Source organism: Perognathus longimembris, chromosome 15 (assembly GCF_023159225.1).
Source record: "Perognathus longimembris pacificus isolate PPM17 chromosome 15, ASM2315922v1, whole genome shotgun sequence".
Taxonomy (NCBI): domain Eukaryota; kingdom Metazoa; phylum Chordata; class Mammalia; order Rodentia; family Heteromyidae; genus Perognathus; species Perognathus longimembris.
In genome coordinates this window covers 20,279,269-20,567,626 of record NC_063175.1, presented here as the reverse complement: position 1 = coordinate 20,567,626, position 288,358 = coordinate 20,279,269, and the positions used below count along the sequence as shown (strand labels likewise).

At 41.5% G+C, this 288,358-nt stretch overlaps 5 protein-coding genes and 2 long non-coding RNA genes across 10 annotated transcripts in view; 3 read left to right on the top strand and 4 right to left on the bottom strand.

The window, feature by feature from the left end:
- Lama3 (laminin subunit alpha 3) overlaps positions 1 to 88,852 on the bottom strand; it is a 214,209-nt gene extending 125,357 nt beyond the window's left edge. For all 3 annotated transcript variants that reach the window (XM_048363240.1, XM_048363241.1, XM_048363244.1), the window contains exons 1-18: positions 88,547 to 88,852; positions 74,601 to 74,753; positions 42,362 to 42,479; positions 41,619 to 41,737; positions 40,917 to 41,087; positions 38,289 to 38,380; positions 34,504 to 34,619; positions 31,191 to 31,309; positions 21,952 to 22,042; positions 19,768 to 19,899; positions 18,374 to 18,436; positions 16,057 to 16,191; positions 7,863 to 8,000; positions 4,374 to 4,420; positions 3,118 to 3,217; positions 2,346 to 2,398; positions 2,057 to 2,162; positions 1 to 57 (exon numbers count right to left, since the gene is read on the bottom strand). The exon at positions 1 to 57 is cut by the window's left edge and continues 43 nt beyond it. In XM_048363240.1, the coding sequence (XP_048219197.1) occupies positions 1 to 57; positions 2,057 to 2,162; positions 2,346 to 2,398; positions 3,118 to 3,217; positions 4,374 to 4,420; positions 7,863 to 8,000; positions 16,057 to 16,191; positions 18,374 to 18,436; positions 19,768 to 19,899; positions 21,952 to 22,042; positions 31,191 to 31,309; positions 34,504 to 34,619; positions 38,289 to 38,380; positions 40,917 to 41,087; positions 41,619 to 41,737; positions 42,362 to 42,479; positions 74,601 to 74,753; positions 88,547 to 88,852 (2,116 nt within the window). The remainder of the gene's footprint in view (positions 58 to 2,056; positions 2,163 to 2,345; positions 2,399 to 3,117; positions 3,218 to 4,373; positions 4,421 to 7,862; positions 8,001 to 16,056; positions 16,192 to 18,373; positions 18,437 to 19,767; positions 19,900 to 21,951; positions 22,043 to 31,190; positions 31,310 to 34,503; positions 34,620 to 38,288; positions 38,381 to 40,916; positions 41,088 to 41,618; positions 41,738 to 42,361; positions 42,480 to 74,600; positions 74,754 to 88,546) is intronic.
- Positions 61,558 to 78,244, top strand: LOC125363904. The gene is made up of 3 exons (XR_007213380.1): positions 61,558 to 61,714; positions 70,058 to 70,060; positions 78,234 to 78,244. It is a non-coding gene; the product is annotated as an uncharacterized LOC125363904 (long non-coding RNA).
- Positions 88,853 to 115,017: 26,165 nt separating the features above from the next.
- Positions 115,018 to 164,979, top strand: Ankrd29 (ankyrin repeat domain 29). Of its 2 annotated transcripts, XM_048363610.1 has the most exons (10): positions 115,018 to 115,146; positions 126,953 to 127,063; positions 133,881 to 133,979; positions 137,967 to 138,065; positions 141,447 to 141,545; positions 145,611 to 145,709; positions 154,656 to 154,754; positions 155,757 to 155,852; positions 159,727 to 159,825; positions 163,154 to 164,979. In XM_048363610.1, exons 1-10 carry the CDS (start codon positions 115,126 to 115,128, stop codon positions 163,235 to 163,237), a joined length of 906 nt encoding a protein of 301 aa, XP_048219567.1. In that variant the 5' UTR covers positions 115,018 to 115,125; the 3' UTR covers positions 163,238 to 164,979. The 2 variants fall into 2 exon arrangements, with proteins under 2 accessions (XP_048219567.1, XP_048219568.1); XM_048363611.1 differs by lacking the exon at positions 137,967 to 138,065.
- A 6,519-nt stretch (positions 164,980 to 171,498) lies between these two features.
- LOC125364184 lies at positions 171,499 to 184,528 on the bottom strand. Its single transcript, XR_007213436.1, has 3 exons — positions 183,876 to 184,528; positions 181,985 to 181,987; positions 171,499 to 171,510 (listed from the first exon to the last, which is right to left on the bottom strand). It is a non-coding gene; the product is annotated as an uncharacterized LOC125364184 (long non-coding RNA).
- Npc1 (NPC intracellular cholesterol transporter 1) lies at positions 174,231 to 228,076 on the top strand. The gene is made up of 25 exons (XM_048363640.1): positions 174,231 to 174,414; positions 187,540 to 187,662; positions 188,738 to 188,844; positions 191,938 to 192,113; positions 197,652 to 197,819; positions 198,613 to 198,862; positions 200,661 to 200,734; positions 201,461 to 201,831; positions 204,853 to 205,079; positions 206,855 to 206,955; positions 210,431 to 210,533; positions 214,150 to 214,339; positions 215,400 to 215,582; positions 216,345 to 216,459; positions 218,173 to 218,300; positions 218,401 to 218,541; positions 219,586 to 219,675; positions 220,049 to 220,239; positions 220,787 to 220,902; positions 221,287 to 221,416; positions 222,189 to 222,389; positions 223,240 to 223,471; positions 224,925 to 225,038; positions 225,991 to 226,153; positions 227,381 to 228,076. Exons 1-25 carry the CDS (start codon positions 174,358 to 174,360, stop codon positions 227,461 to 227,463), a joined length of 3,834 nt encoding a protein of 1,277 aa, XP_048219597.1. The 5' UTR covers positions 174,231 to 174,357; the 3' UTR covers positions 227,464 to 228,076.
- On the bottom strand, positions 227,829 to 253,044 carry Rmc1 (regulator of MON1-CCZ1). Its single transcript, XM_048363642.1, has 20 exons — positions 252,811 to 253,044; positions 252,168 to 252,244; positions 246,923 to 247,007; positions 245,377 to 245,433; positions 244,216 to 244,302; positions 240,104 to 240,244; positions 239,430 to 239,533; positions 237,966 to 238,055; positions 237,753 to 237,858; positions 236,798 to 236,909; positions 233,565 to 233,609; positions 233,290 to 233,343; positions 231,971 to 232,099; positions 231,355 to 231,461; positions 229,673 to 229,792; positions 229,311 to 229,388; positions 228,990 to 229,094; positions 228,834 to 228,902; positions 228,523 to 228,748; positions 227,829 to 227,986 (listed from the first exon to the last, which is right to left on the bottom strand). Exons 1-20 carry the CDS (start codon positions 252,910 to 252,912, stop codon positions 227,907 to 227,909), a joined length of 1,974 nt encoding a protein of 657 aa, XP_048219599.1. The 5' UTR covers positions 252,913 to 253,044; the 3' UTR covers positions 227,829 to 227,906.
- Positions 253,045 to 257,288: 4,244 nt separating this feature from the next.
- Positions 257,289 to 286,139, bottom strand: Riok3 (RIO kinase 3). The gene is made up of 13 exons (XM_048363643.1): positions 285,931 to 286,139; positions 278,265 to 278,380; positions 276,917 to 277,062; positions 276,712 to 276,819; positions 276,397 to 276,506; positions 272,565 to 272,708; positions 270,176 to 270,303; positions 265,401 to 265,598; positions 263,884 to 264,043; positions 262,096 to 262,176; positions 261,917 to 262,006; positions 260,882 to 260,989; positions 257,289 to 258,893 (listed from the first exon to the last, which is right to left on the bottom strand). The coding sequence occupies exons 1-13, from the start codon at positions 285,991 to 285,993 to the stop codon at positions 258,786 to 258,788; spliced, it is 1,560 nt and encodes a 519-aa protein (XP_048219600.1). The 5' UTR covers positions 285,994 to 286,139; the 3' UTR covers positions 257,289 to 258,785.
- Between the last annotated feature and the right edge of the window lie 2,219 nt (positions 286,140 to 288,358).

Sequence of the window (288,358 nt, the reverse complement as noted above, 5' to 3'; positions counted from 1 at the left end):
CTCCAGAGGGCCCACTGCACATGGTGTTGAATGCTCCCCCAATGTCACACTGACACCCTGAAAGTCAGGAAATGCTGCGGTTACCATTAAATCAGCTCCCAGCCAGACTGTTCCCCCACTCCCATGAGAAAGAAATACCAGTAAGCTCAGTGTCCCAGAGCTTGCTTTCCTCTCTCTGGCATATCCTACAAGTGGCAGAGGTCCAAAATAGTAGGAACCTTCCAACAAAAATGGCCTGTTTCAAGGCTGGGAGTGTGGTTCAGTGGGAGATTGCTTGTCTAGCATGCATGCATAAAGCCCTGGGTTCGATTCCTCAGCACCACATAAACAGAAAAAGCCAGAAGTGGTGCAGTGGCTCAAGTGGTAGAGTGCTAGCCTTGAGCAAAAAGAAGCCAGGGACAGTGCCCAGGCCCTGAGTTCAAGCCCCAGGACTGGCAAAAACAACAACAACAACCAAAAAAACAAAAAACAATGGCCTGTTGACACCTCTAAAAGTCTGCCTCAAAGTTCTTGGTACATGGCCAAGCTAGAACGCTGGGATCCAATGTGAGTAGTGACTATAGCATGGAGCTGAACAAGGATTAAGAAACCAAACTCTAAGTGAAAGGGAATATCAAAATCGAGAGACAAAAAATAAAAAGCCAAACGAATCCAAAAGCAATACTTACAAAACCATTTGGTGTAAACCAACTGAACAACTCATGATGGGGAGAGGGGAAGGGGGAGGGGGGAAGGTAACAAACAGTACAAGAAATGTACCCAATGCATAACATATGAAACTGTAACCCCTCTGTACATCAATTTGACAAAAAAAAAAATATATATATATATATATATATATATATATATATATATATATATATATATATATATGAAACCAAACCAAACTCTGACTTGGAATATGGACTCTCTGGATTTCGGTCTTTTGAATAGCTAGGATTACAGGCATGAGGCACAGGCACCCAGATAAAAATCCTATTCTATGTGTGTTCACAGAAAGGTAGGAAAACTTTGTTACTTATGGTTTTCTAGGCTACAAGTTTTCCAGAAAGACTTTTTTATGCCAGTCCTGGGACTTGAACTCAGGGCCTGGGTGCTGTCCCTGAGCTTCTTTTGCTCAAGGCTAGCACTCTACCACTTGAGTCACAATACTACTTCTTGTTTTCTGGTGGTTAATTGGAAATAAGAGTCTCACAGACTTTCCCACACAGGCTGTCTTTGAACCACAATCCTCAGATTTCAGCTTCCTGAGTAGCTAGGATTACAGGTGTGAGCCACAGGCACTCGACTTCAGAAAGACTTTTTTTTTTTAATCTCAGGGTTATGAATACATGGTATTTGATTCCTATAATCACAAATGAATTTAGAATTCATATGAATCCTCCATGGCCATTGTGATTTGTTGTAATGATTAGTTAAGAAGAGTTTAAGACAATATTCTTTTAAAGAAAAGAAACAGTACTCTTGTAAATAATGTTTACTGAAGAATATCAGAAAGTCAAGAATAGCTTAATATAATCCTATTTTCAAAAATCAGGTTGTTCTAAAAATACAAAATATAGCTTTAAAATCACTAGATTTCTTTTAGTTACAGGGAATACAAGGGCCTCTGGTATGCGAGGCAAACACTAAACCACTTGACCATGGCCCCAGCCTTTTGTTTGTGGTATTTTGTTTTTTGAGAAAAAGTCTCACTAACTTTGCCCAGGCTAGCCTTAAAACTTGCCATACCCCTGTTGCTGCCTCCCAAGTGCTGGGATTCCAAAACTCACCCAACTTAAAATGACTAAATCTGGATGTTATTTATAACATTAAGAGGTGCCCTTCCATCTGAATTGTGAAGTTTTTTAATAACTGAACCAACATTATGCTAGTAAAAAAAAAAAAAAGTAGAAACAGCCTCATTTGTAAATAATGACTGATGTCAACTGAGTATTTGGCCATGCCCCCAGAAGAATGTTCCAGTGACATCTCTGAATGTTAGCCAAAACACAGTAAACAGAAGAAAGTGACCTGACAGGCTTTGCTTTGTTCAGGACTCACTGAATATATTTACCTTGACACCCAAAGTAATTGCTCTTCTCCAAAGCAAAGTATCCATCTTCGCAGGTGTCACAGGCATCTCCCGTTACATGGGCCTTGCAGTGACAGTCACCATCTCTCTGCAAAATAATGAGTGGACCAGAAAACAAAATTTGGTAAGTTAAAGAATTCATTAGCCTTCAGAACTGAAAACTGATCCAGTGTATGAGAGGAAGCAGTGTCACTGGGTTCTGAAGCAGTTGACCATGGTACTTCACAAGACCATTGCTATGGCACCCTATAGTGTAACCCTATCCCATTACCTGCCCACACTCTCCAATTCCGCTCAGGGTTCCTGCCCCATGGCACTGGCATTCTGTGGAGAGAAGAGAGCAGCCTTGAGCCAAGGCTGCCACAAACAATGGCTCCCATGCCCGCAACACAACAGCTGGGCTTCCCTGTAGACCTCATCAGCATTACAGCTCACACAGCTGAGGCTGAAAATTAGCTTTCTGTCTCAGCTTAGCAGACTAGACTAATCAATACAATTCACCCAGAGTAATGATGAGCTTATGTCTATTCCAACAAAAGCAGTAACATCATAGGCTTTGTGTGTGTGTGTGTGTGTGTGTGTGTGTGTGTGTGTGTGTGTCTACGTCTGCATCTGTGTCTGTGTTTAAATGGTCAAGGTCATTACTGAGGAGCTTGCAGGAAAACACAACCTATTTGATGGTACTCATTTTATTTAACATCTCTAACTCAGTGTTTCTGATTATTCCTGCTTCAAAATATGTATAAAATTCAAATAAAATTAAGCCAGAAAGAGATTACAAAAATAAGGAACTAAAAAAGCATTTACCAAGTAGCTGTCTTCATACACAACAAATACATATGTAACCTAGACAAGAGATTTTGAAAATGACAGAAAGTTCTGCCAAAAGTTGGGAGAAACCTTACACAAGTGTCAGAAAAAAGAAACTGATTGAACAGATCTTTGAAGTTTAATAAATCATTGCTCATGGGCTTGGTCATTGGGAGAGAGAAAATTAATCGGCAGTTGCCATACAGGAAGGGATTATGTAGAGGCAATGTTACCTGAACATCCACTGGGGTTCTCTTCGGCCAGATTCCAATATAAAGGTTTGCAGATACTGCAAGTAGGACTTTCAACATGAAGCTTGCATTGGCAATAACCCTTTAAAAGAAAATCAAATTAACATTCAACACTTTTGAATCAACATCAATTTCAAACAAGTGTTCTGAGCAAAGGCTTTTCACAGAAAGAAATGTTGGCCAGGAAAAGTAAATTCCATGTACCCAGGAAGAATAAAAGCACTGGGTTGCTTGCAAGGTCTTCTGAAGTCATTAATTTTATTTATTTATTTATTTATTTATTTATTTATTTATTTATTTGTGATACACCTAACCCACAATTGTGGTTAACAAGCAATTAGAAAGATCTCAAGACTGTTCCTTTTTTTCTTTTTTCTTTTTCTTTTGTTGTTGTTGGTAGTGGTGGTTGTTGGGCTTGAACTCAGGGCCTGGGCACTCTCCCTGAGCTCTTTTGCTCCAGGCTACTGCTCTACCACTTTGAGCCACAGCTCCACTTCCAGTTTTTGAGTGGCTAATTGGAGATAAGAATCTCACCAGGGTTTTTCTGCCCCAACTAGCTTAAAACTGTGATCCTCAGATCTCAGCCTTCTGAGTAGCTAGGATTATAAGCATGAGCCACTGGTACCTAGCCTCAAGACCTTTCTCATTTATAATGCTGCCACTGTATATGGATATTACAGCATAGACTATAAATTTGAAAGGAATTGTATCTGAATATTTAACATGTTGGGTACCAGTGAAGAAGGATGTGTATCTGAAAGTGCTTTTATGAGATGCAAGATTCATTGCCATTTAGCCTCACAAAGAGAATGACAAGACCTCTCTCCCATAGCTCATCCAGGGCACAGACCTGTATCTCTGGGCTGTGAGGCCAAGGGAAAGATCATTTCTAAAGGTCTCAGAGTGTAGTTCCAACTAACATACCATATGCTTGGATTGATGTAATGGGAACTGCAAATATTTCCAGCACAGCTAGCTTATTTAATGTGTCCTCAGCCACTGAAGGAGTCTTAGCAGGGTTCAACAGTTGCAATACCCCTCAGAGTAAACTACAAGGTGAATTAAACTAAAAAATATTTAAATAAACTCCAGAAACTCATATCTACACTTTGAAAAACAACACTGGATCCTTTGAGCAATTTGTCTTTGTATCTTATTTTCATTTACACTACATTTCTTATTTGACTAGGTATCAGAGTAACAGAATTGCTACCCTCTTACATAAATCTTGCACTTACCAAGCTGGAGTCCATGGTCCCTGCTAGGTCACAAACACTGCTAGAACCTGGGTTGATTTAAAAACATTTCAAAGATGTTATTTGATACTTCAGTTTTTAAAACCTTTTTATTGTTATTATAAAGGTGATATACAGAGGCGTTACAGTTACATAAGCCAGGCAAAGAGTACATTTATTTTGGGACACTATCAACCCTTCCCTTGCTCTCTCCCAGTTTTTCCCTCTGTTTCAAGTTTTTAAAGTTTGGCTTAAAAAAAAATAGTGCACCTATATTTTTTGTTTTTGATAGATGGATGGCAAAACCTGGGTGCAAGCAAGGAATCCTGAATGATGTTTATCAACTCATTTATCATTGAACAACTGACGCTGCCCACCAATAGAACCTCACTCCTCACTGGTGATTGAGGAGATGAAGGAGACTGTAAAATGTTGAATATCTTCAGAATTGTCCAAAAGAGGGCAATATTGCACCAGGAAATTTTTGTTTATTCAAAATAAGTTAGAATTTGTAAGTTCGTTTTGTAGTTAACAAAGAAGTGATTATCACAACCTCTTATTCCCCCCCCCCACCTGTGCTGGAGTTATTTATTTTTTGTTAAGTTTCATTAGCATCAATGTACAAGGAGGTTACATTTTGACATGTCCATATATGCCTACAATGTTCCTTGATCAGACTCACTTTCTCCATCACTCTCTTTCTCCCTTCCTCTTCTCTTTTCCAGTTTCACATAGGTACATAAAATATTTTCTTTTCATTCTTCCCCTCCCCACATTGGTATCCACACCCTGGACAGGACCAATTTTACATTCTTGTCCTATTTTTAGAGTACACATATTTTTCAAAGGTTTTTCACCATGACATGCATATAGACTACTTTAATCAGGTTGACCTCTTAATTTATGCTCACTTTCCTTATCTCTCCTACCCTCTATTATTCAAGAGCTTCTAATGAGTGTGAACACTCTTTCATTTACAGATGCACTGTATTTCAATATTATTTACCCTCTAACATTCTATTTTTCTTCCCCCTTATAATTCCCTCAAGCAGTCTCACAATTATTAACATTATATATTTACAACCTTTGTCGTTCTGAACCTGGCTTACTTCACTTAACATTGTGTTCTATAGTTCCACCCATTTTCCTTCAAAACACAAAATTTCATTCTTCTTATGCCTCAATAATACTATATGACAACTATATACCACATTTTCTTGATTCATTTATCAGTTATATAGTATCTGGGCTATTTCTATAGGCTGGCTATTGTGAACAGTGTTGCAGTAAACACTGATATGCAAGTGGCTTTACTGTATTCTGTAATCTGCATTTGTAAACTTTTAGATAGAGTCCCAAGTGTGGTATGGCTGGATCACAGGTAGTATTTGTATTTCACTAACAATTTACAGGGTTCCTTCTCCCTCACATCTGTACCAGCATCTGTTGTTTGTGTTTCTGAGACTTTTTGGCTTTTTGGTGCCAGTCCTGGGGCTTGAACTCAAACTCTGGACACTGTCCGTGAGATTTTATGCTCAAGACTACCACTCTACCACTTGAGCTACAGCTCCACTTCTAGTTTGGGGTGTTTAATTGATGATCAAAGGGTCTCTTGGGGGGGAAAAAAGAGTCTCTTGGACTTTTCCTTTCCCAGGCTGGCTTTGATCTCAAATCTCAGCCTTCTGAGTATCTAGGATTACAGGCATGAGCCACTGTTTGTATCCTTAATGCTGCTCATTTTTATTGGGATGAGATGGAATCTCAGTGTCATTTTGACTTGTATTTCCTTGTGTGCATAGATGTTAAACATTTCCTCATGTATTTATTGATCAAATGTGTTTCCTCTTTTGAGAACTGTCTGTTTAGTTTATTTGCCTATATGTTAATTGAGTTGTAGATTCTTAAGAGTTTTCTTTTCTTTTCTTTTTTTTGCCAGTCCTGGGCCTTGGACTCGGGGCCTGAGCACTGTCCCCGGCTTCTTTTTGCTCAAGGCTAGCACTGCCACCTGAGCCACGGCACATCTTCTGGCTGTTTTCTATATATGTGGTGCTGGGGAATTGAACCCAGGGCTTCATGTATACAAGGCAAGCACTCTTGCCACTAGGCCATATTCCCAGCCCTCTTAAGAGGTTTGTTTTTTTAACTCCTTATATTTTCTGGTTGTTAATCTCTTGTCTTGGCAAAGATTTTCTTCAATCTTGATGTTAATTATAAAATCGGTTCACTTTCTTCCCTTCATCTATGTGGTGCTACAAGTCTAATCTCTTTGTTGGCTCAGTGGCTTGCAGTGGCCCAGTATACTCTTGTATAGCATTAGAACTGAAAGCAGGTTAGGCAAGCCTGCTCTGAGCCTGGTGTTCACATCACTGAATCAAATTCATAATAGGACCTTGTTTTCTTACAAATGGTCCATCAGCTTTTTGCCTTTATCTCTATTGGCTCCAGCTTTTCCACAATGTCCTTGACTCTTTCCTTCTGCTCCCATGATTTTCTCTAAAGACTCAAACAACCTTGTCATCCTTGTTTTCCAATTTAGGTTCCTCCCAGGATGGCCTGTGTGACTGCAGCTCTGGGACAGTCACAGTGGCTCTGCCTCTTTCCACTTCTGATATGGGCACAGACACAGACCCGTGCTGAGAGCTCTTGCCTCCCAGGGACCTCCAGATCTTCTCAGGGGCAAGTTCCCCCTCTGACTGCTGTTTCCAACCTCAAGAAAACCTGGTCTCAAATATTCTGCTTTGGAAGGTTCTGTAAAATGCAGTGTATGCTGTGGGTGTATCCTAAATGGTTCTGTCACTGATTCCCAGGGTGATCAGGAATAGGGAAGAGTCTGAGGAAACCAGATACTTTGGTTGGAAAATAGGTGTGTGATTTCCACAAGCACCTCTTCTCAAGCAAAGCAAGATGCCTCTGAAGTGAGCAATGCAGTCTTCTGCCTGCCCTGGAGGCTGCTCACACCAGGGGCACAGGGAAAATGGTGGGACTCTCACTTCTGTTGCCTCTGTTATTTTCAATCTGTTCCCATTTCCTCCCTGCTCACTCTTTTCAGACTGCATACATTCATATGCACCCCAGACCCCTTCCTTCACACCTGAGCTGAGGTTTGATGACAAAGGCAGAGGCAGGTGAAGGAGGGGGGAAAACATAGACCCCACTCACTCTGTGACATGGGAACCTATTAGAAAGACCCCAGCATGGCCAACATTCGCACTGAACACCAGCAAGGAACAGGGGTCAATGAATGCTAGCAGAACTGAGATATAAACCAAGAAATCCAAATTTGAAGGGCATGCACATTTACATTTTTCTAAAGCTACAACTAAATAGTTTCTGGGTTCTCTTGAGGATGCATATGCTACCTGTGTATTCTCAGTGGACTTGAACTAGCGTAGATGGGGTCAAGCACATAGGGTTAAGCAGGGTATCTCTGGGAGGCTGTCTGTATGAACTTGGTGAGGAGCCAGCCCTCCAGCATCCTGCAGGCTTCCCTACCTTGGCAGTGGGGGAAGTCATGGGCTCCTGAAAGACACCTGTCACAGCGCTGTCCTGTCATCCCTGGCAGGCATTCACACTGTCCAGTCACTGGGTTGCATGGCACCGGGTAGGATCCATGGGATGAGCACTGGCAGGCTGGGGGAAAAGAACTCAGTGAGACTCCGACATGGGACACAACAGGGCCAGTCTAGCACCCTGGATCAGACCCTTGGTGATAGGGCCAGAAAGATCCAAATGTCTATTCAAGTTCTGCCTCTTACTACACCTGGAACCTGAAATGAGTTGTTCAACTGATTTAAGTTTCCATTTCCTCTCCTTTAAATGGGACTGATACTAGCACTGGCTTGATAATATGGTTGGAGGATGAAATAATACTTGAGATAAAAGATGGAGCAATTCAATAAATGCTAGATTTTGTATTGCTGTTGTTAATTTTGCCCACAATATTGGTTGATGATGGATGAGGGCTTTGGGAATGCTTTTCACATACAGTTATGGTGCTTGTAAGAGAGTGAAGGGAAGAGCTGATAGGGACATGGCTCTGGGTGAACTCTAACTCTGCCTAAACTAAGGACCCGGTAAAACCATTCCAGTACAAATCAGCCTCCAACTGTCTTCCTGGCTTTCTCTGTCCTCTTAATTTTTTTTGCCAGTCCTGGGACTTGAACTCAGGGCCCGAGCACTGTCTCTGGCTTCTTTTTGCCCAAGGCTAGCATTCTGCCAACTTGAGCCACAGTGCCACTTCTGGCCTTTTCTATATATGTGGTGCTGAGGAATCGAACCTAGGGCTTCATGTGTAGGAGACAAGTACTCTTGCCACTAGGCCATATTCCCAGCCCCCTCTCTGTCCTCTTATGTATATTCTGTAAAGGTCTAGCATGGTTGAGTAATGATGAACAAAGTTATATATGCAATGTTGGGAATGGTTAGGAAAGGGTATCCAATATCCTTTGCCTCAATACAAGTCTTTACCATGATCTTTGCCTAAACTGATGAATAAATAGGAGAGATGAAAAGCAGACTCCAGCTACTCCCTGCTTGGCTCCCTTCCTATGTCTCTTTGCAGCTAAAATTCAGAGGCAAAGTTGTTCAGTGTCACTCCATTTTCACTGTGTGGACCCTCATCCTGAGGAGTGGAAATAACCTAACTTCTCACATCTTCGTCGGAACTGGAAGGTACAAGAGAGATTGATTCACTGAATTCCACTATGACATGGTAAGGTTCAGAAACCAAGTGGTATTTCCAAAGCCACCAAACTAGACAACAGAAAAAGCTTTCAACCTCTGTGGTCAAACATATCCAGATCCAAACTCACCAGATGTGTCACTTAGCAGTCATGCAATTGTGAGCAAGTGACTTAGTTTCTAAGCTTCTGTTTGTTCTCCTATGAACTGGAGCTGACACAGTGCCTGTCTTGTGAAGTCATTAGAGAATCATGAGCAATGAGGGATGGAAAATATTAAGTGGGCCAGGCATGGTGGTGATGTACATCTATAATCCTAGAGCAGAGGTAGGAGGATCATACTCTGAGGCTCACTGAGGCAAGAGTGTGAGACTAACTGAAAAATAAAGCAAAGCAAAAAGAGCCAGGGGCATGGCTCAAGTAGTAAAATACCTGCCTAGCAAGTACAAAGCCCTGAGTTCAAACTCTAGTACTGGAAAATAAAAAGGAAAGTGCTGAGTACAATGCTGGGCATGGAGGAAGGACTCATTGTTTGCTTTTTTTTTTTTTTTTTTTTTGGCCAGTCGTGGGCCTTGGACTCAGGGCCTGAGCACTGTCCCTGGCTTCTTCCTGCTCAAGGCTAGCACTCTGCCACTTGAGCCACAGCGCCGCTTCTGGCCGTTTTCTGTATATGTGGTGCTGGGGGATCGAACCTAGGGCCTCGTGTATTCGAGGCAGGCACTCTTGCCACTAGGCTATATCCCCAGCCCCATTGTTTGCTTTTATTAGCAATATTTTCCTAGTCCAGCACTCTGTGCTTGGGGAGATGTTCCTCTCACTATTCCTCACTGAATTAACAGGAATCAATAAAGTGGCATGTCTCATTTCCAATTTTATATTCAGTATACAGTACTCAGCAAAAATATAGAATCACCAGGCTCTCACTCAGGAAAGGCTATTGACAATCTAGGCCTTTAGGAATGAAGATTGGGGTCACTCCACCAGATAAAGGACCACAATCAGTTGAGGTATTTACTGAGAGCAAAGAGAAGACTCTATTCGGAACCTAGTAGCTCACACCTGTAATTCTACTCAGGAGGTTGAGATATGAGGATCATGGTTCAAAGCCAACCAAGGCAGGAAAGTCCATGAGAACTCTTATCTCCAGTCATAACTGGAGCTGTGGCTCAAAGTGAGCAAAAGAGGTCAGGGACAGTTGCAAGCTCCACGACCAACAACAACAAAAGTTCCAGCTATGACTCCGTGGTATAACAATAATGCTGACTTCTTATCTTGTTATGAGTGTGATTTGTGTGTATGGGAGCATTTGTGTGTATTTATATGCATGTGAAACAAAGACCTTCATTTTCTTCCCTCTCTCATCATCTTATACAACATAAGACATTATGCCATAGTATTTATGTTGCAGAATAGCAAAGAATAAACATCACCTAGGGATGCTTGCATCATTTTCTGGAGAAAAGGCTATGTGCTTTCCGTTGTATTCAGGATAGGTACACGAAGTTAGGAAGAATTATAGTCGTGTTACAGTTTTTATTCTGAGATTACAAATGGTTGGGGAGGTATATTTAGATGTCAGGTTCACAGGGGGTGACTTGTGTTGGCTGATTTTCTGTGTTATGTTGGCTAGGCTACAGCATTAGAATGTGGTTGTAGAGCTAATTTAGATAAGATTAACATTTAAATCAGCAATCTTTTACCCTGGGGTTGCCATCCAATTTACTGAAATACTGAAAAGAGAAGGAGTGAAAAGGAGACGTTCTGCTATCAGCTTGTCTTCTGACCCTAGCTGAAGAGTGGCTCTTCTCCAGCCTTCCAGACCATGCTCTGCAGCTTTAGATCTTCCTAAGCCCACAACTGCCTGAACCAGGGCCTTAAAATGAAGCACTACATACAGGTACATGCTCTGTTGGATCTACTCCAGAGATGCCTGGCTAATCCAGGCTCTTCCTGCTATTTCTTCCCTAAAGAAAAGGGAATGCAGACAGATAAACATTCAGTGGGCAGTTGCCTGCAGCACAGCACTGCAGGTAGGCAGCATAGTGTGGGTGGCGCAGACACTGGCCCTTAGGGTTGTAGGAGTTGTAGGGAGCCCCAGGAGATGTGGTGACACTCTAGAGATGAAAATGAAGGTTGAATCCTAAAATCATGTACATTGTTTTACTCAGTCTGGCATTGTGTGTGTCTCTCATTTCAATGCTACATCCATAAAAGCTGCCAAATACCAAACCCACACCCCAACTTGGCAATCTTTTTCTCACTCCTGCAAATACTAGAAGCCTTTAAAAGTAGTTTCATTCTGTTTTTGCTTGGTCCAGCTCCTTTGCTGTTTCTGAAGTTCTTTATCTTTTCCTATCTACTCTTCATTGTGCCCCAAGACACTTTAACACACAAGGAGCTAAAAAAATAATATAGGTATTCCTTATCTGAAATAACTGGGACAAAAAGTGTTTCAGATTTGGGGTTTTTATTTCAGATTTTAGAACATCTGCATACATATAATGAGATACCTTAGGGAGGGGACCCAAGTCTAAATATGAAATTCATTTATGTCTCATAAACATGTCCTATACCTCACCTGAAGGTAAATTATACAATACATTTAGCACACATGTGCTTCGACTATAACCTGTCACATGTGGTTAAATGTGTCATTTTCTACTTTTAGCATCAATATGTCACATTCAAAGACTGTCAGATCTTGGTGTATTTGGACTTTGGGTTTTCAGATTAGGGATGTTCAACCTATAATGACAAAGGTCCAAGGGACAGGGAACTTGTCTTCCATACTCCTCAAGGTCTCCCGGCATCAAGCACAGTCCTGGTCCATAGAACATGCCAGTCAGCTCATTGTTCAGGAGAGCATAAGCCACTGCTAAAATCCTCCTTGAAGTCCTCATCTGGACACAGTCTTGCATTAGCTTATTGAATCTTGCAATGTTGTCATGAGACAGGTATTAAGCATGAGTAATTCCATCCTCTTCACCTTCAGTGATAAACTGAAGGAGTGACACAATACTACACACACAGCATGTGAGTTAAGAGTTTCACAGAACTCCTTATTGTGTAAGGGGTGTTTTGATTGCCTATGATTTTGGAGCTTTTCCTTCTGGCAAGAAAACAAGCTGGCAGCTCATAGTCAAAGTCATAAAACCAACAGTCAAGCCCACCATACATACTACAGTTCACTTCTCTGGACTTGGAAACTGGATAAATTACATCTATAGAAATCCTATGCCTTTCTATCCAGCCACTTTAGTGTTCCCTTAGGTAAAAGTTGAATCACAAAGTGAAGGAACAGCTCAAGACAAAATTTGGCTCTAGACTGTTCCTCTGCTCCTACCTATCCTGTAAATCTTATTTTCCCCCTGCAGAGGCTGGCAGCCTTCCCCAGCAATATTCACCACAAGTAGGGTTCCCTTGTCTGCATCCCTCAGCTAGTCTGCCTGACTCTGAGCATAAGCTAATAGACAGGAGGAGGCTAGCCCACTGACAAGTATTTTGGGAGTTATCTAAGGAAAGACTATATAGTACCACTGCGGGCACTGTGGCTGTGGCTTAGGAGCACCTGTGCTTCTGTGTCTCCCATTCACAGTAGTGGCAAATGTGGAATCCACACTCCCACATCACATTCTTTCTATTCTAAGGGCTATGTAGTTGCTGCCTGAAAAGCTGAGCCAGAAAAAGAAGAGAACATAGAGATGAGGGAAAGAGAAAAAGTGAAAAAGAGAGAGTCCACTGCCAGAGGCTCATGCCTAAAATCTAACTACTCAGGAGGCTGAGATCTAAGAATTGTGGTTCAAAGCCAACCCAGGAAGACAATACTCTTATCTCCAATTAACCAGCAAAAAGCAACAAGTAAAGGTGTGGCTCAAGTGGTAGAGTACTAACTGTGAGTAAAAAAGCCAAGTGAGAACATGACACCCTGAGTTAAAGACTTGGTAGTAGCACACACATATGAAAAAGGAGGAGGAACAGAGAAAAATAGAGTACCAGACTAAGAAAGAGAGAGGAAAAAAAGGGAAGAGTAAACCTTCTCCCACCCACCAAAGTTAGCCAAGGGAACTTCAACCAAGGGTTGAATCAACACAAATGGAAGTTTTATAGGTGTATAGTTTCCCAGTCTGGAAAATTATAGAGTGTGTGAATAATACAAGAATAACAAGAAGAATACAGCATTCTACTTACAAAAGTCTGGTGACAATTAATTTAATGTAAACCATAAATCCAGGTCTGTGGTTCATAAGAACGGATTAAAAGTGCTCTAAAGTCCCTTTAAATAAGACTTTGAGGGGCTGGGGATATGGCCTAGTGGCAAGAGTGCTTGCCTCATATACATGAGCTCCTGGGTTCGATTCCCCAGCACCACATATACAGAAAATGGCCAGAAGTGGCGCTGTGGCTCAAGTGGCAGAGTGCTAGCCTTGAGCAAAAAGAAGCCAGGGACAGTGCTCAGGCCCTGAGTCCAAGCCCCAGGACTGGCCAAAAATAATAATAATAATAATAAGACTTTGAAGGTCTTTAAGCAATAAAGAATAAAGGTTTAAACACAGTATTTGGCCAGGATATGCTGGGACCTCATATATAGCATTTAAGGCCATTGATCAGATTCTAAAATTGAATGGATTAATAATCTGCTCTCTCTAAAACACACACATACACACATGTGTGTGTGCAAAAGCTGTCAAAAACATAAGGTGAGCACACAAAAGAATAAATAAAAATAAAAGGAATAATAAAATAAAATAAATAAATAAGAATAAAAGAGAATATTTTGTTATTTCAAATTCTTCCCAGAATGGGTTCAAACATAAATTAACAAACTATAAGATTGAATTTGTCACCATCTCACTAATAAGGTGACAGTTTATTTCCTCTGCAACTCATAAAACAGCACCTGGGCATTGGCAGGCTTCTCCAAGGCTGGGCCTCTCTAAGGGTGAGCATGTATTAGGAGGCAATAGTCCTCCACTAACAGAGATGACTGCTCTTCTGCTCCAGTTTGAATCCCAGAGCCAAACCAATGTCACTTCTCTGTATATCCATACTGAATGGAGCTGAGAAATAAGTAGGAAACAACAGGGGTGGTGTTATTAGAGCACTACACTTACCTGTCCCTTTTTGCTTCAGGGGGAGAGCCTCTTCCCTCTGCTGGAGCCATGACTCTGAACTACAGATGGCATCCAGCAGAAGCTGACCACAAGCATTCACTTCTAGTGTACATCTAGCCTCTCTCTCTCTCTCTCTCTCTCTCTCTCTCTCCCTCTCTCTCTTTCTCTCTCTCTTTCTAATATGAACAAGAATTCCCATTGCCATGCTGCTTGTGAAGTCCAAAGGAGTTAGGAGAGCTTAGTGTCCAAACCAACACTACCAATAATATCTTGAATCCATTCATTGATAGCAGGGGATAAGGCATTATCTTCCCATCCTATTGATGACTGAAGAGCTTTGCACATTAGGTGTTGGCAACTTAAGGAAAATGCTTCAGTTAAATCTCAGAGAGATTCTCATAGGATCTGGGGGACTAAGTGTTCTCAGCTAAGACTTGAACCATGGATGTGTATACAGTTGCTAGATGGCCAGGTATGACTATATTATTTTTAGGCTTGACTTCAGAGGACTTGCCATGGAGTCTAAGCAGCAAATTAACTCAGTGTTTGATGGGGGATGGTGCTTAGGCCCCTGATGCCTCTACCTGTGTTAATAGGTTTGTAGTTTGAGTGCCCCATAGGACACACGTACAGCCTTCCCAGGCCTGCAGAACTATCTATAAAGTCTTTCTGCTGTCTCTAATTCTCTTTATTATACCCCTGGCTACTCTACTATTTACTTATGTCAGAGCTACCAGCTCCTCCTCATGGCTGTGTACAAAGATCTTCATTGTTTCCTTCAGCACTTGGATATGGAGTTCTCTACTATGTGCAAAAATAAAAAAAGTCAGTTCCAGCCAGGGGTGGTGGTTCATGCCTTTAATCCCAGCTATGTGAAAAACAAAGCAGAAAGGAGTGGCAATGTGTGGCTCAAGTGATAACTATTCTTGCCTAGGAAGTACGAGACCCTGAGTTTATAACCCCAGTGCCACCAAAACAAAAACACAATAAGAGGTAGTCAATTGTCAGGCAAAGCTGCAAAACACTTTATTCTCAGGACCTATTCTTCTCCCTGCAAGAAAGTGCACCCCCAGAGCTGGAGGTGGGAGAGGCAACAGTCTTACTCTAGACATGGGCACAGGGAGCAGAAAGGAGAACAGAGATGATGGCTCTGTTTCCAGTTTACCCTCCCCAGTGTGGAGCAGAAGGAGAAAGGGACCATAAATCAGCTGGGATGGTGGTATTGAGACCTCAACATTCCCATCCTACCATGCCTAGATTAGAACTTCTGCCCATTTATATGGGAAGAAGATTTGGTTCTCTCTGCTGGGCCTATCTCAATAGAGCTTCCATGCAGAACTCTAGAGCAACAAACACAGCAGCAGCCTGTTGCTCCAAGACTAGAACTATAGCCTCAAACTGGGATGGTGGCAAAAAGAGGGCAACACATGTGCTGGGCAGAGCAACAATGAAAGTGGGGAGTAGGTGGGAAATGCTGGGTGGGTGGACCATGGCTCTGTGTCAAAGAGTCTTATGTGTCTTGACATTTAGCTTTGCTTTAGTACGTTTCTCATTTGTTGTACTGTCTTGAGATAATGTACAGAAACAAAATGATTTTGAAAAACATTTTCACTGGTTAACTTTTTGTTTTGCTGGAAAAAAATTACCTAACTGAGCTCTGAACTCTTACCATTTTGGAAGTCCCATCTCCCTTCTGCTTCATTTTGAATACAATCCTGATCTTTTTATTTTTTTAACTTGTCCTATAATGAATTTGTTCCAGTAGCAATGTGGGAAAGAAACCCTTACAATATGCCACTTCCTTCATATACACAGACACACCCTGACCATCTTTTCCCTTTATCTCCTTAGGAGGAAGTCTATCTTGGAGACTGCTTGTGTGTTTTGCCCACTTACCTTGGCAAATAGGGAATGAGTATAAACCAGAGCGGCAGTGATCACAGCGGGGGCCCTCAACCCCAGGGCGACACAGGCACCTTCCCTGGTCATCACATATTTCAGGAAGAACGCCTTCCAAGTTACAGTCACAGCCTGGGAAGGAGAAGGAAGAGGGGCTCCGTTCCTCTGTTATTGTTGTCCTTCACCCCCACCCTCACCCCTCTCCAAGGCTTCCAATATGGGGAACCCCAAAGGCTACCTCTTAGAGGGAAATAGTAAATATTTTGGAAGACCAGAGACACTATAAGCATCTAGGGATGGGCAACAGTTTGGCCAAGTAATTACTTACTTTCTTTCAACATTGATACTTAATGAAAATGGCTTTATTTTCCCCTTCCAAATTATAGATGGGTACAGCAGAATTTAGATCTGATTAGCAGAACTTATGAGATTCTCATCTAACAGCAATCTTGAGTTAAACATCCACCTTGCACTTTTTAGACAAAAAGAAGTTAATGTGAATTTAGTCCTATTAGTTGTCAGAGGTGGCTTTAAGGGCTTCCCCTAGAAGCCATGAATCTCACTTACTCCTGGTCTCAATTCTCCAAGACCAACGTCTTTCGGGCCTTTGCTCAAGCTGTTTGCTCAGCCTGCTTCTCCACACAGTGGGTCTTTCCCATCTCTCAGTCAGTTCACACATCCACTTCTCAGAAGGCCTTCCTAACCCAGCCTTACACATAAGCTCCTTCCCCTCGCCTCATTCTCTGACTGTATTTGTCTCTCAGGACACATTTTTAAAAAATCATTAATTGGCCTGTGACTTGCTGTGACCAATGGAGTCAAGTAGAACCTCTGACTTTGGAGCACCAGCCTTGCTGGTTAGGCCTCACTGTTTGCTATTTCCACTCTCATCCTTCAGACCACCATTGGGGGAGAGGGGCAGCCTCCAGGACAAGGGACCTTGTGGAAAGAGATCAAAAGCTCCAGCAATTTCCCTCTTTCCCCATCAAGGTCAGAAGCAGAATTGCCCAGATGCTTTCAAGAATTGTAGGGAATAAACCTTTTCAGGTTTAAGTCACTACATGTGGGGTGATTCATTACACAGAAAAAGAGGTGTAAAATCCCAGCAGCCAGAACCCTTAGTGAGCACAAACTAAAGTATTCTAGTACCATCACACAGTGTTAAAATAAGGAAATAATAAGAAAACACTTCCCTCAAAGAGAGGGTCTTGCTTGACTTTATTATAAACATATGATTAATAAAGTCAAGTAAGAGCCTTCCCTAGAGGGATACATGTTTTTAAGAAAATGGATATTCAGAAAGACTGATTAGTTCCCAAGGTCACAAAACCCAGAAGGCAGAATCAGGATATGGACCGGTCCACCTGATTTAAAAACTATGTTCTTTCTGTTCTACCAGGAAGGCAAACTCATAACTGTTTTTAAAGCAACTTTCAAGCTATGTCCTAAATGAAGAGATTGTACATATCAGTCTTACAGAGAAAACATCTGCATTTCCATCAATTACATTATCATATCTAAATCACTCCCTGGGGAAGGTCCAGATAGGCTCCAAGTTTCAGCTGGGCTTAACCTCGTTTATTAAGAATAGGTAGCCTCAAGCGTTTGGAAAAGGTTTTCTACAAGGGTCAAAAAATAGATTAACTTGAGGGACTGGTTAGGGTTGAGAGAGATGGAGAAATGATGGAAGGGGATATTGATCTAGATGCATTGCACTCATAAATTGACATGTTGAATCGAAACTACTTTGTACAACTACTTGAAGATAATAAACATAGGATTACAAAAATAAAGTTAAAAAATAGGCATCCTTACATGGGACACAACTCTGCATAGAACAAGCTCTGTGACTGGGATCTTGAATGTCCACTTTACAAAGGCCTGTGTATTAAAGGCTTGATTCCCAGCCTGAGACACTGTTAGGAGGTGAAATCTTTAGGACCAGGAGCATAGTGGGAAGGGATGGAGATACTGGGAGCCCAGCCCCTTCTCTCTTTTGTTTCCTTATCTCCTGTGTTCTGCAGTGCACCACCACAGACCCAAAGGGAGGGAGCCAAGCCACCCTGGACTGAACCTCTGATCCAGTAGAAAATTGGCAGCCATGGAACAATTCTGAGTGAGCTAGTGATGTATAATCCAAGCCCCATTCAGTTTCCTTAATCATACAGTGCTATTGCGACAAACAAAGTAGAGAAGGAAATGATGGAAAGCCCCGGCCATGCTCCAGGAAGCAGGACTTGAACTTGGACTTAGTGCTGTGTGCAGGAAGTGGGAAAGGAAACTGGAACATTAGATCAAAAGGGAGGTGACTTACCTTGTATGTCACCAGCTACTGGACCTTCTAGGCTTGGGTTGTAAGTAGGAAATATAGGAATTCCTATTTAAACACACACATAGACTCAGTCAAAAAATAAATAAGTAAAATATTAAGTTGCACTAAGTAGGGAAGCTTTCTCTCACTCTGTAAAAGATAATATGTAGAGACTAAGGAAAGGCAATGTTGATCCATTCCAAATGCGTTTGGTAATTGAGAGCAGGCTGATTGGACAGGCTGATTTGTAGGTTAATGAACAAAATTTTTTTTTAAAAGCTCACAGTAACTTAGCTTCTCACCAAGGCTAGGCCTAATGAGGAATATGGTTGCCACTTTAAAAAAGCAGCTTTATTGTTAATTTGGTTTTTTTTCATGGGTAATTGGGATTAGTTTTTAAACATATTTCATTCAGGTTTTTTTCTCCTGAGTTTCAATGGGCAACTGATAATGTAGTAACAGGGAAGGATTCTTCTTCAGTATATCTTTTCCCTGATGCCAAAGTACAGTTTTTATACCACTGCAAAACAAACAGAACCAATACTTCTGTCACATTTTACAAAATTGATTTCAGATTCTTGCTTTGTGATCTATCAATTTGCTAGAAGACATTTATTTTTGCTCATGAAGAGGCTGAAATCTTCACTTAGATTATTGGAGGGGATAGAGGTAGAGACAGTGACAGTTGGCCTATTCTGTAGCAAGAAAAACAAAATGTGTCTCCATATATGGAAACATATTACATGTATATATACATATACATTATTTTTATACATATACATTATATATACATATTAACATGATATATATTGCATTATATATTACATATACATATATATGAAATGCATGGTATTTCTTCTATGTTTCTTAAGGAAAGCCACATATATGGATTACTGTTAAGTTAAAATACCCAATATTTGACCCTTCTGACCTACTGAGATGGTAAATACACATATATACAATATATATTTTTTCATATGTGTATGAGCTTGAACTGGGGCTTGGGCATTGTCCCTTAGCTTTTCTGATCAAGAGTGGTCCTCTAAGACTTGAGCCACACCTCTACTTCCAGTGTTTTGGTAGTTAATTGGAGATAAGAGTTTCAAGGACTTTCCTGTTCTGACTAGCTTCGAATTATAATCCTCACATCTCAGCATCCTGAGTTGCTAGGATTACAGGCATGAGCCACTGGCACCCAGCATACTACAAAATACATTTTAATAAAACTTTTATTCCAGACTTTTGGAGACACTTCCATGTAAATACAACCTCCTTTGCTCCATTACTGCTGCCACCCCACCCCACCCACCCACACACCCCCCCACACTCACACGTTAACTCCATGTCCACAGATGCGCATGCACAAAGGCCAGCTGTCGACCAGAAACCAGACTTACTCAAACAAAATGGGAAGTTATAGTATCCATCTGCACACGTCTCACAGTTGTCTCCATGGTAATTGGGCTTACAGTGGCAATGGCCGGAGCCCTGTTCACAGCCATCCGCATGCTCAGGGTCACAGCTGCAAGCTGAGAGAAATAATGGTATCCAAAGGATCAGCCCTTCCCTTCAAGACACTTCCTAAAGCAAACATGTTCTCTCCTTCTCAGCAACATTTCATTCTTGATTAGCACTCTGCAGTTAGCCCTGCGGGCCATTGCATGTTTCCCACTCCATACCTGAACGTCAGTTCTCACTGAACCTCACGGGCTGGCCAGCCATCAGAAGGCAGCCTAAATGAGCCTCTCAGAGGCACTCTCAAAAATATCACTAAGTACATGAACCACTGCATGTCGCATTGAGCAGAAGGCAAGGCCTGCACTGACTGTAGTCAGAGAAGCTGGGGGTGGGAAGGATGGTTTGTGATTCTGACAGTCTGCTGGGTATGTCCTGGTCACAACCCAACCATGAATGTCCACAAAGTGCCTATCATTGCAGCTGATGAGCACATGAGAGTAAGATACTGAGCCACAGCTCTGTAGTTTGTGGAAAGCATACGTAGCAAGACTGAACCATTGCCCATTGCTCAAATGTTAGCTGCCAGTGATATGGCAGTCCAACAAGATTATGCCCTAGAGCCAGGTGCCAGGAACTCAAAGCCTATAATCCTAGCTATTCAGGAGGCTGAGATCTGAGGATCCAGGTTTGAAGCCAGGGCAGTTAAGTTTATGAGACTCTAATCTCCAATTAATCACTTAAAAACCAGACATGGAGTTCTGACTCAAAGTAGTAGAGCACTAACATTTAGCAAAAGAGCTCAGGGACAGGGCCCAGGCCCTAAATTCAAGCTCAACAACAACAAAAAAAACCCTTCAAAGTGGTTGTGGTATACTAGCTTTGATACACTTCCCCCAATTTTGGGACTTTCCTTAATGTGACAGACTGTGACTCTAGACAGGAAAAAAAAAATCTAACATAGCTCCTTTAAGTACATGTCCTGTGGAGGAACTGAGAGACATCTGATGTTTTTCATAATGGTTTATGATTTCTTTGTGCTATGGGTACTAATAGCTCTGAGGACCACATCAATTAGGAAAGACAAACCAGGAAAATGATTTTTTAAAATCAAGTGTAGTTCCTAACAGGTACAGTCACCTTTATGATGTCCTCTTTTCCTTTGCCAATGCCTATTCTTCATGGGCACAAAACAGGTAACACACATGCTTTGCAAGATGAGGAGGAAGAAGGAAGGAACTCTCTAGAGAGAAGGATATTGCCTTATATATTCTTTTGGACTTCAATGCCCTCAGACATTAATGAATTCCTTGAAGGAGCAGGCACAGAAGTCAACTTCGATACTAGAATTATTTTCCAACTGTGACAAACAGAAACATGAACATCGTATTGGCTAGATACAGGCTACACGTGTAGAGAAAAGCCCATTATTGAATCAAAGACTAAAATTCCATAGGGAAACCTCTGTTCATTTTACCAGATTATACTAGTTTTGCATATAATAAATGAGTTCCAACTCAGTCATGCAAGAACAGAAATGAACCACATTCTAAATCTACCAGTTGGTGATTTTGTTATTCAGTACAAATATTTAACTATTCAGACTCTGGTTTCTTCCTATCTAAAAATGAGAATAATAAAGTGTGCTAAGTTTACTGTGATATTAAATAGGACTTCCATGTAAATACTTAGGCAGTGTCTTGCATATGGCAAGTACTCAACGAATTGTAGCAACTTTCAGCACTATGATTATTCTAAAATCTTTGTGTGTTGTTTTAGTACAAATTTTGACAAAAGGTAAAATTATCAGAGATCATGTCAACACAATAGAAAGTAGAAGAACATTTACTGCAGGCCTAATAAGTGACAAGCCCAATGTTAACTATTTTCCTAGGTATTTTTTATAATATTTAATTTGATCTTATGAAATATGTTATCATTTCATTTACATGTAAGAAATATGGGACTTGGAGTGATTATGTAACTTCCTGAGGTCATCCAGCTTAGAAGACTGGAATAAATAATAGGGAAAAGGAAAGAAGATTGACAGCTGGTCAGAACTGATTCTGGTACATCCTTGGAGCATTCTACACAGTATAGAGACACCAAGTTGTCAAGAAACTCACGGATGCAGCCATCGGGGGCATCAACCGAAGCTCCATAAGGGCGGTAATAACCCTTGGCACACTTTTCACAGTTCACACCAGCTGTGTTGTGCTAGAAAGAAACAAAAGACATTTAGAAAAAAGAACACTGGAGAAGAAGCCCAGTCCTCTTTATTTTATGCTATTTTTCCAGTGAAATAATTCCATCATTTATAATCCTAATTTCAAAGTCACTGAAAACATAAGCAGTGATCTTGACCTTGGCTCTCCAGGACTTTTCAGGGATACTAGCTTAAACTATGGCTCTGAAATTTTTTTCCCATTGGAAATCCCAAGATTTCTCCTTTGTAAAAGGATTTGCTTTAATGATGTGTTTGACATTTATGGGAGGAAAAAAAAAAAAAAAACCCTAAAGACTAGGTCCCATCACTTCATTCAGAAAAACTGATAGATAATTGTTACCTACAGTTTTAACCCAAGGCATAAAAGGCCATGTACATATTTATGTCCTTTCCAATTTTGGAACAAACAGCATATACAGAACTTAATCTCTATTCATTCTAATTTTATCTGTGCTTTAGCCAGAAAACCATTTTCCAGATTATGTGAATGGAAAACATACGCATGAGTCTCATACACAGAGCACATTTCAAAGTACAATACTGGGAGCTTTTTTCTACTTCATGGTTAATCCTGCTGATTGCCTCAAAATCAAATTACCCATCATGCATCATCAATTTCCAAGAACTATATACCACAGGCTTAGCTCAATTCTGCCTCTCTCTAATTTGGAATGAATTCAGAGGACAGTGTTCTTTCATGAATGAAAAGAAAACCATAGGAAATTAACAAATATACTCTGACACAAACAAACGTCTGAATAGAAGTGCAGAGGATAGAACAAAGCCCTATTTTGTATCCTCTTCCTTGTTTTAGAAGATTTTATTAATTACAGACTTCTATTACGACTCTGTCCTGTGGGCTAAAATCTGAGTCCACTTTAACAATGAGGTAAAAAGTCATGCTGGCAGTGGGGCTGGGGATATAGCCTAGTGGCAAGAGTGCCTGCCTCGGATACACGAGGCCCTAGGTTCGATTCCCCAGCACCACATATACAGAAAACGGCCAGAAGCGGCGCTGTGGCTCAAGTGGCAGAGTGCTAGCCTTGAGCGGGAAGAAGCCAGGGACAGTGCTCAGGCCCTGAGTCCAAGGCCCAGGACTGGCCAAAAAAAAAAAAAAAAAAAAAAAAAAAAAAGTCATGCTGGCCACTTCTCTAACTTAACATTTAGGTCACAAACATCTTAAGCAAATAACAAACAGCTGCAGCCCACCCTGTCTTCCCATCAAATGCCAATTAACCCTCTACTTGCCACTGTGATCTATCACAGATTGAGGACATCAAGCTATCCTTGGCTTCCAGTTATCTTCTAACAAGAGTAGAAAATGACAAGTGTTCTTGAAGGTGGGTAACCTTTCCTCTCTACCACACAAAAAAAATCTGCCATGGAAAAGTTGTACATTTAAGACACAAAGGGAACCAATAAAAGGCATAGACAAAGTGATGAAATGCTCTGAAGATGGAACTACCTCATGTTTGGTTAATTTGAGGTAGTTTTCTAGAAAACAGGACACACCACTGTACTCATGTCCACCGTGGTTCTGGTTTGACTTAGACCAAGTCAAGACCAAAGGACATAGTAGTGGCTCCATTATTTCTTTTTTTTTTATTATTATTAATTGAACATAAAATTTTTTTTACAAGGTGTTGTGCAAAGAGGGTGCAGTTACATAGTAGGGCAGTGTGTACATTTCTTGTGATATCTTACTACCTGTTTTTCCATCTCTTGTCTAGGTCAGGTAGACCCATATGCAATATACAATGTATCAAGCACATATACAGTGTTCACAGACTTGGTCTCTACTGTCTCTCCATCTCCTTTGTTAACAGTCATATATCAGGGAGATCATGCCCCTTTGTTTTCTGTGTTCTAGGCTTGTCTCACTCAACATTATTTGTTCGAGTTCTGACCATTTCCCTGCGAATAACAATATTTCACCATTCCTAATCGCTATGTAGTATTCCATTGTGTATAAGTACCATATTTTTTGGATCCATTCGTCTGTGGAGGGGCATCTGGGTTGTTTCCCTATTTTGGCTATTGTGAATTGTGCCGCGATAAACATGGAAGTACAAATGTCCTTTTGATATCTTGGGTTTTGCTGTTTAGGATAGATGCCTAGGAGTGGTATGGCTGGGTCATAGGGTAGGACTATATTGAGCTTTTTGAGAAACCTCCATACTGTTCTCCAAAGTGGTTGTACTAGTTTGCACTCCCACCAACAATGGAGAAGGGTTCCTCTTTCCCCACAGCCCCTCCAGCATTTGTTGTTGCCTGAGTTCAGAGTATAGGCCATTCTAACTGGGGTGAGGTGGTATCTCAGGGTTGTTTTTATTTGCATTTCCTTTACTAGCAGGGATGTTGAGCATTTCCTCATATGTTTCTTTGCCATTTTTATATCTTCTCTTGTGAAGTCTCTCTTTAGCTCTTTTGCCCATTTCCTAATAGGTTTATTGGGCTTGGAGGGGCTTAGTTTTTTGAGTTCTCTGTAGATGACAGATATCAGGCCTTTGTCTGTTGCTGTGCTGGTAAATATCCTTTCCCATATCGTTGGCTGTCTTTCTATTTTGGTGGCTATGACCTTAGCTGTGCAGAAACTTTTTAATTTGTAGTAGTCCCATTTGTCGAGTCTCTCCCCTATTTGTTGTGCCCCTGGGACTCTATTCAGGAAGTTCCTTCCTGTGCCTATAAGTTCTAGCGTCTTTCCTACTCTGTCCTTCAGTAGTTTCAAGGATTCAGGTCTGATATTGAGGTCCTTGATCCATTTTGAGTTGATCTTGGTGCATGGTGATAGGCTTGGGTCTACTTTGAGTTTTCTGCATATGGCTGCCCAGTTCTCCCAGCACCAGTAGTTGAAGAGGCTATGTTTATTCCATTGTATGTCTTTAGCTCCTTTGTCGAATATCAGTTGGCTGTAAGAGTGCGGTTTTATTTCTGGGTCTTCAATTCTAATCCACTGGTCTTCCGATCTGTTTTTATACCAATACCATGCTGTTTTTGTTATGATGGCCTTGTAGTAGAGCTTGAAGTCTGGTATGGTGATACCTCCTGCACTATGTTTTTTGCCTAGAATTGCTTTGGCTATTCTAGGTTTTTTGCTGTTCCATATGAATTTATGGATTGGTTTCTCTATTTCAGTGAAGAATGTGGCTGGGATTTTGATAGGTATTGCATTGAATTTGTATAACAATTTGGGCAATATGGCCATTTTCACTATATTGATTCTGCCTACCCATGAGCATGGGAGGTCTTTCCATCTCCTTGTGTCTTCTTTGATTTCCCTTATTAGATTTTTGTAGTTTTCATTGAATAGGTCCGTCACGTCCTTGGTTAAGTTGATCCCTAGGTACTTTATTCTTTTTTTGGCTACTGTAAATGGAATTGTTTCCATAATTTCCTTTTCTGTTTGTCTATTGCTGGTGTACAGAAAAGCTGCTGACTTTTGTGGATTGATTTTGTATCCTGCTACTTTGCCAAATTGGTTTATTAGATGTAGGAGTTTGGGTACTGAGTTTTTTGGGTCCTTGAGATATAAGATCATGTCGTCTGCGAATAGGGATAACTTGATTTCTTCCTTGCCGACATGGATCCCTTTGATGTCCTCCTCTTGCCTTATTGCTATGGCTAGGGATTCCAGCACTATGTTGAACAGAAGTGGGGAGAGTGGGCATCCTTGTCTTGTTCCTGTGTTTAGGGGGAATGATTTAAGTTTCTCTCCATTTAATATGATATTAGCAGTTGGTCTGTTGTATATGGCTTTTATTGTTTTGAGGAATGTTCCATCTATTCCTGTTCTCTCCAAAGCTTTTAATAGGTATGGATGTTGTATTTTGTCAAAGGCTTTTTGGGCATCGACTGAGATAACAATGTGATTCTTGATTTTAGTTCTGTTTATGTGGTGAATTACATTGATTGATTTACGGATGTTGAACCATCCTTGTGACTGAGGGATGAAGCCTACTTGGTCATGACGTATGATATTCTTGATCAGTTTCTGTATCCTGTTAGCTAATATTTTATTGAGGAGCTTTGCATCTGTGTTCATTAGTGATATTGGTCTGTAGTTCTCTTTTTTTGTTGGATCTTTGCCTGGTTTGGGGATGAGTATGATATTAGCTTCGTAGAATGAGTTTGGGATTTCTCCCTCCGTTTCTATTTCGCGGAAGAGTTTGAGGAGTATTGGAATTAGCTCCTCACTAAAGGTTTTGTAGAATTCGTTGGTGAATCCATCTGGGCCTGGGCTTTTCTTAGTAGGGAGGTTCTTGATTACCTCTTGTATCTCACCGTAAGTTATTGGTTTATTTAGTTGATTTATTTCTTCTTGGTTCAGTTTGGGCAGTTTGTACTTCTCTAAGAATTGATCCATTTCTGTAAAATTATTGTTTTTTGCTGAGTAGAGGTTTTGGAAATAGCTCCTTATGATTGTTTGAATATCGTGTGTACTTGTTGTAATTTTTCCTGTGGAGTCCCTGATTTTACGAATATGAGTCTCTTCTCTTCTTTTTTTTGTGAGTCTTGCAAGGGGTCTGTCAATTTTGTTTATTTTCTCAAAGAACCAGCTTTTAGTCTTATTTATTTGTTGAATGGTCTTTCTATTTTCAATCAGATTTATCTCTTCTTTAATCTTTGTGATCTCTCCCCTCCTAGTCGTTTTAGATTCTGTCATTTCTTGTTTCTCCAGTTGTTTTAGTTTCATCGTGAGGGTATTCACCTGCTCTGCTTCCATTCTTTTAATGTGGGTGCTGAGTGCAATGATCTTGCCCCTCAGTACTGCCTTAGCTGTGTCCCATAGGTTTCTTTGTGATGTGTTTTCTTTGTCATTGTGGCTTATGAATTCGTTGATTTCCTCTTTAATTTGATCTGTGGCCCAAGTGTTGGATAGCAGCGTGGGGTTTAGCTTCCAAGAGTGTGTATAGGCTCTGTGGTATCCTTTGTTGTTGAGGGTTACCTTTAATCCACTGTGATCAGATATAATACATGGGATGATGTCAATACTTTTGTATTTGCTGACCATTATTTCTATTTGGGAGATCAGGAGGAGAGAATAGTTGAAATTGCATTTGCATGATGCCAAAGAAGAAAACCTCAAATATGCCAGGTGAAGATTTGGGTAAGTATAGATGGTGTCTCTGCAAGCAGGAAACCTCCCTTCCTCTTACCCCTCCTTGAACTCCACCCAAGGAGGATTTTAATGGAATTCTCCTCTAGAAAGTTGGCCCTGTTTTGCTTAGTCACATCCTTGAATTCTTCTAAGCAGAAGCTTTCCAAGGTATTTTCCAATATTTAGGCAAACCCCATCTCTATACCCTTTTCTCTCAGTTCCTTGACCAACTTTTCCTGGCTCACCATTTCTGTGAACCTCAAGCATACAGCCACTATTGGCAACCCTGTTTCCTTAATAGATTTTCCCTACCAAGGCACAAAGGCCCCACATGATCTGAACTTTCTCACCTCTCTGGATTACTTCCAACTACACTGGGCTTCAAGCTCCTTCCTAAGCATTTTGCCCTACCAGCCACTCAGCCTCTAATGTTAGAATGGACCCCTACCCTGCCCCCAGCAGATGCTTGGCTAATTCCTTTACTCTTTCAGGACTCTTCTCAAATGCCACATGTCAGGAAAAAGCTATCCTATTTAAAATATTATATATATATATATATGTATATATATAGTATAATATATATTCTAAGTAAGAAAGCTCAGAATTAGTCTGTCAACCTTCATACAAGTCCTACTAAAATTCTGATTGTCAATGCACTGAATTTACAGATTTGTTTCAGAGAAATGGCATATGTATTGTATTAAGTCTAGAAAAACATAATGATTCTCCATATAGTTGTTCTTTTATATATTTTAATACAGTTTTACAAGTTTTCCTACAGTGCCACAATCAACTTCTTCTTTGCCTCTTGAAGCACCTCTGAATCATTCCTGCAGCCACAGCCACAGCCACATGCTCCTTTCTGGAGTCTCTTGACATTCCTGGTCTGTTGATGGCGCTCTTCCCTAATTTTAATTTTATTATGGATCCTGGAAGTAAAAAAGTCAAATTTGGCTTTTGAAATATCTTTTCTGTCCTGATTTACTGCAGGAACAAAGTTATATATGCTCCATCTTCATCTGGATCCTTCTCTTAGTTTTATGTGGTGTATGTGTGCATCAGGGACAGTTTGTAAATAGACAAATACACCGAAGACACAGGTAAGCAGGGAACAAGCTTAAACGTGTCTGTAAAATATGATAAACTCTGGGGGTTATATGTCTTTTAATAAGTAAGGTATGTGAGTTCTTTATATATCCTAGATACCAATCATTCATCAGATTTATGGTTTATGAATATTTTCTCCTTGTCTTCAACTTGCCTATTTACTTCCTTTAGTTGTTTTACCTTTTTCAGGATGAGGACGGTTGTAGGAGGGTGAGAGTGGTTTGAATTTAGGGCTTTGTGCTTGTATTCATTTTCTTAATAGTGTCTTAATGTGCATAAGTTTTAAATTTTAATGACCTCTAATTTGGATATTTTCATGGTTATTGCTTTCTGTAACCTAAGAAAACTTTGTGCATCTTCTGAATTTTCTATCTTTTTCCCTAAAATTTATAGTTTGAGCTTTACTTTAGGTCCCTAATTTGAGGAATCAAGGGTCATTTTTTCCTATATAAAGTTCACTTATTCAAGAACCACTTATTTTGAAAGGCCTTTCTTTCCTCCCAAATAGACTGTTTTTGTACTTTTTTTAAAGGATAGTTATTTTTTTTTCTTATTTATTGTCAAAGTGATGTACAGAGAGGTTACAGTTTCATACATTAGGCATTGGATACATTTCTTTATATATATATTTTTTTATTATCAAACTGAATTACAGAGAGGTTACAGTTTCATACATTAGGCATTAGATACATTTCTTGTACTGTTTATTACCTCCTCCCACATTCCCCCCTCCCCCCTCCCCCTTTCCCTCTCCCCCCATGAGTTGTTCAGTTGGTTTACACCAAACAGTTTTGCAAGTATTGCTTTTGTAGTCATTTGTCTTTTTATCCTGTGTCCCTCGATTTGGGTATGTTTTTGTACTTTTCTAAAAAACCAAATGTGCACACAAGTGGAGCTCTGTTTCTGTGCCCCATGGGTTTTCACATTGATGACTTTGTCCATCCTTACACCAGCTTTACACTGTTCTGATTTAGGTAGCTTTGTAGCTAGCTTGAAATAAGATATATTCTTCAGCTATTTTTACTTGCTTGTTTTATTTGCATTTATTTTTACGAGATGAGCACTTTTACCACTGGGCCATATTCCCAGCCCTGCATTTACTTTTAGATTGCTACAGAAAAACAAAAAATCGTACATACTTGGGTAACACGTGTTTAAGTCAGAGAAAATATAGCTATCACTTCAAATATTTATTATTTCTCTATAGTAATAAACCCTGAGCTTTATGGAAATGACTTTTGATAGTCCAGACCATCTATATCCATATAAACTTTAGGATCTGCTTACTAATTTCCATTCTAAATCTACATGTTTTTGGATCCATTTTGGGATAATTGACTGTTGGGGTCAGCTGTGCCTTTAAGGGGCCACAGCTGACCTTGGCCTGCCCCTCTCCTTCCTGCCATTGGCAGGAAGAGAAAGCTCTGCTCCTGGGGCAGCACGTGTGTAATGGAAGACACCCCAGAAACCCATTCTTAGGGGGCTGGACCTCTGCCCCCGAGGGAGGTCCCCTGACATCACTTGATGGACAGCCCTCTGTGACCAATCTGCAATCCCTCTCTTGTGCCCGCCCTCGGGGGTATATCTGGGGGGCTCCTCATTTGAATAAACAGAACGTCCCAGAGACGTCTCCGAGTTCTCACGCACTCATCTCTTCCTTGGGCTGGCGGGCATGGAAGTCTCGCACCCACACGCGACCCCACTCCCACGTCCGATACCGGCCAGAGGGGGTGTGTGAGAGTAGGTATGGATCCCCCACTGAATATATAGGTAAGCCCAGGACCCTTCCCCACGTGTTGGGGAGGGATAGAGCTAAGCCCGGCAAATTTACAACCCCGACAAATTTACAACCCCGACAATTGACAATAATACTGAAGTTAAAATCTATAACCATGTTGCATCTTTCCAATTATTTAGTTTTTTCAAAATTTCTCTGAGCAATAATATAAATGCCTTGCTCACCTTTGGTTACATTTATACACAGGTATGTTATATATTTGACACTTAAATTGAATTTTCATTTCATTTTTCCTATTGTTTGCAGCAAGTATATAAAAATACAATATTTAGTTACATGTTTGCTGGTTTAGTGCTTGAGATAAAAACCAGGGCCTTGTACACACTAGGCAAGTGTTTTACCACGGAGCTGCATTCCCAGCCCTTGTTTTTTTTTTGAGAGAAGATATCCTTATGCTTCTCACACTGGTCCCAAATTCACTATATAGCTCAAGCTGACCTTGAACTTGTGATCCTCCTGCCTCTGCCTCCTGAATACTAGGATTACAGGTGTAAACCACCATGTCTGGCTTATTCATTTTTATATATGACACTTGAATCTTGAACATACTAAATTTACTACTTATATCTTTTGACTGTTTTGGATATACCTTAGGATTCTCTGTATAAATAATCATATGAAAATAGTTTTGATTCCTTCCTTTTATATTTTTCATGTTTTATCCCATGGATTAAAAATTCCAAGATATTAACAGAGTAAGTAGGTGAAGAATAAACATCCTGGCCTTGTTCCTATTATTTAAAAGGAAAACATTAGACCACAGATAAGTTTAAAATTCCAATGCACATGCCATTTATATGAGATTGCATAAATACACCTGGAATCTTAAGTGTGCTAGGAATCTTGGTGAGCTCTGCTGCCTTACATATGAGGTACAACATTAGTGCTTTATTACTTGGAGTTCAGGGCAGACATGGATAACTGACTGTGATACATTTCCTCCTTGTATCAGGATTAAAGAAAAACTGTCTGAAAACAGGATTTAATGAGGACTTTTGTACCAGAGGTGGAGAAATGTTCTCAGAAAACACTTTCAATTGCATGCTGCCTTCTAGACATCTTTTGGAGAGCAGGGTTTACAGCATGCTCAGCCCCAGTGATCACACACAGACTCTGATTTTAAGTAGTACCTCACCTGACAGTCGATGCAGACCCCTCCACCTGCATAGACACCCTGGCTGTTCAAGCTCGAGTGCTGCTGCTCAACATTTGGATCGTAGTAACAGTCGACGGCATGGCCATGACAGTTACAGGCTGAAAAGGAGGGGGGGAAAGCACATTAGGTAAATATTCCATCATTACCTGGAGACATTTATTAAATTCCCCAGATAAAATCACTGCTAAATCATCTAAAATAAGTCTGTTCTGGAATGCCAGGGAAATTTTTTGTAGGGAATTTAGGGATCTTTTTTACACAAAGGCCAGTGTATAATATGATGTACTAGTTCCTTCCATTTGATATTAAATGAGGAAAGTTTCACTTTTATAAAAAAAATAGGATGTGTAATTGTAACAAACTAAGCTGCACCAAAATCCCACTACAATTAGTACATAGTGTTATTACTGGCAATAACTGAATTTTCTGTTTACTGTGAAAAATAGTTTACACATTTAATCTGTTCAATAACTCTGTAGAATAAGTGGGGAAACAGACAAAGAGAAACTGAGAGATATGTCCACAATTACCCAGCTCATAAGTAAGAGGGGTCGAATTTCAACCTGTCTCTGGCTCCAAAATCCTCAGCTAGTACTCTGAACATCTATTCTTAGCACTACTTACAATATTGATGAATTGGGGATGATATTAATGCCAAATTTACAGAGGAAGAACTAAGGAAATAATATACTCACTTGACTGTGAGTTCTATTTACTGCATCATCTGTTTATAAAGAATCGCTGTGTGTATGTTTATTTGAAGGGTAGGTCTTGCTATGAAGTCCAAACTGGTCTTAAACTTGTCCCAAGCACTGAGGTTACAAGCAAGTGCCACCATGCCAGGCTTAGGAAATCTGCCTATTTTTTTTTTTTTTTTTTTTTTTGGCCAGTCCTGGGCCTTGGACTCAGGGCCTGAGCACTGTCCCTGGCTTCTTCCCGCTCAAGGCTAGCACTCTGCCACTTGAGCCACAGCGCCGCTTCTGGCCGTTTTCTATATATGTGGTGCTGGGGAATCGAACCTAGGGCCTCGTGTATCCGAGGCAGGCACTCTTGCCACTAGGCTATATCCCCAGCCCTGCCTATTTTTAATTAGGTAATTCAAATTGCATTTGAAAGCATGTAACAAGTTAGATTCTAACAAGTCTCACTATTCTACTTGGCATAACATTCGTACTTTTAATTGTTAGCTAACTATTTTATACTTTTTAGTTACTTTGACAACTTTTTAAACTTTAGGAAAGGAAATGTTAAAATATTGTCATATGTATTGGCGTGAAGAATGTCATGCCTTGAAGAGTTTCACTAGTTGTTGCAATTGTTGGAGTGCATGTAATAAAATTGGTTTGAAGCACCTGACCACAGTTAAACAAAGGACGTGTGTCTAATCATTTCTTTTCCCTCTTTCTGACTGCATCACCTGGGTGTAAGAAGTGGGAAGGCCCTGAGAAGGAACCTGCTGGCTTGACTATGAGGTAAGAATGACCTGCACTCAGATATTCACTAGTCTCTCACCTGAAGCAACACCAATAATACCAGTATCTCTCAAAACAGTCTTTGAACCCCTAACTAGAAATGCCTTTCAAGGGGTGACATTGAACAAGATATACTCATAAACTCCCTTGTTAAATGGCAACCCCTTTGTATATCTACTTAAATAAAAATTCTTTTTGAAAGATGCATTGTACTCATAAATTGATATGTTGATTGAAACCCTTTTGTACAACTACTCAATGATAATATTTTTAAATGAATTTCAAGTAAGTTTACTGATTCTAAGAGATAATCAGTCTTATCTTTTAATAGTTACAAAAATATCTGACCAAAATGTTTGAAGTACAGATCATTATCCACCTAGTTCAATAAGCCTACATCCAATTGTCTTTTGGTAATTAAAAAGTCCATCTTCGAATGTCATGAATATTTACCAAAGGAAAAATAATAATAATTGTCCATAGACTGTAAAGTCATTAAGTAAAGGTCACAAAAATGTCTTCACTAATTGGGATAATATGTGCCTTCCCAAGAAAATCAGTTTAAAAGGAATTTTACAATTGGATGCCTTGGGTCTTATTTGCATAAAAACTACTTCCCTTATTCTGTAGTACACCCATGAGTTAGAAACTGCACATCCTATAATTTCTCCTTCTTCCTCTGGTCTCCTCCATCCTCCACATGCCTCAGACCCACTTACTACATCACACTGCCCATCCCCACATACTCCTTCAGCACTTCCAATTCTGGGTAGGCATCAATCTCATCTGAAAATAAATATTATGTGGAATTTTTCAGGAATAAGTAAGTGAAAAGTTTTAAGCCAAACACCAGTGGCTCATATCTGTAATCCTAGCTACTCATGATGCTGAGATCTGATGACTGCAGTTCAAAGCCAGCCTGGGCAGAAAAGTCCATGAGACTCTTATCTCCAATTAACCACCAGAAAACTGGAAGTGGCACTGTGGCTCAAGTGGTAGAACTAACCTTGAGTTGAAGAGCTAAGGGACAGCCCCCAAGCCCAGAGTTCAAGCTCCATGACCAACAAAAAAGTTTTAAATGCTGGTCATCTGAATGGTATGAATAAATCTCATGTTATCTGCCACCATCCTTCCTGAGATCTGAATTGTTCATCTGTGCAGAGTGTATCTACACTGTATATGCTACCAGCCCTTAGTCCAATCAATCACAACATTGAGATTATCATCATATTACCACAGTGCTATGGCCATTAGCCTTCATTTTACCTAATGATGGTCCCAAAGCACAAAAATAGTGATGTTATAACTCTTCTGTTTGGGTGTTAGTAATGGTTAACTTCTTAAGGTACCTAACTTATAAAAAAATTTTTGTTCAACATGGGGCTTAAACTCAGGACCTGGGCCCTTTCCCTATGCCTGTGAGCTCAAGGCTTGCATTCTATCACTCTGAGCCACAGCACCACTACCAGTCTTTTAGTGCTTAATTGTAGAGAAGAGTCTCACAGACTTTCCTGCCCAGGCTGGCTTCAAACCTCCTGAGTAGCTATGATTACAGGCACTAGCCACCAGCGCCCACCCTTGAAAATTCAATTTTATCAGAGAGATATTTGTAAAGAAAAAAAAACACATGACACCTATAGGTTTCACTAACTATCCCTGCTTAGGGGGTCTTGGACCTTAGCCCCCCGAAATAAAAGAGGACTGCTATATAGTACCAGAACTTAAAACTGACATGATTCCAGCCCCTTCCGTGCTCAGGTGGAGAGGAAAGAAGCCCACAGCAAGGAAGAGCTCAGTCTTTAGCCCCACCCCAAGCCCACCTTCACACTCATTGCTCTGCTCCCACGCTGCAGGCTGCCAGCGCCTCTGATTGTACCCCACACAGCAGCGATTGCACGTCTCCCCACAGGTGTGGTGCTGGCATTCACATCGGAACCTGGGCATGGGAGGCAAAGTGTGTCTCAGTGATTAAGAAGTTTTGCTTAATATCAGCTGTTCCTGTGAGCAAAACTGACAGACGCATGCAGTCCTGGTGTTACCCATGGAGTGTGCATTGAGTAATTTAAAGAATAAAGCACTTAAAGTACATTATGCCAAGTCCTCTACAAGCTGCTTATGATACCCAGTCCTAGATGGTGAAGATGTTGAAAGTAAGAGGTATTAAGACTCTTGCCAAAGGTCAAACAGTAATAATAAATGGGAGAGCCAGATTTTACACGTAAGTTTGGCTTTGAAGCCCCAGCTCTTCCTTCTCTACAACATTGAATTCTAATAAATGAGCAGATGAGGAAGAATTCACTAAGTTTCCTTGAATATGTTATCATATCTCTACTGAAATCCAGGGTCATCTTATAGGAAAGAGCTCCTCCAGTTTCTTGCTCTCAGCCTCTGTTAACCCAACTCTACAGCAGGGCCAAAAGCCAAGATCACTCAGAATGACCAGTGTCCAAACCTAAAATTTTTGCATTTCTCTCAAAAATTTTCCAAGTTAAAATGAAATATTTGTGGCCTTGACATTGGATTGGAACTCCAAGCTCGAAGTTGTCATTTTATCCTTTGTCAAAAGAGGATTCAAAGCAGTTGTCTAGGAAGGCTCTTGGCTGGACCTGAGGAGAATCCTTCAACTCCTCTGTGAGGAGAGGTGGGTGGCATGTGTTCAGTCACAGTTCTCAGAGAAGGTGTCATCCTCTGCCTGCCCAGCTTCCTGAAAAAGCACCTGGTGTAGTTCGACTGGCAGCACACAACAGCTGGGGTCCAAATGGTCAGAGAGAGGCAATTAAAGCTCATTATCAATGAAATACTTAGCATATGCTGGACTGGAAAAGTAATTAGGGAGGACTGCTTGAAGAACATATGGTCTAACACTGATCATAGGAGGATTAAAATTGAGCACAGCAAATAAAGGAAAAGCAGCTGAGTACTGATATGAGTCATATTGATACCCCCAAGTCATTGATTTCCTGATTATTTTGCACCCTGAGGTAAAGGTTATGGGTCTCTCAAGCAACTATTTTTTAGACTATGATTATAGTGAAATATAAAACTAAGCAGGTTACCCCTTGGTTTGTTGGCTTCTGGCCATCTAGAATTGAGCAAGTGAACCTCCCATCCACCCGTGCATTATGTCAATGTACAACACATGCCTGGTTGAAGCCTTCCTTTGCTGGTTAGCAACTAACTTTGTCTATCCTTGCTTCCTACAATTAAGTCACTGAATCATTTTATTTCTGTTCATGTTTTTAGATTTCAGGAGCACTTGTTCAAGGTTAGACTGTTGGGTAGAACCAGTAGGCAGGGAAGGCAAAATAGTTGTGCTGAAGTGGATCAACAGCAAGGTGAGCTATCCACCAAGGCATAGGAATGGCCTCCCTGCATGTGCACTGTGAGCCATTGGCCTCCCAGGACAGAACTCCTCTAGGTCTGACAGGATCAACAGGGATGAGAAGTCCTTCTAAGTGTGAATCCTAGCTCTACTCTAACCACCTTTACTCCATTCCCACATGGCACCATTGCCCAAGGCTCAGGGCCTCTCCTGACCAGACTGCTAGAAAGCCAATGTCTAAATGTGGTACGTGGTGGAGACATATTCATCATTAATGAATAAGCCCTGGATGATTAGATATTGGTCAAGAAGTATTCTCAGGAGCACCACCTCATTCCTGAAGGATGGGTGAAAACATTTGGTGAATATTACTGGTCAGGAACAAGAGCTCCACCAAGCATACCAGACAAGCTAATGGCAGGCAACTCTGTCTGAATATGAAGTCTAAATCCGTATAAACTTGAACTTGACTGAAAGTAAGATACATCCCTGCTAAATGCTGCTTGTGGGGAATTGTGGACATTAATCAAGACAGGAAAAGAAAATTACAACTCTATCTAGCATCCAGTAATTCCCTACCCTTCTTAGTAGCCCTCTTGAGTTGGTGTTTTAGTATATGAAAACTATATCTCTGTACAAAACAAAGCAAGCACACAAAAGGGGGCACATTCATGTTCACTGCATTAGCGACAATAGCCAGTAGCTGGAAGCAACCTACGTGCCCATCTGTAGGTGCAGTCTAAGCAAGCAGTGCAATATTATTCAGCCTCAAAATGGAAATTCTGACACATGTTCAACATAGATAAACCCTAAAGACGTGAACTATACCAGTTACAAAAAGACAAAGACTATTTATGATCCTACTTCTTTGGACCAGTCAAATTCAGAAAGCTTAAGTAGAATAGTGGTTGCCAGGGCCTAGCAGTAGGGATAGATGGGCAATTGTTTAAATAGTATAGAATTTTCTGTTTTTGTAAGATTAAAAGAATTTTAAAGACCAGCTATAGAATATATTTAACCTGAAAGTAATGAACTTATATGTTTTAAAGGACTTGGAAATCTATACCCCTGATTCCATTAAACCAAGGATAATAACACATTCTACTTCTATTCCCTACATCAATCAAGTCTTAGTGGTTTATCTGGCAGCACAGCTTAAGTTATGAGAGGAGGCTTAGATCCTGTTGTTGGTATTTAGAACAACCTCTGTTCAGACAGGTCCACAGTAGAAAAGCTGTGGTTTATCTTCATCTTAAATGGATTTTATACTGGACATGAACTGGGAGCATCATGGAACTACACTATAAAATGCAAACATGGCATAGAAAAGAAGAGAAAAGGTTTTCAAAAAACAAAGCAGTTTGGCAATGAGAAAGATGGGAAACAAAGTAGTTCAAGAACTGTTTAAGAAAAGGAAAAAGAAAGTCCTGAGAGAATGTCATGAAATGACACAGAAGCGCCTCCATATCCTTCCCTCTATGGAACCAGTGACTAAAGGGGCTTCTGTGACCAGTGATGTGACCAATAATGTGTAGACTTTACTACTCAGAAAATTTTGAATAATGCTTTTCTAACACTATTCAATATTCATTATTATTCTAGATTTACTCTGAGTATAACCCTCATTAAGTATTTTTGCAACTCTTCCTCCCCAAAAATCTAAATGAGTTTTGTTTTCCCTTATAATTCTTTTTAAATCACTAAAACATAATCTGAAATAGAAATATGAAATATGGTTTAAATATCTGAAAGCATAGTAGATTTAGAACCAGGTTTCACCACTGAACTCCTTTATGTAGGTAGAATTTAAACGGGGCCGAAATCCATTTGACTGCATCATTGTCCCTTTAATGGCAGCCACACAAGACTTTCGGTATGGAGGAGAGAATGCTTCTACTGAGTCAAGACCAGCATGTGTTGTCACCTTCTCTGCCTTCTATTCCATCTTGAGGTAGAAAATGTCAAACATGGAAGAGATCAAGTAAGTGCAAACTCAAACTGTGGGTAAAAAGTTATTATTGTTTACCTAGAGCATTTTCTTGGGTTTGGAGTGCTGTGATTAATAAAGTCTGCAATTTATTCACAAAGGATCTGTAGAAGTAAGCAGAGGGCTGGAGAAGAGGAAGGACATACGTGCCACTTTTTTTGACCCTGAAACATTCTTATTGAAGGCAGAAACCTAGAGATATTTAATGGAAGCAAGTATCCTTATTAGGTATATGGGACCAGACAAATAGACTTATTCATAGCAAGGCTTTAAAACGATCTGCACAGTGTACTTACAGTTTTTCAGGATTGTTTTCAGTGCACAGTTCAGCATGGCCATTACAAACACACCGCCCACCAATGCTGATATCCTTTATGCTGTAATAATACTGCACAACAGAAAACAAGACATGTCAGTTTCACTAAACAACAATGCCAACTGTCTATGCTGACTCAGCTTCTCTTTTATTTTATAATCTTGAGCTATTTCTCCTGTCAACCTCAACACAAATGGGAGTCTGATCTGCTTGCAACTTGTCTTATAAAATACATGCATTTCTTAATCAAGAAAAATTCTGAATTTGTACATTAAAACAAAAAAGTAAATGCAAGCTCAGTTCCAGTGGCTTCAGGCTTGTAGTCCTAGCTACTCAGGAGGCTGAGATCAGAACTAGGTTCAAATCCAGCCCAACCAGACAAATTTTGAGAGATTTTTATCTTCAGTTAACTAGAAAAAAATCTGGAACTTCAGGTGTGGCTCAAGTAGTAGAACACCAACCTTGAGTGAAAAAGCCAAGTAGAGCACTATTGTGAACTTTAAATGTGTTGAGGAAAAGAATTATACTCTTTAACATAATGGGAAGAAAATAAGTGCAGGGTTTCACATTTGTTTTTTGGTGGTTTTTTTCATCTTCTTGAATTATTTTCTTTTTTTTCCCTTATTTATTGTCAAAGTGATGTACAGAGAGGTTACAGTTTCATATGTTAGGCCTTGGGTACATTTCTTGCACACATTTGTTTATTTGTAAATCTGAGTTTTGTACATTGTACACAGTTATTTACCAAAAATAAACTTTGCACTGGATATTTTATACCTACTATATGTGAGTATTTACAAAGACGGACCTGATACATCACCCCAAGCCTAACAAAAACTCCTAGTTGTTGGCAAGTGTTGAAGCCTTGCTAGTTCAGAGTCAAACAGATCAAAGTTAACTCCAAAACAGCCAGAGAGAGCCAACTTCAGATCAGATGAGGATCAGCTCCTAAACAAGGCTACACATACATAGGTACAGGCCACTTTACTGCCTCCCAAGTATGCACTCGACCAGTGAGGAGATTTCACGAGATTGTGGGAATTGTGGAACAATCTTTCTCATTAAGCCATAATACCAGGAATAGAATAGCTGTCTGTGAAGAAGTCTGAACTCACAAACACAAAAGGCTTTCTGTGTCCTTCTTGTTGAGTATAGTCATCTTAAAGAAGTTTAATTCACTGGATGCTGAGGTTCTATTCTGGTCCTCTCATTAAATATTGTTAAGAGTATCAAAGCTTCCTGAGAACACTTATCTTCACCTGAGGACACTGACAACCTTTCCATGCAAAAGTCAGTGTTACAGGGTTCTGTGACGACTAAACACCTGAGGCTATGCTGACTGTCACAGAAATTTCTCTTCCCCGAGTATAAGGAGAGAAACACACTGGCTTAGCCACACACTGGACTCGTGTGATAGGATAGCTGGTGCTATATCCTCCATTATAGAAGCAATTTATATTGGGAGATGGGTATGGAAATTGTATGTAGCATGCTCACCAAAATTACTTAATGGAAAAGTCTAAGTTCACCTAAGGGACAGAGATAATAGTGAAAATCTTGCAACTCTCAGAAGAGACAGTTTACAGGAGGAAAATGACAGCTGTAGTCCATCAGGAATCCCATCTCTCCCTTATAAATAGTGATTGTTGGAACCAACTTGGGCCACACCTACATAATGGTTCAGAGTATGGTAAGTGGGGAGGAAATGCAGGAGGTGGATCACTTATACTCAAGGTGCTTGGCCTTTCTGGAAAATACTGGAAACCTATTTTTTTCTATCCCAGCTCTCTGCTACTTCCTACATAAGAAGCCAGATTCTAGAAGGTATAGTAGGCATCTTCCATTTGCCCTTGAGCTGAACTATATACTACAATCATGGGTTTTCTTGCTTTCTGGCTTCCTGTTTGGTTTGGCCAATAGTAGGCATCTGTAAAGATCAGAGGGTAGGATAAAAGTGAACTCAAGGTCATTTATACTGTGCCCATGAGACAAGTTATGACATCTAAGGTGAGAGATGTTTAAGATGGATATCCAACATAGTGGACAGAGTACCAGTGCTTATGAGCATCTATATTCTCTACTGTAGTTAGATTCTATTACTCAACCTCCTAGATGGGGCTGTAATAGAGCAAGATCTTCCCAGCAGAAGTGACTTCTATGACTAGGAGCAGGTGGATCTTCTCTATACACTTCTTCCTTTATCTGCTGACTTGACTGGGAATCCAGAGGCAAACTCGGAGGTTCTACAGGGCAGAAAGCACCTGGTTCCCCAGATGACTGTGGGGCTGATTTCACCTGATCCACATTAGACTGTGAGAAGACACAGCCTCTATTTGTCATACCTCTTAGCTTCAGAAATTGTTGATTATAGTAGTAGTTAATTCATCTCAGATGACTATAATCTTTTGCCTTTCATCTTCTTTGAGTATAATGACTTTTTTCAAATAAACAAAACTCCTAATAAAGTAGTTTAGATGAGAACAGCTAGTAGGCATATATCATTCCTGGCTGTAAAGGCTACGTGAAAGAGCTGAAGGCGTTTATTTGATGAGCAGTAAGAGTAACAAAAATGACATTGCTAACTAGGCACTTACCAAACCTTACTCACCCGACGTGTGACTGTTGGATCTCGCTGTGCTTTGGAGATAAGATGCCCAAGGAGGGTGTTGGTTCGGAGAAAGCGTAAGCGGATGTTTGTGGCCTTGGTAAACTCCCTCAGGGTGTCAGAAAAAGTAAAATTTCTGGCACCTGGACGCCCATTAATCAAGGATACCACAACCTAAAGTAAGAAAACATGAAAAGAAAATAAATCCTTCCATCAAATTATAGCAGCAAGGAACTAAATATAATTTCCCAAAGCACTTGGCTCCCTTGAACCAGTGCAGATAGTCAGGTGGTCTTGGATCTTGTTTAGTCTAAAGACAACATTGATAATTGCATCTTGCCTCCCTAATTGCTTCTGAATTTAGGCACTATGTGTTTGAAACCTAGGCCCTCTGCAAAGGTATTTCATTTTCAAATTTATGTTCTATCTATATCACTGTGGTGCTATAACATTATGAAATACTAAAGCTATAATCTATGTATATCTATCTGTCTACTTATTAAATAAATAAATTCGAGATCTCAAATGGAATTTTCAGCCCAACTCACTCTGGTAGTCCTTGATGCAGTGGCTCACTTTACAATTTACTTCAAAATACTAGTTTTCCTCTTGATCTAAATTGGATCACCTCAGAAACTTAATGTTCATGATTATGAAAGCTTTAATATCCTCGTGTTTGCTTCTGAGTCTCCCAAGTGTACTTACCTCACCATTTTCCAAGGGAACAATGCGGGAATATTCAGTCACACAGAGAACATCGTCGTCCCTGGTGACCACCACATTTGCCTCTTGCCCAAATTGTTCTAGACAGTCTCCTTTAGAATCTAGGAAGACATATTTTAATATCATAAAGTAATACATGAAAATGGAAAAATCAGAGGTCTTTTAGACTGTTTGATGAAAGTTTAGAATGACGTTTATAATTCATAAAAAAAAAAAAAAAACACCAAGCCATTTTCAGGCTATTTGGCTTCTGGCAGCAAAGTGTGGGAATGCCACAATAATTTTCATGCCTCATTAGGCAAGTTTACCCTGTAAGAAGCCTTCACAAAGAAAATGAACAAAAAAATAATAATCTCCTAAGCAAAATTTCTGCCTGACACAATTTGTCCTAGGGTCCAAAGACATCGATATTCTTCATTAGTAAAAATAAAAAGTTTAAAGTAAGTGATATACAATGGAGGATCCACAAATATTTCTAGTCCCTAATTCTTCATTAAAAGGAAAAGACTGTATTTATTACTATAAAATAAGCTGCAATGCTAGTTCTGAGTGTTTTTTCCTTGAAATCAATGCACATGTGCTTGGGTAAATGCAAATGTTTTGACAATAACCTGGACTGTTAGAAGTGACTGGGTCCTGCCTAGAAATTTGATAACTGACACCAAAGTCTTGATCTGTTGCCAGTAATTAATGCCCCTCATCACATTATAGGTGAGATTACTTACGAGCAAAATACTGCCATGGTGAATAGGTGGCTCCAAAGTCGACAGATCTTTCCAGGACCCAAAGATCAGGACGAGGAGAATTAGCAAATTTGATTAAAATATAGGCCACATGGAAGAGCTGACAAAAGAGATACAGTTATTAAAGTTACCTCATTGTCCACAGATCTATTTCTACAGAACACTGATTCCCAAGGCAATGCACCAGCCACAACCTCAGTCCCAAGGTATACATCGTTATTTCTAACTCTCTCTCAGGCATCTCTCTGGGTGCAGCTTCTCAAGCTTATCATGCTCAGAGCCAAATGCATCACCTTTCTTTTGCCACCAAATGCACAAAATCTTTGTCATAACTTAACCCACATGCATCTGAATTTCAACTGGCCTACACAGCATCTTAGCCCTCACATCATGTCTATTTATCAGAGAAGTCTAATGGCAAGCAATGACAATTTATGCTTAATCATTCTAGGACTACAAGCCAATAGGTCATCCCAGAATCAATTCCCCATGGAAGGGGCTGGGAATATGGCCTAGTAGCAAGAGTGCTCGCCTCGTATACATGAAGCCCTGGGTTCGATTCCCCAGCACCACATATATAGAAAATGGCCAGAAGTGGCGCTGTGGCTCAAGTGGCAGAGTGCTAGCCTTGAGCAAAAAAAAGAAGCCAGGGACAGTGCTCAGGCCCTGAGTCCAAGGCCCAGGACTGGCAAAAAAAAAATTCCCCATGGATACCAATGGATTATATTGTCTCTCCTGAAGGGCCTGATAAGACAATGAACACAGGTGTTAAATCTATAGTAGCCTGAAGAATAAGCAAGAATATTTTATACCCCTCGCCAAACTCTCTGACCCTCCCCATCGCATAAAAGATGTTTGTGGTTACTTTCCAAGTATGATATCCATCTTCATGAACCTGCTAGAGCTATCTCAACAGTCATGTATATATAAGCTACAAAGTATATAGGAAGTGGGGCTGTGGCTCAAATGATAGAGTGCTAGCCTTGAGCTGAAGAGCTCAGGGACAGCACTCAGGCCCAGAGTTCAAGCTCCATGATTGACAAAGAATAAAGAAGTATATAATATAATAATATATAGCAATATATTATTATATAATACATAATATATAAAACATATTTTATATATGTTATATACTATATAACATATATAGTGATATATAGTTATACAGTTATATAATATACAACTACATATAAATACTCTATGTAAATATAATATATAGCATATAGTATATGTAATATGTAATATGCATTATATAATACACATTATATAATATACATCATGTAAAGCATATATAATATATACCATATATTTTATATACATTGTATGTTCATATTATATACATATACTTATATATGTTTTTAATCTCATTTGGTAAATGTAAATGTTCTAGACTTCCAATCTGCAAACCAAAATCCTTAGGATAATAGTTGTCGAATTCCCCAGTCTGAGGAATCTTTATACTTAAAAAAGTATGGAAAACTGCGGGAACTATCTTAGGATATTGAGGTAACACTTAGGAATAAGGACACCAACTTGAAAGGCACTTGGCAAGGTAAGATTTTATTTCTGCAGAAGAATATAAGACTGACAGGAAGCCAAGTAAGCAAGAACAGGCTGTCTATCTAGTTATTATCTATAATGAGTTACTGCCTTTAATTCTGATTCGTTGGAACTTAGTTTCATACTCTTGTATAACTGGCTAATCCAAAAAGTTCATACAAGGTGGGCATTGGTGGCTCACACCTTCAATCCTAGCGACTCAGGAGTCTGATATCTGAAGATTTTGGTTTGAAGCCAGCCTGGGCAGGAGAGTCTGTGAGACACCTGTCTCCAATTAACCACCCAAAATCCAGAAATGGGGTTGTGGCTCAAGTGATAGAGCACTATCTTTGAGCAAAAAAACTCAGGGATAATGCCTAGGCCTTAAGTTTAAGTCCTAAAACTGGTGTGTGCACACACGCATGCACACACACACACACACACACACACACTAAAAAAAAAAAAAAAAAAGTTTATCCTAGCAATCAACCAAAACCAGAACACCTGGCCAAAGCATGAACTTGTCAGAAAAACCATCTTACTCTGCTGAGTCATGCCTCTGGCCCCTAGAAAAACAATTATTTTAACAGGAAGTTGCTTAACTAAAATAACTTCTTGTAAGGTGGCAGATGCTCTTAAAATGCTGATGCTTGTGCCAAGCAACCACTTTGACAAAAAAAATTCTAAGCCTTATGAGAACTCCTAGAATCTTTTATGTGGATTCTGTCTATTGAAACATACTGTATTAAAATTACAATTGAAAAATTTTAAATATACTTTTAATTCACATCAAATAAGAAACCCGTTATATGTTTAACATAGCGTATTTTTATGAAAATTGCCAACTTTTCTGAAACAAAAACATCGTAGTGAGAGTAACAGCATTGCTTTAGTTTTTTACAGGTCTCTTTAAATGTCTAGCTTCATGGGAGCCAGCTACATTCTGATACCTGCTTCTGCATTCAACCTCCTATTAGATATTGTTTTGGTTAAAGTATTTGGAGAAAACTTGGCCCTAGTTACATCTGTAATGGTGGAAAGGAGAGCCCTGGGGTCTGAGGGACTTCTTTTTTTTTTTTTTTTTTTTTTTTTTGCCAGTCCTGGGCCTTGGACTCAGGGCCTGAGCACTGTCCCTGGCTTCTTCCCGCTCAAGGCTAGCACTCTGCCACTTGAGCCACAGCGCCGCTTCTGGCCGTTTTCTGTATATGTGGTGCTGGGGAATCGAACCTAGGGCCTCGTGTATCCGAGGCAGGCACTCTTGCCACTAGGCTATATCCCCAGCCCCTCTGAGGGACTTCTGAAAGGCCTTGGAATTCCCACAAGCTCTCACTCACACAAAGAACCACTGCTGTCAGTCACAGGATTAACCCTGCTTCTAAGAAGCCCCTTAATTTTTTTAAGAAAGTGATCATTGTCACCCTTATTATTGGAAACCTTGTGTTTCCGCCAGTTCTGTCCTAGTCTTGGGCTTACATGAACACTCTCTGATGGTCTATCAACTCTTATGAAACAAAACCAATTAGGAATTAAAGAGCACTCTGAAAACTTTAGAGTAGTACTTAAGGATAGGAATGGCAATTCACAAAGGTCATATACCATGATTCCATAGTGAAGGGACTTACAGGAATTTCAAGAACTCCTATTTGGAAAACTAGAATAAGGATACATCTCACAAAATTGTACCCCCCCAATCCCATCAAAATAATAATAGCACTTTTAGATATGAGAATAAGGGATACTCTAAATGAAACATTATTTTCTTATTTTTATCAGTAGACATTAACAGTATATTGTGACAATTCAAAAGAAAATTTTTATTCATGCCAGTACTGGGGCTTGAACTCAGGGCTTGGGAGCTGTCCCTTGGCTTTTTCATTCAAGGATAGGCTGTACTACTTGAGACACAGCTCCACTTCTGGCTTTTGAGTGGCTAACTGGAGATAAGAGTCCAGGCTGGCTTTGAACCTTGATCCTCAGGTCTCAGCCTCCTGAGTAGCTAGAATTACAGGTGTGAGTTGCCCCTGCAAAACTCAAATATTTTTGAATACAAGAATCATTATAAGCATTGTTTACCTTTTCTACCAAACTCCTGCTCACAATCAAAGTACCACTCAAATCCATATAATAGATTTTATTCAATGATTGCTGCATTTCTAAGTGTCACATTGAAACTTAGCAAACTTTCTGTCATTTAGAATACACAATATTGGCTGGGGATATGGCCTAGTGGCAAGAGTGCTTGCCTCGTATACATGAGGCCCTGGGTTCAATTCCCCAGCACCACATATACAGAAACCGGCCAGAAGTGGCGCTGTGGCTCAAGTGGCAGAGTGCTAGCCTTGAGCAAAAAGAAACCAGGGACAATGCTCAGGCCCTAAGTCCAAGCCCCAGAACTGGCCAAAAAAAATAAAAATAAAAATAAAAAATCCTGAGGCTCTGTGTGTCTAACCACTGGTAGTCATGCCACAGGACCCAATATGGACTTCCTGTTGAGCCTGCCTCAACCTGGGGAAAATAAGTTCTCAGAGAAGTTACAAATATTGCTATTTCTAAATATATTACAATTGTTACTATAGGAGGCCTGGCATAAGGAGTCACGTTATGATACATCTGGAGAGTCTTACTAAGTGCCTTGATTTTCCAATGCTGCACTTTCTGCTTCTGAAAAGCCAAATGCATGAAGTAGCTTCTATGGGTAAGAGGGCCTCTGATTCGCTTCATCCTACTCTTAGGTAATTTAAAACATCAGAGAAGTTAAAAATTCCAAGTCCTGCAGAAGATGGGGTATATTGCCTTGTTAAAGAAACCACAACTTGATAAAGGCACTGAGCTCACCCCACCCCACTCCTCATCTTCGAGCCACCGGTCAGACAGGATGTTCCTCTTTAAAATGTTTCCCTCCTACTTTTGCCTTGGGAACCTGTTTCTAGGCTCCCCCATGTATGTATGCTCTGACTATTGGTATTTGGCATTCAGTTTTCAGTGGTGTGGTTTTGTTTGGGTGTTAGGATAGTAGATACAATTGCTTGCTTGTTTTGAAATGAGGTCTGGCTATGGAGTCCAGGCTAACCTAGAACTCTTGCCTCTGCCTCCAAGTGCTGAGATTATAGGCATGTACTACCATGCTCAGCTTACATTCATATTTTATGATGCCACTGGTACAGATGCCTGAGTCTTACATATCACCATTGCTGTTATATAACTTGCAGTCCGTTCTTCATCATCATCATCATCATCATTATTAAATAATTGTATGAAGGGATTACAATCCATAAATCAGTTTATGAGTAGTATAACACTTCTTGGTTATTGTCAACCTTTCCTTCATTCTATCCCATTTCCCCTCTCCCATCCTTGCCCTCAAGTTACATAGTTTATTTTCTATATAACATACATTGAATATAATGGCTACATTCGCTCACCCCTCCTGCCTCCATTTCTGTTCTCCCCCCTAAACTCACCAACCCACCCCCCAAGACAAGCATACAATCGATTCATGCCCAGTGCTACAGTGAGGAGACAACACTCTGAAAATGTCACTGTGAGAAAGAGCCAGTGCTCTCCAAAGAGAGCTTACTCACAGACTGGCTCACACAAGTTAAATCAGCAGGCAATGATCTGCTCCTTCTCACTTGATCATTTAAAGTAGGTTCTGTTCATTGCTCCAATTAAAGAATGGTTCTTCATTTTCACAAGTGGTCATCACAAAGTTTCTCTAACTTTTAGTGAACATCTGATTTGATCTTGAAAAGGCAATTTTTTTTTACAGCAAGTTTTAAGGAACCACCAAGTGTCCAGAGCTTGACTCTGCATTTATTCTATGCCAAATGTGACCTTCTTATAAAATTTAAAAGATCATTCAAAAGCCTAGACTTTTAATTGTGTATTCTGTTCAAATCATGACCTTTTCTATTAAAAAAATCAAATATGGGATTTGGGAGGCCTACAGGAAGGGGATAACTTTGTTTTTATATTTAAAAGGTTGTGATAAATGATAAATAAATGGAAGGAATAGATTACATGACTATTTTCTTCTTTAGAAAGTTGATATTCCTCATAATATGATAAAATAATGAAAATTATCATAATTAACTTAAGACAAGCATTTGTTCATTTCTTTGAATATGGGCCCATATCAATGCATTATAATAGTTCATTTTCTTTAATAAGATTTTGAAGTTACTTAGATAATCAAGTAGAAGGGTGTTTTTCATATTCTGGGTCACAATCCATCAATGGGTAGGAAGCTCAATAAAATGAGTTATAATCATGACCAATATTTCATAAAAAGAAGCAATAAATAGATTAAAAATTTTCAAAAAAGATAAAAAATAAAGTAGGTTCTGTTAAGCTCTTTTTTTACCCACAGGCACTGATGTTTTACTCTTCAGCCACTGAAAATACTTCAAAGCATATACAAGTGATACTTGAGATCCAATGATAAAAATGGGGGATCTTTATGAAACTGGAATGTGCTACTCCCTGGAAGTTGCAAAGTAAAGACAAAGTTATACATTTTCAAAGAAATAATATTTGGAGGTCACAGGTAAGGTGACAGGAAATGCCTCCAAGACTAAGTTTTTGTGACAAGCCAAAGATGACTTGCATCTTGATGATTATCTAAGTAGAAATGCAAAGTAGTCTTTTAAGTCATGTTTTATTAAGGCAGATAATAAACATGAAAGGTAAAGGTGAGCACTTTGACTTCAAAAGACTTCAAAGTGAGTAGTAGGACAAAACAGGCCTGTCTGATCCTTCTTCTCCCCAGCCCAGGCTGTGAAGCTTCAGCAATCACAGCTTGCTGCAGCCCAGCACTTTCTCATTTTGGAGCATTCTTGTATTGCATGTAATAAGTGTTCAATAAATGACATAAGGTAGGCGCTGGTGGCTTATGCCAAGAATCATAATACTCAGCAGGCTGAGATCTGAGGTTCATCATTCAAAGCCAGCCAGGGAAGAAATGTCTGTGAGATTCTTATCTCCAATTAACCAGGAAAAAGCCAAAAGGAGAACTATGTGGTTCAAGTTGTAAATCACCAGTTTTAAGCAAAAAAGCAAAGGGAGAGCACATAGGCCCGAGTTTAAGTCCCATAAGTGGTACCAAAGGGAAAACAACTGTCATGAATCAACCATATATATAGGAAAATAAAAGCTGTATCAGTGCTACTGGACTCAACAAGTGAGTACAAGCTGGCAAACTCAAAGACAGGTATACCCCTGCCCTGGAGCAGGGCTTAGTTGGTAACATCCATTCCCCAAGGAGGAAATGCCTGTCCTGCTACCCCCTGACTGTGACACTCCAAGTACACTCTCGGAGTTCATTTATCTGTCTGCAAAAATAATTTTTAAAAGCACACAAAAGGGGTTTGTTAAAGAACTGGAGAACAGTCACCTCTATTTCATGCAAACTGTCTACTCCCCTTCTAAAAGAACTCATCGCATGGTGGAATATTTGCTTTCATCTGTCATTCACACCAGAACTGGCAAAGTCCTATACTCACACAGCAAGTATTAAGCAAAATAGGGCTTAATACATGCTGTTGATATTGAAATCAAATTGACAACTGAGATAAGTCAAAGCAAAAAAAGTAAATGCAAATGAAGTTAAAGTCACTTTCAGAACAGGCTTCTCACTCAGCTACAGAGTGCATATGTATTGCTCCCTCCAAAGTTCCCATTTACGACAGTGAAACAGTAGCTTCCTAATTTAATGATCATAATTTTCTATAAAGCAGCATTTTAAAATCTATCTTTCCCAACTTTTAATTTTGAGCAGTTTGCAAACCTAAAAAACAAATCTCAAAAAAACAGTATGATGAAAGTCCACTACTATGCTTTTTACCTCATTTCCTCAACTATTACCAACATTTTACTACATTTGTTTATACACACACACACACACACACACACACACACACACATTTTGGATTCTCTGAAAGTTAAAGACATTATATTTCAACTTTACATACTTCAGCCTATAGCTAGATTGTGGATATTTCTCCTACATAAACTCATATATAATTTGAAACATGCCCATGAAAATTTAATGTGTTGTCTCTATTGAAATGTCCCCGATTTTCCTAACAATATCCCAGTGGGTATTATACTTTCTCCATTCATGGATCCCATCAGGGATCATTTGTGCTGTTTAGAGGTAAAGTCTTTCTTGATCCAGAGCAGTCCCAGACAGCTTTTATCTTTTCTGACAAGGAAACACTGGAGATTTCAGAAGGTTCTATATCAAGCTGTCCTATTGCAGAACCACAGAACAACCCATACTCAGCATTTGGTTTTCTCATAATTTTACTCAGATGAAGCCTTTATTTTTTATTTTTGGTGGTGGTGGTAGTGGTGATACTGGAGATTTAACTCAAGGCCTCACTCTTGAAGCTAAGTACTCTAGCACTTGAGGGAGGCACCCAGCCTTTTTTCTACCTTGGTTGTTTGTGAGGTAAGGTCTCATTCTAGGCCCAGGCTAGTCTGGACTTTAATTCCCCCACTGGTGCTTCCACTGTTTCTGGGGATGACAGGCACATGCTACAAAACACAGCTATTATGCTTCCTCTGGAGCTTCATCATTCCCAGGAGCCTTCTGGAACTTTCATGCCCCAGCTGGCCTCAAGCCATGATTGTCAGATTTCTACCACTCAAGGTCCCAGGATTACAGGCCTGAGCCCCGACGCCAAGCTCAGTGAAGGATTCTTAATCACATCACTACCTAGGCAGTGTTTTCTTTTCATTATATCACAGAATGAGATGACAAATGTCACTATTATTATTATTATTATTGCTCTTGTTACTTAGAGGAACAGTTTGGGGTGACATATTCTGGTTTCCTGAAGGGTTATTCATAATAATCAAATAATGGAAATAGCCCAGAAGATGAACTGATAAGAGAATAAAGGTTGCTCTTATACTGATGTTTATAACTTTTCCTCAAGGACCTACATGCTGTCCCTGAGCTTCTTTTGCTATAAGACACTAGTGCTCTGCCACTTGATTCACATCTCCATTTCTGGCTTTTGGGGGGTGGGGAGGGTAATTTATTGGAGATAAGAGTTTCACAGACTTTAACTGTCCAGATTGGCTCTGAACTACAAACCTCAGATCTCAGCCTCTTGAGTAGCATAGGGGTAGAGGCCTGAGCCACCAGTACCTAGCTATTTAAAATGACTTTTTATATGGCTTCTTTTTCTAAAACAGCTTCTTAATCCTTCCTTTGCTTTCTCGTCCTAAATGGAAACATTATCTTGCTCTTCCATGCAAACATTTCCTCAAATGTTTTCATTTTTCAAGCCCAAGTACCATATTCAATAGTTTGTAAGTAGCCAACATCTTTTTTAAACTAAATTAAAATTATACCCATTATCCATCCCCATAACACAAGTGACAAGTTATTTTTTTAAGTCACAAAAATATGGGATCAAACAAACTTTCCTTGTGGTTGGTACCCATTTGAAAAGTTTGTAGAGATTTCTTTCTTCTTTTCAGAAACAAAAGATGCAGGTTGAGTGAAACTAAACTCCATTTTAGTAATCTGCTTTGAAAGAATTTCTCAAACTGAAGTACAATCTTCATAAGAAAAAGCCAGTGATGAAAATTCAAACCAGCTGGGCTGAAACAGGACTCTTTAATCCCAGTCCAAAGAGCACACCTGCCAATGGCTTCCCAGGGCACCTCTTCCTGCTGTGTTTGTCATCACTCTGTGCAGGAAGCTGGGTCACTGGCACCATCAGAAAGATGAGCTTCATTTTGACCCAAGGAGGACTCCCAGCTCCTCCTCCTGGCACCTAGTAGCACCTGCTCAGGATGAAAGGTGGATAGTTCCAGACTTCAGAAAGGGGCTCCCAGTTCCAGAGGTCACCCCTCCACCTTGCCTATCTTTCTGAGAGGAGCCCACTACATGGTTGACATATCCTGGCCGCATCACTTTCCTGGGTGTTTTGTCAGCAAGCTTTCTCTTCTGAGTTCTCCTCCCACCGTGGGAGATTTCTACCCTATATCTTCCATGACAGCAGCCCCAAACTGAAGGGCCAGGATTCCCTAGGCCCTTTTCAAGAAGTCAAGATGCAAGTCAATAGGAGACCAAGATTAGGGTAGGAATTGGAAAGAAGTCTTAAACAGTTTCCATCTTCCTGATTCAAATTAAGTAACTCAAGCCTGGAGCTAGTGTCTTTCTGCCTGTGACCCTAACTATGAAGGAGACTGAGATCTGAGATTGAGGTTCAAAGCCAGCCAGGACAGGGAAATGCATGGGACACCAATTAAAAATGAAAAAGCCAGAATTAGAAGTGTGGCTCAACTAGTAGAGTGCCAGTCTTGGGAGAAAAAAGCTAAATGACAGAATCCAGGCCCTGAGTTCAAGTCCCAGGACTGACACAATAAACAAACAGGAACTAGGTTATAGTTAGGGGAAATAAGTTCTGGGCTATCACACATAGGGTAACTCTAGGTAGTGTACTATACATTTCAGAAAAGCTAGATGACAGCAGTCTGAATGTTTCATTCATTACAAATAAATGATGCATGTTTGAGAAAATATGTTTACCTTGGCCTGAAGATTTCTCTCTCTATATATGTATATATGTATGTATATATATATGTAAATACATATATACATATAGAGAGAGACATATATATGTATGCCTGTGTGTATATCAAAACATTACTGGTAGCACATAAATATGTTCATACAACATTCGGTATAAATTTGAAAATTTTATTTTTAACAATTTCTTAAAATAAAATAAAATAAAAAATAAAATTTCTAAGCCAAAACTTAAAAGGTTTGAGCCAACAACAACTAGGAAAATAACAATCTTAATGAAAGACTTCAAGAAAAAAATTAGGAAGTAGAATACCCAAGCCTGGTGGGAAGGAGAGTTAGAAGGGAAAAAAATTGGGAGAAAATGAGGGAGGGAGTGACACTGTTCAAAAAGAAATGCACTCACTATCTGACCTATGTAACGGTATCCCCCTCTGTACATCACCTTGACAATAAAAAAAGAATACCCAGGCCTAGAGTTGATGCTGATAAAATGGTGACTCCAGAGGGGAAAGAACTTGATGTCATTCAAAGGATATGCAGTCCTTGTGTATGTGAAGAATTACTCCTGAGTTGACTCAGATTTACAAGGGTCACCTACTTACTGTTGGCTTACATAGATTATATTGGTTTATACCATGGTAGGTGTCAACAAAATATTTTCAATGATGTCCTAAATGATGTGTTCTAAATCAGATTCCAAATAGTGTTCTGTTATTCTTAAAAATGTTATTGTTATTCTTAAAAACTCCACACTGTCATTATGTTGAAAATGAACTATACAACTTGTGGGTAGGATGGGAGGGAAAAAGTTGGAGACAGCGAGAGAAGGAGTGACGTTATCCAAAAAGAAGGGTACTCTTTACCTGACATATATAACTGTAAGCCCTCTGTACATCACTTTCATATAAACAAAAAAATTAATTCTACACTCTACATAATATTCCAATCTTCTCTTGGCCAGTCTACTTCTATATAGAATGTGCATTTTTGGACAGGAAGTAGCTCATGCCTATAATCTCAGTAACTAGGAGTAGAGATAAAAAAAGATTACACTTCAAGTCCAGCCTAGTCTCCCCTCAAAAGTTCACAAGATCCTGTCGTGATGCAGACTGTGCATCCTGGCATGATGTTGCCTGTGGGAAGCAGAGACAGGGGATTGCAGTCCAAATGTTGCCCAGGTAAGAGCAGGGGATCCTATCTGGAAGATAAAGCAACAAGGCCTAGTGGCATGACTCAAGTAGTAGAGAAACTGCCTAGAAAGTATCTTGAATTCAAAACCCAAAAACATGCCAAGGGGGAAAAATACATTTTTGCTACATTTATAATGATGCATTCCTACATGTACTTGTAGGAATGCAGGAATACACATGTAGGAATGTACTTGTAGGAATGTACATGTGCTTGTAAGAATGTCCTTTCTCCATCTGTTACATCTTTTTAATAGTTCAGCATTTCTGGATAACAGCATTTTACATAAGGTTTTCAGTTGTGTTTCCAACATCCTTACTGATTTACTGTTTAATGAATATTGATAAAGTATGATTGTATATATTTATACAATATAAAGTGATGCCAAGATATGTACATACACACATATATACATATATGTATATATAATGTGAAAATGGTTTTGTTTTGTTTTTCAGTGTTGGGAATTAAACTCAGGACCTCTGAAGATAGCTAAGCATGCTACCAACTGAGTTACATCCCTAACCCTAAAATATGGAATTGAGTTAGGCTAATTAATATTACCTCCAATACTTATCCTTTATTCCTTCTATGTGACCGAAATGTTATGTTCTAAACAATACTGCATTCTATAATTCCTCAGCATCTGGTAACCACTATTCTGTTCTCATTACATAATGACTAAGAGGTCAGTTAGCCAAGAAAGAAATAACCAAAATACATATGTACCAACATCAGAGTTCCTAAATATATAAACATCAAGGATCTGGGAAGAGACCAATTGCTTCAGCCTTTCTGACGAGAGCTGTGCATAGTCAAAGGACACTCTGAGGGCTATTGAAATTGGCTCATCATACCATACATATGGTGTTGTCACCATATTCATTTTGAGGATGAACTGTTGCATCTTAAAGCATTTCAAATCAGTTGAGCTTCAGGTTTAATGTTCTTCTTAAAATGTACTCTTTGACCACAGCTCATTTTCTAAATACAAGGCTCCATTTGGTATTCTCAGGGGGAAAATGGGAAAATTGAAGGAGACATTTTATGGATTGTCACAATGACCAAACCAGATCAGAGCCTACAGTGTCAGGCTTCAGTGGCATCCAACATGGAGAAAAAGTACTTTGTCCAGGACGAGGAGGATCCACCCTAGGTGTGGGTCCAACATAAGGGACTATCAGCTGCTGCCCAGAGTCTGGCTCCAAGAGGCAATTATATTACAGGTGTTGGCTTGGCTTTCAAGGACCTGAATGCCCTTCTACCACCTGATGCTTGCTGAGAACAGAATGTGGCCCATGTCTTAGAAGCTACTACCTAGCTCCCCAGCAAGGAAGGCAGCTGGGCACATGCCCTGGACACAGTAAATTGGGACTCCATCTAAAACACTGCACCTAGAATAAGTGATACAAAAAGGCACTGAAGGCTTTCTTCCAGAAGCAGCTCAGAAGACAGAACCATCTGGCTCCTGCTGCCAGCAGCTGGTCCTGGCAGGGGCATGCTGAACGCAGGTGTCTAGGACCAGGGCTTAATTTTTCATCAGGATGATCTATAACAAGTAGATGTGCCCCTGCCCCACACCTCAGCGACAGGCTCCAGGACTGCTATGGTTTGGACTGAGCAGCCTCCTTTGCTTCTGCCTCATTCCAGAACCTGATTCTCTGAGATCCGTAAACCCTACCCACTACTTCCTTCTCTGCTCCTATCATTCTTGGAGGTTATTTCTTTTTTTTTTTTTTTTTGAGGGTTTTTTGTTTTGTTTTGTTTTGTTTTTGGCCAGTCCTGAGGGCTTGAACTCAGGGCCTGAGCACTGTCCCTGGCTTCTTTTTGCTCAAGGCTAGCGCTCTACCTCTTGAGTCACAGTGCTTCTTCTGGCCTTTTCTGTTTATGTGGTGCTGAGGAATCGAACCCAGGGCTTCATGAATGCTAGGCAAGCACTCTACCGCTAAGCCACATTCTCGGCCCCACTTTTTGATTTTACTGATACCAATTACCAAAAAAAAAAAAAGAGAGAGAGAGAGAGAATAGTTTTCCTTACATTTCCAATTCCAAATCCTTCACTTCATTAGCATTTCAATATCCTTCCACCCCCATCTACACATTCATCAATCCATCCATCTATCCTTCCTTCCTTCCTTCTGGACCAGCCAAGGAAAAATGACCTGGCAAAAATGAGCCCTCCCTCTGTGCTCTGAATCCCACCCCTCTTCCCTCTCTTGGTTCCATCCCATAAGCTTTTAAATATCGCTGTCCTTTAAAAAAAATAAGTCATCTTCCATTCTTACCTTCTAATCCACACCCTTTTCTCTCCCATCCCAGCCACACTCCTTCAAATGGCCGCATGCTGGTTCAATCCCCTTCACTCCTGCAACTCAATCCCAGTCTCCACAAACTTTTCTCAGAGCTCAGCTCTCACCTCTGCATTGTGTCCTTCATACACCACTACCTACCCATGTCTCTCTCCAGTCCATAAACCTCAGAGCCCTATTCCCAGCTGATAACTCACTTGAGGTAACTTCTTTCTCTGTCCACTCAAAATGACCTGCCAAACTCTAATTTAACCTGCAGGCCTCAGCTTTACCATTGCTCTGGTTAGTTGTCTACATTTCATGCTTGGAGGAGCATGTTGCTTTTCCCTTCTGCTACCCCTCACAACAGTAGTTCAGTCAGTATTCATGGCATTTGACATTGTGAAATCAGGACAAGTGCCGGGTTGTCCTGCCCCTCATTTCAGGAGTACTTTTGATATAAATTAGTAAAGAAAAGCAGCCAATCTGGGAATTGTGATCTATAGAACTTGCATATTGAAGGATAAACTGATAAACCAATACCTTGCTGACAAGTGGGGCCCCAAAGCTACAAAAGAATGAGGATGTAAGGACAATAGAATGAGTAAGTAAGAACAGGATGGTTAATCTTTGGTCTCACAAAACCTTGTAGGAAGCAGAAGGGAAAACCTACCAATAAGAAAATCTCCAGGGGGGAGGGGGATATGAGGGACAAGGTAACAAACAGTACAAGAAATGTATCCAATGCCTAATGTATGGAACTGTAACCTCTCTGTACATCAGTTTTATAATAAAAACTTTAAAAAAATAAATAAAAAAAAGAAAAAAAATCTCCAATTCTCTCTGTTTAACACAAGTCCAAGCTCTAGAATAGGAAGATGGCCAACATGGTAGAGGTAGGAAGAGAGTTTCTGTCTTCTCCATGGCACATCTATGGCATGTGTTTCCTTTCTCTGCCATTTTTAAAATACATTTGTCTATCATCTTTACTTAGGTTCACATCTTGCCTCATTTCTTTTGCCAGACACAAGGTTGTTTAGCTGCCCTAAACTTTTCAGTAACATATTCATATTTGGTGTACTGGCTGGGAAGTTAAGGATTAAGTATGTTTTTGGTTTTTTTTCTGATTTGAACTCACAGAATGCTTGCATTTTGGCTACATGGGACAGAACCTTCTTTGCCTGGATGAAGTCTGAGGATGGCATTTAACTTAGCATAAAACAAGACTGCTCAAAATCAATTTCATTGGGCTGGGAATATGGCCTAGTGGCAAGAGTGCTTGCCTCATATACATGAGGCCCTGGGTTCGATTTCCTCAGCACCACATATACAGAAAACGGCCAGAAGTGGCACTGTGGCTGAAGTGGCAGAGTGCTAGCCTTGAGCAAAAAAGAAGCCAGGGACAGTGCTCAGGCCCTGAGTTCACCACTTAGGACTGGCCAAAAAAAAAAAAAAATCAATTTCATTAAGGAGATTTGCACCAGATTAACTGGGTTCTGTCATCTCCCATCTGTTCTGGGTCCTGTGAATATTCCCACCCACCAGGCATCTTTGATGGCAGGAGAGTCAGAGGAGTAAAGTTCACATGTGACTCTTTATCGAATAAATACCAGAACTGAGCCCAGCTCAGCACTGGTCGGGGAGGCTGGTGACCTTGACCATACTGAGTTGAACTTCCCTGAGCTTCAGTTGCCTGAAATCCAGCTCTGGGATTTCATTGTCAGGCACTAGGGTAGGGATGAACTCAGAACAGAAGTCAGGGAGTGGACAGGGTGGGCAGACAGACCCACCACAGAAGGGCTGTGTTAAGCAAGGAACTAGGAGCCATGGGCCTGGGACAATCAGCTCCAGGCACACAGGTGGGTGTGGGGACAGCATATTCCCACAATGCCTGCTAACTGATGGAGGAAAAATACTTTCCATGCCAGCAAGAAGCCTGCCACAAAAAGCAGCCCAGCACCTACCTCTCAGGAAATGAAGTATGGGATTTAAGAAAGTAGGGGGTTGTGAGCCACTAAGAATATTGAAAAGGAAGACCTGGGGCTAATGTGGGTGGAACCCCAAAGTTCCATCACCTCCAGGATACACAAGAGACCCTGTCCTTGCTCACTTTCCTTAAATCCATCCCCAGCCCCTACTAGTTCTCTCATTCCTGGGTCTTCCTCTCCTCCATCCTTCTTTGCTTCATTCACCAGAATGCCACATAAGAGGGGTTCTTCCCATAAAGCTCAACATTGCCTTTTACCATCCTATCTTCAAATATGGAATACTAAAGCTACATAGGGACTACAGGATGTTTTTTTTTGCCAGTCCTGGGGCTTAAACTCAGGGCCTGAGCACTGTCACTGGCTTCTTTTTGCTCAAGGCTAGCACTCCACCCCTTGAGCCACAGCACCACTTTTGGCTTTTTCTGGTTTTGTGGTGCTGAGGAATTGAACCCAGGGCTTCATGCATGCTAGGCAAGCCCTCTACCACTAAGCCATATTACCAGCCCCACACAGGAGCTTTTAAGGTGTTGCTTAGGAAATCATTCTTATTTATACCATGTTTTTTAGGAAAAAAATGTGAGTTTTAAATATCTGATAAAAATTTTGGTACATACCATTTGTACTTGAATATGATTTCCCCCAAGGCAAAACTAAATACAGGGTAATATAATATTGAAATGTGAAAACATCCACATTTTAAAGGGGTAGCTCATTAGTGACCATGTAGATAGCTCTAGAGAAAGCAAGGAGACAGATGCATATACAGCAATCTGGATGGCGTTTCCATAACATAAAGTACAGGAACACAGAACACACAACACTTGATGTGATGGTTCTATGTAAAGAAACAAACAAAACAAACATATAGTAAGCAACACTTTCAACTGTATTTTCATTTTTAAGTTAGAACCTTGTACCTGCCAAGTAAGCAGTCTACTACATAAGTCATAACCCCAACCTTTTGTGCCTTAGCTGTTTTTCAGATAGTCTCCTGCTTTTGTCCAAGCTGGTCTGAAACCATGATCCTCTTACTTCTGCCTCCCACAGAGCTGAGATTACAAACATGCCTGTCTTTTTCTTTGCCATGGCCTTAATAACATTTTTTTAGCTAGGGGAGCCTTGAATTATATCCTCTATCCCCACCTTTCGAGTAGATGGGATTATAGGCATGTGCCACTGCATCCAGCCCCAAAATGACACTTTGTATTTTATAGACAATGTATCATAATGTCAGAGTGTATAATCAGGAGCCAAATGTACAATCTCTTGGGAATAATAAAAGTACTTAATGTTGGAATTTTTGAAAAGCCCAGTTAAATGTATCCCTCTTTCTGATCTAGTTACAAACCAATTAAGAAATAAGAAATAAACCAAAGGAACAAGGCAGATAGGAGCAATGTGTCCCCTTTACTTCAGGGAAGGCCAAAACCAGAGGATGCAAATTATGGCTGCTGGATGGTGGACCTGCTTTAGATGCCCTGTGGTGCAGGGGTTCTGTGTGACATTAAGCACAGAACACCTCTTGACTCTGCCAAGGTGTGTTCTCAAGGAACAAGGCAAAGCTGTGATGCCCAGTTCTGGATTCACACTCACCATCCAGAAGAAAAGCAGCAGGCAAGGGCCAGGCCGCTCTCCACTGGGAGCTTCTCTACATGGGAAGAGCTAATCAGTGAACTCCCACCACAAAGGGTTGGCATGGGGAGTGAGAGTGGACTCCTACAGCACATCTGACACTGAGCAAGGCACACTGTGGAGGTGAGTGCTCTTCCAGGGACAAAGAAATCTAAGGAGAAATAAGCCAAGAGGTTAAAACAGGGGTGACGGATGGAAACAAAAATGGGTTTTTGAGAGCAGGGGGAATGTAAAAACAAAGCATGGGAGGTGCTCTGTGGGGAGTGGGGGTATAATGTACTATGTACTATTCCTAGCAGGAATCCCTGAAATTCTCTCCCTTGGAAGAAAGAGATATACTCATCCAAATGCAACATCTCTCTTCAGTCATTGCAAAGTACACATTGCCATATGTTCTGGGCGGGATTTGGGGGAGGGGAGGAGGAGCACGGTCCCCCAAAACTTAAGATCATTACTGGAAAACTTAAGATTAAGATATGGATCAGGCCGAGTATTATCCCAACAAAATCCTGTTAACTTATAAATACCTCTTATGAATTTTTCCAGAACAATACAAACAGAGGCAATGCCTCTTGCCATGGTGAATACATTAAACAAGGCATGCCCTAATCTTCATTCATGCATTTGATTCCCCAGGAAAAAGGAAAGCCCAGAAGCCAAAGGCTGCTTCTCAAGCTGGAAACCCAGGGCTACTTCACCTGGCTCCCTGGGCTACGGAACCTGAGCTCTACCTGCTGGGCTTTCCAGAGCTTGAGAAACACAAGTTCAAGGTACAGAATTCAGGCAGATCATTGAAATGACAGCTGAGAGGAGGAAGGTGACGCCTGCAGGAAGGGTTAGTCAGCAGAGTTATTAAAACATGCCAAGAATGAGTGAAAGCAGAAGGAGGAAGAAGAGGAAAAAAACATCATTTGGTGAGGATTTATATGTTCTAGGACTAATGCTTACATACTTTGTAGCCTTCCCAACAACCCTAGCAAATCGGCACTAATATCTTCAGATGCAGTAACTAAAGTCTGGAGAGGATGCAGAACATGTCTGTAGTCACACAGTGAGTAGGTAATAAAACAAATACTCAACCCCAATCAATCTAATTGCAAAACCTGTACTTGTGTGTGACTACTAGCTATCCTGTTATCTCAGACAATTTACAGGCAGACAGAGCCAATGCGGGGGTTGGGAAGGGGGCACTTAATGCTGTAAACCTCTGCTCACCCTGCAGGTCAGAGACTGCCGAGATCTAGCACATCCTGCATATTAGAGCTCTCAAGGCCACTGGAGAGCCTCTGCTACTCCTCCTCCTGGACTTCTTCCTGTACTGAGATTCTTGCTTCTTTTCTAAAGTTCAGCCTTCTGCTGGCCTCAACCTTGGCCTTGGCTCATCACTTTTTAGTTATTTTTTAAATATTTACTTACTTATTGTCAGAGTGATATACAGAGGGATTACAGTTTCATACATAAGGCAGTGAGTATATTTCTTGTTCAAACTTGTTAGCTCCTCCCTCATTTTCCCCTGTTCCCCTCTCCCCCTCCCCCCATGAGTTGTACAGTTGACTTACACCAAATGGTTTTGTAAGTATTGCTTTTGGAATCGTTTGTCTTCTTATCCTTTGTCTCTTGATTTTGATATTCCCTTTTCTTTCCCTAGTTCTAATACACATATATGCAGTATACAGGGTGCTCAGATGAGATACAGTGATAGCAGGGGTACAACCACAGGAAGGGAATACAAGAGAAAAAAAACAAAAAAAGTTATGGTTTCACATAGCATGTTGAAAATAATTACAACAATGATATAACACTTGTTTCCATAACATGGAGTTCATTTCACTTAGCATCATCTTATATGTTCATACAGGGTATAGCTATTGGGCTCTTGTGATCCTCTGCTGTGACTAGCCTAAACCTGTACTAATTATCCCCTATGAGGGAGACCACAGAGTCCATGTTTCTTTCGGTCTGGCTCACTTCACTTCGTATAATTTTTTCCAAGTCCTTCCATTTCCTTACGAATGGGGCAATGTCATTCTTTCTAATAGAGGCATAAAATTCCATTGTGTATATGTACTGCATTTTCCTAATCCACACGTTTACTGAGGGGCATCTGGGTTGGTTCCCTATCTTAGCAATGACAAATGGTGCTGCAATGATCGTCACTTCATAAAGACCTTCGAGTCTCAGCCTCTGGAGAGTGTGGACCATGGAACCTGGCATCGCTGGGACGCATCTTTATCATGCAGCATCTACAAGCACACTGCAACCTTCTGAGCCAAAAGATGATGGGGTGCTCATCAAATCTGAGAACTGTTGGTACCAGCCTTTGCTATGTATCTCCTCCTGCCCACCAGGAGCACATGGCAGGCGCTGGCCTTTCTCCTGTGAACGCCTGGTCTCCAGTGCATTTGAAGTCGATGTGTTCTCTCTCCTGGGGACATCAGCCCTTTAGTTTCTTTCATCTCAATTACAGGGATTGCTAAAGAGCCTACTCTGTGGGACACCAGTGACTCACACCTATAATTCTAGCTACTCAGGAGGTTGAGATATGAGGATCACAATTGGAAGCCAGCCCAGGCAGGAAAGTCCATGAAACACTTATCTCCAATTAATCAACTCAAGTGGTAGCATGCTAGTCTTAAGAAGAAAAAAAAACTCAGACAGAGCACCCAGGCCCTGAGTTCAAGCCCCAGTACTGACATCAAGAAAAAAAGAGAGCCTCTTCTGTATCTTGAAATGATGTCATGCTATACCAACTAACTGCTGCCAGGCCAGTCCTTTAAAAAGCACTAGTTTGGGCTGGACACGTGATTTGGCTGGTAGAATGCCACACTATGAACAAAAGCATCAGACTCTGAGTTCAAGTCTCAGTCCCAGAAGGCAAAAAGTGCCCTATCTTTCCAACCAAGGGAGTGCCTGTCTTACCATACCATGACTATGGGCCAGTTTGGGCAGCAAATAAGTAAGTCAGGTAGCTAACATGCTATCTATTTGCATAAGTCCATTAAGCAACCAATTTCAGTGTGTCTATGTATACATATTGAATAATCTTACTCTGCCCCATAAAGTTGTACTATGCATAATAAATAAATAAATATATATATATATATTTTTTTTTTTTTTTCCCCAGAGCTGAGGACCAAACTTGGGGCCTTACGCTCACCAGGCAGGTGCTCTTTTGCTGAGCTAAAATCCCCAGCCCCAGTTAGAATATATTTTTAAAAAAGGAAGTCCAGTGTTTAATTTGCTTTATGAAGGCCCATTTGTCTCCAGAATAAGCAGTAACTCTTAGCAAAAGGAAAACTAATAATAGCCAAGAAGAAATGCAACGTGGGTGTGAAGGGGTCTTTTAAAAGCATGCCTGGGGATATTATTCATAGTTGAATGCTTAGCATGAATCCCTACATATTCAGACACAAACCTACTCCCAGCTATCAACACATATAATTATCTAGCTGCCACTGGAAACCTTTCCAGGAGCAGAAGAAAATATCTGGGAATGACATAGTACAATAGGTAATGAGGTTTTATAATTAAGGGATATATTTGCTCTAGGGAAAAAGAAACAAATCAGTTTAAAGGGCAAACAGCTGCATAAAATCAGACTCTGTTACAAATCATAAAAGGCAGTCTTTGACACGTGGACAATCTGCTCTCAAGTTGGGCTTTTTCTTTGTGAAAGCTGGTGTCTCATGCCTGTAATCCTAGCTACTCAGGAGGCTGAGATCTGAGGATCACAGATCGAAGTCCACCCAGGAAGAAAAGTCCCCATGAGACTCTTATCTCCAATAAACGACTCAAAAAAAAGCTTGAAGTAGCACTGTGGCTCAAGTGGTAGAGCACTAGCCTTGAGCATGGAGAGGCTCAGGGAGAGTGCCCAGGTCCTGAGGTAAGCCCTGGGACTATTAAAAAAAAAAAAAAAGGAAACAGAGATTTCTAGGCACTGGTAGCTCATGCCTCGCTAATTCCTAGTCACTCGGGAGACTAAGTTCTGAGGATCAGGGTTCACAGCCAGCCCAGGCAGGAATGTCCATGAGACTCTTGTCTTGGATAAACTATCAAAAAAAGCTGAAAGTGGAGCTATGGCTCAAGTAGTAGAGAGGTAGCCTTAAACAAAAGAAACTCAAGAATAGCACACAGACCCTGAATTCAAGCCCCAGGACCGGCAATATAGGCAGCACATACAGCTTGAGTGTTTCCCCAGGCTTGCACTATATTCCTGACCTGACTCAGAAATCCGTTGCACTATAAAACAAGCACTTCTATCTGAAGACACAAATGTTTCAGAGAATCATAAAGCAAGCTCAAATATGGCTTCACAGTTCAACTCAAAACAAAATATAGAAAATGAAAAGTCATTGTATTTTCACAGTTTCACCAATAGCTTGCATTTTTCTATGTCACATTTTGTTTAAGAACAAAAGGATGGGAGGATAGCACAATGTTTGAGGATAGAAAAAGAAAAAAATGGTGATGCAACATAAAATCACCAAAACACAAAACAAGGGTAAAATGAAAAGTAGGGATGAAACACACACACACACACACACACACACACACACACACACACACACACACACACACACACACACAGGATGAACTTTCAAAACTTCTATTTTTCCATCGCCTCATTCATTTCCTTTTTTTTTTTCCAGAGGTGATTGATGGATAATTCAGTGAATTTCAATCAGTTCTGCAGCCTTTTCAAGGCAGTGTGCTGGGTACCATGCAGCATCCCAGCAGGAGACAGAGAACATGCTAGAAGGAAGTGATTGAGGAGTGTTTTTAAAACAGCAGTCTGGAGTTAGGAAGCTTCTCATGCTGCCAATACACCTCAGAGCCCGGAAACTAAAGATCTCTTCTACCCTGAGACAGAAGAGTAAGAAGTGGAGCCCAGGCCTTCCGTAGATGTACCAAGTTGCTATGACACACAGCCAGCAGAAGGAGCGATGGGAACAGATACCCCCCACCTCATTCTTTGTCCTCAGCATCTGCCAGCACACATCTGGTGCCAGATCCTGCCAGAGGTAGAGGTAGAGGAGTTGTGGATGCTGCTGTGAAAGTCAGCAGCCTCAGCACTAAGCAGAGAAGGGTGAAGCGAGGAGGAAAAGGAGACCATGGAGTTTGAGGCTGTTTTAACATTTTTAAGTAATTGACAAACATATCTAGTACTATGCAATCAAATCTGATCCCTTAGAGGGACTTGTGACAGACAGGGCAGGCTGACTTGTCAGGTTGCAATACTGGACACGATAACTGAAGTGAGAGTATATGGTCTAGAGCAGCTATTCAAAGAGTGGTCCATGTACAAGCACTAGTCTAGGGGCTGTTACTCAAGCACACACACAAAAAAAAACAGACAGAAACTGAGAGTAAACATTTAGAAACATTTACAACAATTTGAAAATATGAGCTAATATCAGTGAAATCTATTTTTATGAAGTTTGCAATCTATATGTTTTTAGGCTTTCCCTCACCTTTCTCTCTTTCTTTCTCTTTCTTTCTTTCTTTCTTTCTTTCTTTCTTTCTTTCTTCCTTTCTTTCTAACCATAGCAAGCCAGGCAGCCCAGCCACCTGTACTAAATATAGGTGTGACTCTGTATTCAAGGCTCCCCATCTGCAGATTCAACCAGCTACACATCAAAAATACTTGGGGAAACGTTGCATCTGTACTGAACCTATATAGACTTTTTTGGCCTAAATAGACTGTATAGACTTTTTTTCCCTAAATGACACAGAAATATTTAAATAGCATTTTAAGCCAGGCACCGGTGGCTAGCACCTGTAATCCTAACTACACAGGAGGCTGAGATCTGAGGATCCTGGTTCAAAGCCAGCCTGGGCAGGAAAGCCCAGGAGACTCTTATCTCCGATTAGCCACCAGAAAATCAGAAGTGATGCTGTGGCTCAAAATGGGAGAGCATTAGACTTGAGCAAAATAGCCCAGGGACAGTGCCCAGGTCCTGAGTTCAAGCCCCACGACCAAAACAAAATGAATAAATGAATAAGCAATTCAAAAACAGCATTTTACATTGTATTTAGGGGTCATAAGTAATTGAGAGATGACTTCATGTGTGGAAAGATATGCATAGATTATTAGTGAGTATCATGCCATTTTCTATAATGGACTTAAGCCTCAGTGGATTTAGGTTTCAGTGAGGATGCTAGAATCTGTACCCGCTGATGCGGGGGATGACAGTACCAGGTACTTTAGGGACTGAGCTGAGAGAAAGGCAGGCCTGCCTGTGTGAGCTTATTATGCCTTTCCCTAAAACACAATAACTCACAAAACAGCTGCCCTCTGCCTCTCCCTGCCTGCTCCTCCCTCCACAGCAAAGAAACTGGACTCTGCTCTCCATGCGCCTTACTTCACCTCTGCTCAGCTCCTGAGTTCTGCCTTTCCATTCTTATACTAACAGTCCCAGCTGCTCTGCTCACTTCAGACCTTTTTCTAAAGATACCAGCCTAGATTCCAGCCTTGCACGTCTGCCTGGGACTGTGGATTTTTAAAATGATCCTGAAGGAGACAGAGCTCCCCACTTCTGAGAAGCCCCAGCCATCTCCACCATCTCTCCAGAGCACCCGGAAGACATGTGGTTGAAGCAGGCAGTGAGAGGCAGGGAAAGAACTGAATGTTCTATGCAGGCTGTTCTGAGATATTGAAGAACAGCAAAGGCTCATGGCTCCCAGTGCTCAAAGCTTAAAGAACAGAGTATGCCATGCCTGGCACGCTCCATCTGGAACATTTGCATTAGTAGGGTAAGAGCTGGAGGGAAGTGCAAACAGCTCAGGAGCTTGCTCTCCAGTTTGGGGGATGGGGTAGGGGGACAACCCTTGTTTGCAGGTTGCACTGTTCAAGGAGGGGGAGAGGTTCATGAAAGAGAATTACTAGAGATACCAGATGTGAGAAGAAAACCTGGCCTCACTGAGGAAGTCGGTCCCAAGTGGCCTGTGTGTATGCCCCCAATGAAGGCAGTTGTACAGTTCAGGTAGGGAGGCGGGGCCTGCTGGAGCTGACACACCCTTAGGGACTCCTGCTCCTGCCCAACCCCCCACCGCAAGGCTTAGCAGCCTCTCTGTCAGGGACCCAGCACAAAGCCCCTTCCCAATAGGCAATGACCACAGGAAAAGTGGTGAGCTGTACTTAGAAAAGGTGGTTTGATTTTGGTTTTTTGTTTTTCTATAAAGGAAGTAAATGCAGTGGGAGAATGAGAAATGAACAGTAGCCTTTTTTTGGTGGTGGTGGTGGTACTGGAGTTTGAACCCAGGGCTTTGTACTTGTTAGGCAAGTATTCTACTGAAGAGCCATTCCTCCTGTGCTGACAATGGGAAATGAAAACACAAAGAAAGACTCACAGAGGCAGAAATAGGAAAAGAAGAGACAGTGAAAAGAGAAAGGGCAGATAGATAACCAGGTACTTAAGAAGGACCACTGGGTGGGCAGATATAGAAGCAAGGGCAATGCCGGGAACCAGGCGATGCATTGGAAAACAGCTGGCAGAGATACCTGGGCCCAGATGTTCCCCTGAGACAGCCTTCTTAGCTCCAGCTCTCCTCAGAGCCGCGGTGAAGAATTCACAAAACTCAGCTTTTCCTTGTAGATGCCTGTCATTAATAGTAACGGGAAAATTGCTGTGGTTTATAGCCAAAATATGCTTAAGATCTCCAAGGTTTCACAAGGGAAGAAAATAGTTTTCAAGATTTGCTAAGGAATAAGCTATGCACTTTCCAAAAATTAAAAAAAAAAACACCAAACCTCCATTTACTAGTAAATGTTCCACATTCTTAGGCATAAAAGAAATACAAATCAAAACTATATTGAGATTCAACCTCACTCCAGTCAGAAGAGGCAATCTTTAAAGAACAAACACCAAAAGATGGTGAAAATGGGGGAGCCAAAACAAGTAGTGAGTCCATGTCAAAGACAGATAGCAATCTTCTAAAATGCAACTATTTGGGAAGATGTCACACCAATGTCGAGTTCCAAGAACTAGAGAATGAATATATTTATAGCGCACTGTTCTGATTTAGGAGAATTAAGGCAGCTTACATTCAGTGGAAGTCTGGATAGGGGCAGAAGAACTGTGGGAGATAAAGTGTCAGTGACAATTACTCTAAGAAATAATAATAATTTTTGCTTGTCTAATGTTCACAGTGCTGGATGAACATTTGAATGTGCCCAGAGTCCTCTCCATTGCCAATCCTAGCACTAACTCCCCTACCCCCAGCCTGCTCTGGTTCCCTGCCTCAGTCTCTGTCCTTGATGACCACCCCATACAACCAAAGCTTAGCAGAGCAGCCTGGATCCTTCTTGACAAGGTAGTAATTTCCCTTCCTGGTCAAGTCCTCATCTATGTCCTGGCAGGTCACTTCCTTCTACTCGATCAAGTAAATGGAGATAGGATCAACCTTTCCTAAATGGTGCCAGGGACTTTGATCTTGTTAATTTTTCTCTCATCAGAATGAGCCAAGGACTTGGGAGTTCTCAAAAAATATACTCTGTTTGCATGTCTGCTGACAAGCCGTGTGACAAACCTTTAAGATGCAGGCTGAAGTTGCCTCTGAGGCATGCCTATCATCTCAGCCCTAAAGAAGATGAAACAGAAAGACCATGAGTTCAAGGCTAGCCTGGGCCTTGAACTTGTAAGACCCTATCTCAAAAATAAAGTAAAGAAAAAATTTAAAGAAAATATATATATCACAACAAAAAAAGAATAGTCTACAAGCTGGAAAAAAAATAATAATGATGACAAAAGATGTGGGCTGATTCAGCACCCAATGGGCTCCTCTCCCTGGACAGAGGGTTTCACTTTGCCATGGGTTGCCATGCCCTGTTTGTCTGTAACCTTCAGGCTAGAAAAATGAACCCTGATAATTTCACTATGGCCTCATCTGGGGAATCAGTGATATGCCGAAGTCCTCGCTGTGTGTGAATCAAGGCTTCCTGGTAAGTCCCCAAGAAAGTCACAACACTTTATCATATTAACTTCTAGCTACAGAACATAGAAGAAAATGCTAGGAGGAAAGTATTTTGTCCCCTAGAATTGCTACCTCCTGGGCCAGATTTTATCTCTGCTCAGGACATCTGCTGTCTGTCCACAGCCTACTGTGAGTTTTGGAAGGAAACATATGTGGTTGCTTTCTGTTATATTTGCTATATTTGTGGTGCTAGTTATATGAAAACTAACAAATGTAAATGTGAAGGGGGTCTTTAAAACAGACCAAGGTTCTCTATGACTGTAGCAAAACATATCATCAGATGGATGGCATGAGAAAACAGTGCTTAATTCAAATTTTGTTAAGAAGAATAATGTGTTCCAGGACTCCCCAGCCCTGTAGATTTAAAAAGAATGTTACACACACAGCCTCTGACCTTCAAGGAGTTCATAATTTAGGCAGATGCTACCACATGACATAGCAGGGCCTCAGAATATACAAACAGGGTTGAAGGAAGATATGATTAGGACTCACTAGAATGCTGAAGGAAATCTATCACTCTATGCTCCCTGCTCACAGAGACACCCTCCCAGGAGGAAGGAATGCCCCAAATACTCTGCTTAAGACATTCCATATCCTAGGGCTTGAACTCAGGACCTAGGCACTATACTTGAGCCCTTTTTAGCTGAAGGTTGGTGCTCTACCACTTGAGCCACATCTCCATGTCCAGCTTTCTACTGGCTAACTGGAGATAAGAGTCTCACAAACTTTCCTGCCTGGGCTGCCTTTGAACCTCTATCCTCAGTTGTCAGCCTAAGTAGCTAGAATTATAGGTGTAAACCACTGGTGCCTGGCTCACATTTTGCTTTTTATGTGAAAATGTGCTGATTACATTTGGTCAGATAATAGGAAAGCTTCCTGTATTCCTTAAATGCCTATGCAATAATGAATTTATAACAACTCAATAATGCATATCTAAATGAATGTGAACAATCCCAGAAGGAGTGAGTCACAAAAGTACCCTAATGTGCCACCTTGTGAGGGAGAAATTACCGCACATTCCCTGAAGGGAATGATTTAGAAAAATAATAATGAAAACCTCCAGCAATTCAAAAAGAGATAGAGAAAAACAAGCCCCTTCTTGACAAAATAATGTTAAACTAACCACAGCAAACTCAAAGCCCAATTTCAGAGTTTCTAGCAGTTGGCAAACACAATATTGGTTTTGCATGTTGATGACATATGTTTTATTTCCCACCATGCATCAATATTCACACTTAGCTAACTCGAAAGTGTGTCAGTCTTTCTCTCTCAATCCTCCTTCCCCTCACCCCCTGCCCTCCCCATCCCTCTCTCTCTCTCTCCCTCTCCCTTACCCCCACCCTCCACTTGAACTCGGGGTCTGAGTGCTGTCCCTGAGCTTCTTTGCTCAAATCTAGTGCTCTACCACTAGAGCCACAGCTCTAATTCCACTTTCTGTCATTAATTGGTGATCAGAGTCTCACAGAAAGTGGAAGCAGGGGAAGGCTAGTAGCTCACACCTGTAATCCCAGCAACTCAGGAGATTGTGATCTGAGGATCATGGTTTGAAGCCAGCCCAGCCAAAAATGTCCTTGAGACTCTTATCTCCAATTAACCACCAGAAACCTAGAAGTGGCACTCTGGCTTAACATAGGAGAGTGCTAGCCTTGAGTGAAAGAGCTCAGGGACAGTGCCCAGGCCCCAGGTTCAAGTCCTATGACCAACAAAAAACAAGCTATTACTCTTATATTGTGAAATCCACCCTCTCAATGGCATTTTCATGGTTAACACAGCAAATGAAACAGATCTTACCAATGGGGCATGAAATATGAACCACACAAGATAAAGCATGCTTGTAGACATGCACATTGCTCCAACATAAAGCAAAAAAGAAATCTGCTCTGGATAACCTAATTTATATTCCTGCTCCTACTCCTAAACTTTTCCAGAGAACTTTCAACAGTATTATAGTTGTTCTTTCTAGAGGCACAAAAGTTAGGAGTGTTTGTTGAAATTCATTTTGTTTAATAAAAATTATGAACACTGTCCTATGCCAGTTTAAAACTGAGACAGTTAAGTTTAGAAAACAATCCTATGAGGTTTACACAATCATCTCATTGTCATAAATAAGGAAAGTGAGGCAGCGGGGGTTAAGTGTGCTGTGAAGGGCCCTACAGTGAGTACTTGGTGCATCAAGCATAAAAGGAGGCAGGTTGACAATAGGGCATGCTGCCGTCCTGGTAGAGGGCAGAATCAAGGCAGTGAAGACAGGAGGCCATGACTGGTATCCGTCTGCATCAAGCAAATGATTAAATTCCTCCTATGTTGATGTTTTCTAAATGTAACCCTTTTTAAAAGAGAGACCAAGATATCAAATGGGTCTTTCCTTTCCTTTTCCTTTTTTTTTAAAGACATGGTCTCACTATGTAAGCCAGGCTTATTTCAATTTCTCTATACTGTCTCAGCCTTCTGAGTTCTGGGATTACAGGCATGCACCACCACATTCACCTTAAAGAGATACTTTTGAAATGGGCCTTTCAAAAATAGCATTAATTATGTCAGGTGCCGGTGGTTCACACCTGTATTCCTAGCTACTCAGGAGGCTGAGACCTGAGAACTGCAGTTTGAAGCCACACCAGACAGGAAAGTCCATGAGACTCTTGTCTCCAATTAATCAATGAGCCAGAAATGGAGCTGTGGCTCAATTGGTACATCACTAGCCTTGAGCAAAAAAGCTCAAGGACAGTATCTAATCCCTGAGTTCAAGCCTCAGTACTGATCCCCCCCCCCCAAAAAAAAAGCATTAAGAAAAAAATGGCATAAGTATCTTTGGTATGGGCCATTTTATTTATTTATCGTTTTCATAAAATTTTGATATGGATTGTTTTGGTGGGTTAAAATCTCCCATTAAATACAGAAATCCTCAATATAAATGTTGTAATAACCAGGCATAGTAGCACATACCTGTAATCCTAGCACTCAAGAGATTGAAGCAAGTCAGGCACTGGTGGCTCATGCCTGTAATTCTAGCTACTCAGGAGGCTGAGATGTGAGGATCGCAGTTCAAAGCCAGCCCAGGCAGGAAAGCCTGTGAGACTCTTATCTCCAATAAACAACCAGAAAGCCAGAAATGGTGCTGTGGCTCAAGTGGTAGAGCCCTAGCCTTGAGCTGAAGAGCTCAGGGACACCACCCAGGCCCAGAGTTCAAGACCCACGAGTGAGAGAGAGAGAGAGAGAGAGAGAGAGAGAGAGAGAGAGAGAGAGAGAGAGAGAGAGAGAGAGAGAGAAATTGAAGCAAGAGAATGAAGACTTCTAGGCCAGCCAGGTCTACATAGCAAATTAGATATTCCTGGGGGTGGGAGAGGGGGAAGGAAGGACACTGACATAATGAGTGCATCCTGGTCCTAGTCATTACAAGCTAAGCCTACTGAGTTAATGCTGCTGCTATTATTACTGAATTAATGTTTAGCTATCAGAGGGATAAAACTAACTCACAGCTGAAACTGGGTTATAGAGCCTTTGGCCCAGACAGCATCTCTGTGAATTACGTTAGCTGCTAACTGATGCAGAAAATATTCTCACAAGAGAACTAATTTAGCACAAGCTATGGGCTAAAGAGGTTGAGTGCCTTTCTTTATCACCACACCATGCTCAATCAGAATTATAAGAAATTATAAGAAATCTCAATCTTGTTCAACTCCCAAATAGTACTATCTTTTTCTCTTTCTTTCCAGGAGAACTTTTTTTATATCAACTGTATGCTATGCACAATGGTATCCAACAAAAAGAATAGTATAATCATTGGTACCGTGGTCTGAAAGGGGAACTAAGGGTGAATTCGTTTGCTGCTGCTGCTGCAAAACAAATTATTATAAACTTAATGGCTTAAAACAATACATATTATCTTGAAGTTCTGCAGGTCAAGAGTCAGGTATAGTACAACCAAGTTCTATGTTCTGGTCAAAGCCACACTGAAGAGGTCTGCTAGATTCCATCCCTCATGGTTGTAGGAACAATGGCTGGGAGGTGAAGGATGGCATCCTTAGCTTTTAGAACTCACTCTGAGATCCTTGCCTCATGACAGGAAGTTCACAGCATGGTAGCTTTCCCTTTAAGGCCAGCAAGAAAACTTCCCATGGATCAATTTCTTTCTTAGGTCCCTTTTAAGAACTCTACAAATCAGAACTGATCTACCCAGGCTAATCTTCCTTTCAAGACCTTTGATGCATTCACAAAATCTTTTGCTCTGTCATATAAGCTCAACTGATCACAGTGCTGCCAGACCCAGGGAGAGAGCAGTTATGTACCAAAAGCAGCCATCCTGGATAGGGCAGGTCAACTCCAGGCTCCATTGTAAACCAGTTACCCCAATGAGGCCCCAAACTACAGTTGTAGTCAGTGTTTGTAGAGTTAGGATTTCCAGGAAAGAGAATGTTATATATATTTAAAAATACCATAACCACTCCCATGTGCTTAGCAGCATGACTTACAATAGCCCAAAGTTGGGAGCAATCCAAGTGTCCATCAATGGATGAATGGGTAAATATAATGTGATCTATGCACACACTGGAATGTTATTTGCCCTTAAAAAGGAAGGAAATTCTGCCACATGCTACAACACAGGTGAACCGTGAAAGTTTAGTCTGAGGAAATAAGCTAGTCATAGAGATAAGCAATGCATGATTCCACTTACATGAGGTTTTGAGAGGCACTAATTCACAGGAAATAGATGCCAGTTGCCAGGACTTGGGTAGAGAGGTTTAAAGAATTGCCAAATACCAAGCTTCAGTTGTGCAAGGTAGAAAGAATTCTGGAGATGAATGATGCTGATATTTGCACATCAGTGTCAATATATGTAAGGCCACTGAAAAGTGTGCTCACCAACATGAACTTTATCATTTTATTTTACCATAATAGTTTTAAGATAATTTAATGGTCATTTTTCCTTTTATTTTTTATTAATTTTATTTAATTTTTGTTGCTGTGGTACCAAGGAATTGAACCCAGGGCTTCATGCATGGTAGGCAAACACTCTACTAGTAAGGCAATTTCCCTGCCATTTACCACAATTTTTAAAGAATAAAATCAATAATAATTATACAAAGTATCTTTTGCAACAAAACAATTTACAACTATTTTTTCACTCTTTCAATAGTCAAGAATGGGTATTTGCATTCAGACTAGGTTTTAAGGGAGGAAAATAATAATGTCTATAGATTTCACAATTGAAAGGGAATACCAAATTTGAGAGACACAGGGTAAAAAAAGAGAAATAACGACAAAAGCAATACTTGCAAAACTGTCTGGTGTAAGTGAACTGAACACTGGGGGGGGGGAAGGGGGGAGGGAGGGGGGCATGAGGGACAAGGTAACAAACAGTACAAGAAATGTATCCAATGCCCAACGTATGATACTGTAACCTCTCTGTACATCAGTTTGACAATAAAAATTTGAGAAAAAAAAATAATAATGTCTATAGATTTCACAATGGTTAGTGAATTAAAAACTGAAGTTCACTTTTTTTATTTTAATTAATTAATTAATTTTTTTCTTATTTATTGTCAAAGTGATGTACAGAGAGGTTACAGTTTCATACATTAGGCACTGGGTACATTTCTTGCACTGTTTGTTACCTCCTCCCTCATTCCCCCCTCCCCTCTCACCCTTTTCCTCTCCTCCCATGAGTTGTTCAGTTGGTTTACACCAAATGGTTTTGCAAGTATTGCTTTTGTAGTCGTTTGTCTTTTTACCCTTTGTCTCTCAATTTTGTTATTCTCTTTCACTTTCCTAGTTCTAATACCAGTATATACAGTTTCCAATGTACTCTGATAAGATACAGTGATAGTGCGGGTTGAGGTTCATTTTTATAGTAATTTCTGTTCTGTCAGAAATCACAGATGGAAGTAGAGGTGTGGCTCAAATGCTAGGATGCCAACCTAAGTGGAAACAAACAAAACAAAAACATAGAAAACAACCAAGAGCAAGAAGACCAGAGTTCAAGCTTCAGTATCTGAACACACACACACATCACCACAGAAACAGTGATGCAAAACAATGGTCCCACTGCAGTCAAAAGCAAAACTCACTTGACCCAGATCCAAGGTGAGGCTGACTCTATTGTACTGTGTGCCAGAGGAGAGAGGAGGGCTTTGCCACCACCGTTCTGATCCATCAATCGCATATGTGGCTGGATGTGCACGCTTAGAATCCTCAGAATTACAATAGTCACAGAACTGGCCCTGGGGGAAAAAAAAAGAAAAGTTTTTTTTTAATACTTAAGTCATTTTCTTTCTTATCCACTTAGCAAAAGCAGCAGCCAATCCAACCGTGCTGAAGTTCATTCTAATGCATTCTGAAGTCAGGACAGCTTTCTACTTTTCATTTAATCTTAAACCGTATCTCCTGCTTATATCTCTGACTTTGATATAGCTTATTTGCATCTTCCATCCAATACAGATACATTTTCCTTGTCCCATGTAACACTTTAAGAAGTGCCAGTTAGCCAGGCAGCAGTGGCTTACATCTATCTGTAATCCTAGCTACTCAGGAGGCTGAGACCTGAGGATCTAAGAATAGTTCAAAATCAACCAGGAAGGAAAGACTGTGAGACTCTTATCTCCAATTAGCCAGCAGAAAGCAGGAATGAAGCTGTTGCTCAAGCCAAAGTGAGAGAATAAAGCCCCGAGTTCAAGCTCCAGTACACACATACATATTAACATAATCAAGAAGAGGCTTGGTGTGGTAGCTCAAGACTGTAATCTGAACAATTTGGAGATGTAGGCAGTATCACAAGTTCAAGGCCAGCCTGAGAAGCATAGGGAGCCTCTTTCTCAAAACACCAAACGAATAGCCAGTCCCTGGTGGCACATGCCTATAATCCTACCTACTCAGAAAGCTGAGATCTGAGGATCACAGTTCAAAGCCAGCCCCAACAGGAAAGTCTGTGAGATTCTTATCTCCAATTAACCACCACAAAACTAGAAGTGGTGCTGTGGCTCAAAGTGGTAAAGCATCAGCCTTAAGCAAAATTGCTCAGGGACAGTGCCCAGGCCCTGAGTTCAAGCCCTACAACCAACAAACAAACAAACAAAAAAAGGAGCAATGACCTGGGTTACACAGAGTGCAGAGTGTGAAGCAGTACTTCAGCAATTGTGTGACTTTCCAAAAACATTCCTACTACCAGATGTGTGGAAAGAGACCCAGCTCAGGAAAAAGCCCTGCCTGGCAGCACAAAAATACCCTTGCACGGAGGCTGGGAATATGGCCTAGTGGCAAGAGTGCTTGCCTCGTATACATGACACCATTGGTTCGATTCCCCAGCACCACATATATGGAAAACGGCCAGAAGGGGCGCTGTGGCTCAGGTGGCAGAGTGCTAGCCTTGAGCGAGAAGAAGCCAGGGATGGTGCTCAGGCCCTGAGTCCAAGGCCCAGGACTGCCCCCCCCCCCAAAAAAAAAAAATACCCTTGCAGCAGGCACCAAAATCCTGGCAAGAGGAGCCTTGAACTACACTCATCCTTCAAAAGCCACACTCTGTACCAGCCACATTTACACTGTCGTAGACTCAGCCATGCCTCAATAACTTTCTAGAGGCTACAGTGTCTCAAGTGTCTAAACACAGGCCAGTTGAAGCCCTGAGGTAAAGAACTGTCTAAGTGTTCCAGTGCCAGACCCCAAAACTTTGCAATTAAGATGAGAATTGCATTGATTTCCTAAATGTTTGTAGATGGGCACAGGTGAGCTATGATTAAACAGGACAGAGCTCTATGGCTCCCACATACAATGTTTCAGGGCATAAGGGGTTGGCTTTGCACCTCCATAATGCCCCATACCCGAAGGGAGGGATGTGAGTGAGAGAAAACAAGGAAGTCAAAGATAGTCCAAAGAATTTTTTTAAGGGAAGTTAGAAATAAAGGGTCATAAAAATAGGAAGATGACTAGGAGCAGGTGGAAGAGACAGGAATAAGGGGAGGTGAGGGGACAGAAGGAGTGATGGAGGGGTGAACATAATCAAAGTACATTGTATGCATTATAGAAATGTCATAATATACCTTGTAGTATGTAAAACCACTATATACCAATTAACAAGGGCAGATAGGTAAAGTCAAACCGTTTCTCTCAGAAAAATTATTCTATGGCTATATCTTTATTCAGTGGAAAAGTTTGTTAAGCTTATGTACTGGATCACAAATAAAACAAAAGAAAGAAAACAAATTTCCAACCATCTTAAGTGATTTTCCTAATAAAGTTTCCCAGTTTATTCTGCTTTCTTTTCTAATTCATTAAAAACATTTAGAGCCAATCACCATTGGTTTAAGCCTATTCAAAGGGCTAAGATCTGAGAATTATGGTTCAGAGCCAGCCCAAGCATCTTCAAGACTCCTTAAAAGCCACAACTGGAGGCATTGCTCATGTGGTAGAGTGCTAGCTGTGTGTAAAAAAGCTATGTGACAGGATAAGGCCCTGAGTTCAAGTACCAGCAAAAACAAACAAAAGCATTCTTAGAGTTTAGTAGTATGTTAAGGACATATTAACTGACAAATTAACTGATGATCTCTTAATGTGAAACAGCTTGAAAACAAGAGAGACAAAGGAAAATGTAAGTCCAAAATATCTCTCTTCTCACCAAATCACTATGCAAACTACCTTCGATAGATCTACTACCAATGTCTTCCACACACATAAATGCTCATCAACATTTAGTGTCAGTGCAGCCAATCCCAGAATAGGGATTAGAGAACAGGGAATAGGCCCTTCCACTCCCAGCTCCACCCCTTTCTTCCCTGATGCAAGCCCCTGAGTGCTCAATGGCAGTTAGGACTCATCCAACCAGTATGCTTTATGCAAATGTGGATCACAGGTAACCAGTGCTCATCCAACCAATAGGCTCCATGCAAGCTACCACAGTGATCCTGTCCCCAAACTCCAGCCACCCACATGAATTAAGGAAGGCTTAGAGGTAGGACAGCCTTTCTTCTTCCACATCCAACACTAAGGTGGCACTTGATGATTCCCTTCTTTACACACACACACACACACTCACACACACACACACACACAGAGACATTGTTACATAAGATATAACTTGCTTATATATATGTATATATATTCATATATATGCAACATAGTAAGATGATTACAGCAATCAAGGAAATTAACATCCATTTTGTCAACACCTGAACTCTCTCTTTTCAGTTTTCCAGTATACAATGCATCATTATTAGCTGATATCCTCATGTTGCCCTGGGATCCCTGAGCTAATCATTCTATCAATTGAAACTTCACATCAGTTAGCCAAACATCTCTCCATGTCTCCAACTGTGCAGCCCAGATAAGCACATCTAGTCTGTGTTCTAATCATGTTATGATATACTAATTCTATGTATAAGTGAATTCATATAGCATTTTTTCTTTCTCAGTCTACTTTACCTTTTTTATGTATCATAATGTCCTCCAGATTCATCCATATTATGACAAATGGTAAGATTTCTTTTCTAAGTTGAATAATATGGCTCTGTGTATGTCCAAGCCTTCCTTCACAATTTTATTACCATTTATTTGCCACTGGACATTTAGGCCATTCCCATGTTGTGGCTATTGTGACTAGTGCTGCAATGAACAGAACATGTTATACTAATTTTGCTCACATTAAAGATGCTGGATAACGACAGAGGAAATACCAAACATCCATGCTATTGGTGTCTAGGCCCTGTTGAAAGGTTGTGATGGTCGAACATCCCCCAAAGCAATAATGTACAACATCACATACCCAATGGAACCAGAAATTTCTTTGATTACACTCTAAGGGTCATGCACAAAAGCAATCTTTATTTTATACCACAATGATGTTCTCTTCACATGTAAAGGTGACTCCTAATGTAGATAGTCCCTAAGGATTTATTTAGCAAAGAATTCTCCTATGTCTGTTTAGGGACTATATGAAGAGTTACCAGATTATAAAATCTCAAACAACAAAGTGCCATCCAGGCAGTGACATCCCACCCCCATCCTCCACTATAGACTACATACTCCACATAGACTACATGTATGGGAAATATGGACAATAATAATTCCTCAAATTCATAAATTGCTGTGCTGCTTAAGAAACTATTTATGTAAAGTGCTTTAAGACAGCCACACTTGTATCAGCAAGGGTTATATAAGTATATGTAAAATAACATCTTGCCATGAGCAGAGAATCAGGGTACTGGTGACTAGGCTCTTTCCCTCCTTCTCACCATTCTTCCCCCACCAATAGCGTGGGTGACTGATTTGAAGCTAACAATACTGTGTTCTTTTCTGGGGGCTGCCATAGAAAGTAACACGAACTGGGTGGCACAGAACAATAGTAATCCAGTAGTGCCTCACAGCTCCGAAGGCTTTTATTACAAAGCCAAGGTGCCGGTCGGGTTGTTCTCCCTATGAAAGCTGTCAGAGAAGGCCCAGTTTCTGGCAGTGGACTTTCAACCACTATCAGGCACCTCTGCTTTGAAATGCAATTTACCAGGACCACATCTGTCTTCAAAAACACAGCTGAGGGCTGGGAATATAGCCTCGCGGTAGAGTGATTGCCTCCCATACGTGAAGCCCTGGGTTCGATTCCCCAGGGCTTCGATTCCACATATATAGAAGAAGCCAAAAGTGGTACTGTGGCTCAAGTGGCTAGCCTTGAGCAAAAAGAAGCCAGGGACAGTGCTAAGGCCCTGAGTCCAAGCCCCAGGACTGGCAACAAACAAACAAAAACCAGCTGGATGGAATTCAGGTATATCTATCAAACACTTCCATCAGGGAGCTGCACTGGCTGGGAACTTCTATGTCAGTGTCCATTCATGTCCATTTATTCTGCTTCAATGTCATGGGCATTGTGAATAGTGCTGCAACTAACAGAAGAACTATTCACTGCACATGTCTTCCTAAAGCATGTATGGGCTGCCTAAGGCAAGCTGCCACAAGAGTTGCAGACATGAGCAGGAAGAAGCAACCCCACCCTCAGGGAGCTCATGATCTAATAAGGAGGCAGGAATGAAATAAATGGCTCCAAGCTGACAAGGGGAATTAGCAAGGTGTGCAGTGGAGCTCTGTGGAGACACTAGTTAGCTCAGCCTTGCACAGTGGGAAGAAAGAGCAAGAACTTTGTAGCCAGAGCTCCTGGGATTGAATCCTGCCTTTGCCACACAGTAGCTGGTGTGATATTAGACATATTGCTTAAGTTCTCTGGGCTGCAGACTCCTAATTTATCTGTTAAAATGAGCAAGCCAATGGTAGTTCTATTCCTAAACTACTATGATGGCTGAAAATAGAGGCATGGCTCAAGTGGTAAGGCATCAATCAGCCTTGTGAAAAAAAAGGAGAGTATCCAGGCCCTGAGTTTAAGCCCCAGCACTTACACACACACACACACACACACACACACACACACACACACCCTAGAAATGGAACTCCATCAACCAGTGAGTGTACTTCTTTTTTCTGGTCAGTTGTGGGGCTTGATCCCAGGGCCTGGGCACTGTCCCTGAGCCTCTTTGTGCTCAAGGCTAGCACTCTACCACTTGAGCCACAGTGCCACTTCCAGTTTTTGAGTGGTTAATTGGAGATAAGAATCTCACAGGGACTTTTCTGCCTGGGCTGGCTTCAAACTGTGATCCTCAGATCTCAACCTCCTGAGTAGCTAGGATTACAGGCATGAGCCTCCAGCACCGGACAGCAAGTATATTTTTAAAATGACATATCTCTATATTACTCAGCAATGAAAGGAAACAAACTATTGAATTATACAATAATATGATTAGCCCTCGAAAACCTTACGCTAAGCAACAGACACCAGATGCAAAGGACTGCATATTATGTGATGGCATTCACATGACATTTCAGAGAAAAGTAAATTTATCAAGACAAAAGCAGAAGATACAGAGAGGAAATGCAACAGCTGTGGGAGAACTCTGGGGCCTAGTGAAAATGTTCTAAAACTTGTGACAGTTTCCCCAAATCTATATATTTAACAAAGCATATTGAATTACAATGGATGTATTTCAATTTTATGTAATCTAAATCATGTTTCAATAATTCTGAGGGAAAAAATAATGCACATGCTTCAAAATAGTTCTTGTCAGAGATATGAAAAAGCATATAGTTTTTATATGTACACTGAAGATTCACAACAGAGAAATTTCTTTCTGGAATGGGTTAGGTACCACCATCTCACAAGTAAAAGGCTAGAGTGAATAATGGCCTTTGTTTTCTTCTTTTGTGTGTGTGCGCGTGTGTCTTTCTTTTTTGGTACTGGGGATTGAACACAGGACATTGCACTTACTAGGCAAGCACTCTGCCACTGAGCTATATCTCAGCCCTGTTTTCTCCTTCTGCTATGACTATTTCTTTCTCTTGCATTAAATGATCCAGACTCTACAGAACAATAGTAATTCAGAGACTAAAGTAAGATTGGTTGTATTCACAGACTGAACATTGAAGTTTTAACTTTTCATCAGCAACCCTGTAAGGCCACAAGCTCCTAAGAATCTGCTGAGAAATGTGTTGAAATTTCTACTGACAATCCTGTTTCTTTAGCTTTTTCTTCTCAAGAATAATACACTACCAAGCTGCAGGTCCACTTCTAGGTTCTTAGTGTTTAACTGAAGATAAGAGTCTCATGGACTTTCCTGCCCAGACTAGCCAAATATCAATTTTCAAATCTCAGCCTTCTGAGTAGCTAGGATTACAGCATGAGCTACTGGAACCTGGCTGCTGAACTTTTCTGGCTCATGCCATGGAAAAAATATTAGGAATATCTTTTTTAAAAAAAATATTCATGTCCCAGTGGCTCACACCTGTTCAAAGCCAGCCTGGGCAAGAAAGTTGGTCAGACTCTTATCTCCAGTTAGCCACCAAAAAGAGCTGGAAGTAGAGTGGCTCAAGTGTTAGAGCTGCTATCCTTGAGTGAATAAAGCTCAGGGACAGTACCTAACCCCGGAGTTCAAGCCTCAACACTGGCACTGGCACACACACACTCACACGCACATACACATGAATTAGTCACACTTAAGTTTCTGGTTGTAGTCATTTGTCTAAAGTCTACAAAAAATACTCTTATAATTAATGATTGTTATAAAACTATCAATGGATTTAGAGTTCCCAACCCTCACTCAAGATTTTCACATCAGTGAGAGGAAAAAGCCTGTGTTGAAGTTAACAAATGATTTTCGTTCACAGTAGAGCTTTCGTGAAACTGAGTTTCCTGTTTATGGTCATGAATCCAAGTTACACAAACATACAAGAAACTACTTTGTGACTTGCAGTTAGCAAGAATGTGTGGACATTTCCTTATCAGTGCCATCAAGGTAAACCCACAGCCCTCTATGCAAACCACTGTGTAACAGAGGAAGGTAAAAGTATGTGTTGAATTATCAGTGTACAAGATCAAGGTTATGTGTTTGATAAAGTGTACATTCCATCCTTTATAATTACAGTAGGTATGCCAACCTAAACTGAACTCTAGATTACATTTCAACATGCTTTTCATTTCCATTTTTATCATTGCCGGTGTCAGATGTCATATATAATATTTTCAGATTCCATAGGTGAGCAAACATTCAAACCTGAAGCATTAAGTATGACTTATCTTATTCATAATTGCTTTCCAACAGAATTAATCCATATGTTTTTAAGCATTTGACCTTTATGTTAACTTCTTCACAGCCTTTAAATTATCTCCTTTCTGCTATCACCTCATTCAACATTTTCTGAGCACTTGTACAGAGTCAGATTTTATTCTAAACTGTGATTATACAGCTGAGCAATACAGATAAAATCCATGAATACCAGAACCAAAAACTTACATCTCAGCAGCAGTGCATATATAAAAGCTTTTTCAAAGAATCTTAAGTCCAATGAAAGTACAGTGAATATTTCTTACACAATAACCCAAATTCAAATTTTTAAAATATCCTTCCTGTGGACACATGTGATCAATCATTAAAGCATTGCTGTTATAAATGTACTACCATGAGTGAGGAAGAGAGAGAGAGAGAGAGACAATTGTTATCATAACAAGATTTTATTCTAAATCATGAACTTTATTTGTTTTGGTTTTTTTCCTACACTTTTTACAATATCCTTTTCACTTGAAATTCTAAATCCTGGCCCCAAAGATTTCTTTTTGGAAAGTCAAAGAAATAAAATATTTAATTAATTCTTCTGTATTATCAATCTTGAGCTATATAAGAGCTAATTAAACTTAAGAATCATGCAAATATCATCTCAATTCATTCATCACAATCTCTTTGTTCTTCTCTGCCTGTCTCCTACCACCAATCACTTTTTTTTGGGGGGGTGGGTGGGTACTGGGGATTGAACTCAGGACCTGGTGCTATTCCTTAGATTTTTCACTCAGGGCTGGCACTCCACCAGTGAAGCCACAGCTCTACATCTAGCTTGTTTATGGCTAGTTGAAGAATGTCTCAGAATTTCCTGGCTGGGCTGGCTTAGAACCATGTTGCTCAGATCTCAGCCTCCAGAATAGCTAGGATTACAATGTGAGGCACCAGTGCCCAGCTCTACCTTTTGGGTACAGTACCTTGGGCCAATGACCTTCTTCTTGGTAGGCAGGTGCTCTACCACTTAAGCCATATCTCCACGCGTCATCCCTCACATTTCTGAAAGACCAGTCTGTACAAACTGTTGTCAATACAGCATTAGAATGAGTGTCCAGTCACTCAGCTTCCTCTTCTGTTCCCCACTGTTTCTCTCATGCCATCAATTAGCGTTCCTTCTCTAGCCCTCCACTCTGAAACCAGGAAGTTCAACTAACCAAGGCTTTGGTTCACCCCTTATTTGCAGAGGTGAATAGGAGGAAACAGCATAGTCTTTCTGTGGCTAAACTCTTCAGTGAACTCAGAAAGTCACTGCCTGTCTGTTCTAGAAACCCCGTTGGAACAGGAAAAGTGGTTTTCCTGGGGCTCTAGAACAGTAGTATTAACCTATGAAAAGATCCCTAAAAATACTTGCTAGGGAGAGAAAGCGTAGCCCTTCCTGGGAAAACCTGGGGAAGAAGAGAACAATGAGGACTTCCTTATTTCTACTCTACCCATAATTAGGACATTTCCCTCCAAGGCTGAATGTGTATGCCAGGAAATCCAGTAATAAGCGAGAAGGAAATATTAAAGTTGCTGTTTATCTTTAATTTACTCAAAAATGAAAACTCAGTTGCACTGATATATAATAAGAAGATGGACATTAGAAACTTTACCTAGTCCCCAAGTCTGATGATTCCATATTACCCAAAATCCTCAGTGCCCAAGGGAGAAGGCAAGCCACCAGGCTATCATCTGAGGAGAACATCTGGTAGCTTGTGGGTGACTGGCCAAGTGGACATGGAGTCTGTTCTCCTAAACAGCTGAGGAGAGTTACAGCCTGTACTGAAATGGAGAGTGATAACCATGAAGTTCCCTTGACTATAAGGGTTCACCAATTTTCTCTTGGTAAAATACTTAAAAGGACTTTTAAACTTAAAAGAGTTATATGGGAAGAGGAACCAAGATGGCAGATCAGGATAAGAAGCAAAGCAGCACTTCCCAGCTTCTCAGAGCCTCTGAATTCAAACAGCCAGAAAACAGTGTCTCAGTAAGGTAGGTAACTGAGGGGGCACAATAATATTTAATATCAGACAGGTGGAGACTTGGAGAGACCAATGACCATGATTATTTGAACACAGGGTGAGAAAGCATATCAGTGTCAGGTCTAAAGTGGCCCTACTGAGTAACAGAGGAGAGGAGTAGCAGAGAGGGAAAGGAGGAGAAGCACAGTGGTTAAAGGCTGCCATAGCCATGGAACAGAAAGGCTGTCCAAATTTAGCTGGTCTGGAGCAGCTGCACATGCTGCTGCTTGAGAAGTGCTTACACACACACACACACACGTACATACCACATATCTATATGTACAAATACAAACATATATCTCTTAAAAACAACAAAAATGTTGAAAATGAACTATACAACTTGTGAGTAGGGATGGGAGGGAGAAACTGAAAGAAAGCAAGGGAAGGAGTGATAGCGTCCAAAAAGAATTATGTAACTTATGTAACTATAAACCCTCTATACATCACCTTTATAATAACACTAAAAAAATCACAAAAGGAATATAAACACATATACATACATTATATACATATATATACATACATATGTGTGTGTGTTTTTTTCCCAATACTGGAGCTTGAACTTAGACCCTTGAGCTCTCATTTGGCTTTTTCTGCTGATGCTCTACCACTTAAGCCACAGCTCCACCTCCATTATCCCTTTTCTATTATTTCAGCACTATTCACAATAGCAAAGTTATAGAATCATCCTAGGCATTCATCAACAGATGAGTGGATTTAAAAAATGTGGCACATACACAGAGTGGAGTATTATGCAACCAAAAAGAAGAATTAAATCATATTGTTTGAAGGGAAATAGATGGAACTGGAAATTATCATGCTATACGAAACAAGCCAGACTCAGGAAAATAAATATCACACATTTTCACTCCTACATCGAGTCAAGAGAAAAGATATGAAAATAAAACAAGAACTAATGGAATAGAGGAAGAAGAGGGGGAAAAGAGAGTAATGAAGGAATGAATATGATCAAAGTACAATATTTTCATGTATGAAAATGTTAAAGGAAACACATTATTTTATATAATTAATATACACTAATAAAAATGTTTTTAGTTAGGCACTATTGGCTCACACTTGTAATTCTAGCTACTCAAGAGGCTGAGACCTGGAGTATCACATTTAAAAACAGCCTGGTCTGACAAGTCTTCAAGACTCCATCTCAAATTAGCCAGCAAAAATGCTAGACTGGAGACATAACTCAAATGGTAGAGCAACAGTACCAGCACACACAAAATGTTTTTAAAAGGAAGTTATGTAGGTTATACAATGTAACTTTTGCCTTTGTTAGGATAACAAGCAGCTGCCAGAAATATGCTACCTGATATTGATTACATAGTAATAAACTCACTGTTTCATCAAAGTAGAAGTGCTATATCAGCATGTAGAAAATAAATGCTATTCTAGAGAAATATATGTCTTGGCAAAAAAAATTTTGAAAAACAGACGTTTGAAAATGTTTTTATCTTCTCTTACTAACAAGCTAGACATGTATAACTCTAAAATTACCCATTTGTACTTTTTAAAAATATGAAAACAAAATTTTCTAAAACATTTTAGTTTTCTGAAAGAATATTTACAGTGCCTTTTTAAAACGTATTGTTGAAGCATTAAACTACAGCACTTTTCCTAGCAAAAAGTGATGGATAACAATCTGAAAAGTGAGCAATCACTAGCCAAGTTTCTGCTTTTACAAAACTTTAGAGGGGGCTGGGAATGTGGCTTAGTGGTAGACTGCTTGCCTAGCATGCATGAAGTCCTAGGTTCGATTCCTCAGTACCATATAAACTGAAAAGGCCAGAAGTGGTGCTGTGGCTCAAGTGTAGAGTGCTATCCTTGAACAAAAAAGAAGCTCAGGGATGGTGCCCAGGCCCTGAATTCAAGCTCCAGGACAGGAAAAAAAAAAGCTTTAGAAAGCCAGGCAATGGTGGCTCATACCTATAATCATAGCTACTTAGGAGAGGAGGCTGAAATCTGAGGATCACAGTTCAAAGCCAGCCCAGGAAAGTCCATGAGACACTTATCTCCAATTAACAGAAAGGAAGGAAAAAAACAACCTTTAGAGTAACAAGCAGAATGAGTAGCATGATATACATTGCGATGGTAACCTAAGACCTGTGTAGTCACACTATGTACACTTGTGGTGCTCCTCACTGAGCTTAATGCTCTGCTCTCACCACCTTGAAAGTTTTGGACAAGTTTTGGGTTTTGGACAAGAGCTCATTTCTACTCTGCACCTACTGCTGTAATTAGGTCTGAAATTCAGTAGTCAATAAAACCTTCCATTTGAACTATTTAAATATTTTATACTAATAAGCACTGACACAAAAAAGAAAATACAAAAACTAGTGAGCCAGGCTCACTAGTGTACCTGTGTAATACCAGCACTCAAGAAGTAGAATCTAGAGAACTTGGCTGCATTTCAAGTTCCACACCAGCTTGAGCTATGAGACACTGCCTCAATTTTTTTTTCTTAAATTAATTCAGTTAACTTTGAATTGTTGAATTAAGCTAAACTTGTTTAAAGGAATTATATACGTAATTACACTTGCATATTTACATAGTAGTTATAGTCACACACAATAACAAAATAATTTGACAAAGCAAAATTATTTACTTTCTTCTGTTTGAGAAAATTCAATTTTCTAACCAAAAATGTTTTGGCTTGTGTATCTCACCTAGTCTGCAATCCTAGCCACTTGGAAAGTAGAGTTTGGGTGATCAAGGTTCTAGGACAGTCCAGATATAAAAGTTTGAGAGACTGTTATCTCAATCAAGGACTGAGCAAGTCCATTAACCCAGCTATAGGGAAGGAAAATGGCTGGGCAAAGCGGTTCATGCCTGCCATCCCTGTGGGGAAGAACAGCCAAGGCCAACACACCCGACCTCAAAAATAATAAAGGCAGCTGGAGTTGTGACTCAAATGGCGGATCACTGGAGCAAGACTCTGAGTTCCAACCCCACTACTGCCAAAAGTTAATAACAACCAAGGGAAAGGGCAGGAGGCTGAAGGGCTGGGCTGGTAGTAAAATCTACAAGTCCAAGGCCATGAGTTCAATCCCCAGTACTGCCAAAAATACTTTTTTTTCCTAAAACAAATTTTTGTTAGAGAAATTTGAAGTATTCTTATTATTGTTAGTTTATCTTTTTAATTTCTTTGTACATGTTTTATAAGGTACACAGTATATTAATGTCGTCACAAATGCATCTAATTTATGTATACATAAGCATTTGTGGCATTGCAGGTTCAACTACACATCATTTATAAGAATAAGTGGTGAAAAGAGTAACACAGTAGCCTAGACACCAGTGATAATCTTTTTATTTTGCTTTGCTGTTTGTTTTTGTGTGCAGATAAGTGGAAGTCTTCCGCTCAGGGCCTCTTGCTCTCCCTAGGCTTTTCCACTCAAGCCTGGTACTCTACCATGTGATCCACACCTCCACTTTCAGTTTGTTACTGGCTAACTGGCTGGAAGAATCTCTCAAAGACTTTTCTGCCCAGGCTAACTTTGAACCCGGATCCTCAGATCTCAGCCTAAGTAGCTAGGATTTCAAGTGTGAGGCACCAGCGCCTGACATGGTGACAGTCTTAGGCTTTTGGCACACATGCCCCTCACTCCCTAGCCTGGCCACTTTCCCTGACAGTGGAGAGATGATGGTGTATGGCAGAGAATTTCTGTCAGGACTGGATTCCAGCGGAGCTGCCCCACCTTAGGCACGCCCGCAGGTGTGCATCTTACAGCCGGTGGCGAGGCTTGTGTGCCCAGGCCTGGCTCACAGCAAGCCGAAAAAGCGCTAATCATGAGCAGCACAGTCATCTCCCCCAGGTGTGTGTGGCATGGGACACGATACTCTGTGTCTATCAGAAAGCCCCTCGTCCCAGTGACCATGGGCCATTTAGGCCCACGGGGTGTCAAGAGTCTTTTCTGCGACATCGAGCATGACACTACTGATAGAAAATAAAAGTCCTCTCCTAAAGTACACCCCAGAAGGTAACCACTGCCAACTTCCCCGCCTGGCAGGAGGTGGGCCACTAGGCCTGGGGCACCCAAGGGCTGGTCCCCTGCCACCTGGCTGATTGACAGCTGTCGCATCACCTCAACTCAGCACTGGACTTTTCTCCCGGATGTGCTGAAACTTGACCCACAGCCTTCGCTCATCCCCGCCTCAGGTGGCGTGCTGCCAGGGCTGTGCTTCCTTAGACCCGCTCCAGGGACTCCGCGCCCACTTAACTGGGTCCCCGGCTCGCCCAGGGCTGGGGCAGCCCTTCCTCAGTCGCCTGGAGTCACCAGCTTGTGTGTGGAAAAAGACCCGATCCCTTGAGCCCGCTTGCGGGAGTCTGCGTCCCGCCCCACCCCTGCTCTCCGCGGGGACCGTACGTACCTGGATGGTGTGGCCGCTGCCCTGGGCCGTGGGGCCCCCCACTAACTTGCAGTACAGCTCCGGACGAGGCTGCCCGCCGCCGGGTCCCCGCTCCCCGCAGGTGGCTGTGGCCCAAATCTTAGCTGCCTGGGCCAAGTTAAAGTAGGGCGGGTGCAGGCTGAGTGGGGCTGCGTGCCGGGGGTTCGGAGTCTCCGCGCTCCCCAAAAGGGGCACCATGACCGCCAGCAGCAGCAGCAAGGGCAGCGGCCGTAACGATGGCAGAACTGGCCGCGATGCCCAGTCCTGAACCCGCGCTGCCGCTTCCATCCCGCAACACCGAGCCTCGCGATTGCCCAGCGGCCGGGCGCCACCACTGCCTCCCGGACGGCCTCGCTCCCCGCGCGCGCGCGCGCACGCCTCCTGTTGCCCGCAGCTGGGCGAGCGCAGCCCGGGGGAGTGGGCGGTGCCGGGCCACGCCCCTCGCCCCACGCGGAGCCTGGCGCGTGGGGGCGGATTCTCGGCTGGAGAGCCTGCTGCTGCGGCGGGCACCGCGGGACGAGGAGCTGGATCCAGCTGGCGAAAGACGCGCGCTGCAAACTTCATGTAGGCTGGGAAGGCAGAAGGGGTTTCCGGGAGCCCCCACCCAAATGGCCCAAACCGGAGGACCCTTCCCAGGATTAATTAAGCATGCTTCCAACCTCCAGGGAAGAAATCAAACCATCTTCCTTTCGAAATACTCACGATCTCAGACCCAAAGCCAGAAAAGGCAGCTCCTGACCTAAGAGGCTTGCAGGAAATCATCACTGCCTGCAGAACACTCATCAAATACATTGTTCCCAGAGAAGTGTTGATCAGTCCATTCTCCAACTTTGGGCACCTAGGATCCTGGCACTACAGCCACAGGCTAAACTGGGGATTAAAGGTGCTTCCTGAATTACAAGTGGGAGAATGTATGTCCAGCATTCAAACCTCAGGCAGTAGTGCGAGTTGTTATTAGGCAAGCGGAAAGGTAGCTCTGTGGAAATCTTGTAAATGCTCTCTCCCCTCAGTTATTCCTGGAGCTGTCATGCTGGCCTTAGGACAGAGGGTGTGCCCCAGCGCTAAGGCTAGGTCACCTCAACAAAAGGAGAATGGAGGCCTTGAAGCAATTAAAGGAGGAATCAACCCTGCAGGCCATAACAGTAAGGGTCTTGAAATATCCCAACAGAAACAGGACTGACATATGCAAAACTAAGGATCAGCCTCGAAAGTATTATGCTAAGTGAATAAAACCAGACACAAAAGACCATGAGTACAGGAGTGACTGCTAACAGGTTTGGAGTTTCTTTTTTTTTTGGGGGGGGGGGAGGGAGGGTGATGAAAATGTTTCCCAATTAGATCTTGGTGATAGTTATGCAACTCTGTGAATGTGCAGGAAAAAACAACAACACATTAAATCATGTGGTTTATACTTATGGTATGTAAATTATATCTGAATAAAGTTGTTAGTAAAACTTTCACAGAACTGAACATGATTCAATGCAAAAAGTGTACCTGAATGTGTTTGCAAGTCAAGATGTTTTTTTCAGTTGTGGGCTTGAACTCAGGGCCTGGACACTGTTTCTGAGTATTTTTGCTCAACCACGCTACCATTTTGAATTATAGCACCACTTCCACACAAGCCAAGATGTGATGGGGTGGAGTATGTTTTGGGTCATTTTTTTCATTTTCCTCTATACTTTAAATGATTTCCAATAATAAAATATTTATTTTGTCTCAGTAATAGTTTTTAAAAACTGGGTGCTAGTGGCTCACGTCTGTAATCCTAGCTACACAGGAGGCTTAGATCTGAGGATTGTAGTTCAAAACCAGCCCAGGCAGGAAAGTCTGTGAGACTCTTACTTCCAACTAACCACCAAAAACAACAGAAGTGGAGTTGTGGTTCAAAGTAGTACAGGGCTACCCTTGAGCAAAAGAGCTCAGGGACAGTGCCCAGGTCTTGAGTTCAAACCCCATGGCCAACAACAACAACAAATTTAAATAGAATGCCTATAATAGTCCTACCCTGGGTGTTTTTTTTTAACCTTCCCTAAATTTATAAAGATAAATTAAGTGACAAATGAGTGATAATGTTGAAAGGGATCACATTAATCTAGATACATTGTATTCATAAACTGCTTTATTGAATTACAATCTCTTTGTAAAACTACTTAAAGTTTTTTAAAAATTTAAATAAAAGAAAAAGTAAGTGGCTCAAGCCTGTAATCCCAGCTACTTAGGAAGGCAGAGATCAGGTACATTGTGGTTTGAGGCTAGCCAGAGCAAAGTTATCAAGACCCTTTCTTAATAACAACAAAAAGGATGGCCTACACATGTCACCCTAGCAATACAAGAGGCATAAGTAGGAAGATCATGACCCAGACCAATACCAGCAAGTAGTTCAAGACTCTATCTGAAAAACTAGTGCAAAAGGGGCTGGAAGTATGACTGAAGTGATGAAAATGTGATGTAGGTGAAGGAGTGTGAAGTTTTCCTCTAAAAGTAAGGACTCTTAAAGTCCTTGACTTTCTTCACAGCATAGGAATTTCTGGACAAGTCACAATGATAAGAAAACTTGGCAGATCTTTATTGAGTTAAAAAAAGGCAAGCAGAAAAGCAGACACACTCTTAACAGCATGTGGGTATTCTTAAAGGGGAGAGGACAGACAGCTCTTTGGCTGCCAGGAGTATTTATATGGTTAAGGCAGGGAAACTGACTTAAAGCTTTAAAAAGATAGGAGTCTATCTTTGCTCTAATCACTCCTGGTGTTGTACTTTCTGAGTTGCTGGATGTTAGGGGACATTTCTTCCAGGTAAGAATATATCCTGCCATAAAACAGGTGCTTATCCTTGAGATAAGAAGGTGTCCTGACCTCTCTGTACATCAGTTTGATAATAAAAATTTGAGAAAAGAAAAATTGGAAAAAGAAAGAAAGAGAGAAAAAAAAAAGGCGTCCTGATGTTATTTTGGGTAGGAGTTTGCTTGCGTTTGAGGGGAGCATTTCTCTCAGGAAGGGATACATCCTGCAGAACAAATGTTAATTCTTGGGGTGAGAAATGCATGTCTCAGGAAGGAATTCATCCTGTTGCTTTTCTTTGGCGCATAGATGGCGCTTCTGTTTTTAACTACCTACTTTATGAACTGCCTTCACAAGGCCTCATTTTCCCTAATTTATCCTGCCTCAAGAGTACCTGCCTAGCTGGGAATATGACCTAGTGGCAAGAGTGCTTGTCTCGTATACATGAAGCCCTGGGTTCGATTCCCAAGCACTGCATATACCAAAAATGGCCAGAAGTGGTGCTGTGGCTCAAGAGGTAAAGTGCTAGACTTGAGCAAAAAGGAAGCCAGGGACAGTGCTCAGGCCCTGAGTCCAAGGCCCAGGACTGGCAAAAAAAAAAAAAAAAAAAAAAAAAGAGTATCTGCCTAGCAAGAGTGAGGCCCCAAGTTCAAACCCCAGTGCCACAAAGAAAAAAAAAAGTGACAAAGATTGTACATATTTTAAAAATCTTTCCACACAAGAAATGGTTTGAAAAAAGTTGTACCATAAAGGGCTAAGATTCCAAAGTTATTTTATTAATACATGAATGCAAACTTTGTTCTCTGCCCATGCCAGTAACTATACTGCCAGGTCATTTTGCTGAGATATTCTGATAATGTCAGAAACTTTGAGGCAGAGCTAACAATCTGCAAATGCAATCAAGGCTTTGTCCTCACAGAACTTTGTATTTTATTATACAAGGCAACACTTAATAGCATAACATGCAATTTATCCCATTGTATAATGACACTATGTCATCATGGTGTCCTAAATGTTTTTATTGGCTTCCCTAGTCAGAAGATAGGTAATATTCATAATCCAACCTTATCAACATTGAATTTAAAAATAATTTAAAGATTTAAAAATAGCTTAAAACTTTAAAGATAATAAGATAAAGCTACATATCTAAAGTTAGTATTTGTTAGTATAGTTCTCTCTCTCTCAAGATGTTGAATACCAAATGAACACCCGTACCACCTATCTTCCACAGGCTTAACTACTGGAGATATAGATAGGGATAATGAGAACTAGATTTGGGATGGAGAGTGAAAGACAAAAGGCTATTTTGAAGTTTAAATTAAGTAATCATGAGCAGTTTGCAGACACTAGTGTGGCAAATGCAGGGAATACTTGTGTTTTTAAAGCAAGATGTTGTTAGGTTTTAATAAAGAAATAGAATGCTTAAAGGAATTAAGTAATGTGCCCTTGTTAAAAAAAATAAGAATAGGAATTCAGGGGGAGGGGATAGTGGGAGAAAAACAAAGGAGTGGGTAACAATGGTCAATAAGAGGGCTGGGGATATGGCCTAGTGGCAAGAGAGCTTGCCTCGTGTACATGAGGCCCTGGGTTCGATTCCCCAGCACCACATATACAGAAAATGGCCAGAAGTGGCGCTGTGGCTCAAGTGACAGAGTGCTAGCCTTGAGCAAAAAGAAGCCAGGGACAGTGCTCAGGCCCTGAGTCCAAGCCCCAGGACCGGCCAAAAAAAAAAAAACAAAAAAACAATGGTCAATAAGAAATGTACTTCCGGGGCTGAGAATATGGCCTAGGGGTAAAATGCTTGCCTCTATACATGAAGCCCTGGGTTCAATTCCTCAGCACCACATATATAGAAAAAAGCTGGAAGTGGTGCTGTGAGTCAAGAGGTAGAGTGCTAGCCTTGAGCAAAAAGAGGCCAGGGACAGTGCTCAGGCCCTGAGTCCACACCCCAGGATTGGCAACAAAAACAAAGCAAAAAAAAAAAAAAAAAAAAGAAATGTACTCATTACCTTACTTATATAACTGTAACCCCTCTGCACATCACTTTTACAACAAAATAAAATTAAACTGAAAAAATTTAAAAATAAGGATGATAGGGCTGGGGATATGGCTTAGTGGCAAGAGTGCTTGCCTCGTATACATGAGGCCCTGGGTTCAATTCCCCAGCACCACATATACAGAAAATGGCCAGAAGTGGCGCTGTGGCCCAAGTGGCAGAGTGCTAGCCTTGAGCAAAAAGAAGCCAGGGACAGTGCTCAGGCCCTGAGTCCAAGCCCCAGGACTGGCCAAAAAAAAAAATAATAATAATAAGGATGATAAAATGGATCCTAGACTTCCTTTCCTTTTGTGTTTTTCTTTGTTATTTTTCCTTGAGATCATGATCTTCCCTCCTCAAGCTCCCCAGTAGCTGGGAATATGAGAATACAGATGGACACCAATGCAGCCAGCTGGATGCAGGACTTCTGACTTCTAATTTGTGTTCCTAGGAGAACTGTGAGGAGAGTGAAGGAAAATGATCATTTAAATGAGGGCCATCTGGTTTATGCCCACTACAGATATGTCCTGAGAACAAGAGTTGCAGTTGGCTTGCTTGGTCCTGAAAGGATGGTGAGACAAACATGCTTAGTTGGGTGCAAACAAAACCACATTCACTTGTAGTGAGTTGGGAATTTGGCTGGCATCCTAATTCTTCAGAAGTGACTATGTCCTTCACAACTTGAGATTGAAATGCAAGGTGCTATACCATTGTTGCACATTGAAAAGAATGTCCCTAGGTTGGGAACCTGGTGGGTTAAGGTTTTTTTTTAAACTGGTGGTTGCTTGGTTGATTGGGTGATTGGTACTGAGGTTTGAACTCAGGGCCTTGTGCTCGCTAGGCTGGCTCTCTACCACTTGCACCATGCTCCAGCCCTTTCTTGGCATTATAGTTTTTAATTATTTTTGATATATGGTCTTGAGTGTGTTCTCCAGGATAACCTGGTCCTGGATCCTTCTCTTCATATTTCCTATGTAGCTCCAATGATAGGTATGCCACCATACCCAGCGTCTTATTAGTTGAGATGATGTCTTTTAAACTTCATGGTCCAGCTGGCCTCAAACCACAGTCCTCCCTATCTTTACCTCCAGGTAGAGTTATGTTCCTTGAATTTAGTGATTGGCCTAACAGTATGTTCACAACTGATATCTCTTTAAGTCAAGCATAGGTTTTCTCCTCATTTTTTCTGCTCTCTCCTCATGTCAACTTTTCCCACATCCTCCTAGAACTATGAGCTATGATAAAAAATCCTGCATCTTGTTCATCACTAGTCTTTCAAATGTTAAACTACAACCACTTTCTATTGGTTGGGTTTCACCTAATGATCAGGTTACAAAACTTTTCCCCTTTCATGGTCACTTCACAGAGAAAACAATGGCATCATTCTAAACCAATAGCGGTGGGTGGATCACAAATAGCAATAAAAAGAACACATACCAAACAGGAAAACCGGAAGAACTTCTACTATCCTATTGGTTAGCTTCACTGAAAACTCAAAGATGAAAAGCATTCTATCATTTAAAAAAGTATCGTTCTTTCATGCCCTCCTGCTTTGAAAGAATTTCATCAACTGCATTTCTTAGCAAATACTTTTCCATGTCATTAAAGAGCTACATAACTGCAAATGTAAGCATGAAATTACCCTGGGCATGACCATGCTTAGCTGAAATTATCCCATCTCAAAGTGAAGAAAGCAGAAGTGGTTTATGTGGTCACACTCTTATATAAAGACAGCATTGCTATTGGTGACTTTCCTTTAGATCTGTAAGCATCAGGAAACACAAATACATCATTTGCTTTTGTTTGTCGATACGGAAGTCAAGAGTAAGGGATTGACCCAAGTCCTCATTAGCATGAAGTAATATCTACAATCCAGCTATATGCCTGCCTGGTATTCTGTCATGCTGCCTTCCACTCCCTTTCAGGTGTGGCCCTCCCTGCTCCAGAACCCTCAATCTCCTTATGAAACAGTGATATTCACTAGGCACATGGCCAGTGTGATGGTTGATCTGAATTCAGATCCTCCATGTTGATCAAAGCAGAGAGGAAAACTCCAAGGGTTGCATCAGTGTTTTGCTCACTGGGGGCAGATTCCAGCTTTGGTTGGAACCTTGACAATGGCACCTCCCATTAGGGCACTCCCTGGCAGTTAGTTCTGTCAAAGACCCTAGGAAGAATTCACATTCCAATTACATGAATTTGTTTTACACTCTCCAGTTTGGCCTACAGGAGAAATGCATGGTTATGCAGAGATGGTTATTTCATACATTTGTTATTAAGAGGAATTCCTTTCTTTCTAGCCTGGATGTTAGCTATTACAAATGTAGTTCTGGGATGAAAGAAGCTCAGACCCGAGTAATAGGGCCTTTTAAAAAATTAAGTAGTTTAACAAGAAAAAAAATAAAAAATTAAGTAGTTGTACAGAGAGGTTACAATTCATTCCAGAAGTCAGGTTAGCTTGATAAATGTCATCCCTTCCAGTATTCCATGCCCATTTCCTCCCTATTCTCAAGAAAAGAGCACCTTTTCTTAACAATGACATTTTTTCTATCAGTTTAGAGGTACCCTGCTGTGTACATGAGTGAAAGCCATTATTCTCATTTTGTGGATGAGGAAAAATAAGGAGGTGACTAATAAAACCAACTTGAGCTCATTGGGAATTTTTAAGGGATGGAGATTTTATTCTCTTGGCACAAAATTAGTAATTAATCTGGCAGAGATTTGAAGTGAAAAAGAGAAAACAGCTTCTAAATATATACTATTGCATGATTTTTACTTTGGGTCACCCTAAGTTTAAGGAATTGGCTCTCACCAAATAGTCTCTATATCCAAAGAGGCAGCACCACCAGCAAAAGAAAAATATACTACTATCTAGTGTCCATGTACCCTATTCTTTCCTTCCAGGCCCAGATTACATCACTTCAGAGGCATGCGTTTTCATAGGAATCTGCCAAGCAGATTCAATAAAGAGTTATGCTAGAGATTGGATCATTCCAAAAGGGCTTCTCTATCTGTTAAACGATTAGTCTCCAGCCTGTATTGGAGAGTGGTAAAAATTGGAAAACATAGGGCCTTATCAAAGTTAGGTCAGACATTGGGTATATCCTTGAAGAAGACCTTGGGAACTCTGGCCCTTTCATGTCTCTCTCATTGCTTCCAGGCTACCATGAAGTGAACAGGCCTCCTCTTGCCCTGTGCTCCCACCATGATGGACTCTGCAGTGACTGTGGATGGAAACCTGAAACTATGAGTCAAGGTGAACCTTCTCCTCAAGTATTTGACCAGCCATTTAATATTGCTGTGGACTCTACGGTGCCAACCCAAGGGTATTTACCTTATATCCTTTTCAATCACCATGGAAATAACCTACACAGAGTAGTGGGTTGGTAAATATTTGTCAATATTCAGATTGTATTAGCTTCACTTGGGCCAGAGACTATAGGGCTAACAGATAACTTTGTAGACCATGCAATCACTGAAGTTCCCGCCATGTAAAGCTCTTTAACAATACTCTTAATGCTAATCAGTTCACAGGCCAATGAGAGCGGTTATGTCAACATTTCTTAAGAGGACAATGTAAATAAAACTTGGCTATTTCTATTCAAATTTGCTCTATGTATAGAGTTTAATTCTTTCTCGCCTCCCTGTGTTTTTCTACAGAAGTCAATTCCAAAGAGGATTTTGAGGGAGGATGGTTAAGTAGCCGGAGTATGCTCTGGTCATATAAAACAACTGGAATATATGAGTATACCACATATGTGCCCTTAAAGAGATAACAAGAGATGTGAATGGAACAGGGACTGGTGCTATGTAGAGTTCCATAGAGTTATTCCTGAGAAAGACCTGCCTGCCCTAAGACTACATTTCCCAACTCTACGCCACCTCAGCAGGGCCAAATGACTGATTTTTGAGCCAATGAATGGTGATCAGAAGCAGCTCATTAAAAGCTTCTTGTGTGATCCTTCATGCTTCGTCACTTCTCTTACCTAGAGGCAAAGACTTCCAAGTTCTTAGAAAACAACAGATTCATAAAATAGAAGAAGCTTGGGTTCCTGAATCACTATGTGAAGGCTTATCCTATGCATATCTGCACTACATTGTTAGGTAAACAAGAAATAGATTTACACTGAGTTAAACAACCAAAACTTGGAAGTTACCTGTTAAGATAGTAGAGTAACTTATGTATTATTTTTTGGTCGGTCATGGGGCTTAAACTGTGGGCTTGGGTGCTGTCCCTGAGCTCTTCAACTCAAGGCTAGTGCCCTACCATTTGAGCCACAGCACCACTTCCTCTAATTTATTTTTGTTGTGATATTTTTGCACATATTGAAACAGAAGGAAGACTCATAATAAAGTATTTAGTGGTAAATAAGAAAGCTAATCAAAACCCTAAAACTTAAGTATTACCCACCTCCAGTCTTTCTCCTTTACACATTAATACACATTCATGGAAGAACAGCGTTAGATATTCCAGATCAAGATATTACCACATCAGCCGGGCACCATTGGCTCATACCTGTAATGCTAGCTACTCAAGGGGCTGAGATCTGAGGATTGTGGTTTAAAGCCAGCCTGGGCAGGAAGGTCTGTGAGACTCTTATCTCCAATTAATCACCAGAAAGCCAGAAGTGGCACTGTGGCTCAAAGTAGTAGAACACTACTAGCCTTGAACTGAAGAGGTCAGGGACAGTGCCCAGGCACAGAGTTCAAGCCCTACAACTGACAAAAAAAAAAAAAATGTTACCACAACTTCCTACTGTCCTTCCATGTCAACCCATGCCATAATGTATAGCTTTTACCATTTCCTCCAGATTTGGTCTCTGCTTCCCAATACTTAGCAGTATTCCTAAGTATTCATCTTTTTTTTCATGAGCTTGACTTATTGTATCAAATAAGAAACCAAACTCATTTAGTATTATTTAATTTTAGTTCTGATCTCATTCCCAAGTCAGTTTTCACTCTTTTCTCTTGGTCTTTAATTTGAATCCATATTTTCTCACCTAAATTGTTACCAAGACTCCAAACTTCCTTCATTTTTGTCTTCATTCAATTCATCCATCCCACTGGGGCCAGGTTATCCAATATGGCAGCTGAGAGTCACCTCCAGGAATCAGGATGTAAGTATAAAGTTGAGGTCCTTACTCATACTGACCACTTTTTAAGTGCTCAATAGCCTCATGTGGCTATGAGTCATCACATACAATAGAAAAGATAACAGAGGCTGGGAATGTGGCCTTGTGGTAGAGTGCTTACCCAGCATGCATGAAGCCCTGGGTTCTATTCCTCAGCACCACATAAACAGAAAAAGCCAGAAGTGGCACAGTGGCTCAATTGGTAGAGTGCTAGCCTTGAGCAAAAAAGAAGCCAGAGGCAGTGCTCAGGCCCTGAGTTCAAGCCCCAGGACTGGCACAAAAAAAAGAAAAAAGAGACTAGAACATTTTCATCTATTGCTGAGTGTTTTGCTGGGCAGTGCTCTTTTGGAATATAAACTTGACTGTGTCTCTACTTAACACCATTTAATATTTCCCACCACTTAAGATAAAGTCTCAACTCCTTAGTAGGACAATTCATAAGTTGGTTGTAGCCATCTTTTCTACCCTATCTTCTTTATTCACCTGCACTGCACTCTGTGCTTATCAAACCATTTCCCATTTTATTTTCCATGACTGTACAAGGCTTGCCATACCTTCTTCCTGGAGTACCCATTTGCATTTAGCCATCTGTAACACTCCAATGTATTTATTCCTGCCTTATTTAGTGCTGATTAATTTTATTTATCAACTCAACTAGATTAAAGGACTCTAGTTACTCAGTAAACATTATTTTAGGGTGTATCTATGAGGATGTTTCCAACAGAGATCAGTGTTTGAATCAGAAGCCTGATAATAAAGATCTGCCACAAAAGGATAAAAAAGAGTGACTTTGAATCCAGGCATAGTACATACAAGCAGTCCCAGACCTTAGCAGGAAAAAGCAGGACTGTGAATCCAAAGCCAATCTGGGCTATGGAGTGGTAAAAAGGAAGGGAGGAGCAAGGAGGGAGAGAAGGAAGGAAAGAGGGAGAGAGAAGAAAAGAAAGGAAAAATATTTGCTTTCTATTCTTAAGTTGGCATCCGTCTTCACTTGCCCTCAGACATCAGAGCTCTTAGTCTCCTATCCTTCAGATTCTGGGATTTTCAGCAGATTCTGGAATTTACACCAGCATCTATCCCCACGCCACTTCCATTCCATTCACAGACCTTCACCTTTACCTAACAGTTATATAATGTTCTCCTCTGCTTCTTAGACCTTTAGACTTGAACCAAATTGCATAGCAATTTCCCTTTCTCTCCAGATTGTGGGATGTATATTGAAGGACTTTTTGGAGTTAATAATTGCATGAGTCAATTCCCATAATAAACACCCTCCTATCTATCTATCTATCTATCTATCTATCTATCTATCTACCTACTATCAATCAATCTGTCTGTCTATCTTTCTATCCATCCTATGTGTTCCATTGGATCTATTTCTCTGGGGAACCCTGACAATGCAGCAGGCTTTCCCTGAATCATCCTAGACATGACACTTGCCTTCAGTTGGCCATTCCTGAAACTGTGCTTGCACAGAATATATTCACACTTCTAATGCAGCACTTGTATCTGCCCCCTTATTAGACTATAAGCTTTCTTTTGGGAAGGTGCCAAGTTTAGTTCATTTTGCATCCCAGTAGAGCATCTGGCACACAAATAAATCTATAATAAATATTAGTAGAACAAAAGCAGCAGCACAGCCTAGGCAGAAATGGTGTTCTTCCTTCATATCTGTCTCATATCTGGGAGGATTTGCTACTCCAAATGCTATTACATTCTGTACCATTCAGCATGAATGTTCAGCTACCAACCCTTCCTGATACATTTGGATATCACCTTAAGGCCAAATGCCTGATTACAAAACACAAGGAATACTACCAGTTGACTTATAAGACCCTGCCATTACAAAGGACAAGACCCCAGGTTTGAGAAAGTCTAATCATCTTGTTTAAGCACCTAATCTCCATTAATCTCTGCATTTATGAGGCCAGTATCTTCCATCTCTGAGAACACAGCTAGTAGAGCTATGTTTGCTGTGACCAACTCCACATGCTCAGACTTGAATTATTAATGCATCATTACAATTCTTAGAAGATGTGTTGAAGATCTTATTAGAATAGGTTTTGCTTCAAAGTCTGAAATTCTTTGCTACATTATATTCTATATGATACAGCTCAGTGCTTTGTTATATTCTGTCATACATACATTATTTTAAGCATCACTTTTTGCATTCATGTTCTCCAAATCCATTGAAAGCTCTTTGAATGCTAGTAGAACATAGCTTCATAGTACATATACATAATGATATTAACTTACTAGGTGCTCAGTACATACTTGAGGGTTGATCATTTGGCTGGTCTAATCTTATGAGTTTCTATGGCTTCACTAACCACTAAAAACATCCCCCAGTGCTGGAGTTCTTCTATGAAACTCTAGAACTTCATCTAATCTTTCGATTTAGCCTAATTAATTCTGCCTTATACAGAAAAAATTGCATTTATATATCTCTAAATTTTTAATTACATTGTTGGGTCCTAGTGAACAGTCTCTCTCCAATTCATGTGTTTGTGTTATTACTTTTTACATTGAGCCTGGGATGGATCATGTGAGTTGTTTGGCAAATAAGACATTAGCAAGGGTAATGCAAGCAGAAGTTTAATAAGCTTTCATCCCCTGAGGCCTCTTCCTTTTGGAACTTAGATTCTAAGCTGTCAGGAAATCCAATTGCCACTAAAGAAAGAAGGTAGGTAGAAAAAAAGTGCTGAGTATGTGAGATCGCACAACACAGTGGTATCCTCTGCAAGAGGAGGAAGCATCTAGCCTTTGGGCCTTATTAGGCCTGACAAATCACTTGGTGCCTGATGGGGCAGACATTCAGGCTTCTTATATGTTTCTCAGAGGCTACCTGTAGCCATTTGCTTGTACTAATCATTTTTATGACCCTTCAATGAATTATAAATATCCAAGGATGGCCCTGTCACAGTCACAAAAGAGACCTCAGACACAGCCTTCAGAAGAATTTGTCTAGCCTGTCTCAGCCAGATTGCTGAAGTATAGATCTTTTTTTTCTGTAAACCACTGAGTTTGATGGTTATCTGTTATGCACAATAGATAACCAAAATGCCCCAAATCTATCTCTTCTTTGTAATGACCAGCATGTGGTAATAAATGTTGCCTACTCTTGTAGCTTCCTTGTTTAAATGCCTTGAATTATAAGGAAGTGGAATGAATATAGACTTTTTTCTGATTTGAGTGAGGAAGATTTTACTTCTATTTCTGGGAAACTGAGATTTTAGAATTTGACTTTTGCATTTAGAATGCTTTTCTGTGCTCTGAGTTTTTAAGAAGATAAAATTAATTCTGTCTTTTTTTTCTGGCTTTTGCTCCTGGTAAGTATCTAGGGAAAAGTAAAATTTGATCTCTTGGGTCTCATGCCCTATGTCATACCCTGTGCCAAAATGTTCCATTAAGTTCATCCAAGTTTACAAAAATGTTCTTGTGACAATATTTTCTGCCAAGCCATCCTCATTAACAGTGCAATCCTGGAGAAATAGGACTGTTCTGCAAAAACAGATTTCTTTAGTCTGTAACTGTGTGAATTCTACAAGACAAGCATTACATTTATGTAGCTATCTTTTGAGTCACAGGTTTGGATTTTTATTGTTGTTGTTTTGACTATTTGTGATACTTTTTTGAGTGTAGCTTGACTACAATTTTTCCTTCAGTTAAGACTATATTTAATGGTTGTTAATCTTTTCATTTTTAAATGTTCTTTTATAAGTTGATCTGTGAGGGGAATATTTTTCCTTACATCTAAATCAAAGAATTCCTTCAAAGCATTTATCAGAGATTACAAAGTCTGTGAATATAAAGTCTATGAATACAATAAGCAAAAAAATAAAATAAAAAACAGTAAATGTTAGTTTTTCATTTTGTTAAGATGAGTTTGGAGTGGTCCTGCCTTGTTTAAATAAATGCTACTCAAATTGTCATCTGCCAGAATGTGCCAACATCTAAACCATGGCTACAGTGAGAAAAGGAGGAAAACTAAAAGTGTATAAGCATTTTCAGCAATTTGTTGTTATACCATGCCATTCAACTATGTAATCATCTTTCCTCACAACCTAGTTATATCATATACTATAAAGTATTGACCAATCAAACACTAGGGGAAAAAATTGTCTTTCTTCCTAGGTAGGTAAAATAATCACTTGTCTATGTGAACTTCTAGCCTTGGGAATAAAGCAGTGTGACTCAAAAAACAATTGTGTTGAATAATACTTGAATAGCATCTAGGTTAAGTCTTCATCACTCACTGAACTGTACATACAACAAATTTTAAAAAGTAGAGTTTTACAATTCTTTTTAAAAGGGCATGAAGTAACTTGTCTTATTCTCTTGGCTCAAGATGAGTAATTGTATCTAAATTTAGACAACTCAGAAGAAATGACATGTATTTTAAAGTTAAACTTGGCTTCCATAGTAGTATCTACTAATCTAGCTATCTCTGCAGAGACATGGGTGTAAGGCAATTGTTTTAATAATGTGGACTCTAGCTAGGCACTGGTGGCCCACGCCTGTAATCCTAGCTACTCAGAAAACTGAGATCTGAGAATCACAATTTGAAGCCAGCCCGGACAGGAAACTCCATGAGACTCTTTCCTCCCACAAACTATTCAGAAAAAGCCAGAAGTGGCAATGTGGCTCAAAGAGCTCCAAGAGCACAAAGAGGCTCAGGGACAGTACCCGGGCACTGAGTACAAGCCCCAGGACCAGGAAAAAGTAATAAAAAGAAAAAATAATAATAATGTGAACTTGATGTAAGGATTAAATACATGACTCATTCATTATGAAAACTAAATGCATCATTGGGTTATTTCAGGTAAAAGCCACAACCCACACTTGGCACAGTCAGCCAAACTGCTCCAAATTGTTTCCAAAATTGTCCTCTATCTTGAAGGACCTTTGTTAGCTCAGGTTTTACCTTGAAATGGCCCAATTTATAGCAAACATTACATCTTTAATTCTTAAGTATCTTCCTCCTCTTCAATATCCCAGCCTCAAAGCAATCTTGCTGTTGATTTTGCTTAGCTGTGTGTCCCCAGCCCTAATATTTGGGTTATTGCCTCATTCCTATGGGATTTTAGGCAAGCCACTAGTCCTTATTTGTTTCTGATCTCTCAGCTAAGAATTAAAAACTGAGGACAAAGATGTTGTGAAGGTTAAATGTGTGTGAAAGCATCTGCTACAAGTGGGGACCTACCATCAGCTGTTACCATTTTCCCTTCACCTTACTCTTGTTTCCTTGGCCAAGCTTCTACCACACAGCATAGTAGTTAAGCCCATGGGCTACAGAGGTATAAGGGTGAGCTAAAGTCCCAGTCTATCCACCTATTACCTATGAACTTGTGAATGTTATTGAGAAATTGAAAAAGCAATCCTGGAGCCAGAAGTGGCACTGTGGCTCAAGTGGTAGAGTGCTAGCCTTGAGAAAAAAAGAAGCCAGGGACAGGCCCTGAGTTCAAGCCCCAGGACTGGCAAAAAAAAAAAAAAAAAGCAATTTGGTGGGGTGCTGGTGGCTCACACCTGTAATCTTAGCTAATCAGGAGGCTGAGATCTGAGGGTTGAAGTTCTAAGCCAGCCCATGCAAGGAAAGTCTATAATACTGTTATCACCAATTAACCACCAAAAAGCCATAAGTGGAGTTGTGGCTCAAGTGGTAGAGTGCTAGCCTTTGGCGAAAAAAGTTAAAGGAGAGCACCCAGGCCTTGAGTTCAAGCCCTAGGACTGGCACAAAAAGAAAGAAAAGAAAAGAAAGAAAGAAAGAAAGAAAGAAAAGAAAGAAAGAAAGAAAGAGAGAGAGAGAGAGAAAGAAAGAGAGAAAGAAAGAAAGAGAGAGAAAGAAAGAAAGAGAGAGAGAGAAAGAAAAAAAGAAAGGAAGAAAGAAAGGAAGGAAGGAAGGAAGGAAGGAAGGAATGAAGGAAGGAAAGAAGGAGAAGGAAAAAGGAAAGCAAGAAATCATGCTAAGAGGAATAAGCCAGACATAAAAAGACAAGTATGTGACCTCACATTTATATGAGGAACCTTTAAAAAGTTAAATACTAGCTGTGTACTAGTGGATCATGTCTGTAATCTTAGATAGGAGCATCAGGGTTCAAACCCAGCCTGGCAGAAATGTCTGTGAGACTCCTATTTCTCATTAAGCACCAAAAAGCCAGAAGTAGAGCTGTGGCTCAAGCGGTAGAGTACTAGCCTTGAAAAAATAGCTCAGGGACAGTGTTCAGGCCCTGAGTTCAAGCTCTAGGACCTGCATGCACGCACGCGCGCGCGCATGCACACACACACACACACAAAATCAAATACTAGAAGCATCAAGTAGAGGAATTATTGCTAGAATCTGAGACTAGGGAGTATAAAAAGGTACTGATCAAAGGATACAAACATTTAGCTATAAAGTAAACATGTCCTATCGATCTAATGTCCAACATGGTTAGTGATAGATGCATTGATTTGACTATAGTAAGTCTTACAACTATTGCATAGTTAAATCATCACATTAAGCACTTTGAGTATACTTAATCTGTGACATCTAATTTTTCTGAAGTGTTACTTTCTTCATCAGAAAAATAGTGCTGTTGGCATAGGGTTTATGAATATTGAATGAGGTAACAACTAGAAAGAGCTTAATACAATTTGGTACTTAGTACTCCTCCACCTAAAGTTAGCTATTGTTCTACTTAAATGGAGTGCTAGACAGATATTGACCAACTAAATTTCCATGCAGAAGCCTACCTAAGATCCCGAATTCCCAGAACCTGGATGTTTCTTTGTTCAGCACAGTTCTTATTGATTCTGCTTTTACTTGCTGACTCCTTTACAAGAAATGTCTCCTTGCTTCGTCTTGGTTTTTGCCTCGCCAGCATCTGTAGGTGGACCTTTGGGAGCCCTCATTGACTGAGCTCTTCTGGTCAGCTGATTTGCCTGGACTACTGCTAATTGTCTTCCCTTAGAGCCCCAGAGACACTCCAGAAGCTCCAGGATTCTTCACTTTCTGCTCAGAGATCCCAGGATCCTGGCCTATCAGAAAGCCTAATTAGTCCCAGGACTGAGCCAGAGTGCCACCTTGCTGAGCCCTAGCCCAGACCGGACTTGCCAATGGAACGCTCAGTTCCATCTTGAACTGGCTCACTGCCATGTGTGATAATACTGGCAATAGGCCAAGATGATATGAGAATTGCTTTGTCTGGAGCTATGTTCAACCACAGCTCTCCTTTGAGTGTCTATTGCCATTGCTCTTTCCAATTAAGTCACTTCGATTTCCCTCCTTCACACTCCCACTGTGTTTATGGTTCCTTCCTCTGCCCCATTCCGTTTTCAGGGATAGCTAATTCTGCACCCCCCACAAAAGTCACTAAGTCATTTTTACTGTATGAAACACTGAGACCTGAGCTAAGTTTGGCCTGCACACTAGGTCTATGGTTCAACTTGAGAATTCCAGTGTCTACCACCACCCCCTACATACACATACACACACACACACGCGCACACACACACACACACACACACACACACACACACACACACACACACACACACTGAGAACACCATGGTTTAACTTTCAGGACCTTACCAAATCAACTGTCAATGCAAATATTACAGTTTAAATTTTACTCTTGCTCCCATGGAAAGCTGTGAGAGAATTTTCATAGCATGAGCAATCTCCTAGGCCCTTTTCCCTAAGGACTGAATCCTATCTGCTCTTTTGGTCTCTCTTAAATGATTTTTATTGTTGTTGTTCGATGTAATATTAAATGAGATACATACCTGTGTTGCCAATAATTTCGAACTAAGTCTGTCTGTAGGTGTCTGCTACTTTTTTCCCCTAGTGAGTTTAGCAAGTAAAATCTAAGGCCTGAGATTTCAAGTGCACAGCATTCATGGTTGCAGACATTAAAAAATAATGCTGTCTGAGATATCCTGGGTCCTCAGCAGGATGCTGAAGGAAGCTTCATTTGAGAGGCATCTCTTCTAGGCCCATCCATAATAGATGCTGCCATTCCCAAGGGCCTGATTAGTGGCAGGGTACTTTCCAACTATTAACCCAGACTCTCTTTAAATAATGCTAGGAGCTGACAATGCTGAGAGCATTGCACAAAACAATGCAAAGCATCCAAATGAAGATCAAACACTTCAGAAAAAGTCTAGATATCTGACCGGGGACTGGGGGTTGTTAGGGCTGGAATCTCAGTGTCAGGACTCATTCCAACCATTCACAGATAAGGATCCCAGCCACTCTGCCATGTGTAGTTCCTGGCACTAACTCACACCACTGCCTGCTTTAAGCTGCAATGCATCTGGCAAAGCAGTGCCAAAGCAGCTCATCCCCAAGGGAAGATCATCCATACCATCACTTAAGTAGGGAGACCTAAGCTTTTCTTAAATCAAAATTAATAAAAGAATAATAAAGCAAAGTCATTCTACTAAACTAAACTGTAAGAGTAAAATAACAATCTGGATGGGTCTGGGTGCTGGTGGCTTATGTTTGTAATCCTAGCTGCTCAGGAGGTTGAGATTTGAGGATATGGTCAAAGCCAGCCTAGGCAGAAAAGTTCAGGAGACTCATATCCAATTAACACATGTGCATGTGTACACACATGCACACACACCTGGAAAAGGTAGAGCTCTAGCAGTGAGCAAAAATGCTCAGGATAGTATCTAGGCCCTGAGTTCAAGCCCCAGGACTGGTGCACACGTGTATACACACACACACACACACACACACACACACAGAGGCCTGGATGACTACTAGCTTATTTGGGAAATGTCTGGGCCATTTTGTGATGCCCTTATATATCAGTGTGGGTTTCTGCAGGGCATAGTAGCTCAAACTTCTAGTTCTGGGTACTTGGGAAACTGAGATTGGGGAATTATGGTTAGAAGCCAGCCCAGGCCAGGAGCCGGTGGCTCACATCTGTAGTCCTAGCTACTCAGAAAGTTTGAGATCTGAGGATGGTGGATCAGAGCCAGCCAGGGCAGGAAAATCTGTGAGATTCTTTTCTCCAATTAATCACAAAAAAAGCCAGAATTGGCACTGTGGCTCCAGTGGTAGAGTGCTAGCCTTGAGCAAAAAGGAGCTAAGGGACAGTGCCCAGGCCCAGAGTCCAGGGGTGGGGAAAGAAGCCAACCCAGGCAAAAAGAACTTTGGGAGACCCAATTTTAATCAATGACTGACATGTCCATACCTGTTATTCCCAGTGATGCAGGACTCAACATCACTCACTATCAGGAGGGGGAGGAGGAAGACAGACAAGGAAAGGGGGAGACAGGGTGGGTAGGATGGAGGGAAGGGGCATTTTCTCCTCCTGGAAAAAAGGACAAGTGTGCTGGAACTTTCATGTAAATTTGAGCCGGAACCATCATTCCATGGGCCTGGGACCCCTCTACCTGGCCACATTCTGATGCTTCACCAAGAAACAAGCCATGAGTTTACATATGTCACCAATTAATCCGAAAGAATAGAAGTTTTTTAAACAAAAGAACATTCTTTTCCAAAGAAAGATATGGCCAGAAAAGAACAGAAAATTGAAGGGAAAGTGTATTAAGAAGTAGAATTAGTTATTAGAGAATGAATAGCTGAATCAACAAAAAATTTATTCACAATGCACAAAATTACAAGGGTCCTGCAAAGTAGATATAGGCTATCATATCTTTGTGGCATTCTTTAGCATCAGATTTCAAATGTTAATTATTATTTTCATCAGAGTAAGAATGACATTAGTATTAAATTGTTGTACATTTCTACAAGCATTGATTCACTCCATTAACATTCTGACATAGAAACAGTATTATTACTACCAGCCAAGGTGCTATGTACTTAATGTTCTTTAAATTAATAATCATAGCAATCAAATATAGAATATCATATCATCTTCATTTCCCAGAGAAGGAAATCAAAATTAGAAGAGACTAAATATTACCTTAAATAACAAAATTGCTGTTTGCCCAAGTTAGAACTGCAGAAATGTTAGGCCTATGTGATTTGACCTGGAAACTTGGCAATTTCCTAGCCCAATCTTCAAGCTTTTCCAAGATTAGGACATTGGGAAGTAATAAAATCTAAACTTTTTAACAACTCAGCAATTTCATGTATTTTTTTCAGAAACCAGGGTGAGTTCTCAGAATATAAGAATCAATAGATTAATTTTGTTAGATGCTAAAAGCCTGTGCTTTATGCTATAAAGACATGGTAGTAATATATCATGATTTATTCTGCTTATTCCTCTTTCCTCTTCTCTTTGTTAAGGAATCAAGTGGACTCCACTGTAGCTGCTGTTCAGTTAAAAAATAATAGTACAGGGCTGGGGATATGGCCTAGTGGCGAGAGAGCTTGCCTCGTATACATGAGGCTCTGGGTTCAATTCCCCAGCACCACATATACAGAAAACGGCCAGAAGTGGCGCTGTGGCTCAAGTGGCAGAGTGCTAGCCTTGAGCAAAAAGAAGCTAGGGACAGGGCTCAGGCCCTGAGTCCAAGGCCCAGGACTGGCCAAAAAAATAATAAAAATAAAAAATAATAGTACAAAGCCAGGCACCAGTGCTACCAGGCACCTGTAATTCTAGCTACTCAGGAGGCGGAGACATGAGGATCACAGTTCAAAGCTAACCTGGGCAGGAAAGTCCATGAGACTCTTATCTCCACTTAACCAGCAAATAGAAGCCAGAAGTGGTGCTGTGGCTCAAGTGATAGAGCGCCAGTCTTGAGCAAAAAAGCTAAGAAACAGTGCCTAGACCCTGAGTTCAAGTCCCAGGACTGGCCCCCCAAAAATTAATAATAATGGTACAGTATCAGGTTGGATGGTACTCAGCCTCATGGTCTGAGATAGGAAAGATAGTAGTTCAAGGTCAGCCTTACAAAACTGTTCATGGAACCATACCTTACTTAATAAAAAGCTACAGTGTGAATCATAAATAGGACCACGGTCCAGACCTGCCTGACCATAAACCTGATACTATATTCAAAAACTAGCAAAAGAAGGGAGGGCTGTGGGTGTTGTTCATGTTAAAGTACCTGTTTAACAAGTGCAAAGCCCTGAATTCAACCCCAATGTCAATAATAACAATATAATAACAATTATGTAGTGCACCAAAATGTTCAACCAATATCTGTGATTCTCCCTGTTTGCTTCTTGCTGTTGGTTGACAGAGTTTGTTTTTATTGTTGTCATTGCTATGGTGGTTAACTTTATGAAAGAGAGAATTTTCTCTTCTTCTGAAGAGGTCATTTTTTTTTTCAATCAATTGATTGGATGAGGCTCACCCATATTATAGAGGTTAATCAGCATGACTGAAAGCCCATTATTGAACTATTAGTCTTATAGACCCCATACAGACATGTCTAGCATGATGTTCAACCAAATAGCTGATACCATGACCTACCCATGTTGTCTGGGGTCATGACGGGTTGGGGGGTGGCAGGGAGAGACACAGAGGGAGGAGAAAAGGGGGAGAGAGAGAGAGAGAGAGAGAGAGAGAGAGAGAGAGAGAGAGAGAGAATCATGTTTCTCCATCTCTGTTCTTGTTTCAAAGCTTAGTGCCATAGCTGGGTCTGTTCACCAGAATTTGTGTTTCTCCTCACTCTGGGTTTTATATTATCTTTCCTATCAATATCTCTTTGTTCCATTTTCTTTACTTCTAGACCTATTGTTTAAACCATGTTTTATTCTGTGTAGTTTTATGCAAGATGCTTTGGATATAGTCTAGCAGAGGTAGAAATAAGCAAAGCTAACAATGAACGCATACAATGTTTACCTATAACCTATCACTAGAGGCATTCAGAAAAACTTTAATGAGTTAATCAGCCAGGATAAAAGTATACAATTACAATTCTGAAAAGTAAGTTGTGCATGTGAATTAATAGTGTTCACAATGTCTACATGTCTAATTTCTGGAAATGTCTAAGTTTATCCTAGGGAAATAATCAGAAATGTGGATTACATTTAAATAGTCTTATTTTTAATTGCAAAAGTGAAAAAACAACTTAAATGTCTTGTAAAAGAAGAAAGCTAGATATGGTGTACACAACTTTAAAAGCAGCCATTCAAAGAATGTTAAATGTCAAGGGAAAACTGCTCACATTATTATGTTCACTAAAACAGCAGAATACACATGATTCTAATTATGTTGTTATATGCTTAGAAAAAGATCAGAGTTCTATGTTAGCAAAGGACAACTCTGGGAGATTATATTATGAGTCAGTCATTCTTATCTAATGATTTATTCTCTCTCTCTCTCTCTCCTCTCTCTCTCTCCAGTCCTGGGACTTGGGACTCAGGGCCTGAGCACTGTCCCTGGCTTCTTTATGCTCAAGGCTAGCACTCTACCTCTTGAGCTACAGTGCCATTTGAGCTTTTTCTGTTTATGTGGTGCTGAGGAATCGAACCCAGGGCTTCATGCATGCTAGGCAAGCACTCTACGACTAAGCCACATTCCCAGACCTATCTCTCTCTCTCTCTCTCTCTCTCTCTCTCTCTCTCTCTCTCTCTCTCTCTCTCTCTCTCTCTCTCTCTCTCTCTCTCTCTCTCTCTCTCATGATTCTGGGAGTATAATACATTTCCAGTCTGATAGAAAAAGGGAAGAAGACAGTAGATATAGGGATAGATTATTGAATAATATTATTATTCAACACTAACAATTTGTGCCTAGGGACATTAGCCCACTGTGAAAAACTTTGTGTATAACAGATTCCAGTAGGTACAGAAAGATTGAACCAACCAGATGAGAGATGAGGAGTGGGAAGGAAGACAGGACTCCAGGATTCTCTTGCTTGAGATAAAACAATATTTTCATGACAAAATATTTTTAAAGGAACTTGAGTGCTCAGTATACAAGCACAATCTACTCCACAATTCTGTCCAGGGAAAGTCCAGCTGGAGCACTAAGTAGGCCAGTACAACGTTGAAAACAAACATTACAGTCTGTGCTGGGATGAACAGAAGGTGGCCATGACCATGACCTCATTTGAGACAAGCAGATGCCTATGCATTTGAATAATGTATGTGCAGGGATAGAGATGAAGGTCTTCTGTCTGTAGCTATGGAGAGGGTGACCCCTTGAGATTTTTACTCAATCAGTGATCCCTCAGTTTTGACCTCTAGAATGTCACCAATGGAAAAACTTGTCCCTGGAAGAAATAAAAGTTATTTATGACACAAAGCCAAACCTTGAAGAATCTAAACTCTGGAATCAAAAGCCAGGCACTGGTGTCTTATACCTGTAATCCCAGCTACTCAAGAGGCTGAGATCTTAGGATCATAGTTCAAAGCCAATCCAGGCAGAAAAGTCCATAAGGCTTGTATCTCCAATTAACCAGCAAAAAGCCAGAAGCGGGGCTGTTGCTCAAGTGGCAGAGCACCAACCTTGATCGAAAAAGCTAAGCAAGAGCACAGGGCTCTGGGTTTATGCCCTTGTACCAGCACAAAAAGATAAAATAAAAATCAGAGGAAAGATGTGAACAAGAGAAGACCTGTGGGATAAGAGACAGGGGAGTGTGTGTGGCTGGAATCCAGCAAAGTCAACAAGAGAAAGACAGAGAGGAGAAGGAGAACCTTGAGCTTAGAGCACCAGCCTGGGTGGTTGAGAATTTGCCTTATGGGAAGCAGAAAAAAGCCATGGAGGGATAGTGTGGGAAGGATGGCAATGGAGAGGCTCTGTACAGGCAGTAAAAATTGTTTAGATAAGAAAGGAGGTAGGCTGAACCCAAGCCCTGAATAAAAGTCCCACGACTGGGGAGTGGGAGGAAGGTAGGCTGTGTGGTTTTATTTTTTTTTTTCATGTTAGACCCCTGTGGATTATTAAATTTTAGAATAGGCTGTTTTAGGAAAAGTCGTCTGGCTTGACTGGGACCACCAAGGTTTTGTCCTATTTGAGGATGTTATTATAAAGATAAACTTAGCCAGGTATGGTTTGTGGGATGGTATATTAAGCACATACAGAAAGTAATGAGAGTCATATTAGCTGTATGTGTGTGGCATGACGTTTTAGACACATTCTTTCCAGAAACTGACAAGAATCCCATCAGCACCCTGGCCAGAGACTCTGCCCAAACAACTTCCAGCCACAAGTGGTGGAAAGGGCTTTGAAACCAAACAAAATTAATTAAAACTCTGGCCTTATCAATCATTAGCAAATTACTTTACCGGTCTTCATCTGTGAAACTGGAATTAGTTCTTGCCCTTCCCTATTTTGTTTATCAAACTACTAAAATACACACTTGCAATCCTAGTGCTGAGGTAGGAGAGTCACAGTTCAAGGCCAGTTTGGACTATGCAGTGAGACCTCACCTCAAAACCACAAAACAAAACAAAGCAAAAACTGCTAAAGCAAAACCTCTGATGCCTGATCTTGTATAATGTCGTTGTGTGACTTGGAAAATGTCTTTATTATAGATATCTGAACAGAAGATTTGGAGTCTTTTTGATTTAAAAATTGGAATTTTCGGGGCTGGGACTATGGCCTAGTGGTAAAGTGCTTGCCTCATATACATGAAGCCCTAGATTCGATTCCCCAGCACCACATGTATAGAAAAAGCCAGAAGTGGCACTGTGGATCAAGTGATAGAGTGCTAGCCTTGAGCAAAAAGAAGCCAGTAACAGTACTCAGGCCCTGAGTTCAAGCCCCAGGACTGGCAAAAAAACAAAACAAAATAAAACAAAAATTGGAATTTTCAGCCAGGCATTTGTGGCTCATACTGGTAATCCTAGCTACTTAGAGGCTGAGATCTGAGAATCATGGTTCTAAGCCAGCGTAGGCAGGAAAGTCTGTGAGACTCTTATCTCCAAATAACCAGGGGGGAAAAAGTAAAGTTGTGGCTCAAGTAATTGAGTACCAGCCTTGAGAAAATAAGCCAAGTGAATGTGATGCCCTGAGTTCAAGCTCCAGTACTGGCACTAATAATAATAATAATAGTAAAATTGGAATTTTCTACAAAACAGCATTGTTCTTAAGATTTTTATAAATGCAAAGTGATACAATTATCCATACAGGATGAACATTTTCATTATAAACTTTTATTTGTAGTTGTAATTTTTAACTTTTAAATTAAATATTCTTGAAAACAGAGGGAGACAATCAAGTGAGTAAGAGAATGAGTGAGTAGACTTATGTCAGATAACACAAGTCACTTTTTAACCTTGCATTTGGATTTAGTAAAAAGGCTATTATGGTCTTTCTGTGTGTGTGTGTGTGTGTGTGTGTGTGTGTGTGTTTTATTTGGAAAGAAGATTGAGACAAAGTCTCACTATGTAGTCCAGGGTGGCCTTAAACTAGAAATCCTCCTGCCCTAGTCTCCCAAGTGTTGGGATAACAGGCATGAACAACCATGCTAAACTTAGTAAGAATATATTTTTAATAAAAAAATATATATCTTGCCAGGCATTGATGAATTTCACCTATAACCCTACCTACTCAGAACACTGAGATATGAGGGTCACAGTTCAAAGCCAGCACAAGCAAGAAAGTTCTTGAAACTTGTATCTCCAATTATCCACCAAAAATCCAGAAGTGGAGGTATGGCTCAAGTGGTAGAGTACTAGCCTTAAGCAAAATAGCTCAGGAACAGTGTGCTGGCCCTTTTGTTATTCCTTTCAAACCAACCTGAGATGCAGCAGTGTGTGTGAGTGCAAAGGTGTGTAACATGCAAACAAAGGGTATGGACCTATTCAAGATTATGCCTTTCTCCTTCAAAAACGACTGGCTTCCCAGGTCTTTTCCCCAAAAGGAAGAGGAAACAAACCCCAGATTCTCTGAAAGGCAAAGGAGGGAAAAAGAGACACCATACTGGAAAGTGTTGGACGGTTTTATTTGTGCTGTCATGAAGGTTGTGCATCACCTGGTTCAAACTGGGTCTTTTCCAGAGGGGTGTGTGTGTGTGTGTGTGTGTTTGTGTGTGTACAGTGTATGTGGAAAGAGTAAAGTACATGTGTCTGAGTGTAGACGCGTGTGAGGCGTGTGGATATGTAAACCAGTGTTTAGAGCTTGGTGTGTGAACCCTGTGTGGTAGGCAGTGTAGTTGTGTAAGGAGTATGAGTGTGAACAGCGCTGGAGTGCACCTTGAGTGCATGGTAGAAACTGCGCAGTCTAAGGAGATGTGAGTGTGGATGGTTGTGCAGCGTGGCAAGCACAAAGTGCACACGGAGTTTTAGAGTGTTAGCTTGTGTGGGCACGCGCACCGCGAAGCATGTGCACGGGGCACCTCGTGCAAGCGCGGGAGCTGAGCGCGTGGCAGGCGTCCCCCCCTACTCCCTCGCCCACTTTCACCCTGGGCCTTTCCTGGGCTGCTGAGCTCTCGCCCCATGCTCCCCCTCGCCGCCGCCGTGCCCGCGCCCCGCGATCTCTCTGCCCCGCCGCCGTGCCCGCGCCCTGCGCTGCCCCCCCTTCGCTGCCATGCCCGCGCCTCGCCGCCGTGCCCGTACCCCGCGCTCCTCCTCGCCCCCGCCGTGCCCGCCCCCCGCGCTCCCCCTCGCCGCCGTGCCCGCGCCCCGCGCTCCCTCGGGCCGGGCTGCGCCGCGTGCGGGACGGGGCGTGCTGGGCGGCGGGCGGGAGTGAGGGGTGCGGAGCGCGGCAGGCGCGGGCCGGGCGGGCTGGGAGAGGCGGGCGCCGGCCTCGCGGGGCGGCCGCGGACATGTGCAGGATGTCCTTCAAGGTGAGCGCTGGGCGCTGGGGGCGGGCGTGGGGAGGACGGCGGCGACCCGCTCCCTGCGCCCCGCGCAGCCAGATTATGCCGGCTTCCGGCGTTCCCGGCTGCGGGTCAGGCGAGGGAGGCTGCGGCGGGGCTGTGGTTTGCCCGGGTCTGCTTCTTGGAGGGCGCTGGGCACCGAAGGCTGCGGCCGGTGAGCGGGGCTGGGCGGCGGGCGGTCACCGCTAACGTGGAGGGGCGGGACCGGCCGGTGACCCACGCCCCGCTGCAGCCATGGCCCGCGGCCGCGTCCCGGCCGCCCTCCTGCCCGCACTGCCGCCTCCAGCAGAGCACTCTGCCCGGACTCTGCGGCGGAGGGGAGGTGCAGCTGCGGGCCGGAGTCCGTGTCTGGAGGAGCGCCGTCCGGCAGTTCACTGCAGTCGTCCTGCTTCATCCCCGGGTGAAAGTGGGGCTCGCTGGTTTGCCGGAGCTGGAAAAAGGGTTACCAAATAGATGGCTGAACCCGCGCTCCGGAAGGCCTGTGACACTGTGCTGCGTGGTCCTCCGTTCCTTCAAATGGGAAAACTGAGGCAGAGAGAAGCCAAATAACCGTTTTGCAGTCTTGCAACTAAAGTTAGTGTTGAAACAAACGCAAGTATGTTTGACTGGAAGCCATGATCGGGAGTGACAGGGCGAGATTTGCACATCAGAAAGATCTGGAATGGGCTGCCAGAGAGGCAGAGCTGGGAGAGTAGTTAGGCACGGAGGGTGGAAGGGGGTAGACAGATAGGAATGACTTAAATTTTGTTTTTAAAAACGGTTTAAGAGCCTGCCACACGTGCCTTTGATTTTAGCAGCAGGCCAGCAGTTTGCCCCTCCCCCCCAAAAAAAGGTTTAAATTGGTGTAGGGAAGACAAGAGGAGTGAAGATGAAACGAATGGTTTGGGATAAAGTTTGAGGATGGAAGGGTATCCAAGCAGAGGTGTCTGGTAGACATGTGGACCTGGAACTGAGGAGCAAGTCTAGGTGTTGGGGATGAAATTTTGGAGAACCCATGGAAATGAATGTGCATGCCCAGTGGTGACAAAATCTAAAAGACCCAAACTTAAGAATGAGCAGAGTCGGGTGCAGTGGCTCAAGCCTGTAATCTCAGCTGTGCAGGAGGTACAGGTAGGATTGTGGCCTTTGGCTGGCTTATGGGCAAAAAAAAAGCTCAAGACCCTAACTGTATAATAATCTAAAGTGAAAAGAACTGGGATTTAGGGCTCATGTGGTAGAGTGCCGGCATAACATATGTAAGGCCCTCAAACCCCTGTATCACAAAAATAAATAAATAAATAAATAAATAAATAAATAAATAAATAAATAAATAAAAGAAGCTGGTACTCAGTGGCTCACACCTGAAATCCTAGCTAAAAGCCAGTCAGGGCAGCAAAGTCTGTGAGACTCTTTTCTCCAATGAATCACATAAAAAGCAAGTGGTGCTGAAAGTGATTGAGTGCTAGCCTTGAGCAAAAGAAGCTTAGGGACAATGCCAAGGCCCAGAGTTCAAGCCCCAGGACTGGCAAAAAAAAAAAAAAAAAAAACAGGGGGAAAGGGAGGAGAGGGAAGTAAAAGGGAGAAGGAATTAAAAGATGGAAAAAAGATAAATCAGAATAAGAAAACCCACTGAGAAAATTAGATACAGAAATCAAGGATCTTTAGTCTTTCAATAAAGAGAAGACAACAGAGAAGTCAAGCTAAGAATGAAAAGGTCCATTGGTTTAGCAACAGAATAGCCTTGCTGACCACACAAAAAGCAGCATCAGCGGTCAGTGAGGTGTCAGGTTCAATAGCTTCAAAAGAGCATGTAGAAACCACAAGTGTAGGGAAGTCCTTCAAGAAATTTCATAAGAATAAGACTTTTTTTAGGCAATGGCAACAGCTGGGATACAGAATTCAGAGTTTGGGGAAAATTGTTGTTGTTTGCTTGCTTGCTTGCTTCACAGTGGTAGAAACTTGAGAGTTTTTACTGAAGATAAAAACAATTTTAAAAGCTCAATTTTAAGATTGGCCATGGATCTGAATAGACATATCTCCCGAGAAGATGTACAGATGGCCAATAAGCACCTTTAAAAAGATGCTCAATGTTATTCATTACCAGAAAGCTGAAAGTGAAAATTGCAATAAGATTCCACTACAACCCCCCCCACACACACACATTAGGATAGCTAATCAATACAACATTGACAGGTGTTGGCAAGGTTGTGGAGAAATTGAAGCTCATATATTACTCATAGGAATGTAAAATAAGGCAGTCACTTTAAAAAAAAATGAAGCCAGCACTGGGTACTGGTGGCTCATACCTGTAATCCTAGATATTTAGGAGGCTGAGATCCAAAGATCAGGGTTCAAAGTCAGTGAGTGTAGAACATCTTGGAGATTCTTATCTCCAATCAACCACCAGAAAACCAGAAGTGACCCAGTGGTAGAGTGCTAGACTTGAGCAAAAGCACTCAGGGATGGTGCCCAGGCCACGAGGTCAACCCTCACAACTGGCAAAGAAAGAGGGAAGGAGGGAGGGAGGGAAGGCAAGGGAAAGCAAGGTCTGTCTTCAAACTCATTAATTCTCCTTGCTATATCCCAAAGATAAATGAAAAATAGATGTTTGCACAAAAATATGTATCCCTTTCTATACATAGCACTAGTGTTCATAATAACCAAAATCTGGAAACAATCCTAATGTCTGTCAACTAACAGAACAGTGAGTCTTGTAAGTGACATAAATTGGAAGGCTGAAAGAACACTCATTGCTTTCTCATAGCTCCAGAACCTGGAAAGTCCAAGATCAAGGTGCTAGCATATTTGGTTTGTGATGAGGACCTTTTCTATTCTTATAGCATGCCACTGATAGCTGTTTCCTCATATCATGGAGAGAGAAGACGTTCCTGGGTTCGATTGCTCAGTACCACATAAACAGAAAAGGCCAGAAGTGGCCCTGTGGCTCAAGTGGTAGAGTGCTAGCCTTGAGCAAAAAGAAGCCAGGGACAGTGCTCAGGCCCTGAGTCCAAACCCCAGGACTGGCAAAAAAAAAAAAAAAAGCACATCTTGTTTGAAATGTCCCCAAAAGACAAATACATCAGGAGCTGGGGAATAAATGAATGGGACATGATTGTTAATAGGTAAAAATGGGTCTGAGGTCTCTTTGGAGGATGATGAAATAGGCTGGAATGGATGGTTAGATGGTATACAGCCTTAGGAATATATCAAAATCCACCAAATGGTGTGCTTTGAAACGATGAATTATAATAGTGTGAGAATTATCTCTTAATAAGAAATGGTTTTTAAATGATGGCAGGGGATTGGAGGGTGTGTGCTGGGTGCCTGAGTTCCTCAAGGGATGGGAGGGATTACTTACAAAGGTGGAGGAGGCCTCTCCCATTGGGATAAAGGGGAAAAGGAAGCTGGGCATTGATGCATTATAAGGTGATATGAGGACTGGGGTGGGCAGGAAAGATCCCACCTGACTAGGTGTTGAACTACTAGGTGAGGTGACATAGCGGATAAGAAGGTGGGACGGTCCAATTTGCGGGGGGTGGGGGGCGCAGCGGGGGGTTTGAAAAGCCAGGAAGGTGCATTTCTCACTCTAACACTAGTGTGCTGTGAGAGGACTGCTCAGGGGTACTAGGCTGCAAAAGCCCTGTGCTAGGTTAAGGAGGAAAAGGAGTTTTCCTCTCCCATTCTATTTACCATGGAATGGAATTCCAGAAAGCACTGAGGGGAAGTCTGAGGATTCAGAATTTCAACGGCTTTCCACATTCTCTACCCACCACCTCTCACCATATCAACTATATTAAAATGCACCCACAAGCTGGGAGCCACTGTCTTATGCCTAATAACTTCAGCTACTCAGGAGGCAGAGATCTAGAGGATTACAGCTCAAAGCCAGCCTGCACAGAAAAGCCCATGAGACTCCACTTCCAAAATAACCTCAAACAAGATGGAGTGGAGGCATGGCTTAAGTGGTAGGTAGCATGCCAGCATTGCAAGCAAGCAAGCTGAACAAGTGAGAGGTCTTGAGTTCAAATCCCACACCCATAGTTCACAATAATAATAGATATTTTATTGTAAATTTTAGGGGATGCTTAAAATATTGCCTTGTAAGTGATTTAGCTATGAACAGCTAACTTACCTTTAGACCATGATGTGTCAGCTTTTTCATCGATATTCAGTACCTCCTCATATTAGGAGAAAAATCTGACCTGCAAACTGTTTTCATGTGTCACTGGTATTTTATGAATAACAAATTTAGTGATTATTAAGGAAATCGACAAGATGTTTTGTAGCTATTCAATTAATACTTACTAACTTCGATTTGATAGCCACAGATTAAGTTTTTATTTTCCTAACACACCCATCCCCCAAAGATTTATAGGGCCAACCAAGGTCTGCAGTGGCAGCTACGTGCAGAGAGGCTTAGCATTGGATGGATGGGAGTGTGGGCTACATGTAAAGAGGCTCAGCATTGGATGGGAGTGTGGGAGTGTAAAGTTACCCTCCAGGTTCTTCATGATGCAGAATCACTGCCTGAGGGGCCATTGGCATGGGAAGCCCACTGGACCCCTCTGTTTGTTCCAGCTTCATCCTGCTGCTAGCAGCCTCTTCTTTTTGTTAAACCTAGGCGTAGATGAGCCCTCTGCCACTGAACTCCAAGCCCTGGCTTGTGACAGTCACTTCTCACTGGTGTCAGCTTGTCTCCAGGAACCATTTTTCCACCATTGGCAACTCGTAATTTGTTCTGGTTGAAGAAACAGATACATCTGTTAGAATTTTTTTCCATCAAAGCAGTCTCAGAGTGCAAATGTGAGCCTTATAATAAAGTTGATGGATTCTAATACCTTGATTTTTTTTGGCAAGGCTACTGGACTTAAACCCAGAGCTTGGGCACTATCCCTTAGCTTTTTCACATAATGCTGGCACTCTGCCACTTGAGCCACATCCCTAGTATTTTGCTGGTTAATTGGACATAAGGACCTCAATCCTCAGATCTCTGCTTCCTAGGTAGGTAGGATTATATACTACACATGAGATACCAGGCCCTAGCATTTTTAAAATTTTATAACAACTGCTTTAACCCTTGAAAGCTTTGTTCTTCAGATCTGAAATTGCAGACACCATAGGTAGCAGCAGAGGGAATATCTCTTGGAACTGATCAGATATCTGGCTCTTTCCTGAGTCTGTTTTAGCCATGATGGTAAACCATCTCACTGTCAAGTCTCATGTGAGGAAAAGAAGCCAGTCATAGCTGAGCTGGAAGTGTAAGAACATGCGTGCAGATCTCTGCCTAGATGGAGAGAATTATCTCATCATCCATTTCAGTTCATCCATCAGCCTAAATCGTGTTTGGATAAGCCACAAGAAAATAAATGAACAAAACCATACATTTTTTTGACAGCTCTGATATGTCACACTCCATTTCATTCACACACTTGAAAGTATTCCTTTGTAGTAATTTCAAAATTGTGCAAATATTTGCAAAATCCATTTTATAACACTTTCATCTCGGCCAAAGGAAAACTCACCCCACTCACTAGCTGTCACTATTACCCCAAAGCTGGCTTTACACAACTGCTGATCTACTTTCATTCCCTGTAACTTGGCTTTATTCTGAATGTGTATGTGTTTAAACAGACTCTATACATGGTATTGAGTTCTGAGTTTGGCAATGCTGGTGTTACATAGGCTGTCTCTAATGCCCAGGAGAACCATTTACTTTTTTCTCCTGTTTCCTGCCATGGAAGTAAAATGACACTGACCTTGATTTTAGGCTTAAAGTTTATCACAGATTCTGGAAATTCCAAATACTTAGCATAAAGTGGGACAGTAGATTATAACAGCCAATGACATCTTTATTTCTTTTTTTGCCAGACCTAGGTCTTGAACTCTGGGCTTGGGCACTGTCCCTGAGCTTCTTTCACTCAAGGCTAGCACTCTACCACTTAAGCCACAGTGCCACTTCTGGTTTATTCTGAGTAGTTTATTTGAGGTAAGAATCTCACAGACTTTCCTGCCCAGGCTGGCTTCAACTGTCAATCCTCAGATCTAACTAAGCCTCCTGATTACAGGCATGAGCCACCCGGGACCAGCTTGCCAATGAGATTTCAAATAAGATCCTTCATGTAGCTTCTCAAACTGTAATTATATTGTAATTTTCATGTCATAGAGATTCATTTATTGAATAGAGTAATAGTCTTGTAAGTTAATAAGTTCACTATTGAAGCACATATTGTTCTTTTGTGTGTGTGTTCTAGTTCTGGGGCTTGAACTCTGGGCCTGGGTGCTGTTTCTGAGCTCCTTTTGCTTAAGGTTAGCACTTTACCATGTGAGCTACAGTACCACAGTGCCAGCTTTTTCTGTGATTAATTGGAGATAAGTGCCTCACAGATTTTTATGCTTGGTTTGGCCTTGAACCATGATCCTCAGATCTCAGCCTCCTGAGTAGCTAGGATTACAGGTGTGAGCCACCAGCACCTGGCTACACATTACTCTTTTTCAAACAGAGTTTAAACATCTACGCCATTTAGCCTTTTGTGGGAATTCTGGTTGTGTGCCAGTAACAGTGTCTCTCCCACATTCTGATCCCCTTCATTCCTGTACTTAATTCCTGCTAGCTTCTCAGAGCAGTGAAGTCTGGTAGTAAACGCCACTTTAGGGGCAAGGGATACAATTGAAAGAGGGTCCCTGTGTATAGCACAGACCAGGATGGAACTTGTTATGGATCCCAGTTTGTTCTGGAACTCATAATCCTCTTGCCTCAGTCTCCGGAGCACTAGAATTATAGGCATTAGCCACCACACCAAACTTTTAATGGTTTGTTTTTGGGGAAGAGGTCTTGGTTTCTTTTTTTCTTTTTTTCATTTTTGCTGGGTGTTGAGCTTAGGGCCTTACTCTACTATTAAGCTACATCTCCAGCCATTTTCTTATTTATTTATTTACAGAAAGAGTAGAAGCTGGGAAATACTAGAATGAGAGAGAGACACACACACACAGAAAGAATGCAAGTCAGGAAGCACTGTGTTCTTTAAAGGTTAAAGGACTTGCCCCTGACCTCCACAGAATTTGTGGAAGTTACCCCAGGAGTGTGATTTGTGGAAACCTCCAACAGTAGGGAAATAGTTGGCCAGGCACTTGAGAGGGAATATTGGAAGGAGGCCACTGGAGCTCACCTTATTCCTTGCTGTCTTCAGAAGAGTTAGCCAGGAGCAGATCAGTGTCCTGGCTAGGCCTTAAGCCACAGGTGGCCAGCACTGAAGTCCAGCTTGCCATTTCTCACTTCCTACCTGTGAAATGGACAGTGAAAAGGATACCTCCCTGAGGAAGTCACTGCTGAGGGCATGCCACATGGTACAGAGAATGTACTTCATTAGCATTATCTCAGTGTTCCTGATGTCCAGGAAATGCATAGCCACAATGCTTTAGGAACAGATGCTAATTTCATGCACCTGGAGCTCAGCAATTCAAAGCTAAGTGCTTAGTATACACAAAGCCCTGTATTCAAACACACACACACACCCCACACACACATACTCCCCAGTATCTCACCCTCCCATTCTCACTATGTTTGCCTACCCGACTCAGACCTTTGAATTTCTTGTTCTATCATAGTCAGTTCCTAACCCTATCAACACCAATGGCCATTGGGGATCAGACCTAGGTCCCTCTCCCTGAGGCTGTCAGAGGAACTGTCCTGAAATGTAAAACTGATAACAACTCTCCCCTTAGAATGCTTCCTTCTTCTCTCTAGGATATAAAATCCAAATATGGGGGCATAGCAAGGGAGCTTTCAGAATCTGCCTTGACTTCCCATTCACACCCTCAGCTCACACCCTCTCTCCATAACCAGCCCTGGCTGCGTGTATGGTAGCCTCTAGGGCATGGCAGCAAGGCTCTGTATCTGTGCCTCCCTGGGCCCTGCCCCTGGGTATACTCAGCACCTATGTGCAGCCAGGCCCCTGCCTGTCTGTCACATTTCTGGCTAGACCCTCAGGTAGAATGAGACATTCTGTGGTCTCTCACCACAGTCACATTCCTTTCCACCTACAATATTTTTGGTGCCTGTTGACATGTCTTATTTTCCTATAAAACTCATACTTCAGCCAGGCATCAAGTGGCTTATGCCTATAATCCTAGATAGAATACTGAGATCTGAGGATCACGATGTGAAGTCAGAAAAGTACATGAGACTCATCTCCAATAAATTACCCAAAAGAAGTGGAGCTGTTATTCAAGTGGTAGAGCACTAACCTTTAGCAAATGAAGCTCAGTGACAGTACCCTAAGTTCAAGCCCCAGAACCAGCAAAATAATAACAACAAGAAACCATACTTCTAGTCCTCGTCGCTAGCCAGTACTGCTATCCCTAAGACATGCAAATAAATGCACCACCTGGACAAATATTGTAAAGGATTACAAGGGCCGTGCACTCAGTATATTTATATGTGTTTTATCATTTAATCCTCCAACAATATGTGACAGAGGTGCTATATTATTACCTTCTGAAGCCAACAAAAGTAACTTGGCCAGGATCATAGAGCTGGAAGAGATAGTGGTTAGAACTTGAAATCATCTCTTTCTTACCTCAAATCAACTGTACAGTCAGTCATGCCTCCATTTCTCAGTAAACCATGCCCTTGAGGGACAGTGAAATATGTACAGCTTTTCACCAAGCTCAATTTCTAGGGTCTTGGGGAAAACTTTCAAGGAGAGGAGTTCCCCAAACTATTTTGAAAGGAAGAGAAGTTCTGGCTAGAGAACTTACTATGACAATAGACATTTTTTGTTTGTAAATGTATTCAAGGCTAAGATAAAACAACAAAGCCACTGAAAAATGAATTATAATCTACCTCTCCCATGAGTTCACATTTCAGGAAAAGCCAGCATTACAGTCCTGTGGTCCATATTAAATTCTTTTCTTAATTCTTCCTTGCAGACACTGTTTTCTGTCATTGTGAAATCTCTGTTACAAGGGCATTGTTTCATGATTTATTATACAAGTCAAACCTGCCTTCCCATTGCTTCCCTCAGTTTCTAACAATTGTAAAAAGCAAGATCCAGCCTGGTGCAAAGGTAGCTGTGGGTGTGAGTACGGTCGCAGTTTAGCTTGAAAACCCTGGGTTTCAGAGAAAGCAAGTCATTAGCCTGGAATTTGAGGGTTTTATTTTTTTCCCTCTCTAATGAGCCAGGAAACTATTCTAAGTACGTTTGTGATCCATTTGTCACTCCCCACTTTGCCAGTCTTCCATCCAAATATTCACAAGAGCACTTCTGAAGGACTTTTGAAATAAAATCCACATACTCACCATCACTTCCATTTTAGATAGCTTTGTTAGTTGCTGAAATTACTGGCATCTTCTTTTTAACCGAATGAAACATTGCATTTAATACAATACAGTAGACTCCCTTTATTCACTGGGATACATTCCAAGATCCCCATACATGCCTGAAGCCACATTCCAAATACTATGTATTCTGTTTTCTGTATACATATACATATGAGAGTTTAACTCTCCATATACAAAAGACTAATAACAGAACAATCGTAACACTACTAGTTATAAAATCCCTACTCTTGCTTTTTGAGGCCCATAAGTAAAATATCAGAATTACTTGCCAGGCACTGGTGGCTCACACCTGTAATCCTAGCTACTCAGGAGGCTGAGATCTGAGGATCATGGTTCAAAGCCAGCTTAAGAGGAAAGTCCATGAAAATCTTATCTCCAATTAATCACCTAAAAACCAGAAGTGGAGCTATGCCTCAAAAGTGATAAAGCCTTGAGCAAAAAAGAAAAAAAAATCTCTAGGACAGTGCCCAGACCCTGAGTTTTAAGACCCACCCATGACTGACAGGAAAAAAAAAAAAAGAATTTCTGAAACACAGCCCAGCCGAGGTGGCAGCATAAATCCACTGGACAAAAGCAAGAAGGAAGAAGACAGTGCAAGCTTCTATTATGTTATTCAGAACATCTGTAATTCTTATGAATTGCTTACTTATGACTAGTGATGTAGAAAGCAAAAGCACAGGCAAGGAGGAACCACTGTATCAACAGATAGCCCTAGTTCCATAGATGGGGATATGTTCTGAGAAGTGTGTAGAGCATACTTAAACTAAGATAGCTACAACATCACTGGGCAATATAACTTAAAGCCCACTGTGGTATATGGTCTGTTATTGCTCCAAACATTATGTGGCACATGCTTGTATTTCAAAGACATGTATTTGGAGTCAGATATGATTTGTGTATGTGTGTATGTGTGTGTGCAGGTCCTGGAGCTTCAACTCAGGGCCTGAGGACTGTTCCTGAGCTTCAGTGATCAAGGCTAATGCTCTACCAATTGAGTCACATTTCCATATGCAGGATTTTTTTGGTGATTAATTAGAAATAAAAATTTCATGGACCTTCCTGCTAAGGGTTAGCTTCAAGCTGCAATCCTCAGATCTCAGCTTTGGGAGTAGCTAGGATTACAGGTGTGAGCTGCCACCATCCAGCCAGATACATTTTTTAAACACCCTCCCCCAGAGTAGTTTTATTAAGCCATGTGAAACCATAAGATTTCCTGAGACTAGGAAAATTCTCTACTCCTACTTTTGCTCTGGATTTAATTTTGCCTTTTGATTCTAACTTTGTAAAGAAAAATAGTAGATAGAAATAGCACTTGTTGACAGTTATGAGGTGTTGGGCACCACATTGGGCAATTAATGTACATCATTTTATTTCAGTAACCTTCACAGTTAGTGTGATTTCTGTCTAAGCATACTGTCTATTGTAGACATTATATTTAAAGACCTAGGCGAATTTTCTTTGGCGTAGGCCACATGGCTACTGTATATGTTCTTGGTACATTGTGTATTGTATATATGTCTACCTGACCTAGGGAAGGGAAAGAAAAACACGGTGAAAGATAACACAAGAAATGTACATACTGCCCTACTATGTAACTATACCCCTTTTGCACAACACTTTGTCAAAAAAATTTTGTTTAATAAATAAATAAATTTAAAAAAAAAAAGGAAGCTGAGACTTCTGAGGGACAAGGCACTTGTGCAGGGCAGGACCAAGCCCAGAACTCTCTGTCCCCCAACCAGCCCCCTCCCTCCAAGACACTTCCCTACCAATTGATTTGTTCTAAAGAAGGAAATTGTATCAGCTCCACTCTGTCACTCCTGCACCTTCCTTACACATGGCCCAACTTGAACTTAGCCACTTTCAAAAGCCCCAGCAGTGATCTGAAGGATCTGCATGAGGCCATGCATCTATATCCCATGCCCAAAGGTCCTTGTTCCTAACCTTGTTCCTGCATCCGATTCCAGCTGAAGCAATGGCTGGTAGGCAGAGGGAAAGGGAGGCATTTACCCCGACAGCTAGGATCAGAAAGTACTGAGGACACAGAGAAAATGCCCACGAATGCATTTGAGAGGCCAGAATGGGGAAAGATTTTGCTTCTCTTGGAGCAGAAGAGAGATTTGGAATGTTACAGGGAGGAAATGGCATTTGAACAGTCTTGTCCTTGGAGAATGGGTGAAAGTTCATTTCAAGGAGGCAGGAAAGGTAAGCCATTGGTGGGAACTGGGTGTTAATGGTGCATGTTACCAACTTGGTATCTGCTCTGCAGACAGCCCTGAGGCTCAGGCAACTGATAGCAAAGACCCCACATCCCACAATCAAATACTGTCACAAGCATCTACTACCGGCTGAGCAATCTTTCAAATTTCTTCGTTTTGAGCAGTATTCTATATGTGCATATAAGCAGCCATGCTACATAATTTTGATTTTAAGGTCCTCTTTTTGCTCTTGCAGAAGGAAACACCGCTGGCCAATGCTGCTTTCTGGGCAGCAAGGAGGGGAAACCTGGCCCTGCTGAAGCTGCTGCTGAACAGCGGTCGGGTGGATGTGGACTGCAGAGACAGTGTATGGAGGGAAGGGCCATGGTATCTGCATGCCCAGGGCCCCCCCCTCTTGGTACCCCACAGGCATGAGACCACCCCACAAAGCACTTTCCTTTCCAGGTTCATTGACTTGGTCATGTGTTTACTTGCTTGATGCTTTTCAAAAAGTCCAAGATACACTAGCAAATTTAAAAACATAGAGGAGGAGAAAGTCAGAAAGGAAATTGTTATATGCATAAAACAGAAGGTGGAACTTCACTAGAAAGCAGAATTGGCAAGTTGCATAAAGACATGGCAGTTTAGTAAACAATTCACTAAGGGGAAAAAAAGAAAAAGTAGATAAAGTGCAGATCATTTAGTGCACATGTGGGCTGCCATGGAGGTGGGTGTTCTGTTTTGTTGTGGGTTGTTGTTTTTTTGCTAAATAGAAAAGTGAGGAACTGAAGCCTTCACCACTCTTCTTTTTGAAATACTTTCATTTCCTTTCTCAAATCAAAAGACATCGACTAGCAAATGAAAAAGAGAAATAAAAATAAACAATACTGTCCCTGGCAGGCACCTCTTAGAAAACTCTACCCCTCCCCATCTAGAGGCCATCTTTTATACTCAGCTGGACTTTTCTTCATCCCCGGGGTACAAGGAGGACCACAATGAGGAGATGATTTTAGGATTCGAATAAAAATGTTTTCAAAGGTGTCTATATTGTTTTCCTAGGAACTGGGTGTACCACTTCCTGCTTTTATTGCATAAATTCATAAGAGAATTATGCCCCAAGCCCAGAAGGAAAATAGTTTGTTCCACTTTTCTACTGGGACATCAGTGCAAGAAAGCATCCCAGGACCCACTCTGCACCCTTCTGCCACTGACTGTTTCTCAACAGCTGAACCCAGGCAACTGTCCTGTTAGCCACCCTTCCTAGGGGCCTGCAATGAGTCTTGCAAATGAAAGCATCAGCAAGAGTCAGAGGGTGGGAAGTGAGGGTGTTGGGGAACCCAGTACCTTTCCTGTCCTGTCTGGCAATGGTGCTTCCACTCTGCATCCTAGGAGCCAATAGCTTGCCTTCATGCCTTCAGACCTGGCTGATCATGGAGCCCCCACTTACCCCCCCTCCCCAGAACTAGACTGTTCTTGGTGTCTCATTTTCCTTCCCTGATGGTATTAGCTCCCACACGAAGCAGTTACTATACACTACCGCTGAGCTACCTCCCAACCCTGTACTGCTCTTTTAGTTTCCAACACCCACAGCTTTATAAATAGCCTCTTTATTAAATCTCCTTCCAGTTATCCTAATCTGAACATGCCATCTGTTCTTGGTTGGAACCCAGACTGATAGAGAGTGCATCTGTGAACTGGTGGCTGGATCTTCTTTGGCCTCCCTAGGCCAGTCCCCCCCCCCCCCCCGCCCCTACTTACTGGCTGACATTGTGGAGTAAGGCCTAGTAACATCGTGGCCTCACCACTTACACAACCAGTGTTCCTCTTTTTCTTCAAGTTATTCTTATTCAGATGCCCTGGTGACTTCTCAAGGCCTATTTGCTGCACATGCTGTCATTCTTTCCAGCTCCCTGAGTCATCTCTCCTACCTCCACCCTTCTCAATGAGCAAGCACTCAGACAGCTCTGTTTGCTGAATGACTAGCAGTTATATTGGCCAAACATTGTGTTTTCATGAATAAACTCTTACGTAGATTTATAGATTATTCCTCTTCATTTAATTTTTTAAAATTTCTTTATCAGGAGATTTCTGGAGAGATAGCTCCCTAACTCAAGGAATAAGTCTAAATGATGGTTCTTTTAGACATCTTGAAACTTTGAAAGGGCCTCTTAGACTAGTGACTAAGGGGCAGGAGATGTGTGGAAACAGTATAAGCTTTTGTTCCTCTTGGAATGTCACTGGCTGGACTTCTGCCCCCTCCACGTGCCCTTGAGCATGGAATCTGGGATCCAGATGATGTCTGATGGTGGTGATTGATCTCTAGGCTATACTGCCCACCCAGGCCCTGTGGGGCCAACCCCCAGACCACATGAGAAGCCTTTGAGCCATAAGAATGCAAGGAGATGCTCTAGGGGTTTCTTGGGGATTTTTTGTTTGTGTGTGTATGTGTGTGTGATTACTTCTTTTTTATTTTATTTTTTTAATTATCTTTAAGTAGTTTGTACAAAGGCATTTCAGTTCAACATGTCAATTTATGAGTCCAGTATATTTTGGTCAATGTCAGCCCTTCTATCCCTCTCTCCCATTTCCCTTCCAACCCTACCCCATATCTTGGGTTGATTATTTTTTTGATATCTCAAAAGGTGACCATATTCAAATATTTCTAACAAACAGCATTGTAAAGAACAAATATTTTAGGGTGGAGGATGTAGTGAGTGGTATGTACTTGCCTAGCATATATAAGGCCCCAGATTCAATTCCTGGCAGGAGAGAGAAAGACAGAGAAAGACAGAGAGAGAGAGAGAGAGAGGAAGAAGAGAAGAGCAGAGAAGAAGGAGGAGGAAAGAAGAGAAGATAAAGGGAAAAAACATAGAAAAGGAAAAGAAAAAGGGAAGGAAAACAGAAGAAGGAAAGAAGAGAAGAATAAATATTTTAATCTCTGATCCACCACTGTTGACCAAAAGCTTTTTATTTGCTAACACTTTGATCCCAAAATTAATACCATATCCACTTGATGTTTATTTAGTTTTGCTTTGCAACCACATTTACTACAAGAGTGTACAGTGGCAAGATTATTTTAACCTTTTTAGATGTATTAATGTCTGTATTTCAGAGTGCTGTTGTTCTGAACTTTACCATATTTGCCTACATTTGTATATGTGCTATTAAAAACCAGTAAATGCCAGATGCTGGCGGCTCACACCTGTAATCCTAACTACTTAAGAGGCTGAGATCTGAGGATCATGGTTTGAAGCCAGACCGCTCTGGAAAGTTCATGAGACTCTCTTATCGCTAATTAATCACCAAAAAAAAAAAAAAAAAAAAAAGCTGTCAGTAGAGATGTAGCTAGCCTTTGCTAGCCTTGAGCAAAAAGCCCAGGGACAGAGCACAGACCCTGAGTCCAAGCCTCAGAACTGGCACAAAAAAAAAAAAAAACAGTAAAAGATAACTCTTTTTTAAAAAGTGATACCAGGGTTGAATTCAAGGCTTCCATTTTTCCATTTGTTAGCAAGTGCTCTACCACTTGAGCCATTCTACCAGCCTTTTATGTATTTGGGTTTTTTGGTGTTTTTTTTTAAAGATAATTGGCCTTTATACCAAGCCAACCTGGACCTTAATCCTTCTATTTGTGCTTCCCTGCAGAGCTAGAATTGCAGGTGTGCACAATCTCAAATAGCTGTTGTGCTTCCCTCACAGCTGGATGACAGATGTCTGGCCATTGGTCAAGTAGAGTCTCTTGAACTTTTTTTTTTTTTTTTTTTTTTTACCTAAACTGGCCTTGAACTGTGGTCTTTCATCTCCACCTCCCAAGTAGCTAGGATTACAGGTTTGAGGAACCATGCTTAGCTAAAAGATAAGTTTTAGCATCGGTAAATGAAGTAAATTTAATCTTTAGAGAATTAAAATGGATTATTTCAGTATGTTTTAAATATGAAAGAAATGTTTCTGTGTTGTTTAACATGACACTCTTTATTCTTTTTCTTTTGCTCCAGCTGTCTTTTCAATTAACCGTGGGTTAGAATTGAAATATAGTGGAGTGTGAACATAGGGTCAAGTACTTGCTAGGCAAAAGTTCCACCAACTGAATCATTCCTCAGTCCCTTTTGTTTTGCTTATTTTTGAGATAGAGGCTTTCCCCCCCCCCCCCACTGGCCTTTACCACAGTCTTCCTATTTTTACTTCCTCTTAGCTGGGAGGATAGTCACATACCACAATGTCCAGCTTTTATTGGCTAAGATAGGGTCTCATAAATATTTTTCCCAGACTGACCTTGAACCTGCCGGTCTGCCTCCTAAGTAGCTAGAACTGCAGACATGAGTCACTGGTGTCTGGCTTGATTCATCTTTTGCTTGAAACAGGTAAGCCTTCTTTTTAAAAATATCAAAGCCAGATGTGGTAGCTCATGCCTATAATCCAGCTGGATCAGGGATGAAGACTCCAGGCCAGCCAAGGTAAAAAAGTTTGAGACCTTGTCTCAATAGAAAGATGTGAGCATAGTGGCGCATGCCTGCCATTACAGCTGCAGTGGGAAGCATGAACAGGAAGATCATGATCCAGGCAGGCCCAGGCAAATAGTGAGACCCTCTCTCAAAAAATAAGCAAAACAGGGGCTGGGAATATGGCCTAGTAGCAAGAGTGCTTGCCTCCAACACATGAAGCTCTCGGTTCGATTCCCCAGCACCACATATATGGAAAACGGCCAGAAGGGGCGCTGTGGCTCAGGTGGCAGAGTGTTAGCCTTGAGCAGGAAGAAGCCAGGGACACTGCTCAGGCCCTGAGTCCAAGGCCCATCACTGGCCAAAAATTAATAATAATAATAATAATAAGCAAAACAAAAAGGACTAGAGAATGTCTTAAATGGTGGAATGCCTACCTGGCAAACACTTGGTTCTGTGTTCGAGCCCCAGTACCACAAAACAATTTCAACTGCTCCCTCATAATTAATTTTTATTTTGAGACCAGTGTAATCCATGACCAAGTATTCTTATTAGCTTTAAGCCATTGTCTTAGTCCACGGGGTGCCATAACAAAGTACTTTAAACTGGGTGGTGTATAAACAACAGAAATTGCCCAAGTTGTAGAGCCCTCCCTCCTCCCCCCCCCCCCATTGAGGGCACTCACAGATTTGGTGTCTAGTGAAAGCTCACTCTGTGGAAGAGGGCAGAACTCTAGCTAAACCCACTCCCGAGTGTAAAGCGCTCACTGCTTAATCACTTCCCCCGAAGTCCCTACTAACCACCACCATGGGAACTGAATTTCGATAGGAATTTGTAGGAACGCAGTAAGGCCACAGCACCAAGGGTGGTGTGTATCTGCTATCTACGTGAAAATCCCTCCCACTTGATGTTACTCTAGTAACATGAAGCTTGTCACTCTGATCTGGAGAGTACAAAAGCATGAGTTCAACTGAATAATGAAGGGTACAGCATTTAAAAGGTTAAAAAAAAAAAAGTACCCCACAGTACTACTATGGTGCCATTAGCTTTTCCTTGATTCAGCTGTACTTTGTATATGCCAAACAAGACTCTTGTAAAACTAGCATAGCCTTTCACAGAAACTAACATCTTCTACCCCTTGTGCCCTTTGTTTTGTCAGTCATGGGTCTTGAACTCTGGGCCTTGGCTCACTGTCCCTGAGCTCTTTTGCTCAAGGCTAGATATCTACCACTTTGAGCCACAGTGTCCCTTCCAGTTTTTGAGTGGTTAATTGAAGAGTCTCACAGGGAATTTTCTGCCTGGACTGGCTTCAAATCTTGATCCTCAGATCTCAGCCTCCTGAGTAGCTAGGATAATAGGTGTGAGCCACCAGTGCCTGGTGGCAGATGCTTTTTGATTCCCCCCTTTGTACAGATGAAGAGGATGAAACTTTGACAGGTTTTTGTAACATAACCACAATTATTCTGTAATTGACTGCACTAATGTGCTGTCTTCTACAGATTCTGAAGATGAAGTACCATGAAGCCTCTCAAATGTACTTGGTCCTCTGCACCTAGTGAGCCCCTCTGTGCACTGTCCTTGTGGTCCACAGGGCAGGCTACTAATTATGCAAAGCTGGGAGTTAATAAATTCCAAGTCCTTCAAAACAACTGTGGGGCTGGGAATATGGCCTAGTGGTAGAGTGCTTGCCTCATATACATGAAGCCCTGGGTTTATTCCTCAGTACCACATATATAGAAAAATCCAGAAGTGGCACTGTGGCTCAAGTGGTAGAGTGCTAGCCTTGAGCAAAAAGAAGCCAGGGACAGTGCTCAGGCCCTGAGTTCAAGCCCCAGGACAAGAAAGAAAGGAAGGAAGGTAGGAAGAGAGGGAGGGAAGAAAGAAGGAAGGAAGGGAGAGAGGGAGGGAGGGAGGAAAGAAGGAAGGAAGGGAGGGAGGGAGGGAGAGAGGGAGGGAGGGAGGGAGAGAAACAGAAAAAAAAGAAAAGAAAGGAAGGAAGGAAGGAAGGAAGGAAGGGAGGGAGGGAGGGAGGAAGGGAGGGAAATGTGAATTAAACTATAAAAATTAACTTTCACCAGAAGGTTTTATATCAACATTGCACCTCAAGTCTTGAATCTTTTTTTCTTTTCTTCCTTTCATAAGCAAGTGTTCTACCACTGAACAACACTCCAAGCCCCAAGTTCTTGAATCTTATAGCTGAAAGAGATCCTGGTGACCTTCCCTTCTATACACTCATTTTACTGATGAAATGGATGGGTCCCAGTAATTGCAAGCAGTATGCCCCAAGTTATACCATTGCTTGCTGGCAGAGGTAGACCTAGTCCCCACAGCCCGTGGCTCTCAGTAGTCTCCATTTATCACAGTGGTTTTGGTACTTACCTGAATCATTTTGAAGTTAATTTAAAAAAAAAGGCTTCCAAGTACAGAGAAAATAGCTGATTAGCATTTTAACTTTTTATTTGCATTAAGAACAGTGTTTTCACTGAGGAATCATTTAATAAGAACCATAAAAATGAAAACCTTCTATCACTGCTGCCTTAAGTGCAATAATTATGGTTTACTTGGACTGCATTTTTGAAAGTAATACAAGTTAAGTGAATTAATAAGTCTAAAATTCCAACCTTGGCATTACAGGATTATTTATGAGGCCCTTTTATCATGGCAGGAAATTTACACTCAGTGCTGGGTGGAGCTGACCCCTCTATCTGACAGAACAAGGACCTAATGGCTCATCTATCTCTCTTCCAGCATGGCACCACACTCCTCATGGTTGCCTCTTATGCTGGCCACATTGACTGTGTGAGGGAACTGGTCCTGCAAGGAGCAGACATCAACCTCCAGCGAGAGGTAGGTCAGGTTGCACATTTCAGCCAAAATAACCAGGCTTAGAGATCTGAAGCGTTTATAATAGTGAGTTGGTAAAGAGTCATCGTTGGTTTTCTCCTACACTGAAACCCATTGTGGAGTTTATTGCTCCTATAAAATAAGATCCAAGAATGGACCATTGTCAGATATATCTGAGATAATTATTATATTTGTCCATTTTGTGCTGCTATTACAGACTGCTTGCCCCCAGGTACATTATGACAAAATGTTTATTGTGCTCACAATTAGTAGGCTGAAAGTTCAAGGCTTGATGGCTCCACCTGTTTGGCCTCTGGTGAAGACCCCCTTGGCTGCACCACAACATGACAGAGAAGGCATAAGGGACACAGAGATGCATGAAGAAGAGACCAAGCACATGAGTGGCCTCTCTTGATAAATAGCCATGCTGTGAGAACCATCTCACACCATGAGACTAGGATTGATTTTTATCTAAGGCAGAATGTACCAATGACATTATTGCCCCACCTTTTAAAGGACCCAATGTCTCAACATCTTCATGCTGGGAACCAGGCCTCCATCATAGGAGCTTTTGGAGGACTCACTCAAACCATATCCAATCCATTGCAGTGCCCACACCTCTTGCCATATCCTTACACACTGAGACATTTTGTCTCAAGCATAAGTTGGTTCTTCCTCCTTCCCTTGAGATAAGATGCAACAAAATGTATAGGATTTTCCTAGAACCTCTGTTTTTAGTCACCAGTGTACTCAGGATGAAGCTTAGGTGCTAGGCATCTCAACTATCCTAACAAAGTAGTTTTCAAAGACCTTTTCATGGCCTAAAGATCTCCCTAAAAGTCCATGTGGACAAATATTGGCCTTACAATGGAAACCTGTGCTCATACTTCATTCAAGGGTAATCATAGGAGCTTAGTCCTAAAGTCAGGTTTTATAGGCAGGCAGTGATGGATAATGCTTGTATCCTAGCTACTCCTGGCCCACACCAAACCAGACTTGGTACTTGGTTTTTCCCTGATCCAGCCTGATCTCAAAATCTGCCCTGAAGACAATTCATCAACCAAACTTTCAGAAATCCAGCATACCTTATCTTTTCAGTCAAGACCAAATAGAGCAAATTAAGACACATCAGATCTAAGTGCCGTGTCAAGAGTTCCAAGATACACTTATCTAGACACATCTATCCAGACACATCTGTGCCTAGTAGTGCCTCCACCCCCTGGGTATTGAACCTTGACTGGCAGAATCTGTTGTCTGGTTCTCCACAGCCCTGGGTCACTTGGTCTCTTGAGAAGGAACCATGTAGAGAAACTGCTACAAGCTCAGTCTTCTCACAGGCTCTTTTGAGTGATTTGCACAAAAATAGTTGTTTTGGGTTCATTTTTCATTTCTGCAACTGAAGTAAAATTTCCCTCTGGGGTGAAAATGTTTGAACACATTTAGAAATACGGTTTAAATTTAACCTCATCCTTTTCATTTGTTTTATAATGCTTGTTTATTATAACTTTATGGTAAAGACAGATTTTTCTCTAAAGAAAACTAGATCTGCCTACTCAAAACCTTTATCCTTAAGGACAGCCCTAACATGCACAAAAGTCTCTTGAGAAACGCAGAGAGAAGAAAGAAATATTTGATTTCTAGCCAATGTATGCTTTTTTTTTTGGCCAGTCCTGGGTCTTGGACTCGGGGCCTGAGCACTGTCCCTGGCTTCTTCCCGCTCAAGGCTAGCACTTTGCCACCTGAGCCACAGCACCCCTTCTGGCCTTTTTCCATATATGTGGTGCTGGGGAATCGAACCGAGAGCTTCATGTGTAGGAGGCAAGCACTCTTGCCACTAGGCCATATTCCCAGCCCCAATGTATGCTTTTTATGGTCTCATATTTATCTGTTTGGTCCCAATGGCTCAACTCTTCTTAGAAATGAAAATTTTTGCACTAAAACCAGCAATGCTTGAAGACTTACCAAAATGCTCTCAGTTTAGAAACACACTGTGGCTCAGATCATTATGCTATGGTCAGTTGCCAGCAGTTCCTTGAATTTCTGGAGTGGAAGAAATGCTAAACCAAAGGAAGACCCCAACCTCACACACCTGTTTTGAAAGTTGATCCAAAGACTTGCGAGTGCTTTGGAATGTACTCTTACAGCAGCCTTACAGTTGGCTCATTGTTAAGCCATCTAGTGGTATTATGATACTTGAAAAATCACCTTTCTTATTTTAACTTGGCTGCCTAGACACATAGACAAACTGGAAATTGATAGTCTTCAAAGACCGTGGTACAGAGAGTCAGCAATGTAGCTGGTTTAAAAACTCTCAGGAGGAGGGGTTAACGTCAAGCCCTTCATTAGTAAAAAACACACATTTAAGACCTTCATTCATATTCCAGACTGAAATCTAGATCCTTTTGCCTATGAACTGCTATATTCTTGTGTATGGTTGATAGCAAGTATGTTTCCAAATTGGCTCAAAAACTGCTATAATTCTAACTTCTAAACTTAGGTAAAAATCTTATCAAAAGAAAAAACTAAAACTCAGCTAGGTAGTGGCTCATGTCTGTAATCCCTGCTATTTGGAGACTGAGATCAGGAAAATCAGATTCTACCAAATATATTAATTTTTGTGACTGTTATAACAGGTTACCACAAAGGTGATGGCTTAAAACAATAGGAATTTTCCAGAAGCCACCCTACCAGATCTTTTTTTTTTTTTTGGCCAGTCCTGGGCCTTGGACTCAGGGCCTGAGCACTGTCCCTGGCTTCTTCCCGCTCAAGGCTAGCACTCTGCCACTTGAGCCACAGCGCCGCTTCTGGCCGTTTTCTGTATATGTGGTGCTGGGGAATCGAACCTAGGGCCTCGTGTATCCGAGGCAGGCACTCTTGCCACTAGCTATATCCCCAGCCCCCTACCAGATCTTTTTGCTGTAGTTATTTTTGTTTTGTTTTGTTGCTGTTTGCCAGTCATGGAGCTTCAACTCAGGGCCTGGGCACTGCCCCTGAGCTTCTTTTGCAAGGCACTACCTAGCCTCAAGTGCTCTACCACTTGAGCCACAGTGCCATTTCTAGCTTTTTCTGTTCATGTGGTACTAAGGAATCGAACCTGGGGCTTCATGGATGCTAGGCAAGCACTCCACCACTGAGCCACATTCCCAGCCCCTTTAGTTACCTTTTCAATACAGTCTCACATTTATGCCTAGTCCAACCTGGTCCACCATCCTTTTTTACTCATCTAGCGCATGCCACCATGCCCACCTTTGATTGATTGAGATAGGTTTCTTGAAAACCTTTTCCTCAGGCTGGCCTTAAGCTGTAGTCCTTTCTGTCTCTGCCTCTCAGGTAGCTATGATTACAGGTATGAGACTCCATGCACAGCTGTTTTTCACTCTTTGAGGGGAGGGGCAGTATTAGGGTTTAAAGTCAGTGCCTTGAACTTACTATGGACTTGAGCCACACCAACTCCCCACTCTCCGGACCCCCCTCCCCACTCTTTTTTTTTTGCATTGGTTATTTTCAAGATAGGGTCTTGCTTATGCCTGAACCACCCAGCCTTGAACTGTAATCCTCTGGTCTCTAGTGAAGCCAGTGGGATTGACCTCTTTCTAAATCTGTATCAACATTTGTCATTGGATTTAGTGTTCACCCAGGTAACCTAGGATATGCTGCTAGGCTTAGAGTCTATGACTTAATCACATCTTTTGCCATATGAGGTGACAGTCACAAATTTCAGGAATTAAGTGGAGTCTATCTTTGGGGGAGCCACTGTTCAGCCTACTACACCAATAATAATGGTTTCATTTTTATTTTGTCACTCCCCTGGGTGACTAAGACATAGAATCAAATCAAATGTAGCTTCTTCCTAGGCTACAAGGTGTATATGGGGGGGGGGGGAAGAGATACAGTTTTTATTTCTTTGCAACTGTGTAAATCAAACATAATTTAGCTACTTGTCTATTAAAGCCAGCCTCTCTCTATTTCTCTCCCTCCCCCAACCCCTAGTCAGGTACAACTGCCCTATTCTTTGCCGCCCAGCAAGGCCATAATGATGTGGTGAGATTTCTCTTTGGATTTGGAGCATCCACTGAATGTAGAACCAAAGTAAGAGAATCTTCTTGATTTCACACCTTGGCAAAGGACCTTTGCTGCCATGGGTATTTATTCTGTCTTTAACTATAACTGCAAACTTATACTTCCCTTTCTGCAAGATTCCCAAACTGAAGAAGTGGATTTTACAAGGTTATTGTAGAGGTTCAAGGCTTGTTCTAGTGATTCCACTCCAAACATTAACTTTTACTCTGAAATAAACTTGGAGATTCTCCTGAAGAGTTACTTAGACCCTTTCTTGAACTGGTTGCTTTCACTAAATTTTAAACAAGAGGTACAATGGAAGATGGCTGTCTAACTCTCCCTGTTTCTGTGGGCTTTATTCTAGCTCAAGGTTAATCTCAGAGCTGGGTGCTGGTAGCTTATGCTTGTAATCCTAGCTACTCGGAGGCTGAGATCTAAGGACTGATGTTCACAGCCATCCTGGGCAGGAAAGTCAATGAAAGTCTATGAGGTTCTCCAATAAACTACTCAGAAAAAGCCGGAAGTGATGCCATGGCTCACATGGTAAAGCACTAACCTTGAGCCAAAGAATTTCAGGGATAGGGCACAGGCTCTGAATTCAAGCCTTAGCGCGCGCGCACACACGCGCACACACACACACACACACAGATTAACTTTAGAACTATAATAGGACTTATTGGCAGGCATCTGGCGTTCATGGATTTTTCTCATGAAATAAACAGTACGTAATCAAAACATATAACTCAGCAAAGGTTGTATTCTTCATTTAGATAAGTTACTTAATTTCATTTTTGACATACAGGTAAGGAAACTGAGACTACAAAACAATCAATTTTGTGTTCACAATGTTTTGTCATTGTCAGCTCATTTTTGGTATGTAAATAATTTAAAACATTATGAAAACTTGCCCAAGTTGGAAAATCTTTAAGTTTTTTTTTGTAAAATTTGTGTGCTATTTAGATATCTCCAGTGTTTCCAGTAGATTTTTTTCCTGTTATGATGCTGCTGTTAATTCTATATTTTCCAAAACCTGCAATTGAACTATGTGCATACCCTCAAGCATATAATAATACATGAAAATTTATTTTCTATTAAATGTCACTTTATTTCTTATTATCAATGCAACACAACTCAAAATAGAAAGTTCTCTAAACCTAAATCTCAACTCTGAATGAAGTAAAAATGCTCATGTATGACTGAATACTGCTCCAGTCTTTGTCTTGCTTAACAAGTCAACACTGGCTTAAAGCCTTTACACATGAACCGCTCTGTGCTGTCTCACAAACCTGCAGAACACAGAGCCCTAGAGGAGAAATTCCACGTTTCCATGAGGTCAACTGCAGGTGTCTAAGAGCTTTTCCTAGGAAGAGGAGAATGTCAAGAGATTATAATATGGATGTGTCATCAAAAGCAACTTGGTTTCAACAACTGTTCTTTTCATTATAAAGCTATAAAAATACTAAAGATGTGTTTTTAAAAATCAAAAGACCCAGAACCAATGGTCACACCTGTGTCCTAGCTACTCAGGAGATTGAGCCAAGAATCATGGTTTGAAGCCAGCCTTGTCAGGAAAGTTTGTGAGACTCTTATCTCCGATTAACCACCAAAAAGCCACAAGTGGAGCTGTGGCTCAAGTGGTAGAACACTAGTGTAGTGCAAAAAAAAAAAAAATTCAGTCACAGCACTAACACCCTGAGTTCTGGACTGGCACGCAATTATGCATTCTCTCTCTTTTGTTCTCTCTCTCTCTCTCTCTCTGAGATGAGTTCTTTTTATCATAATTACTATATTTTAATATTCTCTTACCTCATAATGCAAAGATGGGGGAAATTCAAAGGACAGAGCTTGAAAACAGTGCAGCTCATTGATGCTATTGCATAATTTCTCAATGTTTCCATACCATCACCATCTTCAACAGCCTCAGCCTTCCTCCTGTCTCCTTTCTGTTTCTCTCTCTTTAAGGCCTAACTCAACACCCTTTCCCACCACACAGCCCAGCTCTTATCCCCCAGATATTGCCTCCCCCAGCCTATTGCCTGTGTGTGATCATAGGGGCTCTTATAACAAAGTTTCTACAGGTGAGGCCTGTCACAGTCATCCCACACACCAAGCTTTACATTAGGCCTACTAAATCAGAGCTCTCTCCTAGCAAAAACCTTATGCCCAAATTTAGAAGCTACACAATCATATTAATGATTCATATTTTTAACCAGATCACATGCTCTCCATTAGAAGAGCACATGATGATAGCATATTCCATCTGTCTCTCACTTTACTGCTTAGTGTTTTCCTTTGAACATATGCCAATTTGCCCAGGTCTCTTGTAAAATTTGGGCCCTAAATTCAGTGGAGCACTGTAAAGCAGGTGTTTCGTCTACTCTACTTTTATCTCTGCAGCTTAAATTAGAGTTTGTTCTTATGTCAACCACATCACACTACTGACTCATTGAGTTTGTGGTCAATGGAAACCATTAATGGCTTTTCTCAAGTGGTACTGGTAAGATACTATCTTTTCCCATCTAGGACTATTGAGTTGTTTGGCTCTGTGGACTGCTATTTGGACATTTAAGTTAATAAATAATTGGAGAACACCTGATCTGAAAGCAATAGCCCCAGAGGGTTACCCCATCAAAGCTTCTAACTGGGTGCACTACAGAGAGAAGCCAGTGTTTGTTAAGTGAGTGTCTGGCCTTGGGAGGTTCTTCTGGTAATTCTAAGACAAACTGACAAGATGTGGTAGAGTTTCTATCCCATGTTTCTGAATAGATGATTCTGTGTTTGACAATAGAAACTTCTAAATCATAATAACTTGCTGAAATAACTTTACCTTATCTCTGAATAAGTCATCCACATTTACAACATAATTTCTCATCATTAAGGTGAATCCTATCAAAATTGTGAGTCAGTGGCCAGCTACTGCTGGCACTGCCACCATTGTCCAACTCATTTTTGCCAGTGGTTTTAGCAAAAAGACTGAACCAGCCGAGGGCAATTACAGGAGAATTTACTGTAGAATAAGCTAAACATAGTACAGTGCAAGAGTTTCTGTGTCCGGCTGTCTGTTCCTCCATGTATCCATATGTGTACCTTCTTCTACACACATGTCTGTATATCCCTCTGCCTTCCCCCTTTTTTTCCCAGAGGACCAGTTTCCCTTACATAGCAGGACAACAAAAGAGGCTCAGTGCCAAGTCCTGGGGCATGCCAGTCTGGCATTACATAACCCTTTGTCTGTAAGCCTGGGTCCCTAACTTCGGGCCTTTAGTCACTTTTAGGATACAGATGTGTGAATTTTTATATGCTCTCCTACACTCATAATAAAAAGGAAAAGGCAAAAAGAAGGAAAGCAAGTTTCTTCCACTGTTCTGTGTCTGAACTGTCTCTAACATGTGTCTATATTGCTGTGCATAGGATGGAGGCACTGCTCTGTTGGCTGCCAGTCAGTATGGGCACATGCAGGTGGTGGAGACGTTACTGAAGCATGGGGCCAATATCCATGATCAACTTTATGTGAGTACTTGCCAAGGGCTGTTGAGTGGTGGCCACTTTCTTTCCTTTCTTACACTACGCTGCAGTCTACATACAGATGTCAGAGAAGACAGCTCCAAAAATATTGTAATGAACAGTGGGACCCTAATCTGAGACAACAAAAGAAAAAAAGAATAGCTGATCCATTGGCTTATTCTATAACAGAAACCACATAATATTTATTCACTGTAGTTCTTCCTTTACATCTCTTACACACCTGAAACATTCCAGCTACCTGTTCAACTAATGTCTTCAAACATATCATACATATGTACTCATGCTACATGGCATATGGACTTGCTGAAAAGCAAAATATGCTGTCCTGTTGTTGAGTATTTGTGTGGAAGGGCACAAAGAGAAGTCAATGTGTTTGTCAGATAAACGAGGGTTGATGGATGAAAACCTGTGAAAAGAACATTCTCCCTACTCCAGGTCTATTCCGGGCTAATTGGCAATTAGCACATTACCTAAAGACTCTTTCAATTGTCATTTAATTCTATAGGATTTATGGCAAGTATTGTCCCAATTTTGTAGGAAAAAATAAAATATGGGAGATGAAGTGATTTGACAGAGTCGCTTGGAAACAAAGGAAAGAATTTCTCCTATTCCCAATTATCTAGGAAACCTATTTTAGGTTATCCTGCAAGTAGGCATATAACCCTATGCCTCAGGGACTAAACTTTCATAGTCAGGTAATGAGCTGTGTAGGTGTGAATGTCTCCATTTGAATATCCTTTTTAGAGTTTACCTAGTTAACTCAGACAATCACAGGCTTCTTTGAAGTCCACAGCAAGTAGCCTTACCTCCTGGCGCTTTTTTGAACATCTGTAACACTTTCTGAACCTGCAGCATTACTGTGGAATGTTTGGATTCGTTGATAATGATCTGAAGAAGTGTTTCTCAACCCTGGCTGCCCATCAGTGTCCGGGGAAGCTTTTAGAAATACTCATTCCTAGATCCCATCCCAGGTCAACCAAGCCAGTCTCTGGAGTCACAACTGGAGTGACAGGTGATTCTGACATATGGCCAGGTCTAAGAAATATAAATCTAAAGCTTTGGTTATAGCCTTTTCTAGCTATGTATCAGTGAAGTGTAGCTGAGGGTTTATCCTTGTTTATGTAGCCAAAGGCTTTGGAAAGGGAAAGTGAATGGTGATTTTTTCACAGTATGACCATTCATAATCATCAATCCAATTTGAGTGTAGATGTTCTGACAGAATGTTCTTAGAGTGGCACAAAATCTTAGAAATGAATTTGTGAGGAGACTTGCTCCTAGTAAATTTTTCTTTGTTAATAATGTTGGTCATGAAATGTCATGCACTGTAGCTTCCACTCTTATTCTCACCCAGATAGTCCAAATGCTTCTGTTACAAACAGTTGAAGAAAACTAATTTTTAAAATTACTAAATAAAAACTGAAAAATTAGAATATGGGATAGGGACAGAGATCAAGGATTCCTGAAAACTTCTAGAATTGAAACTTTTGGTGCATAATGAAAATCCAGTGTACAGTCCAGTTCAGAAAATTCCACGGGGCTGGGGATATAGCCTAGTGGCAAGAGTGCCTGCCTCGGATACACGAGGCCCTAGGTTCGATTCCCCAGCACCACATATACAGAAAACGGCCAGAAGCGGCGCTGTGGCTCAAGTGGCAGAGTGCTAGCCTTGAGCGGGAAGAAGCCAGGGACAGTGCTCAGGCCCTGAGTCCAAGGCCCAGGACTGGCCAAAAAAAAAAAAAAAGAAAATTCCTGAGTTAGTAACTGCAGAGGGCATGGTAGACTTTCTGTGACAATGTATTAAGGCGCAGCTTACTCTTTTATCCTGGTGTCAAAATGTCAAGAACAAGCGATGTCAGAACCATGGATAGGAATGCTTGTGTCTTCCCACAATGGCAGAATTTCTTAAATAACAAATTTATAACCGATGTCAATTTCCTTGGTGTTAATTTGCCAAGTATTACTGATAGTTGAGGCCATGGGCAATGTAAATTCCTTTCTTCAATATCAATTGCTAATATTGCCTCTCAGATCACACATCACACTTCACAATAATTTAGAGGTTTCAGGATGGGTAAGTAAGAGTTAAGCATCAGCCACAAGGTTCAAAGCTAGAGCTGGGAGTGGAGACAGATATAAGGAGCCACAAAAGGTGGTTAGGTAAGAGAACTATTGAGGCCTGGTGGTGTCAAAATGCAGGGTTCCGCTTAGGTACCAGGCTGATTCTAGATGCAGAACTGATTTCAGGTACAAAGTTGATTTCTGGCTTACTGCACCCAAAATTTGAGTGGGTCGCATCAAGCAGGGGAATCCAGCTGAATTGAAGTGCCAGGACAGAGTTAGGGATTCTTCACCTGTTACCCCTTGCCACATATACCAGATAGTCAGGTTGGCCTGTGCTCCCATGCCTCATTGCTAAATATGATTCAGCTGAAGGAGTGTCATGGGTCCTGAGTCTGGTATGCTTGAGAAGTTCATGCGAGTAGTTTTCTTGATATGGGTTTGATATACTCACTCATCCAGATTTTTTTTAAATCTAATTTGATAAATTTACAGGCAGTAACATTTTATTTACATAATTAAATTACCAATCTGTCCAATGATGATTGTTTACTTGCCACAAACAAGATGTAGAGTTATTCTGTTTTGGCATTTACACTCAAAATGGAGTCACTCAGGTCAAAACTATGGCTTTACTAAAAGGAATAAGTCAAGACTAGACAAGCCCTTAAAGCTGCTGTTTTATATGACATAGAGTAACTTAGAACAGGCCCAGCCTATTCTCACAAACATCTGCTTAAAGATCTATACAGGCTGGTTAATTTTTTTTAATTATTGCCTTAAGAGCCATCTGACAGCACAGCTGACAGCCATTGGAAATCCAGTATCCCACCTGTGACACATCTGGTTAGACTTGTGGGAAAGCTGGTGTGTATCAGCTTGTGGTCAGCATTCTCACCTGGAGGATGGTAATGAGCTGGGTTGGCTGGGTGTTATCCACTAGGAGGAGCTCTGTTAAGAAACAATGAAGGGCTGGGGATATGGCCTAGTGGCAAGAGTGCCTGTCTCATATACATGAGGCCCTGGGTTCGATTCCCCAGCACCACATATACAGAAAATGGCCAGAAGTGGCGCTGTGGCTCAAGTGGCAGAGTGCTAGCCTTGAGCAAAAAGAAGCCAGGGACAGTGCTCAGGCCTGAGTCCAAGCCCCAGGACTGGCAAAAAAAAAAAAAAAAAAAAAGAAACAACGAAGCCTGAGCTTCTGTGTTTGTGTGTGAAGCAGGTATCCAGGAAAACACAAATGCTCAGCTAACCCACATTTACTGAAATAATCCAACAAGATTCTAAAAACAAAGAAACCCCCAGAAATCATAAACACTCAGTTAAAAAGAAAACTCAAGCCAACATTGGTGGCGTCATGCCACTCCTAGCTACTCAGGAAGCTGAGATCTGAGAATTGTGGTTTGAAGCCAGCTCAGGCAGAAAGTCTGAGACTCTTATCTCCAATTAACTAACAAAAAAGCCCTAAGTGGAATTGTGGTTCAAATGGTAGAGCGCTATCCTTGAGCAAAAGAAGCTTAGGGAAGCTTAGGGAGAGCACCCAGGCCCTGAGTTGAAGCCCCAGGAATGGCAGGGGGGGGGGGGGAAAAACTCAAGAAAATTGGAGCACTCACTCAGACTTTGGGCAGGACTGACCTGTGTGTTTATAGCTATTATCAATGTCTGTTGTTGAACTGTCAGGCTAGGCGAGCACTGTAGCACTAAGCTATCCGAAGCCCAGTATGCCTTTTAGTACTTCAAGAAACTAGTTGTGGGGGGTGAGGAGAACATGGATAAGAGAACAAGAAAAAGAACAAAAATAGAAATTAATTTGAAAGGCCCAGCTCATAAAATATGTTTAGGTATTTGTTAATTTCACACTTAACCTCATAATTGGCAAAAAGTTAGAAAAGGAAAATTATGTAAATGCATGTGTTTAGGGCTCCTCATTTCTTTTAAATAAATATGAAACTCGATTCTTCTTTTGAGCACTTTTAATCTGTTATCTCTCAGGATGGAGCCACTGCCCTCTTCTTAGCCGCTCAAGGTGGTTACTTGGATGTTATTCGATTGTTGTTGTCTTCAGGAGCAAAAGTCAACCAGCCAAGGCAGGTAATGTCCATGGGGGAAGCTTGCAGAGGTGTGTGTGCTGTAAAGGCAGGGAGGGCCAGATGTCTCCTAGCAGCACATACCTGAGATAACCAGCAGCTCTAGGCATTCTTTTGCCTTGTAATAAAAAGTTAATCTTTGATTTAGGTTCAACTATCCTATGCTTCTGACTCACCTAACAGCCTATGAAAACAAGCTGGCATCGCAATTCAGTGCTTTCAAAACGTGAGTGTTTAGTGTCTGAGGTCAAGTACACATTCTGCCACCTCCTGTTCAAATAAATTATGGCTGCACCGAAGTTATGAGTGTTGACTGGCCTGGGCAGAGGTAAATAAAGGCAAGTCCCTTGTGTGGTCCCTTCTGCTAATATGCTGCCTTATCTCCTTACCTACCTTTCCTGTGGGCCAAAGAGGAGCCCATGCTTGCCTAGAGTCATGAGTAGGTTTGGCCCCCTTTGTTTTCTCATAATTTACAGGCTATGGAGACCTCATTTAACAATATCTGGTAAGCCAATTCACTTAAAGGCACAGAAATGCAAGATAACACTGGCAGCACTTTATAAATGGTAAAGAACCCACCAAACAGAAGGCAGCATAATCAGCTATTCTATATGAGCTGTTTTTGTCCAGTCCTTAATGAATTGTCAATTTAGTCTTTAACACAATATTTCAGATTAAGGAGCCACTTTTACAAAGGTAGGGGGCTTGGGGGAATGTTTTTATTATCTTTGAGTAGTTATACATAGGAATTGCCATTCAACAAAGCAGTTTGTGACTATAGTGCCTCTTTCAACATTTTCTGCCACCCCTCCCAACCCATCCCTTCCCTCACTTTTCTCTGTTCTATGGTATATACATTCTTGCCTGCATTCTACTCCTTTCACTCTTCATTCTTCTACTCCTCTTTCCTTGCCCCCCACCCCTCTTACCTATTTCCTGGTACTTATTTTTTGGGGCTTTCACTTAATATTCCTAAAGAATTGTACTATTTGCACTCTCCATAGAGTCCATTATACTGCCATTAAATCATTTATAACTGTTTGCATACCACCCAGGGTGTTTACTTAATAGATTTGTAGGCACATTCTAGCTATCACAAATGACAAAGCTGGTAGTAGTTGTTGTTGTCTCAGGGGAAAGTCAAGGCCATTTCTTACTAGTAATTACCATCAGGCAGCCTTCCACTGTAATTGACCTGGTAGGGAATGCTGGGATATGTATAGAATTCATAGGAACAGGGTCTTCCAGGTTGGTCTGAGCTGCAGGTCATAGGCTTCTTGGGTTCTCAGAAGTAGGTTTGAGATCAAGGATCTGGAATTCTAGAGTCAACTTGGCCAATAACTAGCCATGTGGTTTTGACAAGCAAATCAACTTATCCTCTGGTCCTTCCTCTCCAATTAAGAGGCCGGGCAAAATAAGCCTGAGATAGTCTCTTCAAGCTCCCAGGGTTTTAGCAATTGTTTCATTAAACTTTCAGTTAGTATTTCCCGAGTGGTGCCAGGAACTACCATGAATGTAGGATTGTAGTTTTAGAATTTTAAAGATCTTTCTGAGCGTGGGCGGCTCATGCCTATAATCCTAGCTACTCAGGAGGCTGAGATCTGAGGATCACGGTTCAAAGCCAGCCCAGGCAAGAAAGTCTGTGAGATAAGTCTCCAATTAACCACAAGAAAAACCAGAAGTGGCTCTGTGATTCACGTGGTAGAGCACTATGCTTGAGCTGAAGAACCTAAGGGCAGCGGCCAGGCCCAGAGTTCAAGCTCCACAACTGACACAAAAAAAATAATTTTAAGGACCTTATTAGCTCTAGAGGGCCTCAGAAACTCTCTTGGGAAAAGGAGCAGTTTAGAGACAGTTGCACTGTCCATTGTGCCTAAGGTGATAGTTGGTAGTTAGAGCTTAATATTTCCTTGTCAGTCCTTATTTTGAAACTGGTGATTGATTCTGAATCAGAGACTTGGATTTACCAAATTAAAGAAACAGATGCATATTAAATTGCATAAATTTGTTTTGGAAGCTATTATTGAAGGTACCTCTGTGAATTTAGACAGGAAATAGTTAAGATTATCAAGTCTCTGTCAGTACATGCTTCCAAAATAAATCCTAGCATGTTTTGACAAGTCAATTTGTAAAATAGATTTTATTACTCACCTGCCTAAAGCTCTGTTTGTAAAAAATAAAATCACCTTTGTTGATATGAGACATTATTTCAAATATTTCATGGGTTATATACCTGCATTGAGTCATGTGTTGACGTTGCAAATAAGAAGGCCAAGAGTAAAGCAACACTGCAGTGGTAACCATAACACAGATTGGCTGTTTTCCTTCCTCTGTACTGAGGATGACTGGGTCAGAGTGGATGACCTGGCCTGTGAGTGTGCGCACCCAACCCTGGTTAAAGGGGCAAGTGATACACCTTTCCAATGCATAAGTAACTACCTCAGGGTGGTTTCAAATTGAAGAGTCCAGCTCAGAAAAGGCTGTCATTTAGGAAAAGTGTGGTTTTTTTTTATTGCTTTGGGAGACAAAAGGCAGCTGGACACTGGTGGTTCACATCTGTAATCCTGACTACTCAAGAGATCTGAGAGGATAACAGTCTGAAGCCAGCCCTGGCAGGAAAGTCTATGAAACTCTTATCTCCACTAAACTACAAAAAAAAAACCCTGAAATGGAGCTGTGGTTCTAGAGGCACAGTGCTAGCCTTGAGCAAAAGAAAATCAGGGAGAGCGCCCAGGCCCTGAGTTCAAGCCCTAGGACCGGCGCCAAAAAAAAAAAAAAAAAAAAAGCAAAGCAATGTTCTCTTTTTATATAGTACTCTCACCCATTGTGCTCTCAAACCATAATCATCTTTACTATCTTTCCATGAATGTATAATTAGAGGCTGTTATCTAGCTAGGTCAGACAGACTCACCTTCCCCTTCCCTGAGAGTATAACCCCCAAGGACTTCACTCTGCTGAAGAAAACAAGTGATATCACAACTATGGCCAAGATGATACTGGCCCTGGCTGAGCTTGGCTGACTTGGTTACAAGTTCAAAGGAAGTTAAAAAAGAAGTGTAATGAAAGTTTTCCACTAAACTGGCCTGCACATGGTAGAAATTATTATGGAAATGCAGCTGGAAGCCACTGTCTTATTTTGTAATCTCAGTTGACACAATGGATCATTCCCAAAAAATTCATAAGTTTATACATAAGGACAAGCACAGACTCCTGCTTTCATTTCTTAGTATTTTTAGATCAACCTGATTTGTAATTATTGCAGTGACCGTCTACAAAATTCTGACATTTGATGACATATTGTGACAGGGTATTAATAAAGTTGCAGTAAAATTACACAGCTGGGGGCTGGAGGCATGGCTCAAGTGGTAGAGCAAGCTCTAGCCCAAGTTCAACCCCAAGTACCACACAAGGAAGGAAGGAAGGAAGGAAGGAAGGAAGGAAGGAAGGAAGGAAGGAAGGAAGGAAGGAAGGAAAGGAGGGAGGGAAGGAGGGAGGGAGGGAGAGAGGGAGGAAAGGAGGGAGGGAGGGAGGGAGAGAGGGACTCTGCTGACATCTGATCTGAGCTGTAGGGAATCTGAGATGTAGTACAAATGCCTTTTCTTTGTAACTCCATCACTGAGAACTTGTGGCGATATTTTTGGTATTTGTGCTGAGGAATCACAATCACAAAGTCAGGTACAGTCAGACATTGGCTTTTCCTTCCCACACTGTCCTTGGCAAATAGGTCAACAGTCAGAATCACTGAACCTCAGAGTCATTTTAAAAGCTTGTTTTAATTTATTTTCCCTTATCTTCATCAAGCAGAGTGGATGTGCTTTCAAGTTCTAATCACTAAGATGTCTATTCAGTCAAGTTTGTTTCCTTCCTTTCTCCCTCCCTCCCTCCCTTCCTTCCTTCCTTCTCTTTCTGTTGTGATACAGTTTGAACTCAAGGACCTGTGCTTCTTAAGTAGACAGTCTGCCACTTGAGCCATATCTCCAGCCCTTTGTACTTTAGGTTATTTTTAGGTTATTTTTTAAGAAAGGAACTTGAGTTTTTGCCTAGGCCTTTCAGGACTGTAATCCTACCACCTGCATAGCTGGTAACATGGGCACCAGTACTCCTGGCTTATTTTTTGAGATGGGAATCTCACTAACTTTCTGCCAGGGCTAGCCTTGAACTGCAATCTTCCCTATCTTTGCCTCCCTCATAGTTAGTTTTTTCTATCAACAGTTTTCTTAGCAACATGTGCTTTTTCCCAACTCAGCTCACTTGCCTTACAGCATTTTCTATACAGTGGCAAAGGTTGGACTTTATTTACCTGAGCTCAAATTCGCCAGTCATCGTTCATCTTCATCCAGTTCTGTTTAGGTACTAATCAATATTTCTTTCCAGTCCAACAGAAAGATTATCTAATAGAGCACCTTCTCTACTAGAAGCCTATTGTTGGAGTTGCACACATTGCTGCTGGGACCCAGCAAGTAAATGTTATTCTAGGTCATAGGCTTGGAGGAATGGAGGCAGAGGTGGGAAATGGGAGAAGAAGGATCCAGAGCAGCCACAGGGATGCTTGAGCAGGCCATCCCTCTGCATCCAGCAGGCACCCACACAAACGGAGTTGACTGCCAGAACACACACAGCTTGAGCTGTGCACTAAGGAGGGGGGCTGGAAGCCTGTGGCACTGAATGACCCAGTGTGGGGCCCAGGCTCCCGGGTAGCACAGCAGCCCCAGGAAGACTATAAAGGGCAACTAAGGAGCTGAGTCAGGAGAGATGGGAATGTGGACATATAAAGGAGATGAACACAGTTTAGCTTTGCTTCCTTAGTTTACTTCCTCTGAACCTGTTTCTTGTCTGCAAAACCAGGACAATCATGCTATCTCTGTCAGAGGATTATTGTGAGGATTATATAAAATAACCCCTCAGAAACTTTTTTAGGGGAGATAAACTAGGTATTGAACTTGAACTCAAGGCTTCTCACTTGCAAGGCAGGCACTCTACCACTTGAACCACACCTCCAGTCCCTTCGCTAGCCTCGAAGTTGTCTTGATATCACACCCTATCTACTGGCAAGGATCCTTGCCTCTCTTCTATCTTAGAATAGAGTCACCCCATCTGCTACTGGCAAGGATCCTTGCCTCTCTTTTATCTTAGAGTTGGTCCCCAAGGGGAAGGGGACAGAAGTGTGGTAGAAAAGGCATCATTGATTAGAATACAGTATAAACGTGTAGATATGATTTTAAAAAATCTCCCCCTGTTCAACTGATATAAGCCAATAAGATAAAAAGAATTGGTTCCCAAGACCCTGCCTGGGCTGAGCCTGCAGGTTCAAGTATATTATACATGAGGACCAGAAGATAGTGCAAAGAGTTCGTGCCATTCATATCATTGTTCCTATGCCCAGGCACAGAAGACTATTCAGCTTGGTTTGACTTTAGCCAGACTCATTATTGACCCCAAGTCTCCATGTGGCTTTCATCTGTCACTTGGTCTATCCTTTCCACTTTGTATACACAAATGGTAACAGCTGCCTTAAACCTGGAGCTCTTGCCTTCTGCAAGCTAAATGTTTCTGTGTGTGTGTGTGTGTGTGTGTGTGCGCGCGCACGCACGCGCATGTGTGTGCATGCATGGGCTTGTGCAGTCTCTGAACTCCTTTTGCTTAAGGCTAACACTAGCTACAGCTCCACTTCTGGCTTTCTGGTGGTAAATTGGAAATAAGAGTCTCAGGGGGCTTTGAACGGCAATCTTCAGGTCTCAGTTTCCTGAGTAGCTAGGATTACAGGTGTGAGCCACTTGTACCTGTCCAACTGTTTCCTTAAAAGATAAGTGTTGTGGAGGTGGTAAATGTCACTTCATAGTGATTTATGTCTTTTTATTGCTATTATTCTTTGGCCCTTATTGTTATTCTTTCTATTTACAGCTTAATTCCTCTACTAGGATTATGGTAGCTTAAATAGCCTGTTAAGTATATGAACTTGATAAATAATTATAAGTGCGGAGATTTTATATAAAAGGCAAATTGTTTTAAATATTCTTTGTATTTTACATATTTAATGTTTTCCTGAAAGGTTTTGCAGATTTTTTTGTTGTTGCTGTTTGAAGCAAATATCCAATGTTAAGAATAAAGTGGGCTAAGAATGTAGTTCAGCATTAGAGAGGAAGTCCCTGGGTTTGATCCCTAGCACCACAAAAATAAATGGAGGGAGGAGAGAACGAGAGAGAGAATATTCTATGAACCAAAATAAAATTCAAATTCAGTTTACTTCTTCTTCTTCTTCTTCTTCTTCTTCTTCTTCTTCTTCTTCTTCTTCTTCTTCTTCTTCTTCTTCTTCTTCTTCTTCTTTTTCTACTTGGTGCTGAGGAATTGAACCTAGGGCTTCACATATACGAGGCAAGCACTCTACCACTAGGCCATATTCCCAGCCCTCAGTTGACATTTTCTAAGCCACTGTGAGCCAATCTTGATGCTCGCTGTCTTTGTACCTGTGTTCTTTGTAAGGCTCATAGTCTTCATTTAGAGGAGCCTGAGAACAAGCATTTGCCTAAGGTTTCATAGCCAGGTGACTCATTTTCCCCTAACATGTCTGTTGCAATTACCATAACTATTAAAAATAGACAATAACAGTAATTTCTCCAGCATGAACATCCGTGCAGGGCTGGGAATATGGCCTAGTGGCAAGAGTGCTTGCCTCGTATACATGAAGCCCTGGATTCAATTCCTCAGCACTGTATATATAGAAAATGGCCAGAAGTGGCTCTGTGGCTCAAGTGGCAGAGTTATAGCCTTAAGCAAAAAGAAGTCAGGGACAGTGCTCAGGCCCTGAGTTCAAGGCCCAGGACTGGCAAAAAAAAAAAAAGAAAAGGAACATCCGTGCACTTGTCCACATGCAGTTTTATTCAAAACAAGCAAGCCCTTGAACTGCACATCTGTCAGGTAGTCCAGCTCCCTTCCCTGCCTGCCCTCTGGTGGAGATATTTGCAAAAAACAGGATGCACTCAGAGGAGGCAAGGAAAGAGAAGTGCCTTCTACCTATTATGACCTTTCCCCTCTCTGCTTCTGCTTCACTTCCTGCAGTTTTATCCCTACTTTAATACTGTACTGCAATCATACAGAAATGTCCATGTCCCTTCTCTAGGCTGAGTTCCTTAGAGACCAGGGACACCACTGCTTCATAATGGTTGGCTGGTTGAATGGATGAATGTTTGACTATATCCTAAACTGGAAGAACCAAATTAGAGAACATAGAAGTGCTTTGTAAAAGATTAAGTAATATCTTAGTTTGTGTATTTAGTACAGATGATAATTTTTAAATTAAATATAATATTAGATTCAAGAATATTTCCAAGAGGCCCCAGGGAAGGTCTGGAGGAAGTTGTTTCAACAACTCTTGCCCTACTTCTCCCAGGACAGAGGTGGTAACATACTCCAACCATATCACAGCCTCCCCAGATCTTCCTGAACTTTCAGTTAGCCATCTTCTACCATTCCATTCAAACATCCCTATCCTCTGTCACTTTGCCAGGACAATGGAAAACAATCTTGTGCTTTGGCTAACAGGCTGGGACTGAAATTATACTCTACAGCAGTTGTAACTTTATATTCTGTAACTGCATCAGCTTGCCCTTTAGCCACTGGATAGGTAAATGAGTTTTATCTGTCTAAAGCAGACATTTGGGGCTATGTTACAGTAATGACCTCAGAGATTATGTTTAGGTAATTGCAGCTCCCGCTTCTTCTTTCCTACCCTTCTCTCCAAAGTGACTTAAGCTCTCAGCGCTCAGACTGTCACTTTGGCATTGGGTGGGAGTTAGGGCAGCTTAATGCTGCCCTCCCTGCTCCCCAAGCATCCTGCCCTGGTATCTAAAGAGGTAGCTGGTCCCATCATAGATACTGGTTCTGCCTTCATCTCTACTCACAAAATCCACCACTGTGTCTTTGGTTTATTCCCAGTCATGGTTTCCTCAGCATGCCTGGTTTCACACCTGGATACCCAGATACTAAGTGAATGTGGGCCATAGTGGTTGGAGAATGTCTCAGGTCCACTGCCCCCATTTCTCTTCTTTCAGCCACCAGCTAGATCAGCTTCTGGGGAACTTGTGATTTTTTTTTCCCCTGAACTCAATCCCAAGGAGAAAATATTCCTTGCCTGGAATTCCCCACAATTTATCAGGGTGTTCCTCCCACCCCCAGCTTTCTTCTCCTCTGACCCTGTTGCACCATCTGATTCTCCTTCTTGCACTGAAAAGATTTCCTGTTTTTCTATTCTTTCTGGCAAGTATGGCCCTACTGTCAAATCCTTCTGTATCCCTTCGGCATTTTGCCTTGTCCTTCTATAACAATTATACCAGCCTCATAGCCTCTGGTTCACAGAATAGGGGGTGTTGGGAAATGATTGATAGGAAATGCTACCCAAAATGTCGTGCCTAACTAGTTAGGGTGCATCATTTCCTAGAAGAAACTAAAATAAACCTAAGTTCCTTAAAACTCGATGTGGCCATGGGAGGTTATGGACACCAGAATAGAAGAGTCATGTCTTGAGTTTGATCCCCTCTCTCTAACCTCACCTCAAAGGAAACTGCCCCCTGGTCCATAGACATGCCGGGTTTGTGCCACATAGGTGTGCTGTTACCTTAACTCCTCCCACCGGGATAGCTGGGAATTGACAATCATGCTGGCATCTCTCTGGGGTGTGAAGTTTGGTTCTGCCTCACCTACAACTCCACTGCCCTGAGCCAGGCTCCCACACAGCCTTGTAGCAAATCTACTGCATACTCAGGTTTTTCTCAGCCCACGAATTGGACAATGACAACTTCTTAAATAGTCCACACCCTGCCACAGGCCAAGCTTGGTAACAAAGGGCCTCTCAACATCTCTTCTCAGAGCAGCTGGCCTCAGGATCTTGTTCCCCACATTTTAGCGGCCCAGTGGGTGGAACCTCAGTCACAATGGATGCCTCCTCTCCCCACAGGATGGGACGGCCCCCCTGTGGATCGCGTCCCAGATGGGTCACAGCGAGGTGGTGCGGGTGATGCTGCTTCGTGGAGCTGACCGCGATGCCGAGCGCAATGTGAGTGCCAGGGGTACTGCCACCACCCAGCCACGCAAGCCACGGGGCTTCCCCCAACCTCCACTTGCTCTTTAGCAGGAAAACGAAGTCTGATGTGGTGGAAATTATCCAAGTGTTGCAGGTGCTGCCTTTTACCTGAGAGCATTTCTGGACCAACTGAGGAGGGTGGAGTCTTAATTGGCCTCGGGCCTGGGGTGTGTGGTTTGGAGCCCAGCAGTGCTCTCTGGCTGGCTAACCTCATCCCTGCTCCCTGCAGAGCCAGGTCCCCCCATATACTTCCCTCCAACTCCCCACCTATACCACCCTGCCCCTGCTGTCCATAGTAGGCTGTGCAATGTCTCCTGATTCTGCCTCAGTGGGCCCAGGCAGCAGGGCTTTGCCACACAGGTTGGAGGTTGCCAGCATCTTCCCACTGCAGGCTGTTTGCTTTCTATCTGGATCACTGTGTCTGGCCTCCTTGCCTTTCTATTACCTTCCAACTCCCCACATCCACCACCACCCCATGCCAAATCTAAGCTTAGCATGGGAAATCTGAAGGAACACTCCAATCTATCTCTCCTCCTCTCCATCACCCCACCATACCAGGCAAATATATATATAGGACAAACCAAAGCAAGATGACTATAGAAAATGTTTAAAACAGCAAATACACTTCAGCAATAACTTAAATAATTAAATACAGGCAATCAATTTCTGCTAAGTCCTCCTGGGCCCATCAGTATCCTACAAATATGCCCTTGTCCTTGACCTAGTAGCTCTAAGAGATCAGAAGGGTCATGAATTCCCAAATGGTAGGATATTAAAAAACAGAATGTGTCTGATACTCTTTCATATAAAATTAATATACTCTAAAATACTCCTACATGGAGACATTGTTGATATTTGTTCTTCATTGGCACACGTGTTTCTAACAAGTATAATGCACTCCCAGTTCTAAATTGACACTTAGTCCTTGTGCAACATATGTTAATAATCAATTTCTATTTTCCTTTTTCTGTTTAGGATGGCACTACTGCATTGTTGAAGGCAGCCAACAAAGGGTATAGTGATGTGATCGAGGAGTTGCTTAAATTTTCACCCACTCTTGGTATTTTGAAGGTAAGACACCAGGAGAACTTGTTCCAGTCTATAAAAGAGACAGCTTAGAAAACAAGTATATATTTGGTAACTTTAGTAGAATAAGAGAATAATCAGCCTGGTTAGTGTTTTCTTAAGAGAATACCACCTCAATTTCTAGTGGAAATGAGAAGATTTCAAAACAAAAAGCAAGCCAAGTGTAATTGTTCATGTCTGTAATTGCAGTACTCAGAAGGTTGAGGCCGGAGGATCACAAATTTGAGGCCATCGTGGGCTCCACAATGTGGTTCTGTTTCAAAAACAAAAGAGAATGAACAGAGTCAGTCAGTATTTAATTTTTCAGGAGAAGTAAAAAATACACTCATTATGAAATTTTTAAAATTGGAAAGTAGCCAAGAACTGATGGTTCATGCCTGTAATCCTAGTTACTCAGGAGGCTGAGATCTAAGGATTGTGGTTCAAAGCCAACCAGGCAGGAAGGTCCATGAGACTCTTATCTCCAATTAACTACCAGAAAACTGGAAGTGGAGCCATGGCTCAAAGTGGTAGAGCACTAGCCTTGAGCAAAAGAGCTCAGGGACAGTGCCAAGGCTCTCAGTTCAAACCCTACAAATGACAAAAAACATATAAATAAATAAATAAATAAATAAGCCAAACTAATATCATTTGGAAGATCTGTGCAATCAAGAAAAAATGCTGAGGACCTTCTTTCACTGTCCTGAGGAAAAAAAAAACCCACTGTGCTTCGTTTCCTTAAATGAAATAAAATTAACCTCAAACACCTGAAAGCCCCAGAAACTATGTCTTTCTGCAGACCTGGATTTCCCAGAAAACAGCCCAACATCTCTTTGGTAAGTTTAAATCATTTCGATTTAAAAATCTTTATAAACACTAGGGGTCAGCAAACATTTTTCTGTAAAGGACCAAACAGTACATAGCTTTGTGAGTGTTAGTCCAACTTCTCAACATAAAAGTCGAAGGGAGGACAGATCTATTTTGGCTCACAATTTTCTCCTGGGGAACATGACAGAGCAGAGCAGTTCAGATCATGGCAGCCAGGAAGCAGAGGAAAAACAAGAGACCTGGTCATGCGGTATGCTGCTGGTCAACCTCATCCAGCTAGGCCCCACCTCCTAAAGTTTCTGCCACCTCCCAAAATAGTACTACTACCAGGTGGGGACCAAGGGTCCAACACAAGAACTTGTGGGAGTATTTCATATTCAAAGCATAATAGTGGTCTACAGGGTATCTATTGCCATTGCTCAAGTCTGCTAAGACAGTAATAAAAAAGCAAAAGCAACCCGTGTGGCAGCATTCCCATACAGTTTCATATAGCTACATTGCATTTATGCTATTTCATATTTTCACAGTTATAAATGTTCTTTTCAGCTTTTAAAAATCATTTAGAAGTACAAAAGCAATTCTTAGCTTATAGGACATACAGAAACAGACTCTAGGCTAGACTTCACCCATAGGCCATAATTTGTTGACCCAAATATATAGTCCTTTTTTTTTTCAGTACTAGAGGCTTGATTACAGGGCTTGATACTTGCTAGATAGGCTCTCTACTACTTTAACCAGACCTCCAGCCCTACCCTACTGTTCTCTTAAACAAAGGACACCAAATTTATTCTAAGTTGGCACAGTGGCTAAGCAGTTTGGGGACTGTGCCCTCAGGATCTATCAAGATGTATATAATCAACTGTAGCCCCTTTGTATATCACCTTTATAATGAAAAGCTAAAAAATGTTTTAGAAATGGTTCTGTATTATGTGTCTGTACTAGATATATTTTATCCATAGTTTATATTTTGTATTCCATTCTTGCTGTTATCCAATACAGAATCGCTGGGCTCACTATGGTGGTCCCTCTGTTCTAATGAGATACTTCTAATCTTCCTTGAACTTGGAAGCCAAAAGGTTGCACTTTCTCAAATTGTTTGTAAACAAAAAAAATCTATGAAAATGAAATTGTGCACATAAAAAGATAATTTAGAAATGGACTTCACAGGCCCAGAAGTATGGCCTAGTGGTAGAGTGTTTGCATAGCATGCATGAAACCCTGGGTTCAATTCTTCGGTACCACATACACAGAAAAAGCTGGGAGTGGTGCTGTGGCTCAAGAAAGGAAGGAGGGAGGGAGGGAGAGAGGGAGGGAGGAAGGGAGGGAGGGATTTTACAATATCTAGCTTTGTTTCAAACAATTCTTTTTTGAATTTCTGTTTGTTTTTGTGCCAACCCAGGGCTTAAACTCAAAGTCTTGCACTCTTGCTCAGCTTTCTTTCTCATAGCTGGCACTCTACCATTTGAGCCAAACTCCAGTCTAGCTTTTCTGCTTGATAATTGGAGATAGTCTCTCAGGTTTTTCTTCCCTGGGTTGTCTTTGAACCACAATCTCAGACCATAATGCTTCAGATTTAATCTTCTCAGTAGCTAGGATTACAGATTTGAGCCACCAGCACCTGGCTTCTTTGGATTTTTCTTTCTTTATTAGCCATGTTGCAAATAGGTGGAGTTGATATATTAGTCCATAATTAATCATATAAATTGATAATAGTGGTACACTTGTAATCCCAGCACTCAGGGGACTGTAGCAGATATTCTTGAGTAACTAAACATGTCTGTGTGCAGAATCAAGGCCAGCCTGGGCTACATAGAAACACCCCATCTCAAAAACATTATATATATGAAGAGAGAAAGACAGAGAGACCATTACCCAATTAGTGAATTGTCATACATAATATGAAAACAACCATAAGAAAAATATTCTACTTTATTGGAATTTTCTGTAAGTATGATATTCTGCTTTTATAAAACCACAGTGGGTTTATTGTGAGTCATTAGCTTGCATTTGGATACTATTTGTAGACATACGTACCCTGTATTACCAACCTCCTACTATTGCTCATCACCTTATATCAGTTTGGTCATATTGTCTTCCTTTCCCTTCCCAGCTCCAAGCTGCCTCTATTGCTTTCTTCTTTAAATAAACATTTCCACTAAATTTCACATAATATCAGGAACCTCATCTTCTAGACCCTTCAATGCTCACAAATACTCCATCCCAGGGCTCAGAGAAATTGCCTTAGGACATAGACTCATATGCTCTGCACACAATGGCTCTAGCTGGGCCTGGAGTAGCCTCTTGGCCAACCAGATATTCCTATAGCCCAGCTGGAAGTGTCTCAGCAAAAGTACAAAGAAAAAAGCCCAGCACAGTATTGGTGGGTTATTTTTTGTTTCCTATATCAAGTTCCAAAGTATATAAAACTATCAGAGGGCTGGGCACTAGTGGCTTACACCTTTCATGCCATCTTACACTAGTGGCTGAGATTAGGAAGAGCTCAGATCCAGGATGATCTTGGCAAAATAGATTGTGAGACCCTCATCTCAACAGAAAAGTCCAGACATGTTTGTGTGTTTGTGTGTGTCTGTCTGTCATCCCAGCTACAGCAGGAAGCAAGCCCAGGCAAAGTGGAAGACCCTATCTCAAAACTAACCAGAATATAAAGGTCTAGAGGATGGCTCAAGTAACAGAGTGCCTGCCTAGCAAGCAGGTGTAGATATTGAGTTCAAAACGCAATGCTAGCAAAAGTAAATAAATAAGCAAATACAAAAACACAAAAATAAGAGTCTTACAGTGACCACAAAGTCATGTGTAGCCTCAGCCAGATTCCTTGTTTCACTTGCAAAAGAACATTAGTAATACTTGCAGTGACCATGGCCAGGTATCTGAAGGTATTATATACTAGGTGCTAGTGCGACTTTGCAAAGAGAATATAGGGAAGACTATGGCTCAAGGTAATCGTCTCATCACTCAAATAGTTCATGATAAAAGCCAAGCTAAGTGCCAGTGGCTGAGCTTCCTCCTGACATACTCTCTCATTTTCTTTTAGAATGGGACATCAGCACTCCATGCAGCAGTGCTCAGCGGGAATATTAAAACAGTGGCACTGCTTCTGGAAGCAGGGGCAGACCCAGCCCTGAGAAACAAGGTACCACTTATCCCATCTTTTAACTCCCCTAGGATCCCATGCAAAGCGATAGCATCATCTTAAACTAGGATAAGCATCACTTTGGCTCCTGTCACTCTCTTGAGGTTGCTATAGACAGTACATTAGACCCAGGGAATTGTACTGAAAGCCCTACATTAGCAATGGCTTTTCCACTGATAATGGTGCCGCCTCCCCGCAACAGCAATGGAGGCCAATGAGGCAGTACAGGAAGTAAGGATTGTTCTATCATCAGAGATGTGCCTTAAAAGTGTTGTGGCAGCTCACTACTATCGCCTGGAGTAGGATCTATCTATCTTGAGCATCACTTGTGCTCATGGAGGTCAGGGGAGAAGGGAATTGCTTTATATTAACAGATGTGCCTGCCACTGATACTAAACCAACCTCTATTTTTAATCATTCTAAATCTTTAGTTTACAGCGAAACCAAACTTGGAAGTTAGCATTCATAAAATCAGTAGAAAAAAATTGCCTTGTCCTCGAGGCTCACACCTATAATCCTAGCTATGCAAGAGGCTAAGATCTGAAGATCTCAGTTCTAAACCAGCCTGGGCAGGTTCATGAGCCTCTATCTCCAATCAATCACAAAAAAAGCTGGAAGTAGAGCTGTGGCTCAAGTGGTAGAGCACTAGCTTTGGGGGAAAAAGAAAAAACCCAAGCCCTGAGTTCAAGCTTCAGAACCAGCACACACACACACACACACACACACACACACACACACACACACACACACAATGACTGCCATTTTACTTTCTCATATTCAACATCTGCTTATGCTGTCACACGCCCAGATGCAGGAAGAATAGCCTAGCAAAGATCTAAACTATCAAACTTTTGAAGGAAGACATGAGATTGATGTTTATTAATAGAAGATATCTTCACTTTACCCCATACTTTCATACTCACTGAAATTTTCTTTTCCTGTGCTGAAATTTTTTATAGTAAAACAGGCATGGTGGTTCACACCTCTAATCCCAGCACCTGGGTATCTGAGGCAGGAAGGTTGTGTGTTTAAGGCTAAATGGCTTTCATAGTGAGACCCTGTGTCCAAAATTTAAAGATAAAAACCAAACCAAGGGGCCAGCTATATAGATCAGTGGTAGAATATTTGCCTAACATGAGTGTCCAGAACTAAAAACTTTTGTTGTTGTTATTATTTTTACATAAGTTTTTTCATAGCCTGGTTCAGTGGATCAAACCTATAATCCTAACTACTTGGGAGGTGCATAACAGTTCAAGGCTACCATAGACATAAAAGTTTGCAAGACCCCATTCCCATCTCAACCAGTGGATGGCTGTGGTAGTGTCCCTATCATAAAGCTAGGTAGTGAAACAAATAGATGGTTCAGGATCCAGGTCAGCCAGGACCCCCTTCCCATCTCAAAAATAGTCAGAATCCAAAATAATGGCTGTGGGAGTGGTTCAAGTAGCAGAGTGCCTGCCTAGAAAGTACAAGGTCCTGAAGTCAACCACAGTACCACCACCAAAAGAAAACAGGTTATTCTTAAATGTGCTACCACCCTCAAGACAAACCCTCATTCTGTAGGTGGCAAGATTGTTATGGCAGGGAATACAGATGTTTCCATAGGAGTGGAATCAAGAGTCACCATCTTTTAGGCACAGGGAACAGCTTACATTTTGCCAAATGTCATAATTCTGCCTGTCCAAAGAGCCTTTCCCAAGGCTTTCACTTTTTACCTCTTGGGTTTGAAGAAAGCTTCATCCTCCTTGTCTTTCTTATAGCCTCCTCAACCTACTTCATATGCTTTTTCAGGGGATTTCTTGTGATACCTTTTCAGCCAGACATAATGCCTGTCTCCTCTTCCCCAGACCCTGAATCTTAACTGGAAATGGAGCTCTAGCTACTTCATAAATACATGTGCGTGCTTGGAGTCTTAGGCCAGAGCCCTGACTCTGACATGTCAGATTCAACACTGGTCCCAAAGAAAGTAAATGGAAGTAATAAGAAGGAGCATAATGATGTTGGGAGGAGGAAAGGTTAGCATTTCAACTTCCCTTTAAATATGAGATAGATAAGACTTAAGATTTAGGACTTGAGATTTAGAGGAGCAACTGAGGCACAGGACAAGAGGCGTGCTTACTTGGTCAGAGGTGAACCTTACTGTCATCAGTTCTGATTCTGGAGAATTGTTTCTGAGATTGCTTAAGTAAAGTTCCCATCCTTGATCATAAAGATATTAGCAACTAACAACTTCCAGGTGCTTTGGCAGTATCCAGAATAAGACATTGCATAAAATAGTAAGGCCACAAAGCTTATCTTATCTTGGTGCTTTAGGTCAAGAAAGGGGATAAGAGAGCCTTGTTTTCACTGGTTTTTTTTAGACAGACTCTACTTGAGTATTTAACAAGCCTACTATGTGCAAAGTTGTATGCAGGACTGTGAACCAAAGTTTTAAAATGAAGGAGACAGATGCAAAATGAGGCAAGGATGACAGGCTTTTTCAGATGAGGATTCAGTGCTTTTTGCCAAAAGCAATTTCTAAGTACTTGACACACACACACATATTCAGGGCATTTGGGAAAGAAACTATTAGGAAAAGCAGTAGAACAGCCAAGGTCCAGAGTCACTTTTATCACTTTACTTAGCATATAGAAGTATTATTTCCCCGCTGAATTGCAGATAACATTTCTAAATTTCTACTTATCTGGGTCCCAGATAGTAGGATTTGTTTTCCATTAGCTGGCCTGGATTGTGATAAGTTAGGGGAAGTCACAATTGCCTTTCTTTTTTGTTTTATCTCTAAACTTGTACAGGACTGCCTAAAGTGATCAGTTTTTGCTAGTGAGCTATCCAAGACTGAGTTAAACTGGGGAGGGGGGGGAGGGGGGAAATGTAATTACAGGCTCCTGACTGGAACTCTAGCTGTGCAGAGGAGGCTGAAATCTGAGGATTGTGGTTCAAAGCCAGCTGAGGCAGGAAAATCCATGAAACACTTATCTCCAGTTAACCACCAAGAAGGCAGAAATGGAGCTGTGGCTCAAGTGATACAACACCAGCCTCCAGTGAAAAAAGCTAAGGGACAGTGCCCAAGCCTGTCAAGTCTCTGTATCAGAGGGTGTGCGTGCATGCCAGTGCATAGGCACACATGCCAGTATGTGTGTGTGCACACACAAATATCATGGAGACTAGAAGATAGCATTTACATATTTGTTTAAATGTATAATGTTTATACATTTAAAGGAGATCTGTATTGCCTTAATACAAAAGAGTCCAGCAGGGTGGGAAATGTGAGTATCTAAAGCCACAGCAGCTATGGGGAGTTATTAATGCCCATCTCATCTTCTTTCAGGCCAATGAACTTCCAGCAGAACTAACCAAAAATGAACGTATATTGCATCTCCTCCATAGTAAAGAAGGACCCAGGAAGAACTAACTTAGTTCCATTTTACACAGAAAGGTAGAAACCTTAATCACATTGTCCCAAAACAAATAGCTTTAGAATTCTTTGAAGAAATAATATTCTCAGAATGTTGGTCCTGCAGGTCCCTGGCAAAGAGCAGTGCTTTGTGTACAGATTCAGGAGCAAGAGAGCTCAGGGGTCCCCTTTCCTCACTCTCAGTGGGCTTCTTACCTTACCCTGTAACCCAGCTCATCACAGACTCTACGTTTGCAGCTATGCTAGCTTGGTTCCCTCAGTTAAAACGTGAAGTTGGACGGGGTTTCCAGAACTAAGTAAGGACATGGAAAGTTTCGTTCCTTTGAGAGAATGAAAGGGTGACTCAATGAGTTGATGCACTTTTGTGTTCAGTGTAGATGTGCTAAAATATATAGATTGATTATGTTTTACAAAATTTATGTATGTCATTTCAATGTAAAGATTCTTCTTCCCCCTAGAAATGATAGCCATGATTATGCAACTTGATGATATGCAAGCATACTTCATTCAAGGGCCACTTCTAACATCCCATCAGGTGCTTTTCAAAGATGGACAGTTGAACTATAGAAAAGAAAACTAGTATGCTTGTTAGTTAAACTGAAGCTTACTCTTGAAATATAAAATCATTTACACTTAGTTAACTTTGTCAGTATGACGGGAAGCCAATGAAAATTTAGAAACTGAAAGTTACAAATCACAGGTAATTGAGGCCTGTCTCTGAGCTTTTATTTTGGCTCTAGTTTTGATTCTCGCCAGTAGGGCTAATATGCTCTGAAACCTTACGCTTCCAACACTGCATTGCTTGATAGAATGGCTTTGAAGTCATATTATATGCAAATCCAATGTGTTACTATTACTATTGCTGGAGTATAAGTAATAAAAGATGATTGCTAGTATTTAAAATTGTTCATCTCTGCATGTTGTTGGGTTGATTCCAAGGAGTCTTGTGAATTATTTCTTTGAAGGAGGTGGCTAAAATTTATAATCAGTGCACTTGATAATCAATGGTGTCTAACTGTCTCTGTCAGTGCCTAACTGCACACACATAAAAGTTAATCAGTGCTGTTATTTCTCTTATTTTTCTTGCTTGTTGATGTGCTGTTCTAGTTTCCAGACAATGTTCTTTGTAAACTCATGTTGAGATTGAGGGAAATTGAATCCCCAACTGAGTTTTGTTTAACCAAAATGTAGAAGTTCTAAATGCATTGTCTATAAGAATATAGTTTTTTTAATTAAAAGATATTCTCTTAAAAATTGTTTAGGATTAATGCATTAAAAGCTTATTTGGGACATCATCATAAGCAACGCCACTCATGAGCCATCTATAGCCCTCCGAGATAGCTATGGCCTCAGTAGTACTGAAAAAAAATCTACAGTCTAATTTATTTTCTTTCTTTCTTTTTTTTGAAAGTGCTGATCACCAATTCAACACTAGTGAGTTCAGCCTCTCTAGTGCTGGGATTGCAGGCCTGCCCCGCCCTGCAGGCGTGTCATGCTAATTTCAGGATAAGAGATTAGAAAGTTTTCGGTTGCCAAAACATCCGACATAAACATTCTGCTAGATGAAAAGCAGTGCCAATTTCCTCACTGACAGACTTTTATTCTGCAGTTATTTATATATACATTTTCCCCTATGGGAATTTTAAAAATCTATATTCATTTTGAAGAAGAAAATAATGTGGCCTTAAATGCTTTATATTTTCCCTTTAGTTAGCCACTACAGCAAAAATACTTGTTGATCACTGATTCAAAATAAAACACTACTATGATTACTGACAAAAAAGTTACAAAAGATGAAATAACAAACTTTTTGTTTTTTTTATTAAAACATGTCTTTGGTCTATTTCTTATATTGTTTTAGGTGGCTAATGTTCTTGAATAATGTCAGGGTGATAAAAATGAACCCAGTACCTTTAACAATATTTAATGGAGGCCTTTTTGCTGTAGGTAATTGGTCTGCCTTAAAAGGATCACATCTGATCTAGATGAGATTATGATATGATCCTTGTCTGGGAGAGGACTAAATGATTACCAAAAACAGAAAAAAGGTCTGTTATTTAAAAATTGTATTTTAGTTTGCACACATATAAACAATTCTTTATGTTCATCTAATTCACAATTCAGTGAACTCTGTATCCTAAGACTTAAAGCTGCCAATTCCTATGCAAATCATCTGCATAACTAAACTACAAGATTGTCAGGACATGTTTATTTGATAACACATTCTATATTGTAATTCCAAATAAAATTAATATACTACCCAAATTTGCCTTTGCTGCTTTTTTCCTTCCTTCTTTTCAAGAGACTTCTAATGGAATGGAATTTTTAGAGCAACGACTACAACTCTGTTAGTAAAACATATTGATGTTATGCCAAGTCGCAAGAAGACCACCAAGAAGGCCACCAAGACTCAGACGTTTCGAAATGCAAAAACAAGGCAAGACTTTATTCAGGCGAGCTGCAACTCCGGGCCTCATTCTACCCACCGACACAGAGGAGGTTAGGAGGAAGCTGCGATTGCACAGGGCTTATAAAGGCAAAAAACAAAGTTACAGCCATCAGGTGTTCAAGCAAAGACAAAAAACAAAGTTGCAGCCATCCGGTGTTCAAGCAAGCAAGATTAGGACACAGGTACAAATCTCATTGGCTGAGGGCTCAAGGCACAGGGCTCAGACATTCTGGGGGCAGTTAGAGTTAAGTATCCCCAGTGGTTAGAGTTCTTGACCGGCTGGGCCCTAATAAGCTTGTTCTGGGTTTCACAGGGCCTGCTTATCTCAGGTTCACGTGGTAAAGTTGGGTTTGCATGGTAAAGTGGGGCCTGACTTCAAAGTCTGGCTCTTCAATTGATATTTGGGATCCTGAAGGGACTTAAGATTTTTTTCTTTCTACTATAGAGAACATTTAGTTTTCATTCAGGAAAGAAACAAAAATCCTAGGCTAGTCACCAAAGACACTGAAATGGAAAGCTCCTATTGTCTATTCTGTGTCTAGGATACCCACTCCCCACTCCCAAGTCCTTTGTGGTGGTGTTCTCTTATGAAATCACTGATGGCTTTGCAGAACTTCGGGTGTCAGAAGCAACACTGGAATCCTGGAAAAGACCCTCATGGCTGCTTTGGCTTTCCCTCTTCTTATGCACTCTCTGCAACCACAGGAAGCTATAGCTCATCGTTAACCACCCTGGGAGGGATACCCAGAGACAACCAGCACCCCCAGATAGAAAGTTTCCTGGAGTTACACTGCCATTTGAGATGGGCCTACTGGTAATAGGGATGAAAAGCCGAGTTCCTACCTTTAAAACAAGATGGCTTGGATGCCTGAGTTAGCAGAATCTTACAGATTCGGTTTTACTGGGAATGTGTTACAGATTATATTATTAAGAATCACAGCTTATTACTATGGCAACAATAAAAAAGCAAAAACTAATGTTTGTGAAAGGATGGGTATGTGCTAAATACTTAGCTAAGATTGTCTCATTCACTTTCCACAACAATCTATCATGCTGTATGAGGATTTTTCATGTCTCTGTCCCACATCAGCTCATGCCCTTGTCCTTCAAAATATGGGGTTAGAGCGAGAGCAGGGAGAAAGAAGGACACCAGTTATATGCTGCTGTGTTTTAAACATGGTTTTTCGCCTCCAAATCTCATATTGAGACTTAATTCTTCAACACAACAGTGGCGGGGGGGTGGGGGGTTGCTGGTCCTGGGGCTTGCACTTATTGCCTGAGCAGTGCTCTACCAATTGAGTCTCAATTCCTCTTCCAACTTTTTTGGTGTTTAATTGGAGATAAGAGTCTCATGGACTTTCCTTCCCTGGGCTGGCTTTGAACCATGATCCTCATATCTTAGCCTCCTCTGAGTAGCAAGGGTTACAGGTATGAGCTACCAGCACCTAACACAACATTATTAGGACATTGCATTTTAGTTTGCATACATGTAAATGATTTGTGTTATTATATATAAGTAGTTGTACAAAATTATTTTAATTCAATATGTCAACTTTGTATCTTGATCAATAATATACCATTCTGCCCACCATGATTCTTTCTTTAATGTTAATCTAATTTGGTTCAATTTGGTCAGTATCCTCAGAGATAAAACTGGCACTTCCTATGCAAATCATCTGCCTAATTGAATTACAGATTTTCATTACATACATTAGTGTGATGACATATTTGACACTGTAATTTAGTGGGGCCTGGTGGGAGGTGACTGGAGCAGGACTGACCATGGTCATGGAGGAGAATGTGACTGATCTCTTCATCCTGAGTCCCTGGAGTCTCAGGGGAGTACATTAATGTTGTTACTAAAGAACTCGCCTGGTCCTTCCCCAGTTGCTTCCTTGTTTTCTTTTGTGTCAGTCCTGAGGCTTGAACTCAGGACCTAACTGTCCCTGAACTTCTTTTGCTCAAAGCTATAGTCTACTGCTTCAGCCACAGCTCCACTTCTGATTTTTTTTTTTTTATAGGTCTATTGGCAGTAAGTCTCATAGACTTCCCCTCCCTGGGCTGGCTTCCAACCTCAATCCTCACAGCTCAGCTTCCTGAGTAGCCAGGATTACAGTGAGCCACTGGATTCCAGTTCTCTTCCTTTCTTATCATGTGATCTCTTCAATAGCCACTCCTCTGCACTTGCTTGTGTTCCCACCATGTGATACTGTGTGCCATGTTTTAATGCATCCAGAAGGACCACCAGGAGCTGAACAAAAGGGCTTCCTGACTTTGGACTCTGGACCTCTAAACTGTGAACTAAAGAAACCTCTTTTCTTTTTTCTTTTTTTTTTTTTTTTTTTTTGGCCAGTCCTGGGCCTTGGACTCAGGGCCTGAGCACTGTCCCTGGCTTCTTTTTGCTCAAGGCTAGCATTCTGCCACTTAAGCCACAGCACCCCTTCTGGCCATTTTCTATATATGTGGTGCTGGGGAATTGAACCCAAGGCCTCATGTATACGAGGCAAGCACTCTTGCCACTAGGCCATATCCCCAGCCTGAAACCTCTTTTCTTAATAATCCCTCAATCTCAGGTATACTGTGTTATAGTAACACAAAACATACAAAGTCATATACGCTATCGAAAAAATTAAAATAATTTAATATTCCTAGGGGCTCTCCTGCCTGGCTGCCTTTTACTTCTGCTTACTCTACTAAGCACAATGAGGTAAATTAGTAACAGAAATTTTCTACAGGCTTCCTGATTTTCCTGAGCCTTTAGTTTAAAAAGTATGTAATTATTTAGTCTGAAAAGTCTTAGAATGTGTTCCTGGTAGTCTTATACTTATTTTTGTTAGTACTTTATAAGACAATTTTAAAATATAAGTGTGTAATGACCTGTTTTAAGAATTGAAGCTAATTAAGGATATTTTGTACTTTGGTGCCTTGTTGGCTTCCTATCTGTAAACAAAAAAGAATGATTTCTGCTGTCTGTTCTCCCTACTAGGAAATAACACTCCAGTCTTCAATGAAGGAAATGTGATGATTGTCACTACTTGCTGCAATTAAAAAAAGTTTTAACTATGGACTTAGGAAGAAAGTTTTCACTTTAAAGGAGTCAGATCCCCTATTTTAGAAAAGATTTGACCAAAAACTACCCCCCAGGGAAAGGAAGTTGTGTTGCATGACAGAATCCATTTCCTCAGTGCTAAACTACAGGGCTTTTCTCCAGTGAATGGAAGTTACACAACCTATGTGTGGCTAGATTAATCACCAACTCCAGTGCTTTTCTAGGATGAGTAACACTTTATCATAAAGCTGATGAGCAGTGCCCTAAGTCTGAGTCAGTCATGACCATCCACACTAAAGTCATGAGTTATAACTGTAAGCCGTTTTAAATGAAGATGTCTATAAAGTTCAGCTGGCTTAAGTAAAGGTTTGTTTGCTTGTTTTTGTGTTGTGTGCCAGTCCTGGAACTTGAACTCAGGGCTAGGGTACTTTCTCGGATGAGCTTTTGTCCTCAAGACTCATGCTCTACAGCTGCATTTCTGGCTTTTTTTTTTTTTTTTTTTTTTGTAGTTTTGGAGATAAGAGTCTCCTGGACTTTCCTGACTGGCTGGCTTCAAACTGTGATCCTCAGATCAGCCTCCTGAGTAGCTAGAATCAGGTGTGGTGAGCCACCATACGTTTAAAAGTGAAGTCACAGTCTGGGCTATTGCTCTGTGGCAAAGTGTTGCTTAGCAAACAGCATCCTGGGGTCAATCCCCAGTACCAAAAAAGAAAAGACAAAAAAAAAGAAGTCACTTTAAAATGTATGAAAATGTTTTATTCTCATTTATAATATATTCTCATTTGTATTTATATTAAGGAAATACAAATTAAAGATCTCAATTGTGCTGGCACTAGAGGCAGATATCACCATGTCTAGTGCAATATCTTTAACTAAGAAATAAAATAAATTACAGATTCTATTTTTCAACTGTCTGAATGGCAAAGTGTTGGTATTGGCAAAGGGCACTCCAAAATATTGTTGACAAGAGTATGCCGGGCACTGGTGGTTCATACCTGTAATCCTAACTACTCAGGAGGCTGAGATATGAGGATCACGGTTGAAAGCCAGCCTAGGCAGGGAAGTCTGAGAAACTCTTATCTCCAGTAAACCACCAGAAAACCAGAAGTGGCACTGTGGCTCAAAGTACTAGCCTTGAGCAAAAGAGCTCAGAGACAGCGCCCAGGCTGCAGTTTCTTTGAAAGCCAATTTGGCAATAATGAAATTATAGATGCATATTTCCTCTGGTCCAAATATAAATGTTTGTGTAAGGCATGGTGGCACATGCATGTGTTCCCATCTACTTAGGAGGCTGAGGCAGAAAGGTTATAAATTAGAGGTCAAACTTGGCAATTATGCCAAATGCTGTCTCAAAATAAAAACAGGTAAGGATGTAACCCTTGCCTAGCACAAGCAAGGCAATACTCAGTACTAGACAAACAAAACAAAACTTTGTTTAAAGTAGGTTGCTGCAGGGGCTAGGAATATGGCTTAGTAGTAGAGTGCTTGCCTCATATACATAAAGCCCTAGGTTCTATTCCTCAACACTACATATATAGAAAAAGCCAGAGTGGTGCTGTGGCTCAAGTGGTAGGGTGCTAGCCTTGAGCAAAAAGAAGCCAGGGACGGTGCTCAGGCCGAGTTCCAGCCCCAGGACTAGCAAAAAAAAAAAAAAAAAAAAAAAAAAGATTGCTGCAAAGATGTAAGTACAAAGCTATTCAGTACATAATTATTTCCAATAACAGTGTCAAACTAAATGTCCAAAAAGAGATTGATTAAATAAATTATGTAATGGATCAAAAACTATTAACATGCATATTTTGAGCCTTCCCCTGCCCTCTGCCAGCTAAACAGAATTTTGTCTTGGGTCAATTTTCCTCTCTCTCTACAAGGGAAATGTCTAGTAGTGTTTAGACTTTGATGCAGAATCACAAAAGCAAAGGGCACAGAAAGTGCAGACATGCCCAGGAGCCTGAGTAAGTATATAGAAAGTTAAAGTCAAGAGTTGTTCCTGAGACAACACAAACCCCTCACGTGTACACAAGTACCAGGAATCTAAGGAGAGAAATGGAGTTGTTTTGAGATAGTTGGTGCTTTGGCAATCTGGGTTTAATTGACTTAGTTTCTGCTCTTAAACGGCTACATGAATCAACCTTCAGAAGTGTTATATGCACTTAATGACATCTTAAAAGTAATGAGGAACAAAAACATTTTACTAAATGTGAAAAAGCAAGATGAAACTGGATATATCTTACTTAGTTTAAATATCCACATATACCTATAGTATTTTCAACTACATAGTAGTTTTCTAAAAGATGCTTATATATACTTATAAAGGCACATAAGAATAATTTCATTCCTCCTCATGTTTTTCCTTTATCCTGAGATCAACATTGAATGGTACTCAGAAAGGGAGTAATACTAAGTATTCTTCGTTTTTTTGTAGTACTGGGGTTTGAACTCAAAACTTCGTATTTGGTAGGGTAAGTAGGTACTCTACCAATTGCGTCACTTCACAAACCCTTTGCATTGGTATTTTCAATATAGGATCTCACTTTATGCCCATACCAGCCTGGACAGCAGTCCTGCTATTTTTGCTTCCCAGAATTTCTGGGATGACAAGTGCATGCCACTGAATGCATGTTAAAATAGTCTCACCAACTTTTTAAAAAATTTTATTTATTAATTAAACAATTTTTTTGACAAGGTGTTGTGCAAAAGGGGTACAGTTACACAATAGGGCAGTGTGTACATTTTTTGTGATATCTTACATCCTGTTTTTCTTTCCCTTCCCTAGATCAGGTAGACATATATACATTACGCAGTGTACCAAAAACATAGACAGTAGCCACGTGGCCTACGCCAAAGGAAATTCACCTAGGACTTTAAATGTAACGTCCACAATAGAGTTTGCTTATCCTTGTCTTATATGAACATACATACATAGCTTTTGAGCTATTGTGATCCACTGAGTGGTCTATTTTTGGCCTTTATATGTTGAGTAGTTGTTTGGTTTTAGTTACATAATGTAGGGTCGCTAACCCAAACCTGTGGGAAATACCATTTGACAAGAAGTTTTTGGTTTCACAGACCTGGTCTCTACTGTCTCCCCCTCCCCCCACCTTAACAGTCATATATCAAGGAGATCATGCCCCTTTATTTTCTGTGTTCTAGGCTTGTCTTGCTCAACATTATTTGTTCAAGTTCTGACCATTTCCCTGCGAATACCAATATTTCACCATTTCTAATCGCTATGTAGTATTCCATTGTGTATAGGTACTATATTTTTTGGATCCATTCATCTGTCTCACCAACTTTTTGTTGCCTGAGCTGGTCTCAAACCACAATCCTCTAATCACTCATTTACCAGTAGCTAGGATTATTAGCTCTTACTGCACCTTGAGTGTTAAGAAAACAAACAAAAAACTCTTTTAAAGTTGCCACCATACTAAAATATGCCAGAACGTAACATAAATCATTTATCACGATGGGATTATGAGTGATTTTTGTCTCTAAACTTTTGTGCATTTTCAAAGTTTCTACTATAAACAACAGATTACTTAACGAGTTCATTTTGGAGCTTTCAAGTTAGTGTAGGGGTAAAGTGTCAGAAATGTAGTGGGTTTTTCTTTTTTAAAGTATTTCCTAGGATTTTGGTCATTGTTGAAGCTGTACAAAAGACTGGGACCAGAAAAAGACATGTCTAACAGATCTTTTTTGTTATGGTTTTGGTGAATGGGGGACATAATTTCAAGAGCATCAAAACTTATGCCTACCCCAGAAATGTGTCTTGAAATTCCCTTTACTCAAGTTAATTATTCAGCAAATTATTTAGCTTTATTTCCTGTAAAACTTTGCTAAAATTGGAAAGCTCTTGCCCACTCAGCACCCCCCAAACCATTATACCAGAGGTTCCTGATGGGCTCCTGAACTTGAGTGTACAATGGAATCACACAGACAACTTGTTTGGATAGTTTGGGGGTCTTTTTTGTCGTGTGTGTATGTGTGTGTGTGTGTGTGTGTGTGTGTGTGTGTGTGTGTGTGTGTGTACTGTGGCTTGAAATCAGGGCCTTTTTGCTCTATCCCTTAAGCTGTTTTGTTCAAGGTTGGCTTTCTACCACTTGAGCCACTTCCCACTTTTGGCATTCATTGGAGATAACTTGGGCTACCTTTGAACCATGATCCTCAGATCTTAGCTTCCTGCATACGTAGGATTACAAGTGGGATGGTTTGTTAAAAACAACAAAACAAACAAAAACAGCTAGACCCATCCCCAGTCTCTTGACTCAAAGGCCTCGGAAGGGGCTTAATTCACATTTCTACTAAAGTTCCCAGGGAATGCTACTGCTGTTGGCTTACACCTGTGATCCTAGTTATTCAGGAGGTTGAGATGTGAGAACCATGGTTCAAAGCCATTCTATGCAGCAAGGTCTGTTAAGACTCTTATCTCCAAGTAACCACCCAAAACCCAGAAGTAGTGCTATGTCTCAAATGGTAGAGCATTAACCTTGAGCAAAAAAGCTAAGGATAGCAGACAAGCCCTAAGTTCAAGCCCCCTCCCCTCAAAGAATTTTTTTTAAACTTCAAAACTTCATTTTTTTTAAACTTCAAAATGGTAATGCTGGTGCTTTTTAGTGACTGAATAACTGAAATGGAAGTGAAAATGTTACCAGAAATGAATACAAGAAAAGCAAGTACAAGGCCAATATATTAATAATGCATGACTCTAAGACGAAGATGCCAAGTTTTAATTTTATTTCGTTTCCTTTTGCCTAGAACCTAAAACTGTTAGCTCTGTGGTCAGGCTTCCCTGGGGTCCGAGCTGGTGGTCCGGCTCTCCCATCGGGCTCCCTGCTAGGCGCGAGCGAGCCAGCAGGTGGTGCGATTTCGCGCTTTTCGCAAAGGTGGTCTGAGCTGACCGTCCGCAGACCCGGTGTCGGCGGCGCGTCGCTCGACCCCGCCCGCCGCCATCGGACCACAGCCGTCAGGCCACACCGCGTCACCGCCACCAACCGGGCTGGAGGGTGGCTATTGAGGTGGTAGAACTGCTTCGAGTATTTACTGGAGTCACAATAAGCAAACACTCCACTGTACGTGAAGTCCTAATTGGGCAGAAGCTCCCACGCTACCCTCACCCACTCTAAGCCCGGGAGGAAAAACGGGGTGCCTGAACGAGTGAAAACATTAACACCAGATAGTCTACCACTGTCCCAGAAATGTCCTCCCAGCCTAGAGCCCAAAGGTCTACTAGTCCGGATCTGCTGGACCCTAGCCTCAAGCAGCGATCCCGCCCGGGAGCTTAGAGCGGGATCCCCGAGGGATCCCCCGCCGCCTACGCCGCGGCACTGTTAGGGTCTGGCCCCGCCCACTACATCTAGACCCCGCCCACGCCATGTAGGCCACGCCCCTCGACACTGTCCCGCAACTCGCTTGGGGAGACAGAGGCCCCGCCCAGCAGGGGAGGAGTCGGCGCTGCCTCTGTCTTTCCTGAGCTGCGCGCGCACCCCGCCGCCGCCTGCGTCTGCTCGCTCCCTAGTCAGGCGCCGGTCCCGAAACAACCCCGGAAAGTGAAGCGGCCAACGGGGCGACTAGAGGAGGGAATCGAACCCGCCGAGGTCCGCAGCCCAGCGCGGTCGCAGCATGAAGGCGCGAGGCCCAACCCTGGGCCTCCTGCTGCTGCTGCTTTGTCCAGCGGCGGTGAGCGAACGCCGGCGACTCGGGCGGGCTGTGGGGGACGTGGCGGGGCCGAGTGAAGGCTCCTCGCAGCGGGCAACCCGGGCGTAGGGCCGGAGGGGCGCGGGAGGACCGGGTCTGGGTGGACGGCTGCCGTCCCAGAGGTCGTCCCACTGCAGGGTCTGTCAGGCGCCTCGCTCTTCCCTCTGGCGTGGAAGGCGGCGACACCTGGGGACTTATTTGTCCGTGTCGAGCTCATTGGGATGTGGGAGTTGTGCAGGGGAATTAAGAAACCCGAGAATGGCTTGCATGTCGTTACCATCATGTCCTGGCCTGCTGACATGAAGAAACAACTTGTGATCCAACAGCAGGGGCTTGCTTAACTTGGGCAGCAGAAAATGACCGTCTAGGTCTGACCATCCCAGGCCAAGAACTCTCCTATCCGACATTTGAGAGGAATTGACACATAACCAGCTTTTCCACACCTACAGACCCCAGTAGAAACTTGGGATCTAGAGACCCTCCTCCCCAGGCTGGGCTCCTTGAGCTTGCCCACACTCTTGTCTGGACAGTGCAGTTTTGCTTTGCTGCAGCTGTGCTTTGCATTATTGAACCTATCTCTACTTGAGTCATCTGTGCCCATCCTTGAATTCTTGCTCTGAGATCAACAACTTTGTGGTCCCTTACACTTGGTGACCAGGAAGAATTCAGTAACAGTGTCAACTATGATCACCCAGTTTCTCCTATTTAAGATGTAGGAATCAGAGAAAAGCAGCACAGAAAGAGATATGAACCTTACTTAACCACTGAAAATTTCTACTTGTATATATAGAATTTAAATTAGTAAATAGGTAGAACATGAATTGATTTAAAGTATCTGGCCACTTTTTTTTCCTTTTCTGAGGAGTGAGGTGTAAGAGAAGGTGAAGAAAGGCAACAAAATTTATCCAGCAACAAAGAACTAACTATCCTTGGTGCCTTACATAAGTCGGTTTGAACTGTAAAGACTGCAGGAGCCTGTGGTGCCACAGGCAATAGTGGAGCTACTGGCTCATATCTGTAATCTAGCCACTTAGGAGGCTGAGATCTGAGGATCAAGGGTCTAAGCCATCTTGGGAAGGAAAGGCTATGAGACTTAAATTAGCCACCAAAACACTGGAAATAGGGGTGTTGCTCAAGTGGTAGAGCACCAGCCTTGAGTGAAAAGGCTAAGGGACAGCATCCAGGCCCTGAGATCAAGCCCTAGTACTAGCATAACAAATAATTCGCATAAGTTATTTTTTTTTTTTTTTTTTTTTTTTGGCCAGTCCTGGGCCTTGGACTCAGGGCCTGAGCACTGTCCCTGGCCTCTTCCCACTCAAGGCTAGCACTCTGCCACTTGAGCCACAGCGCCGCTTCTGGCCGTTTTCTGTATATGTGGTGCTGGGGAATCGAACCTAGGGCCTCGTTTATCCGAGGCAGGCACTCTTGCCACTAGGCTATATCCCCAGCCCTCATAAGTTATTTTTATTGAACCCAAAGTTCTGTTCTCCACCACTTGAGCTACAAACCCATCTTTTTTAGTTTATATTTTGTTTTTGAAATAGGATCTTGCTACTTTGCTATGGTTGGCTTCTAACCAGAGATCATCTGGCCTCCACCTCTCAAATGGATGGATTTACAGCTGTGTGCTACCACACCCAGCCTTACTGGTTACTGCTTATGTTTTTTATTTTGTTTGTAATGTCTCAGGAAACTGAAGCCCACAAAGACAATATCTCCTTGTCACAATTACCTGGTGAAGGATGAGGCTTGGAACTATCTTGACCACCCTTGGTCAACTTGTTGTCAGTATAGGAGCCTAGGGAGATGTCAGACTATTTGTGTGCCTACAGTTTTCTCTTTGAAATGTGTGGGAGTGGAGGAATGCCCAATGATTGGGTGCTAATTAAACCAAGATGAAAGAGTGAGCCTCTGAGAATTTGCCTCATGCCCACTAACTACCTTCTAGTAGGCCTGTCAGTAATGACAAAGTAGTGAATCAGAGAGAAGGGCAAACTGAGAGCTTCCATAGACTAGAAAAATCCATGTTTTAAAAACCTCCATGTAGGGCTCAGGAGGGAATAGATATGGCTCACCAGTAAGGGCCCAGGCCTATGGGATAGAAATCCTCAGCTGGTTTGACTTACAGAAAACACACATCAGAAATCAGGACGAACCCAGAGATGTCTGGTTGGGAGGGAAAGCAGAAGGAAGAAGAGATTGTTTGGGATAGCTCTGTGGCTTTGAGGATTTAACTCTCCACCTCAGTTTCTTGTGAAGATAAATATCCCAGAGAATTGCTGGAATTAAGTAGTAGGGATGGAGAGAGACTTCATCACTGTGCCTAATGCAGTAACTCAAGAAATAGCAATTATTTGCCTTTGAGAAAGTGCGGCCATTTAGGCTAGAACCTGATCAGCAGGCTTCACTTTATGAAGCAGCTTTAACTGAATCTCTGCAGTGCTTTAACCTCAAGGTAGTATCCAAGGCTGATGGCCCCATGAATGCTTCTTCCAGGGCATTTGGAATAGGTCAGAGGTTGATTGTGAATCTCTTGCGAAATATCTGAAGTCTTAACTAGTTCTTACTACAAATGTCCCTATTGATATTTTGAATGTTAACTCCCCCCTGCTTAGAGCCTTTTACTGTATCTGAACAGAAGGGGTGAAGCTTGGAAACTAAATAGATTGGAAGAGGGTTATCAACTTGTAGAATTCATACCAATAACAGCTTCGGGTTGATGAGTCTGGGCACTCACCAGATTGTCTTGGAATTGTTTAAAGTCAGAAACACATTTAAAGGAGATCTTTATTTTTCTCAGTGTTTACTATTTACAGGTCATGCATGTCTTTAAAGCATTGCCATCCAAATAATGTATGAAGTTTTGATAAACTATATATATACACACACACATCTCAAGCTATAATTTTTATCTTTTTTCTTGAGGAACTTGGAATTAATTGAGGTTTAAGTAGGAAGTTTAAGCATTTAAGTGGCTTTTCAAGGGGTATGGAATGGGTTAGTCTTTTCGTATGGACGAATAAGGAACAACTGTGCAGTTGGAGTGAATTTCCAGACTTTCTTGACTATCCTTGATTGATGGAGTGATTAGGTATCAGTTAACTAAGGTAAGTTATCTAGGGGAAAAGAGAGATTTTTAATTACTATTGTTTAGCAAGTGGGAAGAGAGAAAAGGATTTGCTGAATAGCTTTTTGTATTTCTCCAAGTTTGTTATACCACCCAGAACAAAGAGCCTCTTTGATTGGGAAGACAGTAACACCTCTCTCCTGGGTAATCCTTCCCTCTCCTCTGGTCTGAAAAGGGATGTAGTGTTTTAGGCATGGCATATTACCTACTATCTCTGATCTGATCAGATAACCCTTCCCATCCTTTACCCTCAGCTCTACAAAGGACATCTTATTCTTAAGCCAAATTGTTTGCAGGGTATGGGGTGGAGGGAGGGAGATGATCATGTTCCAAGTCCCCAGTTGACAGGAAAGATATTGTCCTGTTCCTCTATTAGAGCGTCTTCCCTCTGAAGTCCTCAATCTTTGCTTAAGCTGCCGCAACAGCATTTGTTGCCTGATAAAAGCTTTAGTTAAAACCTTAACTGTAACTCTTCCCAAGAGTAATCTTAGGGGTAAAGCTCTGAGTTCAAGCCCCAGTACTGCAAGGAGAGAGAGAGAGAGAGTCTTAGACAAGCCAGTTAGCGTCTACAGCCTCAGTTTCTTCCTCTATAAACTTGGACTAACAGCTATGCCTATTTCCCAGGGTACTCATGAAAACTAGATTTTATCATCACCTAATATGTCCTGGACTCTTGTCATTTGACTTTTTAGTCACTAAATCTTTAGGCCTCTAAATGTTTTTTGAAGGACATTAGTGGCAACCAAAATTCGATTTGTAGTTCATTTCTGGTGGTGGCAATGACTCACTATGGCTAACTATTTTCCTTTGACCATCCTCTTTTAATCTGAGTCTTTGGAATATTTGCTATGGAAACAAAACTTTAAAAATATGTATTTTCTAAATAAACACAAGTTAATAAGTGTGTGGTACAAGTGTGCTACTGGGAGGATTTCAGAAAAACTTTAAACTTTTGCTCTTTATCTTGTTACAATCCCTTCCTTAGTTTTTTAAAAGGAATTCAAATCAATTTATTCAACATACAATAGGGGCTCTGGGAAAAGTATAGGATGCAAAGGGCTAAATAACTAACCAGTTCAGAAAGCAGTCCATATACTACATAGAGCTATAGAAATGTTAGTTATTGGCCCTGTCTTGTTCATAGTTGATAAGGCTTGGGGGAAAGGCTTGATAAAAAATTTTGTTTTAAAGTGTCCATCTATGAGCTGATCTGTGAGTTAATATGTATCAGGTAGATAAGAGGAAGCTGGGGAAGATGGGAGTAATGATAGAAATGATTCATATTTTATTTATATATATATATATATTTTGCCAGTCCTGGGGCTTGGACTCAAGGCCTGAGCACTGTCCCTGGCTTCTTCTTGCTCAAGGCTAGCACTCTGCCACTTGAGCCACAGCGCCACTTCTGGCCATTTTCTGTATATGTGGTGCTGGGGAATCGAACCCAGGGCCTCATGTATACGAGGTAAGCACTCTTGCCACTAGGCCATATCCCCAGCCCCGTGATTCATATTTTAGTAGATGGAAATGCTAATTGATTACCTACATCTGATGTTTTGTTCCCACGGAAGTTATTTGGTACAGGTATGATACTGTTTTTCCTGTTTTACAGATAGTGACATTAAAGCTCGTATTTTGCCAAGGTCACATGGCTAGCTGAGAGTTTGAATTGCTCTCTTCTGATTTCTGTGTTCTAGTTTATTCAGACTGAAAATATTATTGCCTGGTTACTCATGCTTAGCAAACTAAATTGAACAGGTGTTCAGCAAGTTGTGTATGACCAGTAACATATCATATTCCAAACAGGTCTCCATCTTTAATGTGGCTTCTCTCAAAAGGTGATAATAAATCAGTGCCGGAATTAGCCTGCTGGCCTAGCAGTCCTGACAGTCCTCAGTCATTGCTCTATTGCCACACTATGTGAACATTCCATATATTCTGAGGCTATATCAGAGAGAGTGTATCTTCACCCTCACTTTCATGGTTTTGTTTTAGTCCTATAGCTTTGCAGCCACTTTTCAAACTCAGGGTTAGTGGAGCTTATACATGCCTAGTTATAACTAGTGAGATGATACTGGGCGAGGTAACCTGTAAACTAAGGAATTATCTCCAAATTTGGACTAATTGAGCCCTTCTAAGTCTAGAAGTATATGACTTAAACATCCACCAACAGACCGGTCTGTTGGCCACACACACAGTCATTTGGTATGTGTGAATACATTTATACCAGATTAGTATACTATAAAAAAAAATCACCAAAGATTTCTGTTAATAGAAATCAAACTAGCCTAGCCTGTACCCCCAAAGGCACTGCCATATTTATGTGGTTGTCTTTCTGATACTGTCTTTTTTTTTTTTTTTTTTGGTCTGTCTTCCTGATTCCAAAAGAATAATGTCACTTCCTCCACCTGCTTTTCTAGCCATACCTGTGCCCCTGATTCCTAGAGAAGCAGTGGGCTGTGGAGTTGATTGCAGTCACCTTCCTTCCTTCGTTCACTTCCTGGCAATTGAGCTGGGTGTCTCCAGGTTCCATCACTACCTTTGCCTTTACAGAACTACAGCAGACTTGGAAGGACCCAGCCCTGCGTTCTCAGCTGTGTGGGGTAGTTGCTCTGAGGCTGAGGATTGTCAGTTGCACTGAGGAAGTGAATCACCTGACAACCATTTTAGGGAGATGCTTTTTAAGCATCTTTTTAAGATAGGAATGATCTTTTTAAGATAGGAATGATAGTCATGATTTGTACAAGTGTTTGTGAAGAAAGGAGGACAGTGGGTGGGACAGCCTGTCTCTAGTGATGACAGGATTGGAGTTTGAGCAGTGCAGTAGCTACAGGTGAGAAAGGTTTGAGGAGTAAAATGGGGTGGAAGTTGCTTCAAAATCATGTCACTTATGAACCATGTCACCTCAAAGTATCATCACTGAGCCATAGTTCCCTTGCCTGTAACTCTATGCCATAGTGTACGTATATGCCATTCAGTGTAGTTCAGTAACTATTTACTAAAGGTAGCCTGGAGTATGAGACACTTGCTGGTTGGTGTTCCATTGGTACTAGTGGAACTTCCTAGGAGAGTCAGGTTTAGCAATTACTATAGTTGCTAGTATATGGCAAAATGGCTTCCCTACCCTTCTCACCCCTTCCTGAACTGCCCAATTACTGTTCAAAGAAGCTTTCTTACCCTGTCAGCTACCCAGTAATTAAACCCTGGAGTACATTGTGAAACTCCCATATGACCTAGAAACTCTATAGCCATGTAGCTACTAAGTTCTAGATTGAAGCCTAAACAAACAGGCATCTTTTGAGTTGTGAATGTATATAACCCAGTCAGATGCTTCTACTCATTGTGTTTGATGGTTGCTGGATGAAGAATGCAGTGAAATCCAAAGGAATTATTACCCCTGGGCTACAACATTTAGGTTTCATTATTATTATTACTGTTATTATTATTTTACAAGGGAGTTGAGATAAAAGCAAGAAAATACTCTTGTTCTTCTCAAATATATACATTCTGTTTGAGTCTAGAACAGGAAGCAGTGACCAGAGCTTGTTTTTGTTTTTTGTTTTTTTTTGTCTTGTGTTTTTTTTGCCAATCCTGGGGCTTGAACTTAGGGCCTGAGCACTGTCCCTGGCTTCTTTTTGCTCAAGGCTAGCACTCTGCCACTTAAGCCACAGCACCACTTCTGGCTTTTTCTATATACGTGGTGCTGAGGAATTGAACCCAGGCCTTCATCTAGAACTTAGTAGCTACATGGCTATAGAGTTTCTAGGTCATATGGGAGTTTCTATATATGTGGTGCTGGGGAATTGAACCCAGGGCTTCATGTATACGAGGCAAGCACTCTTGCCACTAGGCCATATTCCCAGCCCCAGAGCTTGTTTTTGCGAGTAAAGTTTTTATTGGGAATTGTCACACGCATGCATACACACACACGCACACACACACACACACACACACACACACACACACACTCTTGTGTGAGGTTTCATTTGAGAACTTAACAGACAGGATTGAGTAGTTGTCTCAGAAACCTCAGGCTCACAAGCCTATTTAAGGTTTGGCCCTTTAAGGCAAAGTTTATCCACACCTGCCCCAGCCAGATCCACCAGATAGCTTATGGAATGTGACAAACAGATGTTGCAATGGCACAGATGGGAGGAAAGTGCCAGTGCTCCAGAGCACTGGCTCTGCTCTGGGGTCTCCCAAGGATGCCTCTGTTCCGTTGGAAGACAGCTCACCAACTTAGTGAACACGGACCAAGCCCAGGATGGAGTAGTCAGAGTTCAATTTAGTAGGAGGAAATGAGTCTTGGGAAAGCCCAATAAGAAGGATAGAGATGGTGTTCCTAGGTGGGTAAAATTCTAACTTGAGTAGGAAACAACACATACATTCATTTTCTGGCACTGGAGTCAGAGACTGGAGTTTGACCTTCTGGATCTTGATAAATACAGTGGAAGGCTGTTCAAAAAGATCCAAAAGCCTATCTGTAAAAGGTTAAGATTTTATTTGTGAAAAAACAATTTAAGCCAGGCAGTGGTGGCTCATGCCTATAATCCTAGTGGATAGAACATTAGCCTTGAACAAAGGAGCTCAGGACAGCACCCAGGCCTCCAGTTCAAGTTCCAGGACTAACAACAACAAAAAAGTCACCACCCTTGTGTGTGGTTATGTATATATATGTAAGTATATGTGTTTTCCTATGAGAAATTTAAAAAGTAAGAAGACCAAAGCTAGGCTAATTAGCCCCAGGTAAATCCACAAAATAGGTCACTAGTGGTTCACATATGTACTCAGGAGGCTGAGATCTGAGGATCATGGTTTAAAGCCAGCCTGGGCAGCAAAGCCCATGAGACTCTTATTGCCAGGAAAACTACTCAGAAAAGGCCGGAAGTGGCATTGTGGCTCAAGTGGTAGAATGCTAGCCTTGAGCAAAAGAAGCTCAGGGATAGCACCTAGGACTGGCAATAACAACAACAACAACAACAATAAATGTTGATAAGGAAACCAGGTGGTGGAGGTTCTGAAGAGGCTTAGGTGAAGATGGTAGTGAGAGGAGAAGGGAGGGGAGAGATCTCAGGTAAAGAGGCCTCTCCCATCAGGGTGGCAGTGTAAGTCATCTAACCTCTTCCTTGTCTTTGCCATGGGAGTGGGTGGGTGCAATACTAGAAAGAAGGCCTTAATTATACAGTAGGTTCCATTTTATGGAGAGTCTGTTTCTGAGCCAGATTGCTCTGTTTTGAATGCTGGCTGGGCCACTGTTTATGAAATCTTGGACAAATTATGTAGTCTCTTAATGACTTGATTTCTGCACTTATGAGTTACGTGCAATAATTACTATTATAGCACCTCCCACATCAAATCTTGATTAGGATTAATTAGGTTGATGTACGAAGAGCGCTTAAAAACTGCCTTGAATGCAGTGCCTTGTGAATGCTATTGGGTACCAATGTGGCCAGTTCCTTTTAGGCCTCGGGTTTTCCTTTGATTTACACAGGCCACAGAAAGATACCAGGGAAGGTAGGCGGATGGAGGTCATGTTTATTCAGAGCTATCGGTCCAGAGCTTCATCATTAGCACTCACAATAGCAGCCTATAGCATAGCAGCACACTACTCACTGGCTCATCCCAGCATAGTCTCATAACTGTACCAGCTTCATTCTGTGCACAGGTTCACATTCTGTACTCTATTGACAGCAGATGTGGTATCACCACATTTTCCCCATCCTTTAGTCATGCCTGTTTATATCCTTTATAGACAAAGTAGCATCTGGCCAAGGTTGGTCACACAAGGCCATATATGCGTACTCAGTCTCAAGGCTAAATGCAGGATTACCTAAGTACATGCATATATGACTTGAGGTTATGTGGATCTGCTGAACCAACTCAACCTCAGGTCTTGGAAAGTGCAGATCCAAAGCCCTCCAAAAGCTATGGTGAGAAATATACCCCAAGCCAGTTGTTTAGGGACTACTGCTGTAGGAAGGGTGACTTTATGAGAAGCAAACCTAAGGGTGATGATTCAGACCCAAAGAGACCTCAGCTGTTTTATTTTCTACAGTTCCTTGGAACCTCTTGATTGAGAATAATTAACAATTCTTTATATTTCATTGTTTCCTGGTATGTGTTTTACTAAGTACTTAGTACATATTCCCTTATTTGGTCTTCAAACCTGTGAGATTTGCAATGATTATAAGCTTCATTTCGCAGGTGGAGAAAACTTCTTCCTGGTTAAGTAACATGAGTTAAGTGTGGTCAACTCTCTGGAGGCATTGATTAAACGCTTCATGAGTTCTTAGGATCAGAACCCAGGGCTCCTGACTCTACCAGACTCGTAGAAACAGTATTTAGCTCTGCCTTGAAATAAATGATGTCATTTAGGAAGGATGATCTCTGTGGAACAGTGTTGGGTCATCTTGTTTGCCTTTGTAGCACTAAATGCTGAAGACAGGGAATTTAGGCTCCAGACACCTTTCCTTTGTGTCTTGTGGAACTGCAGTTTATTACAGGGTTTCTCTTGTTAACTAAACCTTGTGGAAGGCCACAGACTTGGGATAACCAGGTGGCAGACAGGCCAAATCAGGAAAGAATTTAATCTCTCCCATGAGGCATGGTTGGTTGCAGGAGATCCTATACCCAGTTAACTAATGAAGCTGTAACCATTGACTTAATGAATCTGCTACAGCAGATTAAACTGTTTTTATGTGCCTCCCTCCAGCTTTTCTATCAGTGCTGACATCACCTTGTTTGTTGGCCTTCTCAGAACCTGCTCTGGTTCTGGGTCTGCTGGATTTGGAAATCAGCTTTTGTTTTACCTTGCACAAATAAACTCTACTAAACTTATTAGTCTAAGAAATTTTCCTTTTAACTCTGTTGTGAGACCCGCTTGGCAACCAATTAGTTGAGAATTCTATGAGGGTTATCAAGGGACCCTTGCTTTAAGTTAGATGTAACTGTCAGCCTTTTAACCACCTTAATAATTGGCTTTCACCTCTTCAGGTATCAGTTAAATGGGTGATGGACTAAAACTCAAGAGTTGCATTTCTTAGTATTGTTACATTTAGTGTTGTCACTTCCTCATTTGGATAATTTCCCTTCATTGTAGCCTGAACTTGTGACTTTTAATGGGTCAAAAGAGGAATAGGTATAGTGGCACTTGTCTATAATTCCAGCACTTGGGATTAAAACCAGAAGATTGAGCATTCAAGGCCAGCCTGAGCCACCAAGCTAGATCTTGTCTCAAAAAACAAAAACCAGATAGAAGGGAAGGAGAAAATAAGTAATGAGTGTATGAGTGTGTGTGTGTGTGTATGTGTGTGTATTACAGTGCCGAGGTCTTGTTCATGCTAGAATAGTACCCTAGTGCCGGGCTAGATTCCCCTCCCCTGGTGCTCCCCTTTTCACCTTCTCCCCTGGGCGCCCCACCTGTGGGCGTCCAAGGTGGAGCGAAGGGACACGGGCAAGCCTAAGGTGCACGCAGACAAACGAGATCCCCTTTTCCTCCCTCCTTACCCACCAAGGAAGCCAGGCGCACATGGATATCGGTGACGCTTAGGAGAGCAATCTGGTTTATTCAGGAGGGGCTTACAGTAATATAGTGCTGATGACGAGGATTGAGCAGGAGCTGGTGATAGGCTGGCGAGCTTGTCCCTCCAAGAGCAGCTCCCAAGGACCTCCCTCATGGGCTAATGTCACTTCCCATAGTGCCGCCCTCTGGGCAAAGCCTGTGAAAAGGGAGCACATGTGCTCGCTGGTGCAAGGTGGGGGATGGTGTCAAAGCTACCCCTTCTGGTTCCAGACCCAGAAGGAGATAGGTGTGGCTTACTTCCACACTGCCCCAGGGCTGGGGGAAGGGCAGCATCTCAGGAGCGCTCTCATTGCCCTTCCCTCCTCAAGGCCAAGCTGAATCCCCAGCACCCTAGCCCTTTTATTGAGACAAGCTCTCACTAATTTTCCAAGGCTACCCTCAAACTCTGGATTTGCTTGCGTCAGCCTCCTGAGTAGGTAGGATTACAGCCATGGATTTTCTGTATTTTTATTTTTTATAATATCTGGAGTGTGTGTTGCACACCAAGTGTGATTGTGTATTTTAGAGTTTCAGAGACCATTGTGGGATTTGTATTTATCTGGGAACCAACATAGACTTATGTTGCTCCTCACATTTGTGGATCCAGTGCCACTGTCACCGGAGAAAATCCACGCACTTATTTCTGTTGAGTGTGTGTGTGTGTGTGTGTGTGTGTGTGTGAACATGCATGCATGTATGCATGCTATGCTGGAACTTAGGGTCTGGGCACTGTCCCTGAGCAGCTGTTGCTCAGGACTAACACTACCACTTGAGCCACAGTGCCACTTCCAGTTTTCTGGTGGTTAATTGGAGATAATCTCACAAACTTTCCCCTCCTGGCTGGCTTTGAACTGCAGTCATCAGGTCTCAGCCTCCTGAGTAGCTAGGATTACAGGCATGAGCCGCTGGTCCTTGGCTTCCTACTGATTTTTTTAAATGGCTATTCCACTAGGTATCTTGGGGGTCCTGATTGTTTCTTGGTTTCTTCTGTTTCCCTGTGGGGCAATGTCCCTGGCTTGCTGTGTGCCTGGCTGTGTCCCAGGCTTGCTGGGTACTTTGTGCTGTCCAGCTCATTATGATGCAACTCATGGGTTGCTTTGGGTAGTGCCCTTAGAACAGAGTGCTGATTCACACTGCATCCTTCCCACTTCTGAATTTTCTTACAGCCTTGTGACTCTCACATGGAATATGAGTATCGGATCTTGAGAACGCTTTTCATAAGATATTTTTAAAAATTACTATTGCAGCTGGGTGCCTGTGGCTCATGCCTGTAATCGTAGCTACTCAGGAGGCCAAGATTTGAAGATCATGGTTCAAAGCCTGCCCAGGCAGGCAAGTCGGTGAGACTCCAATCTCCAGTTATCCACCAGAATATGGAAGTGGCGCTGTGGCTCAAAGTGGTAGAGTGTTAGCCTTGAGCAGAAAGAGCTTAGGGACAGCACCAGTCCCTAAGTTCAAACTCCATGACTGACCAAAAAATCCAAAAATTACTTTTGCTTAGATGACTTTCTTTAAAGTTATCATATGCAATGCTTACTTCTACTTTAGTCTCTAGGACGAAGTGTTCCTCCTCTTCCTTTTTTAGGTAGGGTTATTGGTATTTGTGGTTTCATTTAGGTTACATACCCTGCAGTGGTGGGAACATTGACCTCTCTAGAGCCTCATAAGTCTTTGAAATCATTTGGCACATGATAGGACAGACTTTTCATTGGCTTCCCTTGGCTGTCAGCCTGTCTTGATAATTTTGTATAGCTGCAAATGATGTTATAAATATCCAAATAGCCGTTGACAGGAAAAGGTTCTCCCACCCCTGTTTTAGAGCTTATATAGTTCCTTGTGGAGATGTACAAAACTAATATCCTAGCAATCACTAACTTAGAGTATCTTGCTTTTCTAAATATTGTAAAATTAGTCATCTTAAAGTAACTAACTATGGTTTCTTTTTTAACATACACATAGGGAGTATAAATCATATAAATAATATCCATTACTTCACTGACCTGAAAAATCTACTTTGGGTATTTCTGTTTTTATTAAAATACTAAAAATATTTGTTCTAAATATTTAACAAGGGCTGGGAATGTGACTTAGTGGTAGAGTGCTTGCCTAGCATGCATGAAGCTCTGGGTTCGATTCCTCAGTACCATATAAACAGAAAAAGCCAGAAAAACAGAAAAAGTGCTGTGGGTCAAGTGGTAGAGTACTAAAAAAAAGCTCAGGAACAGTGCCCAAGCCCTGAGTTCAAGCCCCAGGACTGGCAAAAATAAAAAAAATTAACAAGTATGTTTTGCGTTTTGTAACATTTTTCAGGCAGCATTTGAGAGGTTCTGTAATTGTCCTTGAGTGAGCACTTTTTCCTGTTGAAATTTGTTTTTCCATTGAAACCTGTGACATCTCGTTTTGTATTGACTTTCGGTAGGTGTTTTCACAGTCCTGTGTTTGGTATGGAGAATGTGGAGTTGCATCTGGAGATAAGAGGTACAATTGCAAATATTCTGGGCCACCAAAACCACTGCCTAAGGATGGGTATGACTTAGTACAGGTAAGTTCATTAGGAACACAAAATGCTGGTCATAAGATCCTCTAGCTTATACCTTAAGGGTAATGATGAAGTGAGGCTTAAATATTTATCCCAGATTTTAACCTGTAACTGCAATACAGAGAAAATAACATAACTCCAGAGGCCTAATTTTCCAGGGGCTGACTTTGTTCTTATGATGTTTCCCAGTCGCAGGTTACTTACTATTTAGAGACTAACCTTCATACCTCAGAACCTCAGATGTAACTCTTTGGGACTTAAGCACAATGAATTCCAATTTAGCTTGTTGTTGCTAGATATCAGGCCCTGATGAGACTCTCCTGTTACTAAGCTGTGGCTTCCTCTTCCTGTATTCATTTTTAGTGAATTTTCTGTGCTTCCCCGAAAGCCTGTGAATTTTGACTGCTAGCAGGGTTCTGCTTTATTAGCATTTTTACCACCTTAATACACTGGGAAGTAAGGGGGAAAAACTGGGAATAGCTAGGTGAAAAGACTAGTTTTAGAGACCTAAGTATTCAAAAATCAAGTTGACATATTGAGCTACTCCCTTATTAGAACTAATAAAATTTTTACTTTATCTGGAGTAATAAGGGAAGTTGTGTGCTAAAGGCAGTTACAATTGAACTTAAAAAAAAAAAAAAAAAGGCCAGGAGCCAGTGGCTCAAGCATGAAATCCTAGCTACTCAGAAGGCTGAGATCTGAGGATCTCAAAGCCAGCCCGAGCAGGAAAGTCCATGAGACAGTTATCTCCAATTAACCACCAAAAAGCCAGAAATAGAGCTGTGGTTCAAATGGTAGAGTGTCAGCCTTAAAAAAGCCGAGGTCAGAATGATTATAAGGTCCTGAGTTCGAACCCTAGTACTGGCATGTAAGTGTGCACATACACACACAATATGAGAAGAGCAAAAATAATTGTCATACAAAAGAGAAATCTTATAAGAAAAGAATTAGAGATATTTCTTTGACTTCTACCTGAGAATCTCTAGTTTATGAATAATACGGTTAAAAGAATTATGCCAGAACTTCTCAACTACATAAAAGGAAACATTGTCTTTCCTCTAACTCTGCTGCTCTGTAGGAACTCTGTCCAGGATTCTTCTTCAACAACGTCAGTGTCTGTTGTGATGTTCAGCAGCTTCACACATTGAAAAGTAACCTGCAGCTGCCTCTACAGTTTCTGTCTAGGTAGGTTGACTGCTGGGCAAACAGAACCAGTGGGTTTTGGGTACTTGGTATCAGTAATTTTCTGATTTCCCTTTAAAAGTCAGAGTTTTAGATCTGTTTTATTTAATAACACATTCTTCCAACTTGTCAAGGATAAGAGGGAAGTAATCATGATTTGAGTTAGTTCTCCTGTAGTTACAGACTTGCTTTCTCATCTGAGATGTCCTGGCCCCACAAGGTGTCTGCTCTGTGGGTAGCTTTTTTCAGGCAGGAACTTTTTAAAAACATTATTGTTATAAAGGTGATGTGCAAAGACTTTACAGTTACAAGCCAGGCAAGATTACCTTTCTTTTTAGACAGTGACATCCCTTCCTTCACCCTCTCTCAATTTTCCCTCTTGTCCCCACCTACAAGTTGTATAGTTCATTTTCAACATGGTGTCTAGTGAGTACCACTGCTGCATTTGTTCGCCTTTTGTCCCTCCATTTCTGTGCCCCCTTGCCCTCCCAAAGAAAAGTGAACAAACAAGACAAAGAGAAAGTAATGACAACAAAGGAAAAAACCCTCTTGTTTCCATTTCCTGAGGTCATTTTGATAAGTATTATTTTATATGATCAGAAGCATATAGGCATTGTGCCTTTGTATTCCTCCCCTAATAATATCCTCCTTTGGTCTCACTGTGTGTGAATGCGTAGAGTCCTGTATAATTTATCATGTCCCAATGTATTTCCGATCTAGCATTGCATATGAGAAAAAACGTGCCATTTGTGTCTCTGAGGTTGGCTTACTTCTCTTAATGGGGTTTGTTCAAGGCCCATCCATTTCCCTGCAAGTGACATATTATTCTTTCTAAAGGCAGACAGGAATTTTTGGTGCACTGTGAGGAGAGGTTCTTGATGGACCTTCAAGACCCTGGCCCTCATCCATGCAGTCCTGTGCTGCTGTTTCCCTCTCCTTGCCGCCCCTGCTTTGCATGTCCCATGTCTCTCCCTGTATTGAAACGATGTGCTAATAACAGATCCTTAGTAGCTTAACAACTGCTAAGCTTGCTCTGTGTACTTGACTGGTTTGTCAAAGTTCATTTTGTCTTCAGAGTTCATCTGTTCTCTGTGACAAATCCAGTGCAAATGGATTGCACAATAGTTGTTCTTCTGTAGGCCTACCTAGCAGTTTTCGAATGGGTAAAAGAACAAGCTGGTGTCAGTAGATTGTGGTAACTTTGTAAACTTTTGTCAGACTTCAGCATACTGATGAACATGGATGGGGAACAAATGTAAAGATAAGAAAATGTGCTTTGCAGATATCACTGTAGGTGGCTAGCGTAAGCCAGCTTCCACAAAGAAAACCCTGCTTCTTAGTGGAAATGGATAATACAGAGTGGAAAACCATCACTAAATTGTTCTCTCAGGATTTTATATAAAATAATAGTTGGTTAGAAGTTAGAATCTGCCAGGAGCTGGTGGTTCACACCTGTAATCCTAACTACTACAGAGGCTGAGATCTGAGGATCTCAGAATTGAAGCCATCCTGGACAAGAAAGTCTGTGAGACTCTAAGCGCCAATAAACTACTCAGAAAAGGACAGAAGAGGCACTCTGGCTTGAACAAAACAAGGCACTAGCCTTGAACAAAAGAAGCTCAGGGACAGCACCCAGGCCCTGAGTTCAAGCTCCAGGATTGGCAAAAAAAAAAAAATTAGGATCTAATTGGGTCATTATAAGTTGTTAGACATTGATGGAGCTGGATTGAAGCCCTTGTCACTTGATTGAAGCACATTTAGTTCGCACTCTTCTGTGGGGCATTATAGATTTAAACAACACATAGCCAAAATTTCATCCATGATATCAGAGGTACCAAAGCTTTACTTACTTATACCAGCAAATAGGACAGACAGTCTGGCCTATGGAATCTTATGCAGCTGTGAAATTGATGATTGTAGAGATTAAATGAAGTAGCATGTATAGAGATTTGTAATTCATGTAAACAGTACAAAACTGTGCAATCCAAAAGTGACTTAGGATTTCTACACAAGCCTCCTGAGGGAGTTCATGTGTGTGTGTCTGTCTCTTTTACTAGAATATAGGAGACATCTTCCTCATCCTATGTTATCTATGATCACTGGATCATCTCAATTACTTGTATTTGGAAAATCAAGTCAAATAAAGCAGTAGCTTGTGTGGGTGCCAAAGAGGAATGTGAACCCTTTTGTCACATTATCAGGTTAACATTAGGAGCTTAAACTTCAAATGTGAAGGGCAGTAGTCAGCATTTAGTGCTTTGGAAAACTCATATGTTTCTGAAGTACCTGTAGCCAGAGATTAACACAGCTGTTTTATTTTTGTTTTGCAATGCTAAGAATCAAACCCAAGACCTTACATAATGACTGTTCATTGTATCTTTACAAGCTGTTAGGAAATATCTTGTGTTTTAGGAAGGCCTAGAATTATCTAGTGCTTAGAAGAAAGTCTTTTAGTAAGTTGCAAGATGAAAACTTTAATATACTAACTTATTTCCCCCCTCTTTATGGGAGATGAGTGTGGTTTGAATTCAGGGCATTGCATTTCTCAACTTGCTTGCTTGTTTGACTCTACCACTTGAGCCATACCTCCAGCCTTCTTTTTGTTGGTTATTTTGGAGACAGAGTCTAGTGAACTTTTCTGCACAAGCTAGCCCTGAAACAATCCTCAGGTCAGTCTCCTGAGGAGCTAGGATTACAGGCATGAACCACTGTCTCTTGGTCTCTTTTTCCTTTATCAGAATTATCATAGTTTCAGGATAAAGGAAAACATCCCTAAATTACAAAGTACAGAATTTGGGAAATATCATTCTCTTTTTGAAATTGTATCTGAACAAAATAAATGTTGTAAAGTTAGGGAAGTTTTAAAAGCTGTTTATTCATGGTAAATTAATCTGAGGTCTTAAGAATTTGTGAGGTAAGTATGTTTGCACAGAAAATAAATGTCTCTTCAGAAAAAAATTTTGGGGGGATGAGACTGGGACTTGAACTTGGTATCTGATGCTTTGCTCATTGGCTGGTGCTCTACCAACTGTCTTAAATCACATTTTTCTAGCCTTATCTGTGAAGTTATATAAAATATGATTTACTTTTCTTTAGATGTCCATCCTGTTTCTATAACCTAATGAATCTGTTTTGTGAGCTGGTATGTAGCCCTCATCAGAGTCAGTTTCTGAATATTACAGAAACTGAAGATTTTGTTGATCCTGTTACAAACCAGACAAAAACAAATGTGAAAGCATTGGAGTACTATATTGGACAGAGTTTTGCTAATGGTAAGTAAGCTTATTTTTTCCTCTTAAAAAAAAAACATGACAATCAAGTTGTTCTTTGTTTTACTGTCAACTATGTGGAAAAGCATATTGTGTTGCCTTCGCTTTGCTTGTACCCTAGCACTTGCTACAACCAATAAAATAAATTTCTTTAAAGCATTTATTTTAACCCCTTCCTAAATTTCATGATCATAGGGGAAATTTTAGTATGTGTAAATTTACCTGTGTATATTTTAGTAATCATTGAAACTTTGGTTCTAGCAGTCATGAATTGTTTTGGTGCATTCTTTTTCTTTTTCCAATCCTGGGGCTTGGACTCAGGGCCTGAGCACTGTCGCTGGCTTCTTCTTGCTCAAGGCTAGCACTCTTGCCACTTGAGTCACAGAGCCACTTCTGGCCTTTTCTATATATGTGGTGCTGAGGAATCGAACCCAGGCCTTCATGTATATGAGGCAAGCACTCTTGCCACTAGGTCATATTCCCAGCCCTTCATGAATTGTTTTAAGCTCATGAATTACTGAAAAACTTAGGAGATGGGGTGAAAAGCACAGTAGCTACTAGAAAGGAACTGGTCTTGATTTTGAGGAAACAGGTAGCTCATTATACAGGAACATAAGTAGATATTACAGATAGAAGAAAGGGTCCTCAACCACTAGAGATCATAGAATAATCTGAAAGAGACCCTCTGTTGAAAATTAAATTAAAGAATTTTGAAAAGAATATAATGCTATAGAAAAGGAGTAAACAAGTTAGAAGTAAAACCAAGCAGATCTTAAGAAGAAACAATTTTTAAAATGGAGTGAAAGATAGACAACTAAACAGTATTTTTAGACTAGTCTAAAAAGTAATATGTCAGTAAGATCCAATTTATCAGCTATAAGAATAATATACAGGGCTGGGAATGTGGCTTAGCCATAGAGTAGCTTGCCAAGCATTCATGAAACCCTGGGTTCTATTCCCCAGCACCACATACTCAGAAAAAGCCGGAAGTGGTGCTGTGGCTCAAAGAGGTAGAGTGCTAGCCTTGAGCATAAAGAAGCCAGAGACAGTGCTCAGACCCTGAGTCCCAAGCCCCAGGACTGGCAAAAAAAAAAAAAAAAAAAAAGAAGAAAACATTGTAATTGTTAGGTTTTTAAAATAGGTAGCCGGTAAAGGAGAACGCCACGCGGTATTCAGGCAGGAAAGAAAGTTTATTACCGAACTGCTGGCCTGTGGCCAAGATGATCCATGGCTGGAGAGAAGGGAGAGAAGAGAGGGAAGGGAGAGAAGGGAGAGAGAGAGCGGGACACCCACCTAGCCCTGCCTTATCTAGGGCAGGGGCAAGGGGTGTGGCCAGGTGGATTAGGATGTGACCTCAGGGAAAGGGGAGGTAACTGCCTCCAGGTCTGCAGGTTACCCAGGTAACTGGGTGGAGACTTAATGAGGTGGGGGCATCTACATGGAGCCCTCAGGGAGAGGACCTTACAGTAATGACCACTTGAAAAGTTTAACAGGAGAAGTTTAGCAGAAAAAGTATTCCAACCAGGTACTAGTGGCTCATGCCTATAACCCTAGCTGAGATCTGATGATCATAGTTCAAAGCTAACCCGGGGCAGAAAAGTCCATAAGTCTTTCACCTCCAATTAACCACCAGAAAACCATAAGTGGTGCTGTGGCTCAAAATGGTACAGTGCATTGAGCAAAAGAGGTCAGGGACAGTGCCCCAGGCCCTGAGTTCAAGCCCCAGGACAAACAACAAGAAGAAAAAATATCCCATCAACATCACAAAAGCAACAAAAAGTAACGCACCTAGCAATCAATTTTCCAAAACATGTGATATAAAAGACAACTTGATTGGAGCAAGAACATGCTCTTTAGAATAATGAACATATGTAAAATCTGATATATAACTAGTGTTATTACAAATCATTGCAGAAATGGTGTGCTTATTGGATTGGTACAAATGAAAAAGTTGAGCAGTTCTAACTATTCATGAGTATGTGGAGCAACAGGAATGCTAATAAGCTATATACCTTATAACTTGATACCAATGTTTGAAAAACATTTCTGTAATATCTGGTAAAGCTGAAGATAAATACACATCTCAGAAATTCCATTTACCAAAGCCTGCCTTACAAAACTCCTAGTATATGTGAATAAACATGATCCATGTAAGCACATACATTGTAGAATTATCAGTGATCATGAAAAATAGAGACATCCAGACAAATGAGAAGTGAGAAGACAAGTCACAAACAGGGAGAACATTTTTTGCAAAAGACATATTTTATTAAGATATTAACCAAAATATACAAACAAACTTAAAATTCATCCATAAGAAAGAAAACATCTTGATTAACAAATGTGCACAAAACCTGCACAGATACCTTACAGAAGAAGGTGTGCAGATAGTAAATATGCCTAACATCATATGCCAGCAGGGAAGTATAAATTAAAGTCACAATGAGGTACCATTCCACACTTAATAACATGACCCAAATCCAGATCATTATTTAGTCCATCAAATGTTGGTGAGAATATGGAAAAACTGGACCCTATTTGTTCCTGGTAGGAATGCAAAAAGGCACAGCCACTTGGAAAGACAGTTTGGCAGGTTTCTTGTCAAACCAAACGTGCTTGTCATATGATCCAGTAGTCACACTCCTAGTATTTACTCAAGATGAGCTGAAAACGTATCCACACAAAAGTCTGCACACAGACATCTATAGCAGCTTCATTTGTAATTGCCAAAACTTGAAAGAGGTCAAGATGTTTTTCAGTAGGTTATTGGGTAAATAAACTGACACATCCAGACATGGAATAATATTTATCATTAAGAACACAAACTATCAAGCCATGAAGAGATGGGGAACCTTGAATCATATTACTAAGTGAAAGAATCCTATTTGAACAGGCTGTACAGCATATGATACCAAATTTGACATTCTGAAAAAGGCAGAACTTGGGAGATAGGAAAAAGTCAGTAGTTGCCAATTGCTAGTGAGAAAGAAGAGGTGAATAGATAGCACAGAGAATTTTTAGGCAGTGAAATTGCTGTGTTGACACCACAAGGCTGGGTACATATATGTATGTATGTATACTTATGTATATATGTAGGTATCTCTCTCCATATATATATATATATATATATATATATATATATATATATATATATATGCCACAACCCATAGGACATATGCCAAGATAAATCCAGATGTCATCTGTGGGTCATGGGTGGTAGTGATGATAGTGATGTGTTAGTGTAGTTTCATCATTTGTAATGAGTGGGCCACTGTGGGAAGTTTTCAGTGGAGGAGGTTGTGCATATAGAGTATGTGGGAACTCTGAAATTTGTACTTAATTTTTCTGTGAATTATATACCTAAAACTTATCAAAACATCATTAAACATGAAAAATAGAAACAGAATATTAAATCCATTAATTGTTCTTAGGTTAATGATAGTCTTATAAAATATTGAAAACTATGAAATATATGAATTAGTTGTCTGTCATAAAGATGACCTTTAAATTGTTGCCTGAAACCTTATAGAATATATGTAGTATGTTGTTTGCATGAAGTTTTAAAATAAAGGTGCTGCCAATTCATAGATACATAGGGTGGTATTGCTTCTTTGGAAAAAAGGCTGGAAATTCCTGAAACATTTAACCATAGTTTTGGTATACCCAACAATCCAACATCCAGGAGAACTAAAAACTTTTGCCTACGTAAAACCTTACAGACTTGCTGAAAGCATTCTGCTTAGTCCAAGAAGTCAGCACAAAAGACCATGAATTAGATGGATATTTGTTCAAAATGTCCAAAATAATCAACTTTATAGAGAGAGATTCATGGTTATTAAGGACTTGAAAGGTCAGGAGATGGGGCTGATATCTAAAGAATACAAAATTTCTTTCTGAGCAGATAGTGATGGTTTTACATATAGAAATATGCTAAAATCCATTAAATTGTTAACATTTAAGTATGTGTATTATAGTACATGAAATATATTTCTTTTTAGTGTGTGTGTGTGTGTGTGTGCGCCAGTCCTTAGTAAAACTTAGTGCCAGAAATGGAGCTGTGGCTCAAGCCTTGAGCAAAAAACTCAGGGACTTTTTTTTTCTTTTTTTGCCAGTCCTGGGGCTTGAACTCAGGTCCTGAGCACTGTCCCTGGCTTCTTTTTTGCTCAAGGCTAGCATTTTACCACTTGAGTCACAGCACCACTTCTGGCTCTCTCTATATATGTGGTGCTGAGGAATCGAATCCAGGGCTTCATGTATGCGAGGCGAGCACTCTTTACACTAGGCCATATTCCCAGCCCTCAGGGACTTTTAAAAGTTAAAAGAAATAAGCATAGTTAAAAAAAAAAAAACCTGGGGCTGGGGATATAGCCTAGTGGCAAGAGTGCCTGCCTCGGATACACGAGGCCCTAGGTTCGATTCCCCAGCACCACATATACAGAAAACGGCCAGAAGCGGCGCTGTGGCTCAAGTGGCAGAGTGCTAGCCTTGAGCGGGAAGAAGCCAGGGACAGTGCTCAGGCCCTGAGTCCAAGGCCCACGACTGGCCAAAAAAAAAACAACCTGTTGAATCTTAAAGACAGTAAAGAAAGTAGAAAAAAAGATACAAATCACTTCAAAAGAGTGACAATTAGCCTTTTTTTAACCAGAATCTAGAATGAAATAACATATTCAGATTTATGAGAAAGATAATTCATTCTAGCTAACTTGTTTTTCAAAATGATTTGTCTACTTCCATGGGGCTTAGGGGAAAGATCCTGGGAATTCTTTAGCAAACAGGGACCAGTGAATGAAAATTACCAGTACAGAACCCACTCTAATTGCTTCCGGTGTAAAGAACATTATCAGTATTATCCTTTTGCAGTATATTATCCTTATATGTACTATAGTAAAACCAAAAAAGAGAATATTAGAAATGGTGGCCTTATTAGATTGTACAAATGAAAAAGTTGGGCAGTTTGAATTGAGGATGTGGAACAACAGGAATGCTAATAAGCTATACACCTTATAACTTGATGCCAATGTTTGAAAAAAATGTCTGTAATACTTGGTAAAGCTGAAGATAAATAAGTATACATCTCAGAAAACTAGTATATGTGAATCTCTGCCCCAAAGCTAGTTTAGCCTGTAAGTTCTGCAATTCTCCAGCTATGTAGTCTCCTGCTGCAGTTTCATTATCTAAAAAGGCACTACAGTTCTCTTCCCTAAGTCTTAATACTGTCCTCTGTACCGAGAGACTTGAAACTGTTGTGAGAACTCATGCCTTGCTATAATCTTTTCCCTTTCCTGTTGTGTTTTGCTTTTGAGTTACTGGGAACCCGGTGTGGCTTGGAATCAGGCGTAGCATATTTGCACTCTGCTAAGCTAATTTAAGGGAAGTTTCCTGCCTGTAGAGTTTACCGCTCCACATTCCATTCTGCTGGCTAGCATGTTTGCAGTGCATATCAAGTCTTGCATTTACATTTCGGAGGCTTTTTGTAAGATCTTGTCTGAGAAATTAAAGCAACATCAAGTCTCCATCATTTTCCCCTCCCAAATCGTCTAGCAATGTACAATGCTTGCCGGGATGTGGAGGCCCCCTCGAGTAATGACAAGGCCCTGGGACTCCTCTGTGGGAAGGATGCTAAGGCCTGTAATGCCACCAACTGGATCGAGTATATGTTCAGTAAGGACAATGGACAGACGCCATTTACCATCACTCCCATTTTTTCAGGTAAGGACAACAGTTCCCAAGTGTGACATATTTATGGTGTTGCTTTAAATCTCGAGAATCATACTTCTCCAAATGGAAGATAAACAAATTCAAATACCTACCTCCTAGAGTTTCTCCCTAGTAAGGAAGGTGGCTACTACCAAGTGCCAGGGGCTCATGCCTATAACTCTAGTTACTTAAGAGGTTAAGATCTGAGATTGTCATCCAGCCCAAATGGAAAAAAATCCCAGATTCTCAGCTCCAATCAACCAGCAAAAGGTCTGAACCAGAAGTGGAGCTTATGTGATAGAGCACTCGCCTAGAACAAAAAAGCTAGGCAAGAATATGAGGCTCTGAGTTCAAGCCCTAGTACCAGCACTGAAAATAAAAATAAAGGCCACCAGACAGTGACTTGATTGAGTTGGGTGGTCTACAAGAAAAAGAATTGCCTTTAGAGACTGATAATATAACTCAAAGACTAGGCTGGGAGTTTGCTTGCTCTCTTGTTTAAAGAGGCACCCAGACAGCTAGTATAGTATTAGCCTAGCTGCTCAGAAAGAATTAACACACAATGGAAAGTTCAGCTTGGTATGTGGTATAGTTGGTTGTCAGTGACAGCACCCTATTGCGGAATTATTGACATGTCTTCAATTTTTACAAGGCAATGCAACAACCCACATCTTGCTTTAAGATGAAACAAAATCCTCTAGTTCTTATTCTTGCAGTTGTGTTGTATTTGAATGTGCTGTTGTTGGGTTTAAATATCATTCAGTACTAAAATTTTAATGTTTTTCAACACAATTCCTTCCTGTAGATCTTCCCATCCATGGGATGGAGCCCATGAGAAACGCCACCAAAGGCTGCAACGAGTCTGTAGATGAGACCACAGGGCCCTGCAGCTGCCAGGACTGCTCCATCATTTGTGGCCCCAAGCCCCACCCCCCACCCCCTCCTGTTCCCTGGAAGATCTTTGGCTTGGACGCCATGTATGTCATTATGTGGATCACCTACATGGCATTTTTGTTTGTGTTTTTTGGAGCATTTTTTGCAGTGTGGTGCTACAGGTAAGTGACTTTCTTTTTCCCTCATCAAGGGCAAAACAAAATCTAAGTGGCACTTTTAGTTTGCACTTACCAGATCTTAGTTAATGAGAGCAAGAAACAGAAATTCATGGAATACCACTCCATAGATAATGTAGATCCTGCTGCTAAGTAAAGAGTCAAGTTTGTCTAGACATTTAGATATTTGGAGTTAGGGTTTTTTATTGTGTTGCTTTGTTTTGTTTTATGCCAGTCCTAGGGCTTGAACTTAGGGCCTGGGTGCTGTCCCTGAGCTTTTTTGCTAAAGACTTGTGCTTTATCACTTGAGCCACAGCTCCACTTAGTGCTTTTTAGTAGTTTATTGGAGATAAGAATCTCATGGCCTTTCTTGCCCAAGCTAGCTTCAAACTTTGATCCTCAAATCTCAGCCTCCTGAGTAGCTAGGATTATAGGTGTGAGCCACTGGCACCCAGCTGGCTGGAGTTAGTTTTATTAGTTTATTCAGAATGCTGTGAAATCTAAAGCATTGTACACTATTCTTTAGCAATCTACGGTCATATGAGCTAATCTGACCCAAGTATGATTAACCAGTACTATAGTCTCCTTTAGTAATTGCATCTTTATTTAAGACAGTACATTTTTATTAACTTTTTATTTTGAAATAATTTGAAACTTTACCAACATGTTGCACCAGTGTTTTTATGTATCTCCTTTCTAGTTTCCCTACAACTATGGAACTCATAATGATGAGAACCGTGAAAATATCACTGGTGAAATACTAGGTGAACTTCGGACTGTATCCAGAGTTCTCCAGTGATTTCTTTCATATTTACTGTTTGGTTTTAGGATTGCCTGTTTTTGGGTTTTGTTAGTCTCCTCCAGTCCCTCAGTCTGTCTTTCCTTTTTTATAGTCTTGGCACTCTTGGTGAACACTGGCTAGTTAATTTGTAGCACATCTTCAGATTGAGCTTGAGCCAATGCTTTCTTGTGGTTAGTTTGACAAGAACATCGCAGACATGATGATGTCTCTTTCTCAGAATATTACATCAGGGGGCTCAGGATGTCTAGATGTCTCATTACCACTGATGTTAACACATGGTATAGGTGGTGTCTACTGGGTTTCTCTACTGTGAAGTTACCATTCTTTCTCCTTACAATTAAACATTTCTGAGATGAGAAACTTGAATTCTATAATAATACTTTATTCCTCTGAAACTGTCACCCACTGTTCAATGATTCTATACAACCCACTGTTTACTGGTTCATGACAACCATTATTTCCATGATGTTTGCCTAGTGGTGATTGTGGGTTTCTGTTACTCCATCTATATTTACTAATTGGGCTTCTTCCTGCAGTTATTCAATTATTTACATTATAGGCTTTTATTTGTTCTATGGCTTGTGTCCAATATTATCTATTTTGTTGCTTTCTGGTTTGGACATTTTTCTTAACTCCAGACTTGGCTCTTCTTCAAAGAACTTTTGTTCCTTTGGTTGGAGAATGGTAGAAACCAAGATATGGGCATTAGGTGTGCTTATTACTGCTGGGGAGGACAGAGTGAAATTGTCTTTTAGTGATTTGTTTATTAAGTGTCTTCCTATATTGTCAAAGTATTTGCATGTACGTAAGTTGAACAATGAAGCCTGGGGAAAACACTCTCTTCTTAAATTTTCTCCTAAGACTAGTGGGCCTAGAGAGCCTGAGGAACTTAGAGGAAACAAGAACTGGGGAGGAGGAAGACATTACAAAGGTAAGCTCTTAAAATAACAGCCTCATTGTGATGATGTCCACTAATACTACTTGTATACTTTTATTTTTCAGAAAACATTATTTTGTGTCAGAGTACACTCCCATTGACAGCAATATAGCCTTTTCTGTGAATGCCAGTGACAAAGGTAGGCCCATTGGTACCAAAGTTAAAGGGTTGGTTCTTTGAAAACAAATGTGGGGGGACTGGGAATATGGCCTAGTGGCAAGAGTGCTTGCCTCATATACATGAAGCCCTGGGTTCGATTCCCCCGCACCACATATATAGAAAATGGCCAGAAGTGGCGCTGTGGCTCAAGTGGCAGAATGCTAGCCTTGAGCAAAAAGAAGCCAGAGACAGTGCTCAGGCCCTGAGTCCAAGGCCCAGGACTGGCCAAAAAAATAAAAAAAAGAATAGAAAACAAATGTGGGCCTGAGAGTCTTCATTTCCTCAACAAGCATTGCACCTGGTCTGTGAGACAGTGCACTAGTACCAAGGACACAGCTGTGGCACCTTAGAACCAAGTGTTAATAATAGCAGTGAACTAATTATGGATGGGAATAGGAACCACAGGCACTGAGGGCAAGATTGAAAGGAGCTGTGGTCAAGAGAACAGTCAGAGAACTTCAGTTTCCCAAGGCTGGTGTGCAGGCATCTTTGCTCCATGTACAGGCTTAGCATCCATCATGGGCAGGATGGATGCTCAGGATGGATTCCTGAGCAGAGGGGTCATGATCATGAGCGATCATGGTTGGGGGAGGAAGTGGGGGCTGGTTTGACACAACCAAGTGGGAGCCAATGTTCTCCCTGTTCCAACTTTGAGGAATAGTGTGGCTCTTAACCTCTATACCCCTTTCCTCTCCTTTTCTTCCAGGGGATGCTTCCTGCTATGAATCACTTGGTGCAGCATTCGAGGGCTGTTTAAGACGCCTGTTCACACAGTGGGGGGCTTTCTGCGTCCGAAACCCTGGCTGCATCATTTTCTTCTCGCTGGTCTTCATCGCCGCATGTTCTTCAGGCTTAGTGTTTGTCCAAGTCACTACCAATCCTGTCGAACTCTGGTCATCGCCCAACAGCCAGGCCCGCCTAGAGAAAGAGTACTTTGACACACACTTTGGGCCTTTCTTCCGGACAGAGCAGCTCATTATCCAGGCCCCCAACACCAGTGTACACATCTATGAGCCTTATCCCTCAGGAGCCAATATACCCTTTGGACCACCACTTGATCTAGAGATTTTGCACCAGGTAATCTGCTGTTCACAAACATAAGTCCATTCAGGAGAACTTTGGGCATGCTAGTTTTTCCATGTTGACCAGTTCTATCTGGTTCAGCTTTGGAACTTTAAAGTGGCAATATTTCTAGAAAATATTTAAACATAAGGCAAAAGTGTTTTAACTTACATTGCAAGAACATGATGACAGGCATTGAACTTAATGAAAAATCTTACCATTGCTCACTTTTAGATTGACTGCATACCAAATTTTTTTCTGGAAATTGAGATGAACAGAGGAAAACTTAAACAGACTGTCTGTTGTAAAAAGAATATTTTTTTTTGGTAACTGAAGATTGTATCACAGAGTCTAAAGAATTGAAATTATCTGTTTTTCTTTTTGAGACCAAAGATAATACCTTTATTACCAAAAGTGTCTAAGGTAGAACTTGTAACTTAGTGTGACATGAAGGTCAAGAAAGGGCTTGGGAACTATAACTCTCTTTTTATTTTTTGCCAGTCCTAGGGCTTAAACTCAGGGCCTGAGCACTGTCCCCGAACTTCTTTTTCTCAAGGCTAGCACTCTGCCACTTAAGCCACAGTGCCACTTCTGGCCGTTTTCTATATATGTGGTGCTGAGGAATCGAACCCAGGGCTTCATGAATACGAGGCAAGCATTCTGCCACTAGGCCATGTTCCCAGCCCCAACTATAACTCTCTTGGTGCCAAGATGGCTGTAAATGATCTCTCCCACCCACCTGCTCTTCTCGATGTGACTAATACTCCTTCTGTGATAAGAGGAAGTACATGTTTCCTCTCTTTGCTTGCTTGTTTCTGAGGTGGAGCCCAGGACCTACAGCATGCTTCACTGGCTCTCTACTACTGAGCTATATTCCTGCTCAGCTCTCTTCCTTTGAACTTTGGAATACCTGGGACTCTGGTGGACATGAAATTAGATGACTTCTAACACAGTCTATAGAAGACACCAGAGCAATTTTATGGTTCTCTTGGAATTCTTTCTCTGAGAACCTAGCATCCCATGTTGTGAAGCAGCCAAGAAGTCCACAAAGAGAGCTGAATCATAAAGGACCTAGCCCCTGCTCCCGGCCTGGGTGGACAACCAGCTGATGCATAGAGAATGAAGTTTTTTATGCTGTCTTAGGGGCGGGGATGAGAGCTGCTGGAGCATTACTGATACTACTGTTCCAGAAATGAGCAGATAGATGCTCCTATATGAGCTTATAGAATGGAATGAGATCCTCTCTCCTTTCATGCTTACCATGGCCCAGCATACTTGGTATGGAGAAACAAACCTATAAGTAAACTATATTCACTACCCATCCTCCACCAATACTTGAATTGAACCTAGGGCCTTGGTATAGGGTAGGCAAGTGCTCTACCTCTTTTAAGCCACACATTCTGATCCTTTTATTTTCATTTTATTTTTTTGTGTGTGCTGGTACTAGGACTTGGGCTCAGAGCCTGATCACTGTTTCATAAGTTTTTCTACGTAAGGCTAGCACTCCTCCACTTGAACCACTTCTGGCTTTTTAGTGGTTAATTGGAGACATGAGTCTCTTACAGACTTTTCTGCTTAAGCTACTTCGAATTGCAATCCTCACATCTCAGCCTTCTGAGTTAAGATTACAGGCATGAGCCACATTGTATTGGTGGCTTTTTTTATGTTATTGTTGTTGAGACAGTATTTTAACATTTGTCCAGGCTAGCCTCTGACTCATAATCCTGTTTCCCTGCCTCCTCCTTCTGAGAAGCTGTGCTTAATGAAAACTCCATGTGCAACTCTGTGGTTATTGCTATTTTTTTTTTTTTTTGTCAGTCATGAAGCTTGAACTTAGAGCTTGGGCGCTGTCCCTGAGCTCTTCAAGGCTAGTGTTTAAGGCTAAGTAGTGCTCTACCATTTTGAGCCACAGCACCACTTCTGGTTTTTTGGTGGTTAATTGGAGATAAGAGTCTCACTGACTTTCCTGCCTGGACTGGCTTTGAAACTCCATCCTCAGATCTCAGCCTCATGAGTAGTTAAGATTATAGGCATGAGCCACTGACACCCACCCAGTATCTTTGGTTATTTTTTTAAATTAATTAACTTATTTATTGTCAAAGTGATGTACAAAGGGGTTACAGTTTCATATGTAAGGCAATGAGTACATTCTTATCAAACTTTTTACCACTTCCCTCATTTTTCTCCCTCCCTCCCCCTTCCCCCCTAGTTGGATTACAGCATATAGTTCTGTAAGTATTGCAGTTGCATTGGTTCAACTTTTACCCTTTGTCTCTCCATTTTGATGTTCTCCTTCTCTTCCCTAGTTCCAGTAAACATATATACAATACCCAGGGTACCGAAATCAGTAACAGTGGCATCAGGGGTGACTTGGAAAAAAATTATACAAAGAGAAGTGAGCCATACCCAAAGCAACATAGACTCTATGGTTTCCTTCATTGGGAATAATTAGTACACATCTAGGATAGTCCTAGCAGGAGATCACAATAGCTCAATAGGGGTAGGAATATGGCCTAGTGGTAAAATGCTCGCCTCGTATACATGAAGCCCTGTGTTCGATTCCTCAGCCCCATATACACAGAAAAAAGCTGGAAGTGACACTGTAGCTCAAGTGGTAGAACAAAAGAATCCAGGGTCAGTGCTCAGGCCCTGAGTTCAAGGCCCAGGACTGGCAAAAAAAAAAAAAAAACAACACAAAAAACCCCACAATAGCTCAGTAGCTGTGTACATATGAACACAAGATGATCCTAAGTTTTGGTTATTTTTAAGATAAGATCTCCTGAACTTTCTGGTCAGGTTGGCTACAAACAATTCTTCCATCACAGCTTCCCAAGTAGCTAGGATTACAAGTGTGAGTCACCACACCCAGTCCATCCATTTCTTTTTTTTTTAATGAACTGCATAATTTTTCCCTTAAATGTTGTTCTTACCTACAGAAAGTGAAAAGTATTGAAAAACATCAGAGGAGTCACACAACTCCCATAGAATTCTTTTTTCTCCCAGTGAGTGCTCCTTTTTTTTTAAATCTTCTTTCAGGTTCTTGACTTACAGACAGCCATTGAAAACATTATTGCATTTTATAACAACGAAACTGTGACACTTCAGGACATCTGTGTGGCCCCACTCTCACCGTATAACAAGAACTGCACGATTTTAAGTGTGCTAAATTACTTCCAGAACAGCCATTCCATGCTGGACCACAAAATACAGGATGACTTCTATACATATGCTGATTTCCACACACACTTTTTGTACTGTGTCCGGTAAGTCATTCGTGAAGATTTAATGGGAGCCTGTCATTCTTTTTTATCTTTTAAATATAACTTTATATCTTCATATCTAATTGTTCTTAAGCATGTAATCTCCATTTAAGGAGTGGGGAGGATTGACAGGCAGTTTGACCTAAGAGGCCATGCATCATTTGGGCTGGCGACTAGTTGAGATTAGTCACCTACCTTGGCTCACCTATGAGGGAATTTTAGGTTTGCCCTGGTAGCAGACAGAGTGGCATAATGCCAGGTAGGCCTGGTGTCCCTGAGTGGTATAGACTTAAGAGACAGGTGTTTAGCAAGGGAAATAACCACAGTATCTGTTTCTCTCCACTGTGGAAGCAGAGCAATTACTTCTTCTCACCTTGAATGCCCTATTCCAATAACCACATCTCCAAGGCCAAGTTTTGTCATTGGAATGAGACTTTTAAGACAATTGGGCCGTGTTTGCTCTACTTTAAGGGCATTACCTCTGAAAAGTTGTACTCATAGAACAATAAACGTAGCATCCTCATAGGCCCTAAGCCAGCATTCTCAACATGGTAGATGGTATAAGGGAATGGTAGTGATAGGAAAAAAAAGCATTTTGCAATGATGTGCAATTAATTTGTAGTCTCATGTGCATCTCCATGACTTCAGGCCCTTCTGCACCCACCTTTTCCTGTCCTCCAGTCTTCCCTGCTTTTCCACCTGTCCATCCTACACGAACAGCAGACTTGACCTGCTCAGAACCAAGCAGAGATGTTCTATTTCCTGTCATTTAATAGCATATGCACCTGCCAGTTACTCAAATGTGAAGCTTTATCTCTGATTCCTCATTCCCAAGTCTTCAAGGGACCGTTGTGGGTTTCAACCTCTGGATGTCCTCTCTACCCATGACATGGAGTCACTCAGCTGTGGGACGGGGACTCTGTTCAGCTGCAGATCACCTGCCTCCATAGCTGAGCCAGTCCTGCAGCCAGGAAGGGAAAGTTCTGTCTGGTGACTGGTGTGAATTTGATTCTCTCTCCACAAGCCTCCCTCTGCCTACCTCTTCCAGGGCCACTACATAGGCTTCCTCCCCGCATTCCTGTTTACTGTTCCTTTCCCACTTGAAGACCTTCTTCTACTTCACCACCCAGCTTTGTAAAACAGTTTGTGGTGTCCTTTCCCAGAACCCTAATTGCTTTCCAGCGCTTCTAGACTAAAAACCTAAGCCACTTATCATAGACAGAATCCTTGCTTTTGTCCTCATCTATTCTTTTCCTTTAATTGTTATTATAAAGGTGGGATCTGCAGAAGGGTTACAGTTATATAACTCAGGTAATGAGTACATTTCTTTTTGGACAGTTTCACCCCTTCCCTAACCTACTCTTTACCCTTTCCAGCCCTGCTAGGAGACCCTATTTGTGGACATCCCATGCTCTAGGACAGGACTTATTTCCCAAGCCACTCTCCTCTTGCTTTTTCCTGTCACATACATTTTCTCTCTCCCCACAATTATAACTATATAGTCATGATCCTGTGGTCTTGCCCTCTTTCCTACTCCTCTGTTGAATTCTCATCCTTAGAGATTGAGTTCCATATAGATCTCCTCCTTTTGGAGTCATTGTGCCTTTTGTGTCTTTTGCCTCTTCCTCATGCACCACTAATGGTGCTGTCTCTTGCCCAGTGTCTGAGCCCCCCAAGATGAATGACAAATGTATTATTAACTGAGGAAGTCTAAATGTGTAGGCCTCTGTGTCTTAAGGCTTGTTCTGATTTTGAGGTCATTTCTCATCTTTTGGCAGAGCTCCTGCCTCTCTGAATGACACAAGCATGCTCCACGACCCCTGCCTGGGGACATTTGGAGGACCAGTGTTCCCGTGGCTTGTCCTAGGAGGCTATGATGGTGAGTGAGGAAAGCTTCCGCTTCTCCTAGTTGGTGAAAGCAGTCCTGGTTCTGTCATTAGCAGCCAGGTAATTTCAGAGATTCCAGAGGTTTTGTGATCTTCATAATTTCTTCTCTTTTGAATTCCCCAAGTAACTCCTTTGGTTTTGAGTTTTATTCTGGGCTTAAAAGAAGTGGGCCAGACATGGTGGCAAATAACTATAATATCAGTACATGGAAGTCAGAAGTAGGAGGGTCTCAAGTTCAAGGCCAGCCTGGGAAGTAATGGGAAAAAAAATTAGAAAAGGAAGAGGTTATACTAACTTGTATAGGTTACACATGAGAAGTTGTCCCAGGCAAAGCCATTTCCCCAGGGTAATGCAGCTGTGTATATTCCTGAGTGTTCAATTCTAAGCATATCTTGGGCCCTAGAAACTCACCTAGAACTTCTGGGGAGTCTACACATGCACTCACACGTGCACACATGTACATATGTGTATGCACACACACATACATACATATACACACACAGAATGATGAGGAAGCTATATGTGAAGTTGAGGAAAATTCGAAGTTGATCAATTTTTTTTTCTCCTAAATCAGCCAGGACAAATGGGGACACTTTTCTCATGGAAAGAGCAATTTGCTGCCAGGTCAAATGGGGCATCCATTCACGCAACACTTTTGGCATCTGAAGCCTAATTGCCAGTTCAACAGGTTTTTCCTCAGCCAGTTAAGATGCCAGATAGGTTTTCCTCACCTTGCTCAAGGCAGGGGAACTTGTGATCCGTATTTAAACTTTATTTATTTATTTTGCCAGTCCTGGGGCTTGGACTCAGGGCCTGAGCACTGTCCCTGGGGGCTTCTTTTTTGCTCAAGGCTAGCACTCTGCCACTTGAGCCACAGCGCCACTTCTGGCCGTTTTCTGTATATGTGGTGCTGGGGAATTGAACCCAGGGTCTCATGTACACGAGGCAAGCACTCTTGCCACTAGGCCATATCCCCAGCCCCGTATTTAAACTTTATTCTGTCTCATATTAATACGTCTCTAGTGATGTGAAAGGGTGGTGTTAGCAACAGACCAGCCATAGGGAAACGTAAATTTGATCTTTTCCTTTTCCTCCCATCAAAATGAACTCCAGAAAGATCAAGCATTGTAAAAAGTGAAACTTTAAAAACAACCAACTGGCAGAAAGTACAGCAGGAATTTTAAGCTCTGTTTTTAAATAGAGGAAGCATTCCTAAGCAAGACAGAAAACTCAGACAGAAGCCACTAAAGAAAAAAAAAAAAACCAAATGAATTTGATCACACTAAAATCGGAAATTCCTTTGTTAAAGTAGAGACACAAAGGTGTTTTGTTTAAGCAAGGAGCTAGATAAAAGACAACATTCTCAATTGGGGGGGGGGACTTAATCCAAAAGAAAAGTGATTGAAAGTAAACAAAAGAAGCAATACAAATAGCTTTTGTTTATTTTGATGGCACTGAAGTTTGAACTCAGGGAATAGTGCTTGCTTGGCAGGCTACACCCTCAACCCTAAGCCATTCTCCCTAAATATCTTTCTTTTGGTTTTGTTTGTTTGTTTGTTTGCGCCAGTCCTGGGGCCTCAACTCAGGGCCTGAGCACTGTCCTTGGCTTCTTTTTGCTCAAGGCTAGCATTCTCCCGCTTGAGCCACAGCGCCACTTCTGGCTTTTTTCTATATATGTGGTGCTGAGGAATCGAACCCAGGGCTTCATGTATGGGAGGCAAGCATTCTACCACTAGGCCATATTCCCAGCCCCTAGTGTGTCTTTCTATTCCCAGCCCCTAGTGTGTCTTTCATTTTTATAGAGAAAATGAATGTCTTGCGCACTCCTGTTGGGAAAATCATCTCATTTTATCTTTCTGTCCAAGAAATTGACAAATGCCTAAGAGTTAATAAAGTCTATGTTGGTGAAAGCACAGACATCTTTGTGGTTGGTGGAAATGTAAATTGGTTACTGGAATGTAAACTCTAGGAAAGAAATAATTTTTCTCTCTGGCTCCCTGATGTATCCACAATACTTAAAATTCCTGGTACAAAAGAGGTCTGAGTAAATATTTTCTTGAACAAAGGGATCAAAATTAGTACCGCCTCTTTGGAGAGCTGTTTGGGAGAATTTATCAAAATTAGAAATGCAGCCAGGCACCATTGTCTTACACTTGTACCCCTCACTACTCAGGAGGCTGAGGTCTGAGGATCAAGGCTGGAAGCCAACCCAGGTAGGAAAAGCCATGAGACTCTTATCTCCAGTTAACTAGCAAAAAGTAGAGGTGTGGCTCAAGTGGTAGAGTTCACACCCCAGTACTATCACAAAAAAAAAAAAAAAAACACATTACTTCTTACATACTAAAGTTCAAATGAGACGGTTAAATTATACTAGAAAATATACTGCAGAAATAATCAAGAAGCTTTACATACTAAAATGGAATAATCTCTTAAGATACAAAAGGATGTTTTTCTTGATATTTTGAGTCAGGGTATCCCTGTGTAGCCCAAGCTGGACTCAAACTCGACATCCTCCTGCTTCAGTCTCTCTTAGCTGGGGTTACAGGTATACCACCACACCCTGCTCCAGGACACAAACTTTTTAAATGGCACATGTACAGCAGTCTATTGTTTCTGTAAATAAGGACAGGGAATAGGATGCATGGGTGTCACTTGTATGTGCATGGTACATCTCTAGAACAATTCATAGCTAACCCCAGTCTAGGAAGGAGAACTAAGAATAAAGGAAGGCTTGGGGAAGGGGAGAGAATTTTCACCAAATACCCTCTTCTCTGTTAGACACTTTTACCATGCATATACTATGCCATTAGGAACAGTTAACAAAAACTGGGAGAGAGTGAGGGAAGGAGTGAACATTGTTCAAAAAGAAATGTACTCTTTATGTGACTTATGTAACTGTAACCCCTCTGTATATATTACCTTTACAAAAACAATAAAAAATGCAAAGAAAGAACAGTTACCATTCTCTAATATACAACTTGCCCAGCAAGCCCAAGGCCCTGAGTTCAAACCCTCAGTACCACACAAAAAATGAAAAATAGCCTTTCCTAATATTGACTGTGCTATCTAATTTTCTACATGCCTGTACTCTTCTTTTTTAATATAATTTTATTGCTATTAAGATGTTAAACAGAGGAGGTTATGGTTTACCATCTCATAAGTCAGATGAGTACATTTCTTTTTTTTGGACAATGTCATCGCTTCTTTCACCTTCCCCCCAAGATTTCCCCTCCCATTCCTGCCTACAAGTTACATAGTTCATTTTGCACATAGTGTATACTTAATAGCATGATTGTATTTATCCTCCCATTCTCCCTTTCCATGTCTTTCCTTTGCCCCTGTCAAAAGGAAATAAAAAGAAACAAATACCACCACCACCAAAACAAACCCTGTTTTCCCCCTCCATATGTATCTAATTTTCTGCATGCCTGTACTCTGCTTATGGACATCACATTTTTCTTTTTTAGATCAAAACTACAACAATGCCACTGCCCTCGTGATTACCTTCCCTGTCAACAATTACTATAATGACACAGAGAAGCTCCAGAAGGCCCAGGCCTGGGAAAAAGAGTGAGTGTCTCACAGGGGTAAACAAACTGTCTTTGTATTTGGGAAACTGAACATTTGCTGTGAGCATTTGAACTTTATCCTCTAAATAAGCCACTGTCAGATCTAAGTTATATAATTTTTCCACTGGGTTTAGTGGTGCTAAGAAGCAGCCTTCTATTTAACAATAGAAAGTTTAAACATGTATTCTTACACAAGAATGCATAACTATGCAAAGTGGCCCTTGCTTTTTTTCAAAACAGCAAAATTGGGAACACCCTGAATGTGCAGTAGTTAAATATGAGTATAGTAGTATGTGGTCATTAGAAAAACGTGAATAGTTTGAGGCCTTGAGGCAAAATCAGCATATTTACCTGTGTTGTGTGTTTCTGGCCTCTAGAAAATGAAAAGACTTAGGAGAATGGGGAATTTTTTCTCTTCACCCTTCACTTTTTGTGTATATGTGTTTGACAGTACTGGGCCTTTGAATTCAGGGCCTGGCACTGTCTCTGAGCTTTTTGCTCAAGGCTAGAGCTCTGGAGCCACAGCTCTATTTCTGGCTTATCAGTGGTTAATTGGAGGAGATAAGAGTTGATAGAGGCTGAGATCTGAAGATTGTAGTTCAAAGACAGCCAGGGCAGAAAAGTCCCCATGAGAGTCTCATCTCTATTCAAAACTCTTATGAGCACTCAGAAACCAAAAGTGAGTGGCTCAAAGTGGTAGAGTGCTAACCTTGAGCAAAAGTACTCAGGGACAGTGCCCAGGCCCCAAGTTCAACCCCCATGACCAAAAAACAAAAAAAAGTTAATAGATTTTCTTCCCCAGGTTACTTCAAACTGTGATCCTCAGATCTCAGCCTCCTGAGTAGCTTGGATTAGAGTCGTGAGCCCGGCAGCACCCAGCTACCTCTTTTTTTTTTTTTTTTTTTTAAAGTTTTATTCCTAAACCATGCACTCACTGAAGTTATGCAACCCAGGTTGGAGTTGAAGTTCGATTGTGGAGAACTTGCTTGGCATACATGAGCCCCTGGATTCCTATTCCCAGTACCTATGACTATTCCCAGGCCTACGACTGATGTAGTATGCAGTACAGTGGTCGTGGTTCACATACATGATCAACCATCACCACAGTCAGTTGTAGAACATTTGACTATCTTAGAGTGAATGACTGTTCTCTTTAGCTATCACCTGCCTCCCTTTCACACAAGGCCTTCAGCAACCACGGATTTTCTTCTTGTGTGCATGTTCTGGACTTCCATGTGAACAGAAAAATATTTGTGAATTTTCATGTCTGGCTTCTTCCACTTAGCATAATATTTTAAAGGTTCACCCATGCTGTGACAATGTTTCAGTATTTTATTCCTTTTTATGACCATATAATATGACTATAGCACATCCTATTGTCAATTCATCAGTTGCTATACATTTGCTTTGCTTCTGGCTTTTTGCTATTATATATAGTGCTGCTGTCATCAATCTTTTCTGTGGATGCAAGTTTTTATTTCTCTTCCATACCTAAGAGTACAGTTAGTTGCTGGGTCATTTGGCAACTCTACCTTTAATTATCCAGAAGGATTGCTAGATCCACATCTCTGGCACAACTTTTTATTGTTGTATTTTTCCATTCTAGCTATCCTAGAGCAAAGTGGTATCTCATTGTGGGTTTTTTTTTATTTTTAATTTTCTTGATGATTAAAGATTTCAAGCACATTTTCATGTGTTTATTCTTATCTTCCTTCAAGAAATGTCTCTTCATATCCTTTGCTCATTTTGGGGGGTTATTTTTATTTCTGAGCCATAAAATATTTATATATTCTAGATAGAAGTTTTTTTATCAGGAAGATGATTTCCATTTTCTGCACTTCTGTGTGGTTTTGGCTTGTTTTCTTGATTTTTTTTGTGATATTCGATTTTATTTGTTCATTTTTTGCTAGTACTAGGGTTTGAACTTAGTGCTTTGAGCTTACTCAGGTTATTGGCTGAGTTTGCTTCCTCAACTGCAGCTCTACCGCTTGAACCACACCTCTAAGCTGTCTTTTTGCTGATTATTTTGGAAATGGAGTGTGGACTTTTCTGCCTGAACTGGCTTTGAACTCCAGTCCTCTAGATCTCATCCTCCTTAGTAGCTAGAATTACAGACCTGAGCACTAGTGCCTGGCTTTTTGTGGTACTCTTAATGACTTTTAGAACACAGAAATTTTTAATTTTGATGAAGTACAGTTTTCTTTGTTGCTTGAATTTTTGGTGCCTAATCCAAAGACATCTATATTTGCTTGTGTTTCATAGTTTTAGATCTTCCAATGAAGTCTTTGATCCATTTGAATTAATTTTCTGTATAATGTAACTTAAAGGTCCTTGTTTTATATGTTGCTATCCAATTGTAGTAGACCATTTGTTGAAAATATTTTTTCCCATTGAGTGAAGTGCCTTTGCATCAATATCAGAAGTTAGTACAGTGACTCATACCTATGATCCTACCTACTACAAGAGACTGAGATCATAAGACTGTTGTTCATTTCCAGCCTGTGCAAAAAAGTTTACGAGACCCCATCTCAATCAGTAAATCCTGGGCATGGTAGTATATGTCTGTCATCCCAAGAAAACATAAATGGGATGACTATAGTCCAGGCTGGTCTGGTGTGAGACACTATTGGAAAAATAACTAAACAGCACAAGTGCACAAGCCCCTGAGTTCAAACCCTACTACTGTTGGGAGGAGAGATTGGGAAGGAGGGAGAAAGAAGCAGACTTCAAGATCCAGTTTGAAAATTTGATTTCATGAGTATACATATTTATTAAAAATACACTTCATGGGGGCTGGGGATATAGCCTAGTGGCAAGAGTGCCTGCCTCGGATACACGAGGCCCTAGGTTCGATTCCCCAGCACCACATATACAGAAAACGGCCAGAAGCGGCGCTGTGGCTCAAGCGGCAGAGTGCTAGCCTTGAGCGGGAAGAAGCCAGGGTGCTCAGGCCCTGAGTCCAAGGCCCAGGACTGGCAAAAAAAAAAAAAAAAAAAAAATACACTTCATGTAAGCCCATCATACTAGTATGTAACTAATCACAGCACTTGGGAAACTGAGGCAGGAACATCACTTGAACTCAGGAGTTCAAGAACAGACTGAACAACATAGAGAAATTCTGTCTTAAAAAACAAAATATATATGTATGTGTATACTTAATTTAGATATATTTTTTAGTTTTAAAAGAGGCATGAAGTAATTTTAAAATAGTTTCCTTTTTGATGCTTTTTTTAAATTAATGTATTCATTGTATAAAAGGAGTGAGTCTATGGTGACATCTAAAGATATCTTCAAAGATAGTCTTGAAGGCTGGGCATGTAGCTCAGGCATAGAGCACTTAACCTTGCTTGGGTGAGGCCCTGGTTTTGATCCCTAGCACTACCAATAATAACAATAACAACAACAACAACAACAATAATAATAATAATAATAGTGTAGACAGCCTGGCGAGAACCTTGGCTATAGTGTGAGATTTTCTTCTGCACTCCATTGTAGAAGACCCTCATGCAGGACAAGGCGAAGTCAATGTAGCCTCCATGTCATAAAGTTGAGAAGAAGTCTCTTACTTATCTGCCATGTAGTTTTAACTAAGAATGTAATTTTTGCTTACTCTTTAGACTTATTAACTTTGTGAAAAACTACTCGAATCCAAATCTCACCATTTCTTTCACTACTGAACGAAGTATCGAGGATGAACTGAACCGTGAAAGTAACAGTGATGTCTTCACTATTGCAATTAGCTATGCTGTCATGTTTCTGTACATCTCCCTTGCCTTGGGGCACATCAAAAGCTGTGGCAGACTCCTGGTAAGTGTGTGTTTAGGGGGTAATTGATAATGCAAAGAGTTGTGCATGGTGGTGCACACCTATAATCCCAACTATTCCAGAAGACAGAAATTAGGATTATGGTTTGAGGCCAGCCCAAACTAAACAGCCAGACCCTATCTTAACAAACAAGCTGGGAGTGGTGGTACCCAACTCTAATCCCACCTACATGGGAGGTATAAGTTGGAGGATCCTAGACCAAGGCCAGCCTAGGCAAAAAGTATGAAACCCTATCTGAAAAATAAATAAAGCAAAAAAGGACTAGGTTATGGCTCAAGTTTTAGAGCACCTGCCCATCAGATGTAAGGCCTGAGTTCAAATGCTAGTACTGTCAAAAAGAAAGCATGGAGTGTTAGGAGTTCACACCTGTAATCCTACCTACTATGGAGGCTGAGATCTGAGGTTCACAGTTCAAAACCAGTCTGGACAGAAAAGTCCATGAGACCCTGACCTCCAATTAACCATCAGAAAACTGGAAATGGCACTGTGGCTCAAAGTAGTAGAGCACTAGCTTTGAGCAAGAACAGCTCAGGGACAGTGCCGGGCCCCAAGTTCAAGCCTCACAACCAACAAAAAAGAAAGAAAGAAAGAAAGAAAGAAAGAAAGAAAGAAAGAAAGAAAGAAAGAAAGAAAGAAAGAAAGAAAGAAAGAGAGAGAGAGAGAGAGAAAGAAAGAGAGAGAGAGAGAGGAGAGGGAGGGAGGGAGGGAGAGAGGGAGGGAGGGAGGGAGGGAGGGAGGGAGGGAGGGAGGGAGGGAGGGAGGGAAAAATGGCAATGAACAACCTGGGTTGTCATAGTTTTGCCTCTACTTATTCTTAATTTATTATGTCAAAACTGTCTTAGAATTATTGTTCTTTTTGATACAAACTTAACTTTGTGAAACATTTTTGGTTTCTAAATCATGTTCTTCAGTTGCAATTTTTTGGTTCATCTTATATCTGTGGTATGTTTCACTTAATGCGGAGTGTAAAACCATGAGGGCCTACTATTAGCAAATGCAACTGAAAGTCCGCTGATGGTTCCTGCCCTGTCCTTGCTGGCAGGTGGACTCTAAGATCTCCCTGGGCATCGCGGGAATCCTCATTGTGCTGAGCTCCGTAGCCTGTTCATTGGGAATCTTCAGCTACATGGGGACCCCACTGACCCTCATTGTGATTGAAGTCATCCCATTCCTGGTGCTGGCGGTGGGGGTGGACAACATCTTCATCCTTGTGCAGACTTATCAGGTACGTGTCACCTGCTGGAGCTCAGCTCTGGCCAAGAACTGGGCTCTGTTGCTAGCTGTTCAGCTCTACCTCTCTGGGCACAGTGAAGATCTGTTCTGTCCTTTCCCAGCATTTGTGTCCTTGTTTACTTCTGCACATTTTGGTGATGGAATAGACAAAGTGAGAATTTGGTTTTAAATAGTATTTTCCTCACATGTGTGCAATAAGAGGATGTGAATATTACTAAAATGATTCTCAGTATGGATGACTGACGATGGATTTGTTCTGTCCTGACATGCCACTACAGGTCAGCTGGGCACCAATGATTCACACCTATAATCCTAGCTACTCAGGAAGCTGAGATCTGAGGATTGTGGAAAAGGCACAAGGTCAACACATGTAGATGTAATGTGGCCGATGGAGAAGTGTAGCATGCCAGCTATACATGAAAAATCCAAGCACAGGCCAAGTTCAAGCCCCAGTGTTACACCATTGAGACACAAGAATGACTTAGTGTTCCAGCCTCTGGCAGTCTGTGTACCACATTTTCTAATGATGTGATGGAGTCTTTCTCACTTTTCCCACTGGTAGCTAAGCCAATAGTGCAAAAGTACTCTGAATCAATTAACCTGAGAACTTTAGGCTCCCTCATCAAAGTTTATACGATTTGGAGATAGTGCTAATCATCTATGCATCCTTTTTAGTTAGTACAAGGTAGCAAGGAGGTGACATCATTGCTGACTGAGCAATTCTAATGTTGGGTATTTTGATTTTTTCTTTAAGAGAGATGAGCGTCTTCAAGGGGAAACCCTGGATCAGCACCTGGGCAGGGTTCTGGGAGACGTGGCTCCTACAATGTTCTTGTCTTCCTTTTGTGAGACATCGGCATTCTTCCTTGGTAATTATGCTTTAAATTGCTGGGGAAAAGGCACTGATTGGGTTTCTGAATATACTCTTTGTGTTGCTTCCTTTTGGAAACTTTTCCTTCTTTGAAAAATGGCACTGAGTGGACCACAAGAAAAATAGGTGGCAGTGACATGAGTGTGATTTTACAAATGTCTCCTTTGTCACTATAAGTTTAGGACAGTGTTGCAGTTACATCTCAGAGCAGCGTGACACTAAGTAGCAGGCAGGAGCTTGTGGATGGGATGCTCTGCCTTTGTTGTCAGACAGTCTCCTCTGCCATGCACACCGTCTTTGGGGAACAGCCTTGTTAGTGAGCTTTGCACCATACCTCAACACAAGAAGCCAGGATGAATGGGGACAAATTTCAAGAAGATACCACCAAGGTGACAAATTCAGGAGCTTGCTTGCCCCATCTCTAAAGCTTAGAGGCACTTGGCACCTCCACAGAGAAGACTAAATTAGAACCTCACCATCCAGAAAAGATACATGCCACCACTAGTTGCCTGCATGGCCACCATGTCCCCGCCACTGAAGGATCGCTCAGGTGGCACCTCTCTCAGCACAGTTGCAGCAGCACCATGTTGTTGCTCTTCAGTTCCACAACGCAGTGCACTTTCCACACCTGGGCCCTATTGTAGTGAAGGTAGTGAAACAGAAATGCCCTCTGCTCTCTTGTGAGAAAATCAGTGCAAGTGTGGTAGTAATAACTGAGACTGTGCCTCAAGGTTGGTGTGCCCTTGGCAAAACAGCTGGGACAGAGTGCTGGGCAATGACAGATAACCAACCTAGGGTTGCAAAGTCTCGATTCTTCTTTTCTAGAGTTGTGAATTTAGATATTTTGTGTAAATGCTATCTCACTGTGAAATACTGGCAACCTATTTGAAAATACTTTTCACACAAAAGTGGATCGGTGTGTGTGGGCCAGGCAGGATGCATATGATATGCCATCTTGCAGTTTTTAAGTCCTGTCCCATACCTTTGATTGTAAATTATCTCTAACAATAACTAAATTGAGAGATTAGATTATTAATACATCATCAGATGGAAAATATAGTCCCCCTCTTCTAAAATTGGAGCATACTAGGTATTATAAAAACGGCCTATACGTGTGATGATCAAATCCTTGTGTGTCTGTGTGTGTGTACGCATGTGTGTGTGCTGGCATGGGCACTGGTTTTAGGGCTTGAACAGTGTTAAGGGCCTGAACACTGCCCCGAGCTGCTTTGCTCAAGGCTAGCACTCTACCACTTGAGCCATAGCTCTAGCTTCAGCTTTTTGGCGGTTCATTCAAGATAAGAGCTTCACTGACTTTCCTGGCTTTGAATCGCCATCCTCAGATCTCAGCCTCCTGAGTAGCTAGGATTATAGGCATGAGGCACCAGCACCTGGCTGTGATGACCAAATCTTAATCTACACAGATTTACCAGAGACCTTGGTAAGTTCAGTAGAATGAGATTTGAATTCCCTTGTTTTGGTTAAGTAAGATGGGATGGGGCCTAGAAAGCTACTTCCCAAGTACTCTAGTTCTGAAGTCATTTTTTAAAAACGCTGAGCTCATAGGATCTGCTTTTCTTCCTTTTCTGATGTGACAGCCATGCAGAAGGTGGCAGTCCTGGTGGCTTGAGCTTCCTTGAATCTATGTATTCACTTGAACATAAGACTCACATGACTACAGAGTTCTCCTCACAGCTTTCTCTCCCTGTAGGCGCCCTGTCAGTTATGCCAGCTGTTCATACTTTCTCCCTGTTTGCGGGAATGGCCGTCTTAATTGACTTCCTTCTTCAGATTACCTGTTTTGTAAGCCTCTTGGGGTTGGACATTAGGCGGCAGGAGGTGAGTTATCAGGATCCTAAGCTACTTACTTTGAGCATACAGTCTGGATTAAGAAACCAGAGAATTGTCCTGTGACCTCTTTTCCTCTCCATCCCCTCAGAAAAATCGGCTGGACATCCTCTGCTGTGTCAGAGGCGCCCCAGATGGAAGAAGCGTCCAGGCCGCTGACAGCTTCCTGTTTCGTTTCTTCAAAAACTCCTATTCTCCATTTCTGCTGAAGGACTGGATGCGACCGATTGTGGTATGAGCTTTCCTGTGGCTTCTCTCTCTTCTCCCCAAACATGTGTCACATGTCTTGGATGAAACCACACAACTTGGGAGGGACGGGTCTGACAGCTGTTAGTATGTATGCACAAATGCAAAAGCAAGTCTGCACAATTAAGTCTTTCCCAAGCAAGATTTTATGTCAGTATAAGCAATAGCTTTAAGTTTTTATTTAATCAATGCCAAAATCTTGTTTTTATTTTGAAACAATTATACACTGACTGTTGCAAAGATAGAACAGATGGGTCCCAGGTTTTCTTCACCTGGTTTCCTGAAATGGCCTGTCCTACAAAATTATATTTCACTACTACAGTATCAGACCATTTTTGGTGTGGGGGTGGGGTTGCTTGGGACTGAACCTCTCACATGCTAAGTACATGTTTTGCACCAAGCTTAACCTCAAACCAAGAATGTGACACTTGCACAATGTATCACTATGTGTGGCTCTATGATTTTTATCACTTGTCTGGGTTCTTTCACTTTCATTGCATGCAAGATGCACACCTGTCTCCTGTAGCACCTGCGCTCAGAGCCCCCAGCACCACACATAGTTTATATACATGTAGCTATCACAGAGCATTTATCATTTCCCTACTAAAAGAATATAGTTTCTAAGCTAAGAGAGAGTAAGTGACTCACCAAACATTGCTCAACTTGGAGGCATCAAGAGCCAGAATTTGTACCCAAGAACTGCAGTCCTGTGACCTCAACCACTACCCTAAACTTCCTGTTGACATAGCATGTCATTTAAGCTTACTTTTTCATTTTGGAAAAATCCTTATCTGAGATTGAGAGCTATAACACAGTGGTAGAGTATTTGCCTAGTATTTTTCAAGGCCCTAGGTTCAATCTCCAGTAAAGAAGGGTAGGGGGAGAGAGTCCTGCTTTTTGTGTGTATGTAAGCTATTTCTGGTTGGTTTTGTGGTACTGGAATTTTGACTACCACTTGAGCAATAACTTCATTTTTGTTTTTAAACTCATTGTTATGCTTAGCAATTGTGGCCTTTTTCCCCCCTTACAGATAGCTGTATTTGTGGGTGTTCTGTCGTTCAGTATTGCAGTTGTGAATAAAGTGGAAATTGGATTGGATCAATCTCTTTCAATGCCAAATGTAAGAGGTTTTCTTTTTTACTCTGTGTAGCATGTGTGTGGGCACCAATGCCTGTTTCTAAACATAGACAGGTGCAAGGAAATGGCAGCTTTTTCTCCATTGAGTGAGAGCCACAAAGCTGCAGTGTGGGTCGCCTCGGCCTTCTCAACTCTCATACTGCCCTTTGGAGCATAGATGTAGAATGTGTATGGCTGGCTCCGAGATTAGCTTACAGCGGGGCTGCTCTGATTGGGGTAGCAGGAGGAGCAGCATGGGTCCCAGGGAGTGACAATCACCAATCTAGGCCTCCTGGTGCCCTCTTTATTCTTAGTGATCATCATCTTGCTTAGGACCATTAGAACGTTCATCCTCTCTCTCCTCATTGGTCTTTCAGGACTCTTACATCATCGATTATTTCCAATCCCTCAAGCAGTACCTGCACTCGGGCCCACCTGTATACTTCGTCCTGGAGGAGGGTCACGATTACACTTCCCTGCAGGGGCAGAACATGGTGTGCGGGGGCATGGGCTGCGACAACGACTCCCTGGTGCAGCAGATATTTAACGCGGCGCAGCTGGACAACTAGTCAGTACCCAGCCACCTGGTCCTCTAGTGCTTCACCCAAGGGGCTTTTGGCTCCAATTAGTTTGAGCCTGAAGTTTCTTACTGAAAATAGGTTTTCTTTTTTTTTTTGGCCAGTCCTGGGCCTTGGACTCCGGGCCTGAGCACTGTGCCTGGCTTCTTCCCGCTCAAGGCTAGCACTCCGCCACTTGAGCCACAGCGCCGCTTCTGGCCGTTTTCTGTATATGTGGTGCTGGGGAATCGAACCTAGGGCCTCGTGTATCCGAGGCAGGCACTCTTGCCACTAGGCTATATCCCCAGCCCCTAGGTTTTCTTTTTAAAAGTTTTTTTTTCTTTTTAAAAAAGCATGTTAACGTGAGCTTTTAGCTAAGCAAAACCTTTCAAAGAATTTGTTTACTACTTAGTACCTTGAAAGGCTTTTTAAGTTATTTTGAAAAAATTAAGTGCTAGTTTTTATTTTGACAAGTACAGAAAAGGAGGTTAAAGGAACAGAAATTAAAGACTTCCTCTGTGTGGGGCAAGTTGTAATTTTCTCTCTCCTTTTCTCTAGTACCCGGATTGGCTTTGCTCCTTCATCCTGGATTGATGATTACTTTGACTGGGTTAAGCCACAGTCTTCCTGCTGTAGAGTCTACAATAGCACTGACCAATTCTGCAATGCTTCCGGTACTTTCTCCTCTTCTTCCAGACCTTTCTTTTTTTTTTTTTTAGCATTATTTACCAGTCATTTTCATTTTGCCTCAGTTTATGTGCCAATGCTGGCTCTCATTTCCTTTTCATTATCACTTTTCTCAGTCATTCACTCTAGTTTGCTAATAGTGGGGTTTTACCTAGGGTCTACTATGCTAAATGCTCTACCACTTGAGCCATGCCTTCTGTCCAAGATGAAACTATTTAATTATTAAGTCTTTTGAAGTATAAAAGTCACATATGGCTGAAGCTTTTGGACTAGGGAAAGGTTCAGGAAATACTTTCCTTCATTCTTTAAATGTTTTGTTTTAAATCTGGAGGCCCATTCTTCTAACAGTTTGCTCCCAACTCTTTCACCAGTGGCTGACCCTGCATGCGTCCGCTGCCGGCCTCTGACTCCCGAGGGCAAACAGAGGCCTCAGGGTGGAGACTTCATGAAATTCCTGCCCATGTTCCTTTCTGACAACCCGAACCCCAATTGTGGCAAAGGGTAAGTGCCATGGAACTGCGCTGGCTAAACATCTACTTCAGCTTTCATTTGCAAAGGAAAACTCAGAAGATTAGATTGAGAGTTGACGGGAAAGGGCCTCTTTCCTACCCTGTTTCAATCCTGTGAATTAAGAGGAAAATTCCTACTGGTTTTCAACAGATTTCATCCTAGCCTAGGCACTGGTATCTTATGCTGCTGTCTCCTCCTCCCTGGATATTGAATGGGACAAATTTCTGTGTATATTATGAGGAGCGGATAAAAAGAGGATAGACGTGCAGGAATTCCAGAGTATGAAAAAAAATCCAGTCTGTCTTATTGTGCCAATGGGTATAAGGGGCCACATCTTTGCTTTGGTAATGTCATCACAGGTTAAGGTTTAGACTGTTACCCCACCATGCTCCTTGCCAGCCAGGCCATGTGTCATTCCACTATCCAGCAAATCCCCAGATATCTGGCCCAGAAATAGTAAAGATGGCTAGAAGGCTAGAGGTTGAGGTCATACAATGTATATGAGGAAAACTTGGTTTCTGTAAAATTCTATGTTTACCCAGAGCCCTATGTCTTAAGTGTCCTAGCCAGACACATAATCCTCACACCTGTAATCCTAGCTACTCAGGAGGCTGAGATCTGAAGATCACTATTCAAAACCAGCCCATGTAGAAAAGTCCCAATGAGACTCTTATCTCCAGTTAACCCCTCAAAAACTGGAAGTGGTGCTGTGGCTCAAAGTGGTAAAGTCATGCTCTTCCTGATACCCATGGCTCTTTCTCAGGGGACACGCTGCTTACAGCTCAGCAGTGAACATCCTTGACAATGACACTAGTGTAGGAGCCACGTACTTCATGACCTACCACACCGTGCTTCAGACCTCCGCTGACTATATCGATGCCATGAAAAAGGCTCAACTTGTAGCTAGTAACATCACCAAAACCATGGGCATGAAGGGCAGTAATTACCGTGTGTTCCCATACAGGTAAAGTGGGGATTTTACTAACAAGGGTTTCCTGGGAAATGGGTCTAACTTGGGGGGGGGGGGGGGGTTGCTCTGGTGGGATACTAGCCTTAAGCTTTGGTTTATACTCCTGCGCCATCCTGAGACCCAGAGAGGAAGTGCTGGATTGGTGGCTCAAGATTTTGAGTCTCTACCAAGGTGTGAGAGGTGCACACAACTTGACCTGTGCTGTCACACCAGAGAGCCCTGTTAGGAAATCGCGTGGGCCAGGCGTGTTTGTAGAGCAGGCCCACTCTCTCAGCTGCAGCTGATGGAACCCCTGCCTGGTCATGACTAGAATAGGCAGACTTTTCATTTATTAAAGTTGTGTGGTTTTGTTGTTTTGCCCTGCCAAGAAAACTATTATGTATAAAATTTGAAAAATAGAGAAAGATAAAGGAAACAAGTGTTTTCCTAACCGACCACTGTGATCTTGCCTAAAGAATAAAGGCCTACATTTTTTTTTGGGGGGGGGGGTTGGGGGAATGGGATTAAGGAAGGGGAAAAGTAGCCTGGGATAGTTCTCAGAACAGATACAGAATTTGTTTCCCAAAAAATACTGTGGAAAATTTGTTGTAAATGTCTATAGGAATATATCCATTTTATATACAATTTTATAGCAGTTTATAAAATGCACACTTTGGGTCATTATCAGGCACTCCTTCAGTTGTCGGGGCCCATCAGAGAACCCACTGAGTTGTTCTGGCTGAGTCACACACAAGCTAGGGAGGGGTGCTCAGTCTCCAGTGGTATGTTGGGTTGCGTGCCAGGGAACAGGTGAGCTCCTGGGAGCCAGTGCACATGGTAACAAGGTCCTTCTCTTCCTCCCCAGTGTGTTTTACGTCTTCTATGAACAGTACCTGACCATTATTGATGACACCATCTTCAACCTCAGCATGTCCCTGGGATCCATATTTCTGGTGACTACGGTGGTCCTGGGCTGTGACCTGTGGTCTGCGGTCATCGTGTGTGTCACCATTGCCATGATCCTGGTCAACATGCTTGGTGTTATGTGGCTGTGGGGCATCAGCCTGAATGCAGTTTCCTTGGTCAATTTAGTGATGGTGAGTCCTAGCCTCCTCTTATTTTGTCCCAAGTCCCTGTATCACCTGTGGGGGTTGATTCCACATATGCTCTGACGGCCCCCTCTTGCTCCCGGTGCCCTGAGGGCTGAGATGAGCACTGCAGAGGGCAGGGCATGAGAGTACCAAGGGAGGGTCCTCTGGAGGTAGAAGCTCAGCACTCACACAGTCACCTCAGCACGAGGGAGGCTGAGGTAGGAAGAGCTCAAGTTTCCGGGCAGTGTGGGCTATGCACTAAAAAAAATGAATAAAAAAGCCACTGTGTAATACTGAAGATCTAGATCGTGTGAGACTTTCAAAGGCAGCAGAACACCTCTTCACTGTGTCTAATGAACTGCAACTCCTAAGATCACAGCTGTTTTGTTTTTTTTAATCCCATTTTTTTAATCCCATTAAGAAAGATGCTCTATCTTGATGGTCCAGCTTACTTCTACTTGCTAATAGCCCTGTAGAAACCTTCTGAAGTGCTGTGAAATAAATGATATTTGTGCTCAAAAAAAAAAGAATTTCTATTTATTTAGTTCTTCTAAACCTTTTTTTTTTTTTTTTTTGGCTAGTCCTGGGCCTTGGGCTCAGGGCCTGAGCACCATCCTGCTCAAGGCTAGCACTCTGCCACCTGAGCCACAGCGCCCCTTCTGGCCGTTTTCCATATATGTGGTGCTGGGGAATTGAACCGAGAGCTTCATGTGTAGGAGGCAAACACTCTTGCCACTAGGCCATATTCCCAGCCCAACCTTTTTTTTCTTTTTGCATCTTTTTTTTTTTTTGGTAGTCCTGGGGCTTGGACTTGGGGCCTGAGCACTGACCCTGGCTTCTTTTTGCTCAAGGCTAGCAATCTGCCACTTGAGCCACAGCACCACTTCTGGCTTTTTCTGTTCATGTGGTGCTGAGGAATCGAGCCCGGGGCTTCATGCATGCTAGGCAAGCACTCTACCTCTAGGCCACATTCCCAGCGCTCCTCTAAACCTTGGTTGCAGCCATAGTAACTAGTGTGTCATGTGCCTGTACTAATGGAAATGTGATTAAGATTAGTTCCAGTCTTTTGGCCTTTATTCTGAAGGTACTGGAAAGGCTTATAATGACAGCAGTGTCTATTGTTGGTTTACGAAGTTGCCATTCCCTGTGGAACCTTCTCTACCACTGCCATAAAGTACTAAAGATTATGGTTGCTAGTTGCTAGTGGAAAGTGAAACCTGCATGTGTGCTCTCAGATGGGGAAGTCTTAGAATGATAAGCATGCAAACTCTTCTATCAAAGCAAACCAGAGTGTGGGGTCTAGAATGCTCCAGCTTAGGTGTATGACAGGGTGGCAGGAGTTATACTGTGCAGGAGGGGCTGTTTAAGGCTCCTCCAGCACCAGGTGCCTGGTAACCTGCCTGCTTTGGATGTTCAACTGGGAAAGGTCATTGTAACTTTCAGAAGCACTTTATTCCAGAGCTGTGGCATTTCTGTGGAGTTCTGCAGCCACATAACAAGAGCATTCACAGTGAGCAAGAAAGGAAGCCGCGTGGACCGAGCTGAAGAGGCCCTGGCTCACATGGGGAGCTCTGTGAGTGTCTGCCTTAGGAGTGTGGGCAGGTGGGGCAGCATGCAGGCTGCCCAATGACTCTCAAGAAGAAACTAAGTTCCATGGATTAAATAGAATTTGGACTCATGCAGCAGCCCCACAAAATGGCTATCTCCTGTACAGCCCACAAATTCTTTAGAACTTGGCTTGTTTGGGCGACTTTTTGTTTTGCAGGGGGTTTTTTCCTTGCCAGTCCTGGGCCTTGGACTCAGGGCCTGAGCACTATCCCTGGCTTCTTTTTGCTCAAGGCTAGCACTCTGCCACTTGAGCCACTTCTGGCCTTTTCTATAGATGTGGTGCTGAGGAATGGAACCCAGGGCTTCATGTATACAAGGCAACCACTCTTGCCACTAGGCCATATTACCAGCCCTGGGCGACTCTTTTCTTTTAGGCAGCAGAAAAACTAAAAGAAGTTGGATTTGAGAGTGCTAGAAGCCAGGGCAGTGTAGTGACATGCAAGGAAGCCACTGTGCTCCAAGACCAGTGATAAAGTGTACTTGATGTCTGGGTCCTTAGGCCAACTGTATATAATGGAATATAGACCTGTGATACTATAAAAACACTTCAAAGTGTAATGATCTCAGTCACCCATAATCCAGACACTGAGGAGGCTGAGGCAAGAGAATCACAAGTTTCAAGCCTGCCTGGACTATATAACCCTGTATCAAAAAAAACCCCACAAAAACCCTAAAACTTTGTATTAGTTTAGAGACAGAAGATGCTATATCTATGAGAAACACAAAGCTTTTGCCCTTAAAATGCCTTCTTCAAACTTTTCCTCCAGGCTCATAGAAGAACAGCAGGTACAACAAATGTGGGGAGAACAGTGTTACACTCAGTAACTCAGAAAGCTGTCCTACAGTATGTGGTTTATCTTGAAGGCGTTGTATATGGAGATATGTTAATTGTGCTAATAATTTCTCTCTCCATTTAGGTATTCAGTGGAATCACACTTACAAAATTCGGAGGGATTGTAGTGCTAGCCTTTGCCAAATCTCAAATTTTCCAGATATTTTACTTCCGGATGTATTTGGCTATGGTCTTACTGGGAGCCACACATGGACTCATCTTTCTCCCTGTCTTACTCAGTTACATAGGTGAGTTATTTTAACAGGTGGCCTGGGAGGATGTATGTTACTAAAAGAAAATGTCTTGGAACATTTTTTACAACTACTTGTACTAATGTTCATCTGGTCAATATTGCTGAGTAAAATCTGTCTTGAAGAGGGTAAAAACAGCCAGGTGCCAGTGGCTCACATCTACCTACTCAGGAGGCTGAGAACCAGAGTATCGCAGTTCAAAGCCATCCTGGGGGGCTGGGAATATGGCCTAGTGGCAAGAGTGCTTGCCTCCTACACATGAAGCTGTTGGTTCGATTCCCCAGCACCACATATATGGAAAACGGCCAGAAGGGGCGCTGTGGCTCAGGTGGCAGAGTGCTAGCCTTGAACGGGAAGAAGCCAGGGATCGTGCTCAGGCCCTGAGTCCAAGGCCCAGGACTGGCCAAAAAAAAGCCATCCTGGGCAAAAAATGTCTGCCAGACTGTCATCTCCAATTACCAGAAAAATTGTTGGAGGCACAATCAAGTGGTAAAGCACCAGCCAAGCAAGAACAAAGACCATGTATTCAGAAGAGATGAAAAAAGAAAAAAATGGAGTAAGGCACTAGGAGACATTTCTATCCACAGATTTCGTGATTTTATTAACTTTCAATAGAAATCACTGACATGTTTCTCTGGAGGCCCCATTTATCTGCGTAACAAAAGCCTTTTAAAACCAGGTTTTGATGGGGCTGGGAATATGGCCTAGTGGTAAGAGTGCTTGCCTCGTATACATGACACCATTGGTTCGATTCCCCAGCACCACACATATAGAAAACGGCCAGAAGTGGTCCTGTGGCTCAAGTGTCAGAATGCTAGCCTTGAGCAAAAAGAAGCCAGGGACAGTGCTCAGGCCCTGAGTTTAAGCCCTTGGACTGGCCAAAAAAAAAGATTTTGAGCCAATTTGAAGGTTAGCTGGTTTCAGGGCCCTCACTGCTCCAAAGATGATTCAAGCCAGGCCAGAACCAGAAACTGAGCGGAGCTGTAGAGCAGCTCATTTCCCTGTCTGCTTAGCAGAATGCTGCCTCTGCTGCTCATCTTAATTGGAGATTGTCCTTATCTTTTATCTGTGATTACTCTCCTTGTCCTCATGATCCTGGTTGAAAACAGTATAGTACTGATTTTGAGCTGGCCTAAAACAAGCAATACTACCAAAAAGGATGCATGCATCTCTGGGAGATTATTTCTTAAGAGAAAGAAGTATAAATTCTTTTCTTTTTCATAGGGCCATCAGTGAATAGAGCTAAAAGACAAACCACTCAAGATCCATTCAAAGGCACAGAGCGAGAACGACTCCTGAATTTCTAGCCTCCCATGGGGTGTGGTAATTAACTTGAATGAACTGTGTCTAAGGACTGTCAGTTACCACTGGTGGTTGGGCTGTCACAGCAGCTCCAGACATCATGTTTTTAAACTCAGGACCGCATGCTGAACTTGTGAAGCAGTATTATGAAACCTGAAGGTGACTGCGGGACACTAAAGCTTCTTCAGGAACTCTCACCTTGGGCAAGAGGAAGGTCACACCCATCTGTGAGTGCCATCTATTCACTGACACTTTTTACAGGCCAATGCTAGGAGTGGCACTGTCTCCTGTTTGGGAGGGAGCCGTCATACATGTTCTAGACCATATTTTTAGTAACATTCGGATGTTGTAGATACACTTTAATATAACATTTTGTAGTTTAAAGAGCTTTATTAATGCAATAAATTAACTTTGTACACATTTTTATATAAAAAACAAAACTAGAATTTCAGAATGTTGTGGGCCTCATTAGAGCTTGATCTCCAAATACTTGTTTGAAAAAGGCAACATGTTCTTCACAGTGTTCTCCTACAAAACAAAACAAGACAGTACCTCATAGGTGGTGTCCTCGGTTTTAACTTGAAATTGTTTTGTAATAAAATACCTTGTTTTCCTACATTTTGGGGTGGCCCCTCTTGTAAAACTGGTACCTTCTCAACTCCTACAAAGTGAAAGACGAACTCTCACTGTCACTGTGATCAGTCCAACCTCTAGAGTCTCAGAATTCTGTTCCTCCCCTTCGGAAAGAAACCAATCTCAGATCTTACCGCTATTTTAGAGATGAGAGGAATTAGCCTGTGCTTTTTGTCCAATATTGAAACTTATTACTCCAAGCTCTTTAAGTCCCTTAGCCACCAGATACTGTATTCTCAGTAGTCAGACAGTGTGTCTACATCGCCTACAGTGGTTGAACACCTAGACTGCAAGTGCCTTCAGAAGCCGCCAGCGTGCAGACCCCACTGGCCTCCGAGCCATGGCTGGGCAGTGTCAGTGTGTCTGCCACTACTGACGTGGATCTGCCAGGTAGCCACAGCTGCCTTCTAACTAGAGCTACTTGCTCTTACCTGGTGTGAAGCTTGGGTTCCCTCGCAAACGCTGGTTTCGCTGTTCAAAAAACCGGAATATTGTGTAGAAAAGCATATTGTCTTCAGTCTGCTTTGCAGCATCTAAAAATTTCCGGGCAGAAATATTGTCATGGCCACCAATACCCCGGATAAACCTTAAGGCAGCTAACACCTGGTGTTTGGACAGAAGAACTTCCACTATTTCATCATTTGCTGTGGAAAGTCGCTGGAAGTAAGGGAGAGAGAAATGCAGGTCAGGACAAGCAACAGGAAGGCACCGTCACGTGGTCAGAAGCTGTGAGCAGCGTTACCTTCAGCATATCCAGAGACAACTGATGGGCCGGAGGGTAGAAACTCTCTAGGGACAGCAGCAAACAGGCCTGAAAGACAGGGCCAGACTTCAGCAGGAAGGTTACTTACTGTCTTCTGTTTCTAATCACAAAAAGTTAAATCCTGGTGATACCCACCAGAGGCTTGGAGTCGCTGAGCACATGGTACTGTAGAAACTGGTGGAGCATGTAGAAGAGATTGTGCTGCACGAGTGTCTTGATGACAAGCTCATGTAAGTAATGCTGGCAACAAAAGGACAAAGGACAAGGTGTTGCCAAATCCATAGGCTGGCTAGGGGGCTGTGGCTCCTAACTCAGAGGCAAAAGTTACAGTAGACAAGAATTTTCAATGCAAAGCACTCAAAATTCTGCATGAACCCAAGTCCGTCCCTAACTGAAAGTGGACCCTGCGTCTCTGCAGCTCCTCTCAGTCAGGTTGCAATGGGGATTTGAAGGTACCTGTACTGCGATCTGAAACTGGTTCAGTGAGCGAATGTACTCCATCAGCACTGCTATCACAAACTTCTGTGGCATCTCCTGCACGGAAGAAAGAGTCTTGTAAATGCTAAAGGTGTAAAAGGAGCGACTGCAACTCCTGGTTTATCGCCACCCACCCCTTCTCCTTCCCACCGTGAAGGGGCCCAGTGCACCATTTAACCACAGTCATACGAGTGATTATTTCTTAGATCTGAGTATCAGAGCCAACTTGAGAACACCACGCCCTCAGCAAGACAGCACCTATATATTGCAGTACGTCCTGGTACTGCCCACAACTTCCCATTTGGAGAACTCGGTCCAAGAGGCTGAAAAGCTGTGTGTACCTTGTTTTCTGTGAATGGTGACAGCACATGGGTGTACACATCAGACTGGTCCACCACGGCTTGAGTCCGCGCCGGCCTCTTGAGAGGCGGGTTGCTCCGGCTCTGCCCTGCTTCCATTGCCTGAAATAATCGCAAGTGGGGATCTTGCCCATCTTATAGACAAGCAGCTCAACCACTGCTGCCAAAAGGACCCACTTCACAAGAACTTCTCCCACAATGGCTGGGGGCAGTTGGGCATCTGCAGTCGCCAAGTGTGTATGGGGGGGGTGGGGGGGTGGGATTTAAATCAGCCCAAGTCACATTTTCCCTAATGTCTCAAGAATCTTAACCAACCTTAATTTTCTTAACCCTGGATTATATAGCATTTGATATGTAATAAAAGTGAAATAGCTAGTTGCATTCCAACAATAAATGAACAGCTCTTACAACAAGTCTAAGTGTTGTATTTTTTGTGGTGCTAGCGATGGAAGTCATGGCCTCCCTTCCCCCATTGGGCAAGCACTGACCCGGGTACGAGGGTTTACAAGTGGTAATCCTGAGACCCCCAAATAGGACTCAAGAGCTTCGGGGTGATGCTGGTTGTTTTCTATCATGTTTTAAGCCACTGGACCCCTCCATGGGTTCTGCAACTGTAGGTGCAGCCAAGACCCCTGTTTCTACAGTCCTGGCGCCCCTTGTGGCTTTGGTGAGAAGGTCACACTTTAGTGCTGAGGTCTCATGAAGTCTGATAGCCACAGTGCAGGGAAGTTCAGAAACTGCCAGGTCAGGTCTATTGACTCCTACAGCTCAGTGGACCAGCTGCAAGACCCAGGGAGGAGCCCAGTGAAGCCCAGCCTCCTCCAGCAGTCCACTTCAGACCTGTGTCCCCACCAGCCAGAGCAGAGTGCAGCTCTGGGTTTCTTGTTTCACTGCATCCACAGTTCCCCTTAGGACTAATAAAGTCCTTCAAGTGATCCTCCCACTTCGCCTAAGCTTCCTCCTGCTTCTGAAAACAGTACCTGGCAATAAACCAACCTTTTACAACAAGCATTTGATGCCCACTCACTGAAAAACAACATACTAATATGTAACCATCACTGTCTAGATGGAATACTGACTGAATTCTGATATGTCTTACTTTAACAGCTATTATAAACTAGAGAGAAAGGAGGAAGCTGTGACAAATAACAGAAATTATAATTTGCTAAGTCCAGCTGCTGGCAACATATTAAATAATGCAAAGCCAGGACCAAGGATGGACAGATCCTTGAAACATAGAGACATAGATTCAAAACTTTTAAAAAACAAACAGCAAGGGCTGGGAATATGGCTTAGTGGTAGAGTCCTTGCTTCATATACATGAAGCCCTGGGTTCGATTCCTCAGGACCACATATATAGAAAGAGCCAGAAGTGGCACTGCGGTTCAAGTGGTAGAGTGCTAGCCTTGAGTAAAAAAGAAGCCAGGGAGTGCTCAGGCCCTGAGTTCAAGCCCCAGGACTGGCAAAAAAACACACACACAAAAAAAAACAGCAAAATAGGGAAGGCACTTCGGTGAGATGTAGCCTAGAGTTTGTGGGTGCAGGGCCTGCAGATGCATCAAACCTCAGTGATTGTCATGCTACCATAATCTTACATTATTCTACTGAGAGAATAGGGGGCTGGGGAGGAGGGAAGAGCCTGTGCCACAGTCCATCTAACTCACCATTGTGTAACTCTGCTCAGCGTCCAAATACTTCTTATACTCCTGGTTGAGTTTGTCAAAAACAGTGGCTATCACAGGCAGTGTGGCTCTGTCTGACTCACTCAGCACTGGAAAGGACACAGTGTACACATAGATAAATGGATTGTGTAATCTTTGGGGTTTCAGCATGTTGTTGATAAAGCAATCTCAAAGGGAGACTAATGCAAACATTCCCTTAAAGGGCATTCAGAGAAATGCTATGCTTCAGACAGCTAACATCTGAAAATCACTCCAGATCCCTGTCTGGTGACTAAAGAAAATAGCTATGGGAGATACCAGAAGATTCTGCCATTTGGTCTGTTGTTGAGGAGGGGAGTTATCTTTGAGGGGGGGAGGGGTCTCGAGATGCTTCCTGGCTAGCCCTGAACTCCTAGGCCAAAACTATTCTCCCTTCTCAGCCTCCCAGGTAACTGGGACTCCAGGCATAGATCGTCTTTCACTTAGCTCAGTAGAAAATGCTTAAAATAGTAATATATATTTTTTTCAACACTTAGATTCCGAAAGATGACAAAGCTAGGAATAAATACCACCAGCAAATACTGGATTCAGACCCATGGGGAAGGACTGGACAGCTTACTCTGCGAGCAAACGGACAGGATGACCATCTTGCACTCCTTCCTCTGGAGAAGAAAGTCCATCAGCCTGCCTTTATCTGGCAGGAGATTCACTATGGGCTGAAGTTTCACCTGGAGGTTCCACAGAAACCCTAGATTTTAAGAGGCAGCAAATTTAACAATATGGTGCAACCAAACAAAAGCTCAAGTGGTTCCCCTAAACATTCATGGGGAGCAGGGAGACTGCAAGGGCAGTTAATTAACAGCAAAGCAGACAAGCTATTTTTGAAACCTTACAAGCCAGCTCAGCATTCAGAGATGCACTAATGACTCCCAACCATAGGGGGCAATTCCAAGTGGCACCTTCCCCTCCATGGCACCTAGATCCCTTTCCATTTCTCAAGTAGAAAAAAGATGTACTGGGTGCCCTGGGCTCACATCTGTAGTCCCAGCTACTCAGGTGGCTGAGATCTGAGGATCATGGTTTGAAGCCTATCTGGTCAGGAAAGTCCATGAGATTCTTCTGTCCAATTCATCACCAAAAGCCAGAAGTGGGGCCATGGCTCAAATGGTAGAGCACTAGTCTTAAGCAAAAAAGCTCAGGAACAGCACCCAGGCCCTGAGTTCAAGCCTCAGAACTGGCACACAAAAAAATATGCTAACATGCTATCAACCTCAGTCCTGTATTTTAGTTTTTCCTGCTCACTCCTTAGAGGAATTCTAGAATCCATCCACTTGTCAACCCACACATGTGAACACCTCACTGACAGGCAAAAAGACTGGTGTGGCCTTCTGTAACTGGAACTCTGCTACACCAAAAGTGATCAATGACATCTTTCTCAACTCATACCAAGGCAGGGCCATAGCTAACACATTCCAGATACTTGGTGAATGCCTACGGTATTAGGGCTCTCTCCTTGAGAATCTGAGGCTACGACAGGAAAATATGTGGTTGGTAGATCAAAGTGGAAAGTTCTCTAACAGCATGGCAGGCTGGGGAGGCCTCACCAGCAAGTGAGCAAGGAACAGGCTCCAAACACATAGAAAAGGAATGGGCATAGGTACACGTGGGAACAGCAGAAGAATGGAGACACTGTGCTGTCGAGTCTGGCTTTTCAGACTAGGCTTGTAGCAAGGAATGCCCATTCTTAGTTGTTCCTTTCATTATGAAAGCAGCATATGCTCATGATAAGATGAACACACACTAGGGATGGGAATCTAAGGAGGAAAACAATTCTATTCACAGGCTGAGGGAAGAGGACCTCTCTGAAACCGCTATTGCTAAGTGATTACAGTCAAGAAGCACCATTCTCTAGCATGACCATCATCCAAGCACACCTACCTTGGCTGGCGCTGATAATGATGTCAGGTTGAAAGACAATCCAGGATGAAGAGTCCACATATTATAGGAAACTCTAAATCAGGAATAAAAATTATCCCATTCTTATGTGTTCAGGCCACCAAAGGAGCCCTATGGTCAGAAAAGCTCCCAAGGGTGGCTCTCAGGGCCATGCCCACAGCTCACTGGAGTGGGGCTAGGGGCAGGGGTACTCCAGGTCTGAAAAAGGGGTGACTACTCTCCCCTTTGTGCAGTGCCAACACCTTTGTGAAGGATACAGAGTTTACATGGTACAGGAGACTGGCTGGTCACAGCGGCAGGACCTACAAATTGAGAAAACAAGTGAGGCACAGCAGCCAGCAAACACTGCAAATACTGTTACTGGTACTTAGGATACAAAAAGCAAAACTTTAGAGCTGGACACCAGTGGCTCATGCCTATAATCCTAGCTACTAAGGAGGCTGAGATCTGAGGATCAAGGTTTAAAGCCAGCCAGGGGAAGGAAAGACCACGAGACTCATCTCTAACCACCAAAAAGCCAGATGTGGAGCTGTAGCTCTAGTACAGAGCTAGCCTTGAGCACATAAGGCTCAGACACAGCATCTAGGTTCTGAGTTCAAGCCCCATGACCAGCATAAAAAAAGAGGGGTGGGGCTGGGAATGTGGCCTAGTGGCAAGAGTGCTTGCCTCATATACATGAAGCCCTGGGTTCCATTCCTCAGCACCACATATATAGAAAAGGCCAGAAGGGGCACTGTGGCTCAAGTGGCAGAGTGCTAGCCTTGAGCAAAAAGAAGCCAGGGACAGTGCTCAGGCCCTGAGTCCAAGCCCCAGGACTGGCAAAAAAAAAAAAAAAAAAAAAAAAGGCAAAGCTTTGTTAGTAAATGTATATTTGCTTGCCTATAGCTAAGGAAGGAAGAAATGAGAACGCTGCCCGTCTCACCAGGACTCACCAGTGACTCACACAGGAAAGAAAGGGAATAACCAGGAAAAATGTGTCCCCAGGGAAGGGAAGCACATGAAAGCTTTGGTCTTTTTAATAACCAGGGATGACTCCTCACCATTTACACAGGCCCCAGAAAATGACACAGATAGTTCCCAGTCACTGAAAAGGCGATTCCATACCTAGGCAATTAGCATGACTTGCCACCGAGGAGGTCCCAAGCACTGAGAGCTTATCTGACAAGAAGCACACTCACCTCAAATGACTAGTTTTATACTGCTTTATGTGTCATGCGGGCAGCCCTACAAACTAAACAAGGTTCCTAGCTGTGCTCCCATTACCCAGGGACAATAAGAGGGTTGAGTGAATTCAAGTGGTCAATTTGAACAGACCCAAATGCAAGAAAAAGTCCAACCAGCCAGGCTTCAGCCCAGCACCCCTACTCTGAGCCACCAGGCCTCAAATCTGCTGCCCAATACACCACCAACTCCCATGCCTGAGGGCCTGGTGGCTTCAGGCTTTAAAGGCCCCCAGGTGATCCTTTTGTGCAGAAAAATGGAGGAACACTAGTTTAACAGATCAAAGACAAGAAAAACCATCCCCTTTCAAAACAGCCCCTTCAGTTCCTGACTTTACACCCACCAATGGCAACATAAGACAAGCCACACACACATGACCTCAGCATTTACCTTCACACTCAATGGGCAGATGTGAGGTCATCATCCAACACACTCCATCTTCTTTTTTGCTTTTTGCAACACAGTCTCAGCTCAGTGGCCTTGAACTTAAGATCCTCCTGCCTTGAGTAGTTAGGATTACAGAAGTACACCACCACATCTAGCTGAATCCCAAGGCTGAGAACTCAGGGCCTGACCACTGTCCCTGAGCTTTTGTGCTCATGCTTTTGAGGCTCTACCACTTGAGCCACAGCTCTGCTTCCGGCTTTTTGGTGGTGAAATGGAGATCAGTCCCTCACAGACTTTCCTGCTCCGTCTGGCTTTAAACTATGATTCTCAGATCTCAGCCTCCTGAATAGCTAGGATTAGTGGCATGAGCCACTGGCACCCAGCTACAATTTACTTTTTTAGCGCTAATGTTATTATCTAAAGAAAAGGTAAATGCCAGAAAGAACAAAGAAGGCAGAATAACCTAACACCCATCTGTGGGAACCCTGGTTAAGGTTTTTGCTGACTTAGCAAGTTGAGACTAGCTTGCTGACCATGAATTCTCAATCCCCCTGAGCCTGATGCTCAACTTCCCCTCTCTAAAGTTCATACATGGACTGCTTAAGAGGTGCAGTCTGGGCCAACTCCCAGGTGCTTCCTAACAGGCATTCCTTTTAGGTATGAACAAAACAGTTATCAGAGTTCCAAATGCCAAGCATCTGACTAGGGTTTATATGAGACTTCACCTATATAAGTGCATCCTAACCAACTGTCTTTTCAATGAAGAGAGCAGAGCTCTGTCTTGGAATGGATTTATACTGGGAGCCACATGGCTTCTTTCTTCCTTTTGGAAAGCCTGACCTCATCCTTTCCAGCTTTCCCCAAGTGCTTCAGCAGGAAGAGGACAAACATTCTAGAATAAACCGCAGAAGCACAGGATCAGCAGCTCAGTACCATAGACAGAAGTTACTATAACTACCACACAACGGGACAGTGAGAAGAAACAAAAACCCACTTAAATAACACCCATAATATCTAGCCAAATGAAGTTCTGGGCTACAGAGCTCAAGCAAATAAACCGTGAGGGATTTAGCAACTTTTGACTTCAATGGGTAATTACAATTTTCCACTGTAATGCTGAGGGAAGAGAAAGCTATTTTCTTCAAAGGAAGATTGCTAGGGCTGGGAATGTGGCCTAGTGGTAAAGTGCTCCGCCTCATATATATGGGTTCAATTCCTCAGTACTATATATATAGAAAAGGCTGGAAGTGGCACTTTGGCTCAAGTGATAGAGTGCTAGCCTTGAGCGAAAAGAAGCCAGGGACAGTGCTCAGGCTCTGAGTTCAAGTTCCAGGACTGGCAAAAAAAAAAACAACAAAACAACAAAGGAAAACTGCTGTATGTTATAAAATCCTTCCTCAACACTATTTCAGATTATACAATCAGCAACAGAGGCCTTCTTACTTTATTGTGTCTGTATGTGCACACACACACGCTCACGCACTGAGGCTTGGATTAAGCACCTCAAGCTCTTGCTTTTTCACTTACAACTGGTGTTCTACCACTTGAGCCTCACCTCCACTTCCAGCTTTTTTTTTAAGCTGGTAACTAGAGAGGGAATCCCATGGACTTTTCTGTTCAGACAGACTGGCCTCAAACTGTGATCCTCAGATCTCAGCCTCCTGAGTAACTTGGATTCCATACCAGGCCACAGTGGCCATTTTTAAAAACAGAATAATTGAGTGAGGAGGTGACTCAGTGACCACATGCTTGCCTAGCATGCATAAGGCCTTGCATCCCAATGCCAAAAGCACCAACAGCTCAGGGAAAAAACAAACGCCACTCCCCAAGATCACAGACAGAACATGGAGACATGGGGAAATTCCACAGAATTCCATTTTACCTGCCATGGGGATCTGATAGGGTTGAATCGATCGAGCTGGGAGCACAGGGTGATGGAAGGTCACCGTGCCATCAAACTCTCCCCGTAATTTGATGTCAAATATTACCGATGTCTGGCGGGAAGACAAAGAAAACATTCCATCACATCTCCCCCTTGCAGATCCAAGTCTGTGTCTGTACTCCACCCCCACAGTGTGCACTAACACAACTCTCCTTTTATCTCCACCTCCACTCATAGCACTTGCAGCCCTTCCCCCGAAAAGCTGAGTGCGATTTAACAGCTCCTTCCCTGTTCACTTGGAACACCTCCATTGGTCAGACATGGAGAAGATGAAAGGGAAGTGGCTTGTCTATATCAGCCTAGAAAACGTGGGGCTCACTTCAGATCTCAAGGGCCCCAGAGTGCTATACAACCATTGTCAGGCACTGTCCTTCACACTCATGTGGAGCACAGAGCTCACGGACACTCAGGCTCAGGGGAGGACACCCAGCCAAGCTGCCCTCAAACAGTTCTTAATCATCCTTACCTGTCAGGAAATCACTTTTACCCCCCAAACTATCAGAATATAAAACTCATTTACCCTGGAAGACTTTAGGCACAGAGAGCACTTTCTGAGCAAGGTGGCCAGTGGCTCACACCTGTCATCCTAGCTACTCAGATGGCTGAGGTCTTGAGGATCACAGTTCAAAGCCAGCCAGGGCAGGAAAGTCCATGAGACTCTTATGTCCAATTAACAAGCAAAAACAAAAAGTCAGAAGTACAGGTGTGACTCAAGTGGTGGAGTGCCAGCCTTGAGCAGAAAAAGCTACAGGATAGTAGCCAGGTCCCGAGTTCAAGCTCCAGTAACTGGCATTAAAAAAAAGAGTACTTTCTTACCCTTTAGAAAGTTTTTCAATTTTCATAGATCAAGTCTCACATGTACAATACAAATCCAATTCCCATAGCCAGCTCTCACCTCTGTATCCTGGTGATGAACAACTACAAGGTTGTCCACCACGTTTAGGGCAAACTTTCCAGTCCTGTTTAACTTCAATATATGCATCTTTTTACATGCTCCCTCTCTGTAAAACAACAGGAAGGTTAAGAAAATAAAAAGAACCCAACCAAAATACCAAGCCTTAGTTGTGACATCAAAACCAGAGAGCGAGGGCAGAGAGCATGGGCATACCGTGGCAGATGGTACAGGACGACCTCCGCCCCTGTGCTGTTGGAGGTACGAGAGTGATGTCTCAGGAAGAGAACGTAAAGCTGCCCGTATCTAAGGAGAGGACAGACATGTAAACCCTGTGTGGCCACTTAAAACTCCTCCTTTCTAAAGGCTGAATTAGCAGGTCATAGTTAATTATGAGAATTCATTCAATTTTGCAGCCAACAATGATTTTTAGAAAGAGAAGGCAGTTACTGATACAAAGCCTATTAAAACCAGAGTGGAAAGTCAGGTGCCTGTACCCTTAGCTACTTATTAGGAAGCTGAGAGCTAAGGATTGAAGTTCAAGGCCAGCCCAGTCAGAAAAGTCTGTAGGACTCATCTCCAATTAACCAAGACAAAAACAAAAAAAGCCAGAAGTAGAGGTATAGCTCTATTGGTAGAGTGTCAGCCTGAGCAAAAAAGCTAAGAGACAGTATCCAGGCCCTGAGTTCAATCCCAGTACCAATACCAAAAGAAGAGAAAAAATTCATGAGTGGAGAAAGGAACACAAACTTCACACAGTTTGACCAATATTTGCATACAAAACCATAAATCCAAGCAGAGTCCAAAAATATTAAAATACATATGCTAAGTTATTGTGGAATGATAAAACTATAGCTATTTTCCTTCCTTTCTTCCTGAATTTTCCTTAACAGTAGGAAAATACAATCACTACTCTTGTTTAGAATCATCTAATAAATGGCATTGTGCACGTTCATAGATACCTTCCTCTATCCTGGGGTTAACATGGAATGAGAAGGAAACTGTCAGCCAGGATTGTATGTATAAACTGAAATGTCAATAAAGAAAAAAAACTGTGCTACTAAGAATTTATGTGCAGGAACTCAGAATTATAAGTAATTTAGGAATCATGATGGCTGTGGCATCAGGGGTGAAGGGTAAGAGAGCTTTGGTACCAGTTTCCATTTCTGTGCTGGAAACTTTCATCAAAAAGCCTAAAAACTGATATATTTTCCAAATGGAAAATATACCTAATACTTCAGAGTTCTATGTCCATTTAAGAAAAAGTCTATTTTCTTGAGAGAATGTTTGTGTGTAGAAGTGCATTTTCCTATGCTTTTGGCATAAATTAATTGTACATTTTAACAATGCAGTTTAAAAAGCACTGACATTTTAGCTTTAAAAAATCTTATTAAGCTACAACTCAGAAAATGAACATTGTTTTTGTAAGAAAATTCTAAGATTAAGATAACTAAGAACTTACTTCAATATTCTCATTGTATGACACAGATAGTTCACACAGAGCTAGTAAAACTTAAAAAAGAATGACAAAAGACCCCAAGTTTCCTATACATGTAAAATCTACCCATGAAACAGAAAAAAGAAAATTCTAAGGTCTTCTAATAGAGGGTTCATAAGGACCCTATTATTTATGTCACTAAAAGCCACCACAAGAAAGAATCGCCTCAAAGAGGGGCATACATGGTGGCCATGGCGATGTCTCGTTCAGAAAGGCTAAGTTTAGTTGACTTCGGTGCAGCTGGTAATTCAATCTCAAACTTGGGTAGCTTCGACATGGTGCCAGCCTGTTGGGGGAAAAATTGTAGAAAACGTCTTTAATGTCTTAAATCAATGAAGAGATACATACACCCTTTGTGAGTGTGTATATGTGTGCCAACACACACTAAATTGTTCTGTGTGTGCTGGTACTGGAGCTTGAGCTCAGAGATTTGAGTTCTTGCTCAGCTTTTGGGCTCATAGTTGGTACTTGAGACTACTTGAGCCATAGCTCCACTGCTGGGTTTTTGTGGCTTAATTGAAGATAAAGAGTCACAGACTTTCTTGCCCTGGCTAGCTTTTAACCAGGATCCTCAGCTTCCTGAGTAGCTAGAACTACAATTGTGAGCAAGCCACCAATGCCTAGCTATTTTTAACTCCTTTACAATTACATACTATTCTCACCACAAGTCTTCACACAGAATAAATCATTCCTGGGAGTCATTAGGATTGTGCAGTGTGCCCTCTAGTGGTCAGGGCAGTGAGACTCATGTTGGAGGAAATTGTCCCTTTTAAGGACTTGCCTGGTATGGTAATAGAACAGAATATGGGGGGGTGGGGGGGAAGTTTAAGTTAGAAGAGGGTACACTTACTCTTACCTTAAAATAAAAAGGCTGCAGAACATTTTCAAGGACTGTGGTAGATAGCAGAATCACAGCACTCTCTGGACAATACATGTACCAATTCACATTGATGTTGTGGCTCTTCAGGAGTTTCAGACTCCGCTTTTCTGGTAATACCTGGAACAAAGTTCAAGAGACTGAATCTTCATTTCAAAAGCACAAGATAGGACTAGGAGAGGGTGCAAGTGGCAGAATGCCTGCCCAGCAAGCATGAGGCCCTGAGTTCAAACCCCAGTACCAACCAAAGGAGAGGGGGGAAAAAAAGGATTTACTACAGTAAATTAAGAAAATAAGGGGCTGGGAATATGGCCTAGTGGCAAGAGTGCTTGCCTCATATACATGAAGCCCTAGGTTTGATTCCCCAGCACCACATATATAGAAAATGGCCAGAAGTGGCGCTGTGGCTCAAGTTTCAGAATGCTAGCCTTGAGCAAAAAGAAGCCAGGGACAGTGCTCATGCCCTGAGACCAAGGCCCAGGACTGGCCAAAAAAAAAAAAAGGAAAGAAAGAAAACAAGCCCACTGATTATATAAGTGATTCTATTTACTAGCACAGGGCTATTTGTGGGGCTCTATGTAGTGTTCTTCATACCTGCACTTACTCTTCACAGTAACCCCAAGAGGCAAGTATCATCAGTTCTACTGAACAGATGAAGGAGCAACTGAATAGCACAATTACAACCTGCAGGCTGCTCACTACAAAGTCCATACAGGCACCAAAGAGAAAGGAATTATAGATTCTCCATCACCAAGGAAATGGTCTAAAGAAGCCCCTTACCAGTGAGTGCCAGTGGAGCATACCTGTAAATCCAGCTACTCAGAAGGCTGAGATCTGAGGATCATGGCTTAAAGCCAGCCTGGGCAGGAAAGTCAGTGAGACTCTTATCTCCCCATAAGCTACTCAGAAAAAGCCGGAAATGGTGCTGTGGTTCAAGTGGTAGATTGCTATCCTTGAGCAAAAGCAGTTCAGGGACAGGCCATGAGTTCAAGCAAAAAATATACCCGAATCTGCCTCTGCCTAGTCTCCATCTTTGATTAGCAGGGGATACTGTCTCCCTTTTCCTAACTCAAGAATCCATAAGACATATTATTTTAGAATCAAAACACTTTTGAAATATACATATATAGTCTGACAGGATAAGGAACACTGTGCAAAGCCCAGGGAAATCAAGGCTGGAGGCACAGGTCTCCATTATCTATGCACAGTAAATAATTACATACTGCACCCCTCCTTCTTCTCAAGCTATGTCTTGAGGACCTGAAGACCAACTCAATTCCCATCATGTACATCTTCCCACCACAGAGGACAGACAGGGGTTTTAAATGGAGTCATCACAGGAGAGATGACTGTGAAGAATTGCTTTGCAAAAAGCAAGTTATCTCAAGTTCTCTGTGTATGGTGTTTAAAGTGTCCTCTCTACAGAGTACTTGATGATAGCCCTATAACAAAGCACCACACCATTAGGCTCTCACATTTCTCTTACATGAGTATATTTTCTCCATCCATAAATTCTAAATTATATTGCTCTCATTCAGCCAATAAAATTAAAACCTGAAAGAAGCTAGCGCCTTTCACACTGGCTCCTCAGAAGTAGCCTCAATAGGCCTAGCAGGTAGACCATACTAAACAGAGTGAAGAGACAACCAATCTAGGGACAGGGAAGAAAGTCTTGCAAATCATGTAAGGAGTGCATTTCCAGAATGTATAAAGAATTCCTATAACTCAACCATATACACACTCAGAATAATCTAAAAAATGGGCAAAGGATTTGAATAAAGACTTCTCCAAAGATAATGCACAAGTGGTCCACAAGCACACCAATACATGCTCAAGGCTGGGGGTATGGCTCTGTGGGGAAGCACTTACCCAGCATGCACTTGGCTCTGGGTTCAATCTCTAGTACTTGAGATGGGGGATTCATAACATCACTAATAATCCAAACAATGGTAGGAGATCACTTCATATTCACTAGAATGTTATTAAAACACATACAATATTAAAATAGCTATTAAAAAACAGGGCAGGCTCTAGCTCAATGACAGAGAGCTAGTTTGAATGTAGAAAGCCTTAGGTTTGATCTCCACCAGTAGAAAAACAAACAAACAGAAAATAACAAGTTAACATCCTAGTTGACAAGGATATAGGCAACCTAGAACTCCTGTGGTGCACTGTTAGAATTACAATATTACAATATTTGTCATAGAAGTGGTATGTCACCAAAAAGTTTTTTTTGTTTTTTTTTTTGGCCAGTCCTGGGGCTTGGACTCAGGGCCTGAGCACTGTCCCTGGCTTCTTCTTGCTCAAGGCTAGCACTCTGCCATTTGAGCCACAGCGCCACTTCTGGCCATTTTCTGTATATGTGGTGCTGGGGAATCGAACCCAGGGCCTCATGTATAGGAGGCAAGCACTCTTGCCACTAGGCCATATCCCCAGCCCATGACCAAAAAGTTTTAACAACAGAATCACCAACAACATCTATTGTCCCAACACTTAAAGAGTATAAGGCACAAGGATCTCAAGTCCAAGGCCAGCTAAGCCACACAGTGAGATCCTATCTCAATTCATAAATTAAGATAGAACTACTAGATAACCCAGAAATGGGTATACACGTATAAAATACTAGAAACAGGACCTTAAAGAGATGGCTGCATATTGTTTCTAGCAGCATTATTCATAATGACCAAAAGGTAGAAGCAAAGGAATGCCTACCAACAGATGACGACATATGCAGATATGGTACATACACACAATAACACAGGATGTTATTAAGCCTTAAAGAGAAGAAAACCCTGTCTGGAAATAAGCCAATCACAAAAAGACACAGTGTACTAATCCTGCTTATAAGGTATCTGAAATAATCTACCATAAAGGAAATAAGAAGCTGAAAGTTGCCAGGGCTGGGAGAGGAAAAAGGGGGGTTGTTTAATGGATGCAGAATCTCAGTTCTAGAAGGAAGGAATCTGCTCTGAACCACCTATTTAATAAGGGTTAGGATGGTAATTATGTGCTTTTTGCCACAATAAAAAAAACTGACACCACTGGCAATATGGCCTAGTGGTAAAGTGCTTGTCTCGTACACATGAAGCCCTGGGTTTGATTCCTCAGCACCACATATATATAGAAAAGGCCAGAAGTGGCGCTGTGGCTCAAGTGGCAGAGTGCTAGCCTTGAGCAAAAAGAAGACAGGGACAGTGCTCAGGCCCTGAGTTCAAGCCCCAGGACTGACAACAAAAACAAAACCAAACAAAAAACTGACACCATCAGCACTCTTCTTACAAGTGATGCTCACATCTCTAGTAGAACAGAGAAACCTCTTTCTACCTCTCTAAACATCCAGTTCTGGCAAAGGTGTAGGAAGTGGAGATTCCTATACTGAAACCGAAAGTGCAAGCCTGAGGGAGGTTTATCCTTTCTGTTCACATCTGTCCTGCAATTCCAAGAACTGCTTCACACAAAAATACAAGTATAAATCTATGTATATGTGTTTGTCACATCAATGAGACCAGACAGACATCCACAGGAACTGGTAAGTGAACACTGTTAACCACAAAGCAGAATACAACTCAGTCAGAATAAAATAAGGAAAAGATATTTAAGATATAATTCTATGCCCAAAAACCAACTGCCAAAGTTTATACTAATATTCCCCTTTCCATAAAAGAATGTTTGTGTGTAGAAAAAGGAGGAGTGTGGGCCAAACTGGTTATAATAGTTATTCTGTGGATTCTTGAGGACTTCTACAATAGATTTAGTAATGTTTGATTTGTTGGGTTTTTTTAAGGTACTAGGATTTGAACACTCTCTCTTTCTCTGTTTTTTTGCCAGACCTGGGGTTTGAACTCAGGGCCTTGGCACTGTCTCTGGCTTCTTTTTGTTCAAGGCTAGCACGCTACTACTTGAGCCACAGTGCCACTTCTGGCCTTTTCTGTTTATGTGGTACTGAGGAATCGAACTCAGGGTTTCATGCATGGTAGGCAAGCACTCTACCACTAAGTCACCTTCCCCTTCCTCAAGTTATCTCTTTCATACTGAATTCCAAAGGCACCAAACTACCTCTTATTAACAAGCATAAATAGTAAATTTAATACCTGGTAAAATTCAATCCCTTGATCTGTTATGAAGACAATTTCCGTGGAACTGGTCCAGCAGAAGCCCAAGATGTTGGCATTCTTAGTCTGGAAAGAATTATAGAAAGATTGCTTGGTAATTGGTATTACTCTACAATGAAAGTTAACTCAGACTGGTTACTCATCAACAAGCCAAAAAAAAAAAAGAAAAAGAAAAGGAAAAGTATTTCTTAACACTCACAATGGAGCCCAGACTGGCCTTGTCTTCACTCTCCTAAGTGCTAAATTACAGGTATATACCACCATGCCCAGTTCAAATATTCTTTTAAATATAGTTTTCCCTATATTTGTTGTAACTTTCCCTAAGTCAACAGAATGTAGGAGGCTTGAGTTCTGTACAAAGATAACTAGTCACAGCTACTAGGCATCCACTTCTACCTCTAGGTATCAAAGTATTGCCCACATTCTCTTAACCATATTACAAAACTGGCATCATGAAGTATAAGGGCCTAAAGTTTATCAGTGAGTGTTGACTAAAATAGGGCTGGGAACTCTGAGTCCACAAACAAGAGGGCAGATAGGGCAAAAGTGGGGAGCTGTTTCATAAGCAGAGTAGCTGCAGGGATAGGAGGGTTTGTTACTTGGGGCTATGCCTCTATCATTTGTTCAGACATAAAAATCCACTAGCAACTTTAGTTAGCTTCTCAGATTGCACATGCTCATTTAAAGCAGAGCACTCTCTAGCAAATCTCCTTAACATGGATTAGAATCTACAGTGGGAAAAGAGAAAATTCAAGGCCAGGGGAAGGACAACCACTGGAGGAAGGAAAACACTGCTGAGAACAGGGGAAAAAAATCCTCACCAAAACCCTCCAGTAAAAGCATCTTTGTGGAAAGCCAGGACTCAGACCAATGAGGAAAATAGGGCAGGACCAAAACAGTCAGCAAACACTGGAGGTACCTGCTGCTCCCCCTTAACTCCTCCCAACTCCACAACAAAGGCAGACCTTCAATGCTAGCAACTGTCCAGGGTCTTGGAGCAGCAAGGCCCTGGTTGATCTCAGCATTTTCCCAGAGCCTGAGTCCACGTCAGAGCCTCCACCAACCCACTCCTCACCCCTCATTCCTCACACAGGCTCCCATTCACCAAGGCTGCCAGGTGAGGAAGAAGCCAGCCCATACCTTGCACTCTTGGGTATATTCCAGCTGAGAATTATCAGGGATAAAGTTACAAAAATCCTAGAAGACAAAAAAATAACACATTAAAGGAAAAAAATGTGGATGGAGGAGCTTACTGCTGACCCACCTAGGCATGCAACAATTAAATTTTAGAAGTGATCAGTTTGTGGCACCCCAAAACTGAAACGATACAGAGACCAATCTGCCTCCTTAACAAGAGAACATTTATTGGCCAGGTAAGAGTTATTTAACCATTCTGAAAATGCATCCTTCACATGGGTAATGTCAGAGAAACAGACTGCTAGGGATTTTTAAAATATAATTTTATTGTTGTTATTAAGGTAGTATACAGAGGAGTTGCCACTTCATCAGGTAATGAGTACATTTCTGTTTTGGACAATGTCATCCTTTCCTTTGCTTTCCCAGTTTCCACCTTCCATCCCTACCCACAAGTTATACTGAATAGCATGATTGTCCTTGTTCACCCTTCCTCCCTCCCCTTTTGTGGCCCCCTTTATCCCCTCTTAAAAAAAAACACAAAACTGAAAAGCAAAAATAAATACCAACAACAACAATAACAATGAAAACATGTTTCTATTTCCTGGTGCTGTTTGTTTTTGTGCCAGTCCTGGGGCTTTAACTCAGGGCCTATACACTAACCCTGAGATTTTGTGCTCATGGCCAGTGCTCTACCACTTGACCCACCATAGTTCCACTTCCAGCTTTTTTTGGTGGTTAAATGGAGATAAGAGTCTCAGACTTTTCTATCCAGGCTGGCTTTCAATAGCAATTCTCAGATCTCAGCCTCCTGAGCCGCTAGGATTACAGGCATGAGCCACTGGTGCTAGGCTTTTTCTTCCCCCAATGCTGAAGATGGAATCCAGGGCCTTGCACATATGAGACCAAATGCTCTACCAGTGAACTCCACCCTCAGCCCACAACGGTGAATATTTCCTTTGTTTGCCATACCCAGGGCTTGAACTCAGGGCCTGGGTACTGTACCTAAGCCTCTCTATAATCAAGGCTACTGCTCTACCACTTAAGCTATAGTACCATTTCCTGTTTTTTCTGTTTGTGTGGTACTTAGGAATAGAACCCAGGGCTTCATGCATGCTAGGCAAGCACTCTACTACAAAGCCACATTTCCATCCCAAATGATGAATATTTCTAAGGCTGAAATGCCAGTTACCTACTCCAACTCTCAGTAAATGTTCCTACTAAATCCAGCATACAAAAGGAGAGAAGCTGGCAAATGAAGGTACCTTCATGAAAACTACTGCTCACATCATCCATGTTGCTAGCTATCAGACAACAAAGATGTATGAAGTTCAAACTGCACTATAAAAAAACAAGTAACAAATGCCAAATTAAAGATTTTATTTATCAAATGTGTTTCTTATCTACAAAGGCTCCAACCCAATGCTCTACAAATATACCTTTCAGGACAGCAAAATAAATGCTTCCTTTAAAACTAAATTTGGCAACTCCTTCTCACCCCACTGTATTTCCAATGTCTCTTTTTAAAGCTGTTTCAAAAGCTGTATCTTACCACAGTCTTGGAGGTTCTCTGCACAGCTAGTATCTTGTTTTCTAAGGAAAACTTTATGCACTTCACTTCTCCTTTGTCATCCATTCTTTAAGAAGAAAAAAAGAGGTTAGGTAAACAAAACTGAATTCTAGCTATTATTATTTACTGGCTAAAAAAGCCCAGATAAATACTCAGGAATCAGCAAATCCTAGTTTAACACTGGGCTGTTTCTAAACTGCCTGGAGGACTCCATTTATTTTTTTTTTAGTGCTGGTAGTAGGACCTGAACTCAGGGTCTTATACTCTTGGCTAGCAAAAAGGCTACCACTTGAGCCATGCCTTCACTTGTAGCTTTTTTCTGGTTAACTAGACATAAAAGTCTTGAGGCTGTATCTGCCTGGACTGCCTGAGTTGCAAACCTCCATCCTCAGATCTCAGCCTCATAGTAGCTAGCACTATAGGCATGAGACACCAGCACCTGGGTAAGACTTTTTTTTCTGAATAATTATTTATTTATTGTCAAAGTGATGTACAGAGGGGTTACAGTTTCATATGTAAGGCAGTGGGTACATTTCTTGCACAATTTGTTACCTTCTCCCTCATTTCCCCCCTCCCCTCTCCCCTTTCCCTCTCCCCCCCATGAATTGTTCAGTTGGTTTACACCAAATGGTTTTGCAAGGATTGCTTTTGGAGTTGTCTTTTTATCCTTTGTCTCTCAATTTTGATTATTCCCATTCCCTTCCCTAGTTCTAATACCAGTATATACAGTATCCAGGGTACTCAGATGAGATACAGTGATAGAGTGGGGACAACCACAGGAAAGGGATATAAGAGGAACAAAAAAAAAAAAGCTACAGTTTCACATGGCATGTTGAAAGTAATTACAACAGTGATATAACTGTTGTTTCCATAACATGGAGTTCATTTCACTTAGCATCATCTTATGTGTTCATAAGGGCATAGCTATTCGGCCCTTGTGATCCTCTGCTGTGACTAGCCTAAACCTGTGCTAATTATTCCCTATGAGGGAAACCATAGAATCCATGTTTCTTTGGGTCTGGCTCACTTCACTTAGTATAATTTTTTCCAAGTCCTTCCATTTCCTTACAAATGGGGCAATGTCATTCTTTCTGATAAAGGCATAAAATTCCATTGTGTGTATGTACCACATTTTCCTGATCCATTCTTCTACTGAGGGGCATCTGGGTTGGTTCCATATTTTAGCAATGACAAATTGTGCTGCGATGAACATTGTTGTGCTGGTGGCTTTAGTGTGTTCTTGTTTGTTATCTTTTGGGTAGATGCCTAAGAGTGGGGCTGCTGGGTCATAGGGGAGCTCTATGTTTAACCTTCTCAGGAATCTCCATACCACTTTCCAGAGTGGCTGAAAAAGTTTACATTCCCACCAACAATGTTGTAGGGTTCCCTTTTGGCCACATCCCCTCTAGCATTTGTTATTGTTAGTTTTCCTGATAATGGACATTCTTATTGGGGTGAGATGGAATCTCAATGTTGTTTTAATTTGCATTTCTTTTATGGCCAGTGATGTGGAGAACTTCTTCATGTGTCTCCTGGACATTCTCATTTCCTCTTCAGAGAAGTCTCTTTTTAAGTCTTTAGCCCACTTGTTGAGGGGGCTGTTGGTTCTTTGAGGATCTGTTTTGGAGGAATTTAATTTTTGTAGTTCTGCATATATTTTAGATATGAGGCCTTTGTCCATTGTATGGCTGGTAAAGATCTTCTCCCAATCTGTGGGCTTTGTTTATCTTGCAAGCTATGTCCTTTGTCCTGCAGAAGCTCTGCAGCTTGAAGCAGTCCTATTTATCCAACCTTTCTTTGATTTGTTGCATTTCTGGGCCTTTATTAAGGAAGTTTCGTCCTGTGCCAAGGAACCTAAGTGTCTCTCCTGTTCCTTCTTGTAGTGTTTTCAGGTGGCTAAGACTTTTTTAAAAAGTAACTCCAGCTGGGCACCGATGGCCCAAAGGTACAATCCTAGCTTCTGTGGAAGCTGAGGTCTGGAGGATCTCAGTTTGAACCCAACCTGGGCAGAAAAGTCTCTAAAACCCCAACTCTAATTCATCAGACTAGAGGTGTGTCTCAAATGGCAGAGCACCAGCTGTGAGCACAAAAGCTGAGTAAGAGTATGAGGCCTCAAGTTCAAGCCCTGCAACTAGCAAAAGAAAAAAAAAATCCAAGTGATGCTGGACAGATTATCATTATGATAGTGACTGTCAAATTGGGGTCATATGTACATATCATTTGAGAATGCATTTAGTCAAAAATGCACTGTGGGGGCTGGGAATATGGCTTAGTGGTACAGTGCTTGCCTTGCATGCATGAAGCCCTGAGTTCAATTCCTCTGCACCACATAAACAGAAAAAGGTAGAAGTGGCGCTGTGGCTCAAGTGGTAGAATGCAAGCCTGGAGCAAAAAGAAGCCAGGGACAGTGCTCAGTCCCTGCGTCCAAGGCCCAGGACTGGAAAAAAAAACAAAACAGTAATACACTCTGTCCCTACACAGTAACCTTCTCCTCAAATCCAGCTTTCCCCTCTTCTCATGGAAAGCTTCCAGAAGGAAAACTGCTCTTTCTTTTCCCCACCCCTAGCAAGACCATAGACAGTGCCACACCACCTTAAGCCACATTCAAAAGGCACCCAAAAGATGACTGCAGAAGGGCCTGAGGACACTGAACAATATAAACATGCTCATTTTTTCCCTTGCTACTTAAAATTTTTTATTGTTATTATAAAGGTGATGTACTATACAGAGGGGTTACATTTACATAAGCCAGGCAAAGAGTGCATCTGTTTTTGGACACTATCACCCCTTCCCTCTCTCTCAGTGTTTCCCTACCATTCCCATCTACAAGATACATTCACTGTTTTGAGCTTGATATTGGGGTTCCTGGGTCAAAACTCATCATGTTATATATGTTAGGTACATTTTATCATGAGCTGAGTATATGTTAACAAAGCATTTTTTTTTATTTTCTTTTAAAATTCAATTCAGCTGAGTACCAGTGGCCCATGATTGTAAGCTTAGCTGAGCAGGCTGAGATCAGAGGACTGAAGTTCAAAACCAGCCTGGACAGAAAAGTCCATGAAATTCTTTTTATTTTTTAAATTTCAATGATTATTTTTCCATTTTTTATTTTATTAATTTTATGTTTTTGTGGTAGCAAAGAATCTAACCTAGGGCCTCATGGATGCTGGCAAGCACTCTACCACTGTTATATTCCCTGCCCAAAGAAATGCCCTTTTTTTTTTTTTGCTGGTCCTGGGGCTTGAACTCAGAGCCTGTGCTCTGTCTCTAAGCCTCTTTGTGCTCAAGGCTAGCACTCTATCATGTTGAGCCACAGTGCCACTTCCATCCATGAAAATCATATCTCCAAATAACCACCAAAAAAGAGAAGTGGAGCTGTGGCTCAAGTGGCAGAGCCCCACCTTGAGCAGAAAAAAAGCTAAGAGACAGCATCAAGGGCCTGAGTACAAGTCACAGGACTGGCACACAAAATAAAGTAAAATTCAGTACTATACCTTGTCCAACTCCTCAAGGCCACCAAATCCAGACTCTCAAGGACAGCTGGGTCTGGTTTCCCACATCAACCAGAGGGTTTTATCAGGAAGTGTTTGTTCTAAGCATGTTCTGGTTGCTTATGTACTGAGCCTGCACCTCATAGCCCTGGCCCAGCCAACAACTGACTCAGCTGGATCACCCCATGATCTTAGTGCTATCCAGACCTCCACAATGCTTGCTACAACCCACCCTCGAGGACAAAGCCAGTGTGTTGTTTCCTAATACCCATTGATGTGATCCTGCCACACTCAGCCTGACAACCTTTCAGTAATAAAGCCTGAATTCCATAGGGAAACATAAAAAGGTCATTGCTGACCCCTGCCAGTGTCCACACTATCACCTCTTCATATGATTAAAAGTTATGACCTGGGCTGGGAAGATGGCCTAGTGGCAAGAGTGCTTGCCTCATATACATGAAGCCCTGGGTTCGATTTCCTAGCACCACATATAAAGAAAATAGCCAGAAGTGGTGCTGTGGCTCAAGTGGCAGAGTGCTAGCCTTGAGCAAAAAGAAGCCAGGTACAGTGCTCAGGCCCTGAGTCCCAAGCCCCAGGACTGGCAAAAAATAAATAAATAAAAGTTATGACCTTCAGCTATGCAGAACTGGTATCCCCAGATCACGAAGTGTTATCTATCCTGATTCTCCACTGAGAAATCCTCCTACTGATCTACTGATATTCCAAATTCTTGTGCACAGGCTGTGCCCTGAGAACATCTCCCATTTCCATAGCCAAGGTATTCCCTTGACTACCCCATGACCAACCTCTGGTCTCTATGTGTTCCTACTTTGTCAACAGAGCTCTATTACAGCACTTAACACTGCAAATACTGTTTGTCTATTCTCTTGTCTCCCTTAATTTATGAGCTCCCCAAAGGGGATCCACCTAATTCAAAACTTTCACTTGCTTGATGCCTAGCACATGGATGGCCAGAAGTGATTGCTATGCCTGGAAGGAAGCCTGGCTCAGGTGAGAGAGTACCAGCTGTTTTTGAGCAAGCAAGCAAACAAGCTGGCAAGCTGAAGGGCCCGAGTTCAAGCCATGGTACAGGCACACATGCACGTATACACAAAAACAATAAAAAAAGACGTTAACTGTTTTCTCCTGTGGTTTCTCATTACCACTCTCAGCTGTGATTTCTGGCATGCATGCCTATGTGTGTGCGTTGAGACTAGAGTCTTACTATGCAGCCCAGGCTGGCCTCAAACTCCAGATCCTGCCTCAGGCTTGGGGAGGCGGTAGGGAGGAACTGGTATTACAGGTGTACCGACACACCAAACTTTGCTTACAGGTTTGTGTAAATTGAACATCCAGTCACCTTAAGAACAGTGGAAGCCATGAGCTTCTTCTATGAGAAATACTGAATCGTCTCCACCCACCAAACAATCTAGAAAGACTTGGGCAAGAGGAAATAAAGCCACTATTACCCACTCCATCAACAAACCGGAAGTGAGTGCCCAAGTGCACTGACTTGCCCATTTTAAGTACCAGGAAGTAGGTGCCCTACTTTAGGGATATCTGATTCCTACAACAACTGCTACACATATTTCAGTTCTATTATGTGGCTTCCTCTTCCTCAGAAAGGATTCCACCCGAAGGGAAGACACAGGCAAACATCCTTTTATCGAATCAGAAAAACACCATCTTGTTCACATACGTAAACGGATCCGGAGAAACGATAAGACTGTTACCTAAATGAGATGGGATGCCTATCTTCCGGGCCTTTCACGACCACCCCAGTAGCTCCACCTGATCGGACAGCAAACACCTGGGAAGGAAAAGCAGTAGCGTTCGTGGTCTCGACTTTGAAAGGATCTCTCTACACTCACCCCCAACCTGCCAACCATCGTTTCCGCAGTACCACAGCCTTGGGTTCAACGAAACGACCCCGACACCCATCTAGGCGCTGATGCCTGGCTGGGCACATGAAATGCAATCAACAAGCAGAGACCACAAAGGCTGCGGGCCCGGGGTTTCCCACTGCGGCCGTCCGGGAGCGGGTCGGGTCGGGTCGGTCGTGCGCACCAGCGCCATGGACGCGGTCAGGTACGCGCCGGCCAAGAAAATAAAAAATCTCCAGCTTGCGTAACCAGCGACAGGAGGTGGAAGGCACCGGGGAGGCCAGTGGCAGGTGAAGGGACGTAGCCCTGGGCGGGCGGGCGCGCGGGCGCGGGGCCCCGCGGTGACACCCGGCGACCCGGCGCGAGGCGCAGGGCCCCTCGGCCCACGCGCGGGGAAAGGCGCGGGCGCCGGCGGCAGCGCGCGGCTTCGGCTTCGGAGGTGACCGGGCTCCGGGTCCCGGGTCCCGGTCCGCGGCCACCCCGGCGGCCGAACCTGCTTGTTGGCCTCGTCGAAGAAGACGCAGTTGACCGGGTTCGCCTTTTCGAACTGCACTGGCCGCTCGCACAGCTCCAGGTAGTAGTCCTCTTCGCCCATGGCCGGGGCGGGCGCGCCCGCGACGGCGGCGGCAGGGACCCCGGGAGCGGCCGCCAGCGTGGAGCCCGGCGAGCGGCGCCGGCGCGGGGCGCTCGAGCTCGAGGGGCGTCGGGTCCTGGCGGGCGGCGGCGCGCGGCGCTCGGGACCGGCTCGCAGGCCGCTTCCTGGTGCCACGCCTCCGCCACGCCCACCACGTGACTCGAGGCCTGGACACTTAAAGGGGCCCCGTCCCGCGGTGGGGCCCACCCGCCGAAGGCGTTCCTCCTCCCACCCCGAGAGGAAGGCTCCGCCCCTTTTCTTAAGGGAGGGGGACGAAGTCCGGGAGAGCGCAACACTGGAAAGCCTTAGCGGGTGGAGGCGAAGCAAAGGCGGGGTCTGAGCCCAGGATCCTCCCGGTCCCCGGGCCTCTGTTTGCTCCTCCAACAACCCCTTTCCAGATGTCTGATGCCCGAGCAGGAGTCCGCGGGCTGGAAAAGACTTCCCCCTGGCTCTCGGAGATTTGTTGAGTGCTCTGGCCCGGGGTTCAGGCCCGGAGCTGAGGCCCGAGGCAGCCCGATTCCCTTGCTCACAGGCCATATTTTAATTTGGAGCAAAACAAAATCCCGCCCCTGGGTGCTAGTGAGTGACAGCTTGTTTTCTTCCTGGTCTGCCGGGCGGAGCTCTGCTGGGCTCCCGAGATAAGAGCGGCTAGTGCTGCTTGCCTCCCTCGGAGCCCACAGATTTCCTCAGCTGTGCTCGCATTCTCTAAACCCAAAACCAATATGCTCTCTTGTTTTTCTGGGGTTTGCTTTTTACTTCTGTTTTTTATTTGGTCAGACTCGACAGATGGCCTAAAGGCATAAGGTGCCAAAACCCGTGTAGTGATAGGTGTTTGGTGGCTTTTGCTTGCTTCTTTGAACTTTCTAGATTCCTTTTGGTTTTAAAAAGGAGTATGAGTACTTTTTTTTTTATTATTATAAAAGGAATTGCTGGGGCCAGGAGTTTGGCCTAGTGGTAGAGTGCTTGCCTAGCATGCATGAAGCCCTGGGTTCAATTCCTCACTACCACATATACAGAAAGAGCCAGAAGTGGCTCTGTGGCTCAAGTGGTAGAGTGCTAACCTTGAGCACAAAGAACAGTGCTCAGGCCCTGAGTTCAAGCCCCAGGACTGACAAAAAAAAAAAAAAGAATTGTTTATAAAATTATGTGTATGTGCTCTTACTAGCAAGCCTTGACTATATATCAACATATTGTAGCTTGCTTTTTAATTTCCTAAGTATTTTCACATTTGAATTCATGCTTACAGTTATATGTATATTCTCAGTAATGATGTATTAGGTAGGTGTGTTATGACATTTTGAAGAGTTGTGTTAGACAGTGGGTGATTTCTGCTTCTACCTTTGACATTGTTTACTTTCAATTTTTATGTATTATTTTTGCTGGAACTGGGGCTTGAACACAGGGCCTCATGCTCTTGCTTGGCTTTCTTGGCTCACTTTTGAGTCACCACTTGTGTCACACCTCCAGTACAGCATTATTGTTGGTTAATTGCAGGTAAGAGTCTCCCAGACTTTCCTGACCAGACTGGCTTTGACAATCCTCCAGGGATGAGCCAACTGAGTAACTAGGATTACAGGTGTGAGCCAGCTGTTCCAGGCTGGCATTAATTTTTTTAGTGAATCTTATTAGCTTCATAAACAGAAAAAGATTTAAAGTATCAATGGAAGTTTAAAATATGCTGTCCTGACATATCAACTCTAAATTAAAAGCACTTAAAAAAAAGAGCAGGTAAGATCACCCTGACTCTCAGATTTTTTCTTATAGGAAGCTGGGTGCTAGGCCTCATAATCTCAGCCGCTTGGGAGGCAAAAATCAAGAGCATCATGGTTTGAAGCTAGCCCAGGCAGGAAACATCTGACTTCATCTTAATAGAAAAAAAACAAAAAACAACATGGGCATGGTGGTGTGTGGAGGATAAACGGATCACAGTTCATGCCAACATGGGCAAGATCCTATCTCAAAAACAACCAGAACAAAAGGGCTGAAGGCATGGCTCAAGCAATGCAGCAGCTGACTAGGAAAGTATAAGGCCCTGAGTTCAAATCACAGAACTGGAAAAAAATAAAGACATGAAATTCCTATGTGATCAACAATTACAGATGAGACTGGACTTCATAGTGAGACCCTGGTTCAAACAAAAGCAAATGCCAAACCCAATAGACCTATTGAATGCTAATGTGTACAGTGATAAGTAAAAAATATATTTTCTAAAATTTCACTGAGACAATGTGATTCTAGTGTTTTTAATAGTTATTATAAAGGTGATACAAGGAGAGGTTAATTACATAAGTCAGGTAAACAGTACATTTTCTTTGGACAATGTCCCCCACTCCCTCACTGTCTCCCAGTTTTTCCCTCCCATTTCCACCCACAACAGTTTCCAGTATCTACTGCATTTGTTTATCCTTTATCCCTCCATTTCTGTGGCCCCCTTAGCCTCCCAAAGACAGATAAACAAGATAAAAAGAAAATGAAAACAGCAAAAAGAATAAACCTCTTATTTCCTGGAGTTCATTTTGATAAATATTTTATATGATCTGATGCACATAGGTACTGAGCCTTTGTGTTCCTTGGAATATCCTCCTTTGGTCTCACTATGTATAAATGCCTAGAGTCCTGTATAACTATCATGTGTACATGTATTTTAGATCTAGCATATGAGAGAAAATATGCACAATTTGTCTGTCTGAACTTGGTTTACCTTACTTAACATGGTTTCTTCTAGATCCATTTCCCCACAAACGACATATTATTATTTCTAATGGCTGTGTAAAATTACATTGTGTGTAGATGTAAATTTTTTTTATCCACTCATCTAGTTTAGGGCACCTGGGCTGTTTCCATATCTTGGCTATTGTGAATACTGTAGCAATAAACATGGATGTGCAAGTTAAGAGTACATTCTAATGTTTTTTGCAAATCTGTAATTATTGAAATAATAGAGAATAGCTAAATTCTTCTAGCTGCTTCTGGATTCATTATGTTGAAATACCTTATTCCAGCTGAAGTTTACTTTTTAAAAATCTGGACTAATTCAGAGGTAAATGGAAAAAGGGCGAAGTATATTAATTGCCTTTCCAGATATCTGTAGGGTTGATTTGATTTTTCGTTTTGGAGACAGTCTCACTGTTTAGCCCAAGCTGGCCTGGAACTTTCAATCCTCCTGCCTCAGCCTAAGTGCTGAGATTATAAGCATTCATCAACAAACCTAGCTCTTCCCTGAACTTTAAATAAGGCTCTTTTATCTTCTGTATTACATATCTATTGCTCTACATTACCCCAGATTTAATGACTTAATCACAAACATTTGTTAGCCCCTACTGTGTGGGGGAGGTGGGATGGAGGAATTATCATTGTTGTTTTGTGCAGTACTGGAGCTTGAACACAGGCCTTGACCTTGGCCTTACCTTTTTTCTTCAGGCTGATGTTCTACCACTTTTGCCATAGCTCTACTTCTGGGCTTTTGCTGATTAGAAATAAGAGTCTCTAGAGATTGGTCTGCCCTGGCTGGCTTCAAACTATGACCCTTAGATCCCAGCTTCCTGAATAGCTAGGATTATAGGTGTGAGCCACCTGCACCTGCCTTGTGTTTTTTTGTTGTGCCAGTCCTGGAGCTTGAACTCTGGGCCTAGGCACTATACTTGAGCTTTTTTCTCAAGTTTAGCATTCTACTACTTGAGTCACAGCTCTACTTCTTGCTTTTTTGGTGGTTAATGGAGAAAAGAGTCCCATACTTTCCTGCCCAGGCTGGCTTTGAACCATGAACCGCAAATCACAGACTCCTAAGTAGCTAGGATTACAGGTATGAGCCACTGACGCCTGGCTGTAATAAAAGGATTTAATTTGAATTCTATATACACAATACACTAGCCTTTGAAATATGTGGAACTTTAACATTCTTAAATTTCTGTATTTATATTCAAATGAGTGTCTTTTGTAAACAAACAAAACTGACTTTTTCATATAAAGACAATGGTAAAAAAAATGTATCTTGTTGAAATAAAATTTCTCTCCAGTCATCCTTATGTCAGTAACTATACAGCTAATCACATCTACTTTCATCAAAATGAAACAAAAATATCGCTATTTCCACATTGTATCCTATTTTGTACTGGATTATTTAGCAAACTACACTTTCCACTGTCTCTTCCAACTGTGTGAAAACTTTCCTCTCCATCCTATGAGGGGCAAAACATAACATTTGCAAATGTGAAACAAAAATATGAGAAGTGGAGGGGAGAAAATCTGCTTCAAATAGCACTTCTTATGTTTCAAAAGAATCACTTGGTGCCAGGACACTAGGCTAATACAAAGAACAGAACAAACCACACAAGAAATCAATTCTAAAATGTTCTCTGCAATTTTAATTTTTAAAAGCCATGTTCACAGCATACTCCAAGCAATGGTTTGCTGTCTTTTGTTAAACAGAATATATCAGAAAGCAAAACAAAAAGTTTTAAATAATTATTTTAAAAATTAGGTTTTTAATTTTTTTTGTAAAGCCAACAATTACCAGTCACCTAAATCTTGGTTTCATAGTAAACATGTAAGAAATGTAATGAGTCTACCCCAAATCACACTTCTCTGAAATTTGGTTAAAAGCATTACAGAGCCAAAACAGAAACAAAAATATATTTTTTAGAAAGAACATATTTGGCATTTTAAAATAATGTTAAAAGAGAAGCTTTCAAATGTACATGTCTAGGATTTCTTACTTTCTATTACCAGACTGGAAGTTTGGATCTTGAATGGTTCCAGCCAGATTTGTTTAACACCTGGAGAAATGATTGGGCGGTAGCCAGTGAACTTCACCCATAACAAAACCAATGTACTTTTCCAAAATAGAGCTTACTTGTTTCAAAGTGGTGTCTGACTAGTGGTAAGAACTATTAAAAGTGAAGCCAGACATAACTGATTAGTTGGTTAATTTGTATGCAATTTTTATACACACTTTTCACCCTTTATTATCCCTATTAGTTTGCTCTATTTTTTCAAAAGCATTAATCAATACATATCTAATTTTACTGAAATTTATTGCATTGACTTCAGTAAGACATGTCAAACATGATTAAGTCTTCTGTTTTGTCAGGTAATTTATATATTCATTATAAATGCAGAGCAGCAGCAGCATGAAGCATTTCTCACCCATTTAATTGTAGAAAGTTATTTTAAAATGAGGTTATGAGCTCTTACAAATTTGTCTCTTTCAGAAATCTACAATCCTTTTTCTCGATATGAGTATGGAAAAGTAACATTCCAATGATTTTCTTCATGTACCAATAAAAGCATAGCATATGTGTACTTCCACCAGCTCTTCTAAAACAGTTTCCACTTTCAACACCCATGAAGGAGAAGAAATTTTCCCAGAGCATCATGGTCACAGCCTAGAGGGGCTCATTTTAGGCTGAAAAATATTTGAAAGGCTGCAACACAAAATGGGGAGGTAAATAAAGCAACGTGTTACATCACCACACTTCCCTTGTAAACATACCTGTCCTTTCCTCTCCTTTTAGGAAGTGTTACCTAAGTGTTACTAATTCTCCTCAAAACATTTTCTACCATGAGTCATGTAAAATCCCAGCTCCTTTCCTAGATGATCTATAGCTGTTAAAGAACTGTATTATTCTGTCCATGGGATGAGAGGTAGTGACATTTTATTCTCTCAATGCCGAGCTAAAAATTCCACACATCTGGCACATGGATTACAAGGGGAAAAGCACAGAAGCACCACCATCCACTCCTCTTGTGTTGGAATTCCACGTCACCCACACTGCACTTGCCGTCGGCACCAACCATCACCGCCATATCGTTTCAGAAAGCAGTGGGCACTGGTGCTATTCAGCATACAGCTCCGGCGGGCCTCCATCATCCTTCAAAAATGAAGCAGCTTTCCTCCCATTCTTCTGAACATGATCTTCATTCATTTTCTCCAAAGCTTCTATCTACAAAAACAATACAGTGAGTTCATTTGTCAAATTTCCTACTTCATATAAACTCCACCTTAGGCTGGGGTGGAGTTTTTACTCTCTTTTAACACTAGGACATCTCTAATGGTGTTAGCCTTGGACCAGAATTATTCTGTTGTACAGTGTGTGTGTACATATATGCATGCTTTTTAATTGATTATATATGCAGGGTCGATTGGAGTATGATACGCTGAGTAGAGTTTCCCAAGCTCAGGACAAAGGAAAATTCCAACATCTTGGAAAACAGTAACACCACACTAAACTACTACACTGTGCCAGATACGTATCCCTCACCTTTCTGTCACTTCCCTTATGGCCTTAGGTCCCAGCAGTGCCTGGTGGAACACAGCCATCTGGAGAATTCTAGAAAAGATTCTATAATCATTCTTTGCTTTAGTAAAACATTGAAAGTAATTAGCTGTTGTTTTGTGTGTATGTGTGTGTCCTTGAGCTTTTGTGCTCTAGGCTAGTGCTCTATCATTTAAGCCACAGCTCCACTTATGGCTTTTGGGGGTGGTTAATTGGAAATAATAGTCTCCCCTGTAACCTCTGTGTGCATCACTTTGACAATAAATTTTTTAAAAAGAGAAAAAAACAAGTGTCTCCCTGACTTTCTTGCTGAAGCTGGCTTCAAACTAATATTCCCACATCTTAGCCTCATGAATAGCTGGGAGTGAGCCACTGACACTGGGCTTGTGTCATTTTTTAGTACTTGTGTTTTCAATTTCTTTGTGGGTGTTTTTTTTTTGTTTGTTTTTCTTTTTGTAGTCTCCCTTTTGACTCAGGCCAGCCTGGACTTTAATCTTCCAATCTCCCACATGGCTGGGATAACAGGTGCATACTAACTATACCCAGCTTTCCCCACACCCCTGTCCTGTTTGAACTCATGGCCTTGAGTTTTCTGAACTGCCTTGCTTGCTTGGCTGGAGCTCTACCACTTGATCTATGCTTCAGGCCAGTTTTTTTCTGGTTATTTTGAAGATGGAGTCTCACTGACTTTTCTGGCCTGGCTGGTCTCAAAAGAGTCTTAGTAGCCAGGATTATGGTTATGAGCCACCATCACCTGACTATGCCCAGCTTTTTATTGGTTGAGATGAGGGCTCATGTATTTCACCTGTGCTGACTTTGAACTACAATCCCGATTCCAGTCTCCCTAGTGGCTACATTTATAGATATAAGCCATCATGAAAGGCTTTTTTTTTTTCCTTTTTAAAATATTTCTGTGGCAATAACATTAAGAAGTATTTCTAATGACAGCCATGTCTAACTTTCTGTGCTCTGTTAAGGGCAGGGACCACAGGTTCCTGCCTTGTCGTTCTCCCCGCCCCCCCTCCATCCACTACCCCCCCACCCCCATGTTCATCAGTCAGCTTCCTCATTCTTACTGCAGGGAAAATAGGACTCAAGAGGGAAAAGAGTCCATAAGCAAACTAAAATGTCTTGAAGTAATTTGTCTTGTTTTTTGATTTGGTGGTGGTTCTAGGATTTGAATTCAGGGTCTCACGCTTGCTGAGCAAGCAGTCTACCATTTAAGCTACACCTCTAGTTCTTCTTGCTTTTCAGTTCCTTTGCAGATAAGGGTCTTCCTTTTTGCCCAGGGTCTAGCCATGGCCTCCTCACAACTGGGCTGACAGATGCTCATCACCACACTCAGCTTGTCTGGTTGAGTTGACAGTCTCACTAACTTTTTGCCTGGGCTGGCCTTGAATTGAAATCTTCCCAATCTCTGCCTCCCCAGTGGTTGAGATTACAGGTGTAAGCTACCATGTCTAGCGGAAGATAAGTTTTGCTAAAAGCTATTCTAAGTTTTTAATCCTGAAAAGGACCAAAAGCAACTCAAGAAAAGAAAAATCTCTAATTTTGTTTGGGGAGAAGAGGGCATAACATTAGCTCTGTGATTCCACTCTGTCCTCCCTGCAGCTTTTCACAGCCTGGAAGGTGAAACTGGGTTGTCTATCACTCACCTCGGCTAAGAAATCAGCTTCATTATCTGCTGAGATGTTCAGGCCTGAAACAGCATTGAAGAGTTCCCGCTCACTGAGGGCTTCCTTTACTCCTCCTTTCTGGAAAAACTAATCGCAAAATAGAAGAAAGTCAGAGAGGGCCTTTTTTTTTTTTTTTTTTTTTTTTTAAATTCAGGGCCTAGGCACTGTCCCTGAGCTTCTTTTGCTCAAGGCTAGCACTCTACCACTTGAGCAAGAGGGCTATTTCTGGCTTTTTCTGTTTATGTTATACTGAGGAATCGAGCCAGGGCTTCATGAATTCAAGGCAAGCACTCTACCACTAAGCCACATTTCCAGCCCACGATTTTGTCCCTTCTCACACATCTGTTCAGTCCTTTGACTAGAGCTACAGAGCTCATCACATTGCACCTTCTTTACCTATCAAAATGGGTTTTAGCTTTAGAAAAAAATTGCTTGGTCAAGTTCTGAATGTGTCGATAAAATATATTCAGTAAGTACCACAAATTAACATTTTCAAACAGGCTTAGAGATAATTTCCAATATGAAGTTATTTTATTATTTAGAAAGGTCATTTATATCTGAATCTTTTCCTCACAAGTCATCTTCCTTAGAAATGGCAACCAGTGTGACCCAGCTCTCTGCTTGAGTTTTACTTCTGTTTTTCATTCTGGTCTCAATAACAGTGATATCAATCAGTCTCCCTAAGGAGGCATGTTCCTTTTATTGGCAATGGTAATGATACTGGCAATAAGCATATACCAGCTTCCATTTACTGCACACTAGCTTCCATTTAAGCAGGACGCATGAACTAAATGTCTATTCAACTGCTTAAATATTAAGAATCAAAAGAAAAACATATGAAGTATGTGATAAATCTTGCTGAAAATGAAATATGATCTTTATATCCTTACCTGAAAGGCAGTTAGCATTCCTTTCCTTCAATTTCTATGAATTTGAGTTTAGTCCTCTTACTAATCTTAAGAGTAAGAAAAATATTTGAAATATTTTAAAAGGCACACTGGTTTACATGCCTACCTGTGAAACATTCCTACAGTCACGGAACAAGAACTCCAGGCCATGAGGATGGGTTGGTTCTACTGACTGACTGACATCAATCAACCAAACCTATTTAGTAGAGAGCATAAAAATGGATACATTTTACATTCAGCAATTTACACGACTGACTGTGAACATTAGTTAAATATGCTGCTCACCTGTCCAGCATGCCACAGCATGTTATATTCGCTGAGGTCCGCATGTACAAGAGTGCATTCATTATACAACTTCTGCATCAACTGTGAGAAAAGAAGGCACACACTTAGGGAATGAAGAAACGATTAATTAACCTCTTTACTTAGGAGGCTGAGATCCAGAGAATTGTGGTTCAAAGACAGCCTAGGCAGAAAAGTGCATGTGACTCCATCTCCAAAACACCCAGCAAAAGCCAGGCTGGAGGTAGAGTACTAGCTCAGAGAATAAGAAAAGCAAGTGTGAGGCCCTTAGTTTAAACCCTAGTACCAGCAAAGCACTAATTAACTGAAGTAAAATATGTACATTAACAAAGAAAGGTTGCCCAGTAAAAGCCAAGTAAAAACATTTTTTTTCCAGTGCTGAGGATCAAACTTAGGGCCTTTCCAGACCACTCTACATCCCCAGCTCTACTTATTTCTGCTTCATTGTATGTATTTAGGACTGTGCTTTTGTTGTTGTTGATTTGGCTGTGGGAATAGCAGGACAATGGAAGGAATCAGTGTGTGCCACTCTACTTCTTTGCCCTGTGGCAGCAAGATTGGTAGGTCATATTTAGATTTCCACATAGATGGCAGCCACGCCATGATCACTAACCAGAAGACTGAGGTAAGTTATTTCATTCTATAAGAGGACTAATGTCCCAATAAGTCCTCTATAAGGCACATACAACTTCATGTTGAAAAATATTTCCTGTCAGATCATGATGTGAGAGAGAGAGAGAGAGAGAGAGAGACTCTTGTTTGTTTTCATTTTGTTTTGGAGACTAGGTACCAATATATAGCTTAGGTTAGACTCAAATGTTCCAAACTCCTGCCTGAGCCTGCCTGAGTGCTGAATTACAGGTGTGTTCCACCCTACTCCACTAATAGAGTTCTTTAAATAAGTGGCATCGTATATTCACTATTGGTGGTGATCCCATGGCCTTATAGTAGGGATAGCATTTCTTCACTACTGTTAATGGAAGTAAATAGCAATGCTTTATCCCTACTTCATCTCTGCCACAGCCACCACAGCTCTGGAGCTGAAACAGCCTTTCCCTGTTTTCCTACTGGAGACAAAGAAAGGCAGCTCATCTTCCTGACTTTAACAAACTGGACAACACTTTCATATTCACATCAGCCTGACATAATGGCTCCATGCGGAACCAATGCAAAGAGTTCACCATGTGGGGGAGGGATGATGAGAATGTTAGGAGCATTGTCTCAAGGTTAATTCAGGCACTACCACAGTGTGAGTTACTCCATAGAGAACTGAGGGGGTGGTGGGTGGGATGTTTCCAACTCTATCTCTGAACTCTTATTTTCCACCCCCACTACCATCACTTTTGAGACCAAATCTGTTGCCCTCTGATTTCCCAACAGTCACTATCCCTTCACTGTGTTGGTTGCAGTATTCAAAGCAGCATGCAGAATGAGGCTCTAGACCTGCTAAATACAGTGACAATTTAATGAAGTTTTCTGAAAAATAACTGCATTTCTATGTCATTCATCCTAACAATAAAGCTTTTTCCTGCACCATGAGTCTTTTAAATTTTCAAGAACAACCCAAGATATATACAAAGACATCTCTTTGATATTAGCATTCAAGACAGGCTCACTATAGTACCTAGGCTGGCCTTGAATCCCTGGGTGCAAATGATCCTCCTGCCTCAGCCTCCCGAAAAGCTGGGACCACAGGCACAGACCGCCATATTTGGCTGGAGGAAAAGTGTTAAAACTCAGTGTATGAATGCTGTTAAAAGTATAACTTACATGAAGAGTTTGGTAGTAGGCTTCTTTCATTTCTTCACTACTGAGCTTTACTTCTTTTAATTTAGGGGCTGGAACTTGATCATGACCAATAAAAGACATAACTAAAATATGTTTCTTGAGCAGTACAACTGTTGGACAAGGAATTCCAGCTCTCTGCATTCTACAGAGAAAGAAACAATAAAGACTATAAAGATCAGAAGGAGAAAATGTGTCATTTATTGAACAAATAGCTAACTTGGGCCTGCAATGAGCTGGCCCTATGGTGCACATGGTGATGCCTGTTCTGTAAAGAAGTGGTGATGATGGAATGCCCTGCTTCAGCAGAGATGTAGGAGGCTCCAGAGCTGATGGCAACAAGGAAGAGGAGGAGGCAGAGCTGGCCAGATGAAGGCAGTGTGCAGAATGCATGGAGGCGGTTAAAGGACGGTCCATTTGAGAATGCAGACCAACCAACCCAGCCCAGCCCGATGTGTGAGGGGGAACGAGGTGGGGGTTGAGGCCACAGAGACAGGGAAGATACATGTCAGGAACGATCTTTAAATTCATAATAAGAGCTATGCAAAGCTGAAGAATCTTAAGAAAGGCAAGGAGGGAATACAGGAATATAGAAAAGAGATCAGAGAGCAGCTGACTAGGAAATTTATTCTACCTGGAATTTCTAGAAAACTTTACAAATTAGTAATAAGAATAATTACTTTTGAAAGTAAGCTTTACATAAAATAATTAAATTTTCAATAAATAATGGGAAGGTTAATGGGTAAGGTTATTATTCAGTCTCTTCATTGATAAAACATATTACTTGACCAAAAATAAACTTAGAGAACTAAGAAGTCTAATAAATTAAAGCAAAGTTTGAGACATTATCCTTACCATATTAGCAAAGTACATTAATCATTTTCTGAAATAAAAAGGGAAAACACTGTCTGAACTAAGCCTAAATGTTCTCCTTCCTTCCACCCTTCTTTCCTTCTTCCTTCCTTCCCACCCTCCCTCTCTCTCTGTGCCCCCCTCCCCTTCTTTCTTTCTTGGCTTGAACTTAGGGCCTGGGCCATTTAAGCCACAGCCTCACCTCTATTTTCTTTTAAAAAAAAAAAATTGGTGGTTAACTGGCAATTAAGAGTCTACAGACTTTCCTGCCCAGGCTGGCTTTGAGCCATAATCCTCAGATCTCAGTCTCCTGAATAGCTAGGACTACAGCCACCAGCACTCTCCTATATTTTAAACCTTAAAAAAAAAAAAAAGACAAATTTTATGATACATGATAAAATGTCTAGGCAGAAAATGTCTTCACTTCCCTCAAATGTTGCTGGGGAGAGAAAAAGGGAAATGGCTTTTTCATCATAAGAGTCTAAGTTTAGGTTGTATTCATGAACATGTTTTCTCATAAAGTCTTATTAAACACTAGAATTTCAAGGTCTTTCATTACTTCTATCAATGAGTTTAAAAGAAAGCATAGGCCTTTTGCCTTCCTGATGTAAGAAGGCAGTTCCCATGATTATTTCTAGCATGATCTTCACCTTGTGAGATTGTGCATTTCTTTTTCAGCCCACATGCGGATGATCTTGCGAGGATTTAGTTTACTGAAGCGATCTTTAAACCTGAAATCGTCTTTAATATATTTATCACGATTCTTAAATTCATTGAGGGTTGTTTTAAAGACTTTGATGGCACATTCTGCAGGTATAGCTTTTCCATCTTCCTTTTCATCCTCCATGCTAAAAAGAAGAAGAAAAATCGTTAGTGCAAGTTACATAGTGAAGTTCATAGTAAACAACTTCAAAATAAAGACTCCATAACACTCAAATATGTCTGTCTTCTTCTCTTGGTGAGCCCTCAAGTTTCTGATCTTAAGAAAATCTTTGGTTGGAGTTATGTTTTGAGACAAGATCTTTCTGTAACCCAGATTGTCCTCAAACTCCTGGGCTCAAGTGATCCTCCTTCCTCAAGCTTTCCAAGGAGCTAGAAGTACAGCCATGCACTACTGCTCCTGGCTGGTTTGTGTGTTTTAAACAAAATGATATCCAAGCTTTGAATCTAGCATATAATATTCTTCACTTAATGACTCCGGAATCAAGCTTAAGAAACAATGAAAAGACATGCACTTTCAAACAGGCTACGGTCACCTGAGATGGTGCAAGGGCAAAATTCCATAGAAGCAACACACGGTACACACACCCATATAGGTAACTTTTGTGCTGAGAGAGGAAATCGAAGATCGAAGTGAAGGAGACCGGATGGAGACAGATCTATGAGGGGCCTATATCTTCCACAAGGGTAGCAGGTGATCATGAGGGCTCTAGCTTTTTTATAGGCAAGAATGACCTGCTTGATGACCTTTAGCATATCCAAAGTATGTACTTCAATATCACTTCAAATCAAAACCAGCCACTATGATTTCACCCAATTTTAACTAAGATTTTGTACTTATTATTGTCTTAAAGAAGGGCTGATGATAGGGGAAGCAAACTCTGTTGGAACCTAACTCCTTGTCCTGTGCATGGCTGTTTGTACCCCCAGGATCTTCAGAAGAATACCTTAGCTCTTAATGTTGGCAGTTTCTCCCCTATTTTTAAAATGCCAAGTAAAATCTATCCTTATCATGAAATCTTCCCTGAATATGCCTGATGACAATCTTGTTCTAGTTTTATGAGGTCCCACTTTTGTAACTGTACGCTGTGTTATGCATTGATCTTTTATTGACCAGAGCTATTCTTGCTATCATGTTTTCCTCCTGTCTATGGGAAAGAGTAGAGCACATGTCTCTACTCTGAAAAATCTAGCCATCACTATGTAATTTCTGACTATGGGGCAGAAAGTGTATCTCAGTATCAGAGCCAAGCACTTAGTATGCATCAGACCCTGGGTTCAATTCTCAGCAGAAAAAAAAAAAAGTAGTAATCATAAAAACTTTTGAGGGGCTGGAATGTAGCTTAGTGGTAGAGTGCTTGCCTAGCAGGCATGAAGCCCTGGGTTCTATTCCTCAGCACCACATAAACAGGAAGAGGCAGAAGTGGCACTGTGGCTCAAGAAGTAGAGTGCTAGCCTTGAGCAAAAAGAAGCCAAGAACAGTGCTCAGACCCTGAGTCCAAACTCTAGGACTGGCAAAAACAAAACAAAAAAAACCCCAAAACTTTTGATTGCTTGGTCAATCTGAGAGTGATAGAAACCAGAAGAGCTTTGGGAGTGGCAGAATTCCAAGCTGGCTTCCAAGATTGTGGCACCCAGTATGCATACATAACCTGTAAAATCCTACACTGGCATCCTGACTGACAGCCAGCAAGAAAGTGGGTTCTCGCTCCTATAGCTACAAAGAACTGCATGGTGACAAGTAGAAAACTACTAAATGTGTGGTAATTCATTATAAAACAAAGAAAACGAATAAACTTTTGGAGCATTTACTTTCAGTTGGGTAAAGCTGAATGCTCTCTACTTTTGCAAATGCTGAAGTATATATTGACACCAATTTATTTGGAAAGAGATTATTCATTATTATCAATAACTATGACAGAAGTCAGTCAAAGACTAAATGAGGCAGGTAATAAAAAAAAAAAAAAAAGAACTAGCTAATAAAGCATTGGAAGGCTTGGGGCATGCCTAAGTGGCAGAGCACCTGCCTGGCAAACATGAGGCTGAGTTCAAATGAGAGGAAGGACACTAGAAAAAATATACAATCTTAATCACAATTAAATATGTGTAGACTAAAAAATAACAACATAATACTTGTCATTTTTGACAATGAAAAAATATGAACTTTGAAAATACTCGGCACTGATGAGGATACAGACAACAAGAGCACACCTCTAGTGACAGCTTGAGTTACATGGGCTTCTCACAGGACAATCTGGCAGTAACTCCTGACATCCAGAATATACCCAGCCTGTAAATCTGGCTAGCTTCCAGGCTAGCCAAATGGTGCCAAATGACACTAATACCATTCAAAGGTAAGCACAAATTCAAGATTCTGACCACTGACTTCATACAAGATTCTTTTTCAAATAAATTTTTCATAGGCAAGAAACCTCACTTGCTATATATAGCCAGCTCACAGGCCCAAACAATGAACAAAATCATACACTCTCTATTTAATGATGCCTTCCACTACTTAACAAATGAAAAAGGGAAACACAGTCTTTGGTCTGGTAATCCCTGGGAATTTAGTCTAAAGGTATACTTGCAGAAATACATTAAGATATGCCTACAAGGATATTGTTGGATGTCCACACAATACAATGTACTATTATTTAAAAATAGGCTGGCACATTGGGGCTGGGGATATAGCCTAGTGGCAAGAGTGCCTGCCTCGGATACACGAGGCCCTAGGTTCGGTTCCCCAGCACCACATATACAGAAAACGGCCAGAAGCGGCGCTGTGGCTCAAGTGGCGGAGTGCTAGCCTTGAGGGGGAAGAAGCCAGGGACAGTGCTCAGGCCCTGAGTCCAAGGCCCAGGACTGGCCAAAAAAAAAAAAATAGGCTGGCACAAGCCAGTAATATAGTTAAAGACTAAGATAAATTAACTAACTGAAAAAATATGATTCTGAATGGAATCTCCTTTTACATAAGCAAAGTACAAACACACAAATTTCTCAAAGATTAGACTTAAAACTATGACTAGTGGTTTCTCTAGAAAAAGCTGCTGAGCAAGGGCAGGTGACATGAAGGTTACTTTTCATATTAAACCTTTCTGTAATTTCTCAGCATGAACAATCTTTCATTTTAAAATAATTTGCACAACTAACCTATATTTGCCTGGTCTCAGCTAAAATTTAGAAAGAGTGGGCTGTTGGTTCACACTTCTTTTTCTTTTCTTTTCTTTTTTTTAGTTTGACCAGAATTACTTTAATTCCCCAATAAAGGAGAGAAAAGATTGTCAGCTAATTTCTCATGCTATTTTTCTGAGATCAAATTGATATTTATACCAAATAAGAAAACATAAATTTCTTAAAGGAGAAGTCAGATGTTTTGTTAACATATTCACATTTTGATTTTTTAAATTAATTTTGATCCACAAATCACATTTTTATATTATTAGTAAATACAACAATTCTTGGAAATAAATATAAACAATTTATATATTTTTTGCATATTTATATATGCCACATATAAATATAAAATCAATTCCAAATAATTTATATATTTGTCAGGTAAAGTAGCCAATGTTTCTTTATGGTAAGTGTATTGAAAAAAAAATTTTTTTTTTGGTTCATACTTCTAATCCTTACTCCTCAGTGGCTGAGATCTGAGCACCACCACAAAGCCAGCCAGGAAAGGAAGTCTATGAGAGTCTTAGCTCCAATTAACCAGTGGGGAGAGGAGGAACAGGAGGTAGAGGAATGGTTCTCAAGTGATACAGCACAGCCTTAAATGAAAAAGCTAAACAAGATTGGGAGGCCCTATGTTCAAGCTCCAGTATCGGCACACCCATTTAAAAATAAATTAGAAAGGGAAAACAAGTATTAAGAAGAGTATTTACTAAGATTATACCAAGTACTATTAAATATGATCTCATCTAGACAAAAATCCTATGACATAAAGTACATATTTTAAACAAGACATGGTAATCTAGACGACTGGCTCTAGATGGTTTAAAAAATGTAAGCTCTATTCATTTTTTTGGGGGGGTGCTGAGGGTAGTAAGCATTCACTCTAGCATTGAGCTACCACCTCATGACCAACATTCCTTTCTATCCTCTTCACTTTTAGAATTTAACTTATGATATAGATTATATGTACATGTTTTATCTAGAAAGTGAGACTGGATAAACAGTTAAGAGAACTAATCAGAAGGCTCAACTAATAATCATTTGAATCTAAAGTACTAAATATAACCTTCAATAACATCTCCCCACCCCCTTTTTTTTTTTAATGGTACTGAGTTTGAACTCAGGGACTTGCAAGCAGGCACACTATCACTTGAGCCATACCTTTGTTCTGCTCTGTTTTTCAGATGGTCTCACTTTTTGCTTCAGCTACTCTGGACTAGGATCCCTCTTCATGCTTCCTACCATCACTGGATGACTCACCTGATGAGGTGCTGGATCATACATGTTGGTCACTGAACTGAGCCTTTTCTGTTAAGATGGGATCTCAAACTCTTTGCCCATCAAACTGCAATCTTTCCAATCCAAGTAGCTAGGATTAAGGCATGAGCTATTCACGCCACCCATCAATAACACTTTTTCAATTACCCTCCTTGCCATGCAACATTAGCTTGTATTTTTGTATAAACCACCAATCCTGGGAACACAGGACTAAATTTTTGTTCATGTGATGGTACAGTATTTGCTCATTTACCTCCCTCCATATGCATGAAAGACAACAGATTCTTTTCCTGTACTAATACAGCCAGTGATTGTATCCAACAGTCCAGAGTTGACCATTTTATACATAAGTAAACGTGTCTTAGGATCAACTGCTTTTTCCTGCAAAAAATAAAGTACTATAAGTACAAAACATTTTGTGAGCCATTTTTAACATCTAATATTCAGAAGATTACTATTTAAAATTATTGAATTTACTTAAGATATGTATAAAACAAACTCTTAGAGGAATGCTGTCAAGATTCAACTCATTGCCATAAATGTAACTCTGTCTTAAAAAAGGAAGTATGGAGAAAGACAATCCTGAGTAAGACACTGGAAGAATGACACCTGGAATGAAATATCAGGACCAACCAAGGGGTCTGGGTTTCAGCTTAGCCTCATGAAGCTAAGAGGCAGGTTCAGTGACAGTCTATAATTTAGGCTAGAGTCACTATTTTCTGTAAATTACATCCCCAAGGATCAGGGTTTCTTGCAGAACTTCTAGGGCTGACAGCAGCATTACAACTACCAATGTGGTAAGAGTAAGCAAGCTACTAGTGAGGGAGATTCTCTAAGGAGATAGCATGGGTAGAAGAGAAGGAGAGTTTCTGAGTAGACACAGGGCAGAAATCTAATGAAAGCAACTTGGGGCCAATCATCTCCCTGGCTACACCCACCCATACCCAGGACTGGTAGCGCCCGAGGAGCAGAGTTCATCTGCTGTGACTCTACCCTGCATTCTGGGAAAAGCCCAGCCCTACTCCCCTCTAGTTCACCATGGCCCCAATGTGAAGATGCATGTGAAGAAGACTCAGAGAGTGAACTCTAGATGCTCAAGCTTAAGAGCATCAGCAGAACCAGTCCCAAGCAGGAACACCTGGTCACATGTTCTCCAAGGAAAGCTAGGCCATGAGACTTGCCATCATGTATCTGTGCCCATCCATTCTGCCCCTCCCTGAAGTAGACCAGGGACAGAGACAGCCACCACTACCTTGTAGCACTGGCAATGTGTGGCAACAAAGCCAGAGGCTATAAATGGCAATAATCAGGATTCACTGACCACTAGTACCTTTCTCTTGACTTCTGATGCCCTTCCACTTCATCCACTAGAGAAAAACTTGCTTCAGAAAGAGTAAACTGAGGCACAGAAGATGCTGCCACTGCTTTCTTCTGGGTGCTTAGCACATGGAGACTAGAGGGCAAAGGGTAGCAGCACCTGCTCCCTCCTTCCCCTGTGAGAGCAATGAGCATGCTCTCCCCAGGCCCCAGGATTAGGTTTTACATTCATACTCCTGGACCGGGAAATAGCAGTCACAGATGGTAAGGGGTGGGCATTATGGCGTTAGGTCTGTGCAGATGCTGTACCTCTCTATGTAATATACAGACAAAAGTCCACCATCGCTAAGCCCTGACCTTCCTGACTTCCAGTTTTAACTTTAGACTAAGTCTACCTGGTCTATGTAGGTAGACTACCAGGCTGGGCCTGTCCATCATGGCCCCCTCTGTGTAGCACAGAGATACTTGTGGAAATTAGGGGACAACACTTCTCCCTTCCAGTCCCGAGCAAGAATCAAACCTAGAACCTTGCCTTTCAAGAGGTTTGTTCTAACTTTTATATTCTGCCCTTAGTCTAAAAAATAGAAATTCAAAACCAAAACTAAAATCAGGCATTAGCTTAATCAAAATCTTACTCTATCACCAAAACTTAAACAGCCTTCCTATAATTCTTAAAAATGAGGTTGTTGGAGGATTTGGGGTGCCATTCCTGAGGCTCAGGTTCTCCCTGAGCTTTTGTGTCCAAGGCTAGCACTCAACTACTTGAGCCACAGCTCTATCTCTGGCTTTTTGTAGTTAATTGGAGATAAGAATCTTACTGACTTTCTTGCCCAGTCTGGCTTTGAATCACGATCCTCAGATCTTGGACGCTTGAGTAGCTAGGATTACATGCTTGAGCCACCAGCACCAGCCCCATAGTTTTTCTAAGGGTTATACTTTTCATTAACGTAAAACAGTAGAGATCATTAAGCAAAATATGCCAATAATAATGAGTCTCATGTACTCTTCTGCCTAGGCTGGCTTTAAACTGTAATCCCCAGATCTCAGCCTCCTGAGTAGCTAGGATTACACATGTGAGCCACTGGTTAGCAAATAACTTTAAAAAAAAATATTGTATATGCAGCTGTAATGTAACTCATATACTATCACCACGAAAATGTGAGTTTAGTGTAAGTACCAAATCTACAAATCTCATCCAAAAATATCAAACGTGTTTGTAAAATTTATTTATTTGTTATGCCCCCAAACATGTAGTAAAATTTCTACTCTGATATTTCCCATTAAAGGAAAACAAAAACCAAAAAAACACAAAACTTAATCCTTACCGCAGTAGAATGCTCTTTCTTCTCGTGAAGGCGGGCACTTCGACGTTCTTCTGAGTAGGCATGTTGTTTTAAAGCATTGAAAACATGGTTTGATAGTTTTAAATCCATTCCAATTCCATCTCCTACTTGAAACCCAGGTGCAAACTGACATAAATAGAAGAATTAGCAGCTAAACAATTTTAAATGGGGACAATAAAAACAAAACAAAAGCAGAACAGTGGGAATAGGAGTCTTAGAATCCATTTTCTACTCCATAGATGGCCAGACTGTGAACACAGAACCCCAAGATACACAGAGAAGCAAGACACTGAGCCTAGAGGACAGAGTTTACTCTCTGCAAAAAAGTCATCCAAGCATATCTAAAACTAAGCTCCTTCAGCATATGCATCATACTTTATATCAGCCAAAGAAAACAATGTTACACTGTTAAGTCTTAGCCAAAGAAATTCAACTTCCTAATTATGTGGAGGACTGTGTTCATATGGCACAGTGTGGAAAAGTCCCAGAGCTACAAAGTCTACTTAGCCACTAGCCACAGATGGATATTTAAGTTTGAGTTAATTAAGATTAAATTCAGAAGTCACCTAATTGCAACTTCCAAATTCCAAGTGCTCGATAGTAAAGAAAATCTCAGTATTGAAAAGAGCTTTAGAACATTTCCCATCACCACAGAGCTTTACTGGAGAGGACTGGGTTTTTTTGCATCAAATATATCATCTCTCCAGAACTGAGGTAACATAATAAAACAAAGTATTTACTTAGAAAGCATTTGTGTTCTTAGCTCATGCCTGTAATTCTAGCTGAAATTAAAGGATTTCAGATCTCAGGAGGTTGAGATCTGAGGATTGAAATTCAAAAATCAGTCCAGGTAGAGAAAACCTTTAATCTCTCTCTCTCTCTCTCTCTCTCTCTCTCTCTCTCTCTCTCTCTCTCTCTCTCTCTCTCTCTCTCTCTCTCTCTCTCTCTTTTTCTTCTCTTGCAAAACTGTTTGGTGTAAACCAACTGAACAACTCATGGGGGGAGAGGGAAAGGGGGAGTGGGAGGGGGAAATGAGGGAGGTAACAAACAGTACAAGAAATGCATCCAATGCCTAATGTATGAAACTGTAACCTCTCTATACATCACTTTGACAATAAATAATAAATAAAAATAAAAAGTAGATACTATTCTTTTAATGAGCACAACTTTTTTGTGTGTATTTCTTTTAAAACTTTTCTGAAGGACAATAATAACAGGAAACAAGGCTACAATAAGGTTATAGCTGAGTTTCACCGGAATTAAGACACTATTATTTCTAGCTCTTCTACCTGCACCCATAAGAGTTGCAGGACTAAAACTAAACTTAAATTGCTGGGCATGTTACTTTTTCAGTTCACAGAGGTTAAAATTTTTGCTTGTTTTTTTCAGATAATTGCCTCTATTTTCTACCATGCAATATATAGCCCTAAAAAGAACCAATAATTCTTAGAGGCATATGTAGCCACTTTATGTCTTCTAATAAATAAATTTTCATATGTATATATGTATGTATTACAAGTTAAGGTTTTTGTTGAAACATTCCATTTGTACATGGGCCCAAAAGTCTCATAATCAACCTGTGCCATCTCTTTATAAGGAACTATCTTATGTATAAAATTCATGATGGAGCAACACAAGAAAACTATTAAATTCACCTAATGAGATCTAAACCTGCCTAACTGCCATTTTATAGTATATTAAAATGACTACAATTGTTATTTTGAACTCAGGAAAATGGACATATACTGCTATTGAGGTTGCTTTGAATAATAAAGATGAGATTGGAAAACCTTCAATCTCTTCCCTCCAATTAACTAGAAAAAAGCTGGAAGTGGAGGTATACCTCAAGTAGTAAAGAGCCAGCCTTGAGTAAAAAAACTAAGCAAGAGTATGTGGTCCTAAACCCAAGCTCTAGGACTAGGAAAGAAAGAAATTAGGATGCTTTGGCTCATGCCTATAATCCTGAAGATCAGGGTTCAAAGCCGGCTGGGGCAGGAAAGTCCATGAAACTCTTATCTCTAATTAACCAACCCCCCACCACCAAAAAAAAGTAAATGTGAAGTTGTGGTTCAAGTGGTACAGCACTAGTCTTGAATACAAAAACTCAGTAATAACACCCAGGCCATGAGTTCAAGCCCTAATACCAACACATATACACACACACACAGTAAAAAGAAAAAGAAAGAAAGCATTAAAGAGGGCTTTTTTTAAAAAGCTATATTTTAAACATTATTTTTTAAATTTTATTTCTTGTATTTTGCAAGAGGCTAGAATGTGGCTCACTGGTAGAGTGCTTGCCTAGCATGAGGATCTTGGTTTGATCCCTAGTTCCACCACAAAAAAAAAAAAGAAAGAAAAAGAAAACAAATTTAAGAAGTATAAAAAGTACATAAAAGTAAAAAGTATCCTATTTATTCCTAGCCCCAACCACCACTATTTATCTACTTCCTGGATAGGAATGTTTTTTTATAAAAATAAAAAAAATTGGGCTGGGAATATGGCTTAGCAGTAGAGTGCTTGCCTGGCATGCATGAAGCCCTGGGTTCAATTCCTCAGCACCACATAAACAGAAAAAGGCAGAAGTGGTGCTGTGGCTCCAGTGGTAGAATGCTAGCCTTGAGCAAAAAGAAGCCAGGGACAGTGCTCAGGCCCTGAGTCCAAGCCCCAGGACTGGCAAAAATCAATCAATAAATAAAATTATGTCATTTGCAGGGAAATGGATGGACCTAGAATAAATCAAGTTCAGAAAGACAAATGGCACATGTTTCCTCTCATATGCAGAAGCTGGATCTAAAATACTGGGACCTAATAAAATATATAGGTCTCTAGGAATTCACAGACAGACCAAAGGAGGATACTCTTAAGAGAGGAACAGAAAGGCACAGTACCTATGTGTATCTAATCATATAAAATAATATTTATCAAAATGAACTCCAGGAAATAAAATCAAGAAGTTTTTTTTTCTTTGTTGCTGTTTTTGTTTTCTTTTTGTCCTGCTTGTTCATTTATCTGTCTATGGGAGGGTAATGGGAGGCACAGAAATGGAGGGACAAAGTGAACAAGTGCAGCAACGGTACTCATTGGACACTATGTTGACAATGAACTACACAACATGTGGGTAGGGATGGGAGAGAAAACTGGCAGAGAGGGAGGGCAACATTGTCCAAAAGGAAATGTACTCATTACCTGACTTATGTAACTGTAAACTCTGCACATCACCTTTATAATAACATATTTTTTAAAATAAATTTAAATTTTTAAAGGAATATGCTAAATAATAAATGCTGTACAAAAAGTGATTTTAGGATCATGTAAATTTAAAAAGTGAGGTGATACTAGGCAAGGGGTCTATCCCTTGTGCCACATTCCTCGTCTATTTTGCTTTAGTTTTCACATAGGATCTCATTGCTTTTACCTGGGCCAGTCTTGGACCATAATCCTCCTAACTCCACCTCTCAGTAGCTGGGATTACAGGTGTAAACCACTACACTGGGCTTACTTTGAAGACAGTTTAGATGACCCGGCTGGTATTAAACTGGAATCCCCCTATCTTCACCTTCCAAAGAGCTTGGGATTACTGGAGTATACTGCTATACCTAACCTTAACCAAATTATTCTTTACTATTGCTGCAGGGTTTTATTCTGAGGTACTTTATATTCTCTTTCAGTGTCCAAATTTTCATATTGCTATGCTGTCACCCAGAACATCTTTAGAATCAAAGGTGCTTGTAGACATTTAGAATTTTTAAGAGACGGTTAAAATTATATTCAAATAAAATGATCAATTCAGAGACAGATATCTTCTGCAACTTACATTTTCCATTCTTGCTGTATTCTTTCTCCCACATACCACTTCATCATGTTTGGTGGTGATGTCTTTTCCTTTTCCAATAAAACCCTTTTTGGGAGTAGGAACTGGTTTTGCTAAAGGTGATTAATACAATTATATAAAAGAGTAAATCGCTACAGTCAACATTGTCTAAAATAGACATTTAATCTAACAGAGTAAATCACCAAATGATACCCAAAGACAAATATGAAATAAAAGGGTTCATTGAGAAAAGTGAATCTTCCCATCTCCATCCTCATTCCTTGTGCCCACTGCTCCAGAGATGAAAAGCGCAGATACCTGGTCTATAGGGGTCATCACGAGTGTCCTGCCAGTCGACTTCATCTTCGGAGCTATCGCTGTCTTCAAAAGGATGTACTTTTCGATAATTTTCAAAGGAAATGGAAACTTGAAATGCAAAAACAGTTGCAAGTTGATTGAGGAACGCATTACAGAATAAGCATTTCGATCACCCAATGGAATCATCACAGTGAGATTATAGTACCTTTGCTATCGCCATTGAATTTTTTTTCCTCACGCCTAAGCTGTGCATCATACTCTCTGTCAAATTCCATCTGCAGCATCTGAGCCAGCATCAGGTCACTGGAAGTGTCAATGTTCTCTCCAGAAATAAATGGTCCTTCAGCAACACTATTTAAAATAAGGTAATATAAACTGCTGTAGCATGATGGTGCAAGAGCCTACCAATTTTGAAAGTAGGATTGGTCTTTTCAGTGTTGAAATCACACTAACAATGGGCAACAATTCTACCAAACCATTCACCTTTCCCTGTCTAGTAAAACTCAAAACCAATGGCCTAAATCTATGAGAGCACAGAGAAAGCTAAATACTCTATCAGAAAATCCACAGACACAGAATATACTTGTTCTATGTTCCAATCAAAGGAGAAATAACTTACAGACACACACACACACATACACACACACACACACAATATACCTTATGAAAAGATAAAGTACAAACACTTGAAAACTGTACCTCATCTAGTTCAACTAATACATTATAACAAAAAGCTAGAAAAAGTCTTTTGTTCAAGATAATATATAGGTTGAATATCCCTTCTCTGAAATGTCTGACACTAGCAATGTTTCAGATCTCAGTGTTCTCTTTTGTTTTGAGGGACATTGGGGTTGAATTGGGCCTCACTCTTGGTACGCAGGCACACTACCACTTGAACCACACCTCCATTCTGTGTTGCTGGGGATAATAGGCACTACTATGTTCAGCCATTGTTGTGATGAAACTCCTGAACATGTTTATGCCAGGGCTGGCCTTGAACCACAATCCCCCTAATCGCTGCCTCCCAAATAGCTAAGATTACAGGCAAGATCTACCAAGGCAGGGAGTTTTCTTATAAAATTTGCATAGATTACCAATTGATCATCCCTGGACACACACACACACACACACACACACGTACACCCCTGAAATACCCCCAAACTTATAAAATTTGCATAATTACCAATTGATCATCCCTGGAGACACACACACACACACACACACACACACACACACACACCTGAAATACCCCCAAACTTATAAAATTTGCATAATTACCAATTGATCATCCCTGGAGACACACACACACACACACACACACACACACACACCTGAAATACCCACAAACCTGTGCTTGTTGAGAAGCATTTTGGGATTTTCAATCTTTATAGAATCAGAACCCAAGTATCAGTAGTAGATTCCCAATATGGTGCTCTTTCTACTGCATTGCTTTTCTAAATGTTATGTCCTAAACATTGGTCAGGAATAATTAGTCAAATCCTAAAACTGTCACAGAAAAGAAGTAAAACAGATACTTTGTGAATTCTACTTACACAACTTTGGGAAAAGCAGCAGCTTCTTCTTCTAACTGCAATTCTTTAGCCAACTGTTCACTCATCACATCAGCCAAAGAGCAGGATATTGTGTTTTGAGGGGTGGCCCATGGACACTGTTTTAAAAAGAAGAAAATGATAAATACCCAGTCATAGCAATGAACTAGCCATACAGATGAGGTTATCTTTTGAGAATTGAACCCAAATTGAATGGTTGGCTATTTACAGAAACCATCTTAAAGGGAAAAATAACTACCATCTCAAATCTCATCAAGGATAAATGTAAACAAAAAATAGCCAGTAGAACCATCTGGCAAGGTGGTAGGTATGTTCTTGGTTGAGGGAAGTACCAGGCTATTAGAGCATCATACCACTAGTCCAAGAGTTCAGCTACCTCCTCTTGTTCAATACACTGTTCACCAACCAACTTTCCACTTAGGATTGAGGCCCAAGTAGACTGTGTTCCAGGAATAGTCTATACCAATTAGCACAATACAGCATTCTAATCTAAGCCTATGTCTCACCTAATTGTTAAAGTCTGTGTCAACCCCTCTTCAAGATATGTTCACATTCTAAGACACAACCAAAAACCAAACCACAAATTATACTTCTGAAATTCAGAATTATGGAATTAGACTTTTGAAATAATATAATTGTGGTAGCTATCTTCTCTCTCTGAGGCTCTTTTTGAACAGTCAATAAGACAGGTGGCCATCCTCAATGACACGTGTTTGCTACTGGCATTTGCAATCAGGACTTCATGTTTGCTAGGCTGGTGTTCTACCACTGAGACAGCCTCCAGTACTGTTTTCAACTGTTAATTTTAGGATAAGATCTCATTTCCAGCTTTGGTGTGCACTTGGACTTAGATCTACCTCTCTTAATACTTCCCACAGTTGCTGAGATCACATGCATGTATTGTTTCATCCATCTTCCATAATGGAAATGAAATCTTATGAACTTTTCTCCTCAGGCTAGCCTAGAATCTCAATCCTGGAGGATCCTCCTATGGATCTTGGGATGACAGGTACATGCCAATGTGTCCAGCTATGGGTTGAAGATGGGTCTCAAACTTTTCTGCCCAGGCTGGCCTTGAACTGCAATGCTCCCAATTTCACCTTCCCATGCAGCTAGGACTAACGAGTAAGCCACTGGTACCTAGCTATTTCAATCTTCCTAAAACACAAATTCTAGATTTATTTCACTATTTTTTCCAAACTAACTCCTAACTAAACTTTCTGTTCCCTCCCTTGTTTCTATTGTCTAATGTAGAATTTAGCAAAGGGTGTTATCTAGCCTCAAAATTATTTAATCAAGGTTAGCAAGCGCTGCCTCAAGCACTGCCTCTAACTGAGATGATCTCAGAAACAAGTGGGCATAGACCTATGGTCCAGGACCTGATGTGGCTCAAGCTGTGTGGGTGGAGTAGGCAAGGATGTTGTTATGCAATGGTAGCTATATTTACACCCCAGAGAATCAGAATCAAGATTTTCTTGGTCTCAGCCGACTGAGGACATGCACCTGTCCTTAGCACATACCTACAGTAACCACTACAATTTGTTCCAGCCCATTACAAGTTCAGACCAGACCTAGAGAGAATAGGGAGGCTTTCTGAAAGTCTAATGTGGCTTTCATTCACTCAGAGCTTATCAGCAATAAAACTGAAGCTCTCCATAATCTGCATAACATAGCTAATCTTTAAACCTTGTGGCTCAAATGACTTCCTTCTGCTCTTTAACCTAGAAAGCCCTGATCTGGTCAGTTTCAAAGTCCAGATTTCAAAAGACAGATGACGTATTCTAACTCAGAATACTCACTTACATTTGATTATGATTAATAGTAGTATAACAGTATAATATTTACTGTCATCCTTGTTCACTTTCTACTTTGCTTCTTTCCTTTCAATCCTTGACAATACCAAGGACTGAACCTAGGACATCCCATATGGCATGCAAACAGTTTACCCAAGCCATTCCAGGTCAAGAGACAATATTTCAATACTCCCTAAGTTTGAGCATATGGCTAAATACTCAAAGCTCAAGCTGGGGGCCAGGGACTCATATCTGTAATCCTAGCTACTCAGGAGGCTGAGATCTGAGGATTGTTGTGGTTCAAAGCCAACCCAGGCAGAAAAGTTCCCAAGGCTCTTATCTTTTACTAACCACGCAAACACTGTAAGTGGAAGTGGCATCATGGTTCAAGTGGTACAGCTGAGTACTAGTCTTGAACACAAAGAGGCACAGGTACAGCACCCAAGCCCTGAGTTCAAGACCTACAACTGAAAAAAAAAAAGCACAAAACTTAGTGGATCAGTTCTATTGCTTCCCTAATCACCTTCCCTGAAATGTAAGAAGTAAACTGCTTTACTGCCTGCAATAGAAAATTCAAATTCCTCAGTAAAGAATTCCCTTTACACCTATACCCTCATTTGTCTTTCCAAATATGGCATGGGGTTTCTCCCCTCCTCTATTTTCACCAGTTAAATATCACCTCCTCTGTAAGACTATCTCCATGGCATCTTAGTTGGATCCTTTCGTTTATATTCCTATACTACATGAACACTGCTAGTGCAGGCCCCATCACTAAGTAGCATGAGTCCTTGAGGGGTAGAGTCCTCAACCTTGGAGCCCAGCACAAGTACTGGCTGAATATGTGCCATGGGGAAATTGCAGAGTTGGAGCTGCCAGGCTGTTGCTAAGCTGCTGAGGGGTGGTGCTCCTTGACTACCCGTCATTTCTGAAGTCCTTTCCTCCATCTTGCTCACCCAGCTCTAAGGCTTAAGTCTTCTGTCATCTGGTAACTAATTCTGCTAAGACAGTTCATAAAATATTAACAAATAATTTCTCAGAAAAGGCAAAAATGTCAGGTGGTAATTTAGTTTACTTTGAGGGAGATATTTCCTATTCCCAGAGAATGGATCAGAAAGGGAAGGTGGAGACCACAAACAACACCAAGACACCTTATGTCTTCCTACCATTGACCTAGCTCCTAGGAGCCTAACACTATAGAGCTAAACTTCCTGTACCTCAACCAGCTCAATTAGGCCATCTCATGCTGAGGCAATTTCCTCAGGCTTGGTAGATAACATTTCAGAAAAACTGTCCCTCTCCACTCTGTGAAACCAAATCCAGACTCTTCAAACATGCCCTCAAAATCCCGCCATCAAATTTACTGTTGATATCTCCTACAAATAGGCACCAGTGGTCTGTGATACAAAATCCTGCTATGATCTCATGACTATTCAGTAAACCAATCTATTTAGAAAATAGTAACAAAAAATAAGTAATAGAAAAATAAGTAATAAGTTGGGCACCTGTAATCCTACCTACTCTGCAAAAAGCTGGAAGTGAAGCTGCAGTTCAAGTAGTAAAACATCAGCCTTGAGACAAAAAGCTAAGGGACAGTGCCCAGGCCCAGAGTTAACACTCCTGTACTAACATGTATGTGCACATATGTATGCACACAAACGCAACTATAAGGAGTCAAGGAAAAATTTTTAAATGGCAAACACAAAGGAGGTAAATAAAAATTAACTCAAGAAAACCACCACACACAGGAAGATAGATTCCTTTTCTAGCTACATAGCAAGAAGATATGATCCAGGAAGAATAGTTGAGTCATTTTTCATCTCTAGACAGGGGCCCTAGAAAAAGGTTTAGTTATATATGATGACAATAATCCATTAAAAATAATAACTTGAGGATATTCTTAGGGGAGAAACACAAAGGTGCAATGCCTATGTGTCTCAGAGCATTCATTTATCGAAATGAACTCCAGGACATGAAAACAGGAGGTTTTTCTTTGTTGTCATGTTCTTTTCTTTTTGTCTTGTTTATCTGTCTTTGGAAGGTTAACAGGGGGCATAGAAATGGAAGAACAAAGGTTGAACAGATGCAGTAATGATACTATGCTGAAAATGAATTATACAACTTATGGGCTGGGATAGGAGGAAAAAACTGAGAGTGAGGGAGAGTGATATTGTCCAAAAAGAAATGTACTCTTTACCTGACTTATGTAACTGTAACCCCTCTATACATCATCTTTATAATAACTACTAAAAACTAAAACTAAAATTAACTTATCATAACTTGTTTTGTATTTACAGAAAAACTGCAAAAATAACACCCTTATCCAGTTTCCCCTACCATAAACATCTTACCCAAATACTGTACATTTGTCACAATTAGTTAACCAATGCTAACATATAGTTAATTAAGGTCTTTACTTTCAGACTTCTTTAATTATTTCCTACTATCCTTTTACTGTTCCAGAATCCTATCCAGGACACATTATATTTAAGAGTCAGGTCTCCTTACACTTCTCTTGGCAAATTTCTCTTTTATTTATGATGGCCATGACAGTTTTGAGGAATATCACTAATTCATTTTTTTCAGCAGAGCTACACATTTCCTCACTTTTGCCTACAATTTGCCAATTCTCTCTCCTGGTATATCCTCAGAAATGCTTTGTTCCTAACAGGGGTCTGGCATTTCTAACTAGCAACACAGGGTCCCTGTCAGAGGGTCTATGAGGTAAAAGTTTCTATAGTAATACTAAGATATGCTTTGTCTTGTGTTTTGTTTTGGGGTTTTTGGCCAATCCTGGGGCTTGAACTCACAGTCTGGGCACTGTCCCTGAGCTTCTTTTGTTCAAGACTAGCACTCTGCCACTTGAGCCACAGCCCTCTTCTGGCCTTTTCTGTGTATGTGGCACTGTGGAACTGAATCCAGGGCTTCATGCATGCTAGGCAGGCACTCTACCACTAAGCCCCATTCCTGGCCCATTCTTTGTCTTTTTTTTTTTTTTTGCGCCAGTCCTGGGCCTTGGACTCAGGGCCTGAGCACTGTCCCTGGCTTCTTTTTGCTCAAGGCTAGCACTCTACCACTTGAGCCACAGCGCCACTTCTGGCCATTTTCTGTATATGTGGTGCTGGGGAATTGAACCCAGGGCCTCATGTATACGAGGCAAGCACTCTTGCCACTAGGCCATATTCCCAGCCCCATTCTTTGTCTTTTTAACTTTCATTCTTTCAGCCGTAGAGTTTTCCAAAATCTACAATGGATGTGATGACATCATCACTCTGATGGCTATTGAGATGTGTGCTTGTGAATACTATGCTTGTGTATACTTGTGTTTTCTCAAACTTTCTATGGTAATAAGTTTAGCATACAAATGTGCATTTTTAGAAACTCAAATTTGTTCTCTATTTCCACTGAGTTCTTATTACTCGCCTTCAACCAATTATATCTGCTATAGTTCGATATCTGTGAGAATGGATTTTTTTCATTACATCAAAATATTGCAAGAAACTGAATTTAAAACAAAGGAGATAGAAAAATCCAGCTACCTTCTACTAAGGGAGATTGTGTGTGTGTGTGCGTGCGCGCGCGCGTGCGTGTGTGCGTGCCTGTCTGTCTGTTGAGCTGGAGTTTGAAGTCAGGGCCTGGGCACTGTCCTTAAGCTTTTGTCTTCATAGCTAGAGCTCAACCACAATTACACTTCTGGGTTTTTTTTTTTGGTAGTTAAATGGAGATTAAGAGTCTCCCAGACTGAAAGCCCAGGCTGGCTTTGAACCATGACCCTCAGATCTCAGTCTCCTAAGTAACTAGGATTATAGGTGTAAGCCACTAGCCCATGGTTCATTAATTTTTAAGAGTTTAAAAAGGTCCAACTATAACGTTTCAAGGATTGCTACCCTTACACATTCCTTCCATTCCATTCCTCAAGATCCTCCTCAAGGGGCTGGGAATACGGCAAGAGTGCTTGCCTTGTATACATGAAGCCCTGGGTTTGATTCCCCAGCACCACATATATAGAAAACGGCCAGAGTGGCATTGTGGCTCAAGTGGCAGAGTGCTAGCCTTGAGCAAAGAGAAGCCAGGGATAGTGCTCAAGGCCCAGGGCTGGGGAAAAAAAAAAAAGATCCTCCTCAAATGTCTACTTCTTCCCTATATGCTTCAGTAACCAGTTTGATTTTCCATGAGGTTAATGCAGGAAAGATATTTTTCCACAGAATTTTTTAATTTTTATTATTTAAATACCATTCAAGTAGTAGTTTAAATAAAAATAAAGACAATTGTATATAGGGCTTATAACATATGTAAAAGTAGAAATAATAGGACAAAGATTTGGATGGGGAAAAATGGAAATATACTTTTAGGGTATTTATACCACAGACAATTACATAGAAGTGGCTTCCAGAAATTGAATATGTAATTAGCACTACCGATATCAAAAGTAGAAAAAGACTTTAAGTGATTTTTAAAAACAGTTTTGCTTACCAAAACTCTGTCTTCCCAATATAGTATTAATAAACACTGGAAGTGTATTTTATGTTTAATGATGAAAATTGAATCTTATTTCAATTATGTATATTTATATTAAGCAATTATTGATGCAAAAATACTTCATTGAATTAAGAGAAATTTATTCCAAGTTTACATGTCTTCATTTGACTCTTTTTTGCAAACCTTGTGAAGGAATTTAACATGTACAGTATATTTTTATTGGTCTCTATCTTTGTCAGTTTATGTCTATGAATCTTCCCAACAATACAGGGAAATAACATCACATTTTGTAAACATGGTTGTAAATGTGATTGTGATTATAAAAAATGTAAATGTGATTACAATCACATTTACCAGTAGAGCATCTTAGATCAACTTTTGTAAAATCAACTTTACTTAATAGCTGATTATTCACCTCCTTTTCTGTTAAGTCCAAGGTTGAAGGTCCAGTAAGATTAACAAGACCCTTTTAAAGGAAACAAGTGTTTTCTATGCCAGACCCTTTTAAACGAAGCAAGTGTTTTCTATGCTAGTATGCAAAGAACAATTATGAACCTAAGAAAAATCTAGACTTCTTCAAACCTTAATTTGAGAAGCACAGATCCCAATGGAGTGCTCCTGTTCTCAAGCAAACCCCCAATAAGATGGCAGAAGTCTTTTCATCCTTCTAGAGAAAATAACCTGAAAAGGGGCAGCCTGAAAACTAGAAGCAGGTGTGAAATAAAGGCTTTTAAGTTTGCCATTTTAGGAAAAAAGATGCCAGATAGATGAGGAAAATTAGAAATATTTTTAAACAGTGAACCCTTCAGTATTAGCATGGGAGGGAGAGAGAGGGGAGAGAGGGGGGAAAAAGGGAGGAAAGAGGGGAGAGGAGAGAGAGGGAGGAGAGGGGAGAGAGTCTGAGTTTTACCATTATGACTTCAAAAACAAGAAATTACCAAATGAAGATAATCACGCTTGTCCAATTAAGGAAGCATCTACCGAAACCAACTTTCTAGCTAGCACTCCGTGTGTTGGGCTGATTCACTCAGGCTGCCAAAAACATGATTGTGCTTGTTTTTCCTCAAATGTCTATGGCGCAAAGGGAGTTCCACTCAAATCTATGTGATGTGACGGGGGCTCCGAAAGCAAGATGCAGAAGGAGCGACGGACCCCCAACACAACCAGGCCCGTCTTGGGGAGCCCCAGCTGCCCCCGGTCGCCTTTCTCCAACACCACCACCACCGCCACCACCACCACCCCCGCCCGCAGCTTGGATACCGGTTGAGGTCGCCGAGGGTCTCGCCACTCGAACTCCCCTGATCACTCCTCCCGGGGTTCGGAGACGACCAGGCCCAGGGGGACCAAGGCAGGCAGACTAGCCCCGCATCACCACTCACCTTGCTGGGCCCCCAGGGCGTAGCTGGCCCGGGTTCAGGTGAGGCGACGCCGACCAGATCCATTCAGCGAAGAAGACAGGGACAAGAACAAGGCAGATCGGCGGCAGGTCGAGAAGCAGACACCGCCGAGGAGACACGCTGGGCTGGGGTGACCGGCTGGTGGTGCGGGACCTACGGTGACAGATGGCGGCGGCCGCGTCCGGAACTAGACTTCTTCTCTTCCGCCCGCACCGCCCTACTCGCTTGCGATTGGCTGCCGGCTCCGAGACGGGCCACACTTCCGGCCACTGCCTCCTGGGAGGCCGGACCAAAGGTTCCGCTGTCAGCAGCTAGTGCTGATCAGAGCTGGGTGTGGCGTCCCTGAGCCTGGGCTCTGCTGGTTCCCGCACCGCCCTCTTTTTCATTCTTCCCAGGCTGGCAGTCTTTGAGTCTTATTTCACCAGACTAGTGGACTATAAATAAACAAACCAGGCGCTTTCTGTTCATTCATATTTCCTGGCACTGTTATCATTCGGGAGACAGAAAAATGGCAGGTTGGGGAGGGAAAGGGAATGAAGGAGACAATCAGATCATCATTATTGCATTATTGGCTTGTCCTGTGGGGACAAGGTGAATAGGAAATTTATAAGACATGTCATTAAGCAAAAACAAGACCGCATATTTAAATTTTATTCTACTTATTTTATAAGGAAATTCTCATTTAAAAAACAAGCATTGCATAACACTACTTTCATAGACTATTCAAAGCACTTAGTTTAGTCCTCAACATAATCCTGAGGGAAAGTACTTTGTTTAGTCCTCAACATAATCCTGAGGGGTAAATTCTATTCAGATGTCAATTTTATTGATTATAAGACACAGAGGTAAGGAAACTTATGGAAGATCAAACAGGTGATAATTGGCAGACTTAATAAGTAGTAGACCAAGCCAGTCTGGGTTCACAAGCAAATAGTAAATATGATGGGTTTTCAGAATTCTAGAAATACATACTGAAAAACAGTTTTCCCTAAATCTCACTTCTGAGTCAGGATCCTCAACAGAGTCCTAGGATGTAGACTTTAATTAGCATACAGTCCTTGCCTCCTTGCATTCAGGTCAGGCAGGCTCTAAATCTTTCAAACACTCCAAATTTGTTTAAGTAGGCAAAATTGTGAGTATATAACAGTATGTATTTGGCAAATGTTGCCATATGTGTGAATGTGTGTGGAAATTGTGTTGTGCTTTAGTGTTAACATCATGACTGGAAAAATGGGTATAACCAGAAATGAAATGAACCTTTTAATTTTGTGTAAGAAAGAACCAAGGGACATGCGCCAGTGGTTTACACTTGTAATTCTAGCTGCTTAGGAGGCTGAAGTCTGGGGATCATAGCTTGAAGCCAGCCCAGTTAGGAAATCCACGTGACCCTTATCTCCATCAAAAAGCCAAAGAGGAGCTGTGGCTCAAGAGGCAGAGCACCTGTCTTGTGTTTGCCTCAGGACCACCACCACCATCATCGTCATCATCATCATCATCATCATCATCATCATCATCATCATCATCATCATCGTCAAAAACAAGCAGAACAAGAAGAAGAGGAGAAGAAGAAAGAGAGAGGATTATATAAGTTATCGGGGACATCCATTAAGTGAACCAAGAATTTATAAAGGCTAAATGGAAAAGAGAAAAAATGGAAAGGCTGTGATGCAATGTTTGATAAAATGTGTTGGAGAGGGACCATTTGGGAAACATATCAGAAAAGGACAATTGATAATAAAATTAAGAATCTAAATATTTGTTTTAGGTTATGGACTTCATAAATTCCCACTGGATGTTTGTTTAAATCCTCATCAATTAATGGACGATTATGCATAAAACAGATGCCTGCCCACCTGGGCCTTCAGGTCTTGATCACAAACACAACTAAATATCAAAGATGCTAAGACAGGAGCAAGTTCAGGGACCAATACATTTGTAAAGGAGCATAGTTAGATCCACATAGATGTTCAGGAAAGGCTACTTAGAGATAACACTTGAGTTCAGGCTTTCAAGATGATCAAGCATGGTGAGAAGAGTTGTAGAGTGAGGATTTCCATACAAGGGGAGCTGTATACAGGGGATATTAGAATAGGGCTAGTCATTTGGCAAGCCCAGATCTAGAGTACAACAGGAACAAAGGAAAAGATTGGGTTGAAGAAGACAGGAAAGGGCCAGTGTCAAGATATTTTAATGCTACAAACTTTAGAGTTTGCATTAGTCAAATATTTATCCCTGTGACAAGCTACTTGAGAAACTACTTAAAGTAGGAATTGTTTATTATTGGCTAATGCTTTGACTAATTTTGCCTTTTACATTTACAAATATAATCAATAGGAAAGGTTTGCTTCACCAGCAAACAGCCTTTAGGTCTGTGTGGTTAAGTAACGAGTCCCTGGCTGGGGCGGTAGGC

Excerpts from the sequence above, each read along its gene's own strand:
- Ankrd29 (XM_048363610.1), top strand. The coding sequence starts at position 115,126 with ATGTGCAGGATGTCCTTCAAG. Across the intron at positions 115,147-126,952 it reads TGTGCAGGATGTCCTTCAAG|AAGGAAACACCGCTGGCCAA; the intron begins GTGAGCGCTGGG and ends TTGCTCTTGCAG. Across the intron at positions 145,710-154,655 it reads AAGTCAACCAGCCAAGGCAG|GATGGGACGGCCCCCCTGTG; the intron begins GTAATGTCCATG and ends CTCTCCCCACAG.
- Npc1 (XM_048363640.1), top strand. The coding sequence starts at position 174,358 with ATGAAGGCGCGAGGCCCAACCCTGGGCCTCCTGCTGCTGCTGCTTTGT. Across the intron at positions 187,663-188,737 it reads ATGGGTATGACTTAGTACAG|GAACTCTGTCCAGGATTCTT; the intron begins GTAAGTTCATTA and ends GCTGCTCTGTAG. Across the intron at positions 218,542-219,585 it reads ACTGGATGCGACCGATTGTG|ATAGCTGTATTTGTGGGTGT; the intron begins GTATGAGCTTTC and ends CCCCCCTTACAG.
- Rmc1 (XM_048363642.1), bottom strand. The coding sequence starts at position 252,912 with ATGGGCGAAGAGGACTACTACCTGGAGCTGTGCGAGCGGCCAGTGCAG. Across the intron at positions 232,100-233,289 it reads CATTATCAGCGCCAGCCAAG|GGTTTCTGTGGAACCTCCAG; the intron begins GTAGGTGTGCTT and ends CTTAAAATCTAG. Across the intron at positions 229,793-231,354 it reads CTGAGCAGAGTTACACAATG|GCAATGGAAGCAGGGCAGAG; the intron begins GTGAGTTAGATG and ends CGATTATTTCAG.
- Riok3 (XM_048363643.1), bottom strand. The coding sequence starts at position 285,993 with ATGGATCTGGTCGGCGTCGCCTCACCTGAACCCGGGCCAGCTACGCCC. Across the intron at positions 276,507-276,711 it reads TGATGACCCCTATAGACCAG|CAAAACCAGTTCCTACTCCC; the intron begins GTATCTGCGCTT and ends AATCACCTTTAG. Across the intron at positions 270,304-272,564 it reads AGAAAGAGCATTCTACTGCG|GAAAAAGCAGTTGATCCTAA; the intron begins GTAAGGATTAAG and ends TATTTTTTGCAG.